This window comes from Candoia aspera, chromosome 6, assembly GCF_035149785.1.
Source record: "Candoia aspera isolate rCanAsp1 chromosome 6, rCanAsp1.hap2, whole genome shotgun sequence".
Lineage (NCBI taxonomy): Eukaryota > Metazoa > Chordata > Lepidosauria > Squamata > Boidae > Candoia > Candoia aspera.
Window position 1 is genome coordinate 69,289,831 of NC_086158.1, and position 265,889 is coordinate 69,555,719.

Sequence of the window (265,889 nt, forward strand, 5' to 3'; positions counted from 1 at the left end):
TTCATCAGGAGGCTGTTCTTATTCTATTCTCTTTCCTTTTGTCTTTCCTTCCTTCCCTGCTCTGAGCACCTATCCTCAGTTTTATAGAATGTAGGGGGTAACTAGAAGCCAGCTTTCTTAATGTTCCATTTGTGACTCCCTGAATCTAGCCAGCAGATCAGAAATTATCTTGAAGCTAAACTTACTTTCCTAAGAACTCTTGGAGGAATTGTTAAGGTGCCATCTACTTTTTGCTAGACCTGTCTTTGTATACATGTGATTACAAGAAGGAAGCCTTTGTGGGGGAGAAAACTGAATTCCATCTGTTCAGGTCTAGCAGCATGGGGATAAATTTATCAGATGCTTTAAGGGAAGCTGTGATATCTTGCCAAAACTAGGGATTTGTCACATCAGATTATGTTTTATTTTAACTTAAATATTTAAAGAGAAAAGGGGAGAAGGTTGAATTTCAAGAATGCATTACATGTGTTTATTTAGATTATGTTCAGGCAAAACCTTTATGTCAGAGGCCCTCAGCCTTCTGGGGCCAGGAACACATTTGAAATTTTGAAATTGTGTCATGGGCATTCTCCCAGAATAGCTGCCATGGGGTGGTAAAACACCCATTCACCAAGGCAAACTGATGAATGAATGAATGAATGAATGAATGAATGAATGAATGAATGAATTACAGTCATTGACCAGCATAAGAAAACTGATAAAGTTTTTTCTTGCCATTTCTTCTCTGTCATCTTACTTTAGTCTGCCTTTTTCTAAACAAGTAGACACTCACCCAAACAAAGCACCTGGCTACAGCTATTCATTGTTCTTATTTTCTAAGAATACCTAAACCTACTGTAAGACTTAGAAGAATTACTGAAAAGATTATCATTGAAGCTGACTCTTCATTTTACATCATGTCTATTTAGTCTATCATTTAAATTAAAACATTTTTAGAAACTGAAATTTGGCATAGTATAGAGCTTGATGGATACCAACAGAGTTATTGTAGGCATACTGGTGCCCACTATGAAAGAAGCTCTGTTATGATAACTAAAAGTTCTACCAGGAAATGGGGCAACCTAACACTGACATTCTATGCATCCTTACACTGAATTAAGTCTCAATGTATAAAATGGGTCTTGCTTTCAAATAAATGATTAATAGCATTATTTACATTTACATTGTTATCTTCCTTCCCAATGAATTTAATAACAAACTTTTAATTCCACAAAGTTCTTCTTATGTTTTTTTTTTTGTGGGGGGGACAAAATCTCTCCTTCAATCCTTTATGTACACCCCCACAACCAAAATTTTGGCTTGGAATTACATGTTTGCAATTAAAACGCTCGCCTTATCTGTTAAGAAGAAGGATAACTACAGAAGCGTAAATAATGTGCATATTCAATCAGAGCTAAATGCTTTAAGATATATTGAAATTAATAGGAGAGAGATCAGTGTACATTAAAAGATGCACCTTAAATAAACAGGATTAAAATGTGCTTAACTTTGACTGGATGTACTTGGTAATAAAGCCATTTCATGGCAGGAAAGAAAAAAACACTCCCACAGCTATGTTGTAAGTAACATCACTACAGTGTTTAACAGCTGCAGAAGGAATATAAGCTTCCATGGGCAGTAGTCTGAATAAGTCTCATGCTTGCCCATACACCTTACACCTGGGGTTCCTTGGCAATCTGCTTGATTGCTGTGCAGGAAACTCATACGTTTGCAGTCAACTACATAATTGGTGGTACAGCATATCCAATTGTGTTGGTGACAAGCCCAGCTGTACTCTACGTGAGCAGGAAAAGTTATGATTACTTGATTGATGTTTTATGGACATAATTTGCTACTTCCTGTCTGCACCTGTACATTTTTTTTTTTTAGCTCTTCAGACACTCCAGTCAGAAAAGAAATGGTATGGGGAAGATTGTGCATTACCTATTACAATGAAGCGCACCCGTTGTCTAACAATTAACAAAAGGAGCTTGTAAAAAAAACAAGACAGAATCTGGATATGTTAAAAGGAAAGCGAAGAGGTGATTGAATTTCCAAAGCACCATTTCCATTAAAGGAGGTCCTTATTAAAAGAGGTCATCATGTCTTCATTGTGCAGGGATTAGTGGGACTTTGGTTTTGATGTCCTTGGGTCTGCCTTGATCATTTTGGACTAGATGTTATAACTTTTTGGTGTTTATTGTTTTTACTAAAAAGTCATTTCCTGTCTTGGGGTACACATCTTGGGATGTGTACCCCAAGATAGAATGTATTTGGAACAATCACATGGCTGGAATTTTGAATGATAATTCTGTTATGTGTACTTGCTCATGTTCTACCTATGGATTTAAATATCTGTACTATTATTAACCTTTTCAAATGACCATATTGCAAACCATATTGCTTTTTGGATGCCACAGTACAGCTTATTTATAATGGGCTATACCAAAGTAGTAAAATAAAAAAATTACTAAATTTGATAAGCTATTTTTAATCAAAGAAAATCACGAAGCTGAAGGTATCATTAGCAAATGTTTGTTATTTTGGTAGTGAACTTACTTTGTGTGTGTGTGTGTGTGTGTAGTCTCTTTACGGTGCCTTCTTTCTTTTGTAAACCACCTGCATTATGTTTTGAGTTTTACAATGTGGCATGATTTGTATGATTCTTCTCCTATGCCAAAAAGAAAAAGAAAGAAAAAAGAAAAAGAGAGAGTATGTGCAAGAGAGAAATAAAATAAATAAATAAATAAATAAATAAGAACGAACACTGGGCACAGAGATTATTGTGTGGACTAGTTTTATCACATGGGAAACTTGTTTCAAGTTGTTCTAACAAGAATTCAGTCTGATTGGTTTGTAACTATTCAGTCACTTCAGTCACTTGGTAACCTGGTAGACATCATTGCTCCATGACCGTCTGTCAGTAACTGTCTCTTTGAGTTCTTGTAAGTTTATACTTGTGTCATCAGCAACAGTATCTAGCCCATCTTGTTGGCCTTTTTCAATTGCTTTTCACTTTTCTAAGCAACATCTAATTCAACCTTCTGCAATGTGCAGAAAAACCAGTTAAACAGTTAAATCATGTTTGAGGTGGTGTTGAGCCTTCTCCTAAAACCTCCAGAGATGGAGAAACCATAAGCTCCACATGTAGACTGTTCCACTGTTAAACAGATACTATCATCAGGACAATTTTCCTTCCATTGAATTAAGCACAGATAACTGCAACTTTTACCCATTGTTTCTGCCCCTAGTTTCCGTGACAATGGAAAATAGTTCCTGACCCTGTTCCCTGTGACTCTCTTTTGTATTCCTGAACACTGATACAATGTCTTCTCTCCATCTTCTTTTCTCCAGACTGAACAACCTAAGTTCCTTCAGCCTGCTGTCGTAAGACATGTCGAGCCCCTGTATCAACTTTCTCGCCCTCTTTCAAACCTGTTTAAATCTGTCAGTATCCTTCTGGAAATGTATACAGAAACGTACATAGCACTCCAGGTGTGGTCTCACCAGTGCAAAGTACAGGTGAATTGTACTTTTATTTCTTATTTGATTATGGATATTTGTATGACTCTCCAGATGCCTCTGAATGGCAGACAGCAAGAAGACCAAGGGTTAAAAAAAAAACCCAAACACTGATTCATATACATTATCTTGGCACTAACCAGTAGGCTTATAAAAACGTCACCCAACTTTGATACAGTGCATCTAATATAGCCCAGAACTATAAGCTGTTCAGGATTCAGGAGCTATCTCAAGTATTCCTTTTATCCACTAAGTATTACCTAGATTTAAAGTGGGGATGAAGAAATGTTTTTCTATCAGGGTAGATGAGAAAGAAACAATTGGTGGATGAAATAAGAGCCAAGATGTGTGGGGACACCATTCAGTCTCTAGCATACTCTTTTTTCCTCAGACACATCTTATTTTTTTTCTCTCATCTCTTTCTTTCAGGCCCATCTATAGAAAGGTGAATAGCTATGACCTGTGGCCCACACCCATGTACTATAGGCAACTTTGGAAATGCCTATGCCAATGGCTACAAGAAACTAAGCTGAGGGCCCGCTACAGCTCGAAAAGCACAGGTTGTTCACCACTATCTGAATGTGATTTCCTTCTGGCTTGCAGCATGACATTTTGTTCTCCGGGAGCTCATATCTGCATCGACTAAGACATTTGGTGAAGGGTAAGTAGGGCTACCAGATCTCAGTTGCAAAAATCTAAAAAACCAACCAGATAGCAGCAAGGAGACACAGAAATAGCTACCTCTGTGCTACCCTCTAGTGGTTTTCTGGACATCTGCAGTCCAGATGTGATAGTTCTAGCTAAGGCCCTTAATGGCAACATACTCAGGGGCTATTGGCTCAGGAGTCTTGGCTTGGCAGTCTGTTATTAAGCACAGGTCCAGTATATCTTCACTCAGAACCACCAATATTTCAGTCTCTGCCTGAATGCCTGCTGGATGCCGGAGTCATGACCTTTATTTTCTCACTTTCTTCACTGATAAGTAGGTAAGTGTTAAAGGGCACTTTCAGTAAACCACACTGAGGATTTTAAAAACACTCTGCCCATCTCTCTCCCTGACCTATGTTGTGACATAACCTTAATTTTGAAAACAAAACATTTCATCATACCTTTTCTATCAGACATGTACAATAAGCCAGTTATTCCTTGGCTGGTCAGACATTTGAAGCTGCAACTTTTAGAACATTAATTGTTTAAGTCTCTAAATTAAAAATTCTAGAATGTTTTTTCTCTCATCGGAATTGTCGTCTTTTAATAAGGAGAGCAAATCTTTAAAAACTCACTTGAATTTTGCAAAAAATAACTTGTGTCAGGGTTTTTAACCAGACCTTGGCCCTGCTTGTTGAGCAGTTAACAGATAGGAAGAAAATGTTTGCTCTTAGATTAAAAATCTTACAAATATGTATTTGAACAAAGTTCCTGGGATGAATTTTATATACTTTTCTATTTGTGTCTGAATACTGCCCTCTGTTGTTTAAGAACAGAAATCTATAATCTAAACAAACATCAGCATGTCTAACTACATGTGTGAATAAATAGAAAAGTCTGGATATTTCTTTATATTTAAACATAGTATCTTGCACAAGCTATAGCATAGAGGAAGGGTATTTAATTGCTCCCATCCATGAAGACCAATTCCTTATACAGATCTGGATTTTTTAATTTAAATTTGAATTCAGATTCCAGATCATAGTGAGGAACATGTGATGGTGGTGGTAGGGGGGGGGCGGGACTCTAAATAAACATGAGATAAAATGGGTTGTGTCCCAAATCTCCAAATGATGCCAGATTGAATCATATGATCTCTGCTGATCCCTAGTCTCAAAGACTTATTCTATCAGTCAGAATAAAAAAATCAAACCAAAACTGAATCATACTGCATCCATGTTGAAACCATCCATAACTAACAGCATATTGGCATTGAATTCAGTGAAAGAAATCAAACATATCAAATGGAAGGGAGATTTTTTTCCCCCCTTTTCTTTGTGAAGTATCTCCTTTTCTCTGGGCCAAACACACTTGCTCCTGACAGTATTTACCTTCTAGATGCATGTGCATCTAGTCAATACATCTTATTATCCTGATCCTTATTTCCTATACAGAAATGGTCCATTCTTCCTAATAGAATAGAACGTTTATGTTTTCTTTAGCAAAGGTGATGGCAAATCAGATTTTTACTATTATATATACAAAAGTGATCTATAAGAAACTATCTTACCAAGTAATTTCTCCCTCAGCCTCTTCAGGGTTTTTTTAAGCAATTATTTTCCTATTGGCAATGTTCTAGGAGGATTTTGCTAGTGCAATAGGGCTTTTTTCATCCCTTGCACACCCTCAAATTCTTCCAGAGGGTATTGGGAACCTGTGGAACAAATTTTACAAGTCCATTAAGAAGGGGCTTCAGCAGTGAAGAAAATCACACCCCTCCCTTTCATTACTGTAGTAGAAAACCTTTTTACTAACCTAAATATACAATTGCACCCCTGTAGTTAATAGCGATAGGCATTATAAGAAGGCTATTAGAAGCATTGGGCTGAAATTGCTTCAGTTTCTAGTAATGGCTAGTCAGAGCCATGTAGGGGGCTTTAGGAGGAATAGAAGGGCAGCTGTGATAACAATAGTAAATATTAGAGCTCTTCAGTGTATCAGATTCCAGAACAAATGCTATGGAGCATTTTGGGGTGCTCACATAGCACCAGCCTTAAGGCAGCTGCACCTTTTCTCCCAATTGCATGGTTACTCTGCACAAGTGCAAAGCAATTACAGGAAAAGATGCATTTGACCTAAGGAAATGCAGACAGGTGCTCCATGACCACCCCTGAATGCTCCATAGCACCTTTTTGCCCCCCAAATCAAAGTGTCGCCCAACTTACTAGCATATATTATGCACAAAAGTAACCTTATGATACCAGGAGAGCTCTTCTGGAGAGGGCCTTGCTGTCTGAAGTTTCATTATCTGGCACTACTCTATCTATTATCTTTCTAACCTAACAAGCCAACCTTAATTCCATCATGTTCATATAACACTTTATACATTGCTATTTGTTCTTTAAACTTCTCCTCTCTCTCTCTCTCTTTCTCTCTTTTTAGGATATCAGTAACTTCATCTACCCATAACTTTCTTGGTCTTCCCCTTCATGATAGCCCTTTCATACTTCATATATTATTTTTGCAAATTGATCCTCATTCATTCTTTTTATTTGACCAACCCATTAGCATACTTCTTTTGTACTGATAACTTACTTTTGTATCCAATTCACATTCATTGAGCACCCATTCATTCTTGGCATTATGTCTTCTTGCTTTACCACACACACTTAAGTACATCATTCCTACTACATTAAACTTGCCTTTATGTTTCTCCTGACATGCCCAATGCTCATTTCATTGTGAGTTGGGAGAGTAGCCTTACAAATCTTAGTTTAAATTATTTTTAAAAAATGAACCAAGTGGGCAGAAGTACACTTTTATTTACAATTATTTCCACAACACATCCTCTGCCCAACACAAAGCTGCACTGAACTTCCCACACTTTACATATTATTGCCTGTAATACCATTTCAGTTCAAATTCTGCCAAACGTCTTCCAAGCACCCTTAACAAACTAATGTAGTTTGTGTAGTTTTTACATTCATTCTGCCTACCACTTCAGTTGCCTAGCAGTATTCTTCTCATTGACACATGAGATGTAGCCTTCACACATGTTTGAAAAGCTGTACAGCCATATTTTAACACTTCTCCAGTTACTCCATTTATACCTAAAGCCTGACCACTTTTCAGAGTTCTCACAGGCTGGATGACTTTTCATAATACTGTGTGTATTCTTGGACACTAACATTTATAGTGTTCATTTCAGTTCCACTCTTGGACTTAGAACAAATTCCCATACAGATCTCTAAACTACTGGGTTATCTTTAGTTTTTATATAGCTCTAAGTTACTTCTTCCAGCATTTCCTCACCTTAGTTTCCTCCCACATAATTCCATCACTTTTATTCTTAATTCCATTCATTCTGTTGGAAGTTTCTTGTTCAGCCATTTTCACCCAAAATAATTTTTATTTCCATCAAAATGGAGCTGCATTTTCTTTGCCTCTTTTAATATATGCATTATATTAACACACACTCAGCATGGTTAATGTTTTTTTAACTAAATATCATAGAAATGAGATTCTTCCAATGTAAATTTGGACTACGTAAGAGAAGACAACAGAAGGAGCAAAAGGAACAAATATTCAGGACTACAATAAATATGTTTAGTTTTCATTTTGGAAGGGCAGGGATGATGCTTTGTGTCTGAGAATGTGAAGTGCATCACCTGAAATTGAGAATAATGTAACATGGATCTTGGTTTCAGGTATATATGTTATGAGTTTTATTTACAATGTATGAATCTGACCATTTGGCTTTGTACCAAATGGCTGTCTTTTCAAATATGAACCTACTAAGGTTATTTTTGGAGGCCTTCTCCCAAATACCATTGCCATCTGAAGTGGGATGAATGGTGGGGCATTATTCTTTTTATCTTCTTAGGAACATTCATTATGGTGAGTCATTGCCTACAGGTAATGACAGAAGAAAGGCCTTTTTGTAGAAGCATGTAGAAGCATCCTAATTATGGAATTAACTTTTATTTGTTTGTTTGTTTATCAAATTTATATGGCTACCCATCTCACAAGAAGTGACTCTGGGTAGCGTACAATAATTAAAGTAAATAATACATAAAAACAATCATTATGAAAACAATATAAAACAGTTGTTATTAAAATACAAACCACCAGGTACAGGAGAGAGTAAATTAAGCACAATGATGGAACCATCTTAGAATATCACCGGTCCCCTGGGACCTCCAGGCCTGATGACACAGCCAGGTCTTGAGGGACTTATGGAACATTAACAGGAATGGAGCTATCCTCACTTCCAGGGGGAGAAGATTCCACAAGGTAGGCACCATGGCAGAGAAGGCCTGCCTCCTGGGACCCACCAAGTGGAAGTCCCTAGCAGACAGAAGCATGCCCTCTCTGCCAGATCTAATGGGATGGGCAGATGTAATCAGGGAGAGGCAGTCCCTCAGATAACCCAGTCCCATGCCATGATCTTTCCAGAGTCATTTGCCTGGTGCCTACATTGATGAAGGCTACATTGAATACCTTCTCCCAGATCACTTTTCTAGGGCCTTTTTCCCTCATAATTGGCATGGAGAACATAAGCAACTTGGGAAGTGTCAAATGTAAAACAACTACTACTGCTACTTTAGGTTAGGAATGGCTTTGTAATTAAAAACAGGGCATTCGTATTTTTTATATATAAACTGTACCCCAAAGCATTGCAACTAATTGAAGTGATACTTTGGCTTTCCTTGGTGACCTGGTGACATTCCATTGTTACTTGAGACAGAATCCCTCAATGAGAATTCAGTTATATTATGAGACACTATTTCAAAGGGCTGTTGAAAAAATTGGAGAGATGAATATATATCTGGCTTTGGGATCCTGGGGCATAAGCAAATTTTCTTTAATGTAATAACCCAGATTTTTTGTGGAGATTGCTATCACCTGCTTCTCAACGTGATCATTTGGCCCCCTTTACTTGGCTGCAAGGTCCATGACTCTGTGGTTCAGCTATACCTACAGTATTACAGATGGTCCTCATTTAACAACCATTCATTCAGCGACTGTTCAAACTTATGACAGCACTGAATGAGTATGTAAGAACCAACACCATTAGTCCCAATAATAACCTGACTCATGCACAATTGGAATACGCAGAATTCAGATTTATTGAGAACAAGTGTACAGAACAGAAGAAAGCTGCGATTGGAAAAAGCACTCCAAAGGTAGCTCATTAAAACATTCCAGTACCCAGCACTCCCCCCTCATGTATCCTTCTCACGGTGAGCAATGCCAGCTACAGATGTCTCTGCTAATATGACCTTGACTTTTCCCATTCTAGCCCAAACAGTAGTAATTCACACTCCTTGCAATTCCCCCCTCCCATCTTACTGCTTGACAAGCGTTGACTCAGTCATGGCAGACGAACATGATCAGACGATTCAGCAATCCTTTGATTGTGGAGTCTGACAGAGTAGTAGTTATGACCGGTCCTCATACTTACGGCTGTCACAGTATTCTCGCAGTTACATGATTGTGATTTATGTACTTGGTGCCCGGCTTGCAATTATGATGTCACAGCATCCCATGGTCATGTGAACACCATTTGCGACCTTCTTTGACAGCTCCTACAAGCAAAGTCAATGGGGAAGAACCTATTTTCTCAGCAGCCTCTAGATCTATTCCTGCTAAAGTGCAGGTTATTGTGGGTCCAGATCAATTGATGTAGAGATCAGCTTATTTGACAAATCAGCAACTGTACATTGTGGGTTACGGATTTTTTATCTAGATCAAAGATAGATAATGTTGATGAATTGGAACTGACAACTAGCATGGCCAGTGTTAAGGGATGATAGGAATAAAATTTCAACAAAATCTGGAAAAGTTTCTGCCAGTAATCTAGCTAACGAAGAAGTATTTATATTTCTGAGAGTTCTTTTCCATGAATTCACACTTGAACAGCTGTTGACTTTTAAGAGGTGAAAAAGAAGTAATATTAGAGTTGGGAAAGAACAAAACTTCTATCTTCCTAAAATAGCACACAAACAAATGTTTTAGACACAATGTTGTTTTTCCATGGATAGCCAGCTTGTTCCTGCTGTACAACAGAACAATTTGTAAATGGTTAGTCTTTTAAACAGGAATTTTAAAGTTTATTTTGCTTTGTTTTGCTTGAAACAAACTGGAGACATTGGCACTATCATTTGTGTTCAGAATGACTGTCTTTCAATAGTGGTATTCTGGCAATTCTGAATGTCTTGTCTTAAATTACCATTTGTACTTAAGCTGACAAACTGAGACACACGAAAAGTCAATTTCACTGTAGGTGGAGATACCATCCTAATTTTTTATGTTATAACAGAGTGGTAATTAATTTATGAAAGCATCTTGTACATCCTGTTTATTGTTTCAACAAAATAAATGTGACAAACATGGCCAGAAAACACTTTAAATGAAATCTCTGAGATTTCAAAGATAATTCTGAGGGTAGATTACAAGGTTCTTAAGAAATTTCTGATGGATCCTCAAGAATGATTAATGTATCAGTGTCTAGGAATGGGGGCTAAGGATAACACAATCTCTTACCATTTGCATTCAGTGTAATCAAATCATCAGAAAATTCTATAAATTCTTCTTAGCAGTAGCAACAGAATGGATTGAAAATATTTGGGGGAAGATGTGGAACAACTGTGTTCAAAGCTCCACTTAACTACTCAGTTCATGTATTCAAAGACATCACTTAAAACTTAACTGCTGCATTTTTCCAGGACTAGTATTTTGGTAGCTTGAATATTTGGAGGATGTTGACCTAGTAAACTCTACTGATTCTTGGCATAGTACAAAATGCACATGGCTTTGTAGACAGAATTGACAGCATTTTACTAGTTTAGAGAAAAGTTTTTAAACTTCCTAGGTAATTCTCAATAGGAACAGCAGGATTTATTAAAGATTTCATATGACTGTCCAATATTTTCTGACCTTTCATTAGCATATTTCTTTTGCTCTTAATTAAGTAATGCTTTTTAAGACTTGATTACATCCCTTGCTTGTGAACTTCATAAATGCAAACTGAGAGCTGAAAGTAGCCTTTATTTTTTATTTATATTATTAGTCTAGCCTAATTTCATGGCCAGAATGCATATTCACCTCCAAAGTGTTTTTTTACACCAAAATAACTAAATTGCCCAAAATAGATCACTTTCTTCATAAACTATATTGACTTTGCTATCTGCTGACTTATTAAAAGTTAGAAATTCACCGAAATACTACTATTTATACATAATTAGGCTGGGATTTAATCAAGGGTCCCAAGAAGAACCTTGCCATAGAAGGAAACAGTAGTCTCTCATTTAATGTTGCTGATTTTAATTAACTGTTTCACAAGGTTAAGCTTGTTAACCACAGTGGTAGTCAATATATAACCATATATTTGCAAGTTAATTATAATACAAGGTTACCTTTAAAAAATACCATGGAATATGTTTCATTCCCAAGTTAGATTTATATCATGAATTTAAATGTTCTGTTTCTAGAAAAATTTTTGAAAGCAGAGGCTTTCATAAATGGTAGGGGAAGCAAGGCAATTTTATTTAATTCTCTTCTCTTGTAGTTTTTGTGACTTCTCCCATCCTTCTCTGATGTTCTTCTAAAGATAAAGATTTTAGGACCTTGGGTACTGTTTTAATGAGGGGGAATTGCATAAATTACTTTCTTGCCTATGTTGTATGGAAAGACAAAATTGAGATGCTGTTGTCAGGAGATGTTACTTTTTATAGAAGGAAAAGGAAATACCCATTTTGTGCAGTTCAGCTCAGAGAACACTGAGCAGATGCCTAAACTAAATCCATACCAATATTACACTGATTCAGGAGTGATGGATGTTTTGTATGTTCACCAAAACTGGCAGTAATCCACACTCAGCTGATAGAAATTGGAATCAGGATGTGAGCAAGCAGCAACTTCATTGAGCTATGCAAATCTGGGCTTGGCCCATACCTGGTTACTGGGGCCCCCTAAGTATACAGGTAGTTCTCATGTAGCAACCACAATTGGGACTGGCAACTCAGTCATTAAGCAAAGCAGTCACTAACTGAAACCACAACTGTGCTTATCATCTTACTTCAACTTTCCTTTGCTTTACAGACCTGCAAAGGTCATAAATGTGAGGATTGGTCACAAAGTTACTTTTTCATCTCCATCATACTGTGAACAGTCGCTGTACCAGGCAGTCACTAAGCAAGGTCTACCTGTAATCTTTTGATGCAGCCATCTTATCCATAACCCAAGTGAGCTTTCACAGATGCCTAGCTGCTTTAGCATCCTTTTGTTCTAGGGATTTTCATGAAATCTGTTAATCAAAACCTAATGTTCTCGTTTTCTCTAGAATGTGCTTTAAGACCCCTGTTAAATGAAAAATTAACAAAAGATCAATTGATCAGGAAGGATTCCAAGTTCCTAGGCAACCACTTCCAACCCTCCACTTCATGGAATAGCCAACTGAGTGAGCTTTGTATTAGAGTTCAAAACATTTCCAATACATTCTTAACATATGTCAGTCATCATAGCAGTAATTACATTCCTGCAGCAATAAAACTGTATAAAGCAAAAGTCCTGGGCTTGCTGTTGTTATATGGTGCACAGTTTAGTACAAGGATGTCCCTACTTTAGAAGCTGCTCAGTCTAAGTTTTGGAAAACCAGGTTCCATGTCCCTTGCTCAATTTTAAATCTTGAAGTCGGGGTAGAGCTTGGCTGCATTTATACTGGGGCGCACCTTAGACTTTGCCATCTCAAGTTTTGGCTGAAACAAATCCTTTGGAGTGAGTCTCTGGAAAGTTTTCCTCATCCCTGAGGAGGCAAATTGATTCTGATATGGCATATTGCAACCTCTAACTCCAGGCAATATCATCTCTTGGTACAGATTGTTCTGTTCTGTTCTTTTAAAATTATTGACTGCCCAATTCCAGTGGACTCTGGGCAGCGTACAAAACTAGAAAAAAACATAAAAACAGCTAACGATAAAGCCTTAATCAAACTTAAACAGAGTTGGTAAATGGCCAACTGGATTAAATGTGTTGGAGGAACAAAGCCAGAATGTTGTGTAAATCCAGAAGCCTTGTCACTTCTGGATTCGGACCATTCTCAAACAATGCCCAAGGCTCCCTATGCTGTGTAAATTTCAGTTTAACCTTCCTTCTAGCCTCCAGAGACAAAGGGACAGAGATATGAGAGTAACTAGAGTAGCCTTTCAAGATAGGTGCTTGTAGGGTGAATGGAGCAGGGGGAAAAAAAAAAAGGACTACCCAATTGACAATGCCTTCATTGTTGATCAGGCTACAGTGGATTTTTTTTTAATCAACATATTACCCAAAAGAAGAGGATAAAGAAATGGCTGCCTGCTAGCCATAATGGAGGTGATGGGAATCGTGCCCATGATAGCTGTACTCAGTATAATTGGGGTAGCCATTGGCTTCCAAAATTGTCCGATGCTAGATCACCAAGCAAGTTAGAATCATCATCATCATCATCATCATCATCATCATCATCCACCCAACTCCCAACTCCCAATGACCCTAATTATCTTTTTCTAATGTTTCCTCCCCTCCCTCTTAGGAATGAAATTGACTAGACTTGTACCTGGCGTTGATGGGTGATAGTCAGCAAAACTGTTACAGTGAATAGCATGATAGTGGCATTTTCTGATAGTTATTACTGTGATGCATTTTCAGTAGTTTGTGGTATAAAATGTCAGTTCAAAAACAGCAAAGACAAGGATGTTCTAGGACAGAAAGGTAAAAAAGAAGTGCATTTATACCAAATATAACTGATTGCCAAAATATGATAATGTGGCAAGCCCTGTTTGCATTATTAGTATTTGTTGCCTGTTATAATTAGATTTAAACTCAGCTTAGCTTTATAAAGGCATCATACAAATATTATTTGATCCTTTGTAGCTTAGTAACCCAGGAAACCAACATTTGATGATATTAATCTTTTTTTTAAAAGGCAGGGTTTGTAATTGTTTTCAGCTAGCATCCTTTGTTCACAAAGAGAAGCTCCAGACAATAACTCTGAGGGCACAATACAAGTTTATTCCTGCATATGTAAGCACAGAATAGAAAATCAACTTGCTTTGCGCAGGCACCTTGAGGCAACTAGATTTTATTCAGCATTTCAGGAAAAAAGGCCATGTCTTTCAAAAGCATTTCATAAATTGCACTGTAAAGTTCCACGTTTAATTTTTCACACATACTTCACTGACAATGTATCCTAAAAAGAGATTCCTAAATATTGGTGTGTGAAATTATGAAAAAAATATTAGTGCTACTCATAAGATTTACCAGGAAATGTTATGTCTCATGTCTTCATCTGCAATTGCTGTGAATTAACCCAAATTCTCGTTATGGGCTACAAAGCTATCTAAAATATAAATGAAATAGCCAAGCAAGAATCTTTATACATTTGGCACGTTTATATGGCCATATGAAATTGCATGTTATACCTATGTGTGTATAACACGTGAACCTATATATGTATGTATGTCTGAGCACTGAAGTTCTGACTCTAACAGTAATCATCTGGGTAGGGAACAAGACTGCATTTCCTATTTCTCCCAGATAGATTGTGAGGTGAATGAGAAGTGAATCATCTTTGCAAGCAAAAGAAAATTCCTCATTATTCCACCCACTGGAGTGTTCTAAACCTCCTCTTAAATCAGGCTTGGATTTATTCCTTATGACCTAGGATTCTCATCAAAGGTGGGAGGGATATTAACTGTCTGTTCTTCCCACTTACTGCTTCCCCAAGGCATTCTCTATTTATTACTTTTTTATCTCCTTGCTCAGAATCCAGCTATTTTTCACTTTTAGAATATCTTGCTGTTTGGGTAGCTGAAACCCCTCTTATGGCCGTCCCGTCTCTTAGTTTTCTTTATTATGCTCTTAACCATTCCACCTGACTTCCTGTGTCACAGTAGCTACAGGTGAGAAACCATCCATTAGTTTCCTTTTCCCCAACTCTCCAGAATGTATCTAACCCATTCAATCTCTTCATTCAGTTTCTGGGCAAACTACGCGTACCTCCTCCTCGTCTCACCCAGCATTCTGTTCCCAAACAACCAGACTAATAAATAAGGGAAGGTTGCACACACACCAAGAACGCAATTTCATCCTCCTGGTCATGTTCTAGAGCAGCTGAGATTGAAAGGCAAACTGCCTCTGATACTGAAATTATGACTAGTAGCTATCAATACTCTTTTCTCTGGCACCCATGTTGCAGGCCCTCATTACAACTTCGGGAAGCAAATTCCTGGAAAATACTATATGCTATGTGAGGGAGCAGCTCCTTGTGTAATATATACAGTATGCTGGATTTTGCACCACTGAGATTCATGAATGATCGTAGACATTCATATCGTTAGAAGAGAAAAAAAAATCCCCATTACTTCACCACACCATGCCTCACTTTATACAGCACTATTGTGCCTTCCTTACTCTCCTTTTGTTCCCTGTCAGTTAAATTATGCAGGATCATGTCAAAAGGCACTCCAATCCACCAGTTTCACTAAACACCCAAGGAAAACACTGGCTTCAAACTATCCCATGTTGCAAACATGGGAGTTGCAAACAGAAGGAGTACAAGTCTTGGGAATAGGTTCAGCTTAGGTAATGGACCATGCAGCATTTCAGAGTCAGTCTCCAAAATGTACTTCAGAGTATGTGGGAGTATACATATAGCACTTACAGTATATCCAACAAGCTGAACCATCTGAGTCTTTTCCCAGGATCTCACAACAGCTGCAATTGCAATTATACAATCTCAGGAAAAGATGTGGCTGCTTTAAGATGTGGCCAACAGGAGCTACATTCATGCTTCTACACATTCCAAAGAGATCAAATCATTGTACAACCTGAATAGACAACAGACCACCCCAGACCACCCACTATAATGTGGAGTAGTGGTTAAAGTGTTGGATGAAGATCTGGAAGACCCTATTTCAAGCTCACCCATTGAAGTTCACTGGGCAACTTTGGGCCACCCACTATCTTTCAGTCCAACCAAGTCCACAGATCTGTTGTTGGAGGAAAAATCGGAAGAAGGAGTTTTCTGTATGCCAACTTGAGCTCCTGGAGGAAAGATATCAGGGTAGCAAACGTAAGATTTCATGTGTCTGCAAAATATTTGCTCTCCCTTCTGACTTGCTACTTTTAGAATTGCATAAGAGGCTTAGCTGTTGAAAGCAAAAATTAAAATAGTGTCCCCACATTCCACAAAAGGAAGCAAACTGAAGAGTCAGTTGAATTGACATTAATACAATGACAGAATAGTATATCTTTCACCACATGTAAAAGCAGCCTTCCACTTTAGGGAATGCAGAACAATTCCCCAGTAATGAGAGTTGGCCAAAGGAATTAGGAGGGCGTTGTCCTAGAGGCTACCCTGAAAGTCACCTGTATTGAAACCATAAACTATTATTTTACTGTGTGTGAAATGAAGACAGCATCAAATAAGTGGGTCCCCATGTGAGATCCATTTGATGATTATCCACCACACTTAATCTGACAGGACTCTGGAGCGGATCTTAACATACAGATACATACTGTACATATGAGAAATGATAATTAGGTTATAAGATACTTATTGCTTTGAAACTTAAAAGAGACACTTTAAATTAAGCTCTCGAATCTACTGGAAGCCAGGATAGGTATAATATGGTTGGACATCCTGGTACCAGTAAATAATACTGCTGTCCTTCTTTAGACCAACTGAAGTTTCAGGACCATTTATAAAGATAGTGTAATGATTGCCTATTCCAATAAAAGGAGTCTCATCAGTAGTTACTAGAGAAAACTAATTTATTGAATGAATAGTATGCAAAGTACGAAGAAAGCTGAGAATGAGCAAAAGTGCGCCAATTACAAACTTAAAAAGCCTTGCTCCCGTTGCGAACCCTCCCCTCAGGCTAGCATAGCAACCCCCCCCCCCCAGATGCTAGCAACCGTTAGAATCGGCCTGAGAAAGTAACCTTGAACAGCAGAGATAACCCAAACATACATTCCAGAAGATCACAAGTCAGCACAAAGGAAATTTACCAGCGTGGCCAGGCAGGCACGCAACTGCAGATATGACATGTGAAACGTTACGAGGAACCATAAACATCGGAACGGGAACATGACAGATAGCACCATGTACAGCACAATATGAATATTCTACACCAGTGTTTCTCTACCTTGGCAACTTTAAGTTGTGTGAACTTCAACTCCCAGAATTCCCCAGCCAGCATGCTTGGTCCACACATCTTAAAGTTGCCAAGGTTGAGAAACACTGCTCTACACTGACATGGCACAGCGTGGGTTCTGTACTACCAGGCAGGTGACAAGAGCAATTTCTCAAGCCTCTGGTGGATTGCAAGCATTCTAATAGGTCACAGTTTTTCAAGCCTGAATTATATGTATTAGGCCTGAGACTGGCTCAAAGGGAAATTCTGAAATTAAGTGCTGGCTCAGATTTAGCCCTGCCAACTGACAATCCTCTAGCTGAGCTGCCCTTGACATGATAACAAAAAAGCCCAGCTGGCAAAGGAATGCTAATCAAAGGCATTCTTCAAAACCCTGTTTTGTACCAAGTTGCCTATCTGTATTCTTTAACACCATACTTCTTGGGCTTGTAGTTACTAATCCAACACTGAGTTTTCCAAATTAGCAGGTAGAAATTAAGTATGTCTCCTCATTTAGTGTAAAAATGAATCCTTACCCTTATAACATGTCAGCAGAGTCTTTCCATTCAAAGCAGAGATGTGCAGCATTAGTATTCAGCTCATTGGCCAGAACCTGTGACTACGTGAAAATAGATGCAGTGATGTTTCCTTGTATTTTACAGACCTTGTACCCTGTCTTCCCCCTCCCCTTTTAAAGAAAGCAGTAGGGAAGAAAAAAACCCAGTGAAAAGAATCTAGACTGGAATGATGAATCTCCTCAATATTTTAAGCATTTAAATTATTTCATGTCTGTGTGTTGATTCATGGGCTGACACTGATTCTAAAAGACCTCAAAGTTCAAATAGTTCTTACTTATACGTTTCTAATGCCAAATAGACTTTCCCTTTAGAAGAATGCAGGGAAGGAACAAGAGCACCACCCAGTGTCTGTTTACGGCAAAAAAAAAAAAAAAATCAACCCAACAGCTACAATAAATCCAGGGCAATTTTGAATATTGCTTGTTATATTTTGTTTCAGAGCCATTTGGTAATTCATTCTTCTTACTAGCCATTCAACTGATTGCTGGAATAAAGTCCTGTTTTTTATGATTTTCGCTTTTCTTTTTAAGACAATACTTTTTGATTACTATATTGAAGAGGGGCTCCTTCCGACTTTGTGATTCTATCATAGAAATTGAGATACTTTTATGCAGATGCTGGAGATTAAAATGAACTATCTTTCCTAGTACTGGAGACTAACACGCTATAAACTAAAGCAAGTTGAAGGTAGGCAAATCACAAGTGAGACAGGCGGGCAAGCTAGCTTGCTCTATTGCTCCTCCTGTTTGTTTATTTTATTTATTTATTTTCTATCCCACCTTTATTATTTTTATAAATACCTCAAGGTGGCTAACATACCTAATACTCCTTCCTCCTATTTTCCCCACAACGACAACCCTGTGAGGTGAGTTGGGCTAAGAGAGAGTGACTGGCCCAAAGTCACCCAGATAGCATTCATGCCTAAGGCGGGACTAGGACTCACAGCCTCCTGGTTTCTAGCCCATGGCCTTAACCACTAGACCAAACTGCCACAGATGAATGGAGAAAATTAGCTCCTTTTGTCCTGGATGAGGGCCAGTTTGGTGTAGTGGTTAAGGCTCCAGGCTAGAAACTGGGAGACTGTGAGTTCTAGTCCCGCCTTAGGCACAAAGCCAACTGGGTGACCTTGGGCCAGTCCCTCTCTCTCAGTCCTAGGAAGAAGGCAATGGCAAACCACTTCTGAAAAATTTTGCCCAGAAAACTGCATGGACTTGTCCTGGATAAGAAAGAAGAAAAGGGCAACAATTAATGGAGTCATTTGATCCCTAGACTCAGTATAAAACTATTTATCCAATTACAGAAGACATGGTAACTGCCCCATGTAAGAGTTTTGTGAATCCAGAAGTAATACCCTTGTGAATGAACTTCCTACAGTTGTATTCTTCTGTCCCCAGCCCAGCAAGGTTGGGTCACAGTTTCTTTTGGATTTGGAAGCAATGACCACACAGTATGAGCATTTAAGACTTTATCCCAAGACAGTATAAGAAAATAACAGAGTAACATAACATAAGACAGTAATCAAAGAATACTCAAGAATACAATAAGACAAAGAAAGAAAGACCTTTGGCCCCTTCCACCAGTCAGAGAATCCCAAAGAGATGACAGCAATTGGAACTTTTCAAAGCCAGGAAACTTACACCACCCTCCTGATTAGATTTCCATTGAAGTTCCCTCCCATGGGGCTTTTTGACTACCTAATATAGGCTCCAAACCACCATTACTCGCAGCCCTTTTCATTGGTCTCTTATCACTGGGGTTTGCCAAGGACAAGTTAATCTTATCTTATGCTTGGAATGCTTTATCTAGTTCCGCCAGAGACCATCAAGGTTAAGAAGTATTTGTTTATGTCAGGTGGCAATGAAACCATCTCATGATTAAGGAGTATCTGTTTCCCAAGGTTTTTGGATTGACGACAAGAAAGATCATCCTACTCTCCACAGAAGTCCCACCAAGAACACGGCAAAACAAAATATAATCCAAGTATAACCCTTTAGTGTCTTAAATAAATGCTTGCTTAATTCTGTATTACATATTCAACCATTGCACATGTATAAAAAGTTCTATATATCATGCACCTAAAGAAAAGAGGCACACACCACCATCCAATTCCTCTTCACCAGTCTTCCAGCAAAACCACCAGCTTTATAACAGGGTTATATACTATCAAATACCCAAATAATTCCTCCTAAGTAAACAAGACTAGGATTGCAGCCTTTTCATAAAAGAATTGCCTAGAATATGCAAAATGAATTACATAGTTCAACAGCTTTTAATCAAAAAGGCTTTTTAAATTAATTTCCACCCCCATCCCCACTACTCATATCTGTAGTGAGCATCCAAAAAGTCAAGATGGTGGCTACAACTGCATAGACAACACCATCAACCAGAATTTTTTTTTTTTGGACACACAGACAAGACATACAACCATGGATACCCCCATCACTGCGCTTCTGTTTTTGGATAGATAGCAAGCCCCTTTTTCAAAGCCAAGCATTTGGCTGTACTATTATTTTCACAGTGCAATCCTAAGCTATCCTGTTTAGAAGGGCCACTGAGTTTAACCAGGCTTACTCCTAGATACTAAGTAATATTAAGATTTCAAATTTCTCATAATTTCCTAATATGTCACAATAGGAATGCAACATGGATCAAGCAAGTTGGAAATTCAGTGAAAGTACCCAGCATGAAAGACATTAAGATAACTGAGGAAATGGTACGAAATCAATCAAAGAAGGTCAAAAACTGTAGTGCTGCTGGACCAGATGAACTCCATGGAGTTCTGACAAGTCTACACTCGAGACTGGCACACCAGATGAATAGAGTTTTGGAAGCATCAGAAAATGAAGAATGGTTAACTACTGGAAGGACATTACTAATTCAGAAGGACAAGGAGAAGGGAAATGAGCCTGGCAACTACAGACCCATAACTTGTTGCCAACAACATACAAGCTACTTACGTGCATAACTGTAAATCAAATTTATAGCTATCTGAAAAGGGATTATTTACTTCCTGTAGTACAAAAAGGTGCTGCAAAAACTCAAGAGGAATGAAGGACCAGTTATTGATTGACAGGTTGGTTTTAAAGAATTTAAAAAAAGAACAAACTTGTTTATGGATAGACTATAAAAAGGCATTTGATTCTGTTCCACATAGCTGGATTGAGAAATGTCTGAAAATTTTTGGAATCAGCAGAAACATTCAGCAATTTATGAATACTTCAATGACGTTTTGGTGAAAAAAGCTGACAGCTAATGGGGAAGACTTAGGAGAAGTCAGAATCAATTGTGGAATTTTCCAAGGTGATTCATTATCAGCTTTACTTTTTATGCAGTCAATGATCTCATTGACAACAATTTTGAACAAGACAAACTGTAAATATAAATTTGCTAAAAAAAGGAGTAAAAATTTTGCATTTACTCTATATGGATGACTTAACACTATTTGGAAAAACAAAGGCTGAACTGGATTCCTTGCTAAAAAGCACAAAAGAATTCAGCAAAGTTACTGGAATGCAATTTGGCATCAACAAGTGGCAACTATAGCCATAAAGGCAGGCAAAATTGTAGAAGTTGATGGACCACAGCTTGACAATGAAGATTTGATAAAGACAGTAGCACCAGAAGAAGGCTACAAATATTTGGGAGTTTTGGAAGCTTCCAATTTATTACAGAATCAAATCAAAGAAAGCACTTCTGCCAAATATATTAAATGAGTTCAAAAAAATTTGAAATCAAAGCTAAATGGTACAAACATCATCAAAGCAATCAATTCCTGGGCAGTCCTCATATACAATATCAGCAGGAATAGTTGACTGTACCCAGATGGAACTTGATAACTTGGATTGGAAAACAAGAAAACTAATGACAATATACCATGCTCTACACCTGGAAAGCAATATTGATCAGTTGTATTTGCCAAAAGCTGTAGTGGGCAGAGGCTCCTACAGGTGAAACAAACTGTAGAGGAAATAAAACATGGCTTGAATGACTATATTAAGAAAAGCGAAGAACCCTTATTGAAGGAAGTTAATCAAGGAAAGCTTTTGAAAACAGTGAAGGTGAAGGCTGAGTATAGAAAAGAAACAACTGAGAACTGATTTGTTAATTGGAAGAACAAGCCAATGCATGGTCAATACTTGAAGGATATAGAAGGAAAAGCCAATAAAAACCCCACATGGAGCTAGTTAAGATCATGAGTGTTAAAGAAAGATACTGAAGGCTTTAATTTTAGTGGCTCAAGAACAATCTTTGTCAACTAATTGCATGAAAATGAAAATTCATCATTTAACAAACAGCAGTAAATGTCACCTTTGTAGTGAAAAGGATGAAACAATTGACCATTTGATCAGCAGCTGCAGCAAAATTACACAAAATTTCAGAAACTGACTATAAGCAGCATCATGACCAAGTTGCTAAAATTATCCATTGAAAACTTTGCCAAAGGTTTGGATTTGAATGTAGCAAGAACCACCAGGACCATCAAGTTGAGAAGGTTTTGGAAAATGAGCGGGTTAAGGTCTTATGGGACTTTAAAATCCAAACAGACAGGCACCTTGTTCATAGCATGCCTGATATTACAGTCATTGAAAAGAAGAAAGGCTGGTTCATTGATGTTGCTATACCAGGTGATGCTAGGATTGAGGAAAAACAATCTGAAAAAATTACAAATAATGGGACTTGCAGATCAAAGCTGAACCCTTATGGAAAAAGAAATCTGCTGTTATACCAATTGTGATCGGAGCCCTGGGAGCAATACCTAAAGGACTCCCTTGATATTTAGAAATTTTGAATTTATTGGACTTGAACATCATAATTTTACAAAAAAATACCCTACTTCGAACTGCTTATATCCTCAGACACTACCTTAATCATTCTTAGGTCCTTGGTTAGGTCATTCACAGTCAATAGGTCATTGACTGTGAATCTAATTGCAGATTACCCAAATAATAATAATAATAATAATAATAATAATAATAATAATTCCATGGGGTGGGGAAAGACAGAAGAACTGTCCAAGGATGTGAAATACAGAGCAAGGACAGTAGTATCCTTTGAATTTTAAGCAGGTTTACTTTAAAATTTCTGCTTAGGGGTAGAACTTTGTAGGTAGGTCCCCTCTTTGCCCTAAATATCAGTCCATCAGTGGTCCAGGTAGACAGTTTGTCTAATAGGAGACATTATATATCTATGGGGTTAGTGGAAAAGCAGAAAAAAGTAGTAAGAAAAGCTTGACTTGCTAAACATCTGCAACTTTAAGAAAAGGAGTAAGAAATAGTAAAAGTAACAAAAAAAACTGTTAAAGGTTGAGGAGTGGCTGTATATGAATCAGTAAGGGTGTTAAATAGTGGTACTTTGGCAGACTAAGTGGGAAAAGGTCTAAACCAGTGTTTCTCAACCTTGGCAACTTTCAGATGTGTGGACTTCAACTCCCAGAATTCCCTAGCCAGCCTTGGGAATTCTGGGAGTTGAAGTCCACACATCTGAAAGTTGCCAAGGTTGAGAAACACTGATATAAAAATTTTTCCCTACTTCTGTTACAGATGTAGGAAACTTGATGCCCATTGATATTAATGTTCCCATGGCCTCTTGGTGCCCACTAGGCCACTCATCCCATCAAATTTTAGTTTTTTAGGTTCTATTAAGAAAAACTAAATGGAAAGATAGAATGCTGTAAAACAAAACTAGTATTAACTGCCTTCAGGCATAAACTGCATAGGCCAGCACATCTGCTGGGGGGAGGGGCAAATTATAAAGATTTGTCATGCCACAACAATGTGAGCTGTGCCTCTTGTGTGTGTGCATCATGATCTCACACACATGTCTGAAAGGAGCTGAATTTGCACCATAACAGCATGATGCTCATTTCCTCATTATGACTAAATTGTTGGCATCTGCAAAACAAGTGTGCCATCATAATGCAAATTCTGCCCCTTTTAAATATGCATTGTGTCATCACAGACATGTACAAGAGGAGCAGAGCTTGTAACACAATGGTGCAACATTCATGTTGTCATTTTGATGAATTACCACATTCAGTGGACGCATTCATAGGAAATAGAAATGGTGTGTGATTGTAGCCCAGTGCTTTATTTGTAAGTATTTCCAAGCACCCACTAAAAAAGACAAACATAACTTCTGTTGGGAGTGAACAACTTTATCAGTTTGCCTTCTAATCAATAATTGTTTGAGAACTGTTCTCACACACACAACTATTAGCCAGTTACATTTTAGCCAGTTTGCCCTATTGTTATAGACACAGTTCCCATACTCTCAATATTGCGTAAACATAGCTTCCCATTTCTAACCATGATAACACCAAAATGATGAAATGGGTATCAAGACATCACAATGCAAGCTAACACACTTGTGTACTTCCATCATATATGGACTGAGTGGAGTACCACAACATTACAATCCATGTTTTGCCATTTGACCCCTCCCCTCCCCTCCCCTCCCCTCCCCTCCCCTCTGCCATGGATGCATTTGTGCCTGATTTCATTCTTTCACATCGATGCATTCTGGAGGTGTGTAGGGACTGGGGTGTCAGAGAGATGGATATAGAAGAAATCCATTACTATCTTTGACTTTTTTTTTTTAATGATTTGCCAAAAAGAATCCCTGGAGTGGAATAATTTATGGGTACATGGGACAATGACTGTGATAGAAAACTCACCAGATCAACACCAACAACGAGAGAGGAACTAATCAATTGTTTATTTCCATAGATAGTGGATTACAGTGAGTCATTGGTCTTTTGCACTGAGACAAGGCAAGAGCTACTGGGATATATAAGTCTTATACGGAAAGTTGATCAAAGACCGTAAGAGCATATTAGCAGAGGACTTAGAAAGAATTTCTTTATAACTGATAAAGAAGCAAGATAGTTACAAAGGAAAAACACCGGTATTCTTCATGGTGTGAAAACATCGTAGACACATTCCTGGAAAGGCAATATAATAGCTTTGATATACAACTTATGCTAAGGCACTAATTAATATTCTAACAAGCAGTCCATGAACTTTACTGCAAACAGAGATAAGGAAGCATAGCAGTACATATATAGCATCTTCTCAAGGCATGAACCCTGTAATCAATTAGTCACTGACAAAACTGGCACAACAAGAAATTGCATTTGTAAAGGTGCTACAAGAGAGATATACAAGTCTCATATGAATACTATATTTGTATAAGGAAGCACATGATTACATAATTACTTTAACCTGAGTTCAAATTCCAACTCTCCACTTCTTAGCGTTTTTCCTGCGCTATGGCAGGGTCCGCTTGTTGGCATATCTGTCTCCATTTGGCTCCATCCAAGGCATCTTCAGGGGTGACGTTCACGCATTCCATGTCCTCCTTAATGCAATCCATCCACACCCAAAATGCATTTACACTGATATACACATCCTCAGAAGAAGGTCCATCTGGGTTCTGTTACACAGCTCTATGTAATGTCCACCCTACTCATTCACTTTTTGTTCGTTCAGTCATTTCCAACTCTTTATGACCTCATGGACATCATTTTATCAGGACTCTGTGAGTTATGGTTCCTTTGGATTCTTATAAGCTTATATTTGTCTTTTTTTGTCATGCCCATCTTTGCTTAAAAGTTTCCTTTGATTTCTGTAATTGTTTTAAATAAATACCTTATTAATTTCTTTGTACTATTTATTTAGATATAACTTCTTGTCCCCTTATGTTCTTCTCTGGAGCTTATATTTATAGTTTATCTTACATTCATTCATAGTTTAACTTAAATGGTGGATCTGTTGTGTGTTTTCCAAACTAGGGTTGATAACAATGAAGGCAATCAAAAATAAAAGGAACAGCAGAGTTTCCAAATGCCTTTTCTTACACAGCTGTTTAACTGCAGCTATTGCATTTTCACTCTCCTCCCTTCTAGATATTAACCTGACAAGGAACCATTTGGTCCAGTTAGCTTTAATTATAACATATTGTGGAACATGCTGGAATGCCAACTGTTGTAATATTATTACTCTGTTAAGGTGAATGGAAGTAGAAAGTATTCCATGACATATCTATAATTAGAAGTATCGTCTGGCAGGTGAGCATATAAATTGTCCTGTGGTCTTAGAAAAAACTAGCATTTGTAGACTAAACATCTAAAAGCTTCCAGTGTATGCATCTGGCAGACAGAAGATGGCACTATTATACACTTTAGATAAAAACTGTCTCTACAGTCACCTCACTGTACGCAGTTGATTTTCAACATTTCAGAATGTGGGCTAGAAAGAACTGGTCAGCGGCCCCTTCACCTTCCACTCCTCCCATGTTTCCGCCATCAGAACCGACTAAATCCATGCTTGTAGAAGCCTCTTGTTCCTTTAACATACGAATAGAACCAGTCCCTTTAAAGCCCAACAGCTCTGGTTCTCTACTTTCTGGTTCCTTAATCATCTTATTCAGCACACTTGGAGAAGCTTGTAAGCTTCCCCCCTTCTCATGCCTATTCTTTCTATTATCAATCCCTCAAGGCAGGACTTTTCAGCATCTCCTTCATCCCAAACCATCTCCCAAGTGCCCATCCCTTTAGAATCACAGCTTTTCCAAACCCTTGGGTCCCAATCTGTACCCACATGAAAGTCTCCTCCATAACTTTTAGACTATCCAGCAGAGCTCCAATCCACACACACCCCACCCCAATATTCCCCTTCTTGTATTTTCTGGGCACTGGCTTTTGTGGGAACCAAAGCCAGTATCCAGAAAATATAAGAACCCCGTATTTATATTCTTAAGAGTATATATACTAATCCAAACACCCTCCTTTGCTCAGAGGTTAGTGTGAGGCTGACTTAATCAGGCAGGAGAGCAAGGGTTGAATAAGCTTCTATCCACATGCCATCCATATCTTTGAGATATGAAAGCTGAAAAAATGCCAAAATCACAGGACAAGTAATGTGAGAGCCTGGTCCGATTGCCAATGCAATTTGCTCAGTGTGCACTAGTGACTGTTCTGTCTTCCTCCTTCCAGCTTGTTGGTAGTGGTGATGCCATTCAGGGCAAGATGCAATGCAGGCAGAGAAATACACCTTTGGCTGCCTCTCTAACATGGAATAGGAGTTCAAGCGGGCCTCATTCTATAGGCAATCTGATTTGTGCTGGGAGATATTTTACATATGTTTGAGATGACATCTCCTCTGCTTCATTGCTTTCAGTTTTCTAGTAAACCAAGGGACAATTTGATTTTATTAGAACAAAAAGGGATCTTGGGTACAATAGTATTGACCACTTGGGTTGACATTCCGCTGATTCACCGGAACACTGACTGCATTACCAACAAATGACGTGGGAAATTTCTCAAGCTCACTCAACAAATCATCTGGATCCATCCAGTGCCTGGGTCAGGGCCACTTTAATTTATCCTCCACCCTTTCAGAGGTTATATTAATCATTCGTCTAAAACTAATTTCATACCGTTTTTATTTTTATTTTACAATTTGGGGGTTTCTGTTGCTTTTCCTGTTTTGTGCGCCATCCAGGTTTGTTGCTACAGTATGGACAGCTATATAGGTCTTTTAAAATTCATTAGTCTAAAACTGACAAGGAGTGATCAGTCTGTGACAACACAATCACACAGAACCCCTCAACTTTCAGATAATCAGGGAGCCTTTTTGCCACCAAATGTAGGTAACAACATTTCAGGTGATTGTGTGGGTGAAATGTGCAGGTGGGAGAAACTTGCCTCTCAGAGACCTCCCATTTCCATTCCTACTATAGCTGTGAAAAAAGGAAACTGACAAATTAAATGGGCAAAAAGTAGCTATTTTGCTGCCAAGTGGTATACCCCTTAAAACTCAGTAATTTCCAAAGCTGTCATCACAAAAATGCAGCCAATGGACAATGTCGCTGAATTTCTTTCTTAAATAGTTGTGTCAGCTTCTACAGGCTACTAATTTTGGCCTTCAGAGAAAAGAGGGTTTTTCCTCTCCTACAGAGCCAATATCATTGCATCCTATACATACATCTGTGAATTCTAACAACAGCCAGATGATCCTAGAAGTGAGTCATTGTGCAAAACCTTCAAATGTACCCCCTTCCAGGTGATATTCATTCTTTCACCTTAAGGCTGTATATTAAGTCCTTCTCACACCCTTTCTCATTATTCTCTCCAGATCATTTCTTTCAGTAACTAAATGTTCTCAGTAGCCTATCTTTCCCAAGATACTCATTTTCTGTTGGTGGGAAATAGCATCAGTATTATATTACCCCTTCAAAATCCTAAACGTTATCTCCAGCTTGAATCTGCTATTACCCCACCTATCTGCAGAATTTAAAATCTAAAGGGGGCTGCTAAGTCAGAACTGAAAGACTATATATATGTGCCTGTATCAGAGGAACTACCTGTGACAGTAGGTATTTTGGTTCTCATGCATATAAAGACAAATAGCATGCAGTATAGATAGCAGGGAAAAAATACTAGAATTGGGAGGGGGTATTTTCATTTGAGTAAGTTTTCAACATAACATCAATTATTTAGATTTTCTTGAGAAGTACTTAGGATATCCTAAACACCCTAGTAAATATACAAATATATCCATATCTTGCATAGGCCAACAGAGTAAAAGACTACTGAATTTATTTCATATCCATCTTAAGTGGGCAAAGATTTTCTAAATATGAAACTGAACTCCTTAAAAAGTGGGGAAATGGCAGAGGTAAGGGACACTCAATAACTCTTTTAATTATCACAAATGGGGAAATGTCAAGCTCTTATTAACTGCAATCAAAGAAGTAATCTTATTTATGCATAAGTGAGAGGTCTATCCTGCCTTTCATTTAGGAGCTCAAGGAACTGTACCCAGCGCTGTCTTCTCCCATATTTTTCCATAACAAACACCCTGTGAAGTAAATTGTGTTCAGAGAGAGAGTGACTGGCTCAAAGTCAACAAGTGACCTTCTGTGGCTGTGGGTGGACTTGAACCTGGTTTTTCCCCATTCCAGTCTAACACTTTAACCACTGCACCACACTAGTTCTCCAAACACAATACGAAGAATTGATCGGTAGCTATTTCAGATCTGTTTACAATACATTGACTCCCCCATCAATTCTTCAGAATTCTTTTGAAGATTTTGTCTGCTCCCTATTTAAATACAACTGCTTCCAGAAGGAAAGTCTTATCTGTATTATGTTTAGAACGTAATTCTCCAACACATTTAAAGAAACATACCTCAAATTTATAAAGTCATTTTCAAGCTTTGAGGTTATTTTTTTCATCCTTTAAGTAAACAGTTTACGGTTTACATGAAATAGTGTTGCAAGAAGAAGAAACCATTTTAAAACCATTGTTTACAGGTTGAAGACTTCAAAAACAGAGGTGCTGTTTTGCATATAATTACTGAAACTGAAAGACCAATCTTTCCCAATTCTGTGTCTTCCAAATCCATTTAAAATAAAATCATTTTTAGCGTAATGATCAGAGATAGGTTGTTGTCAATAATTATTTTAACAAAAGGCCTTGCTGAAGAGATCGACAGCAGCAGGATATAACTCGAACACTAGAATTACCTCTAGTATCTCAAGATTAGGGTTGTTGTTTTTTCACATTAAATATCAGAGTATTCTAGAGCCTTTTCAGGGGCTATAAAATATTTGGTATGGCCAGAAATTGTAAGACAAAAAATTGCAGGAAACAGAAAAAATATATATACTTAATAGATTTCTCTTTTGCTAAAATACATGCTGGATCAAACTGTTTGCTTGAAGACATCACAGAAGATGGTATTTCAGGGAAGATTTGAAAACTGTGCCCCTTTAATTCCATGTTTTTCTTATTATCAAGTCCCTGACTGTCACTCTTGCAAACTTAATAATGATAGGAGCTGCACTTCTTGAGATGTTAACTGTATTACATATGCAATACAAATCTTGAATCTGAAGAGGGAGTGTTAAGAGAGTTTTGAAATTTGGAGTGTTCCAAAAAACTCAAGCAAAGAATCTGAACTTTCAGTATCAACCAGTCAACCAATTATTTTCAAATGCTTACAGGTTGTATCTCCTTCTGTTCTTTTAAGATCTCTCTTATTCTGATCATCCTTCACATCTATTTGAATTTTAAACTAAGCTGTTTTTAATCTTGGCTCATGTCAGCATGCAATATCATCTTCAGATCCCCCAACTTCTGTTGAAACTTGGCATTTTTGGATAATTTTTATTTCATCATGAAGATATTTCATGTTGCTATCCAGAGTAGTTACATTCTTTATCCAGGATATAAATATATTTATGAGTATTAACCATTTTCTTACAAAGAGTACCCATCCCAGCACACCTTTTGCCATGATTTGACTTGATAACATTGCACATATATTGCAGTTTCACTATTGCCTGCAAAATCTTAGCAGCACCCACTTCATTATTATCAGAAGCCAGAATAGATTTGCCCAACTGGGTGTCAAAAACTTGCACCACAGAAGGATCATCTTCATTAGGAGATTTAACTGACTGAACTAATTATTTTATAGAGGACAGACTAGTTTCATTAACAAGAGATGAAATTTTTCTCGTCTGCTTTCTAGGCATAATCAATCCAATTTCAGAGAAGAAAAAGAAGCTAAAATATACTTAACAAGCTTAAGGCTGTTCCACTGAAGCAACTTATCCAAAATTCAATCTGGTTATTAACATTCAAGAAAGGAGGAAGAGAGGGAACAAAATAGGGTGGTTACTCAAACTTCCATACTCCCAAAAGTGTCAGAGCTGGACATGCTTGCAAAAGTTCATATGTATGTTGTAAATGCCCTAGCTGAATTTGAATAATGGAAAGACTTCTCTAGTGCTTGAGCCTCTTTTTAACTGCAGAGATCTTTATTCAGCATGTTTGAACGTCTCCTGGTGATTCTCTTGTTGATCCAATAGTCCAAAGCATTCCCACTTTTCCCATCATCACTTTGATGGCCAAACATTACCCAGTGGAGGAGTAAATTGCAACAGAACCAAGTGTTTTTCACCAAAAAAGATCAGATACTGTTTCTTTAAGTAATGCTTGCCTTTGGGAAGATGTTTAAGGGCAGATAGACAGTGAATTAAGGAATACTGAAAGGACAGAGAAAAGCTGTATAAAAATTCTAAATAGAACACCCCTCCCCACAAAAAGCATTAAAAAAGTCTTATTATAGAATAGCCAAGGATACAATTAATAGAGTTCAGTGTCTGGTTTGGTGACTGGTTTTCCTTCCAGACACGAACAAAGGGTATTGCTAAAGAATGGGGATATTTGCTTACTTACTGAACTGCCAGAAAGACTTGTCAAGCATGCCTAATGTAAATATCCTTTTGTGCAGCTTGTCATTATCTTGCTAAAATTTGACAATCAACTAGGCAAATGAGGTTGTTTGAACAACCTTAGGTCAGTTTGCTTGGAAAGCTCAGTCTTGGTCCCTTTTAATATCATGTTATTCCTGGCTTTGCCAAAGTCAAACTTAGATAAAAATTGAGGTGGGGTGGTGCAGTTTAGCAAAGGGGGAAGCAATATAACTATTGTCCATATGTGTGTATGTACTGGGTGTTCTTTTTTTACTTTATAGTTGTAAGGATTATGTGCCATCAAGTCATTGTAGAGTCTTAGCAACCACATAGATTTTCTCAATCATGATCTTTCCCTAACCTTGTCTTTCAGATCTTCCAATGGGCACTCATCGCCACTGTAACTGAGCATCTACCTTGCTGTTGGTCATCCTCTTCTTCTCTTTCCTTCCACCTTTCCCAACATTAGACACTTCTCTAGAGAACTAAGTCTTTGCTAATGTGTCAGAAGAAGGATAATTTGAGCCTGGTCATTTTTGCCTTGACTGAGAGCCGCCTTCAGCCTTCTTACAAATCCCAAACTATATAGTCTGAAGTTTTCATTAAGGCTTCCCAGAGTATAAAAGCTAGACATAGCAGACAATGTATTTATGTTTAAAAATAATTACCGAAGTACAACTAAGTAATTGTAAATGCAAGTAAATGCAAGTATACATATGTAGCCTTGGGGCCAAAAGGTTTCTCACTTTTGAGCTACAGAATTTGAAGGAAGTTGGTGCAATCACCATCAATAGATTTGCCACTTGAGTACCTCACAATGTGTCAGTCCATCTCCTGTTTTCTTGTTTTAGGATTAGCAGTGATGTTTGTTCTCCTTCTGCACTCAGTGGAAGGAACCATGACAGATTTCTCCATCCCTACTTTCCACAAGTAGAACTTAATTAGTATATACCAGTGTTTACCAACCTTGGCAACTTTAAGAAGTGTAGACTTCAACTCCCAGAATTGCTCAGCCAACATGGATGGCTGGGGAATTCTGGGAGCTGAAGTCTAGACATCTTAAAGTTGCCATGGTTGAGAAACACTGGTATATAGGGTTATTCTGTGAATGTCCTACATTAGCTTAATAACTGACAACCTGATCAATACTGAATTGAGATGTGCTGTAAATTTCCCCAAAGTTTACTTCTTTATGAAAAAAAAATCACCATGGCTATTTTAATTTTTTTTTTCTTTTTTTCATTACTTTGCAAAGAGATTTCTATTTTTCTACCTCACTTTCAGGTTCTTTGTACTTTCTTTAGAATTTCTGTTGGTCTTATTTTTGCTGTAGAATGGTAAAAGCTGCAGTTTTGCTCTTTTTGGTTACTCTTCTATCATTCTGTGACATCTTCAGTGTCCCCTGCTTCCATATCATTAAAAAAATTCCAATGAAGTTCCTTCTGAAATCTCCCCATGGGAGGCTACAGATCACTGCAGAAACACAGAAAACATTTTTTCCTGTATTTTCCTGTAAAACAACTCCACAAGTAAGACAGAAAGACTATAATTATCAGTGATGACTGATTTTTAATTAAATCATTCTTGAGCTCAGCAAATGTACACTACCGTAATGAATCAGAAGCTTAGGAAGTTAGATTCTAATAGAATTAGCAATAACAAATAAAAAACAAAAGGCTATATTAAGCTTACAAAGCATTGTGCAGATTCAGCATAGTGAGTGACCATACTGTATGTGGCCCCACTTCAGCTGTGAACTTAAAAGTATGCATGAATTAAACAAAGATCATTATGAAGCAACTGTAACCACAATGTGGAAGTGCATTTATGTAAAATGCAACATACCTGGAGCTGTGCCCATCCTGCATATTGGAACTAGGTCATCAGCAAGAAAACAAGACAAGGCAAGGACCTTGCAAATCTCAGAGGTGTGGTCCTCTAAATAAAGAACTCACTAGGAGGTCAATAACCTTGCCAAAGATTTCCAAATATTGTGTACTTTAGTAATGATACATCAAAACACTCATAAAAGTTAATTTTCCATTTCTAAATTTATCAGCCAGTTTTTTGTTCTGCCCATGTCACCCTACTAGTATGGTGGTCAAGACCTTTATGAAGTCCTGATTTCCTGTTAGATTTCAGTTCTTTTTTTCCTTTGGGCCTTTCCCTACTACTGAGGGCTATCCACCCATCTTTGAGTCAGCACAGAACAATGCCAGCCTAAAATCTGCCAATCCCTATCCTGTCTCTATTGCATATGTTTTGAAACACTGTCAAATCACATTACTGTATCTGATTTGCAAGTGTGCTACTCATTATAGGCGAAGTGATAGGTTTCTCTGTTGGCTGTGTTGCTATCCCCCTTCAGCACACCACTAGCTTGTAAGGAAAACATCCATCCCTGGGTGTACTGCAACATCAACGGGCAGATTGAGTTCAGGATTCAGTGTCTGGCTTTTCTAGTCTGGTTAGTCTGACCTTCCTGCCCCCTGCCCATCCTGCCAATTTTATGTAGAGTGTCTGAAACTGACAAGTAGTGGACAACCAGGTCTCTTACTTGGGCGTGGGGGTGATTTAAATTTACAAAAACAAGGGAAGTGGCAAATAAACATCTAGTTCACCATCCCTCATTATATTCTGGACATTGCAATATAGAAAAGCAGGGCTGCTGCATTTTAAGGTGGAAAGAAATGTCACAATGCTGGGCTGATCCATAGCAACAGCTTGCACCAGCATGAGTACAGGACACTGACCATTTCATAAAGGCATGAAGACACAGTGTAATTCTCTATCTGGTTCCAACCCATTGTGAAGGCAACTTCTGTCCACCGCTTTCTGCTATATATAAAAAGTAGTGTTTTCTGACTTACGTTGGCACAAGCAGTTCTGTCCAGTTGGCCCAGTGTGCTTCATTCCATTGCAAAAAACCATCTTCATGCCAACTGGTTACACTGCACTGTGGTTCCATTGTCCTCCACAGACAGTTTGTTTCACTTGTTTTTATAGTTCACCAGTGGAGTGGCATATAACTTAAGAAATGTAGCATGCAAATAAGCAAATAACAGATACCTGTTGTTCTCATGAACATCAGTTATACCTGACAGCTTTAAGTAGTAGCACAGATACTGAGCAATGTAGTCACGTCTGCACTGGTCTAGAACAGTCTTCCTAACCTGGAATTCAACTTCCAGAATGTTTTGGTTGTGTTGAAGGGTACCTAATTATGCTTAAAATAATTCAAAATATTTACGTTCTTTATTGTTTTAATATGCTTTGATGGGTGATCTGGGGAGATAGGCTTTCTGTCACTCACAGCTGTCAAATAAGGGACTCCCATTAGTCAAGACCAAAGTATTCTCTCTTTACTTGATTGACAACTTTCAAGCTTAAAATAAACATGTGTACTATGACCTTGATAGAGTGAGGTTTTTAATTATTACATTATTTTAATCTAATTTATATTATTAAACTTTATCAAGAATTAGCTAGCCCTCTCTTTCCTATCCTAATGCCTTGTATATGAGCCACTGGCACACTTCTGAAAACAACAAAGTTGGTGACAGCTCACTAAAAGAATGAGGGTTCCATTCCATGAGCAATCTATCTAACCATCAGGCAAAGGGTGTTTCACTATTATCATTGAGCTCAGAGAAAATTGGCATAATACATTCATGTAGCATAGAAATAGCTCTTTCCACATGAAATCCCACACTCATGCTCTCAAAGCTGGATCTGGAAAAGCTTACTCATTTTCTAAAAAAGAGGAAGGTGAAAAGAAAAAAGGAACCAAAAAAAAAAAATAGATATAGATATATAGATTGGTCAGTTCAATTTCTAAAGACATCAATAAACCCTGGCCACATGGAATAATATTGATCAGCCTTTCCATCAAATTGATAGAGAACCAGCTCATAAACAGAAAGGCAGCACATATTGATGATCCAAGATTACAAATCTGGGATTGCATTACCTTTCCAACGTTGCAGAATATTTTTTGCTGCCCCTGCCCGAATAAAGCCATAATCCTTGATATAATGGTAATTTCCAAGGTTTTGATGTGCCATTCAAAAGCACATTCGCACTGTTAAGCCATATTGATCTCTGTAACACCTTATTAACAATCTTAATAGATATTAAACTGAAACAGGGCAATACTGGAGAAGTCCACTTCATAAGAGTCCCATCACCCATTTTAGACTTCCAACACAGTGAGGTTGACAGCATTCAAACGTTTTTCTGAGGTGTCCATTGATCATGAAAGAAAATCTCAAAAGCTGACTCATGCAGTTTTCAATATCCCTGATGTATGCAAAGTATATCAGAGAAGTGTCTCAAGAATTATCCTTTATCAAAGAGCTGAGTTGGTTCTTTTTCGTAACAATGTACAATTTAATCACATCAGCAATATTTTTAAGGTAGGAAAACCTGTGGACCCTCAGAAGATGGGGGCACATGTTCTGAGGAGCTGTGTGGGGTCTGATTGAGGGTGACATTTCAAAATAGGGAGGATCTAAAACCTGAATGAATTATTTATGGAACTAATCAGAGTAGATTTAGGAGGAAGAGGGTTTTTTCCCCCACATTGTCAAATTATCCCAGCTGCCGAAAACTTGCATTCTCTTCGAAACATGCTATTCCAGTTCTGGAGTCAGAGTCCCATTTGTAAGAATAAGTACCTGGGATAAGGAGTACAAAAAGTTTTGAGCCACCTCTCTTTACTTATGTATAAATTTCACATTATTTTCATTGAAATGAATACTTAATAAACCCAAGACCTTTTTTTTGTTTTGTTACTCATTTGGTAAGATTTGGTGTTGTTTTCAGAAAATACATTTTTATACTCATTATACAATGAAGAGTCAATCCAACAAACTGAGTCATAATGTATTTTGCTGAGTTTTTAGCTCAGTGTAAGGTGGAAACACACCCATTGCAGTTTATAAAGCATAACCGATAGCTTAGTGTTGTGCTATACATGGAGCCATTGCACTATATGATACTTTGCAATGTTATATGTGTTGAACGTGATCAGTCCTTCAGAAAACATTTATAAATCCAATAAAAGCTAGCAATAGCATATATACATAGGAGATATATACTTAGTGGCTTGACAGAGCCATTTCCAAGTTGACTGTCAGCCCTTCAAGGCAGACCAGACTAGGAAACCAAAGTCTTGAATGCTAAAACTACTTTTACTATAAGGTTACAGTAACAGAATCTTGCAAGTCTGAATGTGCCTCCCACCTCCCTCCCTTTATCTTCATGAGAATTAGGGAGGGTCTTGCCTGAGATACTTTCTCAGGTTACAGTTCTGTCCTGGACTCAGCTTTCTGTTATCTTGTTGTTGTCTTTGTAGTGCCTCTTCCTCCTTTCCTTCTGCCCATTACATGGACTTAGACCAACAACATCTAATCTGAGGAAAAATACCAAGAAGTAGAAATGACTGCAACTAAAACATTTAAACTGTTATCCTATGATCCTGAGATAGCATTCAAGAGGCCATAGGGCAGAAAGGATTTTGCCCTCCAAGTATGAAAGAGAGAGCTAACTTTGGAAGATGAAATCTGGCACCAGTTATTCCATTTAAATCTTGTTCTTACGGACATTGAAAAAGGAGTAAAGGAGTTATAGTGTGGTCATATTGGGGGAGGCACTGGATCCAAAGTTTTCCCACTTCTCTTCTTATGCCTGCAGTTCAAAATGAGAGCAAAACTAGTTTATTTTTAAAACTTGCCCAGGTGAAGAGGCGTTATTTTCATCCTCCAGACTGAGGGATTAGAAATGCTATTACTATTATTAAGCTGCCCTTTTATTCAAACAATAAATTCTAATTAATGTTAATTAGGTTGAATACTTATAGATGCATAACTCCTTTTTTAGGAAACTTTTAATTCTGGCATACAGGAAGAGCTGTCTCATCTAACAAAGGAATTGGGTGCTAGGGTTGGTTTTTTGTGTTTAATTTCTTAAAGACTATTATTTCATTTATAAGCAAATGTAGATTCTTATTTGGTCATCAATATTCATACAATTAATTAAGTACAGTGTAATGAAGTGAGTGAAATTGTAAAAGTAAGTATGATAGGAGAGATTATATGAAGCAGGAAACAAAAGAGTTATTAAAATGGTTCCAAACTATTTGCGGCAGATGCCAGATTTGGGGGAAATAGCTGCGGTTTCTGTCTGCAACTCTAAAGACTACAAGCTTCCAAACACTTACTTAGAAGTACGTTCAATTGAAATTAATAGGATTTACTTCTGATTAGCTTTGCGTAGCATTGCATTCTAAGTATTTGGCCAAAGAAATGGAAAATTGCACATTAAAAAAGTAGGTACCATAATGAAGTTTTGTAAAAGCACATGCACACATTTAGGAAGGACATGCGCAGTTCTGGTCATTTCAGAGATAGAGTGCTATGTAAAAAGGAAAACTGTTCTTCCTTGTTATTATGGAAAGGTGTCAGTATATTTAATATTTTCTTGTTTTAAAGGCTTAGGTCATGAACTAAGTATGGTATGTTTGGATCTGCCGTGGCAGTTTATGTGAACGCAGCCACTGTAATTTGTAAATTATGATTTATCTAATACTTGTGCTAAATAAAGACAGCCCCTGTAAGAAATATTTACTAGAAAATGTATCTGTTAATTGTGCCAAATTCCTTAATAACACACTATTATTCTGTACTCTTTGAATTAATGTTTCTGAGGTTTTGTTTTCTCTTCTGTTTTCCTTTTTCCTTTGCTTTGTTGTGAGTTTCCTTTACAAAAAAGCATGTTTTTGTCTAGAGGCTTTGTTTTGTCAGTTAAAAAAAACTAAACAAAGTATTTGTGGGTGAGATCATGTGCTTGAGATATTAGTGGTGCACATACTGGGGGGATTGGGTATGTAATACATTTTATTTGTCTGGATTATGAGTTCCTATTTTCTCTCTAACTCAACAAATACACTTTAATATTGAAGAACTGGAAAAGGTGAACCAGTAGTGTGGTTGGAAAAAAATAAATGGAACTAGCCCTTCGAGGTAGTCCAGACAAGAAGCACAACCAGGAGCACTAGCTCTACCTTTACTGTAAGGTTACATTAAGAGAATGTTGCAAGACTGAAAGTATTTTTCCCCTCCTTTCCCTTTTTTCTCTGGAAAACTAGGGAAGGTTCCTTCTGAAACATTTCCTGTGCCTTTCCTCCTTCTGTGGCCTGATATATCTTTTACACACCAGGTGTCTGGTCTGCAGCTCTCCCTTCTGTCTCCCAAGGTCATTCACACATACCATTACAGTAATAAACAAAATGGAGGCTGCATCCCCTTCCTCCCTGTCTTTTGGATGTGATCAGAGTCAAACCAACTCCTCTTTTGCCTAATCCTATCAATCTTAAATTGACTATCTGGACAAACCTCCCTGAATCCAATCTAAACCAAAGAATAGAAGCCTTGCTCACCTGCTCACAGTACAGCCCTAATAATGGAATTGCAACCTAGTAATAAGGTGAGACACCTCCATGTTCCATCTTCATTCTGGGACACTCACCTATGACCTCAACGTATCATTTCCTTAACAATGGACTGCTGCCCGGTGCTGCTGCCACTCCTAAAAGGGCCATTTTACCTAACAGCAGAAATAACCCCAGGTACACTGTCAAGGACCTGCCTAGCTTCCCCCAAAGTTGCCAACAAATCAGATCCCTTGGATTTTGTACCCTGTAGCCCTCAACTTCTATAAAAATCTTTGCTTTCCCATTGTTCAGGACTCCTCTTTCTTGTAGAATCTAAGGGTTTTTCATATAAAATAAGCTATGGGATTTTATGAACAACTTCATATTCAAGATGCAACAGCCACAGCATTTTGCAAAAGCCCTATTACGCCAAGAGAACCCCAGATATACTACACCACTATAGCACATATATTGCTGAAATGCTCAACAGAGTTGTTTCAAATGACACTGAACCATAAACAGAGTTAAAAGAGCAATACAGAAGAGCACACTTACAGCACACTGCTGGTAATTTTTATGCCAGCCCTCACCCTGGGAAAAAGAATCCAATCTTGGGTTTAGTGAGAAATTTCTTTTGAAAGTGCTGTGCTTCTAGCATCATCTCATAACCTTTGAAGCATTCCTTGTAACAATCATCGTGGGTAATGGTGTGCTTACCCTTTATCTACTGTAGTGAAGCGACTACTGTATACCAAATCTTGTATCTGTCTTATACAAAATGTTATGCTTTCTTGAGATATTAGCAGTAGGATTGATATATGGAACTTTGGTATAACAATAAATATATGTTATAGAGCCCCCATTATATAAGCCTTACCACTAGGGAAAGGTAGGCAAAGCCTGGGGCAGTTTCACACAGAATATTTATTATACCAGTGTGACAGCAAGCAGAGAAAATTGGGGTTTGATTCTGTGGTTGCACCTATCTATTAGTGTACAGGAGACAATTTTATTCTATGGTAATACATTATATTTTAAACATGTGCTCATTCTATCACATTCATGTAACATTTTATTACCCCTGAGACACTATTAAAAATGTCCTGACCCAAGCAGGCCTATGATATACTAATGAATATCATTTTCACCAAATGTCAGGGGTTATCCTTTATTACATTAAAGAAGAAATGGTTCTGGTATATAAGAATACATCCTAAATATATTTACCCTCTGTTCTTTCTACCATAAGCACTTTACTACGACTAGGGGTACTGAACTAATATGTGATTTTAAAAGGTAAAAGGCCAACACTTTTTTAAAAAGATGCTGTGGCTTAAATCCATTTGAGAGCTATAACATCTGATCCACTTGACAAGCCCCAATACTTCCAGACAGGCACAGGTTCTTTGTACATGCTGCGGTGTTTTATTCTTACTCTTACTAACACCTCCCTGTAGCTCAATATTTAAACTAATATGACCTGGGTTAAATCCCATCGTTTTCAAATATGGTTGATTTGGTTATGGGAAACTATAGGCCTGTCACCCTCCCCAGGTCATGCTGATTATGCCTGATGAGAATGAAAATGCAATAACGTCTAGAAGCCAACACATAACCCACCCCTAGGCTACAATCTCAGCCTAACCAGCCTCATATGGTTCTTAGGACACCAAAGTTACAGTATATTTTCATGATACACTGAAGCACAACCAAGCAAATCATATTTTAGCCTAATATTGTTGAGCAAACTCAATCCATGAGGTTCATTTATGTTGTGCAAAACCTGAAAATTAGGTTGCTTAAACCGTGGGTGTGGTATACAAACATGTTTCTAATGTACCTATGAGTCCCATTTAAGTTTGCATTCCGGCAAATAGAGTATTTATTAATTCAAAGAGGAAACTACCCTCAAAGGAGGGTGGTTCTTTAACATTTGAACAGGAACTTTGTATTTTGAGCATTCCAGTCTCTCTGTCCACTGGCCAGTGCTATACAACTTTGTTTTTGCTTAATGCACCCACCTCCTAAAATTAGTTTCTGATTTTGCAAGTATAAAGCCTGTGAAAAGGAAGAGGAAAGTTGTGATCCTCCTCACAGCATCACTCAGTACCAGCTGGGACTAATGGATATTATATTCAGCCATATCTAGAAGGGCATAGGTTCTCCAGCTTTGCCTTTTGCTCTCTTCCTAATCGGGAACCGTTAAGTATTATACAAGGTAAGAAACAGATCTAAATTATAATTGGAATTTGTTTTCAAAATTAGAGACAATGCCAGTCTTCGTCCCTTTGCTTCTTTGTCCAGGATGTAATCTGAGCACCTATGACTGATTAATTTATTCAGAATGCCATCACATCTTGACCCTAAACTGCAGAGCTTATTGCTATAATATCTAGTCTAATTTGGGGGCCATTGCTCTTTTCTTTCTTTCCTTTCCTTGGGTGATACACTTAGTTGACCTTGAAAAAGCTAAGGTACAATCATTGTTTCTAAGGGTTGTTTTCTGAATACCTTGCTACAATTCAAATGTTGAAATAAAGAGGCAGGCATAATGAAGGTGGAGGCTAGGGTCTGGAAATCCATACTTAGTTTCTGACTAAAATTATCTCTTTTTCAACTGAATTAGCCCCACTAATTGCTAGTATACAGTTACCAACATGGAAGGAAACTTCACACGGGGAAAAAAACCTTTATATGGATTATCTATTGCCTATTTACTTTCAGTGTAATAGGATACGACCAGGCTAAAACTGCAAAATGAACACATAGACTGCTCAGAGCCCCAAATCTTTTTAAGAGTGAAAGTTGTAGATTTATAATAGTATCTGCTTCCTATCTTAACACACCTATCTTTTTTGTGGGGAGGGGTTCAGTCAGTTTTGACTCTTGGTAGTCCATGCAGTTTTCTTAGCGTTTTTCACAAGCAGTTTGCCCTTGCCTTCTTTCTAGGGCTGAGAGCGATGGGCCAGAAGTCAACCATCTGGCTTTGTGCCTAAGGCAGGACTAGAACTTAATGTCTCCTATAACCACTACATCAAACTGGCTGCAAGGGGGCCTAGACTTCAACACATGTTAATGCCGACATCTGCACAATGACTCTTCCATTACCTACAGTGCAGCTAAGTTCTTTGAAGCAGCATATAAAATACAGTGGGCCCTGACAGCCAGGAAGTCTTAATTAATACTCAGTATTTCCATTTTGATCTTAGTTTCTACATATTTGGATGTATAGTTTAAAGCCTAAGTAAGACATAGCTATTACTTTAACTTGTTTAAGTATTACTTTACACCTAGGATTAGGCTATAAATGTTACAGTATTTTAGAGTTATAGACCTCTTAGTTTTGTAGAGCTGTAGACCTATGAATCTGTAGCTCTTAGTTTTATCCACTTTAGGCATATAGATATTTTATAGTATAATATAAATTTAATAGTTTATGAACATTAAAGACTAATTACTTGTAGTTTTTAATTTACCAGTCTTAATTCCAGATATTTTATGGTAAAGACATTATGTAAACACTTGTAGTCACTTCACAGATCTTAATCTCATAGATGTTTTACAGTAAATGCATACTGTTAATAATGTGGTTTTGTGATACAGAAATATTACATAATTTTGTGATTAATTCTCTGTTTACAGCTTATGCTGCTCAAACACCAAATCAAAATTGATTGAAATAACTAAGCACTTGGATCCTAAAGGAACGCAATGGCAAACCACTTCTGAAAAATGTTGCTAAGAGAACTGCATGGACTTGCCCGTCTAGTTGCCAAAACTCACTTGAAGGCACACAGACACAAAGGAGCAGATCTGTAAGTAATTTAAAAAAAAAATCCACAAGAAGACGGGGGCAAAACTCTTCCATATTATTGCCCAGAAAAGCACATGGACGTGGCCATGTAATCCCCAAGATCAGCGTTTGGATTTAAAGGAGTGCCTTTTAGCCTGAGGAAGAGCTGAAAAGAACTCAAAAGCTTGTCCTTGCTTTTGTTGTATTTGGCTTGTTGATGAAAAAGGCAGCCTCAGCAGGCGGCAGCACCTGGCAAACTTTAGTCTCAGAAACTGAGCAAGATCAGGCCTGATTAGTCTTGGACGGAAGACCTCCAGGGAGTTACAAGGCGCTGGACTGGGAAGTTGGGGGAAGAAAACATCCATGCGATGGCAAGGAAGCGTTGCCAGGAAGGGACAGGCTCACGAAGTTACCCGGAGTCAACTTATAAAGGCCATTCTCCAACTCTGGGTTAGGGATTTGTTCTCTCCAGCAGCACCGCAGTTTTAAAAACCGATTCCCGAGAAGCCACACGCTGAACGTGCACTAGGAAAGGAAAAGGCTTGGCCATCAATTGCAGCAGAAAGACACCCACTCCTACAATAATAAAACTACTGTTTGGGCAATCACGCAAATCCTAGGGGGCGGGGCCAAAGACAGCCCCGCCCCTGGCCGATCCCAAGTCCCGTCGACTCTGGCTGGCGAGATTTGCTGGGCGTGAGATCGGCGTTCGCGAGGCTCACGAAAGGCGCTGGCGCTTGCTCCGTCGTTCCACGGGAATCCGCCTCAGCCCGCGCCGCGCGAGAGCAACGCTGGCAGCCCAGTCTTAAAGGCCGGACCTCTCCTTCGCCCACCCGCCGGGTTAGCAGGCCGGCGTGAAACTTCCCAAGCTTCATCCCGGGGCTCGTCCCTTCCCGGCCGGCGGAGGCTGGCAGGAGGATGACGTCACCGGATCAGGCTGACCGGCAATGGGCGCCATTTTGAAACCCCCGAACCTCCGGCGTCGTCGGCGCTGGCGGTGGCGGCCGCCGCAGCAGCAGCAGCATCAGAGGCGGAGGCGCTTGTAGCAGCTTTCCATCCCTCCCTGTTGATTCTTCCGCTCCGCGGGCTTTTGCAGCCGGCGGTCTCCGCCAGGCTCCCGCCGCGCGACATGGCAGGTAAGGGGCACGCGTGGTGGCCGCGGCGGCGCTGGTCAGGGAGGCAGCGGCGGCCGCCCTTGTCTTGGCGGGCGGAGGCAGGCCCGGGCCCGCAGGTGGCCTTGGAGGGCGAAGCAGGTCTGGGCGGCTCCGCCGAGGTAGGCTGACCAGCTCACAGGGCCCGGCCGGCTTCCGCGGCGGTCAGACAGGCTGAGGTCTGCCAGGCTCCGTCCAAGCTCACGGCGCTTTTCCTCTCCAGCAGGGGTGGCCGGCGGCGGAGGTGGCGGCAACGATTTCCAGTGGTGCTTCTCCCAGGTGAAGGGGGCGATCGACGAGGACGTGGCGGAAGGTAAAGTCGGCGTCGCCGAGGGACGGGCGAATGACCCTGGCGCCTGCGAGGCCGTCCTAGGCCTTTCTTTTCTCTCCTCCCCACTCCCTCCGCCCCTGGCTTTTCACCTCCCGCAAGGGGCATCTTTGGAGCGGCCCTGGAGCTTTAGGGAAGGTGGCTGAAATCCCTGTTTTGCCCCCGTATCTTTAGGGTAGAATGCCTTTTCTTTCCGAGGCGATACTTCCACCCTCTTGATGGCTCGGGTCCGGGACCACATGATGGGGCGGGGGATGTTCCTTATTTCTTCAGCAAGTAAGAGGTGCTTTTTGCTCTGCCGCAAGGGTTGGGTGCAAAGATGCAGAAGTAGTAGCCTTTGCTGACTGGGTGCCTTCATGATGAATGCAGCATGATTCCTACAATCCTGGCTGCAATAGAAACTATGTCCAAGACACTTGCAGGATATTGGAACCCCATTTTTCTCAATAACTAGGCTGGCAGGGATTATGGGAGATACTGTCCAGTAGCTTCACAACAGCACCAAGTTGGACTAGGCTGCTTTAAGCCTTTGAAAACTTTAGCAGTCTGTCAGTACAAGAGGTGCCTGCTTGTCCTTTTCTATTTCTCTCCCCCATATCTCTGGTCTTTAGGAAAAGGGTGGGGAATGCAGGGTCTGACTAAGCTGCTGCCACCTCTGTACAAAAAAAAAGCTTTTTTATGTACTGGAGAAATGACACTAGAACTAGATAATGGAGAGAAAAAGGAATTCAGGAGTGATTAGAATATCTGTCAATATTTTCTGGTTCTAGTTGATAATACAGCTCTTTGGAATTAATTTAAAGATTAAAATGTGAGACTTTCTAGCAATGCAAAATTTTAGATCAGTTTTTTTCTCTTAATATGCTGATTAAGCTGAATCAGTTTAGAGCAACCTTTGCCTGTAGTAATAGTTTAGTCTTTAACATAATTCTGAGAGATGTAATTAACTGAATTCACTGGGATTTATTGCCTAACAAATTTACTCAGAATAGCAGACAAATTGCTGCTTCATGTTCTCAATTGCTGATTGGCCTTCTTTGCATCACTTCTGAAAAATATTAATTTCAATTTACTTGTACTTGGCTGGAGTTTAGAACTATTCCAGAAAAAGAGAGAGAATGATGTAGGGTGTGGTCTGCATGAAGTATTGAAACTACTTTAAGCACTAATAGAATGAAAATAGGTGTTCTTTTCAGAGTACTGTATCTGGATTTTTCAAATAGAGTTATTTTGTATTTTATAAACAGGTGTGTAGATAAGGAGTTTTCATGCTGTCTTGAATGCTTTTTTTTTTTTTTTTGCAAAACTGACAAGTAGTCCAAGAAACAATACTCTTTGAGCAACACTTCTTTTATCAGTGTTTATGCATAATTTAAAGTCTTTTCTATGAATCATTAGTGTGTGCTTATTGCAATTTGTAACATGATGGTAAATGTAGAAGAAATGTTCCCATTACCTATCTCTAAGATGAGATGAGAGAGCTTCATAGTAAAGAAAGTAATAACACATTCCTATACTGATGTTTGATAGCCCTCACACAATTCTGTAATTGAATGGCAGACAGCCATGCAATGCTAGTAACAAGCTATCTACATGCTTTCCTATTGAGCATAGCTAATACTTATGTGGAGAGTTGAATTTGGAGTTCTATTTTTAGAAGAAAAAAAATAGCCCCACCCATATTTGTTCAACTCCAGCTAAGTTGCATAAGAGGTCAGAATTATATGTATAAGCACCTGGTCTTATCATTGTACTAGGAATCCATAATAGTAAGAATGTTAAGTGCTGTTGTGTTTTCTGCAATACTGGGGCAACAGAACTTGCCCTCTCTAAATGCAACAATCCTGCTAGCATTTAGATGAACAGTCTGTCCTCCTGATACATACTGGAGGGGGGGGGCGGTTGGCAGGGGAGATGGTCAGCATTTGGAAGTTCCCTTGTTCTCCGAAGTATTTAATGGCATTTCTGACTTTTGGGCGCTAAGTATGCGTTAAATGATAGCTTGGTATAATCTGTCTTTACGATATTCTGAAATGCACTTTTGGAAAGAAGCAACTTATCTTATGCTTTGCCTTCAATGATTATGATGTTATTTTGAGGGAATATGGAAAAAGTGATTGCCGCTACTAAATTAGGCTTATGTTCATGTGTGATGCCTCTGGCCTATACATTGGAGGAGCAATGGACCTGCTTTCAGAATATACAGAGGTGCAATTAAAGAGGCAAGCTACAACTTGCACTAAGACATACTATATATTTGTGGTCAGAAAAAATATGGTCTGTTGTCCATTTAATTGACTGATGTTTTGATCCTAAATTGTTCATATTTGAAAATACATAGTACAGGATTCTTTTTATTAACAAATTGCAATGTTTGTTGATGGGACTTCATAAGGAAGTTATGTTTAGTTCCATAATCTATTCATAAAATGTTGCAGTTTTGTCTTTTATTTTTTCTTACTTAAGCCAATATAAGAAATCCTGCAAGAAGCAAATTATTTTCAGCATGAGCAAAAGTCACACTAGGCATGAAAAAGAAAATTGCAGTGCAAATAGTATGTTTAAAACCATTTTTTAGGATCAAGTACCCCACATAAATAGTTATTGACTTTATTCAAGGTTAAATTATGTATGGATGTTTATGAAATTACTCTGATTATGCTTGTCCCCTATTTCTTTCCTGTTTGTGAATCACATCCTAAGCGTCCTTACTCATACTGAAGTACTGTGGATCTTAAAGGAGCTTACATTGAAGTAATAGTGTTAAACTGCAGTTAATATTGGACAGTAGGAATGTAAGAACTCAGTTGAATGCATGTCCAGTCTGAAATAAATCCAAGTGAGTTCAGTGTGAATTACTCAAAATAAGAGTGTATAGGATAATAGCATAAGAAAATATAGTGCAGGGTTTTTTTTCATGTCATTTAAAGCAAGTCTTTACAAAACAGTTTATACTAGCTTTATTAACTATTTCTATGAAATATAACTTTTGCTATATCCTTGCCTTAAATGAATGGCGAGTTGTAAATTGCCAACTTGCTAGAGCTTGCTCTGACCATAAAAAGTATTATGTATATCTTTAAAAACCATAAAATCGGTTTTAGTTATTTGTGCATATGTAGGTTTCCTAAGATATGCAACCAATTATCTTTCAAAAGTATGTTAGTTATTGAGGAAGTTTATAATCTTCCATCTGTATTAAGTTTTGAACTTTGTAATTTGTTTGTCTTTCCCCGTATAGTGAGTTTGGTAGTGGAATCTGTGTGGCTGTGTATCTGATTCAAATTTTTATGTAGGTGTTCCAGGGTGGGGAAGAAAGGACAGTGACAACAAAGGCAAGTTTCAGGATGTCATCCAGAATTATACTAGTTAATTCTGCCAAATTGACACAGACTCCCTTGACTTTTGACTTGCTGTTCTATTGTTTGAAGAAATGCAACATGTGTGCAGAAAAACCTGTTGTGTCCTATAGCAGGAATTCTCAGACTGTTACCCCAACAGTCAAAAGCAACTTAGAAAGAAGTCAGAATGTTTATTACCTGTTCAGACTTGTGCAGGTAAAGTTCAAGCACTGTTAAAACTCCCTATGGGCTTTGTCCATGCAATCCAGCTGCACTTTTGCCCAACCAGAACAGGAGCAAGTTTTGACAATGCTCCTGCTTTGCCATTGCAAGCAAAGCGAGAACATTGTCAGAAGTGGCTTTGATCTTTGCCTGTCATTTTGTCTGTGTAAGCCTGCAGGGGGCAGTTGTATTTCAGAGTTTGAGAATCCTATGATTATATTGATGAAGTTTTTAAAAATGTTTTTGCCCAGTCTAAACATCACTATGATCAATGCTTTCATTAATTGAAGTGGGTCATAAAAGCTCATTTTCTGTTTAGGGGATTGCAGAACTGCAAAGTTTAAGAACCCCTGCCCTATATACACTAATTATGCTATATTGTCACCTGCATGTAGACTGAGAGTGGTGGCTGTAGTTCCCTGCCAGGTGTACATACGTTAGTAAATAAATATTGGCCACGTGTTCATGTTTGCATCTTACGTATTATGCAAATATTGTCTAACATAAACTATAAACCTTCCTGTCAAGTATGTAATGATCATGATCAGTATAGAGGACAACTTAGTAAAACATTCTGGGCTGCCCAACTAATCTCTTACATAATAAAAATGCCCCAGTAAGAAATTCATTCAGACCAAGACATCTTATTCCTTTAGTAACACAAGGTTCCCTAAGTTCTCTATTTCAGTTTATAGTCTATAAGAACTATTCCTCTTCCATTCTAAAGTAGTTTCCCAACTGCTTGGGAATCCATTATCTAGCTCACAGTCCAGCAGATTTTTAGTGCTGAAGGCTGCATTTGCTCCCTTCACATACACACAGAGAGGGGTTGCTGAGTTCATTCCAGCATCATGTCACAGTGAGGGGAGCTAGATGCTTTTGGGAGCATATGTACATGGATTCCCTACCCACGATCTGGACAGAAATGGCTTACTACTAAGCCATTTTTTATTCTAAGTATCACATTGTCCTCTTTCTACTATGACATACAGTAGGCATCTAGGGGAAAGCTGCTTTTGTTTCTCAAGCTGCAGAATAATTGAGTGCTTTGGGAGGGAATTTTTGTTTTGTCACATAATCTTGCTCACCAAGGGCTCTAGTTTAAGGCTCCCTACTTATCTAATGTAACTGATTTCAACATATGCCTTCAAAATAGATTTTATTGTATGTGTCTGTAAGTACCAATGGGCTGAGTGGGTTACTTTCCTTGGTACTCATTGTACTCTCACACACACTTGACTTTTTTTCAAATTAATTTTTTTAAAATAATAATTAAATCAGAATGCTCTAAAGTGCCATCTCAAGAATGCCCATGGGTCCTACATAAGCCCCAAGCAGATTGATTTTAAAAAAGTAAAATAAAATGAAGTGTGCTTACTTGCCAGGAAAGACACAGGTAAACTGTTAGAAATCATCCTGTGAGTTTAGGGGAAGATGTCAGGGAATAACTTAAGCTGTTTGCTTTCTGATAAATAGACATATTACAACCATGCAGCCATTTTGTGAATATGTCACTCCTATAACAACCCTGTTGTGACAGCGGTCTTAAGATATCCTCAGTGTTCCAAGTGTGCCCACTAGCCCAGGATTATTATCTACCTATGTTTTATTACAAAGCAATTGAAAACTGATGAGTAGGTAGCCTGCACATTATTTAATGCAAAAAAAATAAAAGGTAACTCATTATTTAGAGTATAAATCCCTCTCAGGCTCACAGAATAACAATGAAAACAGTATATAACAACAGTCCATCAACAGTCCTAAGAAGACATTCTCTGGAAAGCCAGACAGCTATAGTAATCCTGGTAAAACATTTGCAAAAAAACCCCATAAAATGTAAGACTTGTACTGATGGCTTAAGCTATTTACTATTCAGCATAGTGGTAGTGTTCCATTTAAATCAGTTATATATATATATATATATATATATATATATATATATATATATATATATATATGATAAAAACTTAAGGGCTTTACACAGATGAGGACAAAACATATGAGACAACAAGCAGTCTTCTTTAAGGTTAGCTCAAAATATAAGAATAGGTTCTATAGAGATGTGAAAGCTAGGGTAAAAAACTAGAAACAAAAAGGAGAAAATACCTTTTTTTTTTTGCAAAAATTGAACAGTTTTGAAAGAAAAAAACACTAATGAATTTTCTTTTAGAATAAAGAATGCAATAAGAGAAGATCCTCATGTATGCTATCTTCCATTCTCTTCAAATTTCTACAGAAATTCATAAGTATTTTATTTACAGTATCAGAACACTGCAGTTTCAGTATACAAAAATTAAAATGTGAAAGAACAAAGAAGCTTAGTTCCAAAATCAGAAGTCTAATGAGGATAAAAATGAAGTGTCAGAAGCAGAAACTGCTGATGGTACTAATAACTCAGAATTTGTTAGCACTTTTTCCAACTAATACATTTTATTAAAAGTCATAAGCTTTTATGAGCTCTAGCTCATTTCATCAAATACATAGAATGGCTGGAGTGATACAGATTTAATTTAGGATGGGGGGAGGAGAAGGCAGGTTGGTTATACAAATGCAGGTTACCTGTGAGACAGATTACAATATTTTATCAATAATTGGAATGAGTTAAAAGCACATTATGTTTGTTGAGACCTTCTGCTCCCTTCCCTGCTGCATCCCAAATTTAAATCCTAACTTATATGGCTGCCCAACTTGCAAAATGCAAGGCCATCCAGCATACAGTGATAAAAATGAAATTACAATACAGTAAGTGTGGAGAACTAGTTACATTTCACTACTCTTATTACCACAAGGTAATTCTTAAGGAAGGTTTTTACCTGTGCTCAGTCAGAATAGTCTTTTTCCAGCAGTGCTGTAGGCATCTCTTCATTTTCTGGAGGTCCTTTGAAACCAGGGACCCACCACAATTCACAAGCCCACAACCCAGGTCCCTAGTTGCATTCTCATTCCAAGCAGCAACAAAGGCTTCACTCAGACTATGCATCAGAGCATCAGGCACAACTCAAATTCCCTCTGGAACTGTACAAGATCCATCCTCCCTGTGGTGGGAAACAGTTGTGGAGAACTCCAGGGTTAACAGAGAGTGATCTGTCCAATACTGCATTGAGAGCAGTATTCCCCCAACTCTAGATCACTTCCCCAAGACAAAGACAAGATCTAAATGCAGGGTTTCTGAACCAGGGTTCTGTGAAACCCTAGGGTTCCACGAGAGGTCACTAGGGGTTCCCAATTTACTTAAAAAATTATTTCAAATTCAGGCAACTTTGCATTAAAGAGATAAGTTTCATTATTTTTTAGTTTAAGAACACTAGTAATGATATATACAGGCCTACACATGAAACAAATATTATAATTTTGTAACTTCTGGCCTATATTTGAGCCTGAATGTGCAGGGGTTCCCCAGGGCCTGAAAAATATTTTAAGGGTTGCTCCAGGGTCAAAAAGTTGAGAAAGGCTGGTCTAATGTGTAAGGTCCTCTATGCATCAGGCTCTTGGTAACCTAGCCCAGGTTCATGGATCCCATGGTAGTCATGAATTCCTGAGTTTCCTCAGGCCAAGAACTATAAATCTGGGGAACTCTATCGCTGCCCTGGCCATAGAATCAAGCAGTTTAGGTAGGTAGACTGCTACTCAGCAAGAAGGTTGGTGCACTAGCAACGGACCCAAACCAATCTCTAGAGCCCAACTCTACAAACAGGGTCTTTGCTGTCAGGGGCACTGCTCTGTTAACAATCAGAGTCACCTGGATAACTGTAGACACTCTACCACCCCTCTCCTTGGATCTCTCAAAAGCACCAGCCAGAGTCCTCAGGCACCTACGGGTTGATGAATGGGCACTGGGTAGACTATAAGGGGTTGGGACATGAGGAAGGAGTGCCCAACACCATTGTAATGTTATTGCCTGCCCCTGAGCTCCTGTTATTAACCCTCCCCAACCTGTAGTATTCCATCCTCCAGATGAAAGGGCCTAATCCACACACTAAACTTGCCACCCACCTGACAGGTTGGTTGCCTCAGAGTCTAGGCCCAAGCCTAACAATTAGCCACTCCTTCATCCATCAACATGCACACTACACCACCACCACTGCCCCATCTCCTCTCCCCGTGGTGGACAGAGGTAAAACTAAGTAATTTCCAGGGAAACTAGGGGAAGCTTCACTTTCCCTTCCTCCTCTTACTGTGGGGAGAGTAAGCACCATCGCAGAGAATCCCAGACCAACAACACTGTTCACCAAAGTCCAGACTGAACATAGATCATAAGTCCACCAATTTCACCTCGATCTCTTGCTAACAAAGTCAGAGATATCCTATAAAACAGAAAAGCATCAATTAGGCATCTCAGATTATTCATACAACAGATCTTAAATATAAGCAAACTACTAAATAAAATAAATTAAAAAGAACTGTCCTTGGACAGCATATGGGTCATCCTGGAGTTATGGTAATGGTAAACCACCCAGAGTCCCCCTGGTGGGAGGAGATGGGTGGTGACAAATTTGATAAATAAATAAATGGGACCAGAATTTCCATTGCTAAGCTATGCAGTTGTAAAGCTCTGTGTCACATGACCACATCTCTTAGCAACAGCAGTCCCCATTGCCACCGTTAGCCGAATCCTACCCGTCATTAGGTACCTTCTGAAGCTTTCCAAAGTATCATAAGAATGGCACGTGTGATTGGAGAATGGTGGGTATAGCTTTCTCACAAGGTTTCAGAAGGCCTCAGAAGTCTTATGAAGCATCACACAAAACCAGTGTGCACTGTTTGGAGAATGGTGTGTTGCCCTTGGAAAGAAGGGCTGGTGTGGCCAGCAGCTGCCTCACCTAGGGCCAGGCTGGGCGCACCTCGTCAGCAGCAGGAGGAAGACAGCGAAGGTCAGTTGGCCGTAGCAGGGCCTGCAGAGTGCAAGACAGCTGGGGCTTTGCACTGTGGTGTTGGGGTGGCTGGCCAAGGCACAGAGCTTGAGGCAGTACTCTGCAGTGGTGCTGGGGCTGAAGTAGAGGCCCAAGCACGGTGACGGCCAGCTGAGACTGCTGAAGACCCAGCCTCTGCTTCAGCCTCAGCACTTCCAGACTTGACTTTAGCTATTGTATTTTGAAGTAGCTATAGCTTGCATAGGGTTTTCAAAGTCTTCCCCATGTAAAAAGAAAATTGAGAGACAGCAAGAACATGGCAAGCTCAAAAATAGTCAGAGATTGTGTACCTACTGAAGCTGGAAAAATGCTTCTCATTCCATAGCCACCATCTGTGTATCAGGCAACAAAACTGGATCAAGGAATAATCCTAAATACAGTTCCTTTAAAGGGAATACAGTCCAATCCTGAGACATTTAATCAGCCAAATATGGATCACCTTTACCTCTTATCAAGACCATGATTGTAGTTTCATTTTATTAATCCTAAACCCTAACAGTAAGATTGAACTTGACCATAAAACTCATCAATCTCTTGTGTTAGTGGCTGGAGCCTAGATCAGATTGGATGATTTCAGGATTTGGGGATTAAGAAAGGACAAAGAGGATGGGGAAAAGATTAAGTTGTTAATTACTTAATAGAAGGGCAGAAGGCATAATTGTATGTTTTCTTTTTATTTCCCCTTTTTCATACTGCACATTGCCTGCCTGGCAGAAAGCTAAATGCACTTTCCATTTTGCTTACTATCACATCTTGTACTCTTACAGGCAGAATTCTGCCATTTGCCTTCCCAGGCATATGTAACAAATTAATCTCTCTAGTTTTGGCATTTGTTCTACTTTATCTTTTCCGTTATCATGCGCAGATGCAGTTTTCACACACAAATATTAAATCACTCAAACACTTCCATATTATAACATTTTCAGAGCATTAATAACTTCATTTTTGGGGATACTGATATTCATAACATTTCTTTCAATTCCACTTTTCAGCATGTCACTGTCATTACCATACAAGCCTCTAAAATACTCTTTCCAGCATTTCCTCACTTTGTTTTCATCCCAAATCATTTCATCACTTTTAAACTTCCATTGCTCTTTTAGAAGCTCCTTGTTTAGCTCTTTTCACCAGCTTCATTTTGTTCCTAGCAGCTTCTCCAACTTTGTACGTCTAAGTTCCATTTATTCTGTTGGGAGAGTAATCTATCAATACTTTTATTTATATAGGACACATACTTTCACTTCCTGAAGTCATTCTGCTTTCTTTCTAATTTATTTCACTACCTTCTTTCATGCCAAATTTCCCCAAGATCTGCTCTAGAAACTTCCAAAAAAATGGTCTGTCCTACTTTCAGAACTCTTTCCACCCTTGCATTCTTTAATAGGTCAGTCAGTTTTTCATCCTAAACGAAGTCATTATGTTTTTAAATTTATGTTCATTTCTTTGCTGTGTATACATACTGAATAGAGATGCTTAAATATTTCATTCAAAATAAACAGACCTTTTTCATAAAAGATACAGGCCTTCATTCTCTGCAGTTTCACATATCTGTAGTTAATACAGAGCAGCCCTTGTTGAACGTGAAAATATTTTGCATATTTGTTATATTATATGTGCCCAAAATATGGCTTCTCTACTGCTTACACCAGAGGGCAGCTTATTTTCTCAATGGTTCTTGTAATTGGAAGAGTCCAATTTCCTGTGAAGCTATGACCACAGTGTCAACAGTTGTGGCTGGTCCTGGTCCTGTGAGTAAGACGAAGACAAGTACTAGCAGAGTGAATCCCTCCATCACCAGCCAAGTGAGTTGCTCTGAAGGACACTGCTCTGAGGAAGCTGTGTGGAGCCTCACAGCTGAGCTTTGTGTAAAATCATGAGATGAATCATGAAGATATGTGTAACCATTGCAGGAGAAGGAGTAAAATATACTAGGCTGTTATTCTCTGAGGAAGGAAGAGACTGACTACTAGAACTTAAATTCCCAGTTCTTGTAGACTCAGTCTTTCCTTATTTATAGTTTAATTATCTACAGTTTTATTCTAGAAAGGACCTACTGCAAATAATGAAGGCACCTATGCTCACCATGTGTTCACCATTCCCAGTTACTCAGTAAGCATCCAAATGGCACAATCACTTTTTCTGTACTCTTTCGAATTGTTCCTACCTATCCTCTCATGTCACCCAGTGGAATAATTTTTCCCCTGAATTGCATTGACTCAGAATGTTGCTGACGTTTTCTCTAAACTTATTTTTGTTTCATCCATTATCATAATTCACTGGAGTATAACAGACTACCCTCAACAATCTTAGCTGACATCATTTTATCTTTGCTGCCATATATTTTAGCCTTTCTTTCATAATTAAACCAACACATTCATTTCCCTGCATGTAGGCATCAACTTCACATCAGAAGACCAACTTTGTTCAGAACTATTAACACACTTTTTTAGTTTCTCGGACACACAACTTTCCTAATTTTCTTTCTTTGATTTCATTTGTGAATGCATGCTCTTTGCCATTTACTATTCTTAAATTACAAGGTACAACCTCTCTTAATAGAAGGTGTAGATTAGGTTATACAAACTTAATTACACTCATGCTACTTGCAGCATTTTCTGGTAACAATAAGGACACTAATAATAAATATTGGCATGTTGGGCCAGTATGCCACAAGTCCAGTTTTAGCCAGTGCATGTTCACATGTTCTATGCAAGGCAGGGTCTATAATCAAAAGACCATTTTGTATTTGTTAGATTTATGTCCCTTCTTTTCTTCAAGAGCTCAGAGTAGTTTATGTAGAGATTCGTTTTATCCTCATATAACAACACTGAAGTAGGCTGCATGGTTATCTGTTAAGTGAGTGATCTATTGAACAGGCTAATTGCAGCTTCCTCTTGGTAATTTGAAGCTTCCTGGAAAATTCCAAATCATTTTAGGAGTCTTTCTAACATGCAGACAACAAAATATGGGGCAAGGAGGCATAAATAGAAGTCTATCCTATAAGGAAGCAAAAAAGAAAATATTAGAGTATGGTAAAGAAAATGGTTACAGAGAAAGTTGCAAATACTTCTGATGATTCACCACAAAAAACCCAAAATACTAATGATGCTAAAAGAAAAAGTTAAGAGAAAATAGCTTAAAATTTTACGTGTCTGAAAAAGGTGTGATTTTCATTACATATTGTTATATTGGGAAGAAAAGCAAGATCTCAACATCATCAGCAAGAGTTGGGATAGTTAATTTGCACAGAAAATGGAGGTAATTTTGACATATTTGTTGGTTAGGTTGGATACTTCAAGAGATATTTCCACAGTCGTTAAAACCAAAGAAGAGAGAGAGACCTCTTGTTTTGTTTTTTGAATAATAACTGAGTCTGTCTAAGTGATAATACGGTTGGCTTGTTTTCAGCTTTACATATTATATGAATAAAGTCAGTGAATAAACTTTGGCTTATTTTAAGGTCATAACCCACAATCTGAAAACAAGATTTGTTGAACTTACTGATTGCAGCTATGACTTTGCAAATGGGAGATATGTTTTTGGTTTCTGAGATTGCAGGGGGATATAAATACATGAATTGTAGCTTGAGAAACTAACTAGTGTCATTGCTAGCCAATTATATCCAACACAGTTTTTCTTAGTTACAAAAACCTATGAGAGAGTAATTGGTAGCAGTGGTAACATACATTTTTTAAAAGTGGCCTCATTTTGTAATATTTTGGCCTTGTAACTCAAAATCTAATGAGATTTTGGGTTCTCGGGGATTTTGTTCATTTTAATTTAAACAAAGCAGTTTTATTTAATTCTGTGGGCAAGCATACATCACTGAAGGGCTCATGTGTTCTCTGGACCTTCTGACACTGTGTTCCTAACTCCTAGTTTATATGGTATTCCTCAGAAGGTTTCTGTGACAGTATAGCAGTCTACAAGAGGAGTAGTTTGGGGACAATTAGTTTAGAGCGTGGCCACAATGGTTATTCTTTCCTGCCCACCAGTGTACAGCAGTGTAGAGTTCCAGCAATTCCATAGCATTTCTTTGAAAAGTTGTTCCAGGTCCTGTCAAGGAAATATATTTATTTCATTTATAGGACAGCCATTTAATTTATTGAGTTGATAAGCAACTCAAAGCAGCTTACAAGAGGATTGAAAACATAAACTGTCAAGGCAATAAAACAACAACCTGCCAGGATAGATAAAAACTTAAAAGATAAATTGTCCAGTTGGTTCATTAATCGCCCTGGCCCTATTTTATTTATTTATTTATAGATTTATTCACCACCCATCTCTCCCCTATGGGGGGATTCTGGGTGGTTTACAATAAAACAAGATTGTTGCCTGCTGGAATGGAAAAAACAGGTCTTTAAGTATTCCTAAAGGACAACTATTGGAATGCTATTCCGGAGGGTACATTTGGTGATAAAGGTGCGGTGACAGAGAAGATGCACCTTCTGTGCCCCATAAGATGAACCTATTTTATTGATTGGACCCAGAGCATGCCAACCCTGTCAGATCTTATAAGACAAGCAAGATATTTGGAAGTAGACAGTCCTCAGATATCCAGGCTCTAAGCCATAAAGGGCTTTATAAATGGCCATCAGTACCTTGAATTGCAACTGGAAGCCAACAGGCAACCAGTGCAGCTTGTGGAGTAGAGGCATTACATGGAGATACCAAGGTGCACCCATAAATCATCTACTGCCACATTCTGAACCAGCTATAGTTTCCAAGTAGTCTTCAGGGGCAGCTCATGTAGTCCAAATGAGAAGTGACTAAGGCATGAGTGTCTAGGAACAGGGCCTCCCAATCTAGGGACAGATACAGCTGGCATGCAGTATGGAAAGGCTTATGCAAAGGCTCTCCTAGCCACAGGATGCAAGAGTCTAGGAGAACCCCCAAATTATGCACCAGTTCTGTGTGGAGAATTGTAACTTAAAGCTGAAAAGTCTCTGGAACCAAGCGGTCCCCGAATTGTGCCCACTCAGTATTGCTAGGGTTCTCCATGGGTAGAAATATGTAACTGGGTATTATCATTATATTGATGATACCTATGCCTGTGCTATCATTATATTGATGATTCCTGTCCCTTGCCCAGTGGATTCATGTTGTCGTTAAATAAGAGTGGGAAAATTTCAAACCCTGAGGAACCCTACGAAGCAGGGGCCTCACACTAGAACTCTCCACTCCCCAGTACCAACTTGCAGTGGCCCCAGAGGAAGAAGAACCACTGCAGCAGTGGCCCCACTCTCAATTCCCCAAATTGGTCCAGAAGGATGCCATGATTGATGGAATCAGAAGCCACTGAGAAATCATGAAGGGTCAAGATAGTTGTTCCACTGCCATCCTGATCCTGTCAGAGGCCACTGAGAAACATGATCAGTGCTGTCTCAGCACTACACTGCATGCACAATTATTAGGCAAGTTGTATTTTTGAGGATGAATTTCATTATTGAACAACTACAGTGCTCTCGGTCAATCCACAATGTTAATAGACCTCAAACCTGAATATTTAAGAAAGTAAAAGTGAGGTTTTGGCTTTCTTAGGAGCATATCTATGTGCGCACAATTATTGGGCAACTATTAGTGTGCAGAATTATTATGCAACTAAATGAAAAACGAAAATTCCCCCATGTCACTCATTTATTTTCATCTGTTAAAGTGATAATAATAGACAAACAACTCAAAATTTACAAATAAACATCTCTGATATTTCAAACAAAAAATCAGTGACCAATATAGCCACCCTTCTTTGCAATGACAGTCATAAGCCTTCCATTCATGGAGGCTGTCAGTTTCTTGATCTGTTGACAATCAACTTTTTGTGCAGCAGCAACCACAGCCTCCCAGACACTGTTCAGAGAGGTGTACTGTTTTCCTTCACCGTACATCTCCCGTTTGAGAAGGGCCCACAAGTTCTCAATAGGGTTTAAGGTCAGGTGAGGAAGAGGGCCATGCCATTAGTCTTTCATCTTTGAGGCCTTTACTGGCTAGCCACGCAGTGGAGTACTTCAATGCATGCAATGGAGCATTGTCCTGCATAAACATCATGGTCTTCTTGAAAGATGCAGACTTTTTCCTGTACCACTGCTTGAAGGAAGTGTCTTCTAAAAACTGGCAGTAGGTTTGGGAGTTGATTTTGAGTCCATCTTCAACCCAAAAAGGTCCAACTAGTTCATCTGTAATAATACCAGCCCATAACAGTACCCCACCTCCACCTTGCTGGCGTCTGAGTTGAAGTGGAGCTCTGTGCCCGTTACTGATCCAGCCACGGGCCCATCCATCTGGTCTGTCAAGAGTCACTCTCATCTCATCAATCCATAAAAGCTTTGAAAAATCTGTCTTCAGATATTTCTTGACCCAGTCTTGCTGTTTCAACTTACGTGTCTTGTTCAGTGGTGGTCGAGTTTCAGCCTTCCTTACCTTGGCCATGTCTCTGAGCACTGAACACCTTGTACTTCTGGGCACTCTAGGTAGGTTGCGATTCTGGAATATGACAGCACTGGAGGATGATGGGTTCCTGGTCGCTTCACGTTTGATTCTTCTCAAATCTTTGGCAGTTAATTTGCATCTTTTTTTCTCAACACGTTTCTTGCGACCCTGTTGACTATTTGCAACAAAACGTTTGATGGTTCTGTGGTCACGCCCCAATATCTTAGCAATTTCAAGAGTGCTGCACCCCTCTGAAAGACTTTTTACAATTTTTGACTTTTCAGAGTCAGTTAAATCTCTTTTTTGGCCCATTTTGCCTGAGGAAAAGAAGCTGCCTAATAATTATGCACACGTTGATATAGGGTGTTGATCTCCTTAGGCCACACCCTCCCTCATTACACAAATACACATCACCTGATATGCTTATATCCAATAAGCATTCAGGTTTATACAGCTTAGAGGTGGAAAATGTGCATAAAAATGATGATATGGTCAAAATACTCGCCTAATAATTGTGCACACAATGTATACTCAGAACTGAAAGCCAACTGAAAGGGGTCCAAATATTATCCTTTCTACAGGGCCTTCTGGAGTTGCAGCCCAAGTATGTTCTCCACAACATTCCCCAGAACATTTTTGGGTCCAGTGATGGGTTCCTGAAGAGGAGACAGACACTCACTTCCATTACATTAGGTAATAAAGGTTGGAAGTGTTATGGCATAGAAAAATTCTTCTAGAGAATTTTGTCTTCTGAAAACAAGTTACTCAGACCATACTAAACTAATTACGTAATGTGATAGGTAAAAGATAATTTGGAGTTACTGATCAATCTTTCAGTAACCTGCAGTAGATCAAGAGGAGAGTTACTAAAAACCTCTCTCTTTCCTGCAACTAGGAAATTTCAGGGGAGCCAGTACTAGATTTTTGGAGGAAATTCTGAGAACTCTGTCCTGGTTAATGAAAGGATGAGGATGTTCTTAGTGGTATTTAGAGATGGTGTGATGGAATGTGAGGGTGGCCTTGGTAGGGGGAGGATGCTGCCTAGGAAACAATCAGACAAAAGAGAAAGTAGTCTGCAACTGAGTAAGGGATGAAGAAAGAAACTTAGAAAGGGCCCACCCTAATTACTCTGGCGGTAAATAGGGAGGGTGGGAGATATGTACTTCAGACTTGCAAGATTCTGTTAATGTAGCCTTACAATAAAGTAGAATTAGCTTATCTCGCCATGTTTGCTGTCTGGTTTACCTGGGAGGACTGACATCAATCTTGCAAGTCTGAAGTACAAATAGCCCACCCTCCCTATTTACTGCCAGAATAATTAAGGTGGGTCCTTTCTAAGTTTCCTTCTTCGTCCCTTACTCAGTTGCAGACTTCTTTCTCTTCTATCTGATTGTTTCCTAGGCAGCATGTCTCCCCCCACCTTCCAAGGTCACCCTCACATTCTATCACAAATGGAAACCTTGGAGGAAGGGGAAGGGTGTTCTCTTTTTTCCTAGCCCTTTACATTTCCATACTCATTCAATACAAGCCTTCTAGTGTATCTAAGAAGTAGCTGTTTAGATCCTTGCTATAGATATAACATGAATTTATGTTTCAGAACTTTGGCAGAAAACAATTACTATACTTGCAGTTAATATTGCTTTCCTTTCCTGAACAGTCAGGCATTTATTTCACAAATCCAGGATGTCTCTGTAGAGTTTCAGTATTTTTGATAGTAAGTCTTCAAAGAATTGTCATTGGAAAATGCTTTTCTTTTTTTCTTGGCTTTTTTTTTTTTTTTGGAAAAAAGAGGCATAGCATTTTCTGTAAAGTAGAAGATTTTGCATTATGAACTGTGCTAGGCTTTGGCCTTATCTATGAGGTAATAAAGCATAGATGAAGGAGTTGCTATGTTGAGGTTTAGAGCCGGAAATTGACTATGGGAAAAAGATTCAAGGCCAACCAGGAAGCAAAATCATAACCATAAAATCCTTGAACTTTATCTAATCTCTGTGTACAATCCCTTCCCCTACCTCTAACCCTCTTTCGTTATTATATTCTGTTAGATAAGCAGGATCACCATTACATTGGCCGTTCTAATATTATTAGCCATTTGGTTGTTACATTATTCAAATGCTAGGACAGCAGAACTGATTAGAGAATGAGAACGATTTTTTTTCTTTTCCTTAAAAATCTTTATACATTAAGATTATAGAGGATTTGGACAAAGCACTAGTCAAACTAGGAAGAAATCTGTATGCTTTTAATTTTTTCCCCTTAGACCGTAGCACTAAAAGATTACACTGTTACATTATCATTTATTTTAGTTCCCTTAATCTGATTGTATGCACTCTCTACCTAAATTATAAAAATAATTTAAGTATCTTTGTGATGCTATCATCTATGTGTCTATGTGGGGTTTTTCCCCCCCTGTTCATTTTGTTCACTTTATACAGTCAAAGCATTAAGGTCATTAGGGTCCTTTCTGTTACAATTCTTTCTCAATGAACATTAGAGAATTTTTTTCTAAGCAGTCAATGCTGTAACAACATTACAATTCTAGTGAAAGTGTTAATCCTTAAATCCATTTTTCCATTGCATTAAGTAGATTTAGTTTACCCAAAATGACATAAATATATTTTCAGTATGTACTTTCTCCTTTACAAAATCTACAGAGTGATCTTAGGTTAACAGCTTTTCAGGTTAAAAGTTCTTGAGAATTTTTAATGAAAAGCTACTTTATTATATGCTGTCACTGACATATAAGAATAAGACCTGAATAAAGTGGCCCAACTCAGTAAAGGTGATTCTCGGCGGCTTACAGAAAAGTCAACAAAACCTAACAAAAATAATGCAAAACCACAGTTCATAAACTGACAGATAATAATAGAACGGGAATCCGGATAGAAATAACACCACCATCCAAGCAGGCCCCCAACATACAACAGTACATCTCTAACACATCAGGGGAAGAGCGAGGTCTTGACAGCCTTTCTAATAGCCAGCAGGGTTGGGACCTGAAGTACCCCACAGATCCTGGGTTTGGGGCTAGACCACCCCTCACATCAACTGCAACTGTCCATGGAGGTAGGAGGAGAACCACCACAAAACAGTGCTCCCCATTCCTGACCCCTTAAGCTGGTCCAGAAGGATACTGTGGTCAAGGAGACAGCTGAGAGTCAAGGAGAGCACAATCCCCATCCTGAGCTTGCCAAAGGTCACGCATCAATATAATCTCAGTACTATGACCATGTCTGAAATCTGACTGAAAGAAGTCTAGATACTCTTCCAGGATATTCTGGAGCTCTGCAGCGAATACCTTCTCAACAGTATTCCCTAAAAAAGGAAGGTTGGTAACTGCATGAAACTGCCCAGATCAGTAAGATCCAGTGAGGGTTTCTTGGCAAGGGGACAGACCACTGGTTCTTAAAAAGGTAGTGGAAGATCCCCTCTCTCAAGGAAGCAGCAACCACCACATGGATCTATCCACTCTGGAAGCTTTAACCAGCCAGGAAGGGCACAGACCTAAAACACACTTCCACAACACCAAGGACCCTGTCTACTTTCCAACTCCCAACAGAGGCTGAACTGAGATGGCAGTGGAGCAGCAGCTTCCCTGCTGAGTTCCCTATAGTATTTTATTTGTTGTTGTTTTTTCCATTTTTATAAATAGCCTAGCTATACATCTTCTTTTTTATCAAGTTTTATTTAATAAACACATTATCTGCAAGAGATACTAAATCTGAACATCAGGTCCCTAAAACATTATAAAGACTTCAGTTGTGATACAACACCACCAAAGCAATGGGGGAGAATAAGAAATGCAACAAGACAAGTCCAGGCTCAGAGATTCTACCTAAGGGGCTCCAGTTCCTCCCAAATAACAAGACCCAAATAACATCACCAGTTGTCTCAAATGGACTTGTCCGTCTGGACTCTAGCTCCAAGTGATTTTATTTACCACATCAAGAATAGTCACAGAGACCCTGCAGATGCTCCCCTGGCACCTCCTGATCCAAGAGGAATTGGGTCATCCTGAATAGGGCCATTAGCCAACATCCAGAGGACACAGTAAGAGCAGAGAAATAAGTATGTTTTGTTGCTTTTATTGACATGAGGTAAGTCCTAATAAAGGCTCTTACCCATGTCTAGTTGGATTCACTTTCATTTTCCTCCAGTGGAATCTAGGCATCTCTTCTGCTCTGGACGCCCTCCAGAGGACACATCAGGCTCTGCACACAGAGTCCACATAGGTACAGTCTGATCTAAAGCTGCCACCACTGCCTCATTCCAGGTGGAGACCAAGGCTTCAGTCAAACCATTTATCAGAGCCTCAAATACAACCCTTTGTTCTTTCTGATACCCAATAGGGTCCATCAGGGCTGTCAAATAGATCCAGCCTTCCTGCAGAGGGGGGTGCAGAGGTAAACTCTAGGGTCACCAAGAAGTAGTCTGTTTATGACAAGGAACTGATAGTATTCCTCAGCTCCAGAACATGAGGACACCGCTCCTGAGCAAAGACTATGTCTAATGTGCCTACAGTGAGCTCCCATGCTACTTCCAAGTCTGCAAGCTGATGGGAAGCTGAAGTCCCCAGGGACCATAAATCCAGGAAACACCACCGCCTCCCCAAAGATGGCACCAAGCAACTATCCCAACTGATCTCTTAGACCCAGCCTTACAGGTTGGGTATCACACTGGCTATTTGTGTGACAGTGTCCTGACAACTCCCGGAGTCTCCTGAAAAACAATAATTTCTCCACTCCAGCCCTGGAATGGTGGCTACGCCAAACCCAAAATCCATCTGGGCACCATCTTCAGGAGCTGTTGTCTCAAATTAACTGCAGTCTGTCATGTCGTTACAGTAGATAAGTTGCTTTTACACATGGTGGTCTATGGTTTTTAGCATCTCTACTGCTTATGCTGTTTGTGACTTTTCAAAAAGCAAAGTACTGAATGAAAGAATTTGATATTCTGTTCCTCATGTGTAATAATTACTTGAACTGGAAATAACAGGAAGGTCAGAGTTCGAAAAAATTGTTAAGAAAAATTGTAGATTTTTTTTCACATCAAAATAGAATGGTTGTTATGTATTAGTTTGTCCTCAATTGCAGATTATAAAATTGTCTATTTTATTTTTACAGCTGACATTATCTCAACAGTTGAATTTAATTACTCTGGAGATCTTCTGGCAACAGGAGACAAAGGTGGCAGAGTGGTTATATTTCAGAGGGAACCAGAGGTCAGTGAAAAGTGCTTCAAACTGTTTTATAGTATAATATGTCACAACATCATAATCAAATGTCATTGATTCATGCTGATACACATACCTTTAAGAATTTAAAATCTATTTTCTATTTAAAATTTAAATCAATGAACTTGAAAAAGTTGACAAACCAGTAACATTTTTTCTATGAACATCTTTCATCCATAATTATTTTTCAGATTATTCTTTTTAAACAGATAGTGCATACATAGAATTTGCGTTTATTAGCAAACCGAAGCCTGGGAACCTCTATCTTGCTTATATTTCCTTACCAAGAGCACAACAGAGTGATTAAAATTATACTAAAGAATAAGCATGCACACAGACCTTCTGTAATGTCATATGTCGCAAGACAAGATACGGCTATGATTGTGGCACTTTCAGCGTGTACTTGCTTGGCTGCTGTGTCACACAAGGAATCCTTCCTTTGCACCTCACTGGAGGTCAAAGAGTTGTGCAATAAAATTCAAGATGTATCTTTATTACAGGATATAAAGCCTGTGGTCATCCAGATGTTTGCTGAAATAACATTTTTGGCAGTATTTTCACCACAGACAGTGGTGATATTGTAGTTCAATCTAGAAAAACTCTCAGTTCCCCATTCCCAATTTATTAGGTAACTTTTTCATAACAATAACATGGAAATTAGAGTATCAGTTTGTTATGCCTCACTTCATCTGATTCATTATAATTTTTGACTCCTTTGCTTTAGAAAGCACATCATTTTTTGTTTGTTTGTTTACACGTTTGTTTCCTTGCAGAATAAAAGCCGTCCTCATTCAAGGGGAGAATACAATGTTTACAGTACCTTTCAGAGTCATGAACCTGAGTTTGACTACTTGAAAAGTCTAGAAATTGAGGAAAAAATTAATAAAATTAGGTGGTTACCACAACAGAATGCTGCTCACTTCTTATTATCTACAAATGGTAAATATATTTTATTTACATAATAGTGTTGTAGATACTTTAATTTCATGTAATGACTTCCACATTAGTATTTCCACATTTTTGAATTTCTAATGTAATTGCAATTAACACAGGAATCCTATTTGTATCTGCTCATGGAGTTCAGTAGAGCATGTGTCCAGATAAATGACTGCAAGCCTAAATAGTTCTCCTCAAACAGAACAAGTTAAGGTTTGATGGATTTATTGATTTGAATTCCAGACCTCACTACCATCCTTAAACACTCAGAATAATGTTATGCTGAAAGTAAACGTATTCCTTGCTGGCAGTTCCTGACTGTAATTTTCCTTAATGGTTCATGAAGTAAACTTGCCCCCAGTCGAATTTCCACATGTGCCCAAATTATTCTGATGGCTTCCTTTACCTCTTATTTTAAGCCATGGCCTCGTGTAAACTATAGCATGAAGCTATGATATGAAGCTGGTTTACAAATCTTGGGTTATTTTTAGCAGAGCTAGTATAAATTGCTAGGTATAAATCCAAAATATCTACATTCCGTTGGTTTTGTACTTTTCCCAAGTCATGGAATTGGAAGGAAAGAGCAGCTAAAAAAACTTCTTTCAAGCTAACCTATGTTTTTTGCCTGCTTTTTTCCCTCCGAAGCCCATTCTTCCCTGCGGCAATTTCCTTTCCATACCAAATAGCATCCCTAGTCACAAGCGGAAGTGGAGATCTAAATTTGAAATTCCAAATCAGATATTTGCCAGTAAAAAGCACAACAGAAAGGTCCATTTTACAGAAGAGAAATTAGTAACATAATACATACCCTGTAGAAAAATTTTCTCAAGTTTACCCAAGGAGGAAACCCATTAATACGTTGCACAGAACAAAGTCATATTGTATAAAAACCCACAGCCCATTAAAGAAACCTAGAAACATATGTCCCACATTTAAAAAAGATCACAGGAGTATTTTTAAAAGCCTCTGCCCCCATAAACAAAGCACCACAGAATGAATAGAAGACTTACTCCTGCGAATAACACAAACTGAACCATTCGTCGTAGCTGCTAGTATGTTTTGGACATTATTTGAGTACTGCCGGAGAAAGGATGAAACTGACCAAACAAACCTTTATGTATGTATGTATGTATGTATGTATGGGTCTCTGATTTATTCCGCTAAATATAGTTTTAAAAAATCTGGCTTAGTGCTGCACATGAACATACTCGGTGAAATTTTTATGCTTAATAAAGAAAAATACTTAAAAGTGAAACCACTTAAAAATGAAAAACTCCTTAAAGTTTAACAGTACTCTAAAAATGAACAAGCATGTCTTTAAATATCTGAAATAATGAACATATCTGTGTTTGTAACAACTGTGTCTAAGACTTGGTGGGGGTGGGACAGGCTTAGACTATTACGCAAATTGTCATTAATTATTTAAAGTCCAATACGGTAATGTATTTTGTGAACTAAGACTTTTTACCCCAAGGAGATCTGTAATGTTAGAAATACAGCCACAATGCTAAGTTTTTAAACATAATCTAATACCCCTTCCTTCAGTAAAGTTTAGGTACACAGAAAAAGTAGTCTGTGCAAGGACATGGGATACCAGGGGATTACCCCTGTGCTGCCCAGTGTTCATGTAGACTGCTGGAGGGTTGCTAAAATTTGTGCCGCCTGTGGCCTCACCATGGGGGAAGTTCCTAGAGAGTTGATGCTATTGGGATCACTCAGTCCCTTGACCATGACTTGCTTCTCTGCTCGCCACATGTGAGCATCTTTGACCAATGCTGACGCTTCTCGTACTGCTGTTGCTGGATCAGCCCAGTCTATGAGGTTGGGTATGTCATGTACTCCACTTGTAGCTTGCTCTAGTGCTCACATGGCTTCTCTGGTGCTTGTGGGTTCCAGTCCTCTTTTACAGGAGCCTTCCATTTCATGCTCATAACTAGTGCTGTTTTCTGCTTCTCTGCTGCATCAAAATCTTCCACCTTGTGCTGTTGCAGGATCTTTATCATTTAAGTGGGGTGGTACTGGAGGTGGTGGATGTTCTAGTAATAGTGTCTGCTGCATGTCATTTGCAGCATATTCTGGAATCCCTGAGGTCTTTCTGGTGTCTGTGGTTGCCAGGTTCAGCATTTTTATTTCCACTGATAGTTTGGCCAGGGGCCTGCCTGGCTTTGCCTGGAGCTTCTAACAGCTGTGCTACCACTTGCTCAGTTACACCTAGCACTGGCCTCTGTGGTTCAGTTGCAGATGATTTCTTACCTTGCTAATAGCATTCCTCCTCCTCTACCACAAGATGGAGCCAAAAAGGGGGAAGGACTGTGTCTTTTGCCAGGCAGAACTGAATACCGAAAGGGAGGGTCTTTTTCATAAGCTAGAAAGAAAGCTTAAGCTTTGCCTTCTAACTAGGTGGAATTTCTGTCAGGTCCATCATCAGTGACCACAGTGGTACTTCATGGTAAGTGAAACAACAGTTCAGGATTATTGCCAGTTAGCCGATTTGGAACTACAAAGTGTTTGACATCCATCTTCTAGATAAAAGATCCTTCTATGGGAGAATTTGAATTTTAAATCATCCAGTGTGGTACAAATCTACCTCCTTTTACAATAATACCCACGGCCTTTAATATTCCATGAAACCGTTAAGAGCAACATTGGTATTCGACTGTATATAACCCTGCCCCACCCCCACTCCCACTCCAGTGTTCCCATGGATCAAGAACAAAAAGAAATTAATTTTTACATTTAAAAAACTAAACATAAATATAAAATACAAAAAAAATAAAAAATGAAAGAGATATATTCAAAACAACCTATTGAAGAACAAATATCAAAAAGAAGGAAGGAAGGGAAGGCATCCCAGAAGGAGCATTCCAAAACTACTGTACAGATACTTCCCTCCCCTTCCCACAGCTGGGAGATTATAAAGGGGACATTGACATACGTTTTGGACTAATTCTACAGTTGTACTATTCTGGTTTAATAAAAATGTTAATATAATGTTGGGAAGAGAGTTTTAAAAGTTAGGCAGGGGTTGTTAAATTATGTGCTGAAAATATGGACTCTTTTGAACTAGCTAAAATTTTGTTTTATTCATATGGAACAACTTTTTACCTGATTTAAAATCCTGAATTGAAGAGTCTCTACTTATGAGCTACCTTTTTATTAACAGTGGAAGTCCAGTCAGTATTCACGTAGTCAAGATTTTAATTTGCTGTCTTAGAACTGAATTTTTTATTTCATATAAATCTAGTTCATCACAGAATTTGTCCATTTTATGTGTTTTTTCCATTTTTTCCTTGTATTTGTGTAAATGTCTTTGTATATAAGTTATTACAGTAATTTCTAAAATGATAGTTGTAGTTTAGATAAAGAAAATCATAGGTATATACCATGTATATTTCCATTAAAATTGTAATATCAGCCTGTTTGCAGTATCTTAAAGTTGTTAGCGTGGGAATACTTCTAAGTACATATGTAATTGTTGAGGTAAGAAGCTCATTTAGATTTCTAATGTTCATTTAACTCATTTTAACCTTAGAGAAACAATGTAATATATTTACATCTACAAATTAGTCCACAATATTTAAAGTAATTTGAACAAGGAAAACCAATTCTGTATCCCAGTGAAAGAACCAGATACAGTACATTGTGGAAGCTCATAAAATGGAGAGAAGGATAATAGCCCTGGGAGCTGTTATTTAAGTTATACTGTTTGAGATTCCAGAGATCGTGCCCATTGATAGCCCTGTCCAGGAATTGTTCTGTCCCCTCCTACATTGAAATTATATGTATGTTACTAACAAATTCCTACCTCACTTAGCAAGCTAAAGGGCCCCTGCCCCTCCAAGTTCTCTCAAAGAATGCAGGGTATACATGCAGAAAAGGAAACATTTAGCACCTAAATTTGGGGAAGAGACAAGAGATACTTGCTCCACTCTGCAAAATATACTGTTATTTGTAAGTAGAGGTGAATAATGAGTGCTATATTCAGATCTTTTTAGTATTGTATTATTAGCTTGAAATGTTTCTCCTTTCAGATAAAACTATTAAATTATGGAAAATCAGTGAAAGGGATAAAAGAGCTGAAGGTTATAACTTGAAAGATGAAGATGGACGACTTCGGGATCCATTTAGAATCACAGCACTACGGGTATTTTATTATCATTAGTAATAAAAGCTGAATAATGTCTGAACCTGCTATGTTGCACTTAAGCCATATAAAGTATTCATTTCTGAGCAAGGGTAGTAACTCAGTGGTAAAGTATATTTTATTTATTTATCATTTTGGGTGCCACCTCAATTGCCAGAGTAACTCTTGGCAGCTTTTTTTGCATGCAGAGGGTCACAGAGTTAGTGTCGGCACATATAAGTGTAAGAAGAGCTGCTGTTTGGAGAAGTATTATCAAGAAGATCAGCCATAGGCATTTTAAGCTCCTGGGCTACGTTTGATCCTTAAATCCTTTTTTATAGCCCCTTTCCAACTGCAAGTGGAAACTGGCAGCAGTTTTGTTCTCTCCTTAAGTGGGAAACACATGAAAATTGAAGTGTAAATCCTAAATTATATTTAACATAATTTAAAAAGAAAATTCTTACTGCCCCCCCTTCCCCCCAATCCATGAGAAAAAAAAATTAGCTCCACTTACACTGTATGTCCTAGGTGAACTCTCTTCGCATCGTAGCCGTATTTGTCTTCAACTCCCTATATTATGTCCTCTGGTCACTAACAGGTTGCCAGTGCCTGATGTAGACCGTGTTGATCTGGATGGTCTGACTTGATGTTTTTCTATATTCCTTTAATATAAGACCTTTGAAATTCACTGTCCCTTTCCATGAAAAGGCTTTAAAGAAAATTAGTATTTGAAATACTGATCTTCTATATTGAATAATAATGATGCAGAATATTTTCATGCTGTATGAAAATTGGATTTCACTTTAGTTTGAGTATATGTCAGTTAATGTTACTCTTTTGGAAGGTTTTTACTATGTTAGGTAATTCATGAACCATAGAGAAGTAAGCTACCACAATACTTTTAAAGGATGGTTCCTTTCACTGGCAGAATATATTTTCTCTCTCCTCAATAGACAATCTTCTTGTACTGTCTTTATCTGAACAGTAAGCAACTGCCTGCCTCCCTTCCCCTCAAATAATTTACCTGTAAAGTAGTAGGGCAGTCTTGGATTCCCTGACAGTGATGTAAAGGGGGCAGGCAGATTTCTTTTTTAACTTGCAGTGGGGAGGTGGTAAGGTGGATCATCTTAAATCCAGGGTTGTCTTCAATTTATTATATCTAACAATCTGTTTTAGAGATGATGATGCTTCTAATATTATACCAAGTTGGATACTAGGTGTTGGGCTCATGAAAAGCCCCAATGATGAAATTTTACAAAGAATGTTAATGTAATTATGCCCTGTGTTATCTCTTGATTTCTAATGTTTAGAAAGCACAAAAGCAAGTTTCACCTTTTTTAGCAGAAATTGTTAGCATGCTTGCTTCTTAATAGATGTTATTGATAGTTCTGACACTTTTTGTTATTAATTTAAATAATGTTTAAGGTCATTATGTGCTTACAAGCGAAGCGAGGCATTTAAATCAGAGATTTCCATGGGATGACAGCATTTGGGACTAATAGCATCATTTGAAACTCGAGACTTACATGTTTTTGAATGTTCAGAACAAAAAGTCCTTTCAAATGTGCAAATGTATACAGGCTGAAACATATGTTATTGTTGCCAAATGTGAGCTCTTGAAATTTTCTGCAGCAGATAAAACATTCACAGTTATTTGCTACTTTGTGCTATGATTTTTAAAATCCCATGCTTTGCCTGACAACACAGTGCTATACTAGTCAGCATGGTAAGTATTTGCAAAAATAATAATTACAATATGGATAAGGCAGTAGTAGTTTGGGCAGCATCACTTTTGCAGTCATAACCCAGGTTCAAATTCTATATTAAGTTCCCTGGAAGTAATTCCATTGAATTTATTTCCATGGGGACATAGATTATACTGTTTGAGCAAGCCACGTTGTAATTAAAACTTCAAATGATTTCTGAAAAAAAATGCTTTAAAATGCTACAAAATAATTTGCAGTTAGTTTTTAAAAGCAAATTGATATCTTTTTCTCAATTTTAGGTGCCAATATTGAAACCCATGGATCTCATGGTGGAAGCAAGTCCCCGAAGGATATTTGCAAATGCACACACTTATCACATAAACTCTATTTCAGTAAATAGTGATCATGAAACGTACCTTTCTGCAGATGACCTAAGAATCAACCTGTGGCATTTAGAAATCACAGATAGAAGTTTTAGTATCCTTTTTAAGTAAGGGGGGAAAAAACTGTGTAAATATAATAGAGTGGAATAGTTACTGTTTAGTGCCCTGTTAAGTCTTAGCAAATGGCAGCACTTGACTGATCTTGTCTGGTCATAGAATCTAAGCACAATTGGACCTGGTTAGTATTTAAAATTAGACCACCAGAGAATCCCAGTCTCTAGACTGGACTGGAAAAGAGAAGTACATCCTAGAAGAAGGCAGTGGCAAAGCCTTTTCATGACACTGCCAAGAAAACAGACAATGATTGACTTCATCGGTGTATTGCAACTGTTTATTGCTGATCCACACTGGATAATTGAGAAAGCCAAAGAATACCAAAAAGAAGTTAGTATGTGCCTCATTGATTACAGAAGGGCCTTCAGTTGTGTCAATCATGTCAAGCTGTGGAACGTGCTTAGAAAAATTGGAATACCAGGACATCTTATGGTCCTCATGCAAAACTTATATACAACTCAGGAAGCTGCAGTATGAACAGAACATGGTGAAACAGACTGACTCCAGGTAGACAAAGGAGTGAGACAAAGCTGTATACTTTCCCCTTGTTTTTTCAACTGATATGCTGAATATAAAGGGAAACTGGATTAAAAGAAGATAAGTGGTTTTAAAATTGGAGGAAGAAACATGAATAGCCTGCTATGTTGATGACACTACTCTGAAAGTCAAAAATGTCCCATCCTATCATTTTTTGTAAAGAATTCAAAACAAGACCATATTCCCACGGGAAGGATTCTTATAATTTCAAAATTTTATTTCAAATCCATCTAGACCCTTAATCCATTTGTAACATTTCAAAATCATTCTAATCACCCTTCTGCTGTTTATTCCAAAAAATATTTTTTTAAATCCTTAAATTTGTGTTTAAAACTCCTTTGCAAAGGATTGAAGGAAATTCACTTGCTGCACTAACAAAAATTGCCATTATGAAGGTTCCTAATAGTTAAAAAGCAATTTCCAAAAGTGATTATGAAGTGAGGCTTGGCGAATCCTATGTCCATAAAGGCTATATTACGGCCATGAGCTTAATTGGAATCCCTTGACTCACAAGCCAACCACAAAAACCTCAGTTCCTGCGATCTACTCAGGAGAAGCAGTTGCCCAGAGTACTTGTGGGCAGTCTCTCAATCTCTCACCATCTGGCTGCTGATCTTACTGCAATGCTGTCTCCGCTCCTTTGGAGAAATCTAGTTCACCATGAATCCTCATCAGAAGTCTGGTTTTGGAGAAGACTCCTGAGAATGCCATGGACAGCCAAGAAAACAAACAAATGGATCATCAAACAAATCCATAGTTCTCACTTTGAGGCACAAATGACCAGAATCAAACAATCATACTTCAGACACATTATGCAAAGACCTAGTTCCCTGGAGAAGGCTGTAATACTGGGAAAGTTGGAAGGAAAAAGAAGAGGAAGGCCAGCAACAAGATGGACGAACTCAGTTACAGTGGCAATGAGTGTACCATTGGAAGACCTCATGGACCAGGTTAGAGAGACATCATTGTGGAGAAAATCTGTGTGGTTGCTAAGAGTCGACACTGACTTGACAGCACATAATCGTGACTCTTTAAATGTGTTACCAAGTATTTAGTGGATTGACTACACTTAAAGACCAGTATGAATTCTTCAGACCCCTTAAATCTAAAGTGTCTGTTGACTTGTTTCAACAAGCTTCATATAAATTTCATTTAACTTAATTGCATAGGGAAGGTGAAATTACAAAATAGCATACCTTTGTTATCATGTCATTGAATCCTACATATCTGAAATGCTAAACAGTTAAAATTACAATGTCAATAAATGATAAACTTTTTATGAAGCTGTTCTGCAATTTGAGTAACTATTTTAGAAACTAAATTAAATGCCAGAAATATAAATTCTGAATGGTGCAACAGAATTTTATTAAAGATTTCATAATGTTTCTCTTCTGGAAAGTTGGATTTTGGGATAACCAAATCAATATTAACCTTTACAAGCAATTTTCAGATATTGTAGACATAAAGCCTGCTAATATGGAAGAATTAACAGAGGTGATAACTGCAGCAGAGTTTCATCCTCATCATTGTAATGTGTTTGTCTACAGCAGTAGCAAAGGAACTATTCGACTCTGTGATATGCGTTCTTCAGCCCTTTGTGATAGACATTCAAAATGTAAGTAGTTAGGTTTTCTAAAGCACAATCTGAAATGAATGGGTATTTTCATTTTTTTTTGAATAAATACTAAATAATTACTGGTAAAGAACTTTTCAATGTTCTTAAGATGAAAGAATTGCATTTTATAGAATAGAAACTCAACATGTTTTAGGTAATTCTTCAGCAATGCTAAGGTTTGAGACATGATTAACATAATTTAGTTTGCCCATTTATATAATACAGATGCTTGATGCATGGCAATCCTATCTTAGCTGTTTTAAAAAATAGCTATTTTAAAAGGGTTCAGTATATTTTTGCTACATTAATTGGGTTGATAGAACATAATCTCTTTTCATTGTGATTATTTATAGCTAATTGAGTTGATAGAACAAAATCTTTTTATTATAATTTTTATTTTATTATAATTTTGTTTTTAATGTGCTGGATTTGTAGTGTGAAAAAATTTCTAAGCTCAAAATAAACACACATTCTGAAGGGATGTCTCAAGGTCAAAGTCTTATTTTGAGTGTGCTAACATTTTTAAAAAATTATTCAGTTGGAAACTCTGCCTAATACATTTTTTTAAAAAAATTCATTGTTAAGGCTGCAATTGTTAATAAGTTTGAGACATACTAGTAATCAGTTGCAATTCGTAGGTTAGATAGTAAGAGAAAAAATATTGTGGTGGCCATTAGTTTTGGGGTTGGGGTTTTTTTTGTTTCGTTTGTTTGTTTGTTTTTTATCTTAATGCTTATGCATAGTAAGTATTGACACTCCTAATCTGGTGGTATTTTAACATGAGAATAGGTCCCTGAGAGGCTTGTAATTGTACTAATAAATTCATATTAATTTAATTTGCATTCATCTCACACACCCCAAAAAAACAGTACTCAAGGTGGCCAGCAGTAAAATGCAAATTAAATAACAAAGGTGTTATGATTATGAAGGGTTTATGTCTAAATTTTTTGACACATGAATAGCATGAAGATTAGAGAAAGTTACCTATCTTTTTGGGATGATTTAGATGGCAATTCTATGGTTTTATGGATGGGTGAAGGGAGATTTTGCACTAACCTTCAATGGAAAATTGTACTGTCATGAATGGTATGGACTGGGGAAGGCTTTGGATCCAATTGATCCAAATTCCCTATATTTTCCAGGCATACTTCTGGAGTGAATGGGAAACTATATCAGCCCTGGAGCTGGTGTAATTATTTGCTTTCCCTCGGGGAATGTAGTGGGAAGAGGGTTTTTTAAAAGACCAATTGGCAAGATATATTTTTACAAAGGTAAAAGCTGCAACCCTCTCTTCTGCCCTAGCTGGCATGAGCACAGCAGAACTCAGGAAGTGGAGGACCCTCCGGGAAAGATTCTCTTTCCCCACCTTATTGGATTGGTTTGCCAGGTAGTATCTTGAAGCGTTTTAAACTATTTTCTTCTTATTAGCTAATTCTGCTTATGAAAGCCTGTAATGGCTGCTTTCATAATTAAATGCAAATAAAAAATTATAGTTCCAAACATGGTCTCAACATGTGATTCAGTATAGGTTTCCATAAATAAAATATTCCGTGATTATCCATTGATAATTTTTAATAGCATTCTATTATTTTAAAGTTTGGGGACTTATTTTGCAGTTTCACATTTTAAATGTAATTTATTTTCTGACTGTTTAGAATAAATCATATGAACTAAAAAGAGGAATTCTTAGGATTATGCAGTTTTTCTGATTGTACTAATTGATTTTCAGGTCCAAGATGCTTATATTGTACAAGTACTTGTACACTGATTGCTGGACATTTTATTTCCATAAACTCCACCCTGAGTTGTTAGGTTGTTAGCAGAGGAATTCTTGCAGGTCCCACCTTGGATATGTTTAATATCAAGAACTGTTCTGGGTTTTTTTTCCCAATCACGGGGAATTACTATGATGCGGAATAACATTTTGAAGTTAAAATGGCCCTTTTCTGGGTACAGTTTAGAAGGGGACTTAAACCCTGTGATTTTATCCAGACCATTTAGATTCGTCCTTATGTTTGTTTATTTTTATTTATTTCTAGTAATATGGCCACCCATCTCAACCTTGTGATTCTGGGTGGCGAACAGCAATTAAAAACATAAAATAATATCATTGTTTTGTACTTTAATTGGTGAATTGGATATTGTTAATTGTTCGTGCATTGTTCAAGTGCCTGAAGCCATTGATTGGGAAGAATATTGCTTGTTGAATAATTAAATATAAATATATTTATAAATTGGAGATTAGCAATGGTAACACTATCTCTGTATGACTAAGGAATTGCTAGTAGAATTCAGTAGTTACGCTGCATTGGAACTAACACGGAGAAAATTAAAACTTCAGTCTGTTTACTGTTTTTTGAGCACAAATAGGTGTTCATGGTACCTGTGAAGCTCCCATAGTGCCCCATCTAATTTGGTTTATTTGTTTGTTTGTTTTAGATTAATAAAATCAATAAATGAGAAACTGGAATGTTGCAAAGTGCCAGATCTTTTACCTTTGGGGTACTTTCTAGTCCCCATATTCTTAGAAAATATAAATGGATGATTTGATAGAAAGGTGCCATCCTACTCAGAAATTATGCGGGTCAACTTGGCATGGTACAGAGCATCATGTAGAGCAGGTTTCTTAAAGTTTTTATCGCTCAGGAACCTTTCCCACTTTTAAAAATTATGGTGGACCCCAAAAGAGTTTTTGTTTGTATGGGTTGTATTTATCAATATTTACTGTATTAAAAATTAAAATTGATGCATTTGCTGCCACTTCTGCTTTTCACAATTACTTGATGGGATTTTAAATATTGTATTATTTTTCAATTTAGGTTGGGAAGTAATTTTGATTTCTCGGAACCCTGAGAAGGTCTTGAGGGACCCCTAGGGGTCCTAGGACCACACTTTAAGAAGCACTGATGTAGAGCAACATACATGTGTATGTTTGTATCCAAAGTCACTTTGGTATCAGTTCTAACAGGCAGGGAATGGATAGTGCTTTAATTTTTAAGTTACATTTCAGTCACTTTATTGAAAAAGTTACAATGTTAATCTGCATGATTTTTAACAGTTGTCATTCCTATCTTTATAATTTTCAGTCTTTGAAGAGCCTGAAGATCCCAGCAGCAGATCATTCTTTTCAGAAATAATATCTTCAATATCAGATGTAAAATTCAGTCACAGTGGTCGATACATGATGACCCGAGACTATCTTTCAGTTAAAGTATGGGATCTCAATATGGAAAACAGGCCAGTAGAGACCTATCAGGTATAGTGTTCATGCTTTGAAAAAGAAAAATAGACACTCCAGAATGGAAAACCTTCTCACATTGTTCTACACTTGTATATTTTAAGGTTCATGAATATCTTCGAAGCAAACTCTGTTCGCTGTATGAGAACGACTGCATCTTTGACAAGTTTGAATGCTGCTGGAATGGTTCTGATAGGTAAGGCTGGTTTATATACTTCAAAGTTTTCCTGAATACTAAAAATAGTTACGTTGTTTAATCCAGCCACAGGAAAAAAGGAAAAAGTTTGATCCAAGATACTTTAACATACTTGCGGTGTAATGGTGAGATTATCCAGAATTTGCTAGTTCCTTGAAAATACACTCATTTGGAAACCCTGCTCTGACTCCAATGATGACGTGATAGCATATATATTAGATACATAATGGTGTCTCTAGGGGTGTATGCATCAACCCTGATCCACTTTGAGATTTGCAAATGGTTTAATTGGATTTGAATTTGCACTTTGAATTTAGAGGCATAAAAATGTCTGAACTTTTTTTTTTTTCATGAGAGGAACATTGAAGGATGATAGACACTCTAAAGAAGGGGTCAGCAAACTTCCTACGCATAGGGAACAGAGTCCATGCCACTGCTGCCACTGTTCCCAGGGGACTTGTTCCTCCATTTATCCTGTGGGAGTTAGTGAAGCCATTGCCAAAATGGCTTCCTGAGGAGGCGGCAAGGACCCTCTCCCTTTCTTGCTCCGTTTATTTCTTTTGGGGACTGTTAGCAGATAATTTTGTATGGTGAACCACATCCAGTCCATGGGTTGTAGATTGCCAACCCCTATTCTAGCAGTTATTAAGTTTGCAGAATGTCCACCAAACAACTTTAGGGGATTCAGAACAATAAATTTTTGAACTATCCCCACTGCATCTCTTCTAAATCAAAAATAGGAATGAGTTAAAGACAGTATAGTTTTCTCTAGATTATCCAGAAAAAAAGCCTACTTTGAACCCCATTGTTTGCAATTCATCTTTAAAAGCAATGAATATTTGTGGCCAAGGCTTATTAAATAAGTGGAGAGTTATAACTGTATTTAAAGCCTGCCCCAAACCAGTGTTAGCCCTGCTTCTCCATTTCCAGCCTTTCTTCTTAAAAGCAGTAAATATTTGTGACCGAGGTCCATTCATGGCCTTGCTATCTACTCTTAACAGCAGTTAACATTAAGAACTAGGCCTGTTACTAGGCTTGCACCCATTCATTCAGTGTTGAGACTGAAATCTACCCTAAGCAAATAGAATTAGAAGAAATGTTGCCCAAAGTTGAACCCCAAACTCAGAAGCCATTCTCACTGCCTGCAGTAGCAAGAATTCGTCAGTTGCTGCTAAAAGGCAGCCTATCTACCCCTTATTGCTTCTGCCAGTCATAATGCTGGCTGAAGAGTTGCTGGAAGAATTGCTTATGGGCAAAATTAGAGCCACTTCTGCTTGCCTCTTCCTCTTCCACCTACCATTAATCTTGAACCGAGCAGACAGCCCTGACCAGTTCACTCTTTTGCTGCTGCAAGGAAGGGTTGCTTAACTCACATGAAGGATTGTACATGCTAGACAAATGCATACAACCTCTCTGTAAAATGTGACTATAGCTACCTCCTGATAAACTCAGTTGGCTATGCACTCCAGTGGCTTCTCCAGTCCTGGAACCAACAAAGTAGTGGCTTCCACATCTGTGGAACAGTGGGCATGTAGAAGCTCTCCTTCTGCCACTGGAGAGACTTCAGAAGGGACCTGTTCAGCTTTGGAATGTAGTGCCAGAATTTCTGGGCTCACTAGCGTCAAGAAAAGGGTTGAGGACCAACATGATTTGCATTTCCAACTCCTCTGGCTGAATCTCACCAGAAACAAGAGAGATGGAGCTAGTGAGGGAGGGGAGCGTCTTTGGTCTGCCTGTATCGACCTGTTCTGAATGTACCAGGGCAGGAGGGGGCAGTATCACATGCAGAGACCACACCGTCTGCACTATCATTCCTGCTTCACGTTGTACACTGAATAGAAAGGGTGATGCTGCTGATCATGATGAAGAAAGAGTTCAGAGGTTATTGGATGAGATCCTCCTCTTACTGTTCTGTTGTCTCGTAGAAAGTATCTCTTCCTTTCTCTGTGCCGAGGAATAGCTACATTCGCTGCTGCTGGCACAGGGTAAACTATCATGCCTCTACCTCTAGGTTTCTCTTCTGCTTATAGATAGTAGAGGAAATGCTTCCCCCATGCCACAATAATATTTCCTGCACATTTGGAGACCAGACGGAGTGTCTTTACTTCAGTGGTGTCAAAAATCCACCTATATCTTATCTTCCATGCTTGATACCTGCACTGCATCCAGCGCCCCACTTCATGTTGTTATTCATATTTATGTTTATTAAAGCAGAAACTATTTGCTGCTTGGTGCTTCTGCAACATGTTAAAGTTATGTGTTTATTTTCACAATTGTATATTTGATACACTGTCATATAAAGAGATGCTATGTTAGCTTTTAAACTGCTGCATATACAGTAGAAACTATTTCAGATCCAGTCATGCAAGGCTTACAACAAATAGACAGAAAACAGGATTTTTTTCCCTCTGGGAGGAATAGGAAAAATGAAAGGAGAGACTGAAAATGCTGATACAGTAAATACTCTATTGTTAATGTCAGAAAAATTAAATAAATAGGATTTGGGTGAACGCAGAGAATCATTAAGATAAACAAGAGGCATTAAAAATACTTTCTCTTTCCTCCACCTGTTCAGGTTCTAGCAGCAAAGGAAGACACAAACAACAGCAGAACCAAAAAGCAGGATACTTTCCTACCCCAAGAATTCCGATAGGCAGGGTTTTCAGAGGACATAAAACTCATTGGCCAGATTTTTAGTGTGAAAGAACCTATCGCACCACTGAACTCCCCCTTGGTTTTGCCTATGTACAGTATGAGAACAAAGTTACAACAGTGTTTCAGATTCTGCCAAAGCCAGAAGCATTGAGGGATTCCGTTGAATCATGGTCCTTTTCAAAGAGTCTCAGTTCAGTTCTACACGTTGAATTGGTTCAGTGATCCTGTTCAGCGATCCACTCTAGTGAAGTGATTTGAGTGAAACTTCAGTAAATCAAATTGCCCTGTCAAAAATCTGTGTAACGTTTTACTGTGAGGCATCTTAATAATGGACCTAAAGGGCCTAATATAGCTGCAATTCAAGCAAATATGTTGCCCTAAGCAGAATTATAGTCAGATGCTGAGGTCTGTTCCTGACAACAAATAAATGCCAGGTCAGGGTAGCTGACCAAATACATCATGTACATTAATGGAATGGAATTTTAGAGATGACAGCTTTAAATATTGAACATACACATGGCAAATGACAGTCACAGCGTATAACACTTCTGCATCTACCTACTGTTTAAAATGTATTGCGCCAGAAATAACCTCTCCCTGTTAACCTAGAGAACTTCTGGCATTCAGAATGTACAGTATTGTCACAGATAAGCCATAAACAGTTTTTTAGAAATTTATGTTTGAAAGCAATGTATGCAGCAGACCACATATTTAATCATTTTTAATGCGTCCCATTTTAAACCATTCTAGATGCATTTAGTCACCCCACCCCCTTTCTTTAAACTAACTCCTGAAAAAGCTAAAACCCGTACCACAGAAATGCAACAGCAAACCACTAAGTAACGGTGGCACAATTTCCCAGTTCTGTTTTATAAAGAAATAGTGTTAAGCCTTCAAAAGATTCTATACATTATTTTAGTTTTTAAAACATATTCCAGCCTCTCAGAACGGAGAATGGATGGCTGTAATTTTGAGTCCTGGCTCTTCTGCTTACATTATCAAAAGTGCTGTCATAGAAAATGACTTATAAATTGAGGGCAGCATGAAATATGGCAGTGATATATTAAGCATTGACAGCATCCAGGTAAAAGCATAATTGCATAAAATTCAATTTAAACCTAAGAAAACACAGCTATAAAATTGAACATCCTTTAAAAACAAGAGCAGGATTGAAGATTCCAGCAGTATGACAAACCGCAAAGAAAAAAACTTATCAGACAGCTACAGTAGTGCTGAACTGCTGTGTAATGAAAAAGCTTATAAGGCCTGGGAGAATAAAAAATGGTCTTCACCAGGAATTGTATAAGACATTTAATTAGACTCTAGTTTACATTAGATCTCTCTGGAATTGGCATTCTACAGCTATGGCCACGGGGGGAAAGGTGCCACTAGCCAAAATTGCATTTTGAGGGACGGGGAACCTCAACTCATTATCTCAAGGCACAGTTAAGGAAATGTTGGAAAAGGCAATCTTCCCAATCCTGAGGTCTGAACCCATAAAGTGCTTTAAGGAGTTGTAATTGGCATAATTAGCTATATTGATAGTGTATACTTGAAACCACAGAAGTCGACTGAACATTTAGTGACAAAAATGATCAGTGAGCAACACAAAACTACAAATCTGACCCTTCAGGCAGGATACAACTTCTAAAACAGGTTGAATAATGCTTAGCTGAATAATTAGGCCGTTCACAAAAAAATCCAGTCCATTACAATAGTCAGACATTTTCATTGTCACTCCTGGATTTTGTGATATTTTTCAGAAATATTTTGTACTGATCATATTACAGTAGTGTATTCATTAGTAAACCAGCGACTATTGAGTAGTATGAAATATAAGTTAGATTTGTTTGTTTTTCTTAGCTCGTATTGTTTGTTTGGAGTTGTCTCTTTTCTAATTGTTTTAACAGTTTTTTTTAAGTTTAAAGATAGTTTTGTTAATTATGTAAGTATATTTTAAAATAAAGAAGTTCTTATTTTAAAATAGGATAAAAGAAGTGTCAGTCCTCTCGCTCTGTTATCTGACTTAATGAATGGCAAGGAGAGGAAAATTGGGTGATTATTTATGCAGACATTCATAACATAATTACTTTCATACAGATGTAATGAATGACTAAAACATTGTTCTTTCTTTCATGCAGTGCCATTATGACTGGCTCGTACAACAACTTCTTTAGGATGTTTGATCGAAACACACGGCGAGACATTACATTAGAGGCATCAAGAGAAAGTAGCAAACCTCGAGCCATCTTAAAACCCCGGAAAGTGTGTACAGGTGGCAAGAGAAAGAAAGATGAAATAAGTGTTGACAGTCTGGACTTCAACAAGAAGATACTTCATACAGCGTGGCACCCTGCAGAGAACATCATTGCTGTAGCTGCAACCAATAACTTGTATATATTCCAGGACAAAATTAATTAAAGACGGCTTATTTGAGGACAAAATTGTCGTCTTGAATAGTTAAGCTCAGTTGTTTATCTGTCAGAGATGGCCTTGTTGTCCTTCCAGTAAAGAACATTGATGCACTTATTTCCCTTTATAGGCAAAGGAGAGAAGCTGGCCTGGACTTGAGTGCGTGGTGTATTTCTGCCTTCAGTGAGGGGGGAACATGGAATTGATTTTTTTGTAAACGAGGAAAGCCCACTGGAAGCAGAATTGATGGACAATACTTAATAAAAGTCAATATTCAAAACAAATGTATTTATTTAAGTCTGAGCCTTCCTTTCCAGTTGATAGACCAAAAATCTAACACCCAAGAAACAAATTGTCATAAAAATGTAATTTCTATCTCACATGCTCTTAGCTGCTGTAATATTTGGGCCTTTCAAAACATATATTTGTGCTTTATGCCTGTAACATTCTTTCTCTGGCCTTCATCTAAGCTTTAGGTGTTTCTACCTTTGAGCATATAGGTAAGTCTAGAGTTGGGGGTATAGACAGGTTTTTCATGTATATTTACTCACCAACTGTATCTATAACCACACCTCCTGGTGTAAACCACTTAATAAAAATAACAAACTATAAAAAGTGTTTTTAAATCTGAAAGTATGTATTCAGTCTTTTTTATTGCATGTATTGAGATTGTGCAAGATACCTGATGGAAAGATTTGAAAATAGTTTGTCCCCAAAAATACTGATTCAGACAAGCAGTTTCATGTGGTGTCCTACTGCTTCAAACTCTAAATTGAAATTCATATCCAGTTGTCTCTACCCTAGTTTGTATTGTTTTTCTATGTTTTAAAAAAAAGGTATCTCATGGTATGCACAAAAGAGGAGGTGTGAAAAACATCCCCTTTACTTACATGTAGCCTTAAAGAAACACACTGGGCCATGTACATCAGAACCTTCAACAATCATTGTTCTGGTTAATAGTAAATACACTTTACAATTAATGGTAATGTGCATACATTAATGTGCATTACATTTTTTACCCTTAGTTTTGAAGATTTTTTTAAAAATACTACAACTAGGCATAAGCAGATGCAAGCATATTCCCACTGCAGTTCAATCTTTTATTTTTTAAAATTAATTATGCCAAACAGGAGCGCATTTAGATAGATTTTAACTCTTAATCTGGGCCTGTGATGCCAGGAGACCTGGTTGTCTTAAGGCTGATGTGGAAATACAGAATGCTAAGTTTCCACTAGGAATGGGGGCAAAGAAAAATACATCACTTTAGTGATCTTTTTTTTCTTAGAAAATGTATGAGTAACTCCCAGTATTTCACTGTAAACATCTCTGGGAGTAAACCTAAACAGAAATAGTAAAGGGCACAATTTCAACAGATCTAAGTATCTTCCACTTTCTGTAAACTGCTGAATGTGCCTGTAAAACCCCCTTGAAATTCAGGCCCTTAGAGCTTCCTGAATAAAAGATAGGGTGACTTGTTCACGCTCTAAATTAAATGAAGGTTTACTATGATGATTAAAGTCAAGTATGAGTATGCAAGAGGAATATGTCTCTTCCTATCCTGTCAATGACCATGGAGTGCCACTCTTCCTCAGAATCTAACACCAATTTGGTGGATCTAAAAATAAAAATCATATACTCTTATCAGTTGTGACACTATTTGCAAATCTTGAAATGCGGAACCGATAGGTCATTTAACCATTCAATTGACTTTGTTCCCTCCCTGCCCTCCTGCAAAACAAATACAATGGGTTTGTATATAATTGTTCTATTAATATGATCAAAAAGTTTAATAAATTTTAAATGTTTACCTGAATTTACACTGTGTACTTCAAAACTTTTTCAATGGCTTTTTTGTTTAAATCTGCATTAAATGCTTTTTAAATATATATTTAATATTCATTGTACAGTACTGTGCTAGTTGATGACAGCAGGTAGTGGTCAAGCATAAGTTACTTTGATTCTTACTAGATCTGGTTCTCATTTGTATTTTGCATGGAAATACAAACACTTCTTTTTCCTCTTGTACTCTTTCGATTTTAAATCTTACTCTTTTTAATGTGTTTACATGTTTCAGTGATTACTTCATGCATCTCAAAATGTATTCCATCCTACCAAAGATCATAGATTTCCAAGGTTAAGATTGTTTATTTCCTATTGTTAATGATAAATTAGCAAATCAAAGATTCAGAGATGTTAATATTTTCAGTCTGATTGGCTCCATCTATTTCTTGTTCTATAGATGTTTCTTGGGTTCCAAAATATCATTTTACATCCTAAATTCAAATAGAGATTTGTTTTAGGAAGCATACAGTAAATAGGAAAAAAAATGAAACACTTGGACTTTGAGACAAAATATCAAAGGCACTCTGATTTTGATCCAACAAAATTGCACTAAAGACAATATATTACTTTTAAGCTTTGTACTTAAGGAATTGTTCCATGTAAAGTCCAAATAATTCACTTTTAAATGATGTAATCAAACTGTTCATAGAAAGTTTTGCATATCTTTTATCAGCCTAACCAGACGTGGATCTACAATTGGGCCCAGCAAAGTCCAGAGTGCTTTAGGGCTGATGCAAAAACCCACCTAGTAATTGTATATACTGAAACAGTACTTTTATTTTTTATCACCATGCAATCTCTTGTCTCATGCAAGATGCTCTCACTTGAGGGAGACCATCTTGCATAAAGCAGGTCATTCAGATAAAATGAAATTTGGGTAATTAATGTCCTACAAGGACTTACCATTTTTTTTTCTCAAGCCTGATCCTTAATTCACTTGAAGCTTCATGCAACTTGTGTTTCTGCTCAGATTTTGATGCAGTATCATTTGATTTGGGGTTAAAGTGACATTGCAGGGAGAAGATAAAATTGCCAAACATGTTAAGTTACACATAAGATGATAATTTATTATTTTATTTATTATTTATGTCAGAAATGAATCGACAACTTGGTTGGAGATTATCTGTACAACAAAACTCTGAAGTAGGTTTGGTTGAGAGAATGATTGGCCCAAACTAAGTTCCTGAGCCCAAAGTAAACCGAAGCTGGGTCTCCCTGACCTAGTCCAACACCATCACTGCTACACTACAGTGGGAATCATTCTGCAAAGATTTGGGAGGGGTGGTTGTTGTTAACATACGTTTAATTTTCAGAGCTGCTGATTACATTTGGTTGGTTGTTGCATGTAATATAATAGCTGTATTAATTTTTGTTTAAAAATAGATTCATAGTTACAGATCTTTGGGGCCAAAGTACAGATCTAGTACATTGATAATGGGACATTTTATTCCATATGACTGCTATAAATTGATTGAAAGCAGCCTTTGCACTTGTGTCCTGCTGTGGCTTCACAAGGAAAGTTTGCCAGTTTGGGGATGGTCATGTTGAATCAAGCATTTCTGGCTTGATGATATGAATTAGTATTTAGTATTTAAGGGGTTCAATGGGAGAAAATTTATCAATGGACTTTAAAGTGAAAAGTTATCTTGCAATTACTTGTATTGCAACCATCCTATTTTATTTTTTTTTAGAAAGGCCTTTTTCACATTGTTCGTAAAGCTGATTGGTATTGCTGACTTCTGCATGTCTGATTGGATTAATTTAACTACCTGGCTCTTCATTATTTATGACACATATAGCCTACAGACTGTCTTCATGATTGCCTCACCTGATTGTAAGTTTCAATTTATGTTCCCAAAAACTAAATAAGGAACTGATATGTTATAAAGCAAAATGTCATGCTCTACCATCAACTCCACATAGGGCTACAGACATTTTTAGGGGGGTGGGGGGAATGCAGGACTTTGGATGTGTACTCAGATGACTAGAAAAAAGCAAAAATAAACTATGTGTGGTAGGAGGCATGTGGTGGGAGATGCAGGAAGCATCTTCTGTTTTAGAGGGTTTTATTACTGGCTGCAGCTAACTGTGGCTGTTTTGAAACTAGGCAGTCTCTGCCAAGCAGTCATCATATGAGTCCATTAAAAAGTGCTCTAAATCTCAATGGATGTATTTGTTTGCTTATGCTTCAGCCCTTTATTTTCTAAGGTGGCACATCTGTGTTCCTATCTGATTTCAATTTCCAAGGAGGACTTTTGAAAATAACCTCAGAATAGCATTTATTTTGTTTCATCATATACTGGTGCATACCAAATTCAAAAGCAACATACAAGTTTACTTACTCCCTTTATTGGTTTAGCACAATAGCAACAAAAACACAGACATTTAATGCAGTATTTCACAGCTTGCAGACTTGGTAAACAGCTGGAAAATAACCCTCTTGTATGCTCTCCATTTATCTGACATGATAGCCAATAGTGACATCCTCGTACAACAATTGTATAAACTTCCATTAATTAAAAAAATGTGAAATTGGTAGCCGTACAAATGTGATCACACAATAGCTAATAGGACAAGCAGTTTTGAGAATACTGTAAAATTGACTATCTTTACTAGATCAAGACAAATCCTCATTTCAGAAGTATATGGCAGCTTCCAGTAGCTGAAAATCAAAAGAACCAAGTTTTTCTCTTCAGATGATGGTTTGTTTACTTAGATTTGCAATCAGAGGTAACAGTCTCAAATTATGGTCTGAAAACAAGCATCCTGGTCTCTGAGTGCCAGTAAATCTCAACCCATTTACACATCTCCCAACCATTTGAGCCTGTGTGTCTGCTTTTTCCACTGCAGTGGATAAGGAATCTGTTCAGGACAATCTCCTTACATAACCTGTGGTGCCCACGCCTGTATAAATATATAGTGACTATGTTAGCAGTAAAATAAAGCCAAACTGCTTAGTTGATCAAACAGTATTACTTCAAATGATGCAAGCTTGTGAATATGATGATCTGGGGTGCCATGATGCACAGTAACAGCTATCAATTCCATTTTTAACTCAAGCATAAAGTAAGTCGTATGTTGCAAATGGTAAGATCAAAATCAGTGTGAAAAACATTTTTTTACACTGATAGTACAGAAGCACAATACTTAGTATAGGTAGATGCCAGGTGATCCTGAGCCACTATTCCTAATCCAAGAGTAGCTTAAGTCAATCTATTATCAAATATTTTTATCTAATTAAACTTCTAGTACTGTAAGCAGGTCATCTTAGCAGGGTTTCATGAAATATTTCAATGTTCTATGAAATATGTATGTCAACCATGCCTCTTCCAGGGATTTCATCCCCCCACCCCAAAAAGAGTAAAACAAACTTAATCAGGGAGTCCATAATGGCAGAAGCATCTGATGGGGGGCTCCAAAAAAAAAAAAAAAAACAGCTGCCACTGCATGATTGAAACCCTACTTTTTCTTTACCCAATACACACAAAAAAGGGGCGGGACTTTGTTTTCATGGATGTGGCTGCCATCTTGACTTCTTTGACCCCTGTTGTGGATGCCTCTGCCCAATGGGCTTCCTCTATAGCTTCTATCAAGTAGGTAGAGAAGATTGATATTCTATCCTTCCCACATCTTCCACAGGAAGGTTTAAATTAAGCAGAGAAGACTCCGGAAAGCGTAGCTATGGAAGTGCTTAATCAAGCCAGCCGTTCTGCAATGCTATGCATGTTGTAACCCAGAGGCTGCTTTCACACATAAAGCTAAGCCAGATTTTTTAAAATGACAGTTTATTGAATAAGTACTGTGTGATTCATACATCATGTTAAATCCTGAACAAATCTCATCCTTTATTGTAATCAATGAACAATGAAACCTTTAAATAAGAGTAACAGATGCTACAATGCGTTCTTTTCATTTACTTACAAGTAAATCTCAAGTCTTATTAGGCTAGCCCCCAGGCAGCTAAAATGCATAATGAGAGGGTTTAAAACAATGTCAATTCAGTACTGAACTTGCAGGTTCAATTGTGGTCTTTGCTCATAGCTTTCAGCACAACTGTATCCTCCCATAAAATTTCATTTTCTTTGGGGGGGCTCATTGAAACATGCATTAGAAACCAGTATAGGCCTTGTACATTTAGCCCCCAACCTTTGTAGCCTGCAAGGGGTAAGGAAGCCTGTATGGACCACACCACTCATCCTTTGCAAACCCTCCTTAAGAATAATACAGAAGTGTAAGATCTTTTTCAAGCAAGAAACTAACCTTGCTTAACTTTTCTGACAGACACTTTGGCTCAATGTTGAGCATGTGGAAAGAATGAGTAGACAGCATCAGTCACCTGTCCTTTGCCATTATGCTCACTGTGTTTCCATTTTGTATCGCGGGGATCTGGCCTGCTGCATTATCTAGAATAAAAACAGCAGTGTGCTGTGGAGAAAAAGCCATGCTTCTCTCCATTCCCAACTCCTTGTGCATCTACAGCAGAAGGAAAGAAGCGAGTCAACATGGAAACAGTAGACCGCAAAGGAGCACTTGACAACTTGGTGCCTCTTCTGGAAGTGCCATCATTCACCCAGTGAGTAAATTCCTATGTATTCACACAGCCAGACTAGTTGCTAACAGCTACAGCATTTGTGACTAAAAAGGCAGGTCCAGCTACCCCGCTATGATTCGCTGGTGATGATTTAGGCCATTAAGCAACACTTTGCATTCAGAGGCAAGAGATTTCTGTTTATCAGTCAAGAGGGAAGAAGAGGATGGCCAGGGCTATCTTCCCTCAATGGGCTTCTTGGAAGAATTCCTTGGGGCTTGCCTTCTTCAAAGTTTCCTGACCACACAAGTTTTGGCTGACTTTGGGAAAAATCAGATCATTTACTACTAAAACCTCTTCTCAACAGTTGCATATAAACATTCACTGAAAACAGAAGAAAAGGTTTCACATTAACACACACACGCACACACCAAAAAACCCTGCATTGACTCATGATTACATTTTAAAGTATCCCACTAATTCATTTCATCTCAAGTACCAAAACTGCAATCTTAAGAAATGTAAGGCCATTCTATTTTCGTTGACCAATGTCTCTCCTTTTTTGACATCACAGTCATGTCAAGGGCAACCCTCTACTAGTCTTTTCACAACTGCACAAAAACAAAACTGCACATTAATCCTTTCCCATGTGTCCACAGTGAATGTTTTTGTTTTGTTTAGCTTTTTGCCACACTGTTCATTCTTGAAATAACAACCAGAAAGAAAAATCTTCAACCAGGGGTAATGAAATGTGGGCCACTGCACATGCTGAACAACATCTCCCAATATCCTTTATTACTGGCCACAAAGCTGGAGCTTGCTGGAAGTTGTAGTTCTGGTTCCCCACTTCTGATCTAAGCTACATTATATTAAACTGCAAATAGGAATTTATGCATAGAAGCAGCCTGGTAGTTGGCTTTTCTTCCTTTCCTTTTGCAACAGCCATTTACACAATAAAACATACATCGCCTTATTATGATTATACATTTGGGAGTTCCTTCTGTCCACCATTGTATATGCCTGGATGAATGTTGTCATGATTTGCAAAAGAGACAAACTCATTTCCTCTTACAATGAGCTGCTGGAAGCTGTGATTGTCAGCCGTTTCCCAATGTAAATCCTGAAACATAAAAACAACCAGTAAGTGTTCTGCTTGCTTTGAACTGCAGTTGCATTTTAAACCTCACTACTCTTGTCCTGGAGAGGAGTCTGAATGCTATGGTTATAGATACAAATCACTTAGATGGACTAGTCCAGTGTTTCTCAACCTTGGCAGCTCTAAGGTGTGTAGACTTCAACTCCCAGAATTCCCCAGCCAGCATGCTGGCTGGGGAATTCTGGGAGTTGAAGTCCTCATGTCTTAAAGTTGCCAAGTTTGAGAAACACCAGAGTAGATTCTAGATTTTTGTTTTTAATGTAATTTTTCAAAACATTTCTTCGCCTAGATTAGAAGCATAATTTAAAAATCCACAGCAGTCCATGTGGCACTACTGAAAAGTGTTTTCCACTCATTCCATATACATTTCCATACTCATTTCATAAATCCGTAGTTTAATTATAAGCAAATGAACTAGATCGTTTCATAAACCTGCAAATTTATGAATAACAACCACTTTTGACATGTCTCCAAAACTACAGTTGTATATAACAGAAAGAAAAAACCCCCAAATGATTGGTCTTATAAGCAACAGCACGCATTCTAATGAAGCTACACAATGCAGCAAAGGGATATGATTGACATCTGAGAAAGGTCACTAGGAAGACTCTGAGCCATAATGCAGTTAGGCTTTTATGACTTAGGACTGTGTGTACCTACAGACTACATACACAAGATAGGAGGTGGATGAACCTGCTGGCTAAATACCTGTCTGAACATTAACATTTATAACAGCAAGATGCTTTATAAAATGTTTTTTTTTTAATGGAAGGCAATATGCTGCAAATTTGTCTAAGACCTACTTTGTGTTCTTCTCCAAGGTAGGCACCTGACACCATTCCAGATGTTGAATATAACTCCTAGCATCCTTCATCATTAACTCTTGGGGGGAGACGGGCGGTAATAGTAATGTGAATAATAAATAAATAAACTGGGCTTCCTATGGATGCTCGAAGTTGTACTTCAGCAACATCTGGACTACCACAAATTACCCAATCTTGATTCCTCTCTTTTGGTGCACTCTGTAAATTACAAAATTTTAGTGGCTGAGCTCCCAATTACAACTTAGCATATGTGAGCCCAGCTCTCCAGGATTGCGAGTAACAGTTTTTTCAGCCATATCCAGAGTGATCAGTCCCTGAACCCCAAACCTTTTGCATCTAAGGAATGTATTGTACTACTGAGCTATGGTCTCTCTCTGATAGTATTGTTAGAAGTCAAGAAGATCCTGTTGATACAGCCCACTAGACTTCTGGCTGATAGATTGTCTAAATTAATCCTTACCCTAATCCAATGGCAAGCAGATGGGAAAGCAGGAGAGATGGTAAGAAAATCTTCAAGAATTCTGCAGAAAATATGCCTCCCTTCTTCATCACACTTGTGTTTCTCATACTGAGGGTAGCTGTGCGCTTAGGGTGTTTAAAGAGAAATTCCCTGGTTTGTGAGAAGACAAAAACATTTTATCCATAACAATTTATGACCCAACTTATATTTATAATCACTGAAATAAACAAATCTGCATTGTTCATTATCAAGATCACTAACTTGGGTGGGATATTCTCAGGCCTGCTGGACCAGTCCCACATCCAATCTGAATTTTTCTTCAGAAGCTGTTCAACTTCTTTCCTTCTTTCCAGAAAATCTTCTTCAGACTGAAAGGAAGTTAGGTACAATCAGGTGACCTGGGTCCACCTTCAGAATAGACGTATACAAGTGGGCAAGGGGACTTTGGATCCAAGGTGGGCAACCTCACTGTACCATTCAGCTGCTCCTTAAAGGAGTTGTACCTTTTCCTGGGCTTGCATAGTAGTTATACAAATCCAAGTACACATGGGTTGAGTGAAGGACACATTAAAGAAGCAAAAAGCCTCAGAAAAGATGCAGCTTCTTTAAGGAGCTAGTAGATACAATGAGAGTGCCACATGGATCTATACAATGAGCTCACATTTTCCACCTGAAGTTAAATCATCAGGAATTTGGAAGCTGGGTTTCACCTTCTGACAATACTCAATTCTACTTCTCCATAATATCCGAGTCAGGCCAAGCTAACTCAATCAAGTCTGAGGTTGGATGGGGTTGGATCATGACAAGATAGATAACCTGATGTCTGAGTAAGATAAATTAGGGAAATTGCTTGGTATAAATCAGGTTGCACTCCCTGAAAAAGAAAATCTGTGTTGTTTCTGGCTGTTCCTAGAGTCATCATTATCACTGGAGGCTCAAGTACCCTCCATGGCCAGAGACACATTGCCAACTTCAACTGGCATAACAATTACACTCTTTTTCTAGACAGGGATGGTCCGGTTATTGTTATTCATTGACTAGTGATCTGGTTTACATTACTGTATTTTAATTGTATTTATTGCAAAGCACTTTGAGATGCAATTGCATAGAAAACAAAATATAAATACTAGGGCTGGGCAATGCTTTGGATGCAAAGGCAAAAATATTATTTCAGAGCATATGGAAGAAGGAAGGTGACATCTGTTTTAACTTCTTAAAGCAGCTATGCATTCTTAAGAAAAGATGCATTTAGTTTAAAGAGTTGCAGACAAGTGCTACATTTCTGCCCCTGTGCACCTGAAACACCTTTTTGCCCTCTATCCAAAGTGTTGCATAGCCTTAGTAAATATATTAAACAAGTAACATCATTTTACCAGAATTACATAGCTACTCTAGAATGACCATCTAATAGATTTATAACTACAATCACAACCTTTATAAATTGTGATTTATAAAAACAGACAGCAGACATTGATCAGTTGAAAAACCCAGTTACAGCATTAATATTAAATATATTTAATATTTGCCTGCTGCAGCAAAGTTAATACAGCAGGTTCCAGGAGTACATCCCTAAGGAAGGCATTCCAGAACTAAGTCACAACTGAGAAGTAGAAAAGCCCTGACAAAGCCAACTCACAAATGGACCGTTTTTCCAGCATGCAAGATCCCTTGTTGGAAGAGGGATCAACTGGCTTCCTTGGGAAGAGAGCACTGTAGACTGCAAAGGCTGTTCCCTACACACTAGCTAACTGGATCTCTGATAGCAACAGAATTCACAGAGTATCCAGTGTAGATTTTATTGACCTTGAATTACATGCTTGGAACAAATAAAGCTCCAGCAGCTGCATTTCCTTCAAGTAGCATTAGTGTGTAGATAGTTTCCAGTAAGCCTGTGCCATTCATGCAGTGATTTTCCAAACTGTGTGCCAAAATTGAAATGGGTCTGCTAGAAACTACAAAGGACATTTCCCAGCCATAAACAAGGCTCTGCAGAAAATACCCTTTCCCCAGGAGCATTCCCTTAAGAAAAGGCATTACATACAACAGATCAGTTCCTATCTGATCATCTTTATGAACAGATAGGTTTTACCTGAGAGCTGTTCTTTTCTCCGCTGGCACGACTCTCCGTTTCCGAAGTTCTGTGAACATCCTGAGGTGTTTGGGAACGTGGTGGGCTTTGGGAAAAGAAGTGCAAGCCAATAACCAACAAAGAACAAGATTTACTGATTCTTGTTTTATCAGGACCATGGAAAGCCCACTTCAAATCCCAAGAAAGTTCACAAGGCTAGTTACGATCTTGCAGCCTAGCCTGCCTCTCTATTGTGAGAACAGAACAGAAACAGGAAGATGTTATGCATTCTGAAGCTCCTTTGTAAAAAAGACAGGATTTAAAAAAAAGAGAAGGAACATCTTCCCAAAGTAAATGGATTGCAATTCTGGTTCTGTGAAAAAGCCATAGCCCCTTTCCAGAGCTTCTAGTGGGTCTAACCAATATATAGAGGGAGTCTGAGTGAGCAAATGCCACAAACTGTTTACTATTTGTTTAATTCTTTCATAAACAAAGTCATCCAAAATATAATAATAATAATAATAATAATAATAGAGTGTCAGCTGAATTAATTAGCATTTACATGGTTCCTGAGCAATTTAAAGGTTGGAACCCCTCATGGTGTCAATGGGGAGTGGGTAGCCCCCAATGTCAACAGCATAGCAACTACTCCCGAAAAGCTTAAACTCTCCCTTCACAGCTTGATTATCAGCCCCATTACAAACTAATCCTATTTTCATTCTAAATTCATTTTAATTTACATGTAACTTACAAATAAAGAAGGCATAGGTTATGTTTCGTTTGGCCCAGTTCCTGTCCTAACTACCAGGAAACACACTGAGACAATGAACTGGTCTCTAATATTTATTACTAGTACTTAACAAGAATCCTAACAAATTGAAGAAGCGTGGGAAAAACCCAGACATATAACCCCCAAGGGTTAAGGCGGTCCCGATCTGTGTCTCTTTGAATGGCTGAACAGTTCCTCAGTGCTACGCATGCGCTTGACAGTCTGGGTGGGAGCCCCCTGCTCGCCATCCTTACTCATGACAGTTCCCTAATCCTGAATATCTCAACTCTTTGATGGTTGTGTTTGCATGACACACTGAACCACAAACTAGCTAATCACTTTTAAGCCTAATGCACTGCGCTAATTCAGCCCCTGTGGTTAGTTTATAGTTCCGCATGTTGAGTAATCCCACTGCACTCAATTAACTTAAGTAAACCACAGTTCAATTAACCATGGATAAGTATCTTGCCCAATGGCAAATAAGGGTCAGTCACTGCCAGGTGCACCCCTACTATATAGTGAATGTGCAATAAACTATGCTTTTACTCACAACCTTTTGAATGCAAGGAGTTGCTTATCTGGGCTTCCTCTTTCTGTTTATTTAAAACATTTTTACTTGACCAAAAAAGCACCCAAAGCAACTCAGAATTATCATGACTGACAGGCTCTATCTTCAGGAATACACTCTAAAAGATATAACACAAAGGGAAGGGGAAGAAGAGGACGAAATGCAAATTAAGATTAAGAAATGCAGCATCAGTTCTTAAAATTACTATTCTTACCACTATCAACTGGGATTAAAAAGAACTCTGATAACCTGGAGCAGTGTTTCTCAGTCTCAGCAACTTTAAGATGTGTGGACTTCGACTCCCAGAATTCCCCAGCCAGCATGCTTGAAGTTGAAGTCCACGTATCTTAAAGCTGCTGAGGTTGAGAAACACTGGCTTAGGGAAATGCTGCTGACTAGGTGTCAGTTAGGAAGGGCACAGTTGATGGATAACCGTTTCAAAGGCTAATGGTATAATGCTACTTCCCATCTTTTGCCTTACTCTCTAGGTACTGAGGATCCTTCCACAACCCCAATGTCTCCAGCCTTCCAACCATTCACCAAGCAACATGCAATGGATTGCAATCATCTTCACTTCCACTTAATCTCAAAACACAGGAAACATTTTAAGCCAATCAGTCCCCATCCTCTTCCCTCTAGTGGATCAATCAGAGAGCATAAAGAAGATCATCCAATCTACTTCCAGTGGGGACCTGGTGGACTGAGCAGCTTGCAGCCAGAAGATCGCAAACAGCATTCGTGTTTGACTGGTAAGAGCTAGCTGGGAGGCTGGGACATCACCATTTCCAAGCCGTGCTGTAGCCTTAAAGGGACACTAAGACCGGCCACCCCATTTCTAAATCACCCAATTTATATTGCTTTTAAGTACGTGTACCCTAAGAGAGGCCTTCTACACCAAGGTCTCTTGGTGCTTATCATTATTTTGGGGATTAATTTTTTAAAAAAAATCTTTTTAAGTTTTGGACTTTGTTTTCCCTCCAAATATTGAGGAGGATTGAGAGTAGATAATTGTCTCCCTGTTATTATTTTTGTACTAAATTTGAAGATACTAGCATTTTCCTACACGTTGAATTGGCTGTTTGAACTTTCAGTTTTCTGCTTCTACTTTCCCTGGGGAACTGTCTGCATATCTCACTTTCAGTTGTGTAAACACATTCTGGAATTCTTTCATATCTTCAACTTTCACTGGTTAAGTTCCTAGGGGGCACCATAATCTACTGCGTGAAACATGGAGGATTTTAAACAGATTTTCTCTGACTTCCACAAATATTTTAAACAATTTTTTTCTGATTCCTACCAAGTTTTTATGCAAGACATTCAAGACATTGTGGAAAATATGAGGTCTAAAATGTGTCATCTGGTTGGGGATGTTCTGGAGGAAAATGAGGAATTTAACTGTGACAGACATGTTTCTTCTAAGAGTGAGATCGGGATTATGGAAATTTTTGTATATCCTTCTTGTTAAAAAGCAGAAAAATTTTCTCTTGTGTTTCTACACTTTTCTAGTTTTTTCTTTGTAGTTTTTTGTTTTCCTGTAGCTTTTATCTTTGCTTGAAACTTAATAAAATTCTTACCAAAAAAAAAAAACAAAAGAATATCATCCAATCAATACCCATTCTCCTAGCTACTGCTCCCCCCCATCCCTGGTGATGGAGTACAGGTAATCCTCATTTAGTGACCACAATTGGGACCAGCAACTCAGTCCTTAATTGAAGCTGTCACTAAGTGAAACTGCAACCATGCTTACGAACTTACTTCAGCTTTCCTTTCCTTTACAGACCGGTAAAGGTCATAAATGCGAGGATTGGTTGCAAAGTTACTTTTTCATCACAGTTGTAACTGGTCACTGTACGAGGCAGTCACTAAACGAGAACTACCTACAACAAAAATCCCCTTAGCATTCTCCATACAAAAGGAAAATAAAATCGCAAGGACATCCATCCTGTTGGTATTTCTAACTATGGGTATTTCTGCGCATTTGCTTAGTAAATTTGCAAAAAATATCTGAGAAGTTGCTATGATGGGAAGCTGTATGAGGAGAGATGGAGAATAAAGAAAAGCACTGAAAACCTCGAAAGGCTTCTTAACCATCCTACCACTGTTCTTCTGTTACATTTAAAATTCCCTAACAGTTGTGAAGGCAAAATGAAAGCACATGGACAGTTTTGTAAATGGGTATTTTTCTCAATAATCGTGACCATACTGTGGTTGCCTGTCGCCATGGGCTGGATTTGGGAGGGGGCAGGTAAGTTCTGACCAATTTGTACAGGAAGACAGAAGCTCTGGGAACATGAGGCTGAACCTCTTTGATGGGGGAACAGATGAGAGTAAAGACTGGTTTGAGCTCAGAAGGTGGAGTGAGACTAAAATTCCTCTGAATGGAAAGACAGCCCACACACAAGGCCTGCAGAGGTACAACAATTCAAAGGAAAGTACAGACTTAGCTCTCAAAAACAAAGTTAATCAGATCTGGAGCTGGTCCCAAAGTGGTACACAGCCCTAATCTACATTTGCTTACTTTCACAGTGAAAGATCACTTAGTTCTCCCAAGCCATGCTTCCTGTTAGCTTTGGAATGTCTCCCTTAATGGATGACTCCAGTTTCATTTAAATAAAAAGCTGAAGTGAAAAAAAAAATGGATCAGACCACTAGGGCAAGATGACACTGTCTCCAGTCAGGAGAAAGGGCACTGGCTGTAATGCCAGGGCCAATTGCATCATCCTGATCAGACTTGGAACAGAACTCCTATTTAGAACACTATCACCAAAACAGAACAAAACAAAATTTATGTTAGCCTTGCCTAAATTAGGTCCCACTGATTTCAAGAATCTCTTCTAAATAGGCCAAACATAAGGTTTTACCATCAGACCATACATTCACCTCCTCCAACCTGGTACCTTTCAATTCTGTCAGACTATGACTTATCCCTGATAACACTCACCGAGAACTACTGCCTATGGATGGTGAAAATATAGTTGAAATATCTGAAAGTCAACCAGACTGGGGAAGGCTGTTGTGTATGTACATTCAGTCGAAATAAGAGGAAATGCATCACAAGCCGCTTATGCCATCTCAGAGTCAGAGTACCTGTCGCAGTGTGAGCTCTCTCGTGAGCTACTTCTTCCAGACTCATGCTGGGCATCTAGAAGGATTTTCTCCATGTCACCATTATAAATAGAAACTGAAGCAGGAACTTGTTCCTGGCTGGCTGGCTGGCCACTGTTACCGTTCCCATTGCTGCTAAAGTGCAGTTCCACCCAGGAACCTGCTTGGCAAAAGTTTAGAAAACAAAAACCACAATGATTTATTAAGAAACCAAGCACTTTCATTTGTTGACATTACACTTCATGTCTGACTTCACAGCCTCCTTTGCTTGCATTTCAGAAGGTACAAAGAATGCTCAGATTATTGCCTGTTAATAATAAATGTTGAAATGGCAGTAGGGTATGGGGTCCACCCCATATCAGCAGTGCATAAGCATTTTGTCTCTATCTCGTGGCATGCTACATTGCTCAGGACAAAAGCTGTGCTTCTATGTTTACTACACAAGCAATCTAATGGCCAAAGGAAAGGTTGTCCTAAGTACAAAAATAATCAGGTGCTCGTTTTAATGTGCAACAAGCTTATTTTCCAAGATGTGACCATTTTAATCTTTAATCTTTTCATTTTTACGTAAAATGTTCATGCAGTTTACAAGAAAAACACCATGCAATCCACCAATAAGAACCTGTAACAATAACATATTGATACCATCATCTTGAGGAGTGACTGACAATACCACCAGTAGGAAAATGTGTAGGGAAATAGACCAGTCTTTCTTTCTTTATTTGATTTTCATCCCTTTATTATTTTTATAAATAACTCAAGGTGGCAAACATACCTAATACTCCTTCCTCCTCCTCCTATTTTCCCCACAACAACAGCCCTGTGAGGTGAGTTGGGCTGAGAGAGAGTGACTGGCCCAAGGTCACCCAGCTGGCTTTCATGCCTAAGGCGGGACTAGAACTCACAGACTCCTGGTTTCTAGCCTAGCACCTTAACCACTAGACCAAACTGGCTCTCTTTAGTTGTTGTTGTTGGAAACATGACAAACTAGAATTCACGTGATTTAAATGAGGGTAAGCTAAAGGTAAGTGAAACAAAATTATGCTGAAAAATGGGCTTTATGGAATGCCATTATAACGGAATGGCATAAGAGAATTGGACTACCAGAAATTATAGCCATGTACAAACATTTGTCTTCTTTATTCATTCAGAGACAGGTTTCTGCCCCAATGGGTGTATTTTTACAGTTCTGTTCACTGGCCTAATTCTATAGATTACAATTCTCAGGATGCTCAGAAACAGAAGGTGTAAACAGGAAGTCAAGTGAGCACAATGAAAGGAGAAGGGGTGATTGGAACCATCTGCTGAAAGAAGCAGACAATACGGACTGTCTTTGTTAACAGACCTTAAGATATAAATTGCAGTCACATAACGTACTATTTCATCTAACTACTGCAGAATGTATCCCAAAGAAATCAATCTCTTTAGGCCAACCTGAAAAATAAACAGTCTAAGCCTTGTGAAACATTCCCTTACAACACTAAACCGACATTATAAAAAACTATAGTGGCTCTTGCTCACAAAGCTTAGGCAAATAACAGCTCACCAATACTTTGACCAGAATGTGGCAGGCTGCAAATTGACAATGATTTTTCACTACCATGATTTCATTCCAAGAGAAGCGACAATAATTGCAATTCTTTCAACTCTATTTTTGGAGTCTTATGAGGAATTAGCTAACAAAACTGCAAGAGAGAAGAATGGAAGCCAAGTATATCCAGGTAACTTGGAATAAGGAAATTGGAAAAGAGGATAATATATGCTCTTTGTATAACAGCATTTCTTAAAAAAAAAAAAGAAAGATAATCCTTAAAACCCAGATCCATGCCTTATCTACTTCATGCACTGAAAAAAACAAGGCTAAGAAGTAAAACTACATACTTCACAAAATATAAATTATGCAAAGTGGTGCAAAAATGTACTAGAATTTTATGCAAATTCTGCATTTCTAGTTAATTTCTTCTTCCTTTTAAGTTTTCCTGGAGAATCTGCATTCGCTTCTATGCTCCTAACTGTCCAGTAGCAAAGATAAAAAAAAAGTATTTTCTTTTAGGGTGTGGGAGGATGGGGGCAGCATTGTGTGGTTGCATTAAATCTAGAGTGCTTGTATGTTAAGGGACAAAGTACCCTTCCTGTGGAATATACATTAACCAACCAACAGTAGATCATATCTATCTATTCAAAAGTTCCAACCGAATTCATTGGGCGTTATTCCCAAGTAAGTATTTGTGTCAACTGAACTTAAGCAACACCAAAAGATCAAGAAAGGCTTAGGGAAGTTTTCTCAGGTTGGACAAAAAACCTGACACTTTCCTTAAAGAACAACAGCAAGAAAAATTAAAAACAGTAATTTTGTGCTCACTTTTCCATTGACACATTATGTGATAAAACCACAGGACAAGATACCCTTTAACATTACTTGATTACAAACATAATCAAGTGTCTACTGAAGTTAAAGGGAAAACTCCCTTTTATGTTGCAATCTACCTCCTCCTTTTTCTACTTGGGACTATAAATCCCATGATGTCAGCTTTGAACAAGCACCACGTGTCAATAAGTTCCGAGGGCAATAATTTACAACCATAAAAGCTGTTAGTAAAGGGCTGAGTCACATAGGCAAGGGTATTATGGGCACAGATGGAGAACGTGGCTTACTCTGTTACAACCACAGATCTGCCTGTTCTCTCCTTCTAATGCAGGTTATTTTAAAGCCCTCCTGCCCTCCTGGTTCTGAGCCTGCCAAGATAAAGCCAACTCAAGGCAAGAGCAAGTCTTAAGCAGAGAAAAACCGAGTCTGATAGCACCAAGAAACAGAGGAAACCTTGAATGACGCAAATGTAACCCCAGGGCATTTGGCATTTCCTCATCATTGTTTTTCCTGCCGTCGATAAACATTCTATGGAAATTCTACCTACCAGAGTTCCCTATGCTCCTAACTGTCCAGTAGCAAAGATAAAAAAAATATATTTTCTTTTAGGGTGTGGGAGGATGGGGGCAGCATTGTGTGGTTGTATTAAATCTTAATATTAATATTAATAACAGGCCTCAGGGGTTTCAAAACAAGGTGACCTATGAAGTCTGCTTCTGATCAGCCCAGGAAAGTATAACTTCCCCCCAGTAAGAGGCCCTCTATCAGAGGACCAGAATGCAAAGGACTCCAAATTTCTTTTCTATTATTTAATGGTTTGTTTTGTTTTAAAGGAGGAGGTTCTCTTCTCTTACCCTGCAAATTCCCTTCTTGCAGCCCTGAAGGCTCGCTCGAGGCCATCGCTGCTGGGAAAGAGGCGTTTCTATTTCTGGGTCCCTCCTGAGTTGCTCTCTGGGTTGCTCCTCTCCGACTCTGCTGACAGTAGCAACTGCTACTGCCGTCCCCGCGACGGCCTGTTTTTGCTGCCCGCCCCGGTCACGCACCCCTCGCTTCTCGATTCCAGGGAACGATCCCGCCTGGTATTGTTATTGTTGTCGCCGCTGCAGGTTCTAGGGATTGTGACGTCAAAAAGGAACGAACCGCCCCGATTGGCTGCCGAAAGAAATCTTCGGCATGCCCCCCCCCCACTTTGCTGAAGCCAAGAGGGACAGCTTTAGTGCCTGCGGAGATTCGCGTCGCCGGCTGCTGCGCTAATCAGCAGTTCCTCGGACCGATCTATCTACCCGATTGAGTAGTTAAAAGGATCTCGATCCCTAGAAAGTAACAGGACTTTCCCAGCGGGGGCCTGTTACGACCACACAGCAAGTGATTTTGCTGGGGACTCAGATACGGGATCTAAGCAAAAAAGCGCCCCCCACCATTCTGTAGGGTTCTCTTGCTTTCTGCGGATTGGCTGAAGTGGGTGGCAAAGGAATACCCATTTGGGATTGGTCGGGAGACGTGGCTTAGCTTTTCTCGATTGGATGGAGGGTAGGAATCCCGCCTCGCCTCTGGTTAAACTTTAGGTGCACTTATGACTTCATGATCCAATGTTACCGCGGGCACGAGTGATCTTGTGCAGTCCCGGACCGGGTTGTTTACCCGTTTGGCTTTCTCGGAACATTAACTCTTTGTGAGCTGCAGTTTCACTTCCCGCTCGCAGAGGCCGTGGTTTCTTACCGAGCTGGCCTGATCCGAGATCTTTTGCTGCAGGTTGCCACCTCTTGCCCTTAAGTAACTAAATTTGGGGTGGGCCCTAGTTGCTGACCCCAGTACATGCGGGTTCGGCGTACCGATTATTTCTCTGATGCACAGAGATGGATACGTTTCTTAACTCATTTTTCCTACTCCGCAAAATCCATTCATAAACGTTTGCCCATCACATTTACAATTCTCCACTAGGCCCAGGAAATGGATAGTGTGTCCTCTCCATCCCCTTCTTTCCCTTTTTTTATTACCTTTTTCCCTTCTGTCGTGCATTTTCTCAGCACTGCTACCTATTTTAATTTCTACTCAGTCAGTTGATAGGCAAGAGAAGTTGCACCTGCCAGAGGGCTAAGCTGATCGTTTGCATAATGCTTTTGAAATCGGACCAAGGCTGCAGATTGCTTACCTCCGGAGTAAAAGCTGTACCAGAACTGTGGATAACCACTACAGCTCTGCAAAGAGATACAGAACAACCCACATCTGGTAATGGTAAAAAGGAAGGTGTTGAAGATGTTCTGGGCAATTTCCATTTCCTGACAGTTACAGTTCTACAAAGTTGATAAAGCACAAAGGTTTTCCCAACCCTTTGAAGACCAATGATGAGACAGTATACCTGTTCCCTTTTTAACAGGTTTTGGGTCTCCCTTCTTCAGCAAAGGATCGTTACCTTGTCGTGGTGCTGGAGCTTGAGCACCTCAATGATGCCATGAGCTAAACCGTGAGGGGCCACCCAAGACAGGAAGGTCATGACAGAGGTCAGACTAAAAATGATCCCTGGGGAAGGTAATGGCAACCCACCCCAGTATTCTTGCCGTGAAAACTAAATGGATCAGTAGAACCAGAGATATGTCAGTATACCATTGGAAGATGAGACCCCCAGGTCGGAAGATGGTCAAAATGCTACTGAGGAGGAACAGGATGAGTTCAACTAGCCCCAGACGTGATGACACAGCTAGCTCAAAGCCGAAAGGACGGCTAGCGGCCGACGGTGCTGGTGGTGAACGGCAAATCCGATGTTCTAAGGATCAATACACCTTTGGAACCTGGAACGTAAGATCTATGAGCCAGGGCAAATTGGATGTGGTTATTGGTGAGATGTCAAGATTAAAGATAGACATTTTGGGCGTCAGTGAACTGAAATGGACTGGAATGGGCCACTTCACATCAAATGACCACCAGATCTACTACTGTGGACAAGAGGACCACAGAAGAAATGGAGTAGCCTTCATAATTAATAGTAAAGTGGCTAAAGCAGTGCTTGGATACAATCCAAAAAATGACAGAATGATCTCAATTCGAATTCAGGGCAAGCCATCTAACATCACAGTGATCCAAATATACGCCCCAACCACAGATGCTGAAGAAGCTGAAGTAGAGCAGTTCTATGAGGATCTGCAGCACCTACTGGACAACACGCCTAAAAGAGAGGTTATTTTCATCACGGGAGACTGGAATGCTAAGGTGGGCAGTCAAATGACACCTGGAATTACAGGTAAGCATGGCCTGGGAGAACAAAATGAAGCAGGACATAGGCTGATAGAATTTTGCCAAGACAACTCACTCTGCATAACAAACAGTCTCTTCCAACAACCTAAGAGATGGCTTTATACATGGACTTCACCAGATGGACAACACCGAAATCAGATTGACTACATCCTTTGCAGCCAAAGGTGGTGGACATCTATACAGTCGGTAAAAACAAGACCTGGAGCTGACTGTAGTTCAGATCACGAACTTCTTCTTGCACAATTTAGGATCAGACTAAAGAGATTAGGGAAGACCCACAGATCAGCTAGATATGAACTCACTAATATTCCTAAGGAATATGCAGTGGAGGTGAAGAATAGATTTAAGGAACTGGACTTAGTAGATAGGGTCCCGGAAGAACTATGGACAGAAGTTTGCAACATTGTTCAGGAGGCGGCAACAAAATACATCCCAAAGAAAGAGAAAACCAAGAAGGCAAAATGGCTGTCTGCTGAGACACTAGAAGTAGCCCAAGAAAGAAGGAAAGCAAAAGGCAACAGTGATAGGGGGAAATATGCCCAATTAAATGCAAAATTCCAGAGGTTAGCCAGAAGAGATAAGGAATTATTTTTAAACAAGCAATGCACGGAAGTGGAAGAAGACAATAGAATAGGAAGGACAAGAGACCTCTTCCAGAAAATTAGAAACATTGGAGGTAAATTCCAGGCCAAAATGGGTATGATCAAAAACAAAGATGGCAAGGACCTAACAGAAGAAGAGATCAAGAAAAGGTGGCAAGAATATACAGAAGACCTGAATAGGAAGGATAACAATCTCGGGGATAGCTTTGATGGTGTGGTCAGTGAGCTAGAGCCAGACATCCTGAAGAGTGAGGTTGAATGGGCCTTAAGAAGCATTGCTAATAACAAGGCAGCAGGAGACGACGGCATCTCAGCTGAACTGTTCAAAATCTTGCAACATGATGCTGTCAAGGTAATGCGTGCTATATGCCAGCAAATTTGGAAAACACAAGAATGGCCATCAGACTGGAAAAAATCAACTTATATCCCCATACCAAAAAAGGGAAACACTAAAGAATGTTCAAACTATCGAACAGTGGCACATTTCACATGCCAGTAAGGTAATGCTCAAGATCCTGCAAGGTAGACTTCAGCAATTCATGGAGCGAGAATTGCCAGATGTACAAGCTGGGTTTAGAAAAGGCAGAGGAACTAGGGACCAAATTGCCAATATCCGCTGGATAATGGAAAAAGCCAGGGAGTTTCAGAAAAATATTTATTTCTGTTTTATTGACTATTCTAAAGCCTTTGACTGTGTGGACCATAACAAATTGTGGCAAGTTCTTAGCGGTATGGGGATACCAAGTCATCTTGTATGCCTCCTGAAGAATCTGTATAACGACCAAGTAGCAACAGTAAGAACAGACCACGGAACAACGGACTGGTTTAAGATTGGGAAAGAAGTACAGCAGGGCTGTATACTCTCACCCTACCTATTCAACTTGTACGCAGAACACATCATGCAACATGCTGGGCTTGAGGAATCCAAGGCTGGAGTTAAAATTGCTGGAAGAAACATTAACAATCTCGGATATGCTGATGATACCACTTTGATGGCTGAAAGTGAAGAGGAACTGAGGAGCCTTATGATGAAGGTGAAATAAAGTGCAAAAGCTGGCTTGCAGCTAAACCTCAACAAAACCAAGATTATGGCAACCAGCTTGATTGGTAACTGGCAAATAGAGGGAGAAAACAGAGGCAGTGAAAGACTTTGTATTTCTAGGTGCGAAGATTACTGCAGATGCTGACTGCAGTCAGGAAATCAGAAGACGCTTAATCCTTGGGAGAAGAGCAATGACAAATCTCGATAAAATAGTTAAGAGCAGAGACATCACACTGACAACAAAGGTCGGCATAGTTAAAGCAATGATGTTCCCCATAGTAACATATGGCTGCGAGAGCTGGACCATAAGGAAGTCTGAGAGAAGGAAGATAGATGCTTTTGAACTGTGGTGTTGGAGGAAAATTCTGATAGTGCCTTGGACTGCAAGAAGATCAAACCGGTCCATCCTCCAGGAAATAAAGCCAGACTGCTCACTTGAGGGAATGATATTAAAGGCAAAACTGAAATACTTTGGCCACTTAATGAGAAGACAGGACACCCTGGAGAAGATGCTGATGCTAGGGAGTGGAGGGCAAAAGGAAGAGGGGCCGACCAAGGGCAAGGTGGATGGATGATATTCTAGAGGTGACAGACTCGTCCCTGGGGGAGCTGGGGGTGTTGACAACCGACAGGAAGCTCTGGCGTGGGCTTGTCCATGAAGTCACAAAGAGTCGGAAGTGACTAAACGAATAAACAACAACAGGGTCTCCATTTATCTCTTGGAAGACCTCCTCTGGTTTGATTGTGTAGCATTGCCTTCAGTTCTCTACAGAAGGTGACAAAGTTCAGACAATTCTAGTGCCTCTTCATGGTCATAGCTTTTCCTTCGGTTTCTTCTCCCATTTGGGAACAGGATACAAAGCTGTAGGGAAGTTCCAGCAGATGCCCAAATGCAGTTCATCACTTTCAAAAACTGGTAACTCCAGATGACAAATTTGTTTTCCTGCAAATTTACCATCATATAAAATGTTCCATGATATGACCATAAGAGAGCCAGTTTGGCCTAGTGGTTAAGGTGCTGCACTAGAAACCAGGAGACTGGGAGTTCTAGTCCCGCCTTAGGCATGAAAGTTGGCTGGGTGACCTCAGGCCAGTCGCTCTCTCTCAGCCCAACTCACCTCACAGGGTGGTTGTGGGGAAAGGAGGAGGAGGAAGGAGTATTAGGTACGTTAGCTGCCTAAAGTTATTTATAAAAATAATAAAGGCAGGATAGAAAATAAATAAGAATAGCAGAAGGGAAGATTAAAAAGTTAGTTGTTATCACCATTAAATCTTGTGATGTCCATCTTTTTAGAGAAAATTCTTAAATGCAGGTATTTTAGTATGCTGAATTTCTTTAGTGCAAATCAGTACTATGTATGTTTCAGAAGAAAGTCCTCAAAGTCTTGGGTCATCCACATAACTAACATGGAAATAATTGAATAATGACGATTCCTCCTGTGATTATGACATTCATATAATAACCTCAGCCAATAAACTACACTGCACTCAGTATTGTCAAATGAAAACTACATATAGAGAATAGCCAGACTCCATAATTAGCTTTTTTTTCCTGATTGTGTGTGCCCTGCAGAACCCTGTATGTTTTTCAAGACCTCTGAGATTCATGTAACAAATTTGTATCAGAATTTCACACTAGCTGATTTGTCACCCACCAGTAAGGATTAGTGTATTTTCACTGGAGAAATATAGCTTTAGGTTAAAAACTACAAGACTAACTATACCTTATGGTAAATGCCATGCCACAATACTGCCTAGCATGGTGGCTTTTTTTACTGATAATTTTTACATTTTTGCTAAATTTTAAGTTCTTCCCATGTGAAAACAAGAAATGCCACTCATCAGTGGACCACATATAAACACAATCAGCTGCAGTAGTGAAGCTTTCTGTCAGTCATTAGTACAGAACAGTGAGTCAGAGACCAAACTCTGTACCCTTGAAGATTTCCCAATAGGCTGTTTGAACTAGCTGCACAAACAACAAAGAAGGAAATTGGCCAATCTCTTCAGAACGGTAGGGATAGCTGGAAGCTGAAATAGGCTGTGTTCATGCTGGGGAGACCTGCACATCACTTACTTACTTACTTATTTTCTATCCCGCTGTTATTTTTATAAATAACTAAAGGTGGTGAACATACCTAATACTCCTTCCTCCTCCTCTTTTCCCCACAACAACAACCTTGTGAGGTGAGTTGGGTTGGGCTGAGAGAGAGGGACTGGCCCAAGGTCACCCAGCTGGCTTGTCAGATTCCCCAATCAAAGGTTTCACAGAAACCCTTATTGGAGCATCTCCCATCATTTCCTTCTCCCATGTTGCCAGATGGGAGGGGGTGTGAAGTTGGAGTGTGAAGTGGTTTATTATGGCTATGGAGGACATTAAGGATGCGGGGTTGAGATATGCCAGGAATACCATCTGGATGGGAGGGGGAGTGACATGGTTTCATGGGAAAGGGGACTAAGGGAATGTAGTTTTAAGATATGTTTGAGCTGGAAATCTTTATTCGCAGCTTGCCTTCTGTACTGTTCATTACTGTTCATTAAAACAGTTAAAGGAATCCCAGCCTCCTGACTGTGATTGTGTGAATGCTTGAATGATCATGCCAAAGGTGGGACTAGAGCTCACAGGCTCCTGGTTTCCAGTCCGTTGCCTTAACCGCTAGACCAAACTGGCTCTCTCTTATAATGTAGGGCAATGCTATTTTGATGTTAGCAGCCATTCTGGATGTCAGGATGTCATGGAAGAATAACCAGGGTGACCGTGGCAGGAATGAATGTCACTGGTAACAGCTGTTTCACAATGTGCAAGATTCAAAGTGATTGCTGGGCGTGTATGAGGTGGCTTGGACAAATATAAACAAAGAGTGTTGGCTACAGAAGTGGTTTGAGTCTTCTCTTCATGGAGGTGAAGAGATGAAGGGGCCTGCCTTGACAAAGGAGCCTTGTCTCTTGCAAACTCCGCCTGCATATTTTAACTATTCACAATACATGCTCAGAAGCCTCTTCCAGGAGACAAAGAGAGAAGTGCAATGCAAAGCATGAAGCTGCTTCAAGGGACTGTTTCACTCCAGACTTTATCAAAGCAACATGCGCCTTTGAAGATCTGCTCAGTGTAACAAGCTGAATCCATATATGACAGCTTCCTATGTTCCTAAAGCATAAAATGAATTTATTTCCATCGTAGGGAGTGATAAGCTTCTAGGGTGACTTAATGAAACATGCAAATAAAAAGTTTGCTTTTTGATACAGGCATTCTGTTTGTATGCGTAGGCAACACATATAGGATCTTAATCTGGAGTTTAGTATACTGTAATATGAATACTGCATTCCGAGTGTATTTCTGCTCACTGGATGGGAACCTATGGCTATAGCCTGCCAAGTGTTACTGAATTGTGGTCCCAGCACCTCTCAGCCTTGGCTTGCTGGCAGTAGAGTTCAGCAACATTTTACAAGCCACAACCTCCTCACCCCTTCTCTAAGCATGAAAGAGCTTTTACATACATATGTACATACATATATAAAAATAAATGAGCAAATTGGAAAGAACAGAGAGAGAGGTTGGAAAAAGAGAAAGGGAGAGAGCTACAATTTTTATCATTGTCTTAAGAAATAGCAACTCCTTTGCTAGCTACTACAGCTGGAGTACTGTTGACATCATTATATATGGCATATGTATTGAAATGGTGCCTATATAGAAGCATCAGCATCATATAGGCATTTATATATAACTTCAGAGGAGTCAAATTTTCGTCTGTATATCATCTTGCAGTTACACAGTAACCCTGAAAGATAGGTTATTATCCTGCTGATGGGATAGGATCCAGATACTGTGATTTGTGAGAGGTCATCTAATGAAAGAGACCTTGAACTACAAAGCTGAAAATCTTCTGATTCAGTCGTGGTCTGTAAAATCAGCAGACTGACTTCCAGAAACATTGGAGGCTTGACTTCAAATGTAATTCAACTCAAAAGATTGCAAGAAAAGGAAGAAGTTTTTTCTTTGAAAGGAAAGAGATATAGCCCTGTCTATTCGAAGTTAAGCTATAGAGAAGGGCTGATTCTGTTCCTGGAGTCTGTTACTTTCTGACACACATCACTGTTTGACTGCCAAGTAAGGAGGAAGTGAGATTTTGAGATAAGGAGAAGAGCTGGAATAGAGAATTGTGTATTTCTGCAGTAACTAACACTGATCCAAGACTCTACAAATAAAACCATTTATATCAGGGTTCCTCAATCTAGTGTCTTCCAGAGAAGTTGGAATCCTCCAACTGGGAATGTTGGGAGTTGAAATCTAAACCCTCTGGATAGCCAAAGTAGAGAAAACCAGTTTATACTCTGGCACTTGCTTCTTATGGTGAAGTAATACCCAGTTAGTAACCCAGGTCAACATATATTAATCTTGCAATCTCTGGTTATCCAAGCCTTCTAAAATGGCTTGTCTTAATAATTGCAAGAAGTTGCATTCTGGAAAAATGTTAGTGAATGCACTTCTGCATAGTGATGCATCTGCTTTTATTTACAGGTAGTCCTCGCTTACTGACCCCTGGTTCAGCGACCACTTGAAGTTGCAATGGTGCTGAAGGAGTGGTACTTAAGACCAGTCCTCGAACTTCTGGCAGTTGCAGCACCCCTGCAGCCACGCGGTCACAATTCGGGCACTTGTCAAACCGGCTTGCACTTAGGAAGGTTGCAGCATCCCACGGTCACATGATCACCATTTGTGACCTTCCCTGCTGGCTTCCCACAAGCAAAGTCAATGGGGAAGCCGGCAGGGAAGATCATAAGTCACTCTGGTAAGTCCCCCCTGCCGTCATGGGCTTGCGCCCACCACACCATCCATCCCCTGGCCTTCCTGCGCTCGCAGCCTGTGCTGGGTCCCCCAAGCCCACCCCCGTCTTCTCCCAATGCATGTGTGGCCTCCTTCAGCCGCACCCCTCGCAGCACCCCCATGCTCCTTGCAGCACTCCTGCCGCTTCTCACTTAATGACCCACGCATCTTGGGGTTACAATGGCAGCCAGGATTGCCAAGATGGTTGTTGCTAAGTGATGCGGTCACATGATGTCTAGTCCCAACTGCCATTGTATATACAGGACTACCTGTATATACTGTATAAGCTAGGCACAAGACTGGTTGGATTATATATGTTTGTGCATTTAACAGTACTAAAGAGTAAATTACAGTTTTGAAACCAGTTCCCAGAAACCATTCCCAGGTTTCAAAAGAATCAAGGACTACTGTAAATATCTGTAAATATCTTCTGTAAATATTGACTGGAGACAGCTGTCTCCTCCTGAAAATATGCTAAAAATAGTTGATCCAACTTGGACCTAGGAGCAGGAAAGTTGTGCTTTTAAAAATTAAAATGGACTTAAGATATTTTAGGGAAGGATTGCTGTAGGTGAGAAAACTGGTCTTCGTTTTCAACCTAAGACTTCATGGGCTTAAACTGATAGATTGCTATTACACCCCAGTAGGTATCTAGCAGGATATGTGATCAAGCATGGCTCTTTCAAAGACTTTGCATTCTAAAATTATTTATTTATTTGTTACATTTTAAAAATGGAATCTTGAAAACCTGTAGATCAGAGTGGGATGAGCAATGTTCCCCATGTGCCAGGTAGGCAGATAGGTCTCTGAAACATAGGTCAGCAACTTTTTCTGGCCTCAGGCATCATTGCACAGTTTTACACAATGGCTTGCATTTCTCCCCACCAAATCCATGAACTGGCTTGTGCAAGACCACATGACTCCAGTATTCTTGCATGCAATCTTACAAAATGTTGGCATTATGAGGGGCCTTGCAAAATTGTCACAACAGGGAGGAGGGAATTTCTTGAGTCTCTGGTACACAAGGCACTGCAAGCCCTCTTCTGGATACTCACAATTTATAACTGCCTAATCATCTAAGCTATGCAACAACAGCTTTATTCCACAAAAGATCTACAGCAAACTGTTACAACATGGATTCTCCTGCTTGGGATTGAGGCCTGCCAACAGTGACTTCATTTAGCTTGACTTCCCTTCCTCCTTGCCACTGAGATTCTCAGGTCCTCCAAAACAACTTTTCTAAATGATGTTTGTACTTCTGAAAAGAGTACATTTTCATCAAGACTGTTGCTGGTGCCTTTCTCTTTAGCTTGGGGTAACCTTTGTTGAAGATGAAGCTGTACCATCTCTTTCCCCCTTTTATCTCATTAACCAACAGAGGCATTGAGAGTAGGGATAGCAAGCAAGACATTCTCTTTTTTCCATTTGTTGTCTTTACTGTTTTCTCCTGATAGGAAAACTGCTATTCTTGGGGCACTTCTCTTTGTCTGCTTTCCTAAAGAACTGTATTTATTTTATTTCCTTCCCCACCTCAGTGTAGGAATAGGAAGCTCAGAGAAGCAGGCTTTTTATCCAAACATATAACTTCTTTAATCCACTTACTTGTCCTTTTAGACTTGAATCGTCTGTCTCTAGATTTTTTAACAGAGTTGGTTCCACTGATACATATACACTTTGCTAACTATGGAATTTTATGAATATTGGAAGATTCCAACCAGGATTACCTCAAACATTTCCCTTACATCATTTGGCCCCAGAAAGAGCCATACTTTAATGAGTTTGTCATCAATATATACAACTTGGACCTGTGACAAAATGTTGTATAGTTAGGATGTTTTCCAGGATATTCCATTCCATGTTCAGCCTCCACTGGGAACTTCGTTCACCTAGAATTCTAGTGTGCTGCAGTGACTGAGGTAGTGTGTTAGGGCTGGGAAGGCTGTGTTTCACATCTACCCTCAGCCATGGAAGCTCAGTTTGGCCCAGTTACTATTTCTTGGCACTTCTCACCTCACAGGTTTGCTGATGTGGTGTTAGTCCTTTGTGGTAGTCCAGACAAGAAGCACAACTAGGAGTACGAGCTCTATCTTTATTGTAAGGTTACATTACAGAATCTTGCAAGTCTGAAAGTCTCTCTCCCCTCCTTTCCTTTCACTCTCTGGCAAACTATGGAGGGTCCTTTCTGAGATGCTTCCTACACCCTCTCTGCTTCTGTGGGCTGAGATATATTTTTCATGACGGTTGCCTAGTCTGCAGCTCTACCTCCTGTCTCCCAGGATAATTCCCACATACCATTACATGTGGGAAGAAAAGTTGAAAAATGTAATGCTGTGTCCTGGAAGAAACAAATGTTCTGGAAGAAACTTAAGGTCCCTGAAAAAACAAATGTAATAAAATATAGACTCCTTCATTTTTATTTTAACATTTCTACCTTGGGGTTCTCCTGAGTCTCATGATAGCTCCTCCTTGGGCATAGGTGGATGGTGTTAGTTTGACTGTACAAGGAATATGATTCCTGGTCTAAGGAGAGGACGGGGGGAAAGGAAATGCTAAACTCTGCTTCTCTCGTTCCTCTAAACTAGGGATTGATGGTCACTAAAGCTTTTGTTTCTTTTCTTTTTTACAATTTACCAGAAACACAAGAATAATAGAACAATAACTCAACCTGTTTGATGAGGAAAATGCAACTAAAAATTAAGTGAACATCAATGGCAGCAACTGGACTTGCAACCTTAGGACTATTGGTTACAAAACTTCATGGCTTTCTAGCATCTTGTGAAGTTAGGAGGTCTGTGCCTCATGCTCACATTTTCAGAGTCCTGCTTTTTGGGGGAGATGGGCGGTGATAGAAATTTGATTGATAAATAAATAAATAAATAAATACACATTTTTCTTCCCACAGTACTGGTCCTTAGCGATGGTCTTCTTCTGAGTCAGACCCTTGCTCTTTGAGACCCAAAGTTCTCTGGGATTTCAAACTGAATTCTAGTTAGAGATAGTGGGAACCGAAGCTGAGACTTTTGCACGCAAAGCAGGTAATCTACCACTGAACTCTGGACAATCCCCGTTGCATCCCTAGTGCCTCAACAAGGCACATTTGGTTTACTCTTTTAGTCAGGCTTCTAAGATGGTAGATCCTGGGACCCATTTCTTAAGATGTCAATGTTTTATAATTTCTGGATGTGTTTATCAGTGACACAGTTGAAACCCTAGTAATTCTATATTTAGAACTACAAAATTCTAAGCACAGAAATGTTTTAAGAAAAATTGTTACATTTCTGATTGCTCGTTCTTGTGACTATATAGATAGCAGAACATTCCATAGCTCTCCATTGCCCTCTGCTGCCAAAAAACATGACTGCCTAAATGGAAAGATGCCATCAGCTCTGGAAGAGTGTTACATTGGACTTTGATGTTCACTTTCCAGAATAAAGGGCAAGCATTATTCCCACAGAAATACAAAGGTGGTTCTTTTCTCAGAATACACATTTTATGTGTATGCTAAGAGGAATCCAAAAAGTAGGTCTGATGATATTTGGACTGGTGATTGGATATACTGTATAATAGCCTCCTAGGAAGTCTTGTGTAACAGAAATTAATTTGAATTAATGCATTATCTAACAAAATGGTGCTCATATCTTACAACTCTCATCACTCAGATATATATTAGTAAGGAAAGTAAAAGAGACCTGCTGCACAGAAGGTGATGGGAGCAAAATGGTGCTCTTTGGTACTGATATGCCACTAACAGTTTTGGGACTAGAACTGATGTTTTAGAAACAGTGACTGTTGAGAAGGATGTGTTCCAAAAAAGGGCAGATATTGGGATCATTGCCTTAAAAAGAAACAACAGGAAACATCTTGGTTTTCAAGTTAGTAGAAGGCACTCTATGGTAGGCTTAGTCCAGAGATGTGCAAGAGCTTTGATTGAATCATTTGTTAAATTGCCATAAAATAGGGAGAAAAAGTAGGAAAAATATATCCAGATCTATAGTGGATGATGAGGGTACAGGATCTTGAGTTTTGGCCCTGGCAGATTTTTGTCTTTCATATTTGTGTGTATTAAAAATACACTAGGGTGTTACATGTGATTGCAATATCATTGAAACAATAAAACAGGGATGGAGTATCTTCCTTTTTCAATCAAGGACCACCTTCCTTCATGGGTAATCTATTTAGTTATTTATTATTCACATTTATATAGCCACCCCTGTCACAAAATGCAACTCTGGGTACAACCATTGCACAACCAAAGAATAAAACCACAGATACATAAAAACTATCTGTTTGGGTCTCCATGTTTGCTAGAGCCCCCCACCCCTCCTCCTTTCAGATGCTCCAGCAAATAACACAGGAAAGGCACATGTTGCTTTTGAAAGAAGTCTCAGTGGATCTCTTGCTTTGAGGATTTCAGTTAGATCAAGGGACCTGTGAAATTAGCCTGTATGCTAGAACATCAGGCCCACACTGGGAGCCAAAAGCCTGAGAGCTGAGAAAATTCACTAAAATGTTTCTATTGCTATGTAGATTTAGAACTGATATGTCAAGTCCAAGTCTGCACTTCCCCTTTCATTGCGTAAAAATGGCATGCACTAAAATATGGATTAACATACACTTGGACAGCTAATGTCAGGATTGATTGATTGATTATTTACTTATTTATTCTATTGTTACATCAGTGTAATCCAAATTCAACTCCTGGATTATGGAAAATTCTGCCAAGTGGCTCCTAAGTAATACACCTTTTTAGTGAGGCTAACAGGAAGTAGCATCTGGCCAACTTTAGGCTAAGAAGCTAAAAAGGGTCGAGTTCAATGAAAGACTTCCACAGCTGAAGGCTAGGCTAAATCTTTTATTTAAAAAAAGACTCTCATAAACAATGGGAACTGCTGCCAAGGAAATTAGATGGATATTTCTGTGAAGCCATCAGGAGCTGAGCTTGACTTGAAGACTTGTTAATGAGAATGAATTCTATGAAACGTTGATTTAAATAACACCTATATCCTTTACTTGCATTATCTCATCAGTATAATTCCAGGTGTATGTCCATGGATGTTTGAGGTACAAGACTACTGTTAGTAGCTGTCTGTTCCAACGTTATGTGGTGAATATCGTTGCATAGCTGTACAGTTATGAATAATGCAAACATCTATTGATTTAGCAATTCAGGCTAGTGCAGGACTCACCACATGGACAATATTGAGCAGCCCTTCCCTCTGGAAGTCATGCTGCAATGTCAGTGAGTTCTACATATGTGGAAAATACTTCAGATCTGCAGCAGGTACATACACACACAGAGGTTTACACACAAGCACTGTCATTCTTTTGTCTGATAAGCAACTCAATACCTCCTGTGAAATACCATATCAAAAACAATAGACTTCTAGAGGAAGACATGGCAGACTGAAGATGATTCCACAAAAAGTGAAGCTGTCGACTGCGGAGAATGAACAGCCAGTGAGTAGACTGGCTCTTTGTAATGCCTCTCTGGACAAAGAGAGGACTTGAGACTGCCCACAAGTGCTCCATAGAGTTGCTTCTCACAAGAAGACCACAAAATAGCAGTCTCCGGTGGGTTTAGAGCTCTGGGAGATGAGGGAATAGCTATCTTGCTCAACCCATGGTTGGTACTTTTAAGGACACTGAGTTTACATACTTCCTTTTCTAATCACTTTTGGAAATTGCTTGTTAACTGCTTTTCAGCTATTAGAAACCTTTGAATCAACAAGTTTGACAGCATCAGGTGAGTTTCCCATTCAATCCTTAGCGAAAGAAAGTTTTAATTACAAGTTTAAGAACTTTTTTAAAAATAGGATAAACAGCAAAAGCATGATTAAAACTTTGATTTTAGAAAGTTACAAATGGACTAAAAGTCCAGATAATGAAATAAGATTTTGGAATTAATTATAAATAATTCTTCCCATGGGAAAATGCTTTTGTTTTGAATTAAAAAATAATAATAAAATAAGATTTTAAATACTGGACACTAGAGGGAACTAAAGATTACAGTTAAAGGAGAAGAACACATAAACTTGAGTTACAATTACAGAATGGATCAAAATATTCTGACATTGGACATATTGAAGGATATTTTTTGAAAAATGGACTCAGAAGTTAATAGTGTCAACAGAGATATCTGCCTCTATGGAGAGACTGTGTCTAAAAGATGTTATGGAAGAAGAACAAGTTTTACCTGACAAGATCAAAACTGAGTTGAAAGTGGATTTACAAATGACAGGCTACAAGAATGCTATGGAAAAATAATGTTACACTGGACATACAAAAGAAACTAGCTGATGTTTTAATAATTAAAAGGGATATAGAAACAATAAACCAGGAGAGTGACCTGGATAATTTTCCTATATTGGATTTACAAAAGAGGCTTGCTAAAGTTTTGAAGAATCTCATGAGAAGGGACAAAGGAAAAATGAAAAGAAATCAACCTCTAGGACATTATTTGAATGGTGTAAAGATTAAGCTTGTTAGAAGTAAAAGGAAGGAATATAAAGTTGGTTTATTTGATCAAGGTTAAAATAGATATGCTGCTATTTCTGGTAACCCTTAATGGACTTTTGCTGACACCAAGACTGAAATGACAATGCTTTATGGATTTGTTTATAGATAAGAGATAGGATATGGGAAGAAGAGATCATTTGTCGTATTTTAAGAGGAGTTACTAAGTTAAGTTACTATAATTATTTATACTTGTGATGGTGGGAAGTCGCTTCTTTATATATTTCTTTTCTTTTTCTTTACTATATTCTTACTTTTCTATTTTTCTTTGTTTTTTTTCTTTTCTTTTCTGCACCTTCTACTTTTTATTCTTCTATCGTTCTTTTAGAAAGTTTTAACTATTGTAATTATAACCTTAAATAAAATTACTATTAAAAAAACCAATAGCAGAGCTGCTTATTTTTCACATTGGACAAATTCTGCATCCAAAGTTGCAGTAGCTTCATTCATCTTCATCTCCTTTCATCTTTTGGGAAAAGAAAAATCTGATGAAAAGAAGATGGCTCAATTGCTCATCCTTCAAAAAAAGAGAAATGACAAGAAAAAGGGCAAGCATTTTCTTCCAAAGATGCATCACAGTTTATTCTACAAAGGGACATCTTCTAAAGCAGAAACTGGACACTCAGTTCATAATTCACATGTTAAGAGTTGCAGGAAGATCCCTCAGTAGGGATCTTTGTAGTCAGTTCAACCCTGCTAAGTGGAAGAAATGATGACAGCATTGCTAAATGATCTTACTGAACTCTTATTTTTCTATAAACAAGTCATAAGTGTGTGTGTGCATGTGCTCTCTCTCTCATGCTATTTCACAAAACAGAAGTTGAAATTGCCCATTTGAGAATGTATATATTTCACACTTCTGGAGGCAAGAAAAGCAATATTAGGCACGAAAGTTTCTTGGGGAAATGATCCAGCCCTTTTTCACACTATTCAACAATGTCTCTTGTCTTCTCTAACTGCAAGCATGTGGAGACACAAACATATGTTAGGCACAGCCATGCTGGATGAAGAGACAGAGAGGTGTGTGTGTTCCTACCCATCCCAACACATCTACCCCAGAGAATCCTATACTACTCAGGATCTCTCTGCATCATTAGCAGTAGAGCCAAAGGAGGAGATGGAGAAAGGAAACTTGGTACCCTTCTTACCAACCCCCCAATCCCCAAGGTGTTCCCTACTATACGCATACCGTTAGAAGGGGGAGAAAAAGGCTGAGTGAAAAATAGAAGTAAATTGGGAAGAAGTGTTCTATGATCCCTTGCTTCAAGATAAAGCCTCCTTCAAGATGAGTTCTTCTAGTGATTTCATAAACATATCCATGTAGTTACAATACAGATTACTGCATTGCCACTGTCACATTCAGGGATTTTTTTTTTTAATTTCTAATCTTCCAGTCTAGCTAAATTACTTCTTGTGAATTCCAATCCAACTATAACCATGTCTAATGTTGTGGAAGAGCCAGTCTGGTGTAGTGGTTAAGGCACTCAGCTAGAAACCAGGAGACTGTGAGTTCTAGTCCTGCCTCAGAAACAAAGCCATCTGGATGACCTTGGGCCAGTCACACTCTCTCAGACATAGGAAGGAGGCAATGGCAAGCCACTTCTGAAAATTTTGCCAAGAAAACTGCAGAGGCTTGTCTGGGCAGTTACCAGGTGTCAAAAACTGACTCAAAGGCACAACAAAAAAAGTTGTGAAGTTCCAAATGATCACTAGAAGGCAGCAAAGAACCACAGTTTTCTGTACCTCTTTGCTGCCATATAATGGTTCTTTTGATTTTTTCAAGGCAGATAGTAGGCCTATTCATCTATAATGGATAACCATGAATAAGGACCACCTAAACAGTAGGAACATTCTAAGATCATCTCTGAGGGCTGGCAGGTCAGCCTTGAATGCAGCTCCAAAAATTCAGCTTTAAATGTTCTCAGTTTTACAAGTTTCTAGTTAATAGAAAATATGTTTTATTTTCTAGTTGGTTTTCTTTGTTTAACCTGCTGTTTTTAATTTATTGGAACCACCTTTCTTAGTCCATTCCTTAATCCTTAGTCCTTAAGGTCCTTTGGCTTAACTTGTTTCTGCTGATTAGGTACAGCTTCATCCAGTAGTAGATCAAAACCACTGCACTTTTCAAAGATAAATTCCAGAACATGGGAGTCACTTCCTTACAATGCTGTCACATGTTTAAGTGGAATACATGAATGAATGAATGAATGAATGAATGAATGAATGAATGAATGAATGAATGAATGAATGAATGAACGAACCAACCAACCAACCAACCAACCAACCAACCAACCAACCATATGGGAATAGGCAGTGGCTGTTTTCTATTTAATCTACAGTTTTGTTAATGAAGTTTACATTTCATTGGCAAGGCCTCTGTCACTAATCTGTGCAACCAATAGGTTCTGTCATTCATTTCCTGATTGGATAAGGCTGCCTGAGATAGAAGCAGCTCTCACACCTGTATGATTTGGGCAAGATATAGATTTATTTGTTCAACAGCCTGCCTTTCTACTCACTTGAATCCTCAAGGTTATTAGCCACAGTTAAACACAGACTACAAAATAAAAATAGGAAACAAAAATTAAAACTAATGGGCAAATTAATTCCCTTCTGCATGGGGTCAAATGTTGACTGAATAAAAATTTACTGACCTGATCTCAGTGTAACACAATTATGCCTTAACTCAATTATGCTTTAACTCAATTGTCTGCTCATGTAAAAAGTCCTGTAAAACATGAAGAACATTCCACTGCACGAGCGATGCAATTTGCCTCTTGTGCTCATTTATTCCAATTTACAGGTTATTACATTTACATTTGATAATGCAACATTAGCATGGGTGTTTTTGTTCTATTGGAATAAATGTTTCATTTTGATGGGAAAAAAAGAAAAGAAACTGAACAAGTCATTATGTTGCATTGATTTATTCTTTATTTAAACTTCTGCTGAACTTTAAGCTATCTTTAGAAGTCCTCAGTGAAGCCATTAGTGGAGAGCTAGGACCACTGAATGGAGCAGAACACAGCAAAAGATGCGCACAGAAAAAGAATATTATCTAAAATAGCATTAATGTGCACATTAGAGAAATATAGGTTATTAACGTTACACACTTAGCCCATCCAAGCATAAAGAATTACACACTTAGACAAAGTAGGTTCAAAAGTAAGTAAAAAAAAGTATCTTACACATTTATTTGGTCCAGTTACATCATTCAGGGAAATATAATTCTTGTTCTTCTTCTGTCCATAAACTGAATTAACACTTAGCCCTCATTGCTGCTAAAGGCTGCATGGAGAAAGGGGAAACCTCCTCACTCAAGGGCCAAGCATGGCCCCCAGAGATGGAAAGAGCTGCAGCCGCATGCTCCCTTCCCAGATGGTGAAGAAGGAGACAAAGGAATGTGGGAGGGGCAACAAACAGCTTCCTCCAGAAGCACATAGAAAAGTTGCATCTTAGAGTGAACTCATCCACATGCTAATGAGGCATGCTAATTTGCTGGAACCTACAACACTCAGGAGAGCAAATACACAAATAAAAAAAAATCCCTAAAATGTGTAATACAAAATTATCCAGTAGAAGTAGCAACAGTAGAAGAACAAAAAAGAACAGTGCTAATTGCTGGTAGCTAAAAGCTTAAGGAAGAGAAGTGGGCTTAGCTTAGCTTTGCTTCAGAGTGATAATACTGATAATGCCAGCTGAATCTACATAGGATCTGCACAGTTCCAGAGTCAGAATGCTGCAACAACCTGAAACAGAATGTTTGAAATAGAAAGGCCGTATCCCCTTTGTTCCCCTATCAGTCCTGTTCTATTTGAAGCACTCCGGGGGCTCTCCCTCACCATTACAAATGCTGGCCAAAGTTAGTAGAGCAGGTCCAAGAGATATAGCAATTGCCAATAACCTATTGTTGCACAATAGATATGGATAATTCTACAGAGGGGCCCAAGGCTGTCACCATAACTGAGGAAAAATGTTTGTTTCAATACCCTGGTCCCAGACTGTTTAGGGCTTGATTGGTGAAGGCCAACCGAAGGCCAACCTTTTGAAATGTACCTTGAATCAGTTTAGGAACCATCACTGGTCTTCCACTATGATCATTGCAACTAGCCATTTAGCAAACATATTCTGAATCTGTTGAAAGTCCCGAACAGCTTTCAAGGGCGGTGCCATACATAACACCCTGTAGACAGGTGGATGATCTCTTCTTAAAAGGGGGTACAGCTGTCATCTCAACTGAAGTTAATAAAAGATACTTCTTATGAAATCTCCATAAGCACAGCTAAGTCTCAAAACTTCCCAAAGAATCATTCTAATTTTTTTAACCTCAGACAGCAAAACATTCTATTTGAGGTCTTATAAGCCACTACAAATTTCTCTGCATTTATTAATTATTTTATTTATTACACCAATTTGTATGCTCTGGGCATTCAACTGCAGGCAGCTCACAATATTAAAATCATAAATGTATAATACATAAAATGAAATAACAAAACTCTGTTTTTTTCCAGTAGTGCCAGTTATTGAGGACCCTCCATACAAAAGGACTTAAGACCAAACTTTGGTTTATTAGTTTCATCTAGAGTTGGTTATTATCTTGTTTCAGGAATGCCACTGGGTGCTGCATTTTGCAAGTGCTCAAGGGAGCAATACATAAATAATTGTAATGTTAACCTTACTACACTGTGTTAACAAACACAATATAATAAATTTGTTCAGCAGAGTCAGCTAGATATCTTTGACCTTTCCTCATGTTCCAACTGAGTAAGATAAGTGAGCCCATGTAGAACAAAAAATAAACCATCTTAGGATTCAAAATCATCTCAGTACTATTACCCTGCAGCTATTTTCAGGAAAATGGGTCAATCATAAAATTTGATGCTTGAATTGTTTTACAGGTAGTCCTCAGTTAACAACAGCAACTGGGACTGGAATTTCCATCACTACGTGATGTGGTCGTAAACCGAGACATCATGTGACTGTGCTGCTTAACAATGGCAGATCCAGAATTCCCATTACCATCATTAAGCAAATCCCGTGATGCGTTCTAGTGTTATCATAGACCAAACCTCTGGATATATTATTTAGTGGTTTCATGTGGACCTTAAACAGCACTGAGGGTGGGTAGCAGGGGCTAGAGCAAGTGTTGAATGAGTCATACACATCCGTGTTCATGTATTGTTATTACACGTATATCCCACTTTTTAACACATGGTTAGGTTGCTGGACTAGGAATGGAAAGACCCTGAGTTCCACACTCAGCAGTGGAAGTGTACTAGGTGACATTCAACCAATTAAACTTTCCAAGCCCAACCCAATCTCACAGGGTTATAGTTGTGAGGACAAAATTAAAGGAGGGAGTACCAAAATATACTCCGTCTTTTAGCATTTTCAGTAGTTCCCTGGAAAGTAGCAATGGAAAAGAATTTGTCAGCTGTGGGGCCTAATCCTGAAAGAATGACAAGGCCAGTGTGTGGAAGCTTAGCAGCCTGAGTATATCACAGTGCAGGCTACAGGGCTGGGTTCTGTGGGAAGAATGAGTTGTGTACCAAACTCACCATTCTATATGGGAGTATGACATTTTTCCAGAAATTTCCAGAAGAAGTGATTTGCAGGGTTCCAGAAGTTTGGACCAGCACATTCTAGAATAAAAATGGAACATTAAGAAAGAAAATCACATGTTCTATCTATGAACATTTAGCACAGCTGTAGGTCTAACAGGCACTAACTCTGAACTGATCATCAAAAGTGGGATGTGGGAGAGACTTAGCCATCTAGGACTTAAGTAGACACATGATTTGCTTGAAATAACTTCAGTAAGCACTCACCTTCTCTTGCCCTTCTTGTAAACCCTGATATTTCTTGAATCACCTGGATTTGGAAGCTTGATTGCCTAGTGAATGTGTTTTCACTTGATGCCTTCAAATTGGTAGAAGAACCAGTGGCTTCAAGACTCACTCTGCTTGCTTACCCTTCCGTGGAGGTCTGATTTTCATGCTGCCTATTTGGAACTGTTTGACCTGCTTCTTGGGGCAATAAAATAAGTAATGGCTATAGCCAGTGTTCCATGCATGATGGCTCCAGTCTTACCCTATATGTTACTGACAGATAAATGTCACTTTCTGCCAAGTCCTTATGTACGTCCAAACAGCATGACCCCAGACAGCAGGAGGAAAGGAAATCACAAAATTTGCAGAAGTACAATTTTGGGGAGAGAAATTGGAATCCGGTGCATTGTTCTGATAATTAAGCATGTCTAGCGAAGGGAGGGCAGTTGTGGGAAAGTGGGGAAGGGAAAGGGAAACAGAATGGAGTATCCTAGAAAAGACATGGCATCTAAAGTTACATTCTGCCCTGCCACATTTTGCTCATGTCCTATTTCTTTCACAGTTAATTCACACTAGGGCAGGAAAATAATGAATAGGGAATTCCTACATGGGTGTATGTGTGGGGTGGAGGAGAGAGCATTGCAACTTCCTTATATTCCACACTCTGAAACTTGCAAAAAGAGCTGCTTTTTTGTTTTTATTTTTTTCCTTTCGGCAAGCCAGTTGTTGACCTTTTCTTTTTTCTTTTTTGACAAGCCAATTTCCCCTTGTGAGCGAAGTCAAAAAATATTTAGCGATGACTTTTTCTTTTGCTTTTATGGAATCAGAACAGTCTTTTAATGACCCGGTCCCAGGTGGGCTCGGTGTGAGGATTTCTCCCCAATGTGTGTGACATCACTCCTAGGCTGATGGCAAACGCCAAAGGAGTGATGGAGCTTTCTCAGTATCAGTATCCCTCCGACCTGCATATGTACTTGCAGCAGGAAAGAGGGAGGGGAAAACAGAGATCTCGGTAACCTTGGCAACGCCCAGAGTGAAAGCAAGAATTCACACCCTGCCTAGGATGCTGGAGAGGAATAATGCTGCCTTTTTTTTTTTCCCAGCAAACCATCCTGCGAGGAACTGTGTGGCTGCTGACAGCTTGTTGCTCAGTGCGCAATGCCCTCCTTCAAAGTGGCATTTTGCTCCCGAAAGGGAGGGCCTACTTTTCGAAGTGAGCTCCTCTGATGACGTGCCTACAGGCGGCTGCCTAGCTGCAGTGTCACTGCAATGGCTGAGGGGCTGGGGCTTGGATGCTTCTAGTGAGCTCATTTTCCCAGGAGGAAGAAAAGCAAGGATCGGGGCATCGCCGGGCTACTGCAACCTTCCTGGGAAAATTCCCTTCTAGCTCCTTTCTTAGTTAACCTGGCCTGATTCTTCCCTGTAGGACTGTGTACACGGTGAGCAGATTTTTCTTTAAAAAAGCAAAAAAGCAAAAAAAAAGAGGAAAAAAATACCCTGTATGGTTGATTCTCAGCCCCTTCTCATCCTTCCTCCTTTCCTTTTCTCCCTTCAATGCTTTCTTGGACTGGCTTGACGAATCTCACACTCACCTGTTTGGAGGATAAGAAGTATAGCATCTTGAGCAGTCAGAGATGGAGTGGACCTTTTGAACTGATTTTTCAAAATTACAAAATGAGGTAAATGGCAAAGCATACCTCAGCAAAAAAAACCCAACCCAAATTACAGTCTGTCTGCTAGAAACAGCTGACAGGTCCTAGGATGAAGCATACAGCAAATGCATGGACTGATACTTTCGTCAGGTAAAGCAAACAAGGAATGATGGAGCCTGCCTGTAAGGTTAGTTCCCATACCAATTTGCGTCTCTCTTTCTTTCGATCTGAAGGGAATTGGTTATATAACACCTTTTCTTGGGCGTTTTAGGCAAGCGGATGCCCAATCCTGTTTTGCATGTACTGCCTGGCAAAATGTGTCTATGTAGCAAGGGACCGAAGCATCCCTATTAAATATAGAAAGGTGCTCCTCTTGCCATTGATGAGGATCAGAATGGTGGGGACCGGAGGAAAACAGGCCTTTCTGATTCCACATTATTATATTTTATTGCATAAGACAGGGAGATCCACCCACCTTTATTCCAATACTTCAGACTAAGGATTGGATTGAGTTACACTGCCTGTACAAGACATAGCACAGACTTTTTCAGATTAGCACAGATGTTATTATCAGCATCTAGCAGATTCCAGGGAGCTCAGTTTCTTCTGAGCATGACATGGGCAATTCCCTGACACAGCTGACATTCCATTTATGGCCAATGAAACCCACTGGGATTTAATCCTAGATCAAAGTGGAATTTCTTATTTTATTGCCTCTTCTTCCCTTCTTGATGAAACCCACTGGGATTTAGTCCTGCATAAATGTGGAAATTCTTGTTTTATTGCCACCTTTTCCCTTGTTGATTATAAATAGCACTTTGACCTGTTAAGTGTCATACCTTTGGAGCAATGCAGCTAAAAATGCTGTAGTTAGTTTAAAGACAGTGTAAAAACTATGCCTCTTATTTGTGTTACTGTTTCCACCTCTGAGCATCCTGGGACTATGCAATACATGAATTATTCCTTTGGAAGAACTGAACTATACTGATCCCAGCTTATGTGTGGAAAGCCATGTGTTATTAGCGACGTTCTGCTATGCATTCAAGAAATATTTGCAGGAAGTTTTTGTGTGCATGTGAAGTATGCAGGAGGCCTGGAGATAAGAGGCAGTTTACTTACTTAAAAGTTTATCAGCCCTGTTAAGATACAGAGGACAATACTAACGAGAAAAAGAAAGGATGGTTCATCTGGTAAGTTAGAAGAGCAGTTTAAGAAAGATACTATTGGAACAATCCTAGGCAACTTCACCTAGTAGCCTTCATTGAAATCAGTAGGATTTACCATTTGCATGTGGTACAGCTACTTTGGAAAGAAAGAATAGCTGTGCAGATCAAATATGAAATTATCAAAGGAAAAAATGTTAGATGTTTTTCCTGAGAGCTACAATCTAAGCTTGTCTAGCTTGAAGGTCATGGATTGCACAATATCGTCTGAAGATTGTTGCTTTTGTACTTGATTTTATAACTTCCCTTCAATCTTTGAATTATTGGTATGTGTATTGGTGTTCTACCTCAGTAGATTTACCATTTATCCACCTCATTACATTTTGCTGTTTTGAAATAAATTTTGGGGAAGTTTTCCAAACCTCGTCTTAGTATTATAAATAACTTTCCTTAGGGAATTGAAGAAATTTATCTTCCAGAAAGACCTAGCAGGAAACAAATGGGTTTCTAACTGCAGCAGCATTCACAGAGCCAAACTCTAAGTCCTTGCAGTATGTATATATTCCAAAAGCTTATTTGTAAACAATATATTAACTTGCTATTTTTTATCTATTCTAGTCATTGTTTTTTGTTGCAATATACCTGACCAGCCCCTAATAATAGTGAAATAAATATATGGATGGGCAATTACATTTGTACTGTTAGTGCAACACAGATAATACAGTATGTCGTATTGTGTTGGTCAAAGACCGTAATAAATAATATACTGATTCGTATAATATATTCTTTAAATATAAGCTATTAGAGAATATTGCTTAAAGAACTCACAGTAAAATTACAACATGCAGCACAGACTTCTACTGATTCTATGGTAGATCATTATTCAAAATCTGAATTTTGGTGTTCAATGCTTCAGTGGATTACAAATATCAGTATGGGTTCACTGCATAGTATGCCCCTTAAGACTGTTTTTTTTCATTCATACTCATTTGTAAATATATTCTTTTTTATTCTTCTTGTCCACCTTTCAGAAAAAGTTTTGTTGACTGATATTGAAAATATACAACATTTATGAATCTGGCATTCTTTGCTGAAATTCTTTGCCCAAATCACAAATGTTTCTCCTCTCACAAGTGTTGCTTATACTGTTGCAGATAGCTGTATTTATATTGTATAGATAGAGAGATGAAATATAGAGATGACATTTATTTACCCCCACATGACTAGGGTTGGGCTTCTGCTAGATGGCTGCAACAGCCACATGTTGGTTCAGAGATGAGGCAAATATTTCTCGGCTCTCAAGATATTTCTGAACTACTATTTCTCAAGATGTTTCTCAACTATGGTTCCCAGAATCCTTATCTCTTTATGGCCATGCGAGCTGTGACTGATGTGAGTTGTAATTCAGCAAAATCTGAAAGGCTCATTTTGGTCTTAGTTGCACTAGATTAGAACCTCCAGAAGCAGTCAGTAAATGCATATATTTTGGCACAGGACATCTCAAAATGGAATCATCCCGCTACTCATGGCCATTGTGTTTTGTGTGTTTAATATAACTGAGACTTTTACTGCTTGATGTTTTATTTTATGTTAGATGGCATCAAATGCATTTTAATTTACTCAACCTGAATATGCATCATAGCTGAAGCAGAAAATAGAAATATTTTAAATAAATAATAATGAAAGGATTTTTCTTCATTTCCTTCATCTTTGGGCTTCTGTAAGAGGCATAATAAAACCTTATATATTGAATAGGCTGTATTTCTTTATACCACTTTTTATGTATAGGGTCCATTTAAAGATCTGTAATGCCAAAAATGTTCCTATTTTTTTCTTTCCATTTTAAAATTTCATTAGAATTTCCTTACTTATGTTGTGTTTTTCTGGAAGATTCAGGCAGATAATGGAAATTAAATTTAAGCTTATTAACCCTACTTTAATACATTTCCTTAATTTTATACTTAACAGTATGATCCTAAGCATGCATCCCTGAGTTCAACAAACTTTCTTTTGAGTAAACATGATTAGGATTGTGCTATTACAATGCAATCCAATTCATATTGACTTGGATATAAACACTCTTGAGCTCCACAGCTTCAAGTAATATGTCATGATGAATTATTAGGGATTTATTATTGACAATTATAATAATATATAAATGGGTGAGCTCTAATGCATCTTTTCCCACCTAGTTAAGCCAGTCAAGGTTAGGACCATAGCTTGAGATTTTCATTTCCTCAGTACTTAACATTTGATGCTGGAGCACAACTCTGTTTGAATTAGACTCAACTGAGTTTTTAAAAACATTTAGTACATTTTAATCACTATTATTTATTGATTTCTTTTTTATTATTACAGTTACTATTATTATTATTATTTAGTATTTATTATAATATTTTGGCTGTTATATTTCACCATAAAAACCAACATCCTGAGGTCTTAAAACATACCATTTGGGAGTTGGATCAAACAATTCCAGTGGAGCTTACTTCCAATTAGTCTGTTCAAGTGAATGAACATTTCCTAATATTGAGACTCAGTAGGTAGTGAATCCTATGTTTCTTGTAGATTAGCTCAGTTGTAACCATGTGCACTTGAAATCGTTTGAGATCTTACAATCTATATGGCTGGGTATCTTATCCCCATCTGCCCCACCTACCCCCTAGGAAATTCCTTCTCTTCTCTTCCCTCCCTAACCCTAACCCTAACCCTGCCTTTGTTCTGTTATTCTGTCACAAATTAAGTCAATTTGGGTATCTTGGATTTTGCTCCATTTTGTGTATTACCACATTTTTTAATTAAATGAATATTTGAAGCTAGTAATAATCACTCCGCACACTTGATGATGAACCTAGTGGTCTTATACTCAACCCTTCACTGATTTCTTAACAGCTTCTTCTCCCAAACTGACTATATGCCAGGCATTTGGTGACAAAATTGGGGTTCAGGTCAAACAAATAAAAAGGAGAAGCTTTTAGGATAAAGCAACTGTTACATCTAGGTGGTTCAGACAGATCCTTTCTATACAAATTTCTGAGGGGAAAAAGCACCTGAGGGTACAATCCAGTATTATAGTTCCCACTCCAGTGTTGGATGGGGGAAACTGGGATCCGATTCTTTCCTACATTTGTCTACCAGCTGCCATGGGTAGCTGTTTCTGGGGCCAAGAAATCTGAATTTTGCAAGTCTCAAAAGGGGACTTAATAGGATGTAAGTTGTGTAGGGCTGAAGGATTCCTATATCCTAGGTTCCTCTGGCCTTCTACTACTACCCCATATTAGATCAAGAACAGTTCCAAATTTATTTCCTTCCTTTGCTTACAATAGAGGAATTGTTGTGTTACTGTTTTAGTAGAAACAAAACCCAAACCTAAGAAGAACAATGGACACCATTTCTGGCTTATTTCATCTTGCTGGTCCATTGGTGGTGGGATATTTAGAAATAGGTTTGCTCTGTGAATACACAAATCAATATAATTCATTTGCTGTAAAGCTAGTTAGCATATTAGTGATTTATTCATTTTTAAAAAATCTTTCATAAAACAAGAGAGAAACCCTTTTAAAAAATATTTAAAATTATGATTAATTATGAAATGGTATCCAAACAACTTTAATCCTGCTTTTTTATTAGGCTAAACATTTGTGAAAGCATGAAAACTCATAAACTATTATTACTACAACTGCTGCTGCTGCTGCTACTACAACTCCTCACTGGAAATTTGAATTCAGCAAGAGTCCTTTTCAGAGGATGTGCTCTGATCAAAAGCAGAGTGCTGAAAGAATATTGAAAAGCAGGAGTCTAGTAGTACCTTTCCAGACTAACAAATGTTATTTAAAGATCTAAGCTTTCAGGAGTCCACTACCAGCCGCCTTCTAATTTTTTGCTCCCATAGACTAACCTAGCTCCCCTCCTACAAACAATGAAAGAATGCTGAATAATTAAGTAGCAAAGGGCCCTATTGAAAAAAAAAAAAAGGCCTGTAATATAGTTGTCTTGGATACAGAGCTTAGGCTTAACCGAGCTATCACTGAATGATAACAGATGGTCCTTACATTTGAAATGTAGATTTATTAAGAAATAGATGAGGACAGACAAGCCTGTCTAAGCTATGTGGAGGGAGGGAGGAATTTCCCTTTTATCACTTAAGTACAGAGTTTCATTTAGTCCAGGTGAGAAACAGACACAGTGATAGTGTGTCCTTCTTCTCATCTGTCTCCCACCATTTGCCCTAGTGGTCATAGGTGTAAGGAGTTGATCCAACATTTTACGATTATTATTAGCATATTGACTTTTGCAATCATATATTTGATCCAGTAGCTGTAAACAGCATGACTTTCAGGTATATATCTTTTCTCTAGCATATTTAAGTGTTGGCAGTATGACAAATCTTTACTTTGAATACATTTTCTTGTTCCTTTCTGAGCCCCAACAAATCTAAGAACTGCCTAATTTGATACACAAAGCACAGAGAGAAGACTGAAGAGCTGGTTTGTCCTCTCAAATTGCTGATTATAGGTGTGGCTTTCTCTTCTCAGTCATAAATTGGCTTATGCCTGACTGGGAATTCTGGAAGTTGTCCACACATCTTCAAGTTGCCAGGGTTGAGAAACACTGATCTATATGCTAGGTTGTAGGTGTTGATACAAATTTACAAATTGCTATAATTGAAATAGGACATGTATTATTACATGTGACCAACTAACTAACCAACTAATTGGTATGTCATCTGCATACTGAAGTACAACTATTGATCTATTTGCCAACTTTGGAAGGTGATGTTCTTTATTTGAATACCCCACTATTGCATTAATGTAATAATTAAATACAAATAGAGCCAGGATACACTGTTGCTTAACTCCCTTGTTGGTTGGCACTACATCTGAAAGATGACCCATGGTATTATATCTCCCCCTCAGTCTGGTGTTCCAACGAAGTGCATGTAAAGGGGTAAGAAGCCATCTATTGTAGAGGATTCAAGTTTATGTCAATTTTTTTCCCTGGAGATTGATCAAAAGCCTACTTGAGGTCTCCAAAGAGAATGAGCAGAGCTGGTTTAGGAGCCTGAGCATGATGGTATCAAATACTCATCTAGTACAGAGTGGCCTGCTCTGAACCATGCCTGTTTCTCAGCTATCAGATTTTCATCTTCTAGCCACTCCAGAAGTTTCCAATAAATATGTCTAGCATAGATCTTACTAATTATATTAAGAAGGCACAGCTTGCATGAATACAGCATATCTCTCTGTTCACTAAAGACATGATTGTTTTAAAGACATGATTTTAATTATTTCTTCATGAAAGCAGAGACATCATTCTTTGTCTATATGCCATCTCCATCACCAAAGGAACTCTAGGGTTAAAATAGGCTTGTATGAAATGAGTGCTTTAATGAATAGCAGAGAGATATTGTACATGCATATAGTCCAGAATATTTCTTCCAAATAGTTTTCAAAGTGTGGACACCCCTACTAATTACATCTACAGAATGTTCACACAAGTGACTATAGCTTACATAGCAATATTGCTTAGTGTATCTCATTAATCTGCCATAACCCAGTGTAGATTTAAAGGTACAAAGCTCATTGATTTCAAACAGGATGAATGCGCACGTACATTTTACATCACTGAAGTCACTGAAGTCCTATTAAGGTATGGAAAGCTGGATAATTTCATGTGAATGTTTATAACTGAAAATGTATTTTCAGATCCAGTCCACACATTTTAAGAGATTGCTTTGGACAGAAAAAAAAATCTAAATATTTATCCACCGTATTTTTTTTTCCTACTAAAAATTGAAACCATAGTTTGGAGATAACTAAGATGTTGAAGACAATTGCAAACTGCTATCTCTCTCAAGTAGACCCCATCACTGGGAACTGGGAATTCATACTTCTTGACCAGTTTGGTACAGATAACTCCCCAAGAATCTGATGTTGCACAGTGAGAGGGTTTTGTAGTTGTTCTTTTTATTTATCTATTTTCATAGTTTATATTAATTAATACCTTATATTGCATAGTTTTAATATAATACTGATTCATAGTACATTGTGTCTGATATGTATCTTCACTAAGCTTCAGTTGATATATAATCTTATCATATGGCTCTCTCTTGGAAGTCAATCTGTATAAGTATCCAGGCTGATAGTTATTCTGTTAGTTGGTTTTCTGGGGATAAATGATTGGCACTGTGGTATTAGAAATGTTGAACTAAGTGGACTTTTGATTTCATCCAGAAAAGTTCTTCTTATAGACTTAGTATTTTTGTGATGGGCCCCACAGGCAGTGGTGCTAATAGTAATAATACCAGGAAGATAATGATGATAATATTATTTATTCCTGATATTGCTGTTAGTAGCAGCCCAAACTAAATGGGTACTTGTCAATGCAAAGCTTGCTCAGTTACACATGATTTGCAACAAATACCTTATATTGTTAGGGTATCTATTTTATATATGCAGAAGGAAAAAGTGGATCATATCACTGGCCCTCGCTAATCTTCCACCTTGCATACTAGCCACTGCATATTAGTACTGATTCAAGTTTTTGGCTACAACAAACTCTGAGAAATGTATCATATTAAGGACCTAAGAAAAGCACTGTTGAACCAGTTGCATTGCACCAGTGCAGGCAGCCAAATCCCTCCAGCAGATCAGAAGCAGAGGTAAAGGGCAAGACCCTTTAGTTCAAAATCTCATATGGTTTGAGCCAAACTCTGTAATATCCCTTTGTGGTCAATAGGTCATGAGCCAGTCCCATTGGATTGGAGCCCTCAATATTTGCTATATAACCTCTCTGGGACTATGGCAGGCTGAAAGATGGGATATCAATGCATTAGTCTTTGTATCATCACCACCTCTACCACCAGCAGCATCGTTCTTATGCCTGTAAGAGATTGCTGAATTAGAATATTTATGTGATACATGTAAGATCAGAAGCTAGTTCTAATCTTATATAACTAACAAAGGCCCCAAAATGTCTTCAATGTTGACCACAGCAAGTTGGTTACATTTTTTCCCCTTTTAGATCTTCCTTCACTTGGAAATTTGAGCATGAGCTTCAGTTTGTGAGATGGCTGCATTAAGAATTTAGAAATCAATTTCTATCTAAATTGAATTTTCTGCCTACATTCCAACTCTTATAGGTGACCCAGCATAAAGTCCTCTTTAGGTATTCCTTCAGTGAAGACCAATCTATAATAAACCATTCACTGCCATTTTTCATACTAATCAGTGAATAAGGCCAGTTTAAAGGGCAGGTCAAACAAGCACTTGCCCTGCTGTTGTTTAAGTCTATTTCTTGGTGGAGGGTATGTATCTGTGTTTGTGTGTGTTTATGCATGCTATGGGTCCTTAATGTGTGTGTTTGTGTGTGTTTGTGTGTGTGTGTATTTAAGACACTTAGATCCTTTTCTTGCAGAGTAAAATAAGATAAAATTGTCTTAATTGAATCCATGTAGTTATTCTTTAACAGTATTTACTTTGATGGACACCACATGATAGACACACTTCCTCTAAGTGCCCTCTCCATGCCAAGTGGAGCTCAAGTTTCTGCTTGGATCTCTGAAGATCTGTATGCAATGAAAGAGGCCAGAAGATAGTTAGAATGCAAAATTATGTAAGGCCAGATTTACTGTATTGCATATAATCTACTATATGATATGCAGACTTGGTGCATACAATCTTTTATAACTCCCACATTGGAAATTCTATTGCATCTTCAAGTAGCCATCCAGCAGAGCTATTTAGAATGGTGAAGGACTTATTATTATCTGCCCTAGAAACTCAGTACTGGTGTTCTCAAAAACCTGATGTGATAAATTTGCAAAGACTTGAGGATAAAATTACTCAAATACTGTCTTTAATGCAGTATATATTGAGGTATTGAATTATATGGATTGTTTCAGTTTATGAGGCCTGTGGATATGGTTTAATATATGTCTCTTGATATCTAACCATTTTGGTTCATTGAAGAGGGGTTGGCTGGAGGGATCAAAGGAGCATTGAGTGGAACTTTGGGTGAAGGAATGGTGCTACTATCACTGAAGTGGTCTCTGCCTACTAAAACAAACCCGTTCTTTGGATCCAGAAGATTTTGCTCACTACTGCCCAGTTACAAAAACTTCTACTTGGGGCAAAGTGTTTGAGAGATTAGTTGCACCAGCTATGCAACGACAGACATTCTTTGAGAACACAAATTATCTAGACTCCTTTCAGTCTGGATTCAGGCCTGATATTAGGACAGAATCAGCCATGGTCATCCTCAATGGTAGCCTCTTGTAGGAAAGAGGTAAATGCAGTGTTGCTCTATTGATCCTGTCAATTTCCCAGTGGAAATTGACCACGGTATTTTCCTAGACTATCTTTGTGAATTGGGGATTGAGAACATTGTATTACATTGCTTCCTGTCCTAGTTGTAGGGATAGTCTTAAATTGTAGTATTGGAAGATTGCCCCTCTGTAGCCTAGCAGTTATGTACTAGCTTGTCACAAGACGCTATTTTGTCCCCAGTGCTATTTAATATATATATATGAAACCATTTGGGGTGGTAATCAGGTATTTTGGATACGGGTGTCATCAATATGCAGGGGAGCAGATGATTTCAGCTCTACTTCTCCATAATACGTATGAATCAGGAGAGGTTGTGCAAGTCCTGAACCAGTGCCTGGATGCAGTGATGGATTGGATGAGGACTAATAATACACTGAGACTGAGTATAACAAGATGGAGATTTGTAGGTGGATGGTTCCCAGGTTTGGGAATTTGGGAGTTTAACTGTTCTAAACAAGGTTGCACTTCCACACCAAAAACAAATGTATAGTTTGTGGTGCTCTTAAAGTCATAATTGTCATTAGGGGCCCAAGTGATCTCCAGAGCTAAGGGTGCATATTGCCAGTTTTGGTTGGTATACCAAGTATACCCTTTCTTGGACAGGGACACCTTAGATACACCTGCAGTTGGTGCAGAATGCAACAGACCAGATGCTGAGTGGGGCACCTGATGTGCGTATTTTACACTTTTGTTGAAGCAGCTGTTCTGGGCTACCAATTAGCTACCAAGCTGGATTCTAGGTTTTGGTTATGATATATAAAGCCTAAAACTTGGGACCAGGATACTTGTAAGATCATCTTCGTTGTTATAAATCTGGTTGGACATTTAGAAAGTTCTGCTAAAGGTACCGAATGACATCTGGCAGTTACTTGTGGGTGGCCCTTCTCTGTGTCAGTGCCCACGCTCTGGAACAGTTTCCCCCCAGAATGTCAGGAAGTTTGTATTATACTATCCTTTGTAACCCACTGAAATTTTATCTCTTCACCAAGGCTTTCCCAGTAGGAACATTGGAAAAATACTTTTCCTCTTTTTCACACCATTATAATGAATATGTTCTAATGAATATTGTTCTAAATTGTTTTTATATTGTGTTGTATTACTGTTTTTATTTTAAACTACCATGAAATGATTTGGCATAGGAAACATATAAACATATTTGTTCATGGTGATGATGATGATGATGAGGGTGATGCATATAGTCAGGCTTTATGAATCTCTTTAAGCTTTCTTTGGATTCTTTGAGTGAAGCAAACTGTGCTCAACTTTCAGGTAGCCATTAGGCTCTTTCATAGGAAGTCTAAGAGCTTTAACTGCTTTCACATTTTCATTCAAATATTCTGAGAATGATACTTCAAACTCCTGTGGGAACGATCAGTGGAATTCTTAAAATCAATACAATTCAATCAGCATATTCAAGCGTTATGGCTCATGTGCATCTAGGATAACTATGCATGCACACATACACATTTTTTTTTCCTTTTAACAACCTTCTTCCCTTCCAGGGATCCAGCACATATTGGTGGCTTCTCAAGTCCAAGTAAGATCCCTTATGTGGCCCTTTTATATTCAAGACTACCTGACCCCCAGATCATGACTGAAGATTATCTGCAGTCCAATATTTTATTACTAAATGTGTCCACCTCTCCAGATAAAGATAAGAAAGGTGGTAGTCAAGGAGTATTCTGGGATCGCTGTGCTTTGTCCAAGTGGGCAAACAGATACAATTCTGTCAGGATTCCCACATAAATTTCTTTTGGTCATTGTCTGACTGCCTGTCTTCTTACTCACCTGACTTTTGGATTTCCATTATGATTTTTTTTTTAATGGGGACCTGCAACCTACTTCTTCCTGCTGTTCCATCCATCATACAACCCTAAACAAATCCTAGGTTCCTCGGGCAGAGGGTGGGTGTCAGCCCTGCAACAGACCATGATCAGATATGCCTCTTTTTAAAGGTCACGGGCCTGGCCAGAACCTCCTGAGTTGTAAACCCCAAGGCATCCTCCACTCATGTCTTAATCATGTTTACTTTAATGAAGCTGTATTCTCCTTGGGACTTTGTTCACAAAATAGCCATTATGATGGGAGATGTGTTGTACTAGAGTGCTTAGCCTCAAGCCTTGCTTGCGTGGAACTGCAGTGTCCTGAATTCATTCCATTTTGGAGCCTGACACTTCAAATCACTTCACATTTCTGATGTGCTGGGAAATGAGCTAAAACCCGCTGAGTACGGCTGGATTCATCAAGTCCTTACAGTGTTAGTTATAGTTTGAGGTTGTAATGAAATTCTTTGATGGACTTAGGAATATTACAAAGAATCATGATAGAGCAAAGCAGAGGGTCACAAAGGCAAACATTCCGTTTCTTGCATTGACTAATGTTTGTAGGAAGTTGACAGCAGAGCATGAAAATAAGATTTCTCTTATCTTGTTTGGCTTTCTCCGGATACTCTGAGAACACTGCCTCTGAACTTACCAGTTCCATTTATCTATCATGCATAAAGATATCACAGTGAACTAAACACCAAACCAGGATCTGTTTTGCAAGCAACAGGAAGTATGTTGGATTCCTGGTCCCTCTAGGTAGTGGGTTTAATAGAAAGCCAGGTAAGGGGAAAAAAAACAAGTTAAGGGTCCTTCTAACAACTTTCCCCAAATGCCAGGTCCTGACACTGACTTTGCCATTTCCTGTCTTTCAGACTACTATATAACTTAAAAGGAATGAGGCAGAAAACATGCTTGAAAGTATGTATTTCCTGAATTCACTTTTTTTTTTTTAGTTGCTATCTAAATCTCATGAAAGCTATTGGGGCTTATTTCTGATCAGACAGGAATTGACATGGAGAAGGTGCTTTGCTTCATCATGCTTTACAACTTTATAACGAGAGATCATAGCCACTGGAGGCCTTTATTTCTGTACTGAGCTTCTCTTGATGACCATAATCTACCATTTCCTAACAGCAGAGTGCAATCCCAGGAAAAGATACAGCTTCTTCAAACAGCGGCCACTTTGAATCCTCTTTTCCTCTTTGAATTCAGATGGCTGCACAAACCAACTTTCCAATGCAACTTTTCTGTTTGATACCTTTAAGTTCTGCAAGTGGAGGTTTTTTGGTATTCAACTCTGTTTTGCATCAAAAAGAAAATATTTATTCTTGAGATGTAGAAGTACAGACAAGGTGTGCAGTTGCTAGGGAAGCCTGTATTCTCACAGCCACACAAGGCAGGTAAACAGTTCCCCTTCTGGGTTTGGAAAGACATCAGAATAAACGGAGTAGCCAATGATGGGTCTCCCTTTCATCATGCCATTCTTCCCTTTTTACATTTTAGCACAGGTTCCTATTTGTTCTCAAATAAATCAAAGCAAGATTTTATTACACTTTTTAAAAAAATGTTGTCTTTTAAAACGTTGCTATCACAACCACAAGTTCTAGATACAGTGTGGAAGAGAATCTGAGATATGCATGTGTGTCCATATGGGGGGATATATATTATATTCCTTTCTTTCGTTAGATATCTAGAATTGCATAAGCACTGCTATACAGATAGAAGTCTTCCTCCTTTATCCAGGTTTCACAGTCTGTGCAGTCTTAAGCTGACATATGTGCTAATCATATGTGGCACTAAATTGTTGATGTACAGCACAGTCCTTCCATTAAATATATGCAAAGACCTTCTCGTTGGAAAACACAGTACAGCACAAGAACAGGATACTTCTGCACATGTGGTCCATGTTTCCTAGCAACTGCAGCCATTCAGATGGGGAAGGCTTTAAATATTCAATAAAGTTATTTTTCTTCTCATTGTGTTATCAAAGTGGTCTCTCTCTTCTCTTCTCTTCTCTTCTCTTCTCTTCTCTTCTCTTCTCTTCTCTTCTCTTCTCTTTTTTCTTTTAAAAGGAGGGTAGGGGAAAGGAAAGGAAAAACCACATAATTTTTGGAGGGTGGGAGTAGGAATCAATTGCACTCCTTCAAATATTGATGTTTCTTGGTCTAAAAAGTAAGAATCTGAGCATTCCAAATATTTTAAAAGTGTTATACAGCCACTGCAAACAGTGTCACTAGAACTACCTTATTTTTTTGGGGGGGGGGGAAAGCAGGACAGATTTACAATATGTACTGCTTGAAAGGAAAAGCCATACCATAGAATTGTTGTTGTTTATTCGTTTAGTCGCTTCCGACTCTTCGTGACTTCATGGACCAGCCCACGCCAGAGCTTCCTGTCGGTCGTCAACACCCCCAGCTCCCCCAGGGATAAGTCCATCACCTCTAGAATATCATCCATCCACCTTGCCCTTGGTCGCCCCTCTTCCTTTTGCCCTCCACTCTCAGTAGCATCAGCATCTTCTCCAGGGTGTCCTGTCTTCTCATTATGTGGCCAAAGTATTTCAGTTTTGCCTTGAATATCATTCCCTCAAGTGAGCTTGTTGTTGCTGTTTATTCATTCAGTCGCTTCCGACTCTTCATGACTTCATGGACCAGCCCACGCCAGAGCTTCCTGTCGGATGTCAACACCCCCAGCTCCCCCAGGGACGAGTCCGTCACCTCTAGAATATCATCCATCCACCTTGCCCTTGGTCGCCCCTCTTCCTTTTGCCCTCCACTCCCTAGCATCAGCATCTTCTCCAGGGTGTCCTGTCTTCTCATTATGTGGCCAAAGTATTTCAGTTTTGCCTTTAATATCATTCCCTCAAGTGAGCTTGTTGTTGTTGTTTATTCATTCAGTCGCTTCCGACTCTTCATGACTTCATGGACCAGCCCACGCCAGAGCTTCCTGTCAGTCGTCAACACCCCCAGCTCCCCCAGGGACGGGTCCGTTACCTCTAGAATATCATCCATCCACCTTGCCCTTGGTCGGCCCCTCTTCCTTTTGCCCTCCACTCTTCCTAGCATCAGCATCTTCTCCAGGGTGTCCTGTCTTCTCATTGTGTGGCCAAAGTATTTCAGTTTTGCCTTGAATATCATTCCCTCAAGTGAGCAGTCTGGCTTTATTTCCTGGAGGATGGACTGGTTTGATCTTCTTGCAGTCCAAGGCACTCTCAGAATTTTCCTCCAACACCACAGTTCAAAAGCATCGATCTTCCTTCTCTCAGCCTTCCTTATGGTCCAGCTCTCGCAGCCATATGTTACTATTACATATTATTATATTATATTATATATTATATATAATATTATATAATATATAATATTATAATATTATAATATTACATATGTTACTCAAGTGAGCAGTCTGGCTTTATTTCCTGGAGGATGGACTGGTTTGATCTTCTTGCAGTCCAAGGCACTCAGAATTTTCCTCCAACACCACAGTTCAAAAGCATCGATCTTCCTTCGCTCAGCCTTCCTTATGGTCCAGCTCTCACAGCCATATGTTACTACAGGGAACACCATTGCTTTAACTATGCGGGCCTTTGTTGTCAGTGTGATGTCTCTGCTCTTAACTATTTTATCGAGATTTGTCATTGCTCTTCTCCCAAGGATTAAGCGTCTTCTGATTTCCTGACTGCAGTCAGCATCTGCAGTAATCTTTGCACCTAGGAATACAAAGTCTTTCACTGCTTCTACATTTTCTCCCTCTATTTGCCAGTTCTCAATCAAGCTGGTTGCCATAATCTTGGTTTTTTTGAGGTTTAGCTGCAAGCCAGCTTTTGCACTTTCTTCTTTCACCTTCATCATAAGGCTCCTCAGTTCCTCTTCACTTTCAGCCATCAAAGTGGCATCATCTGCATATCTGAGATTGTTAATGTTTCTTCCAGCGATTTTAACTCCAGCCTTGGATTCCTCAAGCCCAGCTTGTCACATGATGTGTTCTGCATACAAGTTGAATAGGTAGGGTGAGAGTATACAGCCCTGCCATACTCCTTTCCCAATCTTAAATCAGTCCGTTGTTCCGTGGTCTGTTCTTACTGTTGCTACTTGGTTGTTATACAGATTCTTCAGGAGGCATACAAGATGACTTGGTATTCCCATACCACTAAGAACTTGCCACAATTTGTTATGGTCCACACAGTCAAAGGCTTTAGAATAGTCAATAAAACAGAAATAGATGTTTTTCTGAAACTCCCTGGCTTTTTCCATTATCCAGCGGATATTGGCAATTTGGTCCCTAGTTCCTCTGCCTTTTCTAAACCCAGCTTGTACATCTGGCAATTCTTGCTCCATGAACTGCTGAAGTCTACCTTGCAGGATCTTGAGCATTACCTTACTGGCATGTGAAATGAGTGCCATCTAACACTGTGATGTTAGATGGCTTGCCCTGAATTCGAATGGAGATCATTCTGTCATTTTTTGGATTGTATCTAAGGATTGCTTTAGCCACTTTACTATTAATTATGAAGGCTACTCCATTTCTTCTGTGGTCCTCTTGTCCACAGTAGTAGATCTGGTGGTCATTTGATGTGAAGTGGCCCATTCCAGTCCATTTCAGTTCACTGACGCCCAAAATGTCTATCTTTAATCTTGACATCTCACCAATAACCACATCCAATTTGCCCTGGTTCATAGATCTTACATTCCAGGTTCCAATGGTGTGTTGATCCTTAGAACATCGGATTCGCCGTTCACCACCAGCACCGTCGGTACTATTCCCTTTTTCTTCCTATTGTAAAGTTTTAGTCACTGTTGGTCTATCTGCCTGTCTGTCATATTCTCTTATCTTTTAACCTTGCTTCACCCAATTTTGAATTCATAATGTTATGAATGAACATAGATTTCAGTTTAGAGGTTTCTGCTTTTGTCTCTACACATTTCTCTAGCCTCCAATTATTCTAAAAGGTTCTACTACTTTTATTATGTAGCTGATCTTACTGGCTTGACTTTCAGTTTTGGAAATGTGAAGAATTCCAGTCTGGATAAACACAGCTACCCACCAATTCCAAGAGCTGAAATTCTCCCTCCCTATCTGCTTTACTTCCAAATCCACCCCTCCCAGCTGAAAAGAAAAAGAACCTTTATTGGTATCTTTCTTTTTTCTTTTCAATTCTGCATAGGACAGAATGGAAATCAGAAATGAAGTACTTGAATTGAACATTCCCAAATCTAGTACTTCCTATAATTAAAAATAAAATGAGCAGTGTTTGTGGCATTATACACAACAAGCATGATGCGCAGTTTGACCTTCTGGCTGCACTCATGCTTGTCACAGTCTGCTCCCCACTTACCCTACCCCCTTTGAAAGAAATGATGTATGAATTCAGTGGTGCAGCAGCAAGCAATCAATGGAATCTAAAGCTGGCCTACTTAACATCCCACCCTTCTTTGAATGTAATTTAAACAAATCTGTAGTGTCCTGATAGGGATTGAAGCCCCACAGATGTGGTAAAATTAGGGTTAGCCCTCCCCATCCCCTTTCAGCATCCAATAAACCTTTGTGCACTCACAGGGGTATAAAATAAAAGCAAGCAAACAGTCCGAAGGCCTTAGAAGCCCACTATTCAAGACTATGCTAGACTACCGTCTTTCTCCTGGAGGTTGGAATAGAGAGAGCTAACTCTGTGTTCAACCCTTTTCTGGTTTTGCGGGACACAAACTGGCCAGGTGAAGCGAAATAACTCCAAATTAATCCAGGGTCATTTGGATTAATTGGGACCTAATCGTAATCTGATCATGGCTGATAGGAGTGATTTCCTAGCTCAGGTAAAGTCTATCTTATGACAAGGAAGTGACCTTTAAAGGAAGTAATGAAAATAATTTAGTAATGGTGGTACTGATATTGCTACTAGTAGTAATAATGTCAGAAAAAATGTTGAACTTTTACTGGACTTGCACAGAGGAGTATTTTTCACAGTAAGAAGCAGCTTCCCTGTTAGTATTTTATAGCATTGATTCTTTTTTGCTACAATCGTTGATCACTGTGAAAGAGAGGAAGATAATTCAGGGGCATTGTCTGTTGGAGCTGTCTAGCACTTCACATTCAAAGGCAGAAAGATGCTTTGGAGTACATTTGGACATACTGTACATTTAGCCAGCACTTCCTTAAACAAACCCATTTTCCCCAGGATGGCATACAATCTGCAGAGGAAAATACATGATGCCAAGAAAAGATGCAGCCACTTTAAAGTGTTGCAGACAGGCATTATGTGAACATTTTTTAACTTTGAAATCTGCCTCACTGAACTTAGTGGGATTTATTTCTGAACAGATACAGTACATATGGTAGAAAGCCAGTATGGTGTAGTGGTTAAGCCACCAGGCTAGAAACTGGGATACCATGAGTTCTAGTCCCGCCAAGCATAAAGCCAGCTGGGCCAGTCCCTCTCTCTGAGCCCTAGGAAGCAGGCAATGGCAAGCCACTTCTGAAACCTTGCCAAGAAAACTGCAGGGTCTGGTCCAGGCAGTTGCCAGGAATCAACACTGACTTGAAAGAGCATGTGTGCACACACATACACAATTGTGCTGCAGACAAGCAGTAGAACTTGGTACCTTTACAGCATCCCTTGTTGTACCTCCTATTATGAAAGCTGTTTAGCCATTCCGCTCTGCAGGAGGGCCCTTTCTGAAGATATCTTTGCTGTCACTGGTTTAGCAAGGAAATTGCCTTCAGCTCCCACTCTTTTCTTTAGGAAGATAGCCAAGACTTGTTTCTCTCACCAGGCTTTCCAGTGTTAGCTAATGTTTGCACTGATTTTAATTTTTGTACTCCGCAGTTTATTCACTGTTAGCTATCATGAATACACAAAGTGAGTAGGAAGGTGGGATTGGAAGTAAATAACATGCATGAGTGCAGACATATATGCATACACAAACAAGTAAGCACTGAGCAGTTTAACTAAGTTCCTACCCATCACCAGACCAAGTACATTTTGAGATTCTTTAAAAATATTTTTCTGTGGAGAGAGATGAGCAGTAATATTCCTTCATGTGCTGGGGATGCCATGGACATTTTCTGGTGATGGTTCACATTACTAGCACAATAGGGCTACACAGTTCATTTCTGCAGTTTGGGAGATTAGTTGGTTCCTAGGAAATTCTAGAGGAAGTTGTTTCTCAGTTGTAGCAATGCACCAGAAGAGACAAAAAATCCGACCATGATAAGAACAAAAATGAACTTAGTCAGTGCCATTAGCAATAAGATGACTACGCCGCTTATTCCTATCATTCAAAGAGGCTTCTGGGTAATTGCTGCTGTATTTCTGTGTTGCTCAGTTGTATACCCTTTGTATACCTCCTATACAATCAAAGGACTTTTTCAGTGCCCTGGGCCTGCAGCACTTGGTTCTCATCTCTGCCAGTTATTCCTCATATGGGTCATTGAGAAGAAGAGCTGACTTTGAAAAATGCTAATGCTTTGCAATGGGAGAGACAGGTAGCCTCCGGGCAAGCAGAGACTTGAAGCAACACTTGAACACTTCATTTATGTTCTGTTACATGTGCAAAAGAAAGACAGTCTTCTTCCTCCTCCATCTTCTTCTTCAGAAAAGCTTGAAATTTATATTCCTGGAACTGCTTATGCCCTCTTATGGAATAGCCTGGAAAAGGCAAAGATTTCTAAATGTCCATTTGCCTGCTATACTAAAAAACCCAAGGAGTCTTAAGTAACTTATGCAATTGCTTTTTTAGGGCTCAAATCTAAACTATTCGAAAGAATAATGATAATGCTTATCAGAAGTTGAATTATCTATTTCACTACAGAGTTATCTTCTATATCTTGGCTTTTCATAGAATCATAGAATCATAGGGTTGGAAGGGATCTTGGAGGTCTTCCAGTCCAGCCCTCTGCCCAGTCCCCTGCCCAACATCCTGTCCAACCTCCTGCCATGTCCAAATCCCTTTTCCCAACCAGAGACCCTGGAATACCACTCCATTGGTTTGGAATACAGTGCCTACCTCTTCTAACCTTTCACCCAAACTTCCTAACAATAAGAATAATTCAGCAGTGGAATCAATTACCCAGACACAATACCATCCTCTGGAAAGGGTGTGTGTGTGTCAGAAAAGGCAAGATGACATTTGCATAGCACAGTCTAAGACCTGCCTCTTTGTCTGTGTGTTCAACACACATACAAAACACAGTGTTGTGGCATCAACAAGATAGTGTTGATGCCACAACACTATCTTGACTTGTTTGACCTCTCCCTGCTTGCAGACACCACAGATGGCACTGTGTCTGGGTAATCGGTTCTCCTGCTGAACTCTTATTATTGTTAGAAAGTTAGGCTTCACTTCGCTGGATGTGTTTAAGCGGATCCTGGGTACCCATCTCCAGGGAATACCTTAATTTGGATTCCTAAAGCAAGCAGGGACTCAGCTGTCTAAATGTCCCTTCCAATTCAGTGACTCAGTAGGTGGTGGGGCTAACTGTGATTTTGGCTTGTCACAAACTACTTTTTATTCAGTGAGTCAAAATATTTACCCTTTATGCTCAAACTTCAGTTTTATTCAGGTTAGGCCAAGCAAAAACTTGGTTTTGTTTCTGAGGCAAATGTTCTTTCTGCCCTTGTCAAGGTGCAGCAAAGTAATTGTAATCATTTCAAAGTAGATAGGGGTTGAAGGACATGCTAGACCTAAGACTGTATGTGCCCACAGGGAGAACTTTTCTGTCATTTCTCTTTTCATTTCTGAACATTCTACAGGGAATGATCGTGTGAGTGGCACAGCTTTTGTCAAAAGGTTTGAACCTTGTCTGACATTCAGAAAATACTGTTCCACACCTTGCCTTTGTAGGAATGTCCCACCAATATCTCAGATTGATTATACCCTAAACCAGAGTGTCCCAACCTGGTTCCTTCCAGTTTTGTTGGGTCACAACTCACATTATCCTCAGGCAATATGGCCCCTTTACATAATTTCCCCAGCTCATATACATGAGTCCACACTATTCCCATTATCCCTTCTATAGAATATAACATGTATATATTAGATAGATCGATAAAATATGTTGTATATAAAGAGAGAGGGGGGAGATTAGAAGATTCATGGAAGTTTAACAGCATCCCAGTTAAAGTACCAGCACAACAGCTGAAAAACAAATTGGAAACATTATTAAACCTTTTCCCTCAGTTTTTCCCTTTCTTGTTACTGGAGAACCATTTAAAGGGAAGCAAAATAATTTTGCTTCCCAATAAATACAGTAGGCTTCATCCAGTATTCAAAATGTATGGTGTTCACATAGTCCACACATCTAACTGGCTGACCAAACTCTTCCTCCTTGCCCTTTTTATAACTTCACAGTTAACAAAGAAAGATATGTGGTTCTTATGCTTTTTTTAATGATTTTCTCATCAGATAAGTTCACATAACACATTGATACAAAACCAAAATAAACCACCCTATGGTTGAATGTAATGTGTAAATGCAGCCATGGTCTATCTAACCTTTCCCAACCACTGCCCCTCCAGATATCTAGATTTCCACAGTTTTCAACAAAGGCCATGCTGGGTGGGATTTTCAGGGAGTTATATAACTCCATGGCTTATCTCAAGATCAGAAATCCGGGCAGAGTTTGGCCCAGTTTACATATAATATCGAACTGTAATTTAATTCTGTCAGGTCAAGCCACAATGAGCCTTTGGCGCTCAAACTTCCCCTCCTTTTACCTCAATCTTAGCCATGAAAAGATCATCAGCATCAGCAACTTCAACTTCTCTTTTAATCACAATTTAGCATCATGCCCCAGTCCTAAACTCTGTTTAGTTTGCTGAGGTCTGTTGAAACAAGGCAGCCTTTAAACTAAAGTTGATTTGGCTCCTTTTAATTAACCATAGTTTAGAGTAAAGGCATTGGTTAAATTCACCCAAAAGTATTTTGAGAAGCAAGGGCCACAGTAAGGAGGGCCACAACATTTGTGTGGAAAGAGCCAAGATGTTTTCCTTTGGCAGAGGAAGAATTTGGAGAGGAATTTTTTTGCTACTTTACCTATAAAGTCCAATTTAAGGATAATTTTCCTGGCTCAAAATAGTGGAATTTTCAACACCTGTTGTTGAATGAGGTCCTTCCCTCAAAAATAAGGACTGCATGTGGTTTAGGGTCTCAGATTGCCCACTCCTGAACTAAACCCAAAACACATGCAAACTATATCATGGCTTAGCAAGCAGTACAAATCAGGTCAGTTTATCATATTTAAATAATAAAGGAAATTGTGGTTAAACTGCACTAAAAATTAAGACACCCTCCTAGATTTGATACTATGTTTGAACCAGTTTCTTATTTTGGAACAAACTCCAAATGGAAATAGATGGCTACTTTCAGCTAGTTTACAAACTCCCCATCTCTAATTTTTTGAGCCTTATCTTCCCCTGCCCCATCCAATCTCCTCTTTGTTTCCCTCCCTTTCCAGATCCACAGCTTGTTATATGAAAAATGATAATTTCTAAATGGCACTCTGTGTGAATTGTTTTTCCCTGCTATTTGCTGGTTAAAAACCAACATTCCCTGTTTTCATAGCATAGGAAGAGATGGGGGAGAAGCAACCAGCATTGCTTCAGAGATACAGTTCAGCTATGGATGGTGACAGCTGAACCTCCCCTTAGTGTCCAATCACGTTGGTAAGTTCCATCTGAAAAATAAAATCAGATCTCTTTGCTGAGTCATAGACCCTTCCAGGCTGGAGTTTAGAAAGCCAAGAAATGGTTACTGTGAGGTGAGGAGAGTATCTTCTGAATATTTTGTGGTGGTGGTTGTGTTCACAGAGCTGTGCAGTCTTTAAAATTGCAATCCCGTCTTCAAATATTAATTCAGTCTGCTCTTTCATTTCTGTTAGTGCTTTATAGAAATTGCAATGCATGCTGTCTTTTGGTACAGTCTTTAAGAAATACTGCTTTCTAAGTCTACCCCCCCCCCCCGGGGGGGGGAATGCAAATGATACCTCTGAAACATGACATTTTAGGCATTATGCTTGCATATTTACTTGGATGCAAGCTCCACTGTGCATAGGATTTCAGCCATATTTAATGCCCATCAGATGCTCTTCTCATCTCACAGTGAACCTGCCTGGTTTCTGATATTTTAGAATGTGCGCCTAAAGAGTAAGTCCCACTGAGATCAGTGGGGTTATCTCTAAGTAGACACAGGCATCAGGCATGTGTACCTGGTGCATTTATCATCCAGATGAGTTGCTGTATAAAGAGTAGCTGGAATGCCTGTTAGCAGATAAATCTGCTTACCAGGGAAGGGCAGAGGATAAATAATTAGGAGAAATGGGTAGAACATGTTCTGTTAATCTGCTTTCAAAAGTCTTGGAAAATGGGGCAAAAGCCTATAATCTCAAAAATAAACATTATTTGCTTTTGTAGAATTAATCATTGTTATATGTATCTGCATTTTTTAAAATCTCTCCTTGAAAGACTGAAATTATGAAGCCTATAAAAGGGTGGGGGAAATTTCTCCCCTTTCTGCAGTTGTGTTGTCAACCTGCTTGCCAGTCTTTCTTAAAACAGCTTGATTTAGTTCAAGCTTCAGAGCCAAAAGAGATGTGGTACCTTATGCATAATGTGCATTAAAAAAAAAATGAAAATGGTTTTACCTTTGGGGAATGGAGCTGATAAACCAACTTTAAGAGGAATAATTGTCTAAGAAAGACAGGAGTTAAATGCTCACTCCATACTGGTACTCTAAACTTCTTGCCTGCTTTTCTGTTTTCTCAACTTGTCTCATATATGCAACCCAACCAGTGTGGTGTTGTTAAGGTGCTGGACTAGGACTGGGGAATATCTAGTTCAAATCCACTTTCAGCCGTGGAAGTTCACTGGATGATTTGGGACCAATTACCATCTCTGAGTCCAACATGTGGGGAGAAATTGAAGAAGGGAGTATTATGAATGCAGCCTTGGGGAGAGTTGAAATACTTTATTTTATTATTATATTTTATTATTATATTTATTTTTTGAGGCCACTCAATTCCAAAAAAGGCTCTGGGCAGCTTCCAATATTTAAAGTACACAGTTAAAAAAAAATGACTGCCTGGACAGAACAACATCAGTAACATTCAGAAAAGATTTGTCCTGCAAATATACTAACCCCAGGTTTGGGAACAGAGCCAGGTCTTCAGGGATTTCCAGAACACTTGGAGAGTGGGAGCCATGTGTATCAACAGGGGATGCTGTTCTAGAGGGCAAACGCTGCGACAGAGAAGAAATGCTGCCTCAATTCCACAAGATGACATTTAATTGAGGGGACCTGGAGTCTACCCACTCAGCCTAAAATGTACCAGATGGGCAGAAATAATTGGAGATGGGTGTTTCCTGAAATAAGCAGACCCCATGCTCTGCATGACTTTATAGCTGATGGCCAGCATCTTGAATTGCACCCAGAAGCCAACTGGCTACCAATGCAGCTCATGCAGCATCAGTGACACATGAACATAGAAAGGAATGCTACTGCCTGCACCATTGCATTTTTGACCAGCTGTAGTTCTGGATGGTCTTCAAAGGCAGCCACATGTACAGTGCATTGAAATAGTCCAACCATGAGATTACTAGAGCATGAGTGAGGAATGAATGAGGAAAGCTGTGAGTCCAGAAGGATCCCCAAGTTGCATACTAATCTCAAGTGGGGTAGTGTAACCCCGTTTAAAGCCAAAGGTAAAAATGCCCAAAGAGTCACAGCCACTCAGCCTTGTCAAGATTGAGCCAAAGACTGTTCCTCCCCATCTAGGCCCAACTAGTCTCCAGATGCTGGGTCAACATAGTACATTGACGGCTTCACCTGCACAGTCCTGAGCTGTGATGTACAGTAGGTATCATTGACAAACTGATGATACCAAACCCCAAACTGACAGATTACCTCATCCATTGGTTTCATATAGATATTAAAAAGAAGGGGTGGGAGCACTGAACACTGAAGCACCCCACAAGGTGGGTGTTCTCTCTCCCATCCTGTCATCCAACTGGAATCAGCCACTGAGGAAGGAGGTGAACCACTGCAGCACAGTGCCCTCAACTCCCAAGCCCTGCAGCCAGTCCAGAAGGATAACCTTAATAATCAGTGGTATAGAAAGCTGCTGAGAGATCAAGAAGCATAAGGATGAATGCCCCCATCCCAGCCCCACCACAGGTCATTGACAAGCACAACTAGTGCTGTCTCTGTACTATACCCTGGCCTGAAACTTGGCTGAAACAGGTCTAGATAATCTGCTTCCTTCAAGTTCTTCTGCAACTGCTGTCCAGCCACCTTCTCAAAAACAACCTTCCACACAAGGGGAAGGTTGGAAAGTGGAGGATAGCTGCCTAGAATAGAGAGATCCAGTGATGGCTCCTTGAGAAGGAAGCACACCATTGCGATAAGCAAATGCACACTCTACTACAACCTTCATCCAAAGCAGCCTCCCCAATCTTTGGGTAGAAAATTGTTCCTAGAGAGATAAATAATTAAAAGGTGGAAAAGACTAAATACTTCCTGGAAATTACTCTATTAATAGATGAGACAGTGTTTATGTTCTGCATCAATGGTTTAAATGTCTCTAACATGGCTCGAGTCAACTTTTCACTTAATTTAACTAAAATTATTCTCATGTTTTTGAAAGCAACCATATTAAAATCAGGTCTATATAGCTAACTGAGAAGATTGTCATCCTCAGTTGTTTATACCTTGCAATTTTATGAATGAAAGGCATTGATTAGAACTGAGCCTTAAACTGAATGTTAAAATACAACTACACTCCTAGTCCCAGTAAACTGAAAGTAAACAGTAAAGGTAAAGGGTTCCTGTTTAGTAGTGTCTGACACTAGGAGTCAGTGCTCATGTCCTTTTCATGGCTGAAGAGCCAGCATTGTCCAAAGACACTTCTGCAGGCATGTGGCCAGCATGACAGTCACAGAACGCTCTTACGTCCTGCCAAAGCGGTACCTATTTATCTACTTGTATTTGCGTGCTTTCAGATTGCTAAGTTGGCAAGAGCTGGGGCTAGTGCAGGAGCTCACTTCATCACACGGCACTCAGGGTATCAAAGCACCGAATTTGCAACCTTCTGGTCAACAAGCCTGGTGCCTTAACCGCTAAGCCACCATGCCCCCTATAAACTGGAAGTAAGGCTAACTAAATTCAGTGGGATTACTTCTTAACAGATGTGTTTAATATTATACTGCAAGGTTGCTTCTTTGAAAGTTTATTCCATCAAAACCAATAGGACTTAATTCAGCTGAAGTATGTTAAGATGGGAACATTAAGATAAAATACATTCTTTCAGAAATCTAACTTGTAAGTCAAACCTTGGCCCCAGAAACATTGCTTTATAAGTATAGATTGTGGTTTTAAATGATTTACTGGAGCAAACAAGGAAACACATTTCCCATTTAGAAGATGATCAGGGATTTTATTGTGATCGGTATTAAGAACTCTAGTAATTTTCAAGCAGTAAGTCTTTCTGTTCTTCGGTGATGGAAGCAACTTCCATTGGGTTTACACATTGTTTACTCATCATGTGATTTGATTGGTCTGACTTTTCATAATGTGTGTGAACCCAGCCATCGTTTGTAAGCAAGAGTTTATGGCTTAGAATGATGCATTTTCCTACCCTTTATTTCTTGTTCAAAAAACTATGATTTAAACAAGCCATTAATGCAGTGTGTGATTCACAAAAATTTCTTCTAAGTAAACCCAGTTCAGAGTATGCTGTTAATGTTTCAGTTTCTAGGTGTTGTCTCACTATTATGGACCTCTTGATTGTGGAAAGCTGATCTGGTTTTGGAGTATATTCACCATTATTAATGAAAGCTGAACTTCAATACAGAATTAGTCAAGAATAAGTTTAAGTGAATTTACTGATATCTTTGTCTCAGTAAACAAATATAGATGAAGACTGAAGGACTACTGTCTTTATTAAATAAAAAATCATATTAACTCAGTAGGACTAATTTTGAAGTAATCATAGAGCTACCAGATCTGGATAACAAAAACTCAGAATATGACTGGATGGCAGCAAAGACTTAAATATTTCTGCTTCTTTTTCTTTCCCTCTAGTGGTACCTGGATTTATGCGATTCAGATTTGGTTGCTCAGTAAACAGTGATTTTACATAGAATAATTTCTCATTCATGAATGTTTCATGAAATGAAATGAAACACTTTCATGAGTGTTTGTTAATGCATTTTTCATGACTGATGAATCTAGGATACACAGGTAAAATACTGAAATGGTATTTCAGTATTGAGGTTATTTTCTATTAAAAATATTTCTGTTTTAGACACCATTTTCCTTACATATGTAAGAAGAACTAGGCTAAACTACTCTAGTGCTTTAACCCACAACTGTATTATCTGCTTCCTTCAAATGGCACAGAATGCCCTCCTCCCTCTCCTCCTCCTCCTCCTCACACTATTTGTCACTCAGTGTATAAATTTTTCCCAGACTATTTTCAACAGTGAATAATATTTCCATGGGCTACTCCTATGTACGTTCCAACCTAGTGATATTAGAATGCTTGCCAGTGAAAGTGCATTCAAAACTGTAAAATCTGCTACATCTGGAAATTATAGTTTGTACATTTTCTTTCCCCGCTTTCTTTGATATCAGGAGAAAGTGGTTAGAGATATGGAAACAGGGGAGTCTGACTTTTTTTTTTAAAGAGGCTCTTTTTCATTTTGCACTCAACACCTGCAGAGTTGTGAATAGTTATAAAACTTTCCCTTTTTAAAACTGTATTCTTCCACACACTCCATTTGTTTCACAATTGCAGCACTTGTTAAATGTGCATACGCTATTTTAAACACACACACACACACACACAGCAATATCACTGAAATGAAGGGGACTCCAGTGTAGACTCTATGGTTGATTACTGCTAACTTCTTTAGAAACCATTCATTAACACTGCTCATGATACTTTGTCATCTTGAATGACATTTGCACTCTCTCTAATAGACTGAAAAGATAACTTGGAAGCTAAAGCATATGCCTGTTTAGGCAACCTGGTGAGGGGTAATTTGCTATCACTCACAAAGCGGTTTCCATTGTGGTTAATTACTAATAACTTTTATGGTTCTATGCTCATTAGGAAGCTTGGGGTGAGTAATGAGATGGTTTGGCATAGGCTTCTATCAGCATATTTTTGAAAACCACATCAGTTTTTCATTTGAACTGAAGTATGTTGCTTCCTGGTTTCTTAATGCAATATTTCCTGTTTGGTTAGAGACCTGATAGAATCAGTCATCTGGCTAATGGTTAATAATAAATAAGATGATTTGGGGCAATAGCACAGTCCTGATCAATGAGACTAGCCTGGAAATACAGAGATCAGACATTTCATTTTTTTTTCCCTCTTCTACTTTGAGCTTGTTGAATGTACTTCTTTATGTCATACATTCTCATATAACTGATGTCACATCTGTATGGATTGATTGACTGATTGTGTGCTATCTTAGTGACTACAAAGCTAGACCTTCTCCAGGATGATCTGTTCCCAATACCCATTGCCACTGTAAAGAGCCAGTCTGGTCTAGTGGTTAAGGCAAGGGGCTAAAAACCAGGAGATTGAGAGTTCCAGTCCCGCCTTAGGCATGAAAGCTGGCTGGGTGACCTTGGGCCAGCCACTCCCTCTCAGCCCAATTCACCTCACAAGGTGGTTGTTGTGGGGAAAACAGGAGGAAGAAGGTGTGTTAGGTATGTTTGTTGCCTTGAGTTATTTATAAAAATAATAAAGGTGGGATAAAAAAAATTGAGTCCATCTATCTTGCTGCTGGTCATTGTCTTCTCTATCCTTTCACCTTTTCCAGCATTAAAATCTTCTCCAGAGAGTTAGGTCTTTGCATAATATGTCCAAAGTAGGATAATTTGAGCCTGGTCATGTCCATGGTATTCTCAGGAGTCTTCTCCAACACCAAAGCTCAAAAGCATCAATATTCTTCTATCCTGCTTTTTTGAAGTCCAACTTTTTATTCCATGCAGTGTCATGTCACCCGTATAATATAGGCAATATTCAGGAGCTACCATAAAACATTTCCGCATGCCAAAAATAATTTGAAGATTATTTGGATCTTGAGTGCCATTCAGCTGTCATACTAATGGTTTTCTTTTTTTCTAACCACAGTTGCATTTATGTCCTAGCAGCATCAAGTTAAAGCAGTTAAGATTTCTTACCACTAAAGTAAAGGAACTGTTATGAATGCACTTTTTTTTGCAGAGTTACTAAAAGTGGGACATGTAATTTTAAGATCATAATATAAAATCAACACAATAAAAATAGTAATATAAGAACCATGGTACTACACAATCATTCCTAACAAACTCCAAATGGCTATAGCTGCTTTTGAAGCCTTTCTAAATGATGGGAGGGTTCCTTTGGGAGGTAGGCTGCTTCAGAAAATGTGGCCCACTGCAGAGAAGCATTGCCTTCATTCATTGCCTGAATGAGTGTACTTCACAGATGGATTACACCAAGAGTAAGTGGGCCTGAAGGTACCTAGCAGCCAAGCCATATAGGGTTTTAAATATCAAAACCAATGCCTTGACTTGTACATGGAAGCCAACGCAACACTAGCGTGTAGGGCCTTTCCAACCAGCAGGCTGCACCAATTGCAGTTTCTGGGTGGTCTTCAAAGGCAGTGTAATATACAGTATCTTACACTAAAGCACCACCATGTGGGTGGTGATAAGTCACTGTCTCCAGGGTCTCACTGAAAGTTATTCACATTTAATTACATCATAAATGAATAATTCTTGAAATTGCCCCAGGACAATGTACAAATGTTTTATTTACCCTGAATAAAATGTTATAAAGAATAGTCTAAAAATTAGATATATCTTGTTTCTTAATAACAGAATATAGCTTTCAGATAATATGTCATGAGTGCCGTTGAGCTAAAGTCATCAGCGCAATGGCACACATGACAATGACAAGGAAATAGGTGAAGGGGTACAAGATAAGTAGCCATCAACCCACAACGACTAACGGCCAGCAAACAATAGCTAAACGGATCACGGAGCCACCCAAGCCATCAGCGGCAATACAACGGGGATCGCCCAGCTGAAAGCAATCAGCAGAGGAATGGGAAACCTGATGATGGGCGATCCCGGAAACCCTCACCCACCGGCAGGGCAACGTATTGGACAAAGGGGGGGGTGACGTGACCGTGAGCGAAGGGGCGCTGACCGGCGCGGGGTATTTAAACCCCGCACCGGCGCGCTCCTGTCACTCTCAGCTTTTTTCTACCGACGCTGTACCTGCCCTGCAAATAAACCAGAGCCTGATCCACGAACCAGTGTCTGAGTGTTATTCAGAGGTAGGCAGCGCATGACATAAAGCTGAGAGTGATAAACTCAGCCTCGCCGAGCCCCACCGGACGACAACGAGCCGCGGGAGGAGTAGACGGCGAGAAGACCAGCAAGATGAGGCCGGAGCGGCGCGGGCAAGGAGGGCGAGCCGTGCGGCAAGAGACAGAGGAGGACCGACCGAGGCCAGAGGCACCGCGGACTCCCGGAGCCATGGACGCCCACCCCACCCGACCCGAGCCTCAGCTCCAACCCCAAGGGGAGATGGCGACGGAGGCAACCCGACCGCGGGAGGGAGCAGCACGACTTCCGAAACCAGCGGAGGACCCCGCGCCCCACATCGCACCCCAGCAACGGGCATGGAGCGACAGCCCCACGGCGGTCAACACGGAGGAGGACGACGGAGACACCCATCAGACGGCGGAGGAAGCGGACCCGCGGCAGAGGGACGATGAACCCCGCCGGCAACCCACCCCCGAGGACGCACCAACGGAACCGGCCCCAGCGGCGGCGCGGGCTGTGGACGAGGAGGCACGAGCTGAACTCGCGGCCATGCGGGCTCAACTGACGGAACTCCGGACCATGCTCCAGGCGCTTATGCCCCCCGCGCCACCCAACGACGTCCCCGCACAAGCCCACACCCCGAGCGAAGCACCGAACCCACACGGGCCAGCGGAGGGTCAGCAGACGGCACAGGCGGCCGACACCACACCCCGGGAAGCGAGAGGCGGGGCCGCACAAAACGCCCGGGCCCCAAAGGACTTCCCCATCTTCTTCGATGGGACCCCCACAAAACTCTCGTTTTTGACATAATAGATCTCCTGAACTCAGATATTACTCTGCTAGAATGCAACAAAGCTTGACAAGAGTGCAACCAACCACATTTTTTTCAGTTCAAAAATACTGAATATCTTGGTATAGACAGAGAAAGTATCAAGACAACACAGAACACTGCTTATTCTGTTTTCAGATATACATACATACATCAGTGCTTCAAGCATTCTTTTTATGGATATGACCTGACAGATACTGTCTACTTTTAACAATCTCAGATTCACCTTTACAAAGCTGTCATTCTTTGTCCCATCATTTTGAAATAGCAAAATAATTTCAACAAAATAATTGTATTATTTTATTTATTATAGTATATTTGTTGTATTATAAAAATAATAAGTCTCTATTTTCAATTTTCACAAGTACTATAAATGCATATTAAGTAATTTTGGGTGAGAAAGACAGTTTTTACCAAATGTTAAGGCTCCTTTTTTCCAACAAAAACATTTCTTGTGTATGGCTATTTTTATACATAACATGTCTATATATTTAGATGGATAGATAGACAGATGATAGAGATGATAGATAGATGTGTATATATTATAACATACAATTGTACATCTAGAAAGTTCTCAGCTATGAAGACTGTTTAGAATAGTAAAATGTTTATAACAGGTAGCTGGGAATATAGAAGTTACCTTACACCTTGCTGATTGAAAATGATGAGAACTGTGATGCTGAACATTTAGTTGACTCCAAGTTGTGGAAGTCTAGATGAAATTGTTAGCATATGAATGTAATAATCAGCATGATAATCTCTCTTAGTCAATGAATGTAATAATTGGTATAGGAATTTCTGTTTAGGCATGACACAAATTGAATGACTATGGGTCATTCTCAGAATCCGTATATCCTATTTGATGTCCTTGAGCAGACTATGGAACGCATTTATATTTTTATTAAGAGATCTGGATAACAAGGGTCCAGATAAAAAATGCATGAGAATTAATGGGTGAGAGACAATTGATCTTAATATCCATATACATTACTTATGTGATCTACTGTAAAATGCTGGCAGTTTAAATATACTTGTGAGGACCTTCTCTTTGCATCCATTGCACAGTTTAGGGTCCTAATTTCACTCTCCACTTTTCTCATATTTTAAAGTACCATTATGCACAGTAAAGGATATACATCAGCAAAGCACTTCACTGGAGTGTGGTCAGAGCTATGATATTTAATATTAATTTATGGATCCCATAGTATCAATTTTGTGTGAGTCGGTGCTTCTTCTTTTTAGCTGATAAATTGTTTCTCTTATTTGTTATAAACGAGATTGAAGGAAGAATTACCAGAGATGTATAAAGTCTGCATACTGTAGAATGCAAACCTGCCACCTGAACATGAAACTATTATATAAGTAGATATAAAAGGTAGCTTCCTTATGTTATAAAGGAAATGAGCAAGTTCTACTGTTCCCCATTTACTGGAGACAGTTTTTTTTTAAGGTACGTATCTCTCATCTTCTGTTTTTTTTTTCCTATCTTGTTTTGGGGACCCTGATTAAATGTATTTACAGCATATATACTATCCTGTCCTGGCAAAGTTGTGAGTTATTGAATCAGACCTGGAGCAGAAGAAGCTGTGATACAAATAAGTTCAATAGTGGATTGCCAAGGCAGGATCTGCAACAGTTCCATCTCAGGAACAATGAAAGCCAATCTAGTTAGAATTTCTCTCTTGAGTGCCGCATTCTCACTGCATCACTTTCAGCAAGCCAAAGGTTCCATCTCTATCTACTGTATCTCTATCTATCATCTATCCATCTATCTACCTATCATCTATTATCATCTATCTCTCTACATAAAGCCACCCAACCAGTAAGTTCAAAATGATCACCATGATTCTGTCCTTCACCCTTGTTCCCTTGTTGTTCCTTAAAAGTGAAATTGTCTCCTTGGGGAAAACCACAACTGTGTGGTGCTATTACTCTGCTTTGCCTCAAATACCTCTTCAAAACTGAGCATTTTGCACATGGTCTCCAACCCCTGCTAGAAGCAAGCCTTATCAGGAAACTAACAGCATATTCTTCCTTATCCATGCCTGCCCCATCATCTTCCTCCCTGTTGTTGGCAGCTCTAAGGGATTTTTATTTTGTAAAAATACCTCATTTGTTGTTTATTCGTTTAGTCGCTTCCGACTCTTCGTGACTTCATGGACCAGCCCACGCCAGAGCTTCCTGTCGGTCGTCAACATCCCCAGCTCCCCCAGGGACGAGTCCGTCACCTCTAGAATATCATCCATCCATCTTGCCCTTGGTCGGCCCCTCTTCCTTTTGCCTTCCACTCTCCCTAGCATCAGCATCTTCTCCAGGGTGTCCTGTCTTCTCATTATGTGGCCAAAGTATTTCAGTTTTGCCTTTAATATCATTCCCTCAAGTGAGCAGTCTGGCTTTATTTCCTGGAGGATGGACTGGTTTGATCTTCTTGCAGTCCAAGGCACTCTCAGAATTTTCCTCCAACACCACAGTTCAAAAGCATCGATCTTCCTTCGCTCAGCCTTCCTTATGGTCCAGCTCTCGCAGCCATATGTTACTACAGGGAACACCATTGCTTTAACTATGCGGGCCTTTGTTGTCAGTGTGATGTCTCTGCTCTTAACTATTTTATCGAGATTTGTCATTGCTCTTCTCCCAAGGATTAAGCGTCTTCTGATTTCCTGACTGCAGTCAGCATCTGCAGTAATCTTTGCACCTAGGAATACAAAGTCTTTCACTGCTTCTACATTTTCTCCCTCTATTTGCCAGTTATCAATCAAGCTGGTTGCCATAATCTTGGTTTTTTTGAGGTTTAGCTGCAAGCCAGCTTTTGCACTTTCTTCTTTCACCTTCATCATAAGGCTCCTCAGTTCCTCTTCACTTTCAGCCATCAAAGTGGTATCATCTGCATATCTGAGATTGTTAATGTTTCTTCCAGAGATTTTAACTCCAGCCTTGGATTCCTCAAGACCAGCTTGTCGCATGATGTGTTCTGCATACAAGTTGAATAGGTAGGGTGAGAGTATACAGCCCTGCCGTACTCCTTTCCCAATCTTAAACCAGTCCGTTGTTCCGTGGTCTGTTCTTACTGTTGCTACTTGGTCGTTATACAGATTCTTCAGGAGGCAGACAAGATGACTTGGTATCCCCATACCACTAAGAACTTGCCACAATTTGTTATGGTCCACACAGTCAAAGGCTTTAGAATAGTCAATAAAACAGAAATAGATGTTTTTCTGAAACTCCCTGGCTTTTTCCATTATCCAGCGGATATTGGCAATTTGGTCTCTAGTTCCTCTGCCTTTTCTAAACCCAGCCTGTACATCTGGCAATTCTCGCTCCATGAACTGCTGAAGTCTACCTTGCACGATCTTGAGCATTACCTTACTGGCATGTGAAATGAGTGCCACTGTTCGATAGTTTGAACATTCTTTAGTGTTTCCCTTTTTTGGTATGGGGATATAAGTTGATTTTTTCCAATCTGATGGCCATTCTTGTGTTTTCCAAATTTGCTGGCATATAGCATGCATTACCTTGACAGCATCATCTTGCAAGATTTTGAACAGTTCAGCTGGGATGCCGTCTTCTCCTGCTGCCTTGTTATTAGCAATGCTTCTTAAGGCCCACTCAACCTCACTCTTCAGGATGTCTGGCTCTAGCTCACTGACCACACCGTCAAAGCTATCCCCGATATTGTTATCCTTCCTATACAGGTCTTCTGTATATTCTTGCCACCTTTTCTTGATCTCTTCTTCTTCTGTTAGGTCCTTGCCATCTTTGTTTTTGATCATACCCATTTTGGCCTGGAATTTACCTCCAATGTTTCTAATTTTCTGGAAGAGGTCTCTTGTCCTTCCTATTCTATTGTCTTCTTCCACTTCCGCGCATTGCTTGTTTAAAAATAATTCCTTATCTCTTCTGGCTAACCTCTGGAATTTTGCATTTAATTGGGCATATCTCCCCCTATCGCTGTTGCCTTTTGCTTTCCTTCTTTCTTGGGCTACTTCTAGTGTCTCAGCAGACAGCCATTTTGCCTTCTTGGTTTTCTCTTTCTTTGGGATGTATTTTGTTGCCGCCTCCTGAACAATGCTGCCAACTTCTGTCCATAGTTCTTCCGGGACCCTATCTACTAAGTCCAGTCCCTTAAATCTATTCTTCACCTCCACTGCATATTCCTGAGGAATATTCGTGAGCTCATATCTAGCTGATCTGTGGGTCTTCCCTAATCTCTTTAGTCTGATCCTAAATTGTGCAAGAAGTAGTTCATGGTCTGAACTACAGTCAGCTCCAGGCCTAGTTTTTACCGACTGTACAGATGTCCGCCACCTTTGGCTGCAAAGGATGTAATCAATCTGATTTCGGTGTTGTCCATCTGGTGAAGTCCATGTGTAAAGCCGTCTCTTAGGTTGTTGGAAGAGAGTGTTTGTTATGCAGAGTGAATTGTCTTGGCAAAATTCTATCAGCCTATGTCCTGCTTCGTTTTGTTCTCCCAGGCCATACTTACCTGTAATTCGAGGTGTCATTTGACTGCCCACCTTAGCATTCCAGTCTCCTGTGATGAAAATAACATCTCTTTTAGGCGTGTTGTCCAGTAGGTGCTGCAGATCCTCATAGAACTGCTCTACTTCAGCTTCTTCAGCATTTGTGGTTGGGGCGTATATTTGGATCAGTGTGATGTTAGATGGCTTGCCCTGAATTCGAATTGAGATCATTCTGTCGTTTTTTGGGTTGTATCCAAGCACTGCTTTAGCCACTTTACTATTAATTATGAAGGCTACTCCATTTCTTCTGTGGTCCTCTTGTCCACAGTAGTAGATCTGGTGGTCATTTGATGTGAAGTGGCCCATTCCAGTCCATTTCAGTTCACTGACGCCCAGAATGTCTATCTTTAATCTTGACATCTCACCAATAACTACATCCAATTTGCCCTGGCTCATAGATCTTACATTCCAGGTTCCAATGGTGTGTTGATCCTTAGAACATCGGATTCGCCGTTCACCACCAGCACCGTCGGCCGCTAACCGTCCTTTCGGCTTTGAGCTAGCTGCGTCATCACGACTGGGGCTAGTTGAGCTCATCCTCTGTTCCTCCCCAGTAGCATTTTGACCATCTTCCGACCTGGGGGTCTCATCTTCCGATGGTATACCGACATATCTCTGGTTGTACTGATCCATTTAGTTTTCACGGCAAGAATACTGGGGTGGGTTGCCATTACCTTCCCCAGGGATCGCATTTAGTCTGACCTCTCTGTCATGACCTTCCCGTCTTGGGTGGCCCTTCACGGTTTAGCTCATGGCATCATTGAGGTGCTCAAGCTCCAGCACCACGACAAGGTAACGATCCTTTGCGGAGAAAAATACCTCATACATTGATTGTTTTATAAATAGTATGTTTAATGGGAAACATTCTGGCTTAGATTTTGACATCCGAGCTGCCCACTGTTTTCTCTTTCCAGACTTATCATGGCCTTTCGCCAAAGTCTGGGCTAGAAAGTTGGTTTCCTAATGTAAATAAATACAGTTAATTTATTAAAATCTTGTATACAGTGCCTTAGCTAGATACAGACATGTGTTTTCTAAAATCCAGCTGTGTTTTACATTTCAACAGAAATGATTTATGGAACTAGAAAGTTAAGGATAATTTTGGCTTAGTCTTGATTTGGTAAAAATAAATTCATAAATATCTGTAGTGTCTACTGATGTCTTTGTTTACACTGATTAGAGTTAATTATACTGGCAAAGCTTTCCAATAAAACTATGCTTACAATAATTAGATCTTGTCAGATGCTGTTAAAGAGGCAAAACTGAGCTAAATTCAATGGCTATTTTCAAAGATAACTATTATTTGCTTATTGATCTTAAGCATGTTTATCCTGTTATTCAGATAGAAAGGGTCTCAGAACACTTATTGTAAGCAGTGAGCAAAAAGAAGGCCTTTGCCCAAAAGCTTACAGATCTAAAAAGGATGAAATAAATGAAAGGGAAGAGAAACCAAAGTTCATATAGCAAGTTTAAAATGGTACTTCTTATTTAATGACAACTCTGAGAGAGGATGAGCATGGTGCATTTACAGTAATTGTTGATGATGATGATGACGATAATACATTTCTATCCTGCCTTTTCACTGAGATGTGGTTTATATGGCTGTATCTCTTACTTTACCTCAAAGGAGCAATCCTGTGAGATAGGTTAGATCAGGAGAGTAACTGTCCCAAATTTGGCCCACATTCATCCAGAGAGCTCTGGGGTCAAGCCAGGACTTGCAACTGAGCTTCCCCTATTCAAATCCCACATGTTAACCACTAAATTGATTAGCTGGTCTTTTAGTGTGTCTGGTGGAATGACTCTTCTTCCCAACTCAGCTCCCTCTTACTGTTGATGGCTAAAATGACCACTGTACAGCTTTCCATCTCATTTTCATGTAGATGGAAGTATAAATTTCTTATAAAAGAAAACACAAAGTGATGTAATATTTGCTGTCTTAGTTTTCTATTTTGTGATGACTCTTCTTTGTGAAAATGATTTCTATCTTTTGCACTGCACTATAAGCAGACTATGCAATTACTTTGCTTATAATTAGGCTTGGCTACCTGGGAGGAGTTTGAGCCTGTTGGTCTCAAGGAAGTAGACAGGGCCCTTGTGGCTGTGAGCATAGCTACCTGTGAATTAGATCTATGTCCCTCCTGACTATGTAATGTAATTTTAAAGAGAGAGGAAGAATTATAGGTTTGTTTGTAACTGCTGTAAAGAAGATCAGAAGTAGCTTAATTTTCTTTTTTCTTTTTCTATCTGTATTGCTCTTTGCACTTCTTTTTTTTCTTTTTCTTAACTTTTGTTTATATTTTTTCATGTTTATCTTTTACTTCTGTAAAAATTTCTAATAAAAATTATATATAGATCCACGTCTCTCCTGGTTGATTAAGGCCTCCCAGGGGACAACGTCTGATTGGGTCCAAGTAGTGGTGAATTCATCTTGGGGGGGGGGGGGCTCCACCTACCTTTAATAACATGATAGGCCTTCCCCTCATCAGAAGCCAAAATTGGACCCAGCCACACAGATCTTCTCCTGGAGGCCTTGACATGATGGATAATTTCCAAATCAGTTCCAACCTTACTCTTCTAGGGAAACTTGTTGAAAAGGTGATTGGGCTGCAGTTTCAGAGGTCCTGGGAAGAAGTGGATTATTTAGATTTCTTTGAGTTTGATTTCAGGCCTGGACACCCTACTGAAAAGACATTGATTGACTTGTTGGTGACCTATGGCTGGATCGGAACAGGGGCTGTGAATCCATCCTGGCCTTTCTTGATGTTTTACTATGTAACCTCTACATGTTTAGCATCTACATGAAGCCATTGGATGAGGTCATCTGTCAGCATGGGGTTAGCTATCATCAGTATGCTGATGATATCCAGTTAAATATCTCACCCCTAGGCCAGCCAAGTGATACAAGGTTCTGTTTCAATATCTGGAGGTTGTATGGGTCTAGATGGGGAAAAACAGGCTTCAGTTCAACCCTAGCAAGATTGTGTGGCTACAGTATTTGAATCCACCTGGATCTGTAGAAATTCCTTTTTAGATTCTGGATGAGTTTGCCCTGCCCCATAAAGAACTGTTGTATAGACTTGCATCTCCTGTCTGAGGAGCAGATAGTAATCATGGCTAGAAGGGTCTTTGTACAGATTCACCTTATGAGCCAATTGTGCCCATTCCTGGGCTGACAGGCCTTCTCAGAGTCACTCATACCTTGGGCACCTTGTTTTTGACTACTGCAATGGACTACTACATGCTGCAATGCCCCTGAACACCTCTTGGAAACTACAACTGGTCCAGAAAGCAATGGCATGAGTAGTTAAGGGAATACCTCTGTATGTCCATGAACCATGACTATGACCTGAGCAGTACTGGTTACCAGTGGGCTTCCAGGTGTAATTCAAAATACTGGTCATCACCTATAAAGCCCTTCATGATGCCTGGCTATTTACAGGACCTTATATCTCCAATTACCTCTGCCTATCCAATAAGATCTGACAGCATGAACAGTGTTACCTTGTGAAACCCAGGAGATATGCCTTTTTTGTCAACACATCTGCCTTTGGAACATCATTCTTCCTGAGATCCAGATGGCCTCAACCTTGCCTGCCTTTTGAAAGGTTTTGAAGACCTGGCTCTTCTTTCAGGCACTGCATCAGCAGGTGACGTGAGCTCATTTTAATTTGTTTTGTTGTTTATTCATTTAGTCGCTTCCGACTCTTCATGACTTCATGGACCAGCCCACGCCAGAGCTTCCTGTCGGTTGTCAACACCCCCAGCTCCCCCAGGGACGAGTCCGTCACCTCTAGAATATCATCCATCCATCTTGCCCTTGGTCGGCCCCTCTTCCTTTTGCCTTCCACTCTCCCTACCATCAGCATCTTCTCCAGGGTGTCCTGTCTTCTCATTATGTGGCCAAAGTATTTCAGTTTTGCCTTTAATATCATTCCCTCAAGTGAGCAGTCTGGCTTTATTTCCTGGAGGATGGACTGGTTGGATCTTCTTGCAGTCCAAGGCACTCTCAGAATTTTCCTCCAACACCACAGTTCAAAAGCATCGATCTTCCTTCGCTCAGCCTTCCTTATGGTCCAGCTCTCGCAGCCATATGTTACTACAGGGAACACCATTGCTTTAACTATGCGGGCCTTTGTTGTCAGTGTGATGTCTCTGCTCTTAACTATTTTATCGAGATTTGTCATTGCTCTTCTTCCAAGGATTAAGCGTCTTCTGATTTCCTGACTGCAGTCAGCATCTGCAGTAATCTTTGCACCTAGGAATACAAAGTCTTTCACTGCTTCTACATTTTCTCCCTCTATTTGCCAGTTATCAATCAAGCTGGTTGCCATAATCTTGGTTTTTTTGAGGTTTAGCTGCAAACCAGCTTTTGCACTTTCTTCTTTCACCTTCATCATAAGGCTCCTCAGTTCCTCTTCACTTTCAGCCATCAAGGTGGTATCATCTGCATATCTGAGATTGTTAATGTTTCTTCCAGAGATTTTAACTCCAGCCTTGGATTCCTCAAGGCCAGCTTGTCGCATGATGTGTTCTGCATACAAGTTGAATAGGTAGGGTGAGAGTATACAGCCCTGCCGTACTCCTTTCCCAATATTAAACCAGTCTGTTGTTCCGTGGTCTGTTCTTACTGTTGCTACTTGGTCGTTATACAGATTCTTCAGGAGGCATACAAGATGACTTGGTATCCCCATACCACTAAGAACTTGCCACAATTTGTTATGGTCCACACATTCAAAGGCTTTAGAATAGTCAATAAAACAGAAATAGATGTTTTTCTGAAACTCCCTGGCTTTTTCCATTATCCAGCGGATATTGGCAATTTGGTCTCTAGTTCCTCTGCCTTTTCTAAACCCAGCTTGTACATCTGGCAATTCTCGCTCCATGAACTGCTGAAGTCTACCTTGCAGGATCTTGAGCATTACCTTACTGGCATGTGAAATGAGTGCCACTGTTCGATAGTTTGAACATTCTTTAGTGTTTCCCTTTTTTGGTATGGGGATATAAGTTGATTTTTTCCAGTCTGATGGCCATTCTTGTGTTTTCCAAATTTGCTGGCATATAGCATGCATTACCTTGACAGCATCATCTTGCAAGATTTTGAACAGTTCAGCTGGGATGCCGTCGTCTCCTGTTGCCTTGTTATTAGCAATGCTTCTTAAGGCCCACTCAACCTCACTCTTCAGGATGTCTGGCTCTAGCTCACCAACCACACCGTCAAAGCTATCCCCAATATTGTTATCCTTCCTATACAGGTTTTCTGTATATTCTTGCCACCTTTTCTTGATCTCTTCTTCTTCTGTTAGGTCCTTGCCATCTTTGTTTTTGATCATACCCATTTTTGCCTGGAATTTACCTCCAATGTTTCTAATTTTCTGGAAGAGGTCTCTTGTCCTTCCTATTCTATTGTCTTCTTCCACTTCCGCGCATTGCTTGTTTAAAAATAATTCCTTATCTCTTCTGGCTAACCTCTGGAATTTTGCATTTAATTGGGCATATCTCCCCCTATCCCTGTTGCCTTTTGCTTTCCTTCTTTCTTGGGCTACTTCTAGTGTCTCAGCAGACAGCCATTTTGCCTTCTTGGTTTTCTCTTTCTTCGGGATGTATTTTGTTGCCGCCTCCTGAACAATGCTGCCAACTTCTGTCCATAGTTCTTCCGGGACCCTATCTACTAAGTCCAGTCCCTTAAATCTATTCTTCACCTCCACTGCATATTCCTTAGGAATATTAGTGAGCTCATATCTAGCTGATCTGTGGGTCTTCCCTAATCCCTTTAGTCTGATCCTAAATTGTGCAAGAAGAAGTTCGTGATCTGAACTACAGTCAGCTCCAGGCCTTGTTTTTACCGACTGTACAGATGTCCGCCACCTTTGGCTGCAAAGGATGTAATCAATCTGATTTCGGTGTTGTCCATCTGGTGAAGTCCATGTATAAAGCCGTCTCTTAGGTTGTTGGAAGAGAGTGTTTGTTATGCAGAGTGAATTGTCTTGGCAAAATTCTATCAGCCTGTGTCCTGCTTCGTTTTGTTCTCCCAGGCCATACTTACCTGTAATTCGAGGTGTCATTTGACTGCCCACCTTAGCATTCCAGTCTCCTGTGATGAAAATAACATCTCTTTTAGGCGTGTTGTCCAGTAGGTGCTGCAGATCCTCATAGAACTGCTCTACTTCAGCTTCTTCAGCATTTGTGGTTGGGGCGTATATTTGGATCACTGTGATGTTAGATGGCTTGCCCTGAATTCGAATTGAGATCATTCTGTCATTTTTTGGGTTGTATCCAAGCACTGCTTTAGCCACTTTACTATTAATTATGAAGGCTACTCCATTTCTTCTGTGGTCCTCTTGTCCGCAGTAGTAGATCTGGTGGTCATTTGATGTGAAGTGGCCCATTCCAGTCCATTTCAGTTCACTGATGCCCAGAATGTCTATCTTTAATCTTGACATCTCACCAATAACCACATCCAATTTGCCCTGGCTCATAGATCTTACATTCCAGGTTCCGATGGTGTGTTGATCCTTAGAACATCGGATTCGCCGTTCACCACCAGCACCGTCGGCCGCTAGCCGTCCTTCCGGCTTTGAGCTAGCTGCGTCATCACGTCTGGGGCTAGTTGAGCTCATCCTCTGTTCCTCCCCAGTAGCATTTTGACCATCTTCCGACCTGGGGGTCTCATCTTCCGATGGTATACCGACATATCTCTGGTTGTACTGATCCATTTAGTTTTCACGGCAAGAATACTGAGGTGGGTTGCCATTACCTTCCCCAGGGATCGCATTTGGTCTGACCTCTCTGTCATGACCTTCCCGTCTTGGGTGGCCCTTCACGGTTTAGCTCATGGCATCATTGAGTGCTCAAGCTCCAGCACCACGACAAGGTAACGATCCTTTGCTGAAGCTCATTTTAATTATTGAATTAAAATGATGAATGAAATGTTGAATGAAAATGATGTTGAACTGTCTTTGGCCTGATATGTTTTAATTTTTTGGTTTATTATTTGCTGTTTTTAATTTTTTTGTTAGCTACCCTGAGTTGTACAGCTACTAGGTAGCCATATAAATTGAAATAATAAATAAATAAAATAAACAGATCAGAATATAGCACTTAGGAACATAGGCTGGGTTATTCTGAATTTGATATTTGGTCCATTTATCCCAGTAGTCTTGATAATAACTAGCAGCAGCTCTGAAGAGTTTTCAGTCATCTCTGAAACTGAAATTTTTCAGAGGCAATTCTTCCTCCATTGAGCAACCTTTGGCCTTAGAAGTAATACTGAAAAATGGAGGATATTGACAAGTCAGGAACAAGAAGGAAAGGCACCTTGGACTATTTGTGGATTTGAACTGTGAGAGAGAAAAGCAATGAAAAATAGGAGAAAGATAGCAACTGCAGCAGTGTGGAATGTGTCTATATGTGTTGGTGGGAAAAGTGCATAATCAAATCTAGGTAATGTGGAGATTCTTACATTAACTATTTAGATTTTGGTATTTTGATTATAGATGTTTTATTGCCTGCAACATAAGAGTTTAATTTATCAAGGCTTACTGTTTTTTAAGTCTTACTAAATTGAATGAAAATTGTTTGGGCTTAGTATCTAAAAAGATGTATACCTGCTTCATTATATTTAATCTACATTAGACTTGTTGACTTTTGTAAGACTGCCCAAATATAAATGGTGTAAACTCACATAGGAAAATGAATTGCTTATATAAAATTTACAAAGCTATATATATTTTGCATTTCTTTTGTACTTAATAAAATATATTTTTATCATTTCATGTACGAAACCTTTAAGCTTTCAACTGCAATATCTACTTGTTTACAAGAACATTTGTAAAGTCTAATTAAAACATTTTGCTCAATGCATTGGACGTTTTACTATTTTTCTAAAAGAAATACTATGAACTAACATTGGCTTTTCTGTGTAATTCAGACCATGATTCCCCCTCTAAACTACCAGTAAATTTTAATAATAAGTTCTATGTAAAAAGGCATAATATATTGGGCAAATATACAAAATGGTGGTAATTGCCAATTATACATTGTTGAAGTTACACTAATTATACCTATCATAAGTGACAAGCTAGTAAAAAACGAAGTGCAAATGCCATGAATTGGAGTGTTCCATAAATGTATAGATGCCAGCCAACCTTCAAATTTAGAGTATTGTAGAATGCTTTAAAATGTCATTTTTACCAGGGACTCCATCAGCAAACAATTCCTGTGATGCGGGAAATATAGATACTTGGAGATAGGACAGAAAGGACTCCTCATCTAACTACAGCACAAAGATGACCCCAATCTGTTTTCAAAAGACATACCTTTGTGATGTTACCTTCATCTCATCCTCAGCCCACTGTGGCGGTGGCTTAAAGTCATATTTAGCTGTTCTAGTTTTAAAGTACTGTTCTCCCTCTTCTTTTGTCCATGAATAGGACAATACTTCTCTGCCAATATGGTTGATGATCAGGGCTGATGGTTGATGGTCAGGGGCTGGAATCTGCCCAGCTCCAATTGGCCACTTCAGGTTGTTGTAGGCTGCTACAGGCATGCCCTCTCCCCTCCAGTACTGGGCAATGTTTTGGCTTGGGCTACAGGAGATATCTAGCTTCTGCCGAGGGGTCAGTCCACCTAATGCCAGCAAAGCATTGGTCCAGCATTATGTGGATCCTTACATACATGAGTTTAGCACGCTTTTGAAAGAACGATATACCTGCATTTTTTAAATGAGAGAGTGCTAGTCCAGGGTTGAATAGAATATTGATTTAAACCAGAGAAGAGACCCAGGTTCTGCCTGCTATGTCTTGCTGTTCTGTTCCACATGAGTGCACTGTTGCTTCCTTGCTGCTTTGCCAGTCAATACAGCCATACTTTTTACTTTTTTAAATACTTTGGGGAGATGCACCATTTTCTACTCCTGTGACATTTTGCTTATTCCACAGGTTATTTCCAGTGCTGTCTTCTACAAGGTCAGAACTGTCATTTGCTGGAGGAACTACCAACCATTTGCAGCAAACCACAGAATAAAGGGACGCGGTGGCGCTGCGGGTTAAACCGCTGAGCTGTCGATTGGAAGGTCGGTGGTTCGAAACCGCGCGGCGGGGTGAGCTCCCGTTGTTAATCCCAGCTCCTGCTCACCTAGCAGTTCAAAAACATGCAAATGTGAGTAGATCAATAGGTACCGCTTCGGCGGGAAGGTAACGGCGTTCCGAGTCGTCATGCTGGCCACATGACCCGGAAGTGTCTATGACAACGCCGGCTCCAAGGCTTAGAAACGGAGATGAGCACCGCCCCCTAGAGTCGGATTCGACTGGACTTTACGTCAAGGGAAACCTTTACCTTTACCTTTACAGAATAAAGCAATGTTCAATTAGACACTTATTTCCATATACACATTTCCATCAGTGCAGACCTGTGGGACAGACCTGTGGCCTGTCATTAGACTATTTTTCAAACACAGATCTATCAGTTTTTCAAAAGAGGGCTAAATCCACATTTAAAAAACAGGTCAGAAAAATCAAAGCAGGAAAAAGAGATTGGACTCCTCCATTGATTAAGGCAGTCTACAGGAAAGATACAAGTGTAAGTGGTCTGCATTAAGAGAACAGTTCAGACATTGAGCAGCTGAGCCACTTTCAGGGTATGTGCAGAAGAACAGATAGTGAGGCCAGTGTAAGAGACTTCTGGTTCTACAGACTCTGAAGAGAATATGGAAGATATGACCATTACTCTGAGCCCCTTGCCACATCACTGAAAACAGCAGGGAAATGTAGCTTTACCCTTACAAATCACCAAACAACAAAAGTCAACTTCCATTTGTGATTGCGAAGGAAAGAAGGAAAGTATCAGCTTGCTCTTGCAGGCAGTAGAGCTATTCAAGCAATGGCTCTGATTAGAGTGCAGCCTCAGAATTTCACCTCTACAGAATAAAAGGTCCTCCAGTCCTTGAACATGGAATTGATTTTGGAGAACTGTGGAGATATTTTCAAGGGAATTACTGTTTTCAATTAAAATACATATTAAAATTAAAAATACATCTATTCGTACAATCAATTTCCTTGCCATAGGGGAAACTCTGTAACATTGCAGGGGCCTGTTGTAAAAAAATGGAAAGACTGCAAACTGGGTATCCTCAGAGCAGAAGAAGCTAATGCTCCCTAGATAAGCAGCATACATGTTTTATTGTGAACCGCCAAGAGGGAGATGGGTGGTGATAAAAATATGATAGATAGATAGATGATAGATGATAGATGATAGATGATAGATAGATAGATAGATAGATAGATAGATAGATAGATAGATAGATAGAATACCCACAGTAAAGAAACCTTCACAAAAGTTAAGGATCTGCATAGATGACCAAGCCACTGAATTGACCACTCAGAGGGTGCCATTATCCAGTACCTGCCTCTGAGGATATCCTGCCTGATCTTTGCAAAGCTCAAATATCCCACCTGTGATATCAGCATTGGTTTCTGGCATGTAAAGTTGTTTGAATGGTTGAGCAAACTGACCCTCATTAGATATAGATGGCTTTGCCTTCTGATGGGTATGGACCTGAACTATTTCAGACGAAATTAAACCAGGCTCTTAGATTAAAATAGGCTCTTTGCCTAGTGTCAAAATAATTACAGATGAAATCCTAATTTTTGGAGAAAGGGAATGTTGAAAAGGACTCATGACTGCAAGCTCCAGTCTTTTCTTCAGGGCAGCACACAGAAGACCATCAAGCTGAATTTAGAGAAAGCGTTTTCAGAAAGCCAGCAACGACTTGGAACTAGCTGCAGCCATGGGACTGTCAGTCCTTTGAGACTGTCCAGATCAAGAATCAGACTCCGCAAGAAGACTAGAACTAAGCATTATATTAACAAAATCTTGCAACTGTGATTGTGTTCTTCTTCCCCTCCCTCTTATGCCCCAGTGAGTCAGGGAGGAACTATCCTGAGTCTCTTCCTAATACTATCTCCTTCCCAGGCTCAAGGAATGCTTTTTTGTTTATGTAACACTTTCTGAATATTTCTCTTAAGGCCATCTCCCTGGTGCTCTACAGGCATATAGGTAATGCCTTCAAGTTACTGGTTGGCAACCTCTGATTTTGGATGGGAGGAGAGCATAAGGTCCTAAGATTTATAAATATGTTCAGTAAATAATTATTACTGTAGTTTCTAGGAGCTGTAAAAATAATGAAAAGATCTATAATCAGGCATAATAAATCTGTATGGACAGAAACAGGATATGGGAAAGAACAGAGAATTTGGGTACATGAACTGTGTAGTGATGACTGTCACTAATATGTTGTTTTTCAAATCTTTTCTCTTTTTTCACCATCACTGATCACCAGAAAATCATATGGCATTATTATTTTTAGATTTAATATAGCCACCCACTGCAGAAATAAGTGCAGTGGTGCTCACCCTTAGATGTGTGTCTAAAATGACAAATTGAATGATTTACTTGTTACTATGATTTTATGGAAAGTTCATTATCAACAGTACACTGTTTCATTATTCATCCACTTATTAAAATAATTGATGTAATGAGATCTGTTCACATATTGTACATACATTCATCCCTTTGTGTATCTGATCTATTAGCTCGATGAACACTTCAAAAATTATTAGGAAAAAGTCTTTTAGACCTCACAAATGCAGCACCTCTCTGCTTTTCATTAAAGTAGGCCAACTATTTTCAGGTTTCCACATGAACTCATTAGAGTCAATACAGCTCTTAGAGCAATAGATCCCTTTTTACAGACTGGTGTAGAAGGCTGAAAAACTGTTGGTTGACTTTAATGAACAACAGGGAGGTGCTGTTTTTATGCAAGATCTGAAGTATGTTCTCTGAATCATTTCCAAAGCATTCATAGCCTATTATCTATATAACTTACATGTTTATGATGAAAGCAAAGGCTTCATATACTTCAGATGTCGTAACTATCTTATTTCTTTTATTTCTACTCTGCTCTCCTCCCTGGGCCATTAGTAGCATCACATATCTTCACAATTCCCACCAGGGAACTTCCTGATGTCCAAGCCCATTAATCAAATGTGTATAGATTTTCTACTCAGCTGGAGCCAGAGAAATCTAATTTCCAATTCAAATGCCAACAAAGTTGCTAAGTAATTTTTAAGAGAGATGTGTGCACTACAATAACACACAACAAGATTTCATTCTTGGCAGGAAGTTATTTCAAATGCAGGAAGATCTTATATTTCTTGAGTTGGTACTGCAGATTTCTAGGTTCAGTTTAAAATCACAGAGAAGATCTCAGGTTGTTTTTCTTTTTTTTCCTTTTTTAAAAAGTATATTTGAGAGGGAAAATACACATATATGAAAGTTCACAGGGGAGGGAGATTAACACTGTCAAAATGGTGGATGCAACTGGGTCAGTTTCAAACCTTACCCTTTTATGTGGGTGTGATGTGTGAGACTCACTTTTAAAAAGGGATGGGCTTAAAATGCCAAACATTTTGATTCAGTTTTGATGCCCCTGTACATTTACCAACAACTATAGCATATCACTTTTTTCAAGAAGCTTCCCACATATATTGGCTCACTGTATATCCTCCAAATTTTACTGTGGGATAAATTGAATTTCACTTTTAGATTTTCAAAATATCTCTAATTACTACATATGAGGAAGAGTAACAGGGACAAGATGCCTCTAATTCCATCTATATGTGCCACAAAGAGCCTTGCTTGTTTGTTTATGGAGGCTTTTTGTTGGATCAAAGACTAGAAAATCATGGTTCTAAATCACTAAGAGACTCTATTGATTAAATACATTTTCTGAAAAATATAGTAACCTCCTACATATGAATGACGAAGAACAATCCGTGGAGTCCTTGGTGCTCTCTGAGCTTGGTTGCTTGCTTGCAGACATTTCATTACCCAACTGAGTAATATCAGTTGTTTTCCCCTTCAAAATCATTTTCTAAGTGTGGGAGTTTGCTTTGTTATGTGATATATGATATATAAGGGCATCATTCTTGCTTAATTCTGATCAAACTTCTGTTCTGAATGTATACTGTAAATTTTGCTGTGTATCACCCAAGTTTGGTTTCCCAGTCCAATGTCATCAACAAAGTATCTCTTTTCTAAACTTGAGCCAGATCTGTCCTTGCAGCTGTCAGGATGTATCTGAATAGATCGTGATATTTTTTGTTCTGGAACAATTCCTAATTAAAAAAAAAACCCTGAGGTTTCAATTCAGGCTTTGTTTTTAAGATTTTTTGAATAATACTGTGTATTTTTTTCCAGTATTTTTGAGTTGTTTAAATAACTTCTACATATGATAAAATGTTCCTTCTCTATCATAAAATTTCCAGCATTTTCTCTTATCTGCTTTATCTATTTTTGCAATTATTCATAGAGTTATATCCCATTTGTAAAATTCTGTATACCAATTTTCTCTTAAATTATAGCTTAAGATAATTGATTTTCCCCCCATAATTCCTCCCATTGTTGCATTGTACTTGTTTCTTTAAAATTTTGCATTCACTTTATCATACAATTTTTGACTTGTTCTGTCTCCATGTCATATTTTAATAGCAATTTATATGTATGTACTAGTAGGTGGTTTTGATTCTGTGTAAATTCAAATTCAGTAACTGGCATGTCTCTGAGCTTCATTGCTATGCAAGATTTGAACCCAGTCTCCTTAATCATAGTACTTTATGAACAAGATCACCAACCCTCACAGAATGAAAAAACAAGGAATCACACCAGAATTAATTTCCTTTTAGGTAGTAATATGCTGTTCTTTCAGTAGTAACAAGAAATTTGTGTAGGTCTACATCTACAAGCCCTTCATTGTTCACTATTAAAAGCCATGCTCATGCAAATGTTATTTATTTATTTATTTATTTATTGTTTCAATTAATATGATCACCCACTTGACACACGATTCTGGGCGGCTAACAATCAATTGAAAATAACCAACCGTAATGAAAATCAATTTAAAAACCATTTCAAACAACACAGTATGGTCAGAGGAACTCATAAAACGTACAGCCATAAACATGGTGGGGACCATCTGAATCTAGGGAGGAATGTTGTTCAAGAAGGCAGGCATCTCAGCAGAGAAGGCATACTTCCTGGCTCCCATTAGATGGCACTGTTTCACAGAAGTGGCCTGGAACATGCCCACCCTGTTAGATGTGGGAAGAGCAAAAGTGATTGAAAACAAGTGGTCCTACAAATAACCTAGCTTGATGCCAAATAAAATGCCAAAAAATCAATGCAAAAATCCCATAAGAATCTTTCTTCTCCTTGGCAGGAAGAATGCAAGAGTCAGTGAGTAATAACTAATCACTTTCTTCTCATAATGGTAGAACTGAGCTATGAAGGCCTCCCCACACTTCCTTTTTCCTAGTTGTCCATTGCAGCTTTTTGAAAAGCAGCGGGTGGGGGAATCTTTTGCATTAGGGGGAGGAGGTGAAGCAGGAAAAAGTGGGAATCAGCTCATGGTTCCACCTTTTCCTTTTATTTTGAGTTTTCATGAGATCACAAGCCTCTTACTTGAATAGATTTCCTTGGCAGACAAATGGATTTTACGCCATTATTTTGGATTTTCCAATTATGGGAAACAAGATGTTTCAGTGGAGTTTTCTCTTAAGTAAATGTGCTTAGAGTCATAGTTTTAACAAACTACATTTTTATCTTGTCTTGTCAGAAGTCCTGCATAAAATGGAAGCGCATTTGCTCTTCCCTTAGAATGATAGCAGAGCAACCATACACAGGGTGCAAAATTCAGGAGAACTATCAGATGTTAGTGAAGTTACATCGAGAACTCTAATTTTTAAATGCCATTTATTGAATTAGTTGTCCAGCTTTTGCGGCTCAGGTATGGTAGCCCTAATGCTAGGCCAATAAAGATTATGTCACCTATTATGTGTATAGCGTAAGGGCACTGTTAAAAGGTGTGCATAAACAGAAATATGTGAGTAGTACATGTCTATTTAGAAACAAGTTCCATGGAGTTCAATCAACTTGTTGCAAGTCTGCTATCTGCTACCTTAAAAACCTAGAGCTAATAACTTGCAAAAGAATAACTAGTAGGTTGAAAATCAGGGATTTTTCTCAGATATTATTCACTAGGGTTTTTTTTTTCTTTAACGCAGTACGTATTATTTTATCTCAGCAGCCATTCCTAGCTTAGCACTCTGCAGATATGTTAGGATTGCAAATCCCAAAATTCCCCCTTTACATGGCTAACAGCAATCTCAACATATTGGAGGATTTCAAATTGGAGAAGACTAGTTTGCAGAATCAAATCTTTTTCATGTGATTTTCAATGAGTATTGATATTTTATTGGCAGAGTAGAGAAGCCCAAATCACACTCTGTGGCATTTGCAGCCATATGTTCTATAGATTTCTACAGTTTTGCCATGGTAAATCTTGTTCATATGATATTAGGGAACAATACTCATTTAATACTGGCAAAGTCCACCAGTGCCCAGATGTCCTTGATTAATCATCTAGGAGTACAGACATGCACAAACAAACACCATTCTCTTTCTTCACACATAACAAAGCCAAGGCTTAAAGAAGAGAAAAATTCTAGAATACAATCAAACACCAACTCTTTCATTGCTTTCAACAATGCTTCTCCCTGTATACAAATATAAAGACTACATGTCATCTACCAGCAAGTTGCTTTCAGAATAATTTCCATTTCCATTCCATTCTTTTTTGCATCTTCTAAAGAACTGTTAACATCCCTCTGTAAAATCTGATCCCATGTTGTGGTACAATGTCCCTTAAACCAACATTCCCAAATTATTTAATTTGAGGTTTTCTTCTCACCTAATTCTGAATTATATATTGAGTTTGGCAGTTGGATAATTTTAATGAGAGCTAGTATTTAATCCTTCCTGCTCTCTAGAGCTTGGTTTGAACCATGAATATGGATTAAAATTATAGTACTATTAATTCCAACACATAGCCAATCAAGATAGTTTTTCAATTAATTTGGATGTTTCTGTGTTTTTCATTGCCTGATATAGGCGCAGTAAAAGGTGACATTATCATAATATCCCTTTAATAAGAATGTGAGAATAGGAAATATCTCTTCTACCTTCTTTTTCCATCTTATTAATCAATACCACAATCATATAATCTTTGAAATAGTATATCTGGAGGCCATGTAATCATATTTCCTACTCTTTGATTGGAGAAAAGATCCTTTACCTCAGAGGGGAAATCCATCATGGGATTATTATTATTATTATTATTATTATTATTATTATTATTATTATTATTCCTCACCCTCACCCTCACCCCCGCTCCTCCTCCTGCTTCTTCTTTCTTTGCTAGCCTCCAAGAATGGGTTTTTCAGGCAGTGAGAATTCTGACATTGGGAAAACTTAAAACAAATCACGATCAGATTGCATATAGGAAAAGGGCCCATTTGAAATTCTAATGTGCAGCAGTAGCCCCAAAAGGCCTTGCTTCCCTGCCTCTATTGCATCTGCATGGAAGAGACCAGCATCACTTTTCCATACTGTGAGGTATCTCCTTCACCAAGATTTTAGAGTCAGGAAGCTGTAATAGTTTGTCATATGATATGAACAATTTGCAGACAGAGTTGATCGGATCAGCCTCAGCTTGGACTTTTGAGTTTCAGTATGGCATAGAAGTGACATAACCTCAGCAACCAATTACCATGCTTTTTTGGATTCTATTCAGCTAATAGATCTTGATGATGTTGATTGGGTATCTGAGGAAATGAGGAACACAACCTGCATACTTGACCCCCACACCTCTTGAGGCACATCAAATCAAACACCTTTCCTGACCCCATGGTTAAGGGGATGAATGATGTCTCTTTTTAGTGAGGATGTTTTCCCCATGGCCTAAGGGAGGTGATAATAAGATCTTTATTGAAGAAGACTTCCTTTGACCTGGGTGACCTCATGAATTTTATGCCTGTCTCAGATGTTTCATTTCTAGGAAAGGTGATTGAGAAAGTAGTAGCCTCACAGCTCCAGATGCATCTGGATAATACCAATTTTCTGATTTCAGATGGACTTTCAACCTGAAAATGGCACTGAAACTGTTTTATCAGCTTGATGGATGATCTGTGCTGGCAACTGGTTAGGGGAAGTATAGCCCTTTTAATTCTCCTGAACCTCTCACTTCTGGATAACATGGTGGACCTAGGCCTGTCACTGTTTTAAAATAGTTTTGATCCTTCTTGTCAGACCAGGCCCAAAAGGTAGCTCTGGTGAACTTATGTCGAACACCTAAGCCACTGACCTACTGTATATTATCCATAGAGTCTCAGTTTGTGCCTCATGGTATTTAGATGAAACTGCTAGGGCCTCATGCAGAGCTTGGGTGAGATATCATCAATATGCTGATGATACCCATTTCTACTGTTGGCTACCTACAGATCCAAGAAAGTAATTGAATGCTACCTAAACCTAAGAATAGGCTGGATGAGAAAGAACAAGCTGAAATTAAATCCAGATGACACAAAGGTATTGTTGTTAAATAGGAAACTGGACTCAGGGATTGAGGTTCATACTGTTTAGAAGGGGCTGCATTCTCCCTGAAATATCAGTTTTGCAGTTTAGGAATGCTCTTTGAAACTTAGCTGTTACAGGATTTGCAGTTAGCAGCTGTGGCGAGGAATACTTCTGCAGTTAAATTTTGTGTACTGATGGTTTTCCTTATCTTATCTCATCTTAACTACTGCAAGGCAGTCTCCATGGGGCTTCCTTGAAAAGGTGAGACGGTGCAGTTGATACAAGACATGGAAGCCAACCAATGGGATCATATAATGCCTGTATTGTTATACTTGCATTGTTTGCCAATTGTTTACTGACCATAATTTAAGATGACTAAGCAGCTTAAGGCTAATGTCTAAGTGGCTGCCTGTATTATTATGAACCTGCCTAAGATCAGCAAGTTAGGGCACCTGGAAGATGCCTTCATTATTAGAGTCACTTCCATTGGTTTGTTGGTTCTGGTGCATCCCAGTGACTGAACATTCCCATTTAATAAACATTGCCAATCATCAGTCATCAATGTTCACAGAAAATTCTTAAAAATCATCAGGTAAGGACATAAATTAATTCCCCAAGTTTTATTTGTGTATCTGTTTTAAGCTCTGGGGTTCTGTCACCTAGTTTCAGCTTTCCTTTGTGGATATTTCTCCTTAAGCCATATAGCAGTATTGCTATAACCACTTCATCATCAATGTGCTACATGTTAGGGGTTGATAGCAGTGTGTGATAGCAGTTTAGGAGTGTGCTGAGGACTCCATGTGGTCATGGAACAGGGGAATACTCAGAGTGGAAGCAAATATATCCAGAGAAAAACTATATTCTTTAAAATCCTATCCAAGATATGATTCATCCCTGTCCTCATATTCCCTCTTCCATCACATTCAGCCTTAAACTATTAACATTTCATTTTAACTTACCCAAATCCCTTAAGTTAAATGACAGTGGACATAAAATACCTGTCAAAAAATATTTCTATCTTATGCCTTGGGATAGTGTAGCATTATTAATTTGCTTAGTGTTAACTGGTTAAAAAAAGGACACAATAGTAGAAGGAAAATTCATGCAGACTTTAATCGAATTCTTAATGTTTATCATGAATCACCCTAATCTTCCAGTATTGTTAATGGCAATATTTTCTTTTCCTTTTCCTTTTTAAAAGCTTAATTCAAAAATTCTGTGTTAATCTTCCTGAAGGTTTTTTTTATGCCCTTTAGTAAGGCATATTATTTTATAACTGTTCAGAAAAGCCAATTTACTTGCTAGAAAATGTTATTATTCAGTTAAAATGTTTCTTAGCTCAAAAATATCCCCTTAACAACTTCTTTTTATTATGTACTGACAGAAATGAAATCCATTTTACTTGTCTCTTTAACAAGTAACATTTTAACCAATTACCTTTTACATGTTTCGTAAACCAAATATTCTTAAACTTTTTAATATAGGAATCCATAGTATTGCTGTAATTGTGGGGGGGGGAAGATATAGTGCTGTTGCAGGTTTCTTTCTCTTTGAAAAAAATATTCAGATGGCTTGTGCAAGCTGTGTACAACTGCTTGTCCAATTGTGCATTCCTGAAGGCAGATTTTAAAATAAAGATTGTGTGATTATTCACTAGTAAAGTATTCACTAGAGATATGCATCTGATTTGGAGCTCCAGAAATGGCCTGATATAAACCCAATTATTTCACAGGTTGGGCAAGCTCAGTTGATACAAAGAAAAAAATTGGAAACAACGAAGCTCCATTTTTCATATTCTAATGTAGGGATTTAAAAAAAAAAATCAATTATATAACAGTTGAGGGGAATCTAGAGCTTTACAAAGAGTGCCAAATTTCATAGAAATTGGTGCAGGGTTTTTGGAACAATGCTCCTTTGAAATATTATTATTATGCCTTAATAATTAAATAATTAAACAGAACAACCAGGAAGGAAGCTGGGTGACCTTGGGCCAGTCGCTCCCTCCGAGCCCAACTCACCTCACAGGGTTGTTGTTGTGGGGAAAATAGAGGAGGAAGGAGTATTAGGTATGTTCGCCACCTTGAGTTATTTATAAAAATAATAAAAGTGGGATGGAAAAAGGAAGGAAGGAAGGAAGGAAGGAAGGAAGGAAGGAAGGAAGGAAGGAAGGAAGGAAGGAAGGAAGGAAGGAAAAGAATACAGAGACAGCCCAAATCAGTTCACTGCAGGATGAAGGCATCTTCACTGAAGATCATGGACCATAATCCGCCAAGTTAGTCCAGTGCAAGTTGCTGGATAGATGTTTTTCAGCTTCCCAGTCTAGGACGTGGAGTTAATGAGTGGCCCAAAGTCACCACCTGGCTTCTGTACCTAAGGGAGGACTAGTACCTACATGTGTCTGCTCCTACTCCAGCACCTTAACCACCACACCACACTGGTTCTCTATACTCTTTCGCAAACAGAGACATACACACACTGTAATGATTGCCTACCCTAACAGAACCAGACTCACAAGTAGAAGCTTAATGATATCTGATTTATTAAAGAATAGTATGCAAATACAAAGAAAGCTGAGAATGAGGAAAAGCGCGCCAAATACAAACTAAAAACCCTCGGCACAAACGTAATCCCTCCCCTCGCCCAACCGTTTCAAATTCCCCACCCCAGGTGCTGGTAACAATTTCTACTGATGTCCTGGGAAGAAAACCTTGAACACACACGATAACCCAAACACATTCCAATCCTGCTGAATACAGATAACATCCCAGGAGACAGAGTCCTCCTCCCCTCCCAACCGAAACACGCATCAGCCAAATGACATGTGAAACGTTACGATGCACTTTAACATTGAAACGATGAACATGACACACACACACATATGGCATGCATGTATGTCCATAAAATTTTGCAAGAAAGTTTTTTAAGAAGAATCAAGTTTCTTTATATGACTGTTAAAATGATATTAATATTGTGGTATACTATTTCTAATTGCGTTTGGATCCTTTTCAGGCTACATTGAAGTTAAAAGGATGATGCAGACCTTGAAATTGATCTTAAAAACTCTGTTTATGGAAGATTTGGATGGATGCTGGGATTTTATTTTAGTTCAGTTGATGAATGATAGTGATGAGTTTTTAATCATTTCCTATGTTAAAGGACAAGTATCATTTGCCTTTTGCCACCCACTGGCAATATTTATAACTACAACATATATTGAGATCTCAGTTTGGGGCAGTGGCATATGCAGCTTCAGAAACACTTAACTTAGACACGATTACCAAATCTTATGAGACTAACCATCTTACAGTTAGTCTTTATAAATACTGCTGTTGATAAATCAATTTGATGTTCAAATTTTAAAGACTGGAATAAGGAATTAAAGATCCCCATTTTGTCTAAACAATTGGAGACTGTCTAAACTGCTGTATCAAAAATTTCAACAAATCTTAGATTTTGGCTTTTTCAACAACAACAACAACAACAACAACATAGTTTCTCCAGTACAGTTTGTCCAAGTTCAGATATCATGATAAGCTGTGCATAATCTAAAACAGAAGTGAAAACTTCAAAGCGTGTTTTTCAACAGGTCCAGAGAATTAAAGGGAGGAGAGTATGAAAGCTTAAGTTCTGCTGTAGCTCCTTCTCCTTCTCCTTCTCCTTCCTCCCTCCCAGTGGCTATAACACTAGGTTAGGCTATGTAAACTATGAGAGGGAATTTCTAACTATGTATATGGGAAGAGTTCTGTTGTATCCTGAGCTCAGATTGCTCTGGGACTCGGGATAAAATGGCTTTGTAGATTATCAAAACCATGTGGTAGCAGATTTCAATATTATATTGGTTTTGTATTGCAGCCTAACTCATTATAAATTAAGGATGGGCAGTTTTTTGGATTTGAAGAGGTAAAGTTGCCCATAGCACCCTCCAGCAATTCCTTAAATCAACACATCTTTCCTTGGGATCAGAGGGCAGCCATGGAAGGCAGCTGCATCATCCCAGGAAAAGAAAACTGTTGTAAGGAGGTTTTGGTGGGTGCTTCGTAAACACCACTGCACACTCTGAAGCACCTTTTCCTCCCTTTGGATCTGAAGCCCTGAACAGCGCTATTATAAATCATACAGAAGTAGAGTTTGCTCAAAATGACTGGCAATGAGGCAAACAAAATGATGCAGGGCTTTGGTTGGCTCTCTGTAAAAATCCAAAGAAATCCCCAGGCCCGCAGCTAGGATCTGTGTCACACAGGGCAAAAATGGATTTGGTGCCCCCCCCCCCCAGCGCTCATGCCCCTCTTGCCCTTCCCAGTTGCGGCCTGGAAATCCCCCACCTCAAACTCCTGCAAATTCCTGCAATTATAGCCTTTAGCCATAGCTTTTTAAAACTTGCAAAGCTTTGTTGGGAAACCCCCTCACATTTCTGATGTCTCCTGATAAATATGCTAGTGAATTTGAGATGTTTGATCCTTCTTTGAGTGTTGCCTTTCCGCTCAATCCCTTTTTCCCCCCATTTCAGCTCAGTGCTTGTATGCTAGTTACAATTCCTCTAGGATTTACAACAATGGTTATTTCTCTTTATGCAGGGAATTGAAACCATGTCGTGGAACAGAATCAAGGACTAGATGAGAACGGAAGGTTCTTTCTGCCTGGGCTTTCACCCCTCTTGCCAGACCGTCTCACGATGTCAAAGAAGGGTGCCAGCTTTCGAGCTAAAGGAGAAAAACCAGAAGCCTTAGCTGCCTTGCAAGCTGCTAATGAAGAGCTCAGGGCAAAGCTCACAGATATTCAAATTGAACTCCAGCAAGAAAAGAGTAAGGTGTGCATCTTTCCCACTCCCAGCAAAATTAAAGGTGTCTGGCTACTTCTTCTTTTCCAGGTTGTGGATAAGCAGGAATGTACTGTATGTGCCTAACTGTTCCACAGTTCTTTCCCTGTGCTAAAGAGAACTGCAGGGTGTGCTCTCTAAGTTAACTCTGCATGTGAAAGGTACCCTGATAGAGTAGATGTTCCTTTGTAATAGGATATAGCCCAGGTCTGTAAGTTGAGAAGTCAATTGTAGAAAGATGTGCTGAACTTTAAACAAAGTCGTATTCTTAAATATTACTCTTGAGGAATGAAGCCTGAAGATTGGTTTAGAGCCATTCTTTATAGAATGTGCATTTTGATCAATTATTTAGAGCAATCTCTAATTGGTCCCCTAGGGAGGCAAAAGTAGCTGCATTGTCAGCATGTACTGTACATGGACTTGGAAGGGGGGGCAATGATGTAAATCCATTCACAGAACACATCTAATTGGCTAATTTAACAATTTCTATGGAAAACTATCAAGCTTTTAAATTAAATTATCTATGGTTATTGTGCATGGGAAAGTCTGAAGTATGTATTTGCTTTTAAAATAGTCAACCAAACCTGAAGATGTGTTTTGTTAAAGATTTGTTTTCTATGAAAACTGAGTTTTTTCATGACATTTCTGTATTGCTCTGTCCCCAGCCCAGTTGGGTTGGGTCACAGGTTCTTCCAGATTTGGAAGCAATGACCACACAGTATGACTACTTAAAGTTTTATTCCAAGGCAGTATAAGAAAGTAACATAATAACATAACATGTGACAGCATTCAAAGAATATTCAAGAATAATGAAGTATACAGTAAGTCAAAGAAAGATTTTTTCCTTCTGCCAGTCAGGAAATCCCAGAGAGATGACAGCAGGTGGACCCCTTCAGAGCCAGCAAAATATATAGCCCTCTCAGGTCTGCATTGAAGTTCCATCCCATGAGAATTTTGACTAGCTTACATAGGCTCTGAAGCCATTACTAACAGCTCTTTTAGATGGTCTCTTGTAACTAGAGTTTGTCAAGGACCAGTCCATCTTATCTCATGCTTGGAATATTTTGTCTGCCAAAAATGAGACCATCAAGGTTAATGAGCATTTGTTTATGTCAAGTGGCAGTGAACCATCTCAAGGTTCAGTATTTGTTTATGTCAGGTGTTGATGCAACCTTCTCAAAGTTACAGAATATTTGTTTATGTATGCTGGTAATAAGACCATTTAAAAGTTAAGAAGTATCTGTTTCCCAAGGTTTTGGATTGGCAATGAAAAAGATCATCCTTCTCTACACAGATGTCCCACCAAGGATAGGGCAAAACAAAGTATAACCCAAGTATAATCCTTTAGTGAGTAAAATAAATGCTTGCTTAATTCTGCATTACATACTAAACCATTATATGAGAATATAAAGTTCTGTGCAGCATGCACCTAAGGGAAAAAGTTATACACCACTATCCAATTCCTCCTTATCAATCTTCCAGTAAAACCACCAGTACTTCAATTTCTAGAAGTGATAGCTAAAAAATTATGGTGGATGGAGACAATTGTTTCATGATAAAAGTAGTTTTCAAAAATCCTTAATGAGAAACAGGCCAGGCACAGCAAAGAGCAACCAAAATGAGCTAGAAGAATTTCACTTTGATGAAATGTATAATGGTCCAGCATGAAGAAGCCAATGAACTGGGAACTCAGCAACTTAGGGACTGTGCAAAAACAGAACAGATGCAGCTCCAACTGTCCTGACCCTGATTTAGATTAAAGGAACTGGGAGAGAATATGTATTCTTCATCATATTCCCTGTCCTTGGTCCAAGAAAATGTACTGCCCCATCAGGACCAAATCTATGTACTACTTGATAAATTGAGAGGCAAGATCTTGTACTTGTGTCACAACATTCCTGCAGTCTGACTCGTTCAAGACTCTACATCTTACTCTCTGGGACTTCTGGTAGACCTGTATAAAAGCAGATCTGCACACCACGACAAGATATGCCCCTCATAGTAAGAGTGACAAGGACCAACAACAGCATTATTAGTATTCTCTTCTATTCAAGTATTATTAATGCCACTACCATCCTTGGAAAATGATCTCCTTGGATTTCATCCTGAACTTTATCATAGCACCATTTTATTGCCTTATTTTCCCTTCTGCTCAAGAAACAGCCCATCTTTCTCTTGGCCACATTTTGAGTTTGCATGACCTGCCAGAACTAGAGATAAACCACATTTACACACCATTCAAAAGAGACAATACAAAAGCTAAGAAGGAAACAAAAAGACCAGAACACATCCTCTTCAGCAACCAACACCCCGGTAAACAGAGATTAACCCCAGGCAAACAATCAAGCAGAAAACAATACCCTAATCAAGGGACTACCAAGGAGAAAACTGCACCCCCACCAACACTGGCAAGGCAACCTATTGTAGATAAACAGGGAGCAAAGCCCACACTCACACTGAGTATGTTACCTAGTCAGGTAATGAAATGTCTGCAAGCAAACAACCAAGCCCAGAGAGCACCAACAACTCCACAGTTCAACCCTGAGCTACATTTAGGGACCTGATTTCCTTTATAAGAAATTCAATTCTAAGTGGAGTTCCTGATTTATGACTTGCTTGTTTACAATCTGTTGGAGCTTAATTAGGCTGTGAAAAAATGTTTCACTGTTTTAAATTAGAAAAAATGTGAGTAAAGAAGGTGTAAAAATTAGCCATGGGGTAGAGCAAGGGGTAGTGGGAACTTTTCTACCTTTGCAGAACTCAGTAGTAGCAAATTGAGAATAAATGTAAGTCGTTCTCCACACAGTGCGTAGTTAAGATATAGAATTCATTATCACAAGGTATAGAGATGCATACTAAGATTGACTACTGTTATGAAGAGCAATTCTGCATTTTTTCTACAACTTGTCATTCAGTTTGATGAAAGAAGTTTTGGTTTTAAATTTTATGTAGTAAGGGAAGAAATGTTCAGTGAAATTCTCATTGCAGAAATCCCCATTCTTCCTTGGATCTTTTCAGTGATAGTTATTGCATTTAAATGTACTGATTATTATAACATTTGTTTTTTTCCTTTTATTTTTATTTAAAACAAAGATGTATTTTTTAAAAAGATATCTATGAGTGGATAATTACTGGAGTTATACAATTAATGCTCAACATAACATTAACAAAAGATACCAAACAGAGTACACTGAGTTGTTTTCATGATATAAAAAAGAAGTATAAATTTTTGAACTTAATACCAAAATCTCTACTATATTATTATTGATAACTGTTTATTTTTTTAGATACTCCAACATTGCTGGGGTAATTGTGCTGCTGATAATAAAGGTGATGGCAAGGTTCCAGAAAATCTGGATTCTACATTCCCATCAGAGAAATGTTTTTGACACAGCAAGTTGTCATCTGTCCAATAGTAACCTTTTTTTAAAGAGGTTTGTGATAATAGCATAGATAGTCTGCTGCTCAAAAACTGAAAGGCAAACATTCCAATAGGACAAGACATGCCCAAGAACTTTAACATGCTTAAAATAGTGCTTTGGACCCCAGCTAATCAACCTTTCACAAACAAATGCCATCTAAATGTGTAGGATGACACTTCCCAGAATTTTTAGACATTGTAGTCCAATGCATCTAGAGGATGCCTGGTCAAGAAAAGCCACTATTAGTAATCATCCATGCCTTTGATGATACCTCAATTAATCCTAAATATTTCAGTGAAGAACACACCCAAGCTACAACCTAACAACCCAATTCTAATTTAAAAATTACACATTAGATACTACATCTTGAGTGAAGATCCCTGTAGAATTAAGAGCATCTTGTTGCAAATTCACATATATTATCCCACTGTTTCTTTTTCCTATGTAAGTTCATCTCAAAATTTAAAGCATCATCCTGTCCAGTTACAACAGTTGTATGGCCTAAATAAAAGCTACCTCTGACTACAGTATTGATTGTATTGGACTTTGCTGTAGCTGGCAACATAATCAGCTTGCAGAGCAAACCAAGTTGTCACTAATGAAAAATAAGCCATCTGTTAAGGTTAGAAGTATCTGGCATGTTGTTAATATCAGCTGCAGACAAGCAATTATAGGCCAGGTTCTGCAATTCTGCATCTCTTTCTAACTTCCAATTAGGAGATTTAATGTTATTCCAAATTCTTGTGTAAATTATATTTTGAAATATAAACTCAGCAGTATTGTAGTATTAAACTGCTGTTTGCAGCAGTTTCATTTCTAACAGGACTCTACTAAAAGATCATTTGTATGTTATTTAAAAGCATGGTCCAGGCAAGTCCTATTTTCACCTCTGGCTTTGTTCAATAATGGATGAGAAAGCTCAGGATTGTTCCATATGAAAACGCATGTATTTCTGACATTGGACGGATCCATAGCTGGTTATGGGATCTTCCAGGAAGGGCAAGAGTCCACCAGTCCTTATACAGACTTCCATATTGATTTGGAAGTCATATAGATTTTATTTTCTCTGACTGCTTGTCATTGGAGGGATTCCCTACAGAAAAATTATTTTAGGAGGCTTTGATGTCAGAGTATTCTGAGAAAGGAGATAGGATGACTCACCAACACAAGTTCCTTTGGATCTTTTGTGAACTGATGGATTATCACTTGCCAATTTAATGATAAGAATTTTCTGAAATACAGGGACCAATATGTATAATTCTGTGATAAGAAGCCATTGTAACACACTGAAGATTCTTTCCTCTTCTTTTAGGTCAATAAATTGGAGAGGGAGAAAAATCAAGAAGCTAGGCAGATTAAAGAACACGAACAGCATAAAAACACAGTCATTGTAACGGAACTCAAGGCTAAACTTCATGAAGAAAAAATGAAAGAGCTCCAGGGTGTTCGCGAAGGACTTTTAAGACAGCATGAGGCTGAGCTTCTTAGAGTTATAAAGATTAAAGATAATGAAATTCAGAGACTACAAACCTTGCTTAATGCTGTACGAGATGGGACGCCTGACAAGGTTAAGACAGTGCTCTACTCTGAAGCGAAAGAAGATGCCAAGAAAGGTTTCGAAGCTGAGAAAATTAAAATGCAGCAGGAAATTTCAGAACTTAAGGGAGCTAAGAAACAAGTGGAGGAAGCTTTATCTGTAGTCATTCAAGCCGACAAAATAAAAGCAGCAGAGATACGGAGTGTTTATCACCTACATCAAGAAGAAATCGCCAGAATAAAGAGAGAGTGTGATCGGGAAATTCGCAGGCTGGTATGCAGTTTTCCATCATTTCGATGATTTTAACAGGGGGAAGTGAATGTTCTTTCCATGTTCTTTACACTAAAAATAAATTAATATTTATTAATAAATATTAATAATAAATTAATATTTATTAATAACGGCCAAGCAGCCTTTGGGCAACTAATCTAGACAGATTCTTCAGATCCTCATCCAATACTAATGAAAAGCTCATTAGATGAGGTTATCTCTGAAATGGGTGCCCTGTGACCTTTTGTCACAGGCTGTGGCTGGCTGATTCTGGTTGTCGATTGCTTTGTTGCCATGTCATCTGTTCCAGTTATTATCCATTCCATCTGGGTTATGAGCTTCACACAACGATGGGTTAGTGTTCTGTAGAAGTTGGGGTTTCTTAAAGTTACAGTAAGTTTCCAAGCTTGAAAAATAGGTATTGCTATTATCATAAGGATTTCTTGCATTTCTTGTATTATGTATTGATTATGTAAATGATGACATTTCTTTTTCAGTCTGCTGTGTGTGGAGATATTGACCTATCTTCTGTATGACCAGTACCACCTGTGTAAATTACTGGGTGTTTTACTGTTGTTAAGGGACGCGGTGGCGCTGCGGGTTAAACCGCTGAGCTGCCGATCGGAAGGTCGGCGGTTCGAAACCGCGCGGCGGGGTGAGCTCCCGTTGCTAGTCCCAGCTCCTGCTCACCTAGCAGTTCGAAAACATGCAAATGTGAGTAGATCAATAGGTACCGCTTCGGCGGGAAGGTAACAGTGTTCCGTGTCGTCATGCTGGCCACATGACCCGGAAGTGTCTACGGACAACGCCGGCTCTAAGGCTTAGAAACGGAGATGAGCACCGCCCCCTAGAGTCGGACACAACTGAACTTTACGTCAAGGGAAACCTTACTGTTGTTATCATGGAGTAAAAGAAGTGGTGTGCAGTTTCTGAACATAAAGTGGGAAAAGTGCTTCAGATCTGGCTTGGGCACATTGCTCTACTTGACAGAGGCTTCTTAAAGGAGCACCACTAATAGTACATCTGGAAATAAAATATTATCGTACAAGGCATTAAAGACTTTTTAATCACTCCTGAAATGCTACAGAGCTATATATATTTCTATCCTTGGAACTGTTCTCTTCGGTTCTATCTCTTATTGACTTGATTAAGTTGACAAAACTACATATAGAACAGAGTGGTCTCTAGATCCAATATAGTGCAGTTACGTATATTCAGTTCAAGAGTTTCAAAATGATTTCACAAGCTAATGTAAAAGATGTTACTCTCATGGAATTCAGTGAAACTTGTTAAAGCATAGTTGTTGGATGGTGGCCACTGAATTCAAGCTGTGCGGTTTCATATGTGATGTATTCTAAAAATATAAAGCACTTACATATAGCATGTAGCTAGACATGTTTTTATGCAGCTAAATCCACATCTGTGACTCCTTCCTATGTTATGCTGCACATTTAAGTTATACAGTGCTTTCCATTTCGAAAAAATAAGTGATTTTTAATTACTCTTACTTCCTTTCAATTTCCAGACTAACTTATTTGTATTTGCATAAATCATTCAAAGTAGCTTGGAAAATTTAAATGTGATAACTCTGGATAATATGTGCATGATTTTTTGTGTTTATTTTTTCTACCTTCCCAACAGTTATTTGATTTACAGATTTTGGGAGATCGATCATATTTATTTATTAGAAAAATGTTGGTCAACCAAATTACAGTATAATGAAGTTGATAAAAACATTTGCGCATGAAATTCAATTTGCTGAGTTCCTCTATAGTATTTTAGTAAACAATTTTATTTCTAATGCATTGGGTAGCTCGAGCTAGGATAGAAATAGTATAGTTTCTATAAAGGGAATTTTCAAAGATGTTTTAAAATCAACTCTTTCATCAATTTTTCTGCAAGTTTGCTGACTAACATTACCAGCATGGACTGCTATCAATACATTCTTATGGCTCTAAAATAGAGAGAGAGAGAGAGAGAGAGAGACAAAAACAAAGAGGCTTGTTCTGAATTCCCATTGTTTCATTTGATTGGAACATTCATAACATTTCATGATTTGTTTCAGTGAAACAGGAGACATAAAGGCTGTTTCAAGTTTTTTTTCTCTTGGAACACAGTCAATCTGGAACACTCTGAAGAAAATTTTTATATCCACCGTTTTATTTCAAGTTCAAAACAAAATACATTTTCTGTCACATACATGCTATTTATCCTTATTACCTGATAAATAACACCTCTTTCTACATTTCACAGGAGAAACGATCACAAAGATAATTATACTAAATAATGCTTGTGATTAGTTTATAGTTATTCCAGTCTAACCCCTCCAAATAGAAGGGGTTAGACTCTATAGAATAAAGCCCCATTCTGACATTTGTCTGGATAAATGGAGAGCTCTACCCATGGAGCCTTACGTTTACTTCTATTGCCTTATGGTTAGAAAGAGGTCTGAAGGGGAGATGAACTTGTGCTCAGCTTTAAGCATGACCTGAGACCTTGCTAACATTAAAAACTGTGGTTTTGTTCAAGAAAATGTATGTACAGTTCCCCTTCAGACCTCTTGCCTGATTACATGGAGCTTGGAAGGAGGTGGGCCATGGAGCTAGACATGAACTATTCTCTCCCCACTTTCAGTTCTTCGTGTATTCAAGCCATAGTGCCAGAGGGGTGAATGTTTTCCCCATCACCCCAATATCACCCCAAGAATCCAAAATCATAAATTGGTGAAAACTGCAATTCAGGAGACAATGTATAGTTAATAAAAGGCCTCACTACTTAGTTCTATTACACTATTTTGCAGCTATAGAAGAAACAACCTTCACCACTGGGAATCAAATCAGACTAAAGATTTTATATTTACACAGAGTTAGAGTAGCTATGTTTTTGTGTTAACCATTTTGTTTGCTCTATATTGATCAGTAGCCTAGGTTTTGTATATGTTACTGCATGTAACATTAAATTTAACATTAGCACAACAAAGTCTATACTTAATGCTGTCTAGCACTCTTGTGGGATACTATGAGCATTAAGGCATTCTTCCCAAAATGAATTATTTGTGTAGATCAATTTCAGATACCCAATTCAGCAAATTCATTATTTTTATTGAGCCTTTTGCTGTTTTTCATGATAAAAGTGACATTGACGAATGCATCCTCAGTTTCACATTAAATGATCCAGTTTTTCATTATGATAGGGCTGCTCAGGGGCATGAAATATCCAGAATAGATACTAAAAATTCAGTATATTCACCAAAGTAAAATATATGACTTTGATTGTCATAGAATATGGATTTGATAAATCAAATTACTGTAAATCTTACTTTGTCCAATTTGTGACGTGCAAAAAACAACAGGGAGAACTGTGACTGGTACATTGTCTCTGTCTTTCATAGTCATTTTCTGCACGAATGTATTCTCCAGAATGAAATGTTCCCTAGGCAGCCTGAAATGTAGAAGTAGCAACATACAAGGAAGAAGAAAAAGAAAAAGCTGTGCTCTGTTCCATCCCTGTTTTTGTTTTTTTTTACCTGCTCTCTTCATAAACATTATCATCAGATTGAAGCAGGGAGGCTGTCCAAGAAATCTCAACAATGTATCTCCTCAACATCATATCCTGGGATTGTGAGAGTGGAACTGTGGCAATGAAAGCGCTCTACTTCAGAACTTTGCCCACAGCTAATATGCTAATTCTTACCCTGTCTCATCTGATGTTACCTGCTTTAGAATGCTTGAAGAAGGTTAATTAAAGCTGTAGCTGTATCTTTCAAGATAGCAAAACATGTATTGATTGATATTGCTGGGTAGTTTTAATGGATTGTTGTGGCTTGGATGTAGAGTTGGCAGGAGCATCTCCTCAGCAAATGATGGTACTGTTCCCATCAGCACCAAAAGAGGAGAAACAGTTTCTGTGGCATCTGTATAATCTCCCTCATATGAGGTTCAGCTCTGATGACTACAAGAACATGTACTATTTTCTTGGGAATGGCACAGAAATGGTTTGCCATTGCCTTTTTTCAAAAAGTGTTCCCCCCCCCCCACCCCACCCCACCCCACCCCACCCCACCCACCCAACTTCTCAGTTTAGCCTACAACTCTGGGAAGTGTTGGGAGTCTCCCATTAAGTCAGCTAACTTTGCTGGGCTTTTCAAGACTAGCCAAATTTGGCTAAGTGCTGCCACCTGATATAGAGAAGGGTTTATTTCAGTTTGCCCTATGACCAATATAATAACCTGCTAGCTTGGGTATGGCACAACAGTATCCCTAAAGCATCTTTTTTTTCAAATATTTCCTTTTCCCAAAGCACTCCTTTTTATAACTGCAGATCTGGCATTGCTTTAATAAAGGAATTTTAATTTAAAACATCTCCATGTAAAAAGAATGTGCAATTACACAACTAACTCTTGTGTTTTAGGACAGACATGAGGTTGGATAAATCTGGAATTTCTCAGATTTGAATAGGGAGGTCTAAAGTCCCTTCCTTTCTATTTTTCTAGGGTTAGATGAAGAAAGAAGTCTGTTGAATAAGGGCTAAAAACATCCCTGCTGGGCAAACAGGTGTATTGGGAGGTTCAATCTGACTGGTAGTTAAGCATACTGGGAAATGCTTCAAGGTTCTGCCACTGAATTTTCAATAATTCACCCCATCATAGATTATAACAACCAGGTATTAGACAATCCCTTTATATACCACAGATCTTTTAATATTTAAGTAACTGGCTGAAGTGAGAATTTTAGCTCTTGGTGTGATAGTCTCTTGGCAAGAATTTTGATAGATGGCAATTCACAAACTATACTTTACATTTGGATATATAGTTTAATGCTTTGCTGAAATTTGTCTTGCAATTTCTCCAAAGCATTTTTACATTCTTTTATTATCTTTGTTACCTTGATCTCAGGCTGTTTGAGAATTTGTTTTGAATTTCTCTTTAGGGGTAACAGAAACAGAAAAGAAGTTTTGTTTTGAACCTGAAACAAGCACATTGTGTCTGTAATGGTATGTGGGAGTGACTTTGGGAGACAGAAGGAAGAGCCGCAGCCTAGACAAGTGTCATGCAAAAGGCATCTCAGCCCACAGAAGCAGAAAGGATGTGGGAAGCATTTCAGAAGGGACTCTCCCTTGTTTTCTGGAAAGTAAAAGTAAGGCAGGGGAAAGATACTTTCAGACTTGCAAGGTTCTGTTACTGTAACCTTACAATAAAGGTAGTGGTAGTACTCATGGTTGGTGCTTCTTGGGCTGACAGGTCTCAGAAATTTGCTAAACTGTTCTGCGTGGGATGCAGTTCAACAAACCAAAGCCTAGAATATTTTGGATATTTTGAGTTTCAGCAGAGTTTTAGAGACAAGTGAAGCCAAGCTGGTATGCCTTACCCTTCTCTTGCCGCCACCGCCTCCTCCTCCTCCTCCTCCCCCTGGTCTGTCTGCCCAACAATCTTCCCAGTGCCTTCCTTTCCCAAGCTCCCCTTAGGGAAGACTGAAGAGTACAGACTGGCAGCCTGTTTGGTTATGCTATGTTTGAAGTTGAGGCAGCTAAAGGGAGGTAAGGAATGGGAAGAGGGAAATGGGTTGATTCCCACCATCTAGTGGGGATGGTGCAGTGAGTCCTGCAGTCAGCAGGGGGTTGGGCTTGATGACTTCTTAGGTCCTTTCCAACTCTATGATTCTATGGTATTGTGCAATTGAAGCCACAGAAAATGTCCTGGGCTTTTTCCCACCAAAACATCTCTGCGCAGAACATACAAGTTTCATATGAATGCTTTGTGCATGAAACATTTACACATCCCTATTTCTCATTCTGCAATTTTGCAGCTTACTCTTTTGTTAGAAATGGTGGAGGTTCTCCTGCTAACTTTGCTCCTTTCTTTATAGAGACTTCCATAACTTGGAAACCTCTTGGAATCCCCATCCAATCTGAAAATAGCACAGTGGAAGAAGGAGTCACTCAACACTGTCTGCCCTGGGAGTTAATTGAAGCCCAGGAAAGCAAAAAAGCTGCCCACCTTTTACCCTTGGCCACCTTGTAACTAGTCAAGTGCAAAAACACTGCACTGGGGAGAATTTTACCAATACTTTCTTTTGAAAGAGAATTGGAAAGGCAATTGTCTTTCATCAAATTGCATGAGAACTGATAGGGAAAAAATGATTCAGTCCCAGCAGTTTCTTGCAGATATAGACATTCCCATCAGACATACTTAGGAAAATGGTAAATGCTAACAGCTCACATGAGAAAAGCATTACAGCTAATATTTCCTGGAGAAGTGCAGCCTATTAGATAAAATATCAGTTTACTAATTAAGCAAGTGGGTGATATTTCCATGTTAATATAAATCTTGGATTGCTTGCGTCTATGAAAATTGTACAGAGAAAAAGTTTAATTATATGCTGATATATTTTGGCATCATAGGTTAATGCCACTGAAAACCCAGATGAGCAAATCATATGATGCAGTAATTTAGTTATAATGTTTTCTCTTTCCCATGTCATCCAGAGACCACATATTAATCAGCTTGCTACTAGTATATGGATTTAATTTGTTAAATTATAAAACGTATGATTCAACAAGATATTAAAGAGTTTGGGGATCTCCAGGAATTTTTCTATCTTTATATATAATTGACCAAAACATTTTTTTTCTGCTGGATTTAGCAGAATTTAAAACAGTTGCTTTAAACCCTATTTTGCATTGAATATACAGTATGCTTTTTGATCACACTTAATGCAGTTGTCTAATATGGACTAATGCCTTCCTCAAAGCTCTTAAGCTCCTTCCAGTCTGCATATTCTGGACAAAAGTTCCTAGTATACAGAATACATTTGGAAAAAAAATACAAAAGAGTTATGACTGAAGATTTTTCCTCTTCATTTAGTATTACATAGTCATATACATGCCCATTCATCCAATTTCTGTTGTTTCTTTCATACATACAACACCCATACACAAATTTGGAATTTATCAAAGCAAACAATAAACAAACAAACAAAATACTCGTCCTTTACAAGAGATCCATTTATTTTCAGTTATTTAATAACTACCCCTGCACATATCAACTGAAATACAAGGTAAGTCTACATAATGATTTTTCACAAAATGCTTTTTATTTATTACTTCATAGCCCACTGCTGAAGCCAGCCCTACTGTCTCCTTAATTTTTTTTTTTTCCTGATTCAAAGCAGCATTAGACAGGTAGCTGTATCTGCCATTATTCTAGGGCACTAGGTCAAAAACTTAAAGAGCAAAATTCACCTATGTCCATGAGGGACCCTATCATGCAAAGAATCCACCAGAGGGAATTTTGTTAAGTGACAGTTCTGATTAAACTGTACAATTTCAGTACCATGTGCCTAAACTTTAATTCTGGAAGCACTGGAAGGTTGAAAAATATTATCTGTGCTGCAACATCAGGGGACAACTTTGATAATTCTGATAGCTGCAAGAGAGTTAACACAATATTGTAACTCCTTTCAAACATTTTAATGAGGATTGGGGCTGTTGCATCAGATTCTATCCATACCTATGTATGGTTGTTATAATGTGCATACAGTGTTAAGGCCAGATTTTAGGGGGCACTGGGTACAATCACTCAGTGCTGTGCAACCTGGAATATTACCACCCATCCTCTTTCCCACACATACACAAACTTGCATGTGAACACAGGTCACAAAGAAAACAGAAACTAAGGTACTTTTCCAGATATGCAGCTCTGTCTTTAAATTGTAGTATGGCCCACTTTACTGAGGTGAATCTATACCGGTAGACTGGGATTTACTACTTTTTTATGCCAGTAAAGCATTTCCATATAATCATAGATTTGGAAGAAGGCCTTTAGTCCAGATTAAAGCCACCCCCCAGAAAACTGGCTATTCATCCTTAGCCTACATTCACCGAAGGGACCAATGACCTTCTGTAGTAATTGGTTCCATTGTCAAACTGTTACTGTTAGGATGTTTTCACAAGACAAAACCAGAAATTAGTTTTTCTGTGTTCTTCACTCTAGAACAGTATGGGAAGGTTGTCCTCTGTAGCAAAATGCTACACGAGTGGTATCTCTTTCCTCATTCACCTTTTCTCATGACTAAATATTCTCAGAAAAAAAAACAATAGGTACATTTCCACCTTATAAATTACTTCCTATTCTTTTCAGTCAATATTCTACTCATCAAAACCACCTAGTTTTGTTTTAGTCTTTTAAATGTATTTGCTGACCCACTCTGTTTAATGCCATCTGCAAGTCGTTTATTAAAAGTGAACAGTACCAGATCCAGGAGGAAACTTTTGATCCCTTACAACCATTCACAAGCACCCTTTTAATATGGTTTTCAAACCAACAATATATCCACCTGCTAGGCATGTCATCCAGTTAATACTTAGCTACCTTGCTAATTAAAGTGTCATGGGGTGTTTTGTCAATTTTTTTGCTGAAGTAAAGGTATATTATGTCCAGTATTTGCAGAGTATATTAATAGGCCCATATTCATTACAGGATTACATTACATTACAGGATCACAGGTAATCCAGGATACATTACAGGATTACTGTAATACATGAGAGCAAGTAATTGGGAAAATGCATGATAAAAGAGTGGGTGCTATAGAAAAATCATCTAAAGGCAAAAAGCCACAAAGACATGATGATGATGATGATGATAATAGAAAATGTTTACGTGATTTCTTATCACTTCTATAGGCATGTTTAGAAAATGGAAAGAGCTGAAATTCAATGGTAGGGGGACAGGTTTAATATGTTAAAGGACTCTGGTTCCATCTTTAACATTTGCAAAAGATTTCAAGTCATAGCTGCAAAATGAGAGTCATTTGAGGGCTCTTTCAATAAGTAGCTAGCTAGATAAATCAATTATTATAATGAAATTTTGGCCTCTTCCTCTCCCTCATGTGACAAGGCGCCTTCTTAATGACATTTTTAATTTGTTTGTTTGTTTGATTTCTATAGCTGCCCATCTCAGCAAGCAACTCTGAGCAGCTTACAACAATAAAAACTACAAAACAATTAAAACAATTTCAATTAACACAATTAAAATACAAAATAAATATACATGGCCACCAAGTAAGCAGTGCATGGATGTTAATATAACCAAGAAACAGAACCATTCACACACTTGGGGCCCCAAATCCAGGCACATAACCATGTCTTCATGGCCTTACAAAAGTATATTGCCATCTTTTCCAACTGATACCCTCCAGATAGGATGGGCTACAGTTCCCATCATCTCAAACCAAATATCTCTTGGTTGGGAGATGCTGACATATTGACTAACATGATTATTTATTTTCTTCTGTCTCAGAATCTTTAGTTACCTCTTTATTAATAAACAACTTAACATGTATGATAAGGTCTTTGAAACACAAATTTCTGGGGCTACATTCCTGATGTTCTCCATTAGAATTTTTCCTGCAGAAAATGTGGAAGCTATATATTAGCCAATGACTGGCATGGATTTTCTCATTGGGAACTAATAGCTCTGACCGGAAAAGGTGTGAGTAATCTTTTGTTTTAAATAGAGATGTTACACATTGGAAATGTAGCCTTTTCTTTTCCACAGCTTCTGCTGGTATATGCTATTAACAGTGCTAATGAAGACCACCATGCTATAAGCAACTGACACAGAATTACAAATTACACGTTGGTTTTTAATATAACCTGATAAATAATAGCCATTGGCTCTGAAAGCCAGCTGAATTTAAAAAAAATAGTAGTTAAAATTGCAGAGAAGGGAGGGAGAGAGACAGCAGAGAAACCCTCATATTTCATGGCACAATGTTTCCATAATTGGCAGCTGTAGGGGTTGCAAGCTGTTTATTAATTAAAATACATGCTTGGTAGAGACAACCTGCTAAATGCAAAGTGGAAGTATCCATGCTGTTAAGCAAGGCATTTCCTTAAAGATGATTGGTTATTATCCTCATGTATATTCATAGAGTCTGTTGCACAAGTAGGCCTGTTACTGAAAGTAAGCTGTAAAATTATAAGCAAGGCGAGACATGGAGAGCATTGCTTTCTAGAGCAATGAATGAAAGCTGTGCCTTAGTTTTGGGGGGAGATACACCTGAATGCTGATGCAGCCCTCCCAGTGAGTTGTTTTCTATCATATGTCTCCTTTGTGTTGCTGCTCATATGGAGCAAAATAGGTTGCAAGGAAGTGTTTGCTTGAATGTGTTTATGTATTTGTATGTATATCTTAATGTCATTTTCCTGATGTGCTCTCTCTATAGTCTAAAGTCTTAAATCTGCATTGTTGCTGTTTTAAATAATCCTCTTACTAATCATCCTACAGTAATTTGAACTGTGGAAAATGTGTTTTGTGTTGTTTTGCTGTGTGGCTTATTTTTTTAAGCACAAAAGTATACAATCCTTTTTTCTTCACAGAAATGAAAATATTAGTAAGAAGCAATGTCATTTACTGAAGTTTTTTGTCTTTCTTACCTTTTTTGGTATGTATTTCTATTAAAGGAAAAGGCATGTTGAGATGAATGAAAATTTAGCAGTCTTCTTTTTAAAAGAAAATTCCCTCCTTTATAAATACAGCTGTGGTAGAGCTAAATGACACAAGGCAGAGTTTGTAGTCTGACAACCTAAGTGTATATTTATGTGTGTATATAGTATTTTAATAATATAATCTAAGAAATAAATGTCTGCTTGGGTGAGTAGTGCGATATATATTTTAGTTATATTACAGATGTGAAAGTAAATTACCCTTCCCTATTCTTGTCTGTGCATGTGTGTATTTCCTTGGAATGTATGGACTGAATGATGTTTTATGTCTGGCGTTTTCTCTGGGGTAAGTTCAAACAAAATCACAGCTTCACTGGGAAAACAAAGCCAGCATAGCCTACAGTCTTTCCATAATGTGTGTAGGCAATTTCCTCCACCACCACCCCTATCCAAAAAAAAAAAAAACCCTGCCAAAGGTGTCTATTAAAAAAATTATCATGCCCAAATGTTTTGTTTGCATTTCAACTGTACAGTATGTTACACATCAAGGGGAAAGGAACTAACAGAAAAACTGAAATTTGTGGTAAGTAGAAATTTCTCAGTTGAATAGCTTCCCAACTTTCAGATTCTACGAAGTATGAATTGACCTTACATCTTGATCCATTAATCTGTAATTTCCCAGCAATGGATACAGTTTGCATGGTCTTGACCAGCATTCTTAAAAGTATGAAACAGTCTCAAACCAACTTAATTTGTTTTAAATTTAGCTTTTTCTACTGCCTCTTTAGTCTGTGATCCCTTTTGTCCAAAGCTAGAAAAAGTAGATGCAGAGGTTGCTCTTAACTAATTAGTCCTAGGAAAAATATCACATGTGGTTGTCTCACTATTTTGAGGCCCTGGGTTTGCTGCCTCAATGCAACCCCCATAAGTGAACTCCTTTCCAGTACCTGCCAACCTTTTGGTGTCTTCTGCTTGGAAATGTAACAAGGAGCAATGAGTGGCTCCACAGCTGCAGTCAAGATCTGGTGACATCCCTAGTTGTTGGATAAATACTTATGAATATGGAGCTGATAATTACAGCAGCATGTCTACTTTCAGTAAGTTCAAGTGAAATTAGGTGTTAATTGTTTTGGAAGTCAGCAAAAATACTGGAATAATTTATAAGGTACTCATTCTGAGGGCATGTTGATATGTCATTAATTAGTGCAGTAGAATCAGTATAGTTTGTCAAGAAAAAAAATCCTACATAGAGAAATTTAATGTCTCCTTTTGAAAAATCAGTACGTGATAGGAATGCTGTATGTAAATATAACATGCATATCTAGATTTCAACAAGAAATTAGCAGAAGTGTGTGTTGTGATATTTAGTTAATAACTGTTTAATTGCAGGCTAGATTATGATCATTAGTTTCTAGTTGGTTGGAAATCATATGCAAAGAGTATTTATCAGTAACCTCCCCTCAAACTGGAAAGAGGTTTCAAGTGGGTTGTAACAGAAGTCTGCCCTGAGCACTGTGTTCTTCAATATTTTTATTAATGAATCAAATGGGGGGATTCTGCATCATTCGTGCAAATGATACAAAGCTGGGAGGAATAGCTAAGGCTCAGAAAAATAGAATGAAGTTTCAAAATGGCTTTTAATAGAATTGGAAACTAAGTCACGAGTAGTAGTAAATTAATCTGTTTCTGTCAGGCAGATGGAATGAAGATGGAATAGAGTCAAGTGAGAAAAGCTTTAAGGAACTGGGAATGTTAAGCCTGCAGAAGAGAAGACTGGTACACATAACAGCACTTTTTAGGAAAAAGTTCTATCCAGAGGGTAGGATTAGAATCTGCTGGGTTTAAGTTACTGACAAGTGAAAACAGTTTCACATTAGAATCTGGAAAGCCTTGAAGAACTTCCAAAAGGCATGGAATCTGTTGGATATGTTGTAGCTGTTGATGTTTTGTATCAAGTATGGGATTGAATTAGATCAAGGAGGACAACCTGAAGATCCAGGTGTGTCTCCAAAGCTTAGGGAGAATTCATCCAGAAGTTGTAACCAAATTTTAGTGTTTAATGTGATAGAAAATAAGTCATTAAATATACGGTTAGTAATAATATTACTGTATTTATATTAATTTAACTTAAATTTTAGTAACATGCTTAAATTTACATAAGTTTAAGTAAAATTATATTTTTGCCCTGGTCCTGACTGCTGTTTTAGAATGCCCTCCAGCATGCCACTCAAAGGCCAAGTTCATCCTTTGACCCCAAAACTGTTGCTTTCCCCAAAGTAATCAAAGTGTAAGACTTCATCTAACTAACATTCTACCATTTTGTATCATCCTTCCTAAATCTGGTATGCAACAGATGTGTTGAACTACGGTCCACATTAGTGTCCAGCCACACTCATATTGGTAGAGATTCTATGAATTGGCCCAATACAACAGGAAGACACCAGGTTGGGTAATACTGTTGATATGGAAAAAATATGAGGCCTGGCTAAAATTTCTTGTGAATTCAGAGTGGACTTTAGCTCATGCTTCAGGTTCTTCTGCAGTCCTTAGGCAGTAGAGCAAATAAGCATTCCTCCACAGAAGTGGAAATGTTTACCTTAAAAGTAGGTTGTCCACATGCAGTGGGCCTTGTGTGCAGTAAGTGTATTTATTTTCTAGGTATGTTTCTGGCCCTTTGAGACCTATTTGTTAAAGTATAAAAATGTTTTTAAAACAAATGAAATCCACTGGAGCAGAAAAAGGTGTGGTAGCCAAAGGAAATACAATGTTTACTCCTGAATCAGAAAACAATAATTCATATTAAATTCAAGGACATTCCTTACTTTTCATGATTTGTTCTATACAATATTATCTATAAAATGTGAAATTGATACTCAGATTTCTTTTGGATCCTTTTTTAATATATCTTCCGGTACTGAAATAATATCTTATGGTAATCTTATAAAACTGATCCTGCCAAGAAATGCATTGCATGTACACAACCTGAATCTTTTATTATTGGAAAATAAATTATTTCAATTTTATAATTAAAAAATCTTCTACTGTCATCCAGTATTTAATATCAATTAGTTTTGCTCATGCAAATTCAAGCATAATTTATTTTACGTGATGATTGAAAATGTTCTCATAGAATTTCTTTGTTCAGTTCTCTAATGTCCAGTTATAATTCATGTATTCATTTGTTGATTTTTTTAATTTGTATCTTGACTTATACTTGGGCAAATGTTCAATTCCTTCTATCTGATTTTGCTAGGTATGATTGTATCTCTTGGAAGGGACTGTTCTGGGTCCTTTTACCTAGAATATTTCTTTGTTTAACTTCCCCCATAGTTTTTTATGTCTGTGTGCTGCCAAAACTTTCTAATGTACATGAATTAGGGAGGGTAGTAGCTATGATTTATTGTAGAAGGTTACTCAGATAAGCACTATAGATATTGAAACAAATCTTTTAAATCTATCTCTGATATTTCTGGAATCACTATTTGTGTGCTTTATTTTTATGAATCAAATTACATTAATAAATTTGAATTTAAGTAGCTCTCTTGGCTCTTCTACTGGTAGCTGAAGAAATAGTGCTGAGTATAGGCTTTCAGTTTTGTTATCTGCTCCATTTTAAAATCAGTGCAACCAAAAAATGTTGCTGCCATTTTCTTTCAGATGACAACATTGCTAGGGGCTTTAATTAGACATTTTAAAAGTTTTTTTTTAATATCTTTGATGTTGCTTTGCAAGTAAACCCCAATTCTTTGTTAATTTTCCCTTTCAGTGGTTTGTTGCAGGATTCTTTGGTTCCTAATGTCTTTTCAGTTTAATAATCTAAGAAATTCAATATTACATGAATGTTTTCCTCACTTGTGGCTAAACAGTTGTTTAAGAGGAGCTTATTTGCAATTCTACACAAATAGACTTTTTTTTTAAGAAATTGAATTACATCTGAGTGACATTTCTCTAATTCTCCATACCTCTAATTTCTCCATACCTTTGTCTCTTTGCAATCCATCCTTGCTTCCATGACACCTATTTATTAGCTAAATAAATAAATACACTCATTCATACATTCCCTTTTGTACTTTAGACATCTCATCTCTTTTTTCAAGATCTCATCCAGTTGATCCAACCATGTCTTTCTTAGTATTCCTTTTCTTTTAAGTCCATTTAGTCATCCTTTATATATTTATTTTGGGATTCAGTTTTTAATCATTTATTTTATATGACCAAAGCACCTCAACTTTAGAAAGACCTATGAATTCAGTGTGATTCTGCTTTGTAAATACTGCTATATGTCATGGAAGAGAAAGCTTATTTCAAATTTTCAGCAATACCAAATTTGTTGGATTTTAGAAGTATATGTTTATTTCTATTTTCAGTATGGTTTACCAAAGAAACTTGTTTAAGCTCATTAAAAAGTGTGCAGCATAATATTTGATGATGAGTTTACATTATTTGTAGTTGAATTTTGTAGTATTAAGGCTGCAATCAAACATATTCGCTATATGTTGAAGTAAGACCCTGAATACTGAGGAACCTATTTCTATATTGGCTCACTAGATTGGCTGCCAAGTAACTATCACTGAAAAGTTGGCATAAATAGCAACACAGGTCATAATAATACTTCTGTGAAATTAAATTTGAATTCTGCAGCATTTTGTGAACTATAGTAACAGTAATATCATGTATTTTAGGCTGTAGCATAGTTGATTTTCTACATAATCAGCAATAAATGAACCCATTTCTTTTTTAAGCAAATGAAGGAAAAAATCTTTGAGTTACTAGAAAGCAGCTTTCTGAATGACCCTTCAAAAATAATTCACTGCTGTTAGCCGTATTGAAAAATGCAGGACCTAAATCAAAGGTTGCTGAAACTTACTGAATATAGTCTTCTGCTATCAGTACTGAACCAAGTTTGGGATTTCAGTTTAAAGCATAAATATAAGAAATGGTCAAACACTCCTTCAATAAGAAATTATTTTGCTTATTTTACAAATTCCAAATGGAAGGCATAGTATGTGTTGTTGATGTTGTTGTTGTTGTTAATTATACCTCTGTCAAAAGACTCTTTTTGCAGCATCCCCAAACCTGGTTCTGCTTGTCAATAATAGAGAGTGTGAAATCTATAGAACTGAATACAATGCTTGTTCACCGCTTGCTGTAGTCTAACATAGTCCCCTAAGCTGGGATGCTGCCAGTTTCCATGGCAACTGAAGAGCTGTACTGTATGTGATTGTATTTTGTTCTCCTTGTAGATGGAGGAGATCAAATTTAAAGACAGAGCAGTCTACGTGCTGGAAAAAGAGTTAGGGATTCAAGCTGGGCATACTCAGAGACTGCAACTCCAAAAGGAGGCTTTAGATGAACAGCTTTCCCAGCTCAAAGAGGCTGACCGGCATCTGAGTAGCCCCAAGCGGGAAGTTCCTCATCCAAGTGGTGCAGGAGACACTTCAGATCATTCAGGAAGTCCTGTAAGCACTTTCTAGTAGTTTTCCCTAAAACAAGAAACTGTGCCCAAATCTGGATGAGTGAGTGCCCAGACCAGCAAGGTTTCATTTTGATTTATTTGCTTGCTTGCTTGCTTGTTTTAAAAGCAAGTAGGATTGGGGAAACCCTCATGATTTCAGCTCAGATTTGGTCAGATGACATCCTGAGTTTCTGGTTTGTTTTTATTCTTCCAGCAGCTAAAAAAAACCAAAAACCAAAACCAAACAACTACTTGCTTTTTTAAGCAGCTTAGCTTACCTTGAATGTGTGCCTAGTTTAACACCATGAGACTCACCACTCAAATGCATAAGTAACCTATTAATGGCTGTCTGCTAATTTTCAAGGACACCTACAAATTTCTGTGAAAAAGAAACATCATGTTGCCGTAGGTCTCATTACCAATCCTGGTGGAGTGCTGAACAGGGCTTTTGATTTTAGTCAGTGCTCTAGACTCTAGAAAATAAATGAGATGCCAACTAACATGCTTTTTCTTTCATACTCTACAATTTCTTACACCATTCAGTCTAAATCCACCTTATATCTTGGCTCTTTATGTAACTATGCCATCTCTTCCAGCTTCTGTATTAATTTGCTAAGTACAGATTTTTCTGTGACATTTGTTAAGCTTCTTTTATTTGCTGAACCTCATCAAGATTTCTTTTGTACTGCTGCTTAATTTGACCTATAGATTTTTTTTTTCCAAAACATAAACACAGATATTTTCTTCCCTTTGTTCCAAGCCTCTCCTGCACCTGTTGAATGAAGAATCCTAGCCCTGTTGAGTTTCTTTGGTCCATATATGCTCATGTTTGCTTGAAGTAAAGTGTCATACATAAGACTTTCCAAGTAAATTAAAATTGCTACTAAATAGGAAAACAGGGTAAAAGGAAATGTTATTATAATCAAATTGTTTTTTGCTCAAAAAAATGAAGCTGCCTATTCTTATATCTGTATTCAAGTGACCCATGTCAATGCTCTGTTAAATGGGAGCCAAATGGATACAGTGGTATATTGCACATACTTAATATATTTATAAATACTGACATATAAAATGTATAATCATAGGAAAATGATACATGGCTCATCTGTTTAAAGCTCTCAATTCAACAGTGGCATAAATATGAAACACTGTAGCAATTAGCAATCATTTCTTGCACATTCCCAAAAGAACACTTGTATGTCTGCATTTGCTTACACATTCTTTTTTCATTTGCCTCTTCTCTTACATAACAGTTCTTTTCTTAAGTTTCTGTTGGTCTCATCTTTCAGTATTAAGGTACAGATGATATTATTTTTAGAATTAGTCGATAATGGATGGAATCAGAAAAGGAAGAAGATGGGAGTTGGTAAAAAGCTCTAAAATGTGTTTCCTTGTTGAACAGTTACTTGCAGTTGTTTTTTGTTTTAGGAACAGCAGTTGGATGAAAGGGATGCTCGGCGTTTCCAACTTAAAATAGCCGAATTAAGTGCAATCATCAGGAAACTGGAAGATCGGAATGCATTATTGTCAGAAGAACGAAATGAACTTGTAAGAAATCATGTGCATGTATTTGTTTTGTTTAAAAAGCCCTATTTGACTAACTGTAAATCTTGTAGGAGAAGAGCCATGTTCATCTCTGGAAGCCCAAAATTAGGAGGTTTCTGGTAGCACCTGTTTAGATTAACGAATTATATGAAAAGGTATAAGCTTTTGTGTTTGTCTTTTAATAAAATTTGTTCATCTGAAAAGATGCTACCAGACTCCTGGTTTCTGTTTAACTAAGTTAATGAAGGGGTTAATGCGCTGTGGAAACATGAACAAGGTGACAATTGATGAAGTCACCTAACCCCAGGGGGGGTAAATTTAATCAGACACAGTAATTCATGGGGTTAAAATAACTCCACTCAGTCAGCTGGGTGGTAGAAAAAATGTATCCCCAGTTAGTTAAGGTGTTTTACATTCTTTGTCCTCCAAGAAAAAGAGATGAGAAAAATTGCCTGAAAAAGCAAGCCTCTGCATTACAGAATTCACCACCAAATTCTGGCAGCCTAGAATATATTTCTCAAATACTGATTGGCTGCTGCACCAAAGCCACACCTATTGCTGGACGCCTTGCCAATGGGGAAGAAGCGAGTGTTGTTATGTCACCCTGCTAGTATGTTCTAGCTGCAAATCTCATGGGATATTAGGAACTTCTGGGTGGGGTTTTAGTATTCCAAACTGATCACTTGTGACCCATTTATTATGTTTGTGTTCTGCCAGAACCACTAGTAAAGAGATCTGATTGGGCTTGTCCCTGACTGGGCGAAGTATGTTGTAGGAACAGGGCTATAAACAGATCAGAGCACAAGCACTTTATTGATACTATTACTGCAGGTGGAACTTCAGTAGGATGACTTTTACCTTTTTTGAGATTTCCAACCTGGTGACCTCCACATTACAGACTATACTTCTGCCATTTCTGTGTGTTTCCATGTTGATAGTGTATGACCTATAGAGGGATTGGGATGGGGAAATATGACCCTTCTGATCTTGTTTGATCTCTCAGCAGATTTTTACCATCAATCATGAAGCCATTGGGTGAGGCCATTAAGGAATTACATTAATACACAGTTGATATTCAGTTGTATGGAGTTGGGCTTCCCCATGCAGATATAGCTTGTAATTTGGGAGTCACAGCTTGTCAGGGCCAGTCTCGTTCCGAATAAGACACGGACTCACTTAATAGGGATTAAGGATTTCCAGTTTATTGAAACGGTACTGACAGAGATCAAAACGGGAATGGAGGGGTGGTGGCATGGGGTCCTGTTTATACCCTTTTGCCCGGCCCCGGGCTCCTCCACCCTCCATTGACCCCACTCCCCTTGATGGGATTTGGGATGGTTGGTTGGGTGTTTTCCCGGCTGCCGTCTTTGTCCTCTTGCCACAGGTGCGCCATCCGGGACATCATGCATGGGTTCTTCTGTGCCATTGATTCTTATCTGCATCACCTTGCGAGGTCCTTCCATTGAGTTGTAGATCCATTCCTGAGTGTGGGTGCTTTGGGTGATTAGTTTGAAGGTTGATTTAATCATCTCCTTCTTCTCTTTTCTGATGATCATGATCCACGTTGTGAGGCTCTTTGTGCCTTGCAACGGGGTCATGACACAGCTGGGCTCCCAGCTCCTGCTTGAAGAACAAGTGGCAGCTATAGCTAGGAGGCATTTGCACTGATTCATCTTGTGCACCAATTACAGACTTTCCTGTGACTCACGCCTTGTTCAGATCCTGTTTGAGTATTGCAATATGCTCTACCGGGGCTGTGGTTGAAGACAACCCAGAAACTGCATTTGGCCCAGAACATAGGAGCTTGTGAATTTATGGGCATTTATGGGCATTAGTATTTGTCCACATGTATTAGCTTTGCTAATAAATAAATTGTTTAAAATTATTTAAACGAATAAGATCAGTTATTTATTTATTTATTTAAATAAATATCTAAATATCTTATTTAAATAAATAAGATCAGTTTTAGTCCCAAACAACTGGAAAGCATCCCATTAGACAGGGCTACCAGATTCTATGCTGGATCTGATTTGGTTGCCATCATTCATCCTTCGACATATATCTAAACTGGTATTTTTTTTAAAAAATTAAAAATCTACCTTCTTGTTTGTGGGTCACTGCTTCCTTAATATGTTGCATCTTTATCATTCATTGAACATAACTGTACTTGATTTAATCATGAGTTGCCAGTTACCTGTAAAAAGAGCAAACTGTTTTGCTATTGAAAATTAAAACTTAAACCCATGCTACATTATGTGCAATTCTTCCATGAATTGGGCAGGCACAGTAGTTCTACAAATCACATAATTTCTGTGTTTTCTGGCATTGTTTGGAGCACAATAAATATTGGGTTAACAATAGAGTGAATAGGGATGCGGTGGTGCTGCGAGGGATGCGGTGGCGCTGCGGGTTAAACCGCTGAGCTGCTGAGCTTGCCAATCGGAAGGCTGGCGGTTCAAATCCGTGTGACAGGGTGAGCTCCTGTTGCTAGTCCCAGCTCCTGCCAACCTAGCAGGTCGAAAACATGCAAATGTGAGTAGATTAATAGGTACCACTTCAGCGGGCAGGTAACGGTGTTCCGTGTAGTCATGCCGGCCACATGACCACGAAGTGTCTACAGACAAACGCCGGCTCTTCGGCTTTGAAACGGAGATGAGCACTACCCCCTAGAGTCGGACACGACTGGACTTAATGTCAAGGGAAACCTTTACCTTTAATAGAGTGACTAATACTTTCACCCCTGTTTAAGCAACCAAAAACTGGCACTCCTTAACGAAAGTGGGATTTATTTTACAAAACAGTATATACTTTTGGTTATGCAAAAAGTTATATAAAATAAATCATTCTCAATATTGTAATTTTGTATAGACGTGCTCCAAAATAAATCTGTACATGTTCTCTGATGTTAACCTCTAGATTCAAGGTAGCAGGCTTGTAACCTAACATAATGATGTAATTTATGAGGTAAATGCTTAAAGCAAAAAAAAAAGGCTTCATAGAATAATATAGATTATTTTAGATTGCAAATTTCTTCCTTCCCTTTCAGTTGTATTGTGGGATACTGTCCTAATAACAAGGGACAAGAATCTCTCTCTTAGCCACATGCATACTAAAAGTTCCATCCTTTTTCTCAGAACACATTTTTATGAACTCAAATATTAGAAATGCATATAGGTTAAAAACCAATTTCTATAATTTGATTCTTGAATTAATTTAACTGCTTAATCACTGAGACAGATTTATATAATGCTCAAATCTCCATATTTGGTGATGGCAAGTTCACACTTATTTTATAAAGCAATTTCAGAGTTGGGGGTGGGGGGAACACAGGAAAAATTTTCACTTTTTAACCATCCAGCAGAGGAGAGGAATAATGTTGTTGCTGAGATGTAATCTCAGTTGCTGTGGTTTGTTTCATTGCCTTTTTCAGCATGCAGCCACAACTTAGAGCCAAGTTAAATACATTTACATCCAGCCAACCATTCCTTAATGCAATTCTCTTCAAATTGATAAGTTACCCAGTTGACGTTTTCCTCCCATGCCTGAATAAAATTCCATTTAAAGGCTAGTTAATGGCATTTGTGGTGGTAAAGTTTATCTTTCAGAGCTAATGCAATAAACCATAGTGGCATTTTGAAAAAAAAACAAATTTATAGAGGACATTAAAGCAGCAGATCTGTAGTTGGATCTGGGACTGTGTGTGGGATTTGCATAGTACAGGAGGCAGCTGCAAGCTCTGGCAGCAAAGCTTTCTCTCCCAGTTCCTTAATGAAATTTTAGCCTTGCATCTGAATATTTTCCCCAACATACTGTATTTCATTCAAAAAATTGTGTGAGAACATCTTTCAGACACTAGTATTGGTATCGATTTATCATCCAAACTGATAATTAAGTATGCAGCTGACAACTTGTTTTGCATACAGTCATGGGTATCATCTCAGGAAGCAAGTAAAGCCCTTCCTGTAAAATAAGTTGTGCAAGCAACCTCTGCTTCTCCAAACACCTTAAGCCTATTGAATGAATGAATGAATCAGTCAATCAATCAATCAATCAATCAATGGTAACATGAAACATTTTGGGATTATTTCAATATATCTTTTTGACTATTTGTCAGTGTATGCTTTGAAAGACTGAAAACATAAACCTAACCGTTTACATTTTGAGTCTGCTAATGGGTACTAGGTTTTAAAAAGTGTAAGGCAGCCTTCCTCCAGATACGTTACTCAACAAACTGCTGTTTCCAGTCAGGATTTGCAGCAGTCCAACACATCTGGCAGGAAACAGATCAGGGAAGGCTGATGTGAGGTTGCATCTTGATTGTAAACGAACTGCTAATGTTTCCAGTGGTCACATCTGTTGTGATTTTGAGAACATTTCTGTTACACGGAAAGCTTCAAAAGCATTTAGAAGCTTTTGCTCATGAACCAATATGTTCAGGTACACACAGTTATTAATATAATAATCTAGTGTTTGCCAGAGCATATGGTCTGAAAGAAATGCTACATGCATATCTAACCTATATGTCACAATTGCTTGATAACTGTTTTCAGTGAATTTGCCACTGGAGCAACAGAGGAGACCTGAAAAAGGGGGCTATTTCCTCACTCCAAATTGATCACAACCATCTCTATCCAATCAGAAGGGCACAAAATGGGACTTTAGTATTCTTTATGGATTTATGTCATATTTTACCCAATAACACTCCCCCTGCCCCCTGCCCTGGGCCAATTACAAAACACCGGAAACAGAGACATCTAGTATAAATGAAAAAAAAAAAAACCACACATGGAACAAAAACTCAGAAAAATCCAGATAAGATTTTAAAAAATGATGAGCTGATTCAAACCAATATTATAACCTTCCATGGGACCATGAGGAAAATGAAAAACTTTGATGAAATATAAGTAACTATAATCTGAATCAGCTTTCCCCAACCTAACTTCCTCCAGATGAATTCAGATTGAAATGCCCAACTAGCAAGGATAATGCAGAGTGCCAGGTTGATGAAGGTAGACCTAAAGGCTAACAGAAAGAAATGTAAGCAGACCACTGCTGAAAGGGCAAATTGTACTTTTGATGGCAAAGGGACATAGAACAAGAATAGAAAGTGGGCAGAGCCAAACAGAAGAAGGTTGTCCTTCTTATAACCTAACTCAAACTCTTATAGATATCTTCCATATACAGTATTTGGAGCATCAAGTGGATGCTTTGGAACAGCCTCCCACCTGAGATCTGAGGGATCCTTACCATTTTAGCCTTCCAGAGGGCTGTGAAGACCTGGGTCTTCCCTCAAGCCTTGGGCTACAAGGGAGGGGTGAGCTGGGAGGATGTCTGGTCTGGCGCCTGGGGGGAAGGGTACTTTTGGTTTTAACCATGTTTTCATTTATTGTGTTGAGCCACCTATAGTCATTCTATGAGATAGGCAGCCATATAAGTTCTATAAATAAAATGAAGTCATCTTGGTTAGCAATAGTAGCCCCTATAAATGCACTGGATTTTGCACGCAGCCACATTTACACTTTCATGTAAATATTTTTTTCCTGTCTGCTTTGCAGTTGAAACGTGTAAGAGAAGCTGAGAGCCAGTACAAACCATTGCTTGACAAAAATAAACGTCTAAGTAGGAAAAATGAGGATTTATCCCATGCCTTACGTCGTATGGAAAATAAACTCAAATTTGTAACACAAGAGAATTTAGAAATGGTAAGTTCTTGTAGTAATGAATACAAGATCACTACACAATTCATTATTGGTAAGTTGTGAGTTTTAACTAAAAAAACCTTGTGCAAAATATTATTGCTGTCTAAAAATCATGTTGACAATCTTACTAGGGGTCCTCCTCAAACCAGTTCACTTGAAAACTGGAAATGTCAAAGATGAGAGACTAGGTGAACACTATTTAAGAATGATCCTAGGCACATTCCATACTAGTCAGTTTGATTAAAATGAATATCACACATTTCAGGGGGATGGGGGAATGGAACAAAAAGGGAAAGAACAAGAACAAGTGAAGTAGAATAAGTGAAGTTCTCTGGAAGTTGTTCAGTGTTTCTAGGACGGTTTTATAAAAGTGTACAATATGTAACTCATTGCACTGATGCATTTAGTCAAAGACACAGGAACTGTTGCAGTAGCTTACTAGGCTCAATTTAAAATAGAAATCATATGCAGTCAAGCCTCACCAAGCATGGCAGTAGATATCAACTCTTCAGAAACTCAACACTCAGCCAGACGTCACAGACCTGACCTGGCTAAATAAGATTTTGTTGTTGTTGCAGGCTTTGAGAAAGAATTCATATATACACAGATCTGCCTATTGCAGAAACAGAAAGGTTTCTTGTATATACCTCACTCCCAGAATTTAAATCCTAGCTTTTTTCCTCCTCCCCATTAAAGTCAATGCATTTTAGGCTATTCTTTTCCTGGCCTTGAGAATCAGGGACACCTGTTCTGTGCTTATATAATGATTCTTTCTGGCCTGGGAATCACTCACTCAGCTTCAGCCCCCACATATGTAATACCTGTGCTCTGTTCCTCACAACCTCCAGTTACATTTACCATGCATTACATTCCCTGTTAATACATATTACGTACTCTCGTGCACTTGTGTCCACAAGATAACAATATACAACTTTGTATCTATAGGCAAAATATTAGTTTAATGATCATATTCACCAAAATTTGTAGTTTCTATGTCATACCATACTTTTACTAGATCAATTAAAGACCTAGTAACCGCATTTGCACGATGTGTGAAGCAATTTTTCTGCATTAGCATATTGTGCAAACCTTTTTTTCCTATTTTAGAATCTGGTGTATTTTATAAACCTAAGAAATGGGTTAATTCAGTAACCAGGTTAAGTTACTGAACAACTCAGATGAGCCGTAGATACAGAACAAGTTAATTCTTTGCTAGCAGACTATTGTCTCATCATCCAAATATATGAAGTCCAGCTATTTTAGCTCTAGTTTTTCAAGAGAAAAATATAGACATTTACATTAAAAAGTATTTCAGTTAAATTTGGATTAACAATCTTGTGTATTAGAGAAAGTTGCATAAAAGAGTTGCATATGCTAAGAGAAAATTGTGAACAACAAATGATACGAATTGTAAACAAAAATCTGTTTTAAAAATCATGAGGACTAGAAATGCCTCACTGATACAGACAGTAACATGAAACCATTAAATACTGACTCCCAAATTCCTACAATACATATATAAGCATTCTTGTCATTTCTCAGTGTTTGTTCTGTTCCTTTAGAGACAAAGGGTGAGGACAATAAGAAGACCGAGTTCTTTAAATGACCTTGATCAGAGTCAAGATGAAAGAGAAGTGGAATTTTTGCGGCTACAGATCATAGACCAGCAGAATATCATAGATGAGCTTTCGAAGGTAACCAAAGTTCTCATCTTCTTGGCATGGCCTTGGCTAGGTGTCAGATTCCCTGATCAAAGGTTTCACAGAAACCCGTATCAGGGCATCTCCCATTGCATCATTCTCAAAGGTTGCAGGATGGGAGGGGGTGTGTGAAGTTGAAGTTAAGGGGTTGTTTTGGCTATGGAGCACATCAAGGACGTGAGGTTGAGATACGACAGGAATACCATCTGGATGGGAGAGGGAGTGACACGCTTCATGGGAAAGGGGACTAGCTAAGGGAATGTAGTTTAAATTAGGTTTTGGTGGGAATTCTTTTTTCGCAGCTTGCCTTCTATACCGTTCATTACACTTCAATAAAACAGTTCAAAGAAATCCAGTTTCTTGACTGTGTGTGTGAATGCTTGAATGAGCAGGTGCTGACACTAGGCCTGTCTCCTTCTGTGTGGAAACCATTAGAAAAGTCCTTGGGTGGGGAAGAAAGAAGACCTTAACCTAATGTATACTTATTGATTTATTTTTATTTATACTTCAAATTTAGTAACCTCCCATCTCACTCAAGGAGCAACTCTGAGCAGTTTACAATAAAAACAAGAATAAATAGTCATTAAAATACAGTAAAACAATATTCTTACATAAAAGCATAATCCAAGACAGAGGTATTAAAAAGATCTTAATTTATGGGAACACCTTCAGGGTGCTAACCACCCCTAGGGTTGGTCTTCCTCCTCATACCCCACACAAGCAATACGGTATAAGATGAAAGCTATCTCACCACGCTAAGCAGAAAGGTTGAAAATCTTTCATTTGATAATTCATGTAATATGTGGACAGACAGAAAAGACCAAATTTCTGGGCTAGTGACTATATAATTAATTTAAACTAAATGTGATCATTGTTTTCTTTTGGCAAAAATCTATATTTCAGGTTCAGTAACAAAAAATGCCATTGTATCTCGTTCATCTCACTTCACGCTGTCAGAGTAAAGGGCATGATAAAAGCTAAACATGTAACGTGGGTTTCTACATTTGGGATTTGTATAGTGAAATAAAAATGACTTTCGTCCTTTGTTGCATCACAGGTGACCATTTTATCTTGCTTGTACAACGATTAAAACAAGAAATTGTAATCGTTTTCCAAAGTTTGAAGGGTTTACAGTCACCAATCACTTGACTGCTTTGTTTCAGTTACATTACGATGAAATTCACAACATATCTATATATTTTACTTACTTATTTTCTATCCCGCCTTTATTATTTTTATAAATAACTCAAGGCGGCGAACATACCTAATACTCCTTCCTCCTCCTGTTTTCCCCACAACAACAACCCTGTGAGGTGAGTTGGGCTGAGAGAGAGGGACTGGCCCAAGGTCACCCAGCCAGCTTTCCTGTCTAAGGCGGGACTAGAACTCACGGACTCCCAGTTTCTAGCCGTTGCCTTCATCGCTAGACCAAACTGGCTCTCCGTGTAGTTTTCTTGGCAGCAGTACAGATTACTGCATTGCCACTGTCACAGATGCCCAGATATGTTTGATCACAATTCCTAAAATGCTGGGTACAAGAGAACATTGGCACTGCGATCCATCACATCAAGAATTTATATCAATGTTATTTAAGTGTAACTTCCACAATTTTCTTCAAAGGAAATCATGGTCTTGTAAAAGCTGCGGAACTTTAGGATTAGATTTCTCTAAGTCCAAGGTTCCACTGGGTAAAATACCCTTCCGTTAAATCTTACATATTCCAGGCATTCTGAAACTTATGTCAAGATCCCCAGCTAGTATGCTTGTTGATCATCCAGAGAGGTCTAAATATCTAATAAATTATTTTAAAGTTATCTCTAGAGCCAATTGCACAATAACTGTGTGCCACAAAGTGTGTGGAAGAAAGGGAAATGAGCATATTCACAATCTTTATTACAGTCATAGCATCTAACATTTTCTTCTATTTTTTTTTAAACTAGACTCTAGAAACTGCTGGCTATGTGAAGAGTGTAATAGTAAGTAACATACGCATTTGATTTTGCTTTTCATGTACCCTGTATTCTGCTTGGGATTATTTAGCTATAATGTTTAGTGATATTGTGAATTAATAGCAAAACAATTTATTCTAATTAATTAACACAGCTAGGAACCACAGAATTCTCTCTAAGAAGTAGAAGATTGAGAGTAAATCAAGGACAAACTGCTCTTAAAGTCTGAATATCACATTTTTAGCGTCAAGGATTATTTTTTTTACTATATTCTGATTTGCATCATAGATTATCTGTACAATTTGATTGCCAAACTCATTCCTCATCTCACTCATAAATATGTTTCTTATGCAGATCTCAAACAATTGTTTGTTCATGTCTTTTGACAGGAGCGTGACAAGCTTTTAAGATACAAGAAACAAAGGAAGAAATTTGCAAAATTTCCCAAGGTAAGCATAATGTAAAAAACCTTATTTTAGTGCATATGTATCATGAGAGATTTGATGGAACAGTGAAAGGCACAGTCTGGCTGAACATCTGGTTTCCAATAGTTTCCAACAGTTTTGAGCAGAAGCTTCTGAGAGATTCATAAGCAGAATGAGAAGGCAGTTGAAGGAGATGAAACTCAAACTTCAATTGAAGGAAAGGAACTCAAATTGGATTTGAGAGGAGAAAGTTTAAAATCTCTCCACCACCAGAAAAAATTACTTTTTGAATTAAAATGCCATTGATTCGAACTGTGGTTCATATGGGGGTGGGTGAATAGAAGACTGCTGATCCTGCACATGAGTCTGTCCATCTTAATATTCCAGATCAGCTGGCAGCAGCTTCTTGGAAGGTGGAAGAGCTCCAGCAGACCTTTGCTGTTTCCTCAACATTTCTTCCTATACTTCATAAGCTTAAACATCTCCCATAATTTAAGAAGCGGTGAAGTGAATTCCAAGGAATTGCTACCTGCTGTCTTGCCTTGACTCTTAAAATAAGCACTTTCTTCTTCTTTGCTCATTCCAAGTCTTTTTACAGAAATCAAGCAGGGATATTTCCCATGAGTCCAATAGCTCTAACTCTCTAGAATACTAGAAAATTGGGATTTTCTTGGTAAACTATAACATCATTTGACTAAAATTTTGATTTTCACTCAGTATATGAAAAGATGCCAGCCTGTTCTCTTATTCATTATCTTTTTAAAGGCAGTTTAAGTTCCTCCATAGCACTTTTTAATCCCTAAAGTTCCTTTAATTATGTACCTGAAACCAAACATTTTCCACTATCTTCTTCCATTCTGACTCCCTCCTTCCCCCACCCATTCCTTCTCAGTTTTGTCCCCTCCTTTTATCCTCCCTAAGCCTCTTTACCTCTATGAAGGTCCATGTAAAGATTTTCTTTCAACTCACATTCCCCCTTTCTTAATGCATTGAAGGAGTGCTCATAGATGATAGTGCCAATTTTTTATCCCATGATAGATTAAATATCAAGTTTACTCCCATTTGTTATGATTCTATATTGAAGTTATGGAAGATTATGCTGATTCAACAACAGCTTCAGTATTCGTTAATGATTAGGAAACTATGAATTGTACTTGATGGATAATCATTACTTACTCTAATGCCCCATTTGTATGGCAGAGTCTGATAAACTACTATATAATGAGAAAATTGCTAAGATTCATAAATAGCACTGCATCACTGAAGAAGGAAATCTAACTATTCCCTATTGTCAGTTGTGCTTAGCATCTTTGCAACTTTGGCTTGTTTGCACTCACACGTTGTCATTTGGTCAGAAGCCAGTGGTGGAAACGTTTTTTGGGTATGATGAAGAAGCCTCCCTTGAATCTGATGGCTCTTCAATCTCATATCAAACGGATCGAACAGATCAAACGCCCTGTACGCCAGATGATGACTTGGAAGAGGTAATTTATGATTCAAGCAGGAGTTTATGCTTAAATATATATTATATTGAATGTAATGAAAATGTATTATTAGTAGTAATAATATAACCTTTGCAGAGAGATAATTGCAGTATACTGTTGACCATGATCAACAAGGTCTCTTCTAGAACAGATTTCAAAACATAGAATATTTTAAGCCATACTTGGAAGCCTTTTCTATATTATATTTAGAGAAGACACTAATTTAAATTGATTGATTGATTATGTGCCATAAAGTCATTGTCAACTCTTAATGATCACATAGATAGATCTTCTCCATGAACTTTAAATGATTGGTATCTGTTAAGTTGCACTCTGGTCCAAGAAAAGTCATTGATACATTTGTTAGACTTTAAGCTAGCACAGATATTGCATTAAAAATATTTTCAGTTAATCCATTAATAAATATTTAATTCTCTCAAAGTGTTATTTTATAGAAAAGGTTGTACTGTTCATAAAACACGTTCGTGAATGCTGTTGTTTTGCTTTGTCAGGATAATCGCATATTCAGTTCAGCTTTGCATTCCTTCTCACATTAGGGTATGGCAAAAGAAGAAACAGAATTAAGATTCCGGCAACTGACAATGGAATATCAAGCTTTACAGAGGGCATATGCTCTGTTGCAAGAACAAGTTGGAGGAACGTTGGATGCTGAACGAGAAGTTAAGGTCTAAATGGCTTATATTACATGAAAGTAAAGACCTGTAACCAAATCATGTTGTTCCTAAGATCTCTACAAATATCCAGTTCCCCTCCCCTTCATATCTTTGCTTTAGAGCAGCCTTTCTCAACCTTTTCACCCTGGAAGAACCCTTGAAATATTTTTAGGCCTAAGGGAACCCCTGCACATTTAGGCTCAAATACAGGCCAGAGGTTACAACATTATTATATTCCTTTCATGTGTAGGCCTGTATATACACATTTAACAGTGTTCTTAAACTAAAAATAAAGAATAAAACTTACCTCTTCAGTGTGAAGTTGCCAAATCTGAAATAAGTCTTGATCTCCCAGGAAATCCCTAGGGTTCCATGGAACCTTGGCTGAGAAACCCTGCTTTAGAGAGATCTATATAAAAAGATATGCTGAGAATGGGGCATTGAAGATACACGATGTGAGAATGTATACCCTGAAGGTACACTGGATTTAAGTTTTATGTGGGCAGGCAAATGCCAAATCCCTCCTGGGGTGGAGTGCATGTGATATTATGGGAATGCTTGATATTTAGCAAACTTGCTGTGCTTCCCCCACCAATAAGTCAGAAAACCACATGTATTAAGAAATCCCTCTGATCTTGCATTGTGGACCACATGTTTCCAATATCCCTCTAGCAAGACCAGAGCATCGAAATCATGGCTTTCAGTGTCTTTCTCTCTTTTTCTTTTTCCTGGCATACTACAACATTTTCTTGTTGATTTAAATTTGGAATAAAAATACAATTTTACATCTAATGATGAAGGGAGGTTACTAAAAACTTACATACAAGCATACACAAAGACAGTCCTCATTAGCTTGAAAACAGTGATTAAAGGAAACCCCTTGACATTAAAATCTATGGAAATTCTAAGCCATATCCTTGAATATCAAATGCCCATATACCTTTCATAAGAATATATTCCAAACTGAATAGTCTGAGTATGTTGATTTCTGTTTTCTCTTCCTTGTGGATCACCTTTTTCAGAAAAGTACCTTATACAGATTTCTGACAAAATAACTATTTACGATCATAAAACATACTCTCTCTTCTCACATTTTTATTCCCTGTTGCTAAAAGAGTTGCTGTACACAGAAACAGGGACGAGGCTATTCCTAGGCATTCCGCTTTCCTTCAAACTGGGCTTCTTTTCCAAAGTAGACATGCCTGCCAGAGCTTTCTAGTGTGTAGGAGTATCACTTTTTCCATGGAAAGGAACTCTTTCTTGCAAGTATCATTTCTGACTTGTTGGCTTAGCTAGAATATCAAGGCTGTGCAGACAGTGAGCTAAATAGGGGATAAGGTAATCAGGTAACAGGAGAAGAACATTCCCATAAGATTAAAGCTTCCCAGAACCAAATTCTTCCTGCCTTCACCTGTCCCCCTATTCCCCACTTATTTATGTTATGATGTGACAATAAGTACCAGGTATCATTGAAATGTCCCATATTATCTAATACATTCCTATGGCACTGGTCTTGAAATCTGATAGGATTGTTTGTTTAGGCACAGACTTTCCTGGAGTAAACTGGATATCTAAATTTGATGAATATGCATTCTAGCCATGTTTTTGGAACAGCAGAGCAAGGCCAGTTTTCTCTCTTTTCTGGACATGTGACAAGACCTACTGGTAGTGCAAACATGTCCAGGGATATAAGAAATGTATAATTAGCACTTCAAATTATTTGAATGTGTGGCTAGATATTTGAATGTCTACAGTGTTTGCTTAGGCCAGTCAGCTTGTTAAGATTGTATTGTAATTTAGCACAGCAGCAATCAGAGTAAGTTTGACATGTTTTCAATCCCATCCTACAGACTCGTGAGCAGCTTCAGGCAGAAATCCACAGATCCCAAGCTCAAATAGAGGACCTAGAAAAGGCACTTGCTGAACAAGGACAGGTAATATATACTGGAAAAAAATGCATTGTGTTAGTTCACATTACTGTAACAAATTTATCAAAAGTTATCATTATAAGATAACTAGCCATAGGTCAGTTCACATGGGAATAAGTATGTGCAGAACCCAAACTCCAATGTATTCCAGCTCTTCTGGAGATTGTCTAGCAGTTTTCCAAAAATTAATCCACTGAATTGAAAATGGTTCTGAACATTGTGTTCTGGATGAAGCAGGCTTGTTTTGGAGATGAACCATGTCTGTAACCTTATACACTTTCTCTATTTCACAGGATTAATTTCTGGAAAATCACAGGACTGTCTACAGAATGGTCATATTAGCATGATCTAGAGGAAGAATGGAACATTCTAAACTAGTGTCCCTGATCATTCCATTCCTGGAACATAGATATGAAAAGTCCCTACATTGTAATGCTAAATCAGTTTTATATCTATAGGTATAAAGTAGCTCAAGTAAAGTCTCCTCCCCTATGGTTGAAAGCAGAAATAGAATTCAGTTCCACATTTTCTGATTCCTGGCTTCCTCTAACATGCAAGTTATAATTTAAACTGTATTCAAGCAAACCAGTTCCAATTGGTAAGCTGACTTAGAAAATTATAGTTTGCTTTAAACCACATATCCTGGTTTTATTTATTGTTATTTATTAGATTTATATCCTGCCTTTCTTCCAAGAGCCCAAGGCAGCATAGATAGTATTGTATCCTTGACTTTTCCCCATAGAAACAAATCTGTGAGATAAGTTTGGTGAGAGAGTGACTGGCTCAAAATCACCCATTGAGCTTTTGTGGCTGAGGGTAGATTCAAGTCCAACACCTTCTCTACTTCATCAGATAGATTTATTATTTGCCCTGGCCTGGTAGAAGAAGAAATGTGCTGGAATCTTGCAGTCCATTTTTATCCATGCATCTTTTCTGTCCATTAAATAATGCTTTATTACCTTGTGTGAATGGGGTAATGAGTATTAAGTATCAAAACAGTACAGGCAGGCAGAGAAAGAGGATCTCAGAAAAAAGACAAATGCCTGTAAAAAGAGAACTGTCTTTCAGATAGCACAGTTTGAGACCATTCAGCATTTTTAAATCAAAATCAGCAAACTGAATTATACCTAGAAATCAGCAAGAAGCTAGTGCAGAACATTCAGCAAATATAACTTAGATTCTGTCCCCAAAACTTATTTGAATCCTGACTTCTGTATTTCACTTTACAGAAATACATACTGTAAAAAAAGACATGTGTAGGCTTCTATATATAATGCACATATTTTTAAAAATTGTAAACAATTTTGACATCAACTATAAATTTTCAATAGAGTCCATATTTTATGCTATTTTCATTTGATTTATCCTGTTGTCCTTGAACAAGCAGAATTTCATGATTTCCTGTCACATCACAATCTCTTTTTGGATTTTATATTGTATAGGCAGGTCAATAGCCAGTCTCTTTCCCCTAGATCAAATATACAGTATCCACAATTCTTTTGCTTTGACCATTTTATTACTTAAACGGGTACCCTCCCAATGATTTGGACCATTAACACTAACATTTTAACACCCCTAGCCAGCATGGCCAGTGCCAGAGTGACAGGTATTATAGAGAAGTTCAGATGGGCTGGCTTTCTGTTCCATGGATGTTTATACTTTGTTTTTTTCCAATTCAATTTTTCCATTTTTTTCTGGAAAAGGTGAGCCAGAATAATTCAGCAGAAATGTCAGGAATTAGATCTGCAATTGTTCAAATATTTACATTGTGACTGAAGTGAGGAGACATGTGTGCTAATTAAATTGAAGAGAATTTCCTAAAGAAACATCAGAACCTAGCCAGTTCTTACATGACTCGAAAGATCCACTCATCTAGTAGAAGAAACTTTGAGTTGATTAATCTAGATCAGTGTTTCTCAACCTTGGGAACTTTAAGATGTGTGGACTTCAACTCCCAAAGCTGAGAGTTGAAGTCCACACATCTTAAAGTTCCCAAGGTTGAGAAAAACTGATCTAGAGCAACAGCAGGAAAAATAATCCACTAAAGTGCCTTACCCTCCTAACTGGTCAGACAGCTCAAAGTAGCACCAGAGTACCTCACCCTTTTTGTCCTCAACAGTCTGTCTTTTGTCACATAGTTGTAACAGGAGTCAAGCTACCTTTTCACTTCTTAGGCTGAACCTCTCATTTTCTGTCCTACCCTTACCATAATCCCAGAATGGTTGAGATTCTGCAGCCTTTGTTAGAAAACCTATGAATGCCCTTAGCCAAACACTCACTACCTCTTTTCTTATTCATTTCTCCTTGCTGCCTACTCACTTGTCTTACTCATTCCTCCTTGCTGCCTACTCAAGGCCTTACAATTCCCCACCCTTCGACTGTTTCCTTATCAAGCACCACCTCTGCCCTACTCTGCTGCCTAATCTCATTTCCAAGGGGAGATTCCTTTGATTCTTATTGATCTTTTCCAGGAGCGATCTGCCAGAGAAAAGACTTTTTCTCCCCAAAATGCACTTACTAAATCCATAGCTTAGTTCTGTGCCTCATACAGTTTTAAGAGCAGTTTTGGCTATAAAACTGGGATTTTGGAAGATAGCTTTTATGTATGTCTTATCTGTGTTCAATCCAGAAACATAGCCCTTTGTGTTTGCTCCTTCTCTTGAACAGATAATGCTCAGTTCTTGCCTTTCCTCAGTCTATTTAGCAGTTCAGTTTTTCCTTAGTGTGTCTTTATCCATCACAAGTGGTAATCCATAGTTCCCCTCTCTTTAGCTAAGTTAAAATAATTGTATAACTGTAGGTCTTTTCTAGCTTTAAATTAGGCTATTTAGAACTAGTGTATCAGATAATGTGCCAGCCTTCACCAAATCATTTTCTCTTTCATACGTGAATGATTATTTTCCCATTTTTCTGTCTCCCTTTCTCTGAATGAATTATACTATTGATCGTTAATGCCTGTCATTCTAATAATTCATTGTTTATCTGCAGATACCAATTGAGCTAAAGATTCCCATTGTGAGTTTAAGCCAATTAATTCCCATTTCACTGAGAAACAGCTATTCCCCAAGCTAGCAAAAAAGGACAGACATAAAATACAGGACATGAATATGCTGCGTGCACCTTACACCTAAGTTAAAAGCTTTCTCTTAAAAGCTCATGTAAGAACAAAAGACATTGGCAGTCATGGGAACTGCAATGCAAATACAGATGATATCAGGGGAAGGATCACTTAGTAAAAGTAGACGCCGAAACTGCTTCTGGTATTATTTATCCTGGATGTTGGTGCTTCCTGTTCTTCTGAAGGCTCCTATCCTTGTAAATTGGGTATATAATTCATTGAAGAGGGCACTCTAAAAGTGTGGATAAAACTCTTCAGGAGAGTGCATTTCATTTCAGCATTCTTCAAAATACAGATTATCAGCTATTGGAAAGTCAGGTTGTATTTTTTTCTAGAAACTACTGAGGTCAAATCAGGAAGCTGAGTTTCAACTGTGCTTGCCTTGGTTCTTATGCACATATATGCTCTCTTCAAACGTTTTGCCTTTTTAAAACATTCATGGTGTTTCCCCAGCTCTTTCTATAATACTGGGTTTTTTATTTTATTTTTTTAAGGACATGAAGTGGATTGAAGAAAAGCAGGCTTTATACAAAAGAAACCAAGAACTTGTGGAAAAGGTACCTTCTGTTTTCATATGAAACTTAAAAATAAGTGTGAATATGTCACTAAAGATTAAAAAAAATCCTAAGGCAAAAGAGCGCTTAATGAAACATGTATGTATTTCCTAAACTCCCCTCTCATCAAAAGGATACATAATTTAACTGAATCCATAACAGACTTACAGAAGAATTGTCACCAAACAGAAATAGTATTTTTTGCATTTTCAATGTTGTTTAGACATCTTCATTTCTGTATCTTTTCAATTCTGAAGGCTAAAATAAGAAAAACATAAACTACTGAATTGTGACTTCCATTATTTTTTTTTAGAATGACAACACATTTAGTCTTTCCAGTGTTCGTAGATCATGTATACCTTAGCTCCGAAATTTGTTTTTAAAATGTGTTAGTATTATTACCTACATATGGAAGTGTGAGGTTTTGCAAGGGTGACTTGGTAAAGTATTATCATCGAGTTAATGGTTGCAGCAAAATTAGAGCTCACAGTCTTAGCTTCCATAATCAGCTCTATAATCATTGTGTAATTAAAAAAAAAGTTGTTAACAAAATAAACAAGGAAAAATCCTTCTGCTTTTCTAGATAAAACAAATGGAGGTAGAAGAGGCTCGGTTAAAGCATGATGTTCAGGATGCTAAAGATCAAAATGAACTCTTGGAATTTAGAATATTAGAACTTGAGGTAAGCACGTACTAGAAGTTTTCAAGTTCTGTCATGTTTTCAAGTTTTGTCACATGTTCCTCGTTCACTATAGCTCATGGGATGTCATTAGTGTATAGGATGTCATCTAGGAAGTACATCCAAGGTAGCTTCAATGCAAGGCATGATTACATTAATTACTTGGTTCCAAAAATTGGGCTAATTCATGTATTAGGCTTAGGTATATTCTGGTTTGCCAAGTGCAGTTTGGCATCACACATGAATTCCAGGCTCCTACCTCCCCTCTTCCTTCTGTTGGGTCATCATTTCAGACAACACACACTGTATTTTCTAGCACTGGCATGTTTAAATAACCATGTTTATCACTGCAACCCCATGGCAGGGTGACATGGCAAGCTGTGTTAAGTGGAAGCAACTGCTTCTGAGGGGATCAATGTACACCTGATGTTTCCTTTCATTAGCTTTAGTGTGCATGGGCCATATTAAATTAGGGCTTATGAGTCTTCCTCAACCTGATGGTCTTCAGATGTGTCTGTCATGAGCACTGATGGTGACCAGGAGGGGGCCCCTATCCAGGGGGGAAAATGCATGCGTAGTAGCGAGGAATTGAGCAGTCATTCAAAGAGACACAGAACAGACCCACCTTGACTTTTGAGGTTTATCTGTATGGGTTTTCTCACGCTTCTTCAGTTTGTTAGGATTTTCTATCTACTGTAGCAGTAATAAAATACTAGAGACTTATTCCTCATCTCAGCGTGGTTCCTGCCTGTTAGGACAGTGTCAGACCATAACTCCTATCATTCCTCAGCCAGCTTTAGATTATTTTCGGAACAACTGGTAGATGTGCAGCCTTTTGCATAATAGGTTTAAGCAGCTTTGAATGTAAGTAGCGAATACATATTCCACTTTTCCCTCTGACCTACCCTTTTGTCCATTTCTTGAAGAGATGCCTTTGAAGGAACATCATGAATGAGTATTGTGAGTCTGTACACCATGCCAACCCAATCTCTCCACTGTCCCTACTTCCCCAAAACTATATTAAGGGTTGAAATCAAGCAATTCCAGTTGTTGTCTCCCTCTTCCCACTCAATCATACTTTCTCATATGCAACTAAAATCTAATTTAATTTATGTCATTAAAAATTACACTTCAAGATTTTAAAAAACTTGATAAAAATAAAAGGAAGGTGATAACAGGTATAGGCCTAAAGGTCCTTTATCTTTTGTCTTTGGGTGCATGAAATAACTTCTGGTCTGGGTACTGTACAAGATCCTTCCCAATTCTTTCACCTCTGTTTCTTTGTGAAGAAGAAACAGGCTATCCTTATTTTGGTAACAGATGACCAGATATCCTGACAGATGAGAATGTATGACCATCTGTTGTTCCTGAATCTGGAGGAAAAACAAGGATCAGCTTTGTTTTGCATGAAACCTTGTTTGACATGCATCTGGTTCAGCTTTTCAGTCCTGTCTCTAATTGTCCTGAAGCTTGCACATAAATCTTTTTTTCCTGGTTCCTCAAATCCAGGTGGCTGTTGAATGTAGTATCTTCCTTGATTTCTCTTACAGGAATATAGTCTTTATGGCAGGGTGATCTACTTGCATATTCTTTGCTGCTGCTATGCTGAGCAATTTCCTTACGGAGTTATGCTTTAGGGCCAAAACTGTCATCATAGTCCTTACCATACTTCTGGGTGCATCCTTTCATCTGACTCTGTGGTGCTGTACCTCCTTGTCTGCATCTATCTGATCTTCAAAACCCACTTGCATCCCAGAGTTTTCTTCCCTACAGGAAGCCTGACAAGTTTCCAGATATCATACCTGTGCACTGCTTTAGATCTCCTCTTTTGCATCAATTCTCCATTTGTCTTATTCGGTGGCTGACACCCTTTCAGTGTTCTTCTATGTGTGGGGTTCTTCTCTTAGGGAACATTCATGGTGAAGCCTCTTTGTTGGGCCTCCCAAAGTCTCTGGCCTCAGTGCCTCAGTTTCCCCTTCTGGCTCCAACATGCAGTCAAATTCCAGGCATGTGATAAAAACTCAGGGTCTCTGCTTGTTGTTCACCTAGAGATAGGGAACAAAATCTGACGCTTTAAGGTTATTCCTTTTTTTTTCCTTTTGTCAAAATGATTATCACTTCATATTTTAATAGTTTGCATGGTAGACTCTAGGATCTTGTATTTTTTGCCCTATTGTGAGTATCCAACCATCACTCCTTCACATTTGCAGTTCACCTTGGGGTTTTGTTTTGTTTTTTTGGCACACATGCACCCGCTTTAGAACCAAATATGTTTACGTGCCCTACGTTGGGCTTCCTTCCATGCTATAGTTGCATCTGTAGCTTTTATTGGGAGCTAGTTTTACAAGTAGTTGCCTCTCCCCAGTATTTTTCAGCAAGTTCTGCATCTTGCAGCAAACACCTCATCATCTTAGTCAGGAAACCATTTTTCCTCTCTGCCGCACTATTGTGTTCTGGGTTATAGTCCACAGTAGTGTCATGCACAATCCCTTTCCCTTTCAGGTACCTTTGCCTGCCATATATTTGTACCTCCTTCAATAACCTGTGCAGCTTTCTCCCAAATCTGTTGCTTACTAAAGCCACATCCTCTTTGAATGTTTCCAGTATTGGAGTCTTTTCACTGACCAGGCAGCAAACAAACAAACAAACAAATGGAAAAATCATTGATAAAAAGCCAACAGGTATTTCTTTTCACTTGGTATAGCAATTTACATTGGCCCACATAGTCCCTATGCACTAAGACTGAGAGCCAGCTTAACTGAAAGCAGATGTGACTCCTGATCCAAGACATACAATACATCTTTATTTGTAAAACTGAACACCTTTCCTGTACTTGATGCACAATGGAATTTCACAGTGCCTCTACTAGCTGACAGCAATTTCTGTCCATCTGCTAAATAAATGGCAGATTTATATCTAGTACCTAGTTCGATAAATCTTTCCTTCTCTTTGATAAGGTTGAAGGTTGCCCCAGAATCAAAACTGATGTCATCTGGTGGTCCATGAAGTGTTGCATTCATCACTTTGGTCTGTTTTCATATATGTCCTTGTTAAGGTTCTGATACAGCCCAAGGTGCACAACCCAGCATGATTAGAGTTTACAATGAAAGTGATGAAAACCTAAATGTCTCAGACTTGGTATTCCCTGCATATTAGAAGCATAAACATGATATTACTTATCTGGGGGGAATTTTTGTCTTAGCCCTTTCCACCCAGACACCAAATTGTGAGGAGCGTTTTTGTGATGCTGCAGGGCAGTTCTTTAACATCCTGACACTTTCCGTCTGGCCAGTGGGAAGGAGCTAAAGATGGCAACTTGCAGTGGCCACCCTCTTCTTTATTCAACCCTTGTCAAGTTTGTTTTTTGTGATGAGGAAAAAGGAAAGAAAAGTAGCAGCAAGAAGCCAGCCACTATGGAGGGATGCAGCAAAGCCACCTAGAGTTGTAGGCACAGTGCCACCTTGACTTAAGGTGGAGAAGAAAATCTCCAAGAATAATGAGGGGAAAAGTCCAGGCAGCATGATGAGGTGGGACTTCCCACCCAAAAGCAACAATTCGCTTCACAGCTAAGAGGAAATTTAACAATATCTTTTTTTGCATTTCTTCTGGAGCATCACTGGAGCTAATTAACTTCTGAAATCCTGTAGGATTGTGGGAACATGTGAGGACAGAGCTAATCCTGGATTAGCATTGTCCTTCTGTGTGGAAGGATCTTCACATTAGTGTGCAAATATTCCAGGAGTTTTTGGTCCTCCATTAAGCAGTATGAAAAGGTTTTAGGATTAGAATAAATCTATTGTAAGGCAGCTTCCCTGCCTGATTGCTGCATAAAATCCAGCAGATCTGTAAGACACCACCAGTTCAGACAAGGCTCATCTATAGTCTGTAAGGCTGCATTCGTTGCATCATTTTGCATATGAAGGTTAAGAAAAGCAGCTTTTTTATATTAAATACCATATTCATAGGAATATTTTCTCCATATGTGTATGCCTTGTTGCTGTATTTAAAGCACAGCACAGTCTGGATGCAACTCAAAATGGCCAAAACCAATCCTTAAATAAAGTTTCTAATTTATCAACTTATATACTTGATTTTTTTTTAGCTTACATTGGAAAATTTGCTAATGAAATCATATTGTCAGCTAAGCTGATGATTAAGACACATCTCTTTTTTTTGCACAAACCATTTGATTGTAGGAGAGAGAAAGAAGATCGCCAGCAATCAATTTTCATCACATTCCTTTTACGGAAGGGAAAAGTCCCCTGCAAGTCTATTGTGAGGCAGAAGGTGTAACAGTGAGTAATTCCCAGTTGCTCTTCTTGCAATTTTTTAATTTTTGCTTCTAACTTGGTGTAAAAATGTGTTCTTTTCACATGCTGTTCCCTATATACTTCTCTCCTATTAGGATATACTTGTAGCAGAGTTGATGAAAAAACTGGATATTTTAGGGGATAACGCCGTAAGTGTATGTTCCTTTAATTAATTGTGCATGTTTCAGTCAATGTGTTTTGTTCTTTTGCTCAAACTGCATTAAATACACTTGCAATTACTTATATTTGTTATAAGTAAGTGACATTTTGACAGGGACAAGTACTGGTTTCAGACCAATACTTCCAAACACTTAGTTTATACAGTATACCAGTAATATGTTATAAGTCAGGGTTGGGCAGACCCAGGGTTGGGCAGACCCAGCCCCAGCCCCAGCCCCCCAGATCTCCCCTGAAATGGACAGAGCAAAAATGCTTAGATTAGGGTCTGGGGGAGGGTTAAATAATTTTGTCTGGATAGGGTAGCTAAGGGCTGAAACAGATGCATTAACCCTTGTATCACCCACTCTTGTGATACCACTATACCAACAACCATTATACTGCCCCACCCCCACTCCACTGCCTTATAGAATAAGTTGGCAACCAGTAGCTGACAACCAGAAGTTGGCAACCAGTAGTCTGTAGACCACTATTGCCTCTCCCAATATCCTATCGAAAGCACTCAAAGTAGAGTCAATTTTAGGAGTGTGTGTGTTTGCGTGTGTGTGTGATGATGATGATGATGCCACTGGATGTTCTTTCTCTGCCTTTCAGGCAAGGCACAACACGGGAAGTAATTTCCAGGCACAATAAAGTTACTTATGCCTGGAATAAGGTATTTCACATGCTGTCTTAATATTGTAGTATGGGTATTGGATATCCTTTACACATGCTTTGCTAGTGTTTTACTATTCTTTGCTACTTACTTCTTTTTTAAGTCTTTTAATCGTATAAAGAATTGTAGTTTAGAAATACTATAGGTTGAAACAGAAGCATGACTGAAATGCATTAATTGTTTTTTATGATGGGATGGTCTGCACAATCCAGTTCCCATGGGCTTCATCTGGCCCCCAAGCCCTTTTTAGAGCCTCCTCAACAATGCTGCCAATTGCACCATTTAATTTTCCCAATATGTCAGGGCAACATCAAATTAGAAGCAAAGCAAAGCAAGGTGGCCCTTTCCTTCATTTAGGAGCAGTATGTATGTCTGAGCCTTAATCTTACAGCCTTGCTTTCCTAATTTTTTTTAAAAAATGTTTAAAGAATTCATATGGCTGCCCAACCTGAACAATGTGACCCTGGAAGCTTACAGGAAACAATCAAGATAAAAACAACAATCAGTGACCAGCCATAAAAATCAGTAATAGACAAACTGGCTGACATTCACACCCTCTCTTGTTGTGAGCTTATTCATCCTAGCCCCAACCCTCAGGAGAGTCACATTTTCAGGCCTTTCTAAACACCAGCAGGGCTGGAAGCATCTGAATATTGAGCGTGGGGGTGATCATTCCAAAGGGCAGGCTCTTTTGCCAAGATAGATCAGAATGCATGCTGCACCTGCAATCTACCAGAACATCTCTGTCGGCTTCTCAGCATCAGCAGTTTTCAGATTTACAGCGATGAGAAGGAAGCAGAGTGGGTCATAAATTAGGTTTCTCATTTCCTCCCACTGATTAATTTGCAAATACTGAGGTTTCTGTGGGCAGATATTCAATGCAACCAATAGGCAATCATTTTCAGAGAAGATGATTGGAGAGCTTCACATCTTTTGTGAAGCAGGGGAGGGGGAACATATGGTGCAGATGAGCTTGTCATAAACAAATGAAAAGCCTGTTTTCAGGACACCTTTGAATCTCTTCTGGAGGCAACGTGGACCTGTTCCATGTATTGTCTCACAAAGTCACATAGTGGACCACATAGTGTGGTCCACTATGAATATCTATTGCTTCTCCAGATTTCTAAGTTCTAAAATCTGGAAGTGAACAAATCTAAATAAATAACAAATTATGTTATTTATTTACTACTACATTGTCATCGTCATGTTTCTTTACATATTTATTTGTTGAGAATTCATAATTGATACTTCAGTAATGGAGTAAGCTCACATCTATGTATTACATCGGAAGTGGATTGTAGAGATCAGCTCTTTTCAACACCTCATAATTGTGGAATGTTATCTTGAAATTACAACCAGCACTATCCTAAGAAAGTTCTATCTTTGATTTGTAGTTTTAAGAAATGTTTAAATATTCAGTGCAAGACCAGCCTTGGAAATGGGAAAACAGTGCAGAGACATGTGCTATGATAATACTTTTATTCTTCTCTTTATGCAGAACTTAACGAATGATGAGCAAGTTGTAGTCATACAAGCAAGGACAGTTTTGACACTGGCAGAAAAGGTAATGGCAATGTTGTTTCTCTTGCTAATAGGAATTCAGTATCCAGTTACAGTACATTAGCACAGCTGTTATACTCTGGTGCAACACTATAATGATTTATAGAAGTAGAGCAAATGTAACAGATATCACTTCCTCCTTAACCTTAATCCTCCTTAATTCAAAAATTTATCTAAGACTTGGTCCTACAGATTACTTTTGTCATTGTCCAAAAAGGACTTTCAGAGCTCCATGTCACCAGCATAACTAGTAGGGTGGCTCTCAGGCCATATTCTGCACCATAGAGAACAAATTCTGTCTGGATTAAGGAACATATGTCTGGATGTATTGTTGTTGGGATGCAGGGGTGGAGTAACCAAAGTGGAATAATAGAATAACAAAAGCTGTAAATATCATTTCCAATCAAATTTCTTATAAATATCTATAGTTATTAAATTGGTATGATTGATATAAGCAACAAAATGAAGCAGAGTGGTATGTTTCTAGCCAGTATCTTTAAAGAAAATTCAGGCTGTTTCCCCTTTCCCTAATTTTCTATTCCCTCTTCCTAACAGCTATTTGGGAATCTCTAACTGCTGATTAGTGCCCAGTCTGGCACAGTTCCATTCACCTAAATATTTTTCTTTGCTTTTGTAAAATGGAAGTGCCTTAGTAGCCTCGATTTGGGTACATAAATATCATAATGATAACTTAGGTTTACTGTTAGTTTATGGTGACAATATAAATATACAGGCATTATGTTCAGCTCCTTTACATGCAGGACTGGCTCTAAAGATCAGATTGTCTTTGCTAAATCACAGTGCTGAAACTGTATTACTATAGCTGAATTGCCAGGCTTAGAGATATGGCGCATACTGAGGTATTTTGCTATAAAAGCAATAATCAGAGTTACATAGTGAAGCCTAGTCTTGTGTCAGATATGCTTATCCAAATCTGATCTTTCTTCATTTCTCTGCAGTGGCTGCAGCAGATAGAAGTTACAGAATCAGCACTACAGCAAAAGATGATAGACTTGGAAAATGAAAAGGTAGAGTAAGGATTCATCAAAAATTAAAATCAGTGACTACGTATTGTGCTTCCTGAAAGAATCAGTATAACCCAAACCTGTCTCTGCTTTTAGGACCTATTTAGTAAACAAAAGGGGTATCTGGATGAGGAGCTGGATTACAGGAAGCAGTCTTTAGATCAAGCACACAAGGTAGGTACAAAAGTCCGTGGACAAAATTTACTTTGGTTCACTTTTAGGATGAAAATTTTATCAGAAAGCAAGTGTTCTTGCTGGAATCCTTCAAGTCAAATTATTTTGAGAACCCGTCTTAAATTTTTGGGACACGTACACTGTAGTTTGAAAGACTTTGTACCTTAGTGACATTGGGTTCAGTGTAAAAGATTCATTAATGAAAGTCAGCATGCTAGAGATGCTGAGCATGCATTACATTTGGGACTTGGCATGCAAAGATTTTAATTCCCAGGAGCTCAGTGGAGGATCTGTCAGATTGGCCCATACTGTACTGTATCTGAGGCTAAAACCTACCATTACATGAGAAATCTGTTTTTGACCTTTTTAGTGTAATTTGATTATATGAAAATCAAATTACACTAAATTACACTAGACAATCTGATCAAGAGAACCCTTAACAACCTAACCAAGAAAGGTCAAGTCACAAAAGAAGAACAGTGGTGGATGATAAGCAACGGACCCATCCTCCCACGCTTCTATGGATGCCCAAAAATACGAAAGCCAACATACCTCTTTGTCCAATTGTACCATTACGAGGGACCCCAACATATAACATAGCCAAAGAACTTACAAAAAAACCTTGGACATCTCACAGAGGGGAGCAAATGTTCTACCAACTCCCCACTACTGTGCCTCCTGAAAATCAAAGACCTAAAAATAGATGAAGATGAAATTATGGTTTCATTTGATGTCACAGCACTCTTTATATCCATAGATACAGAACTAGCAAAAGAATCCATGGCAGCAGTACTACACAACACACCTGACCTAGACAAATGCACTAAGATCGAAATACCCAGAATCAACTTCTGCCTCACTACCTATTTTCAGTTTGATGGACAAACATACCAACAAATCAGAGGAACACCCCTGGGATCACCATTCTCAGGAATCATAGCAGAGACAGTAACGCAGCATCTAGAAAAAATAGCACTCCCATACACATAACCAAAATGGATCCAGTATGGATCCAGTATGTAGACGACACCTTCATCCTAATAAAAAAGGAACAACTAGAGAAGACACATGAAATGACCAACATCTTCAAAGGAATAAAATTCACAAGGGAAGAAGAAAACAACACTCTACCCTTCCTGGATATCCTCATCAGCAGAGGAATTGATGGCAAATTAGAAACATAAGTCTATCAAAAAAACAACCCACACTAACCAAGTGCTCCATTACCAAAGTAACAACCCAACCTCCCACAAGAGGAGTTGTGTAAGAACATTGTTCAGACAAATACAAATGCACCACAACAACCCAGAACACCAGAAAGAAACAGATCACATATACAACATCTTCCAACAAAATGGATACCCACGATTTTATCAAAAAGTGCCTGACCACTCAACCCAACACAAGCACAACCAACACAAGCTATGAAAAGGATAACACTGCCATACATCAGGAACATCTCAGAAACAACCAACAGACTGTTAGAACCACATGGCATCACAGTAGCACATAAACCAACTAAAACTCTTCAAAACATCTTAAGTAACCCAAAAGACCCAGTAGCCCAAGAAGTTATCTACAACATACAGTGCAAAGACTGTAATAGCCACTATGTAGGACAGACAGGCAAAAGACAAGCAGAGCGCATCCATGAACACCAACTAGCAGTCAGAAGACACAATGAAAACTCCTTAATCTCACAAGACATGGACAAGCTCAACCATAGTTTCAACTGGGAAACTCTGAGCTTCCTTTACCAAGCAAAATCCAAAACTGCTAGAGAATTCCTGGAAGCTTGGCACTAAAATACATCAGCCATCAACAGACACATAGAGATAAACCACATTTATACACCATTCAAAAGAGACAATAAGAAAGCCAAGAAGGAAACAAAAAGACCAGAACACATCCATTCCAGCAGCCTACACCCAGATAAGCAGGGATTTACAACAGACAGACAATCTAGAAGGAAACAATACCCTAATCAAGGAACTACCAAAGAGAAAACCATACCCCCACCAAAACTGGTTTGTACCTTACACAAACAGGGAGAAAACTCCACATTCACTAGCACTGATGATGTTACCTAGATGGGTAATGAAACATCTGCAATCAAACAACCAAGCTCAGAGAGCAACAAGGACTCATATGAAAATCAGTTGTGAGAGGAGCAATTTGCATTAGAGCAAGTAGGAAGGGGCTCTCTCCCTTTTCAACTTCAATGCAAGACACAATCCCCAAGATATCTATTGATTCATTTTTATCAGGACTACAGCTTAGGAGGAAATGGTTAGGTTTCCCTTCCTCATCTATCCCATGGACCCTTACCAAATCTTCCCTGTCCTCTGATAGAAAAGTATAGTAAATTATACATACTTTATATAAAATTATATAATAGGGCAGAAAACTGTATGAGGAATGGTTCAGATGAATCAGATTAATGTGACTGCAACTCACTTAGTAAAAATATTGGCAACTCGGATTTTTGTCACTGCCAGTTTGAAAAGCCACAATTTAATGACTTATGTAACCATAGCAGATTAACCCTTTGTGCTCTCTTGTGCTTGCTTGCTTGCATGCTCTCTCTCTCTCTCTTACTCAAACTCAGTTTTTAATCCATTGAGGGTTTGTTGTTATGCTCTGCTCGGCGCCTAATCGTATATCATGGATTACAAAATGGAGCATGAAATGAAAGGTCCCTACAGACTTTAAATAATTCACATGGAGTAGATGTCTGTATTATCACAAGCAAACCCATGCTGTGTAGCATTCCCTTTAAAACATTGCAGAGATATGGAAATATCTCAATTTTTTGCCTAGCTCATGAGTAAAAGTCTTCTGTGCTATTTCTGGACTTTGAGATGAGATAGTCATTCTGCATTATTATTATTATTATTATTAGTAGTAGTAGTAGTATTAGTATTAGTATTAGTTTTGATTCCATCTAGGAGAAGGATTCTCTGTACACTCTATTCATATCAAACATGCATGCAGAATTATTGCCCTTAGCAGAAAAAAACCAGAGTGGTTTAAAAAGAAGTGGTTAAGAGGAAATGATAGAATAGCTCAACAATGTTAGTAATAGGCCATACAGTGAGCTCTCTCTTTGGAAGCATCACAAAAGGAAGAAAGAGTGAGGCGGGAGGACAGTAACATTGATAGCTGGAGGAAAAAAAATTGCATTCATACCCTCCCTACAGACGTCAATGCATTTTTTAATACAGAAAACATACAGTACTGCTTGTTCAATAAAATTTCATCATTCTCCAAAGGGCATTAGTCAGGGATGGCTGCAGGGTATGGTAAAAATAAAGTCAAGATGGCAGCTGCAGTGGTGTAATCAATGTTCTCCCTGTTTTTTATGTGGGTCCTACATGTGGCACACATAAAAAGTGAGAGAACTTTGATCACACCATCGCAGCCACCATCTTGACTTTTTAAACCACACCCTGCAGGCACCTCTGACATGGGGTCAGATCTACCTTCAGCCATTTGTAGAACCAACCAGTCTTCCAAGAAGAAGACAGCCTTGCCCAAGTGCTTGTTCTGTTTCACTTCTGCCTTTCAAACAGGGATGTGTGTAGGCCAGAGAGCAGACAGGCTGTGAGAGATCTACCTCTGTACCAACAGTCAGCAATCGTTTTGAGCAGCAGACATAATCATAATATTACGCACAGTGTTGTGGGCACCAAAACATTGAAAAAACATCAAATGAGCCAAATCTAATGAGATCATGTGAGAGAAAATAAGGAATGTGAGATTTAGAAATCATATCAGATTTTAGGCTACATAACAGTATGTATATTTAGGAGTGAGTTTATGGGTGCCATATTTCACATCTTTCTACAGTACTCTCATTCATGTTTGGAAAAGAGACCACAAGTGGGATGATTTGAGTAATGATTTAAACATTACTCTTTTTCTAAGAACTTGGAATCCTGAATGAGGACTGAAAGATCACTTAAAAAGGATCTGTTGGTTGTGGCTGAGCTTTAAACAGATGAGCTCTGTACAGAATAACTTTAGTATAGTATTGAAGGTGCAGGCAAGAGGAGAGGCCGGCTTTCGTGTTCTCTGAGAGGATAACATTCTGGCTGAGACCATTTGAACCATTTGTTCAGCTGCTCTAGGATAGAGTATACAGAGCCAGAAAGGCAGTGAGGAGGAGGGAGAGAACATAAAAGCTGGTGGGTGTTCTCCTACATCTAAAGGAAAAAGAATACAGGCGAGACAGATCCCTGGATATTTCCATCCCATCCTGCCCACGTTTTGGCTCATATATTAAACCCCCACCATCATCCAAACCTAATGTGAATAAAGTGGCTTGATTTTTTTTAAAAATTTATTTAGCACATTTTGGAATTGGAAGCCATGCTATATGACGCTCTACAGCAGGAAGCAGGAGCCAAAATGTCAGAAATACTTTCAGAAGGAGAGAGAGAAAAGTTGAAAAATGCTGTGGAACAATGGAAACGGCAGGTTATGAGTGAACTCCGAGAAAGGGACTCCCAGATTCTCCGAGAAAGAATGGAGCATATTCAACATGCACAACAGGTATGGTGAAATAGGATATTGTGCCACTAAGAATGCCTCCTGGAAGAAGATCAATGACTCTCATTTGTGTTTTGTTTATACTGTTGCTCATTTTATCTTGAATTTGATTTAAAAGGCTCTGTCTAAGGAATTGGCTAAGCAGGAACAATCAGCCATAGGGATACTAGGTGTCCTCAGCCATAGCACTCCATTTTATACCTCGTCATTTCCACAGCCTTAATGGTTGCAGACCTTGTAATGGTCACAGTGGGAAAACATTTGCAAAATGACTATAATAAACCATGAGGCTAAATATCAACTGGATCTGTGCAAAGGAAAGTTGTTATGTGTCTGTCTTCTTTAACTGTAAGCGTATCATGGCCCAAAGCCCAAGAATATTTAAATGGTTGGTCCCATCTTCCATGCATGGAATGTTGAGTTGTGACTTGTTAAGAACTCCAAAGGGATTTCTATCCTGTTCAAAATGCCAGAGCATTTTCTGGCAAGTTCTGGAAATTTCCCTTTTTCCCTAGGGATGCTTCCAGGTACATTCTAATGGCTGGTTTTCCTACCAATGACACCAACTTTTATTAACATACTTCCCTATTTTGCAATAATGCTCACTAATGTAACTCTAGATGGGACATACTTAGAGCCCAGTTTGCTCTACTACCTCGTAGGCTGTGCATCTCCCCATCTTACTAGTGGGCCTGCCCCCTACAAATCCACTCTCCCCACAAAAGCACCGCATACCGGAGAGTCGGAACTGGGCTTAAATAAAAGTTTAAAAATGTAGTATTCATACATAATTCTAATTTTCACAGAGAATTAAGGAGCTAGAAGAAAGAATTGAAGCTCAAAAAAGACAAATAAAGGAATTGGAAGAAAAGGTATGGTTAAAACATTGAAAAGCTTTAATTATGTCACAAAGCTATATTCAGAAAAGATTCTGGGTTATACAACAAGATGCTGGGTTTGAGAAATCTCCTTGAATGCAGGACAGATGTCATGAGTAAGGATGGCGAGCAGGGGGCTCCCATCCAGACTGTCAAGCGCATGCGTAGCACTGAGGAATTGGTCAGCCATTCAAAGAGACACAGATCGGGACCGCCTTAACCTTTGGGGTTTATATGTCTGGGTTAAGTACTAGCAATAAACATTAGAGACCAGTTCCTTGTCTCAGTGTGTTTCCTGGCTGTTAGGACAACATTCTTCCTATGAACTTGACTAGACAGAATTTCCGTTGGATATCCAACATTACATTACTACATCTTTTGTACATAGCACTTGCCAGCAACTCTTTAAAGCAAGTTCATACACTACATAAAAATGCAATAGAGATGTGACTATATAAGTCCCCTGCAGCAAAACCCAGCAGATTCTTTTGACAATAATTGATTATGTGCTATCAAATCATTTTTGACTCCTAGTGACCACATAGATATATCTTATCCATGATGATCTATCCCTAACTTGTTCTTTCAAGTCTCCCAATGGTGCACTCATTGCCACTGTAATTGAGTCCAGCCACCGTGTTGATGGTCATCCTCCTCTTCTCTTTCCTTCCACCTTTCCCAGCATCAGACCCTTTTCCAGGAACTGGGTCTTTGCATAATGAGTCCAAAGTAGAATAATTTGAGCCTGGTCATTTGTGCCTTGGGTGAGAACTCTGGGTTGATTTGTTTGATGATCCATTGGTTTGTTTTCGTGGCTGTCAGTAGCATTGTCAGAAGTCTTCTCCAACACCAAAGTTCAAAGACACCAATACTCTTCCTATCCTGCTTCTTTAAAGTTCCAATTTTCACTTCCATAGAGTGTCACATGGAATACCATGGCTTGCATGATTCTGATTTTTGTAGGTATGGATACATCATGGCATTTGAATATCTTTTCCAAGGCCTTCATGGCTGTTCTACCAAACGATAGTCTGCAGCGTATTTCTTGACTGCTTGTTCCTTTATGTTGATGGTTGATCTTAAAAGGCAGAAGCTATCCACCAGTTTGATATCTTCACTGCCAATTCTAAGGCTGGTTGTTCTACCTGTTGTCATTAGTTTGGTCTTATTTATATTTAATTTTAGTCCCATTTTTTCACTGTGCTCTTTGACTTTTAGTCCTAGGGCTTGCAGATCCTTTGCATTTTCAGCTATCAGGGTAGTGTCATCAGCACAGCACAGGTTATTGATGTTTCCAGTTTTAAAAGCACACTCATCTTCTTCCAATCCAGCTTCCCTTAATATATATTCAGCATATAGCTTGAATAAATAAGGGGAGAGTATGCAGCCTTGTCATACTCCTTTGCAAACTTGGAGCCAGTCTGTTTCACCAAGTTCTGTTCATACTGTGGCTTCCTGACCTGTATATAAGTTTCTCATGAGGACAATTAGATGTTCTGGAATTCCCATTTTTCGGAGCACTTTCCACAGCTTGACGTGATTAACACTATCAAAGGATTTTCTATAATCGATGAAGCACTTACTGACTTCTTTTTGGTATACTTTGGCTTTCTCAATTATCCAGTATGCATCAGGAATAACATCTCATGTTCCTCAGCCTTTTCTAAAGCCAGCTTGAACATCTGGCACTTCCTTTTCCATGCAGGGCTGTAATCTGCATTGGATGAACCTCAGCATTATTTTGCTACCATGTGAAATTAAGGACATTGTATGATAATTTGCACATTCTGTTAAGTCTTCTTGTTTTGGTATTGGAATGTAGATTGATCTCTTCCAATCGGCTGGCCAATGTATTGTTCTCCAGATTTGCTGGCATAGCTTGATTAGAACTTTGACTGATTCTTCTTCTGTTGCTTGCCATATTTCAGTGGGTATTCCATCAGCTGCTGTAGCCTTCCGACTTGGTAATGACTGGAGTGCTGATCTAACTTCAGTTCTAATACTAAAGGCTCTTGTAAGTAAGGAATATCTTCTAAGGTATCATGGATGTTGGCGACTCTACTGTATAGTTTTTCATATATATATATATATATATATATATATATATATATATATATATATAGTTACTATCTGTCAATTGGTGTCCTTTAGCATACCAATTCAAGGTTCAACCTTTCAGATATCTTTTGAAAGATTTTCCTTTTTTTCCAATATCTGTTTCCATCTTCAGTGTCTTTATAGACATTGTTGTAATACTGCATCTTGTGTCTTCTAAGAGCTTTCTGAAATTCTTCATTAAATTCCTTTCTGAGATTTTTGTATTTCTTGGCTTTGGCTTCTCTTCTCTTCTTGGCAATTTCCACAGTTTGCTCTGACATCCAGTTTGCTTTCTTCTCTTTCTTCATTTTTGGTGGTCTTTTCACATTCAGCCTTAATGAATTCTTTAAGTTCATTCTGTAGTCCTCTGGTTCTCTATCAATGACATTCAGGACTTCAAAGCGAATCCTGATGTTCTCCTTGAAAATGGTGGGTATATGTTCAAAATCGTATTGTGGAAACGGACTGGCTTTTTTATTCTTCTTTACCTTAACTTGGAGCTTGCACATGAGCAGTTTGTGATCTGTTCCACAGTCAGCACCTGGCCATGGCTCTGATGCTGTAATTGAGCTCCTCTACCTCCTTTTAGCAATAATATACTGTAGTCAATTTGATTTCTATATACTCTATCTGGTGATGTCCATGTATAGAAGCATCATTTTAGTTGTCTGAAGACAGTTAGCTTTGAAGAAATTATTGGAGTGGCAGAAATGTATAAGTCAATCCCCTGCTTCATTTCGGTTTCCTAAGCTATACAATCCAACTACATTTTCCTCTTCTGTGTTTCCAAATTTGACATTTCAGTCTCCAATCACAAGCAGAACATCTTGCCTGCAAGTTCTGCCCATTTCAAATTGGACTTATAATCTTCTGCATCGGTAGTTGGAACATAAATTTGAATGTTCATCATATTACAGGGATGTCCATGAAGTCTAATTGATATTATTTGGTCATTGATTTCATTGTAGCCAAGTACTGTTCTCGCTATAACCTTCCCAAATATAAAAGTAACACCGTTTCATCTTTTTTTTTTCATGTCCTGGTGACAATAATAATGCATTTACACATACTTGATACAATATTTTAAAAAGACATGTAATGTTAAAATGCAAAAACTGCTTCTGACAACATGAAAGAAGAATATTTGAACGTTTGCAAGTCTCTTCTAAACTAGCTTTCCACAACAAAGTCCCAAAAGTCTTCTTCTGTCCCTATTCAGAATAGAACAGAAAGCATGTTGTTGTTCTGGCACTATTTTATATGTTCCTAAAAATAATGAGAAAACTGGAAAATGTGTGTGTTTTAATTATTACATCTAGTGTTGCCAGCTGCCTAGAGCCATAAAATTACTAATTGTATAAGTAAATTCAATAGACAATGAAGCATAATATAGAAAAGATGAAAATAAAAAAAAGGAATGTTGCATTTAGTACTTTTGAACTAGTTCATTAGCTAGTAAATTTTATTTGGAAAAGAGACAATTGAATAGAAGAAGGCTGCAATCATGTCCTTGCTTCACTAGAAATAAGTCCCATAAAAATGAATAAGCTTTATTTAAGTCAGTAGGTATTGAATTACACTGTAAAAATCTGATCCCAGTAATCACAACATAATGATTTTTCTTATCAGTGAATGGCTCATGGAAGTGAATGAAATTGCAGCATCTCAGGTTTTGTATATGTAGATAAAATGGTGAGATGCACTAATAGACCATTATTTTTTGCATGAAGTTAGGGGACCTTCAAATTGTAAGAATTCCTTGCCAAATTTCTATCCCATAAATGGGAAATTGCATTCCCTCCTGGGCCCAGGGGGGCTGAGTGCTAGAAATGGGTAGGGTCAGAATAAAAGTAAATGGGAGACTGAGCCATCCTGCACTCTCTGTCTTTCTTATATGTTCTGTCATTGCCAATAGACATGACATCTGTTAAAGTGCAGGTAAATTTGGAAAATCTCCTGTTCCAACATGTTTCATACCTTTTCAACAGACTATGGTCCCTTACTCTAGACTCATTGCTGGTTTCTTACTAGGCATGCTTTAAAATCTTTCTCTTTTTCTCTTTCCATTTCCTTTCCTCTCTCTCTCTTTTTTTAGTTTTTATTTTTGTTTTTATTTTTCTCTCTAGCTTTCATTCTTTGGTCATAGTGTGTCCATCCAACTACAAGAGGTAAGTAATCCTCCCTACTTATTCTTTCTTCTCTGCTTCTCATCAAGCTTAGTGATTTCTTATGACCAACACGGCTGCATAAAGATCCATGTGACTTTGGATACAATCAAGGCTTACCTGAAATCAGGTTAAAAAAATAGGCAAGATGGCAGACGCCTGTTCAATGCATGTGAAAAACAGGCAGAGCTTTGATTGCATTGTTGTGGCTCCCATCAATGTTGCCTCTAATTTCTGACATGATGTGTGGGGGGAAATGATTTCTGCAGCTTTTCCCAAACCAAGTACAAATCTGTGCACCACAATATGTCTATACAAGTAAATTGCACATACATATAATAGTGACAGGTTAAAATGTTTACATACTGTATTTCTTAGTTAAAGTATAGAAAATAGAAAGTATAATAGTAGGTCACATACTTAAAAATCAGGCTCTCAAGTCATTTTTTACTCCTAGCAATGTCTCCTGCAGTGTTCACAAGTGGCTTGCCACATTCTTCTCCCAAGGGCTGAGAGAGAGGGACTAGCCCAGAATCACCCACAACTGTCCTGTGACTAACACAGGACTAGAACTGATAGTCTCCTGGTTTCTAGTCTTAGCCTTAATCACTAAACTAAACTAAGTTGGCTCTACATATATGTGCTTACAGATTATAATATAAACCTGCTAATCACTGATAACCGATAATTAAAATCAATATTTTGTAAGCACTTAAAATTGTTTCTTCTTTTTTGGGGGGGAGATTTAGATAGGCCCCCCCCCTCATTTTTTTCCCTATTACTTCTCTGGATGTATTCTGAACATATTTAAACTTTATTAGTAGTAATTTAGAAAATGAATTTTTTATAAAGTTAACAATGATCATGGACCTTGTACCATCCAAAACTCAACAGATAGTAATTAAGCTTTTTTGGAAAGGAAAACGGGTGCTTCTTCAGGACCGCACCTGGCATATCTCTAGCTGGGCCCAATCTGGAGCAGGTTGGCTGCAACTGCAAGGCTGGGAAAAGGCCACCCGCCCGCAGTCTAGTGGAAAGGGCATCTCCCTCAGGAGATGTCATGAGTACTGATGGTGAGCAGGAGGGGGCCTCTATCCAGGGGGGAAAACGATGTGTAGTACTGAGTTAAGCAGCCATTCAAAGAGACACAGATCAGACCCGCCTTAACCTTTGGGGTTTATCTGTCTGGGTTTTTCCCACGCTTCTTCAGTTTGTTAGGATTTTCTGTCTAATGTAGCAGTAATAAAGTACTAGAGACCTATTCCTTGTCTCAGCGTGGTTCCTGGCTGTTAGGACAGGAGCTCTCGGTCAGTCCATGCTGCAGTGGCACCAAGTGGCTCTCACTGCTGCAGTTAAGCTCAGCTGGCGAGCTAGCACAGGGCTTCTTGCAAATCGTGAGCCTGGAGTTTTATAGTGCCTAAATTTATTACTATTATTATTGTTTGGGGGTACCTAATTTTGTGTGCATTCAACTTTTTACTGTGTGTGTGGGTTTGACAAGTAGGGCACACACATACACCTTAGAGTGAACATAAGCCACCACTTTGATTCTCTTTTGCCACACACTAAAGATATCCCTGCTTCAAAGATTTCACTTGCGTATCTCACTAGCATATCAAAATAAGTTGATACTGAGTTGTTTTCTGAAAAGGCAAATAGATATTATATGAATGCATTAAGAAATCAAGATTCCTTACAAAAAAATGGAAAATGCTACAAAACAAGATCTTCTTCTGAGTAAGCATGCGTAGTATGTCTTACATAATTTTTATCAACAGTAGCCTTTCACGCATGTGTGTGTTTTCACAGATGTCTTGACTCCTGGCAACTGCCTGGACAAGCCCCTGCAGTTTTCTTGGCAAGATTTTGGAAGTGGTTTGCCCAGGGCTGAGACTGGCTTTGGGCTTAAGGCGGGACTAGAACTCACGGTCTCTCAGTTTCTAGTCTGGTGCCTTAACCACCACACCAAACTGGCTCTCATCGGCTTTCATACTCAGCAAAATTACATGTCACAGCCTGTGTTTTCTAGCTTGCCTCCCATTGGATGCTTTATTCACAACACAGAGAAAGTTCAGGGTTTGTGTCTACCACAAACCAGCCCACTACAATCTCTGTGATGTAGCCATTCCACACAACAGCAGGGAGATATTACAACTGAGCTTGGAGGCAAAAATGATTGCTTCATGTTGTTGCCATAGACCATGTCTGGAACTCCTTTTTTGGCCATGCTAACACTCCTCAAGGGACGCGGTGGCGCTGCGGGTTAAACCGCCGAGCTGCTGAACTTGCCGATCGGAAGGTCGGAAAGTCGGCGGTTCGAATCCACGTGACGGGGTGAGCTCCCGTTGCTAGTCCCAGCTCCTGCCAAACCTAGCAGTTCGAAAACATGCAAAATGTGAGTAGATTAATAGGTACTGCTTCGGCGGGCAGGTAACGGCATTCTGTGTAGTCATGCCGGCCACATGACCACAGAAGGGTCTACGGACAAACGCCGGCTCTTGGCTTTGAAACGGAGATGAGCACCGCCCCCTAGAGTCGGACACGACTGGACTTAATGTCAAGGGGAACCTTTACCTTTACCTTAACACTCCTCAACATCTGCACCTATTCAGTCACACTCACTGATGTGTGCACACAACACGTTCACATGGAACATACATATGCCTCCAGGCCTGTAAGTATTTCCTTCTAGATTAGACTTAGAAGACCATTAGGAAGATCATCCAATAGCACCAATGGAGAGTGTAGCTTATCATAAAGTCTCAGGCAGAGAGTGAGTAAGAAGAATCAAGGTTTCTGTTTGTCCTTCCTTCTCCACTTCTTATCTTTAATAATAATACCTAATATTAGAAAAGAAAGGTATGTGTCTCTGTACAAGAGAGCCCTTATTTCAAGCTCCTCTCTTAAATAACTTTAGCTGCTTCTTCTGTATTATGTTTTTTTTCCAGCCTGGAGAGAAGACTAGAACTGTTTATCTTTTAGAACAATGTAACACTGTACATAACAAAGTTTGGAGAGAAGACAATTTCATTTCAAGAAAGTGGACTACATACTGTATTTTGACACTGAAGACTGAAGTTCTAATCTTTTGACCATTTTTATAAAGAAGCACTTGCGTGAATTTTATTTTGAAGTTAAGCCTGATCTTTGGACAAGTATAGCTCTCTAAGTTTTTATGAACTAGTATTAAAATTGTTAAAGAAGAAAGCCAAAAAGAAATAGTAATTAACTGGCTTCTCTGAAGGAAGCCCAGCTGTGCTGCCCAAAACAACTTCAGCTTTACATGAAAGCAGTAAACTTGTTCAGATGAAGTGAATATATTTTAGTTCCCTGCTAAGCAGGCAGTAAACTGCTTCTGTAAAGAAGTGAACTGATCCTGTTTTGTAATTCAGTCCTTGTACTGTTATTTGTAGATGCTTAAATACATGTCTTGAAAGAAGATTGGAAACAGTTCCAGGCTAATCATTGGTGAAACTATGAATGAATGAATAAATGAATGGGGATAATGTTTCATTCATGAAAGTAAGGAGCTAGTTGCAGTTAGATTGGTTATTTTACATAATATGTATTAAATTGACTTGTTTACTAACCATGAGGAAAGTGAGATAGTAAAGTTCGGAACACTTCCCAAACTTTCACTCCATTCTGAAATTTCAGTGAAGCCTGTCTACAGCACGCCCTGGGAAACATAAAAGGCACAATCCTTAAAATCTAATGCACTTCAATTCCTGGATGAAGAGAAGTCAGTATTATCAGCATAAAAGAGAACCAAAGCAAAAGCTAATTGAAAAAGGAAACAAAAATATTTAAAACTATTAAACCTGCAATGGAAACTTGAAAAAAAGATGTGGGAAATATATTAAGAAAGCACAAGCAGCAGATGGAAATGGATCTCTTGGATTAAATGGTTTGAGAGGAGTTGCTTGTAAATTAAGAAGCAAAGAAACTGACCACACATAACAAAATGGTTGATCAAGCAGTAAATAAAAATTACACAGGGATATATAAGAGACATACATATACAATATACCTATCTTCCCCAGCTGTTATTTTAAGATGGAAAGAAGAAGGAACACAGAGAGAAAATACCAACTCTCCAGAAAGGATCTTGATATTCAGGAATTATCAAAAGGTGAGAAGGCAGTTTTTCACTTATTCACCAAATTATAACCAAACTTTTTAGTGATCTGTTTCTTCTATTAAAAATCAATGCTGTCTTAAATATGATAAACTGCTTTGCTTTGCTTTGAATCTTAACACAAATATTGTTTATTATTGGACTTGTTTTGATTATTTTATACATTAACTATCTTACATATAAAGCACAGAGACTAAGTTTTCTCCAGTTTGGATAAATTCAGTATATATTAAAAACATTTAAGTAGATAACATCAGATTATCATGTGAAGATGTAAAATTCTTTGCACTGATACAAATATGCTAATTCGTGGAAAAACCAAACCTCTAACTCAATTTAATTGGAATAAAAGATAAGCTTAATCTCCAGACCCAGATTTTACAGTTGTGTCTCATCACTCTCAGTAGGACTTGTAATGAAAACATGAAGCTATACAATCTAGTTCCCTCCATTCCTATTTATAAATAAGTTCCACAGATGTAATAGGATTTACTCCCTAGAAGGGTCTTAGCTAAAAACTGTAGCAACTGTGTAGTATAGTTTCTATGGAAATACCACTACTATTGGGCTAAAAAGGGTCAAAAAATAATATCTTGATTCAGACTATGGTTTGCTTATTCATAACATCTTAGAACCCTTAGAAATTTCTGGAGATAATTTGAATGTCAATAGGCCACCTAATTTCTTCATTTAGGCCAGGGTTTCTCAACCAGAGTTCCATGGAACCCTAGGGTTCTGCAAGAGGTCACTAGGGGTTCCCTAGGAGATCACAATTTATTTAAAAAGTTATTTCAAATTCAGGCAACTTCACATTAAAGAGGTAAGTTTCATTCTTCCTTTTTAGTTTAAGAACACTGTTAATGCATATATACAGGCCTACACATGAAATATAATAATTGTGTAATGTCTGGCCTATATTTGAGCCTGAATGTACAGGGGTTCCCCAAGGCCTGAAAAATATTTCAGGGGTTCCTTCAAGATCAAAAGGTTGAGAAAGGCTGATTTAGGCTAAGCACAATGACATGGAAGAAAATTCTACTGACAACAATAGTTTTATTTCCAAGTAAATAGAGTCAGAACGTATTATGAATTGGTTTTATTATTATTACAGTTTCTTTTCCATAATTCTAACATCCACTTGGGGGAGCTCCAATCAAAAATGAAGTAGAACCATCATTATCGATATCTATATTATCATCTCTTTTTATAGAATTTAGGAAGGTTGCTCAAAGTGGCAGCTGCTCAGAATACTAACTGGGTCATCCTCTCTTCTATGGTTTTCCATTCTGTTCTCCTGCAAGATTTCAGTTTTTCTTTTTATGTTTCTGTTTTCTTTTTCAACTAAACTTTAACATTCTCAGGCCTGGTGAATCTTCATCAGAATTGCTTTCTAGATGTTAACATTAGTATTATCTGTATAAGTATTTCTGTAAATCTTAGAGTTTCCACACTCAATGTGTGTAATGCAACATTGTATTACGGTCTGAGACAGACAATATGTTCATGGGTTATTTATTTGTTTATTTAATTTATTTAGCAGATTTATATAGCCACCCATCTCATGAAAGGGAGAACAAAACATAATGACAATAAAAACCATAAAACACTCAACCAAAATGAAAGAAAAAACAGAAAAACCCAAGTCTGCGGGAGAACAGCCATCACTTAACATCACATAGCCACCTGGCAGGCTCACCATGGGATCCCCAGGGTTGATGGAAAAACCATGTTTTAAGGGCTTTCTGGAAGACAAGCAAGGATGGGGCCAACCTCACCTCAGGGGGAAGGATGTTCCAGAGGGTGGGACCCACAGCAGCAAAGGCATGCTGTCTGGGTCCCACCAAATGAAGCTCCTTAGTAGATGGGGCCCACAGGAAAGCCCTCCTGCTTGACCTGATGGGATGGGTAGATGTGATCAGGAAGAGGTGGTCCCTTAGATAACCTGGTCCCATGTCATGCAGGTGCTGTTATCACTACCCTGCCAATGCATGGATTCAGAGATATTGAATGGCATAAGTAGAGGTTTCTTGTTCCAACAGATTAATACTGGACAACAACACCATCCCAGTTCAAAATACTGTGCATGTCATCTACCCAGTATAAAGGCAATCCAAGAAGGCCCTGATCCTTCACTGCACTGGTTTCCAAGGTTCAAGGGTCAAGTTCTATCTTCTACATTTCACAATAAGGGCTAGGCAAGAAATCCTTCAACTCCATTTATTTAAGGTGTTGACCAGGATATACTATCACATACCACCTGCCAGGTGTGACTAGATGAAAGCCAAATAGTGTGATTGTGGATTCCCCCCTCCCCCCACAATAAGTAATACAATAAGCAGGAAGTGAAACTGATGAATCCCCCGCACCCAAAAAATCCCGTGCAATTTCCTAGTCCTAGGTGTGATGGTGCCTACAGTTGGGAATATTTTGTTCCCGCTGAAGAAACTTAATGTATCTCCTGTTACAACATTTAGATAACTCACTCTCTTCCCCTTATGAATGCGGGATTAATGATGTTTTCTTTTGTTTTCTTTCTCTCCTTAACAAATGTATTTTATATTGTTTTAAAATATTTTGTGATTTATTTCATTTTAAAATAGATTCAAAGCATTCAATCCTGGTGTGAACAAAGAACCCTCCTCAAACATTGAGATAGCTGTTTCTCGGAAAGCTCAGCCAGCTACTCCAAAGCTTTCCCAGGTTGGCTGTAGATAGGGAAATGACATGGGAAAACCTTTGTAGCAGCTGCAGCAAACTTTTCAGAGGACCCAGCTGCCTCAACATTGCAAGGAGGAGTCTGTCATTAGTGCCAGTGTACTTTGCCAAACATCCTTCAAATGCTTTGCTCAGCCCTATTGTAAACCATTTTTAGAGGCAATAGTATGAGGGAGAGGATAGAGATATATGAAAGAAAAGCTGCCTTTTATGGTACATAGTCACCTCCTCTAACTGACCACAACAATCTCACAGGTTGATTAAGTATAATGAATAAGATGAATGAGGACATCCCCACCATGTCCTCATTCATCTGGAAAACATGGGGAGTTCACACCCATCTCAACCGTGTTCCATAAAGAATTCCTGGGTAATGTTATCAGCCACTACCACCTTAGTTCCCACTGCACTGCAGTGCCATCAAAAATCACCACCTATTCCCCTGCAGTGTTCCTCCATATTCTTTTTCCTAACTAAATCCATCAGAAGAATTACATTCCTCCATATTGTTCCAATTACTCCCCCATGCTCTGAATGCATGTTTACAGTGGGCATAGGGACACTTTTAGAGATTTTATTTTTTTATCCAGTCGTGTCCAATTCTCAGAGGTTGCCTGGACCAGCCCCTGCAGTTTTCTTGGCAGGTTTTTCAGAAGTGGTTTACCAATGCCTTCTTCCCAGGGCTGAGAAAGAGTGACTGGCCCAGGGTCACCCAGCTGGCTTTGTGCCTAAGGTGGGCCTAGAGCTCATGGTCTTCCAGTGCCTTTAGCACTACACCAAACTGGCTCTTTAGAGAATTAGAGCAACTATTAAGACATACAAGTACTGCTTTAAAACATTTCACAGTGTGGTTATCACTACATGCGACAGTACAGGTGTTAAAAAGAACAGCCCTGTAGCAAATTAACTGATTCATTTTGCCCTAAAGTGTGCTTTATCAGATGTAGTTATGTCATGGCATATCCAAAAGTGTAGATGTTTTTGTATTTGCTATTCTGCCAAGTATAAAGCACAAAGGAGATTACAACTGAGCAGACTAGAAATACTGTACCTATATGCACGCAAACACTTTTTCTCACCCAGATGCTCTCTGAATTGTAAGCAGGTTTATTTCATTCTTCTCTCCTCTGTTCATACATTTTTTGGCTAGTAGTGATATAAGTCAACATCAGGGTTCCCAGGAGGGGAGCTCAGGCGGCAATAAATCCTGATAGTCACACAAGATAGTTAAACAGGGCTTTGACTTGACACATTGATTAAGAGGCAGCCCAGTTCTATATCTCCAAAAGGACTAAGACCAGCTGAGCTTGATATTAAACTGGCTGAATTTGTGCTGAAGCTGAGTTCTATTCAGCCCAGAAAAGGAGGGGGAGATTGTTAGGACCCTTAAATTCATTATATTAGATTTCACTTACCTTCAGGATTGAGGGCATCTTCTGCTGTTTCTGGGGTGTCTGCAGGGAGGTTGTCAAGAAAGTCAACATGGCAGCCACAAACATGTCATCAAAGCAATGTGCACTTTTTACATGCATCGTGACCCATAAAAAAGTGCAGGGCTTAGGTGACATAATTGTGGCTGCCATATTGATTTTTTTTTTACTTCCCCCTGTAGATACCCTTCCCTCTTGTCTTACCTTTGCTCTGCTCTGTTTTCTATGGAAGGGAGGGTCATCTCTCTGCCTGACCATCAGATCTTGAGAACAGTTCACATCCAATGGCTTCAGCAGGCGGAAGGGGATTTCGGGTGCTCAAAGTTATGCACCCCATCCTACTCCAGATGATGCATTTGTTTAGTGGTCCTTGTTCTCCTAATCCAGTGTTCCTTAGCATGCTGGCTGGGGAATTCTGGAAGTTGAAGTCCACACATCTTAAAATTGCTGAGGCTGAGAAACACTACTCCAATCAAACTTAAACTTACATTTCTAATCTACTGGATTTAATTAAACCTATCAGTGATGTTTAGTTTTTAGGTTACTTCATTACTTTGAATTCTTGACACATATGTGTAGTGACCTGGGCTCCTTTTTGCCATGAAGGTGCAGAACATATTTTTTTAAAAATGATAAATAAAATAATTTTACCTATGTTACCAAATAAGAAGGTGGTGGAGGTTTGAAGTAATGTAAAGAAATTATTCAGTTCACCTAAGCAGGAACTAATTAAATATCTATGCAGGGATGTCTGTGGAAGGACAATCAAAATCTGCAAAGTGGCAGGTGTGGCACTGTGATTGGAGCCCCACCCCTTTTATATGTGCAAGTACAAAGGAACAGGGCTACACTCATGACACTGTGCCCATCATCTTGCAGTTTTGGACTACCCCAAACACATGGTCACCCCTATATCTGTGAGCTGATGAGTCATTTATTTTTTTTAGTAAACTGTTAATTTATAGCACAGGACCATACAGGTTTAAATTACACCTTGTGGCCTTAATTTAAATCAATGTGCATGTTACCCGGCCTTTTTTTATATATTTCTCAAGCACAATTTTGTATTTATGAAATGGATTATAACTTTCCATTTAACATATAAAAACTATTTGTGATTATTCCATTTTCTAGTTTCATTTGAATAATTTGGGAACCTGAATATTGAAGTGTTTTCCATTTAAAACAACAGCACAAAAATGATACCAGCTTCTGTGGCTGTTTTGAAGATGTATTGATAGTGAAATTTTCTAGATTTGGAGTAGCTCAGGGAAGGGAATGGTTTCTCTCCCACTGATTTCAGTAAATCTAAGCATGATTACTAATTCCTCCGATCTATTCTGACATCTTCAGTCACCTGGTTTAAAAAAGTGATAATGGTTTCTGTTCTCAAATACAAAATATTTTCTTTGCCGGGTATTTTAAAAAATGTGGAGGGGATATGCAAATGGGAGTAAAACAGGAGTGGAAAATTAACTTGAAGAGTTAAAAATAAAAACCTGAATATTTACAACAGGGGAGGCAGTCAGGTACTTCTGTTTCAGTGTTTCAGCTATTAGACAGAGAACCAGTCTGGTCTAGTGGTTAAGGCACTGGGCTAGAAACCAGGAGTCTGTGAGTTCTAGTCCCGCCTTAGGCATGAAAGCCAGCTGGGAGACCTTGGGCCAGTCACACTCTCTCAGCCCAACTCAGTGCAATGTAGACTAGCCGCCTCGTGGTGCACTCCTTGTCACAGCTAAATAGTCTACACATCTGGCTGCTGGACCTCACAAGGATTTCCCAGCAAGAAAAAGCAGCATGAACACCGAACAGCTATGCCATACGATTGAAAAAAAAAGCTATTAGACAAATTGAAATGCACTGAGTTGATGCTGCCAGGCTGAATTTATAACCTTCTGTGATGAGATTAGTTGATGTTCTTAGGCACAATAATTACATCATGGTTGGTGCATAAGCCTAAGGTTACTTCTGTAGGACAACTGAGAAATCTGGTTGGTTATAGTGACAGTTCAGTTTCTCAATACTATGTCAATCATTCCCCACTGACAAAAGCTGTGAAAATGTACCTGTTTGGCTCTGCTTTATTACAGCAAGCAGGTAAAATATCATTGGCAAGGAGACACCCATCAGAAGAATGAAGAGAAGAGGAATAAAAGTAGATAATGCTATAAAACCAAAGTGCATTTGTTGGCCTCATTCACACATAGCTTAACATAATGTGTAAATCAGCCCAACAAATGCACTTTAGTTCTGTGGTTTATCTTTGGGTTAATATGATATGTGAACCTACTATTATAGCTTAGGGTACTGGTTAATAACATGGTGCTACTAGCACCTGAGTGTTTGTTGCTTTCCAAAACTGAACTAAACAAATACTATTAAAAAAACATTTTTTTTTTTAATATTGCGAGAGCCGTAAATCTGAAGGGCTTTCAATGATGTCACTCTTAAAAGTGACACCCAAGAATGCCAAAATCTAATGAGAGTTTGCATTAAAACATTACAGTCTTACAGTATATGAGATATCACAAGATTTGGACATTTTCACATAACAATTCATGATATCTTGGAGAAAAGATTACCTGAAGCCTGTAAAATCTTTAGAAATTTGGAGATTATAGGAAAATGTGTATTACTATAGTTTATGAAGAACATCTAAGTTACTTCTCCCTTCACTGTCTTTATGTAGATTATGTACATACAGCAACAACTTGGTGTATGTGTTCATTCCAGTTAATCTCCAAAATGAGATGGCTGTTGATATTCACATGCAAACACTGAGACACCCGGAGCAATTTTTTAACCCTAGAAAACTCTAAAGATAAACTAGCAATTGGTGGCAAGCTATTTAAATGTGGTTGTGCCTGTTCAAAAGGTGGAAATATGTAAGTGGCAAGTATGCTTAAATGACTGTTGAATCCCACTGGGCATGACGTCAGGCATTCATATTTGCAAGACTGAAGTACATGGTCTTCATAGCAGAATTTTAACACTGGCAACCCCTCAGTGGGGTTGTCTCAGTATGTTGTGTGGATTAGAGCAGTGACTCTTCCAGACCGTTTCTTAAGTCATAAAGTTCTATCCGGACTTACCCAATTTTTAATCTGTTGTGTTCATCAACTATAAGAGTTAACCATCTTAATTTCCATTTTAAAGGCCTTTACATCTGTTAAACTTCTTCACAGCTGTTACATTTGAGGCAGTGAATCCATTTATTGGTAAAGAATTGATTGCTTCCATCTGCCAGTGATTCAGTGGGACACCCTTGTCATTCAAGGCAGGCAACAAGGAGTCCATTGTTTAATCAGTTTTCTGTTTCTGGAGATTGGGAAAGCTTTGGAAAATGTCTCCAGGCAAGAGCCTGTTAGAGCAAAGCACAAGCTTCACCAAAGGTTATTGCTCCATAAACCTGCCTGACTTTTGACGTGGTTCTTTGATTAGACAACCCTGCTGTGAGGGGAGATAGGAACATGTTGTAGGAAGAGAAGAATCATCCATAATTGCTTTGGGGAACAATAAAGTGAGTGCAGAGTGTTGATCAGTGTAGCTGTGACTTGAGCTTCTCAATCACATTTTTAATGGGTAATGCCGAATTACAATCAATGGTTCTTTGTCTTAGAGCAATGGCATTTTCATTCTCTTTGATTCAGATCCCATATAGGTTTCTGGAAACTCTTCCATCATTCATTCCTCTTGGGGAGTTAATATTGCTAGTAGTAGTTGTGGGTATTATTTATTGCAGTAGTAGTATTAATATTAGTATTATAGTCATACACAAAATTCTCTTAGTAGTAAAAAAAAAGTCTGATGCACTTCATATCTTTACTTTTTATCACTGAAGTGATTTGAAAGTCATTATAGTAATGGGATGAGGACATCTATCAGTGTTACTGGCATTCAACGAATGGCATCGTATATTCACCCAATCTTCTTCTTCTTCTTCTTCTTCTTCTTCTTCTTCTTATTATTATTATTATTATTATTATTATTATTATTATTATTATTATTATTATTATTTCATCACTGATATATGCGGGTGATTGTCCATATCCAGTTCCTTGATCATCATTAGGGCTTGTTGTTAACAGTAATTTTACTACAATTCTTCAGGAAAATGATAAATATCCTGTGCTGGTAGTCTACTTGCAAATCACATACAAGAAACAGAAAGCAAAAACATAGACCTGTTGTCCCAGATTGCCCTTATACAAATTAGGGCTGTGTGAGGCTGCAAAGGATGCTTCATTTCAATAAAGTTTTAAACCAATTGCTCCTCCAAGTTGGTTCATGGAGAAATATGGTCTCCTTGTTTCTAAGAGCAAAGCAAAGTAATTGTGTTCTTCCATCTCACTCTGCTTTGGAGCCCCTCTCAGACTTCTTTCCTAGAAGTTGTGCTACAGGAAAAGACTGAGAGAGCTTTCTTCAGCAAGCGCTGTGGCAGAAGGCTGAGAAGACTCTGCTCTTCCAGTACTGACTTAAGTTCTTCCAGCTGGGCAGTTTTGGCAAAAGCTGCAGGGAAGTCACCAATATGTGATGAAGTTGGCCAGCCTGGAGCTGCTTCAGAGCCACTCTCAACGGTCTCCCAGGCTATGCTGCTGTGTGAATATTGCAGACAGTCACTTTGGTTAGCATGAAGCCACCTCAGTGTGCACCAAATCTCTTCCAGGCTGGGCAGGATTAGCTATGGTGTGCAGGAAGCTACCAATAGTCTACTGTAGAATATGAAGCTGCCAAGCCTGCCAATCTTCCTATGAAGAAATCCAGAAGAGAACCACCTTAGCTTTCTGGGCTTTTCCGGTAGGAATTGCTGGTGCTTTCTCAGTTTAGCAGGATTCTGTACTGTAGAGCAGAACAATAAACACTAGAGCTAAAGCTTCTGATCTCAGCGTGGTTCTTCGCTCCAGATCCTGACAGCTAAAACTATTTGGAATATATTAACAACAACACAATGTGGTACAGCGATTGGGATGTTTAAGTGGTTAAGAAGTTGATTTGAACCAGGAAGAAGTAGATTTGAACCAGGAAGACCCAGATTCAAATCTACCCTCAGCCTTGGAAGTTCACTGGGTGACTTTGGGCCCAACATAACTTACAGTGCTGTTAAGGGGATAAAGTTGGTGGAACGACATGCTATGTATCCTGCCTTGAGCTCCTGCAGGAAAGATACAGTATGATATAAATTTAATAAATAAATAAACAGGTGCTCTGTTAGGACAAATATTCTCTATATAGAACAGGGTTATTTAATTTTTGTTAGGCTTATGTGGAACAAAATAAATTAATAAGTCAAATGTTTGTTTCCCCTGATTTTCATCGCGGGTCAAAGATAATCTCGGAAAGCCATTTAAACTCCAATCAGTACTGTTTATTTTTTGTTGTTTGTTCTGGACATAGAAATGGAAATTGGCAGTTGCTCCCTTTAATTATATTTATTGTTAATGAATATTTAATAAGTGCACATAACAAATGAGGTTATTTCAAAACCAGACTAAATTTGCTGCAGATATTATTTTATTATTACTATTATTATTATTATTGAATTAGTTCTAAAATGAAGCAAACATTATGATTGATTTAATAAAGAGAAATAGGAATCTTAAAATGCTTCCATTTGATATACATTGGGAGAGCTCTGATCCTACATAACAGATATCTTAAAATGCTTACATTATCCTAAATAACGTTCAAACAATGGAATTATCTGATAAGGAACCATGAGAGTTTCCTGTCTTTCTAAATTCAGTGATAATTGTCTAAATTGTACTATCTGTACATTCAGATGCAGATTATAATTACTAAATTCAATTACTTGGCCACAAGCCAAGAAGAGTAACTGGGGAAAATGATATTCACATTTTGCGAGGTCAGGCCATGGTACTTGCATAACCATCTGTCTTCTGGGCAATCCCAATTTCATTTTCATGTAAATTGCTTTGATTTTATTATTATATTTTTTTTGTATCTCACATTATAGAAACGAGAATATAGAATGAAGAACTGATATGAATAACCAGCAGTGTTTTACAGCGTTGCTCAGTTGAATGTCATTTTGAAATGAAAGTCAACATTATTCAAGCAGATCAATTTCCAACAGGAATACCCCTTGCTCTCCCCTCCTCAGGGCATTCCTCTATGATCCCAAATAGGAACCTTGAAGGCTGGAAAGATGCAGATTTAGAGGGATCTCCAAAGGAATGGATTTAAAGGAGATGGCAGGACAGAGAGTGAGAAACAGTTTTCCTTGCTAGAGATAGGAAACTTATGGCATTCCAGATATGGCATTCCAGAGAGCCAGTTTGGTGTAGGGGTTAAGGCTCCAGGCTAGAAACCAGGAATCTGTGAGTTCTGGTCCTGCCTTAGGCCTGAAATTCTGCTGGGTGACCTTGGACCAGTCACTCTCTCTCAGCCCAACTCACCTCACAGGGTTGTTGTCATGGAGAAAACAGGAGGAGGAAGGAGCTGCCTTGAGTTATTTATAAAAATAATAAAGGCAGGATAAAAATTAAGTTATTGTGCGGTTCAGTTCCCAGAATCCTTCATCCTTGGCTATAGTTTAGAAGTTCAGCACCGCAATTCAGCAACTTCAGTGGTGCAATTGCCTGCTTTTGCTTCTGGTTTAGAAGTCTTTGCCATGGCTGCTTCATGTGCAGCACAGTGGGTCAAGTTCTTCAGAATAAAGAAATATGACTGGATTTTTTAAAAAGATGGAACAGGACAGGGTTTTTAAGGAATACCTTTCCAAAGGGATCTACAATTTATCTCCAAAATATTTATAGGAATTTAAGGATCATGACTAAAAGGCAGAATAGGAGAGATTTTTTATTGAGTGACAGATGATTACATCAGACTAATGAAGAAACCAATTCTGTAAGTCACACAATGTCCTTCCCCTTCCCCCCAAAAAAATTAATGTCAAGTTGGTCAGATCAGAGCAGTTACAGCAAGTACAGACCAGGTTGATCACATAGCCTTGGGTAATTAAGTACTTTTCAGCCAAACCCTAATATAAATTACTGGATTTTTACAAGGATAAAGCTGGATAATACATTTTAATATACTCCAAACCATTATATATGGCAAGAAGGAAGCACCAATGCAATAATAGATTAATAAAGGAGATTGTATTAGTTACTCTAGAATGATTTTGCATATGCATCTCAGTGGATGGAAGCATGTGGTCAACCTTGTGTGAGCATGGTTGGGATTGGATAGTACTTTGGTAAGTAAAAAAAAACATCCTGAAAGAAGTTAATGGTAAATCAGTGTTGCCAAGAAAACTGCATGGTTGTGTCTACACAGTCATCAGAAGCTGAGCTCAACCTGAGGGTCTGTTTACAACTTATTGCATTATTTTGACATGCAAATTATACATTTTCTTCGACAAATTTCTTGAATATAATGTTAAACACCAGGAAATTTGCAAGGAAGAATAAACTACACTGTCAAAGAAGTATATGGCATAGGGTAATATCACAATCTGCACTGTCAAAGTAATGACATGGATTATTCCAGAACATTATAGTCACCAAGAAGAAATGTCGATAATGGGGGCTATAATCAAGTGCAGTAAATTAGAAGTATGCAAAAACTTTACTTGTCACAGAGTTTGGGATAAGGGTGGGAACAGTCAACTTATCTATAAAGTCTTCAAGTCAAGCTAAAAGGAAATGGAATAAAATGGAAGTAGTTCACCATTGCCACCTTCTGGGATGATGATGATGATGATGATGATGATGATGATGATGATGATGATGATGATGATTTTACTTCCTAGTCTAGTCTACAGCCCTGGAATTCCATGATCATCTGCTACCCAGGCCTAACCTTTGCTTAGATTCTAAGCCAGGCCGGTGCTGCCATGTGCTGAAAGGAACTCCTCTATAGAATACTATAAATGCATTTTGGTTATAACTGTAGCCTTTTGATATTATAAACTTGGATGTTTGGATGATATTATGAAGTTGCATTATAGGGCGGGTACTTTAGAAAGATCTTTCCCTTTGTTTCATCTGATCTACAGTCAAATAGTGTTCCCCAATATTTTTTTTCCAGCTTTATGACTCTCTAGGATATGTTCCAGGGTCTTCAACCTTTAGAACCTCACTTATATGACTTTTTTTTTTTTTTAAATGCAATGAATACTCATCTTCCCAAAGTTGTATATTAAATTGTGGGTCTTTTTATGTATTCATTACTTTAAGTTCAAATATTCTGCTATCAGATGTTTCAATATAATCAGTGTTTATACAGCTCTAGTTATGATGGTAAATTTGTACCTCTGCTTTCTAAATCCATTTTTAAGTAATAAAAACTACATATTTACAGGTTCTGAATATCCATAATCCCACAGGACCAATTTTTAAATATGAATTTTCTGCACATCACTTGATGACACTTATACTGTTTAATAAAACAAGACACTGAAAATATTTTCTCCATAAATTTTAATTGCAGCAAACTATTTAGTTTGCTTCAGAGTAAGCTAAGACTCATATAAAGTTGTACACATACGACTTTAAAAATATGTGTTCCCATAGAGAGAAAGCTTAAGCTGATGTTAAAGACTCTTAAATGCCCCCAAAGCACAAATATATTTTAAAAACATTTCATACATACAAAACTAGTAAAATTATTCTACTCATTTTCAGGAAAATGAAAAGCTGTGGTTATGTTATATATTGTATTCCACTCATCAATAATGATCTACAGCAGAATATCTAACCATTCCAGTTTCCAGATTTAAAGAACTTATGGAGAACCTATAGAGTAAAACTTATATAGAGTGTCTAAAATACTTGGAAATGCTCTTTTTAATTGAACAAATATTTCAACAAACTACTGCACTAAAGTTTGATTTGGTCTAGCAATAGCCACCACTTTCTATAGCTTTCACTCTTTTATTTAAAGCATAAGTTATTTTTTTCCACTTTCAAGCCAGTCGATGAAGCTTTATTTAACACCATGTGAAAATTGGTATTCATTTTTGTATGGAAGTATGAATTAAAATGATTCATGTTAAAACTACTTCTGATATGCAATTATAAGAATTATAAATTCATAATAGAAAATTAAAGATCAACAACAAATGGGCAATTCCAGCTTTATCGTCCTCCAGAAAGCATATTGTTCTACTTTTCACAGGATCAATGTATCTTTCACAAGTACTTTTAGGGTTAGGGTAGATGGGATATGGAGATTAACATTATTGGGTCAACTTTCTGGATAAACCAATACCCTTATTCATTTCCTTTGAACATTAGGTAATCAACATCCTACTCTGTTTTGTGAGCCACACTTTTATTGCTTTATTGTAACTTATTTCTGTAATACTTAAGGGTAATGCAGACTCTTACACCATTCTGTGTCTAGATGTTTAATAGCGTATTGTTCATTTAGGAATCCCAATGGAGTTGCAATCTGTCATGTATTGCCAGTATCTGTATGTGTTAATTTCCTATACAAGCCCATCAAGATGATAATGGATAACAGCCAAAAATGAGATCTGCTTTTTATCAACTCCTTCAGTAGTATTTTCTAAGAATGGAACAACTGGATGCATAAAAGCACGAAAAGGTTGTTTCAATAAGCTGTAATGCACAACACTATTAAACAGGTTTTTTTTTAATGTTTTTCAGAACAAAAATGTTCTCCCAAAAGGCTTTTGATCGAAAGGCTATACACAGTACTCTATTAATAATTGTTTTGAAAGAGTATCCATGAGGTTTCTCGTTGTAAAGTACTACCATTCGCAAAGTAGTAATTCTTTGCTGTAGCAACATGATATCAGAAGGTAACAAAGAACTCCTGTGCAAAACCTCACAATTCACACCAGCTCTTTCAGGTTTTAATTCTTTTAAAATGTTGACCTAACTAATCTAGATATTCTTAGTTGCAGAGAGGTTCAGGTTTTTCCTACCAAGGTTAGACAATGAGCTCTGGTTGAAGTAGGAGAAATCGAACCTTGGAAATCAGCTCTTGCCCCATGAACTTCTAATTTTGGAAAGAGGAAAAAAATCATGCTGAGGGGATGGTCCTGAGAAATGACTGGAGATCTGCTGTATCCTAAACCTTCCTGGCTCCCCAGTATGCCCACAAACTAGCATATAAACTGTTTGTCATGGATCTAATGTAAAGATTTCAGAAGGCAGGCCTTCTCTGCTGTGGCTCCCTCCTTATGGAACATTCTCCCCCTTGAAATTAGGCTTGCTCCTTCCCTGCTATCACTTAGGAAATCCCTCAATACCTGGTTATGTTTTCAAGTCTGGGGGTCTTTGGGAATGGAATAAATTCTTAAATGGCTCTATTATGAATGACATTCTTAATCTCTCCGCAGGCTTGGTATATTTTAATTTTTTTTTTGATAATACTCTTTTAATAATTACTTTTATCTTTTTATAATGATTGCTTTTTACTTATTCACTGTTTTTAGTTAATTGCTGTGTGCCACCTGGAGTTGCCTTGTGTGAGATGGGTACCCATATAAATGTGAGCAATAAACAAACAAGCAAGCAAATAAATAAATAAATAAAAATTTATTCCCTCCCATGGGAGAAAGTTCCTTTTAAATTGTAAATTAATAAACCATCAGGGAGAAGATGGTCCTGAGAAATGACTGGAGATCTGCTGTATCCTAAACCTTCCTGGGTCTCCAATATGCCCACAAACTAGCATATAATCTGTTTGTCATGGATCTGATCTAAAGATTTATTCCCTCCCATGGGAGAAAATTCCTTTTAAATTGTAAATTAATAAACCATCAGGGAGAAGAGGGCTTTTGCTCCCTTACTTCCGCTCTGCTCTGGCAATATCAAAGAATACCCAGTAGGACTGTGCTACCTAGGGCTTCAGACTGGCTCTTCTAGCTCAAGGAAAGGTGTTTGAGCTATGATAAATTTAAAAAATCCTTATCAGTGTATGATCTAGCTCTTTCTTTCCAGCATTATCATAGATTTCCAAAGCCTTCCCACCACTCCTCTTACTAGACTACTTCATTTTTTCTGCTGAAATAATACTATGTAGCAGGATACTATACTGTATGTGTGCAGAAATGTTACCATATAGGAAGATCACCTTCATATCCAGATGTTGCACATGTTTTTTTCTTCCTACAACAATACTGAGAAATATCCTCATGGAAGTATATTTCACACTGGTGCAAAGAATACTGCATGACAATCTTCTTCATATTTTTGGCAGCATCCCTAGCCTGGCATTATGTAAGTGGATACTGCATTCTGTTCTGCTTCTCACTTGACAGTGAAGGTTTATGTACATCCAGTGGTCTTTTTTCTCCCCGATAGCAATTTTAAGGGTCCAGATTTCATTTTTGAAAAGAGACTTGGTCTCTCTACAAAAGTATAGCCTTGGTTGTGCTACAGAGCTTTACATCCTTGCAGCCTCTCACCGTCTTACCATGTGGAGGACTCTTTTCTGCATATAAAATAAAGCCTTTGTGGAGACAGCTTGTGCTTTGTGCCTCTGGCTCAATTTCTGTGCCTTTTTCGTGGTCTGATGTTATGTTTCTGTCAAAGAGCACAGTCCTTTCTTGTGGCAATTGCATGATCACAGCCTTTTCTTGTTAAGGCTGCCTCTCTAGGTCATCCATTGGGTTATCTAAATTGATGTCTGATGCCTCGTTGGTACAAGAGTTTTGTTTTTCATCAAAATATGCTACACTGAGTAATTTGACCGTTCTGTGGCAGGATCAAGAAGTCTGCATCCTTTGCAATCCAGCTCATCACTTTCATCCCTTCTGAAGTCTAATTTGCCCTGTTTTTGTTTGGGAAAATAAACTTGTAGCTTGGACCCAAGTACTCTAAAGTACTTAATATTTGGTTTAATTCTACTCCACAGTTTAAATCATGTTACATGTCTGCCTATGGAATGTATTAATTTGTATTAGTTAATCAAGGTGAGCTGCCATTTCCTTCCAAGGCTGACATATGTTTTACTGTGAAGATTTTTCAGTTTCTTAAGTCCTGGCTGTTTCTTTCTAGTGTGTTCGGGCTTTGTTGCCCTCAGCCACTTTGACAGTAACTTTTTTCTGGCTTCACTTTGTTGAACTTGGATGAGCCAGAAACATCTTTGCAAAAGGGATCAGCAACCAGCAGCCCAAGATATTTGCCAAGTTACCTGTTGTTTTTGTTGTTTCATTTTTCCTTTGAAAACAGAAAACAAGGAGATGTTGGGTCTGTAGGCATCATCCAGTTTCTTGATCTCCCACATCTTTCAAGAAATCGACACATGAAAATATATAAATACTTAAATAATAAAGTAATAAAACTGACAGCTCAAATTGACTAACTCCACCACTCCATACCTTCAGGAGGGTGACTGATAGTTGGCTTTCCTGGCAGTAGATGATCTTACCCTTAGATGGGAAGAAGAAAAAGTGGCAGGAACAAACCTCAAGCTACCCTGCTTTACGTTATGGGGAACAGCAACACTGACCCATCTTACTTCTGAAGATGGTAAAGCGGGCGGTGGTGGGCAGCAGTTTTTACATCAACATTCTATCTCAGGAACAGAAGGAAAGTGTATTAATGTTGCTGAAAAGAAAAGCCCACTGCATTAATACTAACTGTGAATTAACTAAGTAGTTAAGTATGGCATCTGTTAAACAAAACTACAAAAAAAATAATTTAATTGATGAATTAAATTAGGAGCCCTACTCTTTTTCAGTGGTTTTAAGAGGGCAAGTTCCAATAATGAATATCACATCTTGCTATTAGACCCCTCCATTCTTTGGAGAAAAATTGAGAAACTGGAATGAGGCTGGCAAGGATAAGTTATATATGTTTGCCCATTTTTTAAAAAATATTTATTTATTTATTTGGCTTGTATGGACACCCAAGTCACAAAACAACTCTGGGCAACTTACAAGCAAATTTTAAAATGATCAGAAAAACAATACACATCAAAATCAACAGATTGACAACCAAGGACACCAATCAATATTCTGTGACACCTCTTACAGTAGAGGTGGGCTCGCACAGCACTCTGCCCCAGTGCCCCACAGGAAAAGCCAGGTCTTCAGTGTCTTATGACAGGCCAGTAGGGTCAGGGCTATTTGAATTTGGGGGGCAAACTGTTCCACAGTGCAGGTGCCGTGACAGAGAAGCTGTACTTCCTGAGTCTCATCAGATGGCATTGTCTGATATTGCAGGCTAACTCTGTCTGCTCATCCCACTCTACCTGGTGGGAAGAGCAGAACTAATGGGAGGCAGGTGATCCTGCAAAGAGCCTGGGCCTATGCTAAGAAGAGCTTTATAGCCATCTTGAATAACACCCAGAAACCTACTGGAAGCCAGTGCAGCTTGGAAAGTAGTGGTGTAACATGAGTGTACTGAGGCACACCCATAACTACCCATGCCACTGCATTTTGAACCAGTTGCAGGTTCCATGTTTCTTCAAGGGCAGTCCAATCTATAGCACATTGCAGTAATCCAAGGGGAAGTAACTAAGGCATGAGTGAATGTGAGCAACAGTTTCCATTCCAGGAATGGGCAAATTGACACCCAACATGAATTTGTGCAAAGGATCTTCTGGTTATGGCTGTCAAATGGACACTCCTCAGCATTTGGTGAGATTGAGATGCCACCGCCACTTGGTATTACTTGGGTTAAGCAGAAGCCTGTTCTTTCCCATCCAAACTCCCACAGCCTACAGACACTAAGAAAGAACCTTGATGGCATCTCTTTTGCTATCAGGGGTGGGGATGTATAAGTGAATATTATCATCGTACTTATGATACCTCACCCCATGCCAGCAGATGGCCTCACCCAGCTGTTTCATGTAGATGTTAAATAGGAGCAGGGAATGTATACAATACTCAGGAATCTCCCAAAGCAGAGGTCCAGGGCATGATCTCTCCTCCCCATCAACACCAATTGGAACTGACCTCAGAAGAAAAACGAGAATCCCTGCAACACCATGCCACCCCCCATCCTACTAAATTGGTGCAGAAGGATACCATGATCAATAATACTGAAAGCTGCTGTGAGATCAAAGAAGGCCAGGATGAATACACCACTGTCATCCAAGCCCTTCAGGTCATTCACAAGTGCAATCAGTTCCATCTCAGTATTATAGCCATGCCTGTTTTCTAATGAATTCATATTCTCCAGACCCTTCTAAGGCTGCAGCCTGACTATCTTGTCCACAACCTTCCATAAAAAGGGAGATTGGGAACTAGATCAAAACTGTCCAGTATTGTTGAGGTGAGTGATGGTTTTCTGAGAAGCAGATGAACCACTACCTCTGTAGGCACAGACAGAAACATTTTATCACTGAAGAATGAATTAACCACTGCCTGGACCCAACCATGTGTCTCCTCCTAGGCAGCCCTGACTAGCCAGAAGGTATATGAATTTAACACAAAGGTGGTCAAGCTCATAGTTCTGAGGACTCTATCCATTTCTTTGGGACCGACAGGTTCAGACTCCTCCCAGAAAATATAACCAGACTATGCTTTAGTCAATTCCACAGTATAATAAATTTCTTCCAGAGTCCAGTTCAGAGATTATCTGAGCTACTTTATCTACCAGATGCCTAGAATGCTCCTCACAGTGGCCCTGCAGATGGTCCTTTGGACCTTCCCTCCCCAGGAGGGCCTAGATAATCCCTAATAGGGCTACTGGCCAGCTATCTGTGGATAAGATGAGCAGAAAAACAATTATGTTTTGCTGCTCAACGTAACTTCTACCGGATGAGTATGCCATTGTCCTCTATGCATGAATGATATCGTCCTGAATGCATCAGTGAGAGAAACAGATACACCAGACCATAATCCTGAGATTATTCCTTACCTCCAGCTACAAAATTTTCAGTACATTCAACCATATGAGGATAAAGTAAAACAGATATAATTTAACTGCCAGATATTTTTATAATACAAGAAACTATTTCTGGAAAAATGCTATTTCCATCCCATACAAGGCTTGGGATAAATTTATCAACTCTGATGGCATTTGAGTCTTGCATGAATATAGCTCAGAACTTCAACTTCTAGAGCTTGATTAGAACTGCTATATATATTACTTTTTGCTGATAGCAAGGAATTTATCTGTCATTGACTGTCATTTGAATGAAAGTCCTCTTATTTCCTAATGGGTCACTTTGGCTGATCTTATATCTAAATATTAACTAATAGGACTATTTTGTATACTACTATTCTGATTGAGAAGAAAGGCTGCTGCTAGAATTAATTTTTTTAAGATATCTTATCTAATATAGACTGTCTGCAAATCTCCTAGGACCATATTTGTACCCTGTGAATAATGGTAATATTAATCAGAACTGACTATGCAGCTGATCACCTTTGCTTATATTTCAATATTAGCAGGGTTTTTTTCCAATACAAAGAGAAACCAGGAGGGATTGAAAATAAATTTAGTAAGAGTAAAATGTATGGAGAAACATTTTCAAATAAATAGGGGTGCTCCTATGCTTGCTAAATGATTAGGATTTTTTGTGGTTTTCTTCAGTCTCTTTTGTAGAAGCCCTAAATATATTGTCAGTTTATTTGTACTTGAGTCTCCCTAAAATCATGGGATGGAGCTGGAAATAAAGTTTAAAGAAATACCAATTAAAGATTTTGGCTAATAGGTGACCTTTTCACTGTTATTGATATAAATATAATAAATTTCTTCCAGAGCTGGAATATGATTCTAGACCTCCTGAGGACAAATCCAGCATTAACCTACTTATCTCATACAGACTGTGAACAGATTATTCTTGAAACCTTGCTTTTTAAAATAATAATTGCTTATGTTATAATTTTCTTAATTCAGTATCATTTTCTTTTTATCAGAAATGTGACACTCTCTTATGTCTGCCATGTAACTGTCATTTAGAAGAGTTGGTTTTTATATTATTACTATAACAAGAAACTGTGGTTTTGTTCCACATCAATGACTTTGAAAATAATCCAACAGTATAATATTGATCCCACCACATTCCTATTGCTTGTTTTTCATTTGCCAAAGAAAAAAAATCCATCACAAGGAAGTGATGGGAGAAATACATTTCTTTCTATGACTAAAGCAGTATGTCTTAAATTTTAAAACTTAAAATAATAATCCAAATCTAAATCATGTTGCACCTTGTAAATAATGCAGTTGACAGAGAGTTCGAGCAAGTTGGATCCTTTTTTACTGTTCTTCCAAAATAAATTGATAAAAGTAACCCTCTTCTGCTGTTCAGAGCCTCTGTTTTTCTTAGCCATATGGAGACTTATATGTCTAATGCCCAATTGAGAATTGACTGCAAGGTCAAATGGACCATCTGCTGAGAGTCAAATGGGAATTGTTCTTACTCATTCATGATTATCCTCAGATCTTCTTACTAAAAAGCAAGGTTAGAGAACCCCTACTTTTCAAACCAAGATGATGAATTTCAATAATTCGTTACCAAAACTATGTTCACTATCAATGGTAGACATATCACTGATTAATTGGATGAATAGTTTCATTGCTGATACTTGGAATATTTACTTCAATATCCAGAATGGCTAAATCTTGACAACAAGTATTTAAGACTTTTAATGGTAATTTGAGTATTAGCACTTTTAAAAATCCAGATAAAGTTGAATTTTTCTTTTCTTCCAATGTGAGAAACAAAAAATGTTTTTGAATCCCAGGTATACATTGGAGCAGTCAAGTTATTCCAGAAGATCTCAAAAATCACTCCCAAATCTCTCCTTATATTTTCTCTTTAGATTTTCCCATTTGCTCTGCCCTCTTTCCGTTCAAAGGACAGCATGAAAGCAAGCAGCTGGTTCATCCTTGCCTTTAGAGAAAAAAAGAAATGTCTATAGTTACGTGCATTAGGGATCCATTAGACCAGCTGCAAAGGATTCATTGATTTCTTCTTCTGGAGGAAATGTGGTATAGCACATAAAATTGAATAGTTTTATCCTTGTAGAAGTCATTGCCATTATTTTCCCACCAATATCATAACTATTAGGGATTGCTAAGAATCATGTTAAAGATTCCTTTGCAAATAATGCTTTGGGGCAATCTGAGAATGTCTCTTAACCTTTCTATGGCCTGCAAGAGTCTTGAAGGATAACTCCAGGGTAATAGCCAAACCAAACTGAAATAAAGACTCCTCTCTATTTCTTGATTTTTCTCCATTCCTCCTCCTTGATTTGGCTCAAATCTTTAAAAAAGTTTAATGGATATTAATGTGTGATGATTATAAAAATCCTAAGAACACTGAATAGGCTTATTCCTGTGGAACATTACTTTCCTGCCTCCTCGGTTCCACTGCGTCACCTGTGCCTCCCAAATCTTCACCTCCTGAGATTGCTTTTTTACAACCCTAGGAATAGGTTACAATACTAAGTGGGGTACTGAAGCTGGAGGGATAGCTGTGGGTATTAAGCATCCTTACTATCTCTCTGCATGGGGATCTCTGCCTTCTGCATTGCTTAAGTATCCATTAGGATACAGCCCATCATTATAGAGACCAAATTTAGTTAATTAAGGTATATTAATTAAAATTTCACTATTCTCTGTAGCTGCTTTAGGCGTATCATAGCATGATTTCTTTTGTATTCCAAATTACTGTGTCAGCCCTTCTTTACTGGCAATCAGCAATTATGGCTTCTCAAGTTATATTTAGAATTATGCTTAACAGGTCCAGAAACATATTCAGTGATATACCAGGTCACTGATTACATTTTCTCCATCTCTCAGTTGATTTTTTAAAATGATTTCATTCCCAAAACTCTATGAGCCATTTATTGAGTGAGTAATTTACATATAAAGATTCTCTCAACTTGAGTTTGACTCATGCCCATAAGTTTACTTGATGACAAATAGTAGTTCACCATTGTTTTCTGGGATTGTTTTCCTTCCCAGCCTAGCTTACTACCCTGTGATTTTCCAATGACCTATCAACCACCATCCAAGCACTAATTCTGCTTAGGTTTTTCAAAATCAGCCAAGGTTGGTTAGCTATTGTTGCCTGCTGTGACTCAGCATGCAGTTAGTGTTTCAACAAGACTCTGCACACCAGTCACATATGCTGTCTCACCACTCTGCTCTTGCTGAGAAGGCAAGCAACCCAAAGCATATATTTGTCAGATTCTGGGTTAAGCACATTAGATAGATATTTTAGAGGTGCTATTAAGTCAGCTACCTGGGGCAGGAGCTCTTAATAGATAACTTGTTTAGTCTGAAAAATTAATGATGAAACCCTCATAGTATCATTGTCCAAAATCCTGAAGTGGATATATTATTTTTTAGGGCTGTGCAAAACATCCAAGTGCAGTGCTTCACATCACAAAGAACCATGTTGTTCATGCATGTGCGGTGGCTTGCAAAAGATGCAGCTGCTTTACTATTGAAAGCTACATTTTGGGAAGCATCTTGTTTGAAAGCTTTTCACAACCTTGCTGTGTAGTTTGGTGAATTGTCACTCTTGGAACCTTAAATCATTTAATAAACATATTGTACTTACCTTTATTTTTGTATTTTCTTTCAGATACATGAAGTGGACACTGCACTTCTAGTTAAATATGAATTGAAAGGAAATCCATCTTTT

At 38.6% G+C, this 265,889-nt stretch overlaps 3 protein-coding genes across 6 annotated transcripts; 2 read left to right on the top strand and 1 right to left on the bottom strand.

Annotated features, from left to right (window-relative positions):
* Window positions 1-43,075: 43,075 nt before the first annotated feature.
* On the top strand, window positions 43,076-83,545 carry PPP2R2D (protein phosphatase 2 regulatory subunit Bdelta). 2 transcript variants are annotated; one of them, XM_063307356.1, is made up of 10 exons: window positions 43,076-43,527; window positions 43,766-43,855; window positions 63,893-63,990; window positions 64,776-64,941; window positions 68,970-69,082; window positions 71,067-71,244; window positions 73,252-73,416; window positions 76,503-76,672; window positions 76,759-76,850; window positions 81,647-83,545. In XM_063307356.1, exons 1-10 carry the CDS (start codon window positions 43,521-43,523, stop codon window positions 81,924-81,926), a joined length of 1,359 nt encoding a protein of 452 aa, XP_063163426.1. In that variant the 5' UTR covers window positions 43,076-43,520; the 3' UTR covers window positions 81,927-83,545. The 2 variants fall into 2 exon arrangements, with proteins under 2 accessions (XP_063163426.1, XP_063163427.1); XM_063307357.1 differs by having other exon boundaries at window positions 43,769-43,855.
* Window positions 83,546-86,088: 2,543 nt separating this feature from the next.
* Window positions 86,089-101,003, bottom strand: BNIP3 (BCL2 interacting protein 3). The gene is made up of 6 exons (XM_063307358.1): window positions 100,460-101,003; window positions 97,220-97,397; window positions 92,817-92,901; window positions 90,989-91,095; window positions 90,728-90,877; window positions 86,089-89,407 (listed from the first exon to the last, which is right to left on the bottom strand). Exons 1-6 carry the CDS (start codon window positions 100,503-100,505, stop codon window positions 89,356-89,358), a joined length of 618 nt encoding a protein of 205 aa, XP_063163428.1. The 5' UTR covers window positions 100,506-101,003; the 3' UTR covers window positions 86,089-89,355.
* A 22,156-nt stretch (window positions 101,004-123,159) lies between these two features.
* On the top strand, window positions 123,160-242,094 carry JAKMIP3 (Janus kinase and microtubule interacting protein 3). 3 transcript variants are annotated; one of them, XM_063307361.1, is made up of 23 exons: window positions 123,160-123,506; window positions 180,342-180,574; window positions 185,318-185,815; window positions 201,499-201,714; window positions 203,139-203,258; window positions 208,811-208,957; window positions 210,517-210,648; window positions 212,595-212,630; window positions 212,993-213,052; window positions 214,384-214,512; window positions 215,070-215,198; window positions 217,037-217,120; window positions 220,727-220,789; window positions 221,370-221,468; window positions 225,662-225,760; window positions 225,871-225,924; window positions 228,106-228,171; window positions 229,127-229,195; window positions 229,289-229,366; window positions 233,717-233,920; window positions 234,724-234,789; window positions 238,988-239,060; window positions 242,006-242,094. In XM_063307361.1, exons 2-22 carry the CDS (start codon window positions 180,440-180,442, stop codon window positions 239,036-239,038), a joined length of 2,535 nt encoding a protein of 844 aa, XP_063163431.1. In that variant the 5' UTR covers window positions 123,160-123,506; window positions 180,342-180,439; the 3' UTR covers window positions 239,039-239,060; window positions 242,006-242,094. The 3 variants fall into 3 exon arrangements, with proteins under 3 accessions (XP_063163431.1, XP_063163429.1, XP_063163430.1); XM_063307359.1 differs by lacking the exon at window positions 201,499-201,714 and having other exon boundaries at window positions 225,871-225,930; XM_063307360.1 differs by lacking the exon at window positions 201,499-201,714.
* The last annotated feature ends 23,795 nt before the right edge of the window (window positions 242,095-265,889 follow it).

Excerpts from the sequence above, each read along its gene's own strand:
- PPP2R2D (XM_063307356.1), top strand. Across the intron at positions 43,856-63,892 it reads CGACGAGGACGTGGCGGAAG|CTGACATTATCTCAACAGTT; the intron begins GTAAAGTCGGCG and ends TTATTTTTACAG. Across the intron at positions 64,942-68,969 it reads CTTCTTATTATCTACAAATG|ATAAAACTATTAAATTATGG; the intron begins GTAAATATATTT and ends TTCTCCTTTCAG.
- BNIP3 (XM_063307358.1), bottom strand. The coding sequence starts at position 100,505 with ATGGCCTCGAGCGAGCCTTCAGGGCTGCAAGAAGGGAATTTGCAGG. Across the intron at positions 92,902-97,219 it reads GAGAGCTCACACTGCGACAG|CCCACCACGTTCCCAAACAC; the intron begins GTACTCTGACTC and ends CTTTTCCCAAAG. Across the intron at positions 90,878-90,988 it reads CCTGAGAATATCCCACCCAA|GGAATTTCTCTTTAAACACC; the intron begins GTTAGTGATCTT and ends CTCACAAACCAG.
- JAKMIP3 (XM_063307361.1), top strand. The coding sequence starts at position 180,440 with ATGTCAAAGAAGGGTGCCAGCTTTCGAGCTAAAGGAGAAAAACCAGAA. Across the intron at positions 208,958-210,516 it reads CACAAGAGAATTTAGAAATG|AGACAAAGGGTGAGGACAAT; the intron begins GTAAGTTCTTGT and ends CTGTTCCTTTAG. Across the intron at positions 233,921-234,723 it reads ATATTCAACATGCACAACAG|AGAATTAAGGAGCTAGAAGA; the intron begins GTATGGTGAAAT and ends TAATTTTCACAG.